The following is a 275299-nucleotide window of genomic DNA, read 5'->3' on the forward strand; positions in this document are numbered from 1 at the left end:
ACCAATCCAGAAAACTAATGTTTATGGGCATCTCCTTCCCCAAACAGGAAAAGCAGGAAATTACACTTTTAGCAAAACTCCTAGGATCTAACCCAATCATATACTTTGAACTACTAAACTTGCCAAACAACATTTAAAAGGTTTTTACAGGGCTGGGGAGATAGCTCAGTTGGTAGAGTGCCTGCCTGAGTTCAATCCCCAGCACTGCCCCCCCCCCCCCCCCAAAAAAAAAGGTTTTTACAGTAAAAATCTTAATATTTTACACTAAAAAACTGATGCAGCCTTGCATTGGAAAGCAAATTCAAGTTCTTATTGACCATCTTCTAGTTTATTTTTTCAACCTCTAGTTTTTACATGTTCTGTTGATAAAAGAGCAACATAACTGTGCCCCATTTAAAGATGTAAATGAATTGCGTGTTATGCAAACAGCTTACCTGGTCTCAGCAGGTACTGTCTGGCTGGGGCTGCTGGCTTCAGTCAGAAAGAGAGCCAGCACTGTATTTCTGTTGCCACTGCCCTCCTGTCTGGAGTGTCTATTCTGCCCTGGAATGAGCTGGCTTCTAGCATTCAAGACTCATTTGTAGGCCAGTAAACAAAGTGTATGCCAGCAGAACTGGCCTTTCAGAAAACCTCAGAAGGGCTGACCAGGCACAGTCTTATCTCCTTTTCCTATCTCTGCTCTCAGGGAAGGTCCTTTAAGGTGAGCCAAGTTCAGTGGTTCATTTTAATCTAGAGCAACCACATGCTGCTCTGTGAGTCTTCAGTCAGCTAACCTGGTTCTCACAATTCGGCTCACATCCCAACAGCCTCTGAGCTTAGGACTTGGGAAGTTCCTAGGGAAGCAGATGAAATTCACCAAGACAGAGCTCATCAAAGGCAAGAGTATTTTGCCATCTGTGTATACAGACCTCCCACAGCTGTGGCAAAGGCCACAGAGGAAATATGTCTACCACAGAGAGGTCCAGTCATTGTTCTCCCCTCTCCAGCTCTTTGCCCCGACAACCTCAGCTGCCTCCACCATGTTTTTTTTCTGCTCAAGGCATAGATATTTCTTTTAGCTTATTTTTGTGATTTTTTTTTTCCCCAACTAACCATGAAATTGGGTCTATTGGGATAGAGGGTAAAATCAAATAAGCAATCCTCTGAATGTCCAGGAAACGGCCACTGGGCCTCTCCACTTCACAGAATGCCTGGGCCAGCCATACTCCTCTATGCTGGATCCTCTTCGTCCACTGCCATGTCGCTGCTGGCATTTTTCTTCTGCTCATCCTCTGGCCCTGCAGGCAGAATGCTCATGACAGTATGGAGAAGGGCTTCAATCTGCTCCTCCGTGAGCCGCTCTTCACTCTCTTCCACCATCTGCACAAGGAAAGAAAGTCTGCAGGGGTCACACGTTAGCCTCAGAATCCTGCTCCTCTTGTGCCCTGTCCCACCAGCCTCCTGGCAGAGTTCAGCATCTGAGTCCTGAGCCACCCTGGTCCCAGGAGTCTCTTCATCTAGGCTTCAGGGTAGGGCCAAGCCAGGTCCAATCCCAGGATATACCAGTGCAAATGCTCAAACTGCATCTTGCAGGATCACATTTAAAAATACCACCACCACCTAACCATTCTACACTCATTCGCTTCCACATACAGATGTGAATGTTTTGTATGCAAAGAAAATCCACCTCAGGAGTGAATCAGCACTTTATAAACACATGTGCAACTTCAATGGTGTCACTCATTTGGTGACTGCACTATTTGCCAAATGGTTTATCTTTTTCTCCTAGATCTCTTGGGGGGCCTCCCATGTGTCTGGGGATACACCTTGTGCCTCAGAACCATTACCATCTTTTAACCCTCACAGCCCCTAGCCAGGTCCACCCAAGTCCAGTGCCCACTGGCTAACACTTTCCATGTGACGGTCTGGATCTTGAACAGAATCTGTTCACTTGGTGGCACGAACCATCTATCAGGACACCTTTCTCGACTCTACCTTCTCAGCTAGAGTCCTGTTCTATGGCATTTCCCACAGCAATCTCTGAAACCTTGCAACAGGTACCAAAAGGAATTCTAAAAGGAAATCCTGGCAGATTTCCCAAGACAAGAGGTTAGTTCTCAAAGAACCTCAGTCTAACTGCCCTATTTCAGGATGACAGCACAAAAGTTACAGAACTCACCAGACAAGTCCAAGAGCACACCACTGTCTCTAACAAAGCAGCCAAACAGTGTCTCCACAACTAGAAAACTGTCCCTGGTATTACAGGGGGAATATCTTGAGCAACCAAATGGGGTTACTTCCCTTCATGCAGTGAAATACAGTGATCATTTCCTAAAGATTCAATGGCTCACTAAAATGCAACTTCTTTGCTGATCAAGAACAATCCTCAAAAGTATACCCCCCGTCCTACCCGCTGTATTGGGCATTGAACCCAGAGTGCTTTACCAGAGATACATCCCCAGCCCTTTTTACTTTTTTTTAAATAACTTTATTTTTTATGTGGTGCTGAGGATCGAACCCAGTGCTTCATGCATGCTAGGCAAGTGCTCTACACACTGAGCTATAGCCCCAGCCCCCTTTCTACTTTTTCAAATTTTAAGACAGGGCTTAAGTTGTTGAGGCTGGCTTCAAACTTAGGATCCTCATGTCTCAGCCTCCCAAGTAGCTCAAAAATCAGACATGCAAAATTAGGTCCTGTGACAGCAGTAATCAAACACAGACTCCTCCAAAGAATGAAGGAAAGAGGGATATACCAAATTTGATTATTTATTTTACAACAAAAGAATGCCTCCAAGTGTAGAGTCATTGGTCTGAACAGTCGACACACAGCCTCCCAGCAGTTTACGGTAACTCCCCGTGTAAGAGACCCTCCTGGAATCACAGCCACCAGGGTTTCTCCAAAGCCCTGCACACAGGACATATGAGTGAGCAGAGGCTCAACATTCTAAGAAAACCTTTGCCTGAGTCTCAACAAGTAGGAGTGAGGTCTTTTGGTGCTAAATGGTAGCTCAGTCTGGAGTGCCATGGCCTCCAGGAGGTTAACCATTTTCCTCCCTTGAAGATACTACACACAGTACAGCACACTGGTTTGAGAGTCTGGTTGTATGTCCTCTTTAGAAAACCAGAGAGGCCACCTTCTTTCATCCAGTCTCTGGCTTGGCACATATGACACTGATCAGGGGTCAGCTAGCTTGTTTATCAGCAAAAGGGTGAACCTGGTAACAGCAGAAGCTTCTGCCAGCACCCAAACCTCAGGGATCATCACAGGAAACCTTTCCTCAGTCTAAGATTCCCAGTCACAGGAAGAAAACCTAAGCTGCGCTGAGCTAAATAAAACATGCACAGGAAGTTTTAGAAAGAAAATGGCTGAATTGCTCCTGGATCACTGGAGTAAATGGCAGCTACATCAGGCCTCGCCTTTTCCTCCCACCATGGAGAAACAGCCAGTAGGGAAGCCCAAAGTCACAGAGCCATGTTCTCAGACACCAGAGTTTCCAAGCTCTCAGAATAGAAAGGCCAATGAAAGTTCTATATCCAAAGAACTAGCAGATGGGGTGTGATAAATTTCTATCACATACGAAGATTTTATTAATCCCCAGTGTCTGTCCAACTGGGCTGGGAACTCCAAACATGGCTGCTTCTCATTTTAAGCTGCCAAGCTTGACACACTCCTTTCCTTGAAACGAGCAAAACCCTAACTCTAATTAGGGTGAAACTCTAATCTGAAACCTGAAAAGCCCTAAAATCCACACCTTTCTGAGTGCCGGCATGACACCTCCAGGGGACATGGCTGCGCTGACAGCAGGCACAGCGCAGGTGCTCCAGGAGGTTCGCGTGGAACATGGCAGGAATGTGGAGACTTGGCCCATCCTGGTGTCTCGTCATGCACACACTAATACTCCAAAACCCAAACACTCTGGTCCTGAGCATCTCAGACAAGGGATCCCAATCTCTGACAGCAGCAGTCACCTCTCAATGCGTGAACAGCAGCTGACTAACCTCTCCCGTCTTCAACTTCCTCCAAAGTAAAACCAAAGCAGTGAGAACGTGTGGCAGTGTCTCTAAGGCACAGAACGCTAAACCACTAACCTGCACAGAGGGTCTGGTCTTCAGGACACCGCCTTTGCAGTCCTGGAGCTTGATGACCCAACTGCAGGCTAAGTGAAGCAGGACGGAGTACTGGAAGCCACTAGCCAGTCCCACTTCCCACAGACCCAGCAGCAGGCAGTCGCCAGAGCGTCACAGCCACAGCTGAGGCACAACCAAACCACTGAGTCAGCCTCCAAGACGCCTGCTGCCAATCCAATACCAGCAAGCACTGGGAGCTAGGACACCTTCTGGACCAAAGGAGAAAGCATGGTGCTAAGTTCAGCACAAAAATTCTCCAGTCCTTGCACTTCTGCTGTGAATGCCTCCCTTCTCATTCCTCTGTGGTGAGAAGAGATGTGGCTAGTGGCCCTGGCAAAATGACCACTACCTTCTACAGCCAGACCCTAGGGTGGAAGGAATCTGCCAATGCAGTGGTCCAGCTGCTGGGAAAGAGAGTTTTGATCAAGGTCTGCCTGCTCTGAGCAAAGGAGAAGAGATTTTATAGAGACTTTTTCCTCACCAGCTGTGTTGGCTGACTTCAGGTGTCAACTTGACTATATTGAGGAACACCCAGAGAACTGGCAAGGCACTGCTCTGGTGATATCTGTGAGGGTGCTCCTGGGAGACTGGTGTGTGAGCTGGTGGGTGGAGGGGAAATCCACCCTGGAGGTGGGTAAGCACTGTCCAGCTGGCTGGAGATGCCATGGGCTCCCTCCTGAAGCTGGAGAGTCATCCCTAGTCCTTGGACATCAGAACTCTGGGTCCTGTGGTCTCTGGACCTCAGGACTCACACCAGCAGTCCCGGATTCTCCGGTCTTCAGTCTCTGAGTCACCCCATCAGCCTCCCTGGTTCTGAGGCCTTCCTATGTGACTGAGCCATGCTGCTGGAACCCCAGGTCTCCAGCTTGCAGAAGGTCTGCTGTGAAACTTCTAGGCCTCCATAATCGCTCAACCTACTCTCCTAATCCCCTCATCTCTCTCTAGAACCCTGAATAATACACAGAACAAAAGCACATGGCTTGGAGAACCAAGTGGAGGTTCTGAATGAGGCCAAACTGACCACTCTCCAAACCTCTGGGCTAAGTGAAGAGAACACCATCCCTCCCTACACTAGGGTGAGGGCATTAAGAGCAGCTATGACCAATGATGACAGAGCTTCCCACAGACTCTGGGATGAAGTCATGATGTCTCCTCCTCTCCATCTGTCCTTAGCCCAAGTGCCACATGTTGCTGATTAAAGCTAGAGGAGACAGGACACAGGATCTTTGACCCTGAGGGGCAGGGATTAGTTTCTTACTCCCCCCACCCCCCCGGCCACCCTCTCTCCTGTAACTGAATCTCCCAACAGTCTAAAGTATCAGAATAATGAGGATACTTTAAAAAAGGACCTCTATTTAGCCTACAGGCCAAGTCATCCAGAAAGGCATGCTAATGGAAGGAATTTTTCTAATTTAATTTTGGATACATGTTGAAGAACAGAAACAACTCTGGGAAGACAATGAGGGTTTCAGTCAAGAATTCAATACTTTGCAGCCTTTGAAGAAAATTTTAATAAGAGACCCCAAAGAACATAGATTTTTTTTAGCACTTTCTTCCACACTTTTCTACAGAGGATTTCACAAAAGGTGAGTACTCCTAAAAGTGACTTTGGAAATGGCTTTATTCTTGTTTTATTAATTCTCTAGACTGGAGTTTTTACTGATGAGAACCGGTTCAGTATCTGTAGCTTACTGAGGCACTCTACCAGGTCAGCAGAAGGAAACTGCTCAGCGTGCCAGCAGACCAGCCACTCCTTGCCGATCACTGGACCTCACACTCAGTCTCTTCCTACCACCTCAGGTCTCCCACTCTGGCTCATGCTGGTGCCCCAAATTGGAATTTACAAGTGCTGATTCCACCAAATACCTCTGTGCAGAGAAACAAGATCACATGTGTAGCTTAAAAGATATCTATGATAGTGGCACAGAAGAACTGCAGGGGACCACACAGGAGGCAGAACAGTGATGGAGAACTGCAAGAGAAGAGCTCTGAAATGACAACAGAAATCAATGCCCTGCAGCAGGGGGAGGAGAAAGGACAGGGCTACAGGAGCCGCTGAGGTGGGGACTCTGAACGTGAGGTGAGTGGAGAGATGATGTTCAGGTTCTGGCTGATGAGGCCAGGAGAGAGGATGAATGTGTGGGAACTGCACAGAGGCTCCACTCACCAGGAAAGGAAGGTGGGCGTGGGGTAGATGACCTCCGCCAGACACAGAGTTTCATGTTTCATGCAACATCTGGCCGGTTAGCAGTGGCCAGAATGGCCTAGGACATGAGAGCAAAGAGCTGCCAAGCTCCATGGGAGAAATTAAACCTCCTCCAACCTTGCACTTTCCCCGAGTTTATTCTACCTAGAATCAAACTTCTCTCATAAAATGGGGACTGGGCAGCTTCTTCAAAACAACTGCAATTCCTGGCTTTTCCTGCTCAGCCCTTTCAGATCCCAGACCCAGAAAACACCCTGGAGCCCAGGCTCCGCACTCACCAGCTGGATCTCAACAGCAGTCACAGGCCTGTGATTCAGCAGCTGCAGCTTTTCAGCTCTGTCAGGAGAAAGCATAGAGCATTTAGACTCTCATGCCCTGAGGACCTTGGGCTTGGTCAGATAAGAACTGAGATCCACTGCAAGGAGCCCCCACCCCCCGCTGGCTCAACTGGGAAATGAGAAGGGAACAGGAGAGTGCAGGCTGACTCTCGTCCAGCGCACAGGTGTGTTCCAGGACCCTGAAGGACAGAGAGGCGGGATGGCGAAAAATGAGTAACAGCAGAGTACGGTTTTAAAAGTCACATTTGACTTAGTAAGCTTCATCTAGAAAATGTGAAGAAAACAGTGCTCTCCTAATCCAATTTAAAGAAAATAAACAAGATTATATTGGCTGGTTGGTCACTGCTTAGAAACGGTTTGGAAATTCCTTATTGAGATTGAGACAAAACGTTACTCAGATTTGACCTGTTATCTTAGCAAAAAACGAGCAACAAAAACCAACAAAACAAAACAAAACACAAAAACTATAAAGGGACAGAATTTAATACATGGAATTATAAAGAGGTTATGGTTCATCTGGGGGAAAAAAGACAAACACATGAAAATCTCCAAAAAGGGTGAACAAGAGCACTCCTCATCTGTCCCAAGGGAGTATACAGCTTGCTGCTTAATGGGGTTGGAAAGGTGATGTGCTTCAAAGGAAAGGGGACTTTTACTGCCACCCCTGTGCAGGGGCAATTCTAAAGTCCCCCCCACCCCAAATCTAACTCTGGAGCTTCAGACCCATCTTACAATTCAGTTCAAGGATTTACTGAATTTAAACACACTGTGGAATAAAAAGACAAGTCACCAATCCTAAAGCGAATGTGTCTGGAGAAGCAGTGCAAGTTACTCACTGTCCTGCACCCAGTTTCATCATCTGTGAAACAGGTTTGATAACTGAACTTGGCACCCAGGAGAGGGTCATGAGGGCTGAAGATCTACTGAGTGCGCCAGCAGCAACCGCTTATTGCTTGTTTCCACGTGGCTAGCACATTTAACCCTCAGACTCAACTGAGGCTGAGACAGGAAATAGCCACACAGCTAACAGAGAAGCAGCTGGGCTCTGCACCAAAGCTCAAGCTCCGGATCCCTGGCTCTGGCAGAAATGTGATGACACTGGAAAGCGTTCATCACAAGGCTGTCCCCCAACAGTGCCATAAATAATGGCCATTGTGAAGGCAGCTGCAGTCCAGCTCTCCTCCTCCTAATCCCCCACTGACTCTAGACTCAAAAGGGGGACTTCATAGAACAGATGACCCCTGTGCTGGGCCCTGAAGATTTTTCTAGGCTAAAGAGATGGAAGGGCAAGAACAAAGGTGAATATCCAGAAAAGCAGAAGTTCGTGGAGTTTTAGGAAATGGCTGCTGGAAAAATATGAGACTGAAGTTGGACACTACTTCGCAGAACTGGGTGGCAACCAAGGAAAGACGGGACAAATGCAGGAAGCACTGGAGGACACCCAGGTGAGGAGGTGAGGTTGTGAACCCAGGCGGCGGCGGCAGCAGCAACAGGAATGGCAGGAAGAACCTGGACGTGAAATGCTCCTGGCCACCCTCAGGTAGACCATCAAGACCTGCTACCTGCCCAGTTAGAGTGGGGATGAGGTGGGCTGAAGGAACCAGTAGAGTCGAGTTTAGCCAGAGTACTTGGAGAAAAAAAATATTTAAAACTGAGTTGGAGTCTGCAGAACTTTTACAACAATAATGAATAGGTGTCTGTCAGAGTTTGACACCCTCACAGCTACCTCAAATCTGGTTTGAGCTGGTCTCTATTTCATAGGGCTCCACTTTCCCTAAGATCACACATCCCATTCAACCAAACTCCATATGATGAAAGAAGGTGCCCAGTCACCTCCTGACTCCATGTGTTACTCGGCTCAGGTACTCCCTATGCTGAGGAAACACTTCCTCACCTGCATCCGGCTGACTCCTTCATATTAAACACTCATTTTTTTTTTTTTTTTTTGGGGGGGGGGGCGGGTACAGTGAGCTTTATTGATGGTATGTGACAGTGAGCTCCCTAAGCCCTCCCTTTCTTCAGGGGGTCTGGGATGGAAAGTGGGAGAAGGGGAGATTCTCGGTGTGTTGAGGGACTGAGTTGGGGCAGGGATTCCCCAGCTGAGGGCCTCTCTCTACCTCTGTTTTCTTGCTGGGGCAGATGGTCCAGGGGCTCTTACTCCTTGGCGATCAGGTGCACCATAAGGTCCACCACCCTGTTGCTGTAGCCAAATTCATCGTCATACCAAGAAATGAGCTTGATAAAGTGGTCATTGAGGGCAATGCCGGCCCCAGCATTGTGGAAGAGCGGGTATCACTGTTGAAGTCGCAGGAGACAACCTGGTCTTCGGTGTAGCCCAGGATGCCCTTGAGGGGCCTCTGATGCCTGCTTCACCACCTTCTTGATGTCATCGTATTTGGCAGCTTTCTCCAGACGACAGGTCAGATCCAAAACTGACATGTTGGGGGTGGGCGCACGGAAAGCCATGCCAGTGAGCTTCCCATGCAGTTCAGGGATGACCTTGCCCACAGCCTTGGCAGCTCCAGTGGACACAGAGATGATAATCTGGGCAGCCCCACAGCCATCACCCCAGTTTCCCAGAGGGGCCATCCACAGTCTTCTGAGGAGCAGTGGTGGCATGGACTGTGGTCATGACTTTGGTCACAATGAGAAAGTTGTCATGGATGACCTTGGCCAGGGGAGCTAAGTTGGTGGTACAGGAGGCACTGCTAACGATCTTAAGAGAGTTGTCATACTTCTCATGGTTCATGCCCATCACGAACATAGGGGCATCAGCAGAAGGGGCAGAGATGATGACCCTTTTGGCACCACCCTTCAAATAAGCCCCAGTTTTCTCCATGGTGGTGAAGACACCAGGGGACTCCTCAACATATTCAGCACCAGCATCACCCCACTTGATGTTGGCGGGATCTCACTCCTGGAAGATGGAGATGGACTTTCCATTGATGACAAGCTTTACATTCTCAGCCTTGACTGTGCCATGGAATTTACCATGGGTAGAATCATACGGGTACATGTAGACCATGTAGTTGAGGTCAACAAAGGGGTCACTGATGGCAACAAGACCCACTTTGCCAGAGTTGAAAGCAGCCCTGGTGACCAGGCACCCAATACAGCCAAATCCATTCACTCCGACCTTCACCATTGTATCTCAGGGACATGGCTGGCACTGCACAAGTTGAGAAGAAGCGGCTGTCTGTCAAACGGGGAGAGCAGAGGGCCTTAAAGACTCATATTAATTGCCTCTTCCAAACAAAATAAGTTCAAATTCTGACACTGCAGTATCTCTTCACCATGTTCCCATTAAGACTCATCTTTGCATTCCCAATAACCAAGACCAAGAGGGCATTTTATAAATAAAACCTGAAGGATAAATTTTAAAAAGCTATGATTTCCAGAATGCATGGAAGAGACCAGTTTAGAACATTGTGGAAACATAGGGCAGGGTTCCATGCTCTGAAAGGAGATGGGGTGATCAGACTCTATATTAGGAAACCCTTCTACTCCAAGCTTTTCTGGTCCTAGAGGTACATGTCTCAAATATGCCATCAAATCCTAGAGCAGTCTATGCACAGGAGTCCTTTTAGGGGTTCTAATGTTATTTATAGACTAACTAAGGTGGGCTGTAAAGGAAAGTCCTCTCTCTGACCCTGGCAGACATCACTACAGATCTCAGAGTGGCAATCTCAGAATGAGAGCTGGACTATAATATAACCAGGCGATAGTCCCTTGAGAACTAAATGCCTCAAGTAAAAAGTAAAAAGGTTAAAGAAGCAAATTTTCTGGGAAAGGAAGTAATGTACTATAGAAAAAAATTACATAGCACAGTGTCAAAGGGACTTTGAGTTAAGTTCCAGCCCTATCATTTTGCTGAATAAGACTATAAAGTCTTATTCTTAACGAAATGTGGTTCCTACGCTACCGTCAAGGACTCTAATAGTGGAGATACTTAAGAAAATTAATGGAGCCCCAGTCTACACTAATAGAACCAGATCAGCTATGGGTCATCATCTTGGATCTGCTCTCCCTGAGCCAATGGTAAAAAAACAAACTGGGGATATTCAGATGTAAAGATTAAAGGGTACTTCAGCAACTCCTATTATAAATGCAATTTCTTAAACTGCACTGAGTAGCACAAGATGGTGTATGTGTTGGTGGTGTGTGGCAAGCAGTCCCTGCCTGGGTCACCAGGCACTGAGGCTACTCGGATCCAGGACCTAGCCACGGGGAAAGAAGCCTGCAGCTCCCTCTACTGGCTATTGTGCAATACTGACTGTGGCTTCTGCTCTAGTAGTTAGAGGGCCAATTTTATTATTATTATTATTATTCCTTGCAGTGCTAGGGATCTAACCCAGGGCCTTGGACATGTTAGGCAAGTGCTCTATCACTGAGACACACCCCCAGCCCCATATGACCAATTTAATAAAAGGCAGAGATTAAAAGGTCACAAAAGATTTTATAAATCCTCAGTTTGGGGTTAACAAATGGAAAAGGGGAGCTAAAACTAATCCTCCAAATATTACAGTCTACTTTAAAATTTATACAGATTACAGTCAATCAAAGATCATTTTTCAAGGTAATTTCTATCTGTAGGTTTCTTTTTTGGGAACTGCGGATTGAACTTGGGGCACTCAAACACAGAACTACACCCCCAGCCCTTTTTTGTATTTTATTTAGACAGGGTCTTACTGAATTGCTTAGCAACTTGCTGTTGCTGAGGCTGGCTCTGAACTCGCCATCCTCCTGCCTCAGTCCCCTGAGCCCTGGGGTTACCGGCATGCCACCATGCCCGGCTATCTATAAGTTTCTTCAACTGTAGCCAGGTCCATATTTAGTGAAAAAGATGGAGGATTAGGAAGTTGGACACCAGTCCAGACAAATAGCTGAGAAGAAAGAACCCTTAAAAATCAACCACTAATATTTCTATTGTAAAAGGAGTGTTGTGTTGCATGCCTGCAACCCCAGCTACTCAGGAGACTGAGACAGGAGGATCTTGAGTTCAAAGTCAGCCTGGGAAATTTAGCAGACCCTACAGGAAGGAAAGGAAGGGAGGGGAAAGGGAAGAGAGGAAAAATGACTGGCGATGTGGCTCAATGGTGGGGTGCTTACCTAGCATATATAAGCAAGCCCTCAGATGAATGCCCTGTACTGACCAAAACTCTGTAGACAAGATTATATAAGCCCACTAAGGCTTATCTCTCCACTGATTACAGTAAAAATCTTTAGACAGAATATAAAAGCTGAAACGCAAGCCAAAACTCTGAAAAGCAAGCCAAAGCAGGTAGACTGAGGAGGGAAACAAGAGTTGAAGAACAGCTGGGGGGAGTAGGAAGTGTATTTCTTACCCCCACTCCTCTTAGGTCCTTGGGCCCATGGTGGGTCCTAAGCAGAGCTCCACAGTAGTTAAGAAAATTCCAAGAGAAATCATTATTCTAGCTAAGAGACTGGAAAACAGGGAACCCTAAGGTGTAGAAATCCCGGAGAAGCTGGTAACTGAAGGGCAGTTTCCCAACAGAGGAGCAGCAACAGGCACAGTCAGGTAAAGCCTTCAGGTGCAGAGTGCCAAAGTTCTCGGCTCCCTCACCCTGCTGCACCCCAAGGGCAGCAGCCCCAGTGACAGCCACTGCCATGCAAGCAAGTCAAACCACCATGCCAGTCTCACACGTACAGACAGACCCAAAGCAGCCTAGACATGGCAAGTCTTGCCCCTGGAAGGCAAACTGGCTTGAGGTCTGAACCTAGGTGGGCCGAATGCTCGCTACAATGGGAAGAGCTGCTTTGACCAGAGGCTTTAGCAGGAGTCAGGACTCAACGACTTGAATATAATATTCAATTGTGCCCAGGACACAATTTAAAATTACTCCAACCAGGAAGAGGTGACTCATTCTCAAGGGAAGATAACCAACAGATGCCCACGAGGATCCAGAAGTGGGACTCACCAAAGATTAGCTATTACAACAGCACAGGGTAAAAGTAAACATCCCTGGAGTGCATGGAATATGTCATTCTAGCAAAGAGAATTTATGAAAAAAAAATACGTGGAAGTTTTAGAAAAGCATCTGAAGTGAAAGATTCACTGGTGGGCTTAATAGTGATGACAGAATAATCTATGAACTTGCAGAAGAAACAATAGAAGTTATTTCATTTGAACAAAGAGGGAGAAAAACAGTGCCTTGGATACCTGTAGAAGAGTATTAAAGGTCTAAAAGTTGTGGTTTTAGAGTTCAAGAAAGGAGAAAGAATGGGATAGAGAAAAAAAATGTTTCAAGAAATAATAATTGCGGGTTGGGGTTGTAGCTCAGTGGTACAGTGCTTGCCTCACACGTGTGGGGCACTGAGTTCAATCCTCAGGCACCACACAAATAATTAAATAAAGGTATTGGGTCCACCTACAACTGAAAAATTAAAAAAAATAATAATAATTGAAAACTTCAAAGCCAAACACACTGAAATAGTATCTTCAAAGTTCTAAAGGAAAAAAGGACCACTCGACCCAGTGAAACTATCAATGAATTAAATAACGAACGAACCATATTAACACCCAATCTCAGTAATTTTATCTCCCTAATCTGGTAAAGGGCATCCATGAAAACCTTAACCACTAACTACATTTAATGGTCAAAGACTGAACATGTTCGCCTAAGACCAGACACAAGGCAAAGATATCTGCTCTCACTATTTCCACAAATCATACTGGAGGTCCTAGTAATACATGCAGCAAGAAGAGAGAGAAATAAAACTAACAAACACTGTAATAGTCCACATATAAAACCCCAAGGCATATACTAAAAAAGCTCCTAGAACTGATAAGCTGAATGGTATAAAATCAATAAAGGGCTGGGGATGTAGCTCAGCTGGTAGAATGCCTGCCTTGCATGCACAAGGTCCTGGGTTCAATCCCCAGTCCCGAAAAAAAAGAAAAAAAAAAAAAAGAGATCAATATAGATGTGTCAGCTGTATTTTTCTACATAAGCAATAAACAACTAAAAATCAGAACAATTCACAATAACATCAAAATATATAAAATGCTTAGGTATAAATCATCTCTTAAAAAACTGCAGAAACTGTATGCTACATTGTTTTTATGGACTGGAAGACTCCATATCACCTCCTGGTGCTGGGGCTGTAGCTCAGTGGCAGAGCACTCGCCTAGCACTTGTGAGGCACTGGGTTTGATCCTTTGCACCACATAAAAATAAACAAAGGCATACTGTCCATCTAAGCTACAAAAAAATTTTTAAAAGGTAGGGGGTGGGGCTGGGGATATAGCTCAATTTGTAGAGTGCTTGCCTGTCAAGCACAAGGTCCTGGGTTCAACCCCCAGTACCGCCAAAAAACAAACAACAACAACAAAAAAAACAGATGTCAATTCTCCCCCCAAATGCATTCATAGATGTAATACAATCCTGAGCAGCATCCCAGCAGGATGTGTTCTGGATATCAATAAGCCAATTAAAAAATGTCTATAAAATGGCAAAGGAACGAGAAAAGCAAAAACGATTCTGAAAAAGAAACACGAAGTTGAAGACTGCACATAATCCTGCTTCTACACCTACCATAAAGACACAGTATCAGAACAGTGTAGTACTGCAAAAGGGCAAAAGCCCAGATCAGTGCAAAGAGAACACAGAAGGAAGACACAGATGGGACTTTGTACAAACTGCAAAGGTGACTTCCAGAGAAAGTCTGTCAATAAATGCTCCTTCGTAGTTTAACATCTACACCCACGTGAAACACATCTCAACTATTTGCTGCTAAGAAAATGCAAATTGAGACCACAATGAGATTACTACTTCAAAGTAATTTAATAGCTAAAATAAAAAATACTAAAAATACCAAGAATTGGCAAGGATATGGAATAAGAGGAATTCTCTGACACTGCTAAGACAAATGCTAAACAGTAGTTACTCTGGGGAACTTTGGTGGTTTCTTACAGAGTTAAACTTATTCTTACTTATTCAGATATTCCTCTCCTAGTTACCTACACAGAAGAAATAAAAACTTATTTTTAGACAAAAATCTGTTAGTCAGTTTTCCATTCTGTGACAAAACACCTGAGATAAACAACTTATGAAGGAAAAAAAAAAAGTCATTCTGGCTCATGATTTCAGAGGTTTCCACAGCTGCTTGGCTGGCTGCTATGGCTTGTGGCAAGGCAGAACATCATGGCTGGAAGTGTATGGTGGAGTGGGGCTGCTTACCTCATGGAGACTGGAAAGAAAAGAGGAAGGGGCTGGGAGTTCCAAAGTACCCTTCAAGAGCAGCGCCCCTATGACCTAACTTCCTTCCATAGGCTCCACCTCCCCAATATTCCACTACCTGGTCACAGGCTGGAGGCCAAGCCTTTAGCAAATGAATCTTTGGGGGACATTTAAGATCCAAACTCTAAGGACCTATGTGAGATGTTTGTAGCTGCTTTATTCAGAAGTGCCAGAAGCTGGAAGCATTTTAAAAGTCTTTCAAGTGGGGAATGAAGAAACAAGCAGTAGTGTACCCTACAATGAATGGCTCTTACTCAGCAGTAAGCAGGAACAAACTCCTGCAACACACGCCACAGCGGTCCCTCTCTGACGCACTGTGCAAAGTGCCAGATTCAAATGAGTGCGTGCTACAGAGTTCCACGGCTTTCTGGAAAGGGCAAAACTGCAGGAAAACAAAGCACCGCAGTCCCCAGCTAGCGGCATGGGGAAAGGACTGATTATGGAGTGCAGAACGAGAGACTTTCTGGGGGTAAACAAACTGTTTATTATGAAAGACATGAAGGGTCATTTTAGGAAAACATGAGTTTTCTGTTGACTCTAACCCTGGGGGGAAGGAGGGAGTATGGATACCCCTGGACTCTGGAAGGGAGTAGTTCTGCTCTTCTCCAGAAGAAAAAACACCTTCTCAGTGCCCAAGCAAGGGCATCCAAAGGCCCACGAGGGAGTTCTAAGGGTACTCTATCTTGATGTAGGCACTTACTAGCTTTCCCAGAAAAAACACCTGAAATTTTAAACACAAAGACTTCACTACTGGGCTTACAGCTTACTATCAGCCCATTTGGGGCATACATTTTACTTATCTGAGTCTCAACTCATTCACCTGTAAAATACTGAGTTGGTTGTCAGGATTAAGTGAAGCAGTATAAATAAAACAGTCAGACCTTAGCACTCCTAACACTTACACCCTACATTCTTTCCATTAGAACTTAGTCTATGCATACAAACCTCCAACTTCAGAGTCATTGGATATCTTTATTTACTTCTTGAGATTGTTTTCAACTATAAGAAAAGGCCAAGTACTCTTAACTACTGCAAACATTTACTACCACAAACACAACCATGAGGGTTATACTTAAAGAAGGCAACAAACCCAGAACCCTGGTAAGGATTCAGTGACTGATTTTTTTTCATTGTAAACAATGACCCACTTCAAACCTGTTTTAATGGGTAGCAAAGGTTGCAATCGTCAAAGAGCATGAAGAGCTGGGCACAATGGCATGCCTATAATCCCAGTAGCTCAGGAGGCTGAGACCAGAGGCTTTCAAGTTCAAAGTCAGTCCCATCAACATAAGAAAGACTGGGGATGTACCTGAGTGATAAAGTGCCCCCAGATTCAATCCCCAGTGGGGGGGGGGCCCCCCGCGGGGGCGGGGGGGGAGGGGACAATGACGACGACTAAGTTAATGTCTTGAATCTACCTTCACGTGGACTCCCACCTGCTGGCCTATGCCATGAAATATATTTGGGAAAAAAAACAATTTGAAGAGGTGACAGATTCATTATGTGGTAAGTTGGATTCATGTCTTCATCATAACAGTGTGACCCATTCAGAAACCAAAAGCAAAGATACCTAGAAAGAACAAAGCTAACTAGAAACCTGTTAATGAACTCAAATGGCTATCTCCATCTGCAAGAGTCTAGAACATCCATTATACGCTATGAGACTGAAAACGAAATGAAAATGTCACATGCAAGGAGCACTAAAAGAGCTCAATAAATGGAAGTCTTTGTCATTGTGAGGCAGAGACGTCTTTTCCCTAGTTCAATCGGATACTTCTGCTAATGAGGGTTATCTCTGGTAGTTCTTTTCTTCACTACAAAGAACAAGAATGGCTTGGGGAGGCTGGGCGCAGCTCAGAGGCAGGGTGCTTGTGCAGCAAGCAGTCTCTGGGTTTGACAGTGGGAACCACAAAAAAGCAAAACACAAAACAAAAAAAACCTTTGGGTAGGAAGTAAGTGATCTTACCTAAAAAATACATACATTAGGTTCTAGAGACACAGAAGCATGAATCACAAAGAAAGTGAAAATCAGAACAGACCTATAACTAGTAAGGAAATTCAGTTATCAAAACCACTTCACAGTTGGGATATAGCTCAGTTGGTAGAGTGCTTGCCTCACAAGCATACAAAATAAAAACATCATGAGATACTACTTCACGCCTATTAGATGGTACACACATCTGCATGCACACACACAATAACACACACACAATAACACAATAACAAGTATTGGCAAAGATGTGGAGAGACTGGGACTCTCGCTTGCTGCTAGTGGGGAGGTAAAATGGCACAGCTATTAGGAAAACAGCACAGTGGTTCAAGAATTTTAAAAAATGAGTTGCGTAGCCACGCCTATAATCCCAGCAGCTCAGGAGGCTGAGGCAGGATGATCATGAGTTCAAAGCCAGCCTCAGCAATATCGAGGTGCTAAGCAACTCAGTGAGACACTGTCTCTAAATAAAATACAAAACAGAAATGAGGATGTGGCTCAGTGCTTGAGTGCCTGAGTTCAATTCCTAGAGCAAAAAAATAAAAAAAAAAAGAGCTCCATCCAGTGGCACATGCCTGTAATCCCAGCCTCTAGGGAGGCTGAGGCAGGAGGATCACAGCTTAGCAAAACACTCAGCAACTTAACAAGACCCTATCTCAAAAACAAACAAACAGATAGGACTGAGGGCACAGCTCAATCCCCAGCACCAATAAATAAATATGGGGTTAGCATATGATTAATCGATTATACTTCTGGATATATATCCCAAATAACTGAAAGCAGGACTTCTGTTTTTAATTGAACCCAAGGGTGCTTAACCACTGAGCCCACGCCCCAGCCCCTTTTTTATATTTTATTTAAAAGTCAGGGTCTTGCTCAGTTGCTTAGGGGCTCACTAACTTGCAACCCTCCTGCCTCAGCCTCCGGAGCCACTGGGATCACAGGCACGCACCACTGCACCGGGCTTGAAAGCAGGGTCTTAAGGAGCTAAATGTATACCCACATTCCTGAGAGCATTATTCATAATACACAAAAGCTGAAAGAAATACAAGCATACATCACTGGATGTTGAAGAAACAAAATATGGTTTATATATAACATGGAACATCACTCAGCCTCGAAGAGGAAAGAAATCACATCAGCTGCAACACAATGCCTCCTGAGGCATGAAGCTGAACAGGCCAGGCACAAGGACGAGCACTGTGCAAGTACACCCTGCGAGGAACTCACGAGTCTCAGTTCAGAGACAGAGCAGGATGACAGCTGCCAGGGGCTAGGAGGGAAGGGGTGCTGTTTGACAGGCAGTTTCAGTTGTGAAGCATGGAAACTTCTGTGGATGGATGGCAGTAAAGACTACAGTGTGAACACATTGAATGCCACTGAACACCCACTTAAAAACAGCTAAAATAGTGAAAAATACAAGGAAGATTAAACAATACTCATGTTTTTTAAAAAGACAAATACTATATGATTCTACTTGTATGAAGGAGTCAAACTCGCAGAAATAGAAAGCAGAATGAAGGTTGCCAGGGCCAAGGGAGGAGCAAAGGGGAGCTGTTTAAGACATACAGAATTTCAGTTTTAGAAGATAAAAAAATTTCTGGATATTGGCTGTACAATGCTTATCAATATCATACTTAAAAATAAAGTGTTATGTGTATTTTACCATAATCAAAAATAAAATCACAAACACACATGGAAGATGTTTGTTTTCAGAGTTCTTTTTGAGGAGAGAGGGCAGGTAAGGAGCGTACTTAGTTTACTGGTTGTGTACCAAATGGACACCTGAAACGCCACCACATTGTCCCTCCAGAAGAGCACCATCCATCACCCTGAATGATACAACAAAAGCTCCTGGTATTAAAATCGATGGTATGGCTGGACCCCACCCTAAGCTTAAATGAGCTGTTGTCTTCATGGTTTTCAGGGACTGGCTGTAACAATGATTGCTTCTGTGCTAACTGTTTACAGAAAACAGTGCTTTGCTGCCTTGCTTATTATTGTCCTAGCATGATCCCCGCCCCATGTGCACCTTATCCAGTTATATGCCCATCACCACATGGAACCCCAGACTGCCACTGGCCTCTGATAGAGGGCAAGACTTCAAGGTCACTCCCCCCCAACTTTACTTTCTCAGCAGGAAGCAATCAGGGCCCAAATACTCCAAAAGAATCCAGAGACCCAAGTCCTTAAGGGCCCTCCCCCATATGGGCAGCTAGGCAGCCATGAATGGGTGAGCAGAAAGAAGACAGTGAAGGACGACGGAAGACCACAGGGAGCCTTCCCTGGCAGACAAGCCCTTGAAGATGTGGGCTCGGCAGGTTAAACCTTCCCAGTCTTCACTGATAAAAACTACTGCTGGGGTGGAGGAGGAGACTTAGGTAGTTTTTCCTCATGCAAACTTGATTTACAATGATGTTAATTTTTATAAGCTTAAAGACCGAAAGTAACTGGCACGTCAAGAGCAGTATCAAGCCACTTTTGCCTCGCACCAACACAAGTGTCAATGACTTTAATCCAATCCCGCCTGAGCGCTGGGGGTTGAAGGGGTTAGGCCACATGAACTGGGTCCCAAGGAAGGACTTTGAGACAAACATGAAGCTCCGTCCCCGCTCCAGAAGGACCTGAAGGTCCTCAGCTATCCTATCACATGACTCCGCAGCCAGCTGAATACAAACATGCAGCCGCTAAGGGCGGCCCTGGCAAGCCCTCAGGTTCATCTTGGGCCGCTCTCCTCCACTTACAGCGGTCTTCACTTACTTGGTCAGCTTGTGGCTTTTCATTGCTGTAAGAAATTCTCTGACGATTTCAGGACTCTGGTGTCTGCACGGTGTTTTTGATATGTATTTTAATGTCTACAAGAAAAGCAGGGGAGCACAAAAAAAGAAACCTGAGTAAGGAAAGAGGAAGCAGTGGCTGAAACGTAGTAGTCTGACATTTTGTTTTAAGAATCTTCTATGAACTTAATGCTTTCAGGAGAACCAAACTTCATATGATAGGAAGCCCTGGGATGGGGTGGGTATATTTGCTAGAAAAGGAGGAGAAATTTTCAAAATAAAAACTCCTCCAATTTTTGAAAAGAAAAAAACTCCAAAAACTCAATTTGACAATTATATTTCAGACCAAAAAAAAAAAAAAAAAAGTTTTAAAAAGAGGGAGCCAAAAGAATAAAAAAGCTACAAGACTATATGGATTGTACAGGAAAATACCCTCAAATTCAGTTTCTCCTGCACTTCGGACACCAGGTATGGATGGTTTTTCCACTACCAAGTAAGCAAGGCTACATCAGCAGACTCCCTGGGTGTCCCCTCATTCAACATTCTGATGCAGCCTGCTGGAGTAAGCCTCAAACCCCACAGGCTGAGGGCTCGGTCCTACCGGCAGTCTCCCCAAGCCCCAGACAGCTTTGTTGTTGTTTTCCAGGTAACAGGTATGAGTTTGTTAGGAGCGGGAGAGTGGATGCTCTCAGAGAGGAGAGGGACAGAATGTCTTCCTGCCCTCCAGTGTTGTGAGTTTCCAGAGAGCCCCGCCTAGGTCCTCTACTTTGCTGTTGACTGACAGCAAGGAACTGCATGGACCGCCTCCAAGAGAGATTGGTATGGTGCTCAGAGGTGGAGATTTTAAGGAAAACAAGTTCCCCTGCTTTTGCCTCAATTTCCTGACCACTTTGGCTTATTACCCTTTGAAAAGCCCTCAGCAAGCTTTCTTTGTGAGGGTTGCCAAGATGATTGGGGGTTGAGACAAGGGAGGGTCCAGACCACTTGACAGGATGTGACAAGATCTTGAAACAACAGTTTTTCTTATGGGGAGGTGACCATGGCTGCACATATGGAGCCCCATCTTCCAGGCACCTCTCTGTACGGTAAGGCTCCCTGTGGTTTTCAGTTGCACTTCCTTTTCTTTTCCCTGCTCACCCATTCATAAACCCAAGGTTGTTTTACCTGTGCTTCTGACATTCTGACCTGAAATCCAGGTTGCCACAACCCCATCCGTGGGTCCCATTAATTTGCTAGGTTGGCTCACAGAACCCAAGAAACACTTAACGTTTAGTTTATTAAAAAAGACAAAAGATACACATGAAAAACTGCACAGAGGAACGTACAAGAGAAGTGGCATGGAGCTCTCCATGGCACTCCCCTCCAGGAACCTGCATTCAGCTTCTGGAATCTCCAGATCCCATCCTTCTGGGATTTTATAGATGCTTCATTACAGAGGCATGATTGATGAACACACTAGCCATTGGTCATCAACTACCCTTCAGCTCTTCTCCCATCCCCAGAGCAGGTGTGGGCTGAAAGTCCCAGACCCCTAATCCTGTCTTGGGCTTCCTGGTGACCAGCCCCATTCTTAAGCCACCTAGAGGACACAGCCATCAGTCAACTCATTAGCATATAAAAATAATCTTCAGAGGGTCCAAGGATTTTAGGAGTTATACGCCAGGAAATGGAGATGAAGACCAAATATATATTTCTCACTACCACAGGATATATGTGATTGAATAAATAAATAAGGGATAACTCTTCCTTACAGGAAAAAAAAGAGAAGGAAAAAAATCACCATTAGACAATTGTACCATAGTGATAATCACTGCAGGAAAGACCCCCAATGAATGCTAAGCTAATGTCAAAAGCTCAAGGATCGGGTAGACATCAGCACAACCTCAAAGCAATTCCCCCAAATGTGTACTAATGCTGTGGCTGCTAACACATCCCCAATTCTTTTATGCCTGTCTTCAAGAGAGGATGTTTAATTCCCTTTTCCTTGAAGATGGGAGACAGACCCTCCTTCCTAAGAGAATATGGAAATGGAGAAAGAATTATTTTATAGTGGAGAAACCAGGCTGACACCATCTTTACCAAGAGACCAATGTTAACGTTGTCAGAAAAAAAACATACTGTACCACGCACCCCGGTATCACACAATGAGCAGGGCACATCACCTCTGCAGTGTCTTCCCTCAAGAGCCATTAACTTAATTTAGTCATGAAATAACACCAGTCCAATCAAGGAACATTCTATAAAATACCTGACCAGTGCTCTTCAGAAGTACCAAGATTATGGAAAATAAAGAACTCTCTCAGATTGGAGAATGTTAGTAAGACATATTAACTAAATACTGTTAACTCTGGAGACTGAAGGATCTCTGAAAAGGCAGGGCTTATAGAGCTGTTCCAGATGCCAGGCAAAAAAAGGGACTGTTCTGGGACACATTTCTACAACAACCAGCAGCAAAGCAGACAGAAGCGGAAAACATGTCCACTAGATCTGAAGCTTAGACTATTTTTTAATGACAAAAATTTAGGGAAGGAATGCATAAGATGTTTACAGTGAACCTACACTGGCTTCAGAGTAAGAAAGGCAGAGTATCAAATCAGAAAAGCTCTGAACAGGAGGGCAGCCATAACGAGAGCCACTGCTGCTGGATTGGTTGGGGCTAGGAGTCCAGAAGTTCACCAAGACAGGGCACAGGGCCCTGCACGGCCAGAATGGGATTTGAGTACAGATTCCACATTCCTTTAGGAGCATGAACTGGATCTCCAAAGCTGTTAACTGGTGAATTTCCCTGTCTCTGCTCTCTTCCACCCTCCATCCTTGTAATTAAATTGTGGTTATCTCAGGATTTTTCTTTTACCAATACAAAATGGTATCCTGAATTAGAACCTGGAACAGAAGAAAGACAATAGTGGAAAAACTGGGGAGTTAAAAATAAAAGTCTTAGTTTAATAGTATGTGCCAATGTTAACTGTTACTGCTATGATAACAGTACCCTGGTTATACAAGATGTTAATGTTGGAGAAAACTAGGGGAAAGGTCTATGGGAACTCCAGTATTGTCTCTGCAACTCTTCTGAAAAATTATTTCAGTTATGAAATAATATTTTTAAAATAAAAAAAAGTTTTGGCTTTTTTTTTTTTTTTTTTTAAAAGAGGGAACTCCACTTTGACACAATTTAGAGGAATTTCAAACCTGGAAATAAACAGGAGCCTTAAGTGTCCAAGAATCTCTCAAAAGTATAAAAATCACATTGGTCTTAGACTCCTCCCTAACAACAGACACTCATAGACAACACAAAACCTATGTTAAACCAAAACTCTTGGGACCCAGGAAGCTCTGAAAGAAAAGAGCTTACTGAGCTATTATAGATGCTCTCCCAAAAAAGACCAGGTCCTGGGACAAGTTCCCACTACTACCTCAGCAGCAGAACTAGTTAGCAGTTAGAAATATTCAGCAGATCAGAGCCAAGGGCAGTTACTATTACTTTGTTTTAGGGCTGGGGATCAACCCAGGGTCTCCTTTGTGCTAAGCATGTGCTCCATCACTGATCTATGTATACCTGCCACCCTAAGAATATTTCTTATGACAAAAATGAGAAAGCAGCTGGCACAGTGGTGCACACCTGTAATTCCAGCGGTTCAGGAGGCTGAGGCAGGAGGATAGAGAGTTCAAAGCAGACCTCAGCAAAAGCAAGGCACGAAGCAACTCAGTGAGACCCTGTCTTTAAATAAAATACAAAATAGTGCTGGGGATGTGGCTCAGTGGTCGAGTGCCCCTGGGTTCAATCCCCAACACCAAAAAAAAAAAACATGGCTATTTGCATTGACATCACACTGGCTATAAATGAGAGGTGGGGAAGTGTTGGGAATAGCTGCTGCTTCTGGATGGAGGGCACTGAAAACAGTATGTGGGGCCCAGGTGGGGGGAGGGTGTCGGGGTTAAGGTTTCAATCTGCTTTCAAGTGTGCTGGCCCTACCTGCCAACCACTGGCCAACCCCCTCTCTGCCCATTCTATCCCCCAACCCTCGCAACTGAATTAAGGACGTCTTCAAATTTTTCTCTTATCACCAACAAAACCCCAAAATTTTGTATTCAGAGAAGTTGTCATTCACATGAAAAACACTAGAAATAAGCCAGGCATGGCGGTGCATGCCTGTAAGCCCAGTGGCTCCAGAGGCTGAGGCAGGAGAAGTGCAAGTTCGAAGCTAGGTTCAGCAAGTTAGCAAGCCCCTGCCTCTAAATAAAATATAAAGAAGGGTTGGGCATGTGGCTCAGTGGTTAAGCTCCCCTGGGTTCAATCCCCAGTGCAAAGCAAAACAAAACAAAACAAAACAAAAAACACTAGCAATGCATATTATCAAGTATAACAAGCCTGAAAACATTCACTACCATAACTTTCCTATGTTAGGAAGAAGAGAATGGCAGCAAGTTTACACTCATATAAGTACACAGAGCAGGAGATTGGATAGTTTGAAATGTGGTCACAAAACTAACAGCTATCATCTTCTAGGAAAGAGAGGACTATGCGTGAAAGAACGTGAACAAACAAGGGAATGTCAGAGTTTAAACAAGTGACTAAGCAGGCAGGACCAGCCGGGAGGAGTGAGGAGGAGGGTGCTCAGCACTCTCTCTTCCTGGAAAATGAGGACAACTCGAATGAAACTTAGTGATGTCTCTGAAGGGATGAATTAGGTAAGACCAAGGACAAAACACAGGTTGGGAGAGAACACAGCAAACCTTCAGCTAGGCAGTATGATGATGAACTGTTTCTGCTCTATGCTCTGGCACTAAGCTTTCTACAATAAAACACATCACTTTTGTGTGTAATAAAGAAGTTGGCTTTGCCCAAAGAAAAGTTTGGGACTTTGATCCGGAGTTCCAGAAAGGAATCTTGAGGCCTTGGAATGCTACACCTAATGGGAGTACCCGTGCCTGGACCTGTGGTTCACAGTGCATAGTCGTGTGTGCGTGTGTTTTACTAAGGAGTGAATCCAGGGGAGCTCTACCACCGAGATAGGGTCTCCCTAAGTTGCTGAGACTGACCTCAACCTGTGATCCTCTTGCCTTAGTTGCTGGAATTACAGGCATGTACCATCAGACCAGGCTTGCACAGTGGATACTCTTAACTAAGTGACTTAGGACAGAGGTTGGTCTAGTCTCTACAGCTTTAGGGTAGACGCTGGCTGCTTGCAGCAACTGTGGACTTCAAGGTTCACCTGAGATTCCCTGGTTGGCAATATTCTGGGCACATTGCTACATACTGATTTCTGGAGTGACATGTCCTAATACCAAGGTATAGGAATATGGAAATTCTGTGTCTCTGGACTCTGCTCCCATTATCTTTTCTCGGCTAAATTTTTTTTTCCTTCTAGTATTGCAAACTGAACCAGAGGTGTTTTACCACTGAGCTACATCCCCAGCCTTTTAAATTTTTTTTAAATTTTGAGATAGGATCTCCATAAGATGTCCTGGCTGGCCTCAAACTTGCAATCCTTCTGCCTCAGCCTCCCAAGTAGCTGGAATTTCAGGCATATGACACATTCCCCACTAAATAACAGATTTTTTAAATGCAGTGCTGGGAACCAAACTCAGGGCCTCACACATGCTAAGTCCATGCTCTGCCACACCTGCATCCCCAGCCCTTTGATCAATTTTCATCTATACCCTTTCCCTGAAATACAGAGTAACTATGAATGATAGCTTTCAGGGAGTTCTCCAGTCCCAGGAAACCATTGACTCTGAGGGTGGTTCGGGGGGAGAGCCCCAAAGGTGCACCTGTATTTAGAAGTGAATGCAGTCTTCCACACTCCTCCTCTTCATGTGCTTGACTAACCTCTCTCACTTCTGTAAACACAAGAGAACCTGAGCTACTGGCTAACCACTCAAATCCTGGAAGAGGGCAGTCGTCAGCACGGCACACCGACCTCCCCTGACAGTGGCTTAGGCAGCCTCAGAAGCCAGGCTCACCTCGTAGGTGATGGTGTTCAGGTTCTGCTGCCCAGAGCTGTGCTTATTCTTCCCACTTTCTTTGCGCTGCTCTTTCAGATCAGTTAGTAACTGGAACACCTACGAAGAGATACGCAAAAGATTCCTGTGAGTAAATCTGAGAAATATTCCTATTATAAGATCTTGAAGGGAAATTAGAAAGTCTAATACCTCCTTTCTTCCCATAAACCAGCCTCTCACTCTTGGTTTAGAGCAAATGAATTTCAAAAGCAGGTGACATTTTTAAGTGTTCTTTTATCTAAACTGAATAAATACATTAGTTTACTTAAAATATTTCATGTTTCCTATCAATATACACTATATCACCAATCTCTGAATAGTCAAAGCCATAATCACTATTCCAGAGTAAATTTTCCTAAAATAAATATTTTTTAAAAGGGAGCCTGCCTAATATGTACATCTAGTATAATTTCTTCCTGTAAGAAAAAAAATTATGATTGGGGAGGTAGCTCAGTGGAAGGGCACTTGTCTAGCATGTGCAAGGCCCTGAGTTCAATCCCTGATACCAAAACAAGAGAAAGGGAAAAAAGAAAAATTCTGAGGTGAATGATAACAGTTATTTTTAAAAAATAAAGGAGGGGGGCTGGGGATATAGCTCAGTTGGTAGAGTATTTGCCTTGCAAGCACAAGGCCCTGGGTTCAATCCCCAGCACCGAAAACAAATAAAAAATAGATAAATATATAAATAAAGGAGGGGTTGAGCATTCAGTGACAGGGAACTTGCCTAGCATGCATGAGGCCCTGGGTTCAGTCCCATCATCCCTTAACAAATAAATAAAAATAAAGGAAAATATTCTATAGATGTTTAGAAGTAAACTTTTCCCACAAGGAAAAAAATGTATGACTCAGTAATGGAGTGGGGGCGAGTTGTCTCTCCTTCCTGTTTGAGATTTCACCAGAGAGGTGAAGGTAATATAGGCTCACAGATCATTACTAGGTACAATGCTAACCTCCCTACCAGCTGGTCCTTTCAGAAAGAGTGGCATGAGACCCAATGAATGAATGCAGTGTTCCCCCAACAGACAAAAACCCAAACACCAAGCCAAGTCCAAGCTGGACAAAGAGGGTCCTAAGAGTCAACGGCTGGGCCTAATTGTACTGCATTCCTGTCATAAGCAGCAACTATTCAAGATGAACCTTTAAGAGCAGTAAGACCAGTTGCATTTACTCTGCATACACAACAATCACAGGCCAGAGACCCACACTTCCTCCACACCCTCAGGAATCTGACCTCTGATAGACATGAAGAAAAATCAACAGTGGGCATGTGGTTCTTTCTATGCCTGGCACTAACCCATCAGATGGTTTTGCTAGTGCCAACCTAGTTCCAAGCAAAACAGGAAATACTGTTATATTTCCCTTTCCTCACTTTCACCAACAGTCCTACCTTCAAGCCCCCAAATTATAAACCTGTTAATTCCTACTAAATTATTCATAATGGTGAGCCGACTGAACTCTCACTTTCAAAATGAAGTCATTAATACCTTTGTGACTATTGAGGATCAAAATAACATAAGTATGTTAAAAGTAAACGATGATAATTAAGGCATAAATATTTTACTAGGAAACTTGTGTACACACTCAGAAATGGCTCTAGGACAGAACCTTATGTTCCCTGAGGGCATCCCAAAAGATGACCTACAATCTCTGGGACTTAGGGAAGGGCACCTATTATAAACCAAAGTCTTCCCTGCCTCCCTGAAGCACCAAGCTTAGAGTATTCCAAGGTCCACCAGATGGTGCCATCTGTCCTGTCTTAAAGTGGGAAATCCAAATGAATTCAGTGGTTTCTAACCAGAACTAATTCAACAATCCTTACACGGAAGGGCGAGCAGTCAGGAAGGACAGAGAGTGATCGGCTGCAGGACTATTTACCTCGTAGTTACTGAGCAGTGCAGAGCTTGCATCCTTCCTGCAAGAGAAAAGAAGCCAGCATCAGTCTGGGCTCACAGCCCTTCTGAGCATCAAGTCTGTGAAACGATTCCACTTCCAGGAGTCAGTCATCTAGTTCAGGAACCTAAGACTAAGAAATGCGCCGAGTCCTACATGGCTTAGCAGGCTGTGGACAAGTTCACAGCAGATTCTCCTTTTTATAGCCACAGCACATCACACACCATGGTCAGGCAGGAGACTAACACACGACGCTTATTCCAAATCCATGTAGGCTGGAATTCAACACTTGGGAAGTTAAGGCAGTCAGACACCAGGGAGAAGTCAACTACAGGAAGAACAAGGGGGCAAAATCATAGAGGAGGGAGGGTCAGTGAGGGTGCCAGAAATACCTGGAGAAACCAAGTGCTGCTCGCCCCTGAACCCAGGGCCCCTTCCCGAGACCACCATTTCCCATTCACCAACAGAAAACAGTGTCCTGACACCCACCAGGAATTCCAGCAATGGCAGGAATCCTGTGAAACACCCACAAAACGTCATTGTATTCATCTTCTGTCAACTCAAAAGTTTCTATGACAGGCAGTGGTTAAAAGACTGGTGTAGGGCTGGAGTTGTGGCTCAGTGGGAGAGCACATGCCTGGCATGTGTGAGGTCCTGAGTTCGATCCTCAGTACTGCATATAAATAAATTAATTAAAAGACCCATTGACAACTAAAAAAAAATTCTTTAAAAAAAAGCCTGGTTCCCCAGCTGATTGTACTATTGGCTGGAGGTAGCAGAAGCTGGGATTGAATTGTTCAAGGACTCTGTGACAATGTGGCAGATGAAGCTGCAGGTGCTGATTGCCTCAAAGAGCCCTGACATAACCATGTTTTTTGAAGAAGCCTTTGTGCACCTAAAACCCCAGGTTTGTCTGCCCTTGTGGATTTCTTGGGCAGAGTGGAGTGAAGGTGCCCAAAGCCATGAAGACACAGAAGCAATCTTTAAGAAAGCTATTTTAACTATCACAGGTACCAGCTCAGTAACTCTGAAGGATAAATACCTGGATTGGGCTTATCGAAGTGGTGGCAACAAAAAGGCCAGAACTGTGTTTAAAAGTTTACAGGAAAGCCGGCCATTTTCAGTAGATTTTTTCAGGAAAATGATCCAGTTTGAAAAGGAGCAAGAATCCTGCAAGATGACGAACTTAAGAGAATATTATGAGAGAGCTTTGAGAGTTTGGATCTGTAGATTCTGATCTTTGGATGGACTACATCAAAGAAGAATTGAGCCATCCACTTGGTAGACCTGAGAATTGTGGACAAATCTATTGGCGAGCCATGAAGATGTTGCAGGGAAAGTCAGCAGAGTTGTTTGGAGCCAAACATGCTATGCATCAGGCTGGCCATTAGTAAGAGAAGAATACAACCACCCTTGTGAAATCCTCTTGCAAGCCTTCTGGACACATTTGTATTATGAGACAGTCTGTAAATTGAGAAGACAGACAAAATGGCTGATTGGTTTTGAGACATGTTTTGTGTTGTGTTAATCTTTAGTTACAAGAAAAAGAACTGCTTATTGAATGACTACTCGTTGAGACCAAAACTACTAGTTTTTTGTTCTCCCCTCCACCCTCCTGTACTGGGGATTGAACCCATGGGGGACTCTACCAGTTCTGAGCCCATTTCCCTCCCTTTTTAAAAAAATTTGAGACAGGGTTTCACTGAGTTGTCCAGACTGACATCAAATTTGTGATTCAGTTGCCTCAACCAGAATCCCAAGTAGCTGGGGTTATAGGCATGTGCCACCATGCCCAGCAAGCATAGTTCTTAAAAAACTGAATTTTATTTGTTATTCCAGGTCAAGCAGCCATATTTCTAATCTAGACCTAGCAGCTAGTTAAAATGAAAAAGGAAGTATGGTTTTGTTTATTCTCTCCTTACTATGAAACTATATATGATATGCATTTGAAATATGGATGAAATAAGATAGTGAGGAGAAGAAAATGAAAACCACTTGTAATCCAGCTTAAGTTGAATATAGTAATTTGATTTCCTTTTTCAGAATTGGTTTATATTTTTAGATCATTCATTCAAGAAGTATTTGAGTGCTCATCATGTTCAGGAAAGAAGGAAGGCTTTGGGGGATGGAGGTAGGGGTTGGAAAAACAAATGCCCTAAGAGCTGGTTGGAGCAACAGAGATGAAGTTGCTGGATTTGGGGGGAGGGGGGAGTCCTTTAAGAAGGTTAAGACAGTATAAAAATGTGTTTTATCTGTCCTAAGGACAGATAAGCAGAGAATTGTTTGTATTTGTATTGAGGAGGCCCAGCAACAAAAGGGCAGCGTAGTAGATTAAAGTGGCAGAGAAGTATCTCAGTGGGCAGGCCTGGAAAGATGACTTAAGGCAGAAAAGGGCATTTTGAGAGCAGGGGAGAGAATTGTTTGAATTATATCACTTAACATTGTTACGTCACTGGGAGAAGCATTCAGTGCAGTTTCACTTAATAGTACATTATTTTCCTATGTCATTAAATACCCTAAAAAACATTTTGAAGAATTTATAAGATACCATTATAAAATGAGCCATGATTAATTTTACTAATCCTCTATGGTTGGACCTTGTCATTTATTCATATATATATGAATGAATATGTGTGTATACATACACACACATACACAAATATAATATTTACATACTTTTAAATTATAAATAAATGCTTCTGATGGAGATTTAAAAAAAAAAAAAAAAAAAGCCTGGTGCCCCTGAGAACCAACCAGTGCAACTACTGTCTTTCATGTGTGACTGAACACAGCAACACGACATACCAAATTATAACTGATTTATTCTACAATATCACATCAGAATACTGTTTTTTAGAATCCTAAATTGGCCAGTGTCGTATGCCAATTCAGAACACAATTTTGAAGTCAGACAGATTTGGGTCCACACCCCAACTCTGCCACATATAAAGTGTGTGAGTTTTAGTGTGTTAATTTATAAGTGTACCCCACTAAAATAAGAAAAAGGAAAATTCCGAATCTGGGAGGACAGCCTGGATTCTAAACCCAGCTTCACCATGCATTAGCTAAGTGAATCTGCGAGTTATTTTATCTCGCTATCCTTAAATTTCCTCATCTATAAAATACAAGTATACACAGGATTAAACTGAAACATATAGAGTATCTGAAAACAGTAAGTGCTCAATAAATGATATTACTATCATTACTATGACTTGGGTCACTACCACTACCACCTCTTTCTACCTCATAAAACTGCTATGATGAAACAAGACAAGAAATTTTAGAAGTTTAGTACAGTTCTTGGTACTTACTAAGATCTCCATAAATAAAGACTATTAGTTTTAAAAGATATAATCACCCTTATTCTCACTAAAATTCCTATGACAAAGGAGCTATTAGTATGATCCCTACTTTATAAATGATGCTGAGACTCAGAGATTAAGTAATTAGTTTCAGGTCACACAGTACCAATGTCTAAAGTGGAAGACATATACAGAATAGTGAAAACTGAGACCGGATTAGATGAATGGAAACCAGCAATCAGAATCCTAAAAATTCAGGTTGGGTAGTTTGGACTTGACATAATGGGCAACAGGACTACTATATGTTTTTAAAATAGGAGAGGAGCTCCATGATGAAAATGATAACGATTAAAACTTTAAAAGTGAGGCAAACAGCTGGGTGATTTCCCCAATCAACAAATACAGCAAAGCTGGCAGGTTCTTATCACAGGGACTTACCTAAGCCCGAGGGCATTGGCATCTGCACACAAAGCTTAGCCAAATACTAGCAGTAATTCAACAAATGGCTGCCATTTCACAAATGTGCTGCTTTGCCCAGGTAAATCTCACTGGACTCAAGTCACAAGCAATATCATTTTTAAAAAGAACACAACCCGGAAGGACATCACATAAGTAGTATTATGTGATATGGCTTATTTAAAATTGAAAATGATAAATCAAATCATGTCTACTTAATCAGGAAATCTGCCACAAGGCTCCCTCCCATCTTTGCTAGAAATTGAATTACAATCCCCATATTTTCAAAGGAGTGCTGTTCCTGTGATAGCAAGGCACTAAGACATTCCTTCCAGGAAAAGTAAAAAGGGGAAAAAGTACAAATGTTAATTTTCTTAAGGATCAATGGATCCATCCCAGGTGCTGGTGTTACAACCTCATTTCTAAATCACAACCTGTTCCTCTGTCATGGAAAATATTCCGTCCCCTGACAGATTCATCCTGGGCCTTTCCAAGTTACTGCCACTACTCAGTGAACGGTTAATACAAGAATCCAAAGATCATCATCTGCTTTTCTAGAATGTATGAAAAGAAGGGAAATTCTCTTTCACATACATTTAATTTTTTGCAGTACAGAGACTGAACCCAGGGCCTCATACATACTAAGCAACTGTTCTACCACTGAGCTACACCCTGACCTCTTACATACATTTCAGTGAATCTATGTTTAAACAAAAACTGCATCTTCTGGCTGGCAGAAGATGATGCATTCATTAATTTTCTTTCATACAAATAAAATTTTACCCATTTATGTAAGTAAATAACAATATATTCGAGGCCTTCCTTTATTCAATAAAATGTCAGTGAGGGCTGGGTGGTACCTCAAAGGTAGAACATGGCTTAATATCAAAAAAGTCCTGGGTTCACTCCCCAGCATCTCCCTACTCCAGCCAAAAAAAAAGGGCCAATGAATACAATATCCACCTCTTATAGAGGTCTAAATGAGCTGTATATTTGAAAACTCTTCTAATGTAAGTTTTTTTTTTGTTTAATTTTTTTTTAGTTGTTGATGGACTTTTATTTTATTTTTTTATATGTGGTGCTGAGAATCGAACCCAGTGCCTCACACATTCGAGGCAAGTGCTCCACCATTGAGCTATAATCCCAGCCCTTAATGTAAGTTTTTAACCTCAAGGAGTTAATATAACTATCACTAAGTGACAGGTTGTTGGGAACAGGGTATGAGATTAGACAGACATCAACTTAATCAAGTTATACAATTTAACAGCACCAATAATAAGGATATGATGCACTAAGACACATCCCTTAAAGCAATTCTGCAAAAATCATGTTTAATTTAAATCTAGTCATGAGAATATAATCAGATAATTCCAAACTGAGGAACATTCTTCAAAACAGCGGCCTAGATTCTTTGAATATCAACCTTATCTGTCACAAGGCTAATGTCGCAGACAAAGTCTAAGAAACTGTTGTAAAGGAGATTAAAGAAACATGCCAACTAAATGAAAGGCACAATTCTTAACTAGATCCTGAAGCAGAGGAAAAAACTTCAGCTAAAATGATATTAGATAACAGAAGAAATGTGAATATGCACTGTTTTAATAATGATAATTTTATCAGTGCTTAAGTTTTCTGCATGTGGTAGTGGTGTTGTGGTTACATAAGACAAGGCCCCTTTTCAACGAGGGGTGGGAAGACATGATGGCTACAACTCTCAGGTGGTCCAGTAAACTGTGTATGGGGTGTGTGTGTATGAGTTTATAGTATGGAAAGATGGCTTGGACATGTACAAAAGAAATACAGCAAACATCCACATCAAAATGTTAACACAGGACTCTAGGAAAAGGGTGTACAGGTTTTTGTGGCACTACTTCTTGCAATTATTTCCTCAGGTCTGAAATTTTTCAAACTAGAAAGTTGAGGAAAATGTACATGTAAAATAAAGAATTCATAAAGTTAAAAAAGGCATTGCTATGATTTATAATTGAGAATATAAAACACTTTCATCCAAGTCCTTTAGAGCTACAAGAATCTGTCATCTGGCACACTGTCAATTATACACTTATAAAACGCTGATCCCTGCAGAGCAGGAATGTCTCTCCACAGCTAACACTTGGTATTACATAATACATTCACATGCACTCAGACTTACAGAAACTGCCCACCTACACAAAACTGATATTCTTCTGTAGGACTTACCACTGATTTATAGGTGCTTAAAGAATATATTCCAAGTGAATTTTAAAGACTCTATACTACTAGCTAGTTTCCTTAAGTAATGAATTAATTATTTGAAATTTAACCTGTAAAATCTGTTTCACAAATCTGCTTACCTTGCTGAGTCAATTTAATGAATGTAAACAACTACTTTGGAAAATCAAACTCTAACAGTACAAAATGATCTACTGACAGACTTTCCTTAAAAGCACACACACAAAAGCCCACACAAACAGTGATTAATTGCCACACAGTTAACTTACGAATGCAATGACGAAAGAATTGCTCAATTTCTACGTTCAACCTATGCTATTAATTCATGTTCTCAAAAGCTAAACTTTGCTAGGTGTGTGTAATCCCAGCAGCTTGGGAGGCTGAGGCAGAACTAGGAGTTTTCAAAGTCAGCCTCAGCAATAGTGAGGCGCTAAGCAACTCAATAAGATCATCTCTAAATAAACTACAAAACAGGGCTGAGAATGTAGCTCAGTGATGCAGTGCCCCCGAGTTCAATCCTCAGTAACCACCCTGACCCTCAAAAAAGCTAAACTTTAGTACAAGAAAACCATGCAAGCTTCAAAGTCAATCAAAAATGTAAGCTGTAGCAGCATCTTTGCAGTCAGCAAACAAGCCTCCTCCTTCCAGTCCTTTACTGAATTATTACATACATACTATCTAACTTTCGGAGTCTCAGTATTTTTAGCTATAAAGTGAAAGAAATCCTGAGGTAACCTTAAAAACATAACACAAAGGACAACAGCATCCATTTTCTTAACTCTGTGTATTAAGTTCAAGAGGGAACAAAGAGCTTTCCAGGTACACAAATGATCCCAAGGCACAAGACAAAGTCAGCTTAACAGTAAATGCCTCATAAAGAGCAGTTCCTGGGCTGTGGCTGCACCTCAGCAGTGGACTGCTTGCCTAGCATGTGTGAGGCTTGGGGTTCGATCCTCAGCACCACATAGAAATAAATAAATAAATAAGGTATTGTGTTCATCTACAACTAAAAAATATATATATTAAAAAAAAAAGAGGGCTGGGGATGTAGCTCAGTTGGTAGAGTGCTTGCCTTGCATGCACAAGGCCCTGGGTTCAATTCCCAGCACCACAAAAATAAATAAATAAATAAAAGAGGGGTTGGGGTTTTGGCTTAGTGGTACGGCACTTGCCTAGCACGTGTGAGGCACTGGGTTTGATCCTCAGCACCACACAAAAATAAATAAAACATTGTGTCCATCTACAAGAAAAAAATTAAAAACAAAGAAATCATAGCCTTAAAAAAAAAAAAAAAAAGCACAGTTCTTAATCTTGTCGTGCCTATTTTTGTCATTTTACCTGAGGACATCATTTCTAAACAATGGTCAACAAGTTGTTTGCTCATGTGGCATAGTGGCGCACACCCATAATCCCAGCAGCTCAGGAGGCTGAGGCAGAAGGATCATGAGTTCAAAGCCAGCTGCAGCAACTTAATGAGGCCTTAAGCAACTCAGCAAGGCCCTGTCTCTAAATGTTTTTTTTTTTTTTTAAAGAGGCTTGGGGGAGGTTGGGGAGTTAAAAAATTAAATAAAATAAAGGTCCATCCACAACTTAAAAAAAAAGGGAGGGGGTGGCTTGGGATGTTGCTCAGTGGTACCAAAAAAAAAAAAAAAAAAAAATTGTTTGCTCATAAATTCGTTTTTTGTTTTTTTTTTTTTTTAAGTTGTCAGTGGATCTTTTATTTATTTATATGTGGTGCTGAGTATCAAACCCAGGGCCTTCCTTACACATGCCAGGCAAACATTGTACCACTGAGCCACAACTCCAGTCCCCATAAAGTTCTTAAACTTGCTGTAACTATTTTATGTCCTTGTATCTGACATCATTTCCTAACAATGATCAAGAAGTCTGCTTGTTTTGCAGTGCTGGAGATCAAACCCAGGGCCTCGTGCATGCCACACAGGTGAAATACCACTGAGCTACACGCCCAGCCCTGCCTGGTCAGGAAACTTTTTAATTGTCATTTAGTAAGAATGCCTACTCTGTGGCAGATGCCGTGCTAAGCACTAGCTAAACAGGTACTAGTCCCTGGCCTCATAGACTAAGGAAGTAAATATCTATCTATTTTTATGACTTACAACTAATTAAAGTAAAAGTGAACCAAGGAGCTATGGGACAAAAAAGACTTATTTTGGATTGAAGGAAGAAGAAAGGTAACCTTGAAAAGGGACATTCAACCTGAATAAAGGAAAAGGGCAGGAAGAAAAGATACCAGTCAGAAAGAAGAGCAACACAAAGGTGCTGAGGCAGGAAAGAACTAGGAAGGGCACAGAAACTATCAAGTAGGAAGCAAGTGTGTGGTGGCGGTGGAGGTGGAGAGAGTGGCAAGAGATAAGGTTGGGGTAAGGCGGCAAGGGATGTATCTTCCTCTAAGTGCAATGGAGGGTCACCAAAAGATTTTATGTAGGGAGTGACCTGGTTCAGCTAAAGTTTAAGATCACTTTGGTTGTTATGTGGAGAATAAAATGGAGGGGATGCCTAGGGTGAAAGCCAAGAAAGCCACTGCTTAAACCAGACCATAGGAGATGGAACTCCAAAGTTGAGTGGAGATGGTGGAAAGAAACTGCATTCAAAATGTATTCGAAAGTGTAGATAACAGATTGGCTGATGGTTAGGGGTAGGAAAAGAGGCCTTTTTTTTTTTTTTTTTTTTTTTTATCTAAGCAATCAGACCAATGATAAAAGTCAGAAATACACTTTGGGGAACCATTAGCATATGGATGAGTACAACGACAGAGAGAATGTGGGGAGAGAGAGGGTCCCAGGACTAAGCCCTAAGTTATCTCAACATTTGGACAGCAAGTAAGGAAAGAGGAGAAAAGAAAGGATGCTGAGAAATAGCCTGATGCACGAGGAAATCCAGGAGTGGATGCCACAAAGTAGTTTCTAGTTTGCCTATCAACTTCAGAGTGATCAAGAAAGTTGATGCCAGAAAGATCCATCTTTGGATCTAACAAGATGGAGGACTCAGATAATCTTCACAGGAGTCATTTTAGTAGACAGTGAGAGTCAAAGTCCAACAGAAAGGTTGAGAGAATAAGGGAATAAATAACACTTTCAAGAAGTTTTGTTGTAGTTAGATGCAGGAGCACACACCCATAATCCCAGTGATTCAGAAAACTAAGGCAGGAGGATCAAGTTTGAGGCTGGCCTTAGTAACTTGGCAAGACTCTGTCTCAAAAACTAAAACACAAACAAAAAAAGGGCTGGGGCCAGGCCTGGTGGCACAGGCCTGTAATCCCAGCGGCTTGGGTGGCTGACGCAGGATTGTGACTTCAAAAGCCAGCCTCAGCCATAGTGAGGCTCTAACCAACTCAGTGAGTCCCTATTTCTAAATAAAAAATACAAAATAGGGCTGGGAATGTGGCTCAGTGGTTGCATGCCCTTGAGTTCAATTCCTGGTACAAAAAAAAAAAGTCTGGGGATATACTCAGTGATAAAGCACCCCTGGGTTAAATCTCCAATACCCCAAGCAGAAAGCAGATGGGAACAGAAACACAGCTACAGGTAGACATGAATGTGGGGGCAAGAGAATTTTAAAATGGGCAAATTAAAGCAAATTTGTGTGCTCGTAGGAAATGTTCCAGAAGAGGGGGGAAATTAATAATGATAACATCAGAGTAGAGTATTATACAGTCAGAACTCCTGATCAGTAGGTTCTGAACCCTTGGATTAAACCAACTACAGACCAAAAATATTAGGAAAAGGAAAAAGATGTGTCCATACTGGCCTTGCATACTTTTGCCATCATTCCCTCAGCAATACAACTATTTCCAGAGCAAGTAAATGTACTGGGTGGAGATGATTTAAAGAACACGGGAGGAAGTGCACATGCAAACCGGAAGCGCGCATCCCTGGTTCTGCGGCATCTGCGGAAAGTCCCTAGGCCTGGACACAGAGGGACGACAGACCAGCGTCTTCCAAGTCACAGATCATACCTCTTTAGCGGGTCACGAAACCGGGGGTCGGTATCTCACCAGCAGGAGCGCAAATGACATCGCAGCGTGCTGCATGCGACAAAGGTACTGACTCAGGAACCTCTGGATTTTAGTCACATGTGCACACTGTGCAAAAAAGGTGGGGCTGGGGTCGTGGCTCGCCGGGCACGCGAGGCCCTGGGTTCGAGCCTCAGCACCACGTAAGCAGAGGGCACGACAACTAAAGAGAAACGAAACTAAGAAGAGAAACGAAGCGGGGCTGCAGGCGTAGCTCGGGCGAGGCCCAAGCCGAGCGCGCGGGGAGCCCGAGCGGCCCGCGCCGCGCCCGCAGCTCCGCACGCCGCCCGGTCCCGGGCTCGCGGCTCGTCCCGCCCACTCGTGCGGGCCCGGGGAAGGTGACGCCGCAGCCCCGCGTCCCGCACGCCGCCGCGCTGCCCACTCCGCCAGGCTCCCAGCGCGGCTTACACTTCCATGTCGACCCCGCCTCACAGCAGCCCCCGCCGCGCCGCCGCCTCTGCGCTGAGGAGCCTCGGGGTCCGCGCGCCGCAATGCACGGCGGGAGCGCGCGGTGCAGGGCGGGAGCGCGCGGTGCACGCCGGGAGGGCCGCGCTGCACGCCGGGAGCGCGAGAGCTGGAGCCTCGCGCTGCGCACCGGGAGCGCGCGCCGCACGTAGAGCTGGAGCCTCGCGCTGCGCACCGGGAGCGCGCGCCGCACGTAGAGCTGGAGCCTCGCGCTGCACGCCGGGAGCGCGCGCCGCACGTAGAGCTGGAGCCTCGCGCTGCGCACCGGGAGCGCGCGCCGCACGTAGAGCTGGAGCCTCGCGCTGCACGCAGCCCCGACTTCCGCGCGGATTGGAGCCTCCGGAGGGTTGTGCTCTTCGCCTCCAGCCGCTTGAGCGTCGGTGGCCAGGCTTCGTGCGCACCGTCTAGTTTTCATCAGAGCACGATAAGCTGCGCCCGTGCGATCCGCAGCGGCCGTGGGACCCTTTCCAGGAAAAAGGCTGGGCTCGTGGCTGCGCGGCCTCGGGAGGCCGCTTTTTTTTCTGCTTTTTTTTTTTTTTTTTTTTTTTTTTTTTTTTTTTTTTTTTTACCGTTCGTGAATTTAAAAAATAAGCTCATGCAGTTGAGTAAGCAACCCAGTGGGGAGGTAGCACTGTTCCACATCGTAATATATGTAAACTGTGGAAGGGCCCAAGTATGCAGCGAATCCTGTGGCAGTTTTTTAAAGTCGAGCTGTTAATAGTACATCAGTGAGTATTCTCAGTACTTGAACGTGGAACGTGTGCACACGGAAAGGAAGTGACACTGCGCTTGATAGTCGCCGTATTATATGTGGGGGACACAATGCCTTAAAACATTTAAAATCGGAAAAAAAAAAAAAAATCCGGAAACGGTGGCACACACCTGAAGTCCCAGCGGCTCAGCCCCGGAGGATCGCTCGTTTAAAGCCGCCTCACCAACTTGGAGAGACCCCTGCCTAAAAATAAAAAGGACGGGGAATGGGGGGCAGTGGTTAAGCGTCCCTGGGTTCAATCCCCCCTGGTACCAAAAAGAAAAAGAATGCATAGAAAACAAAACGCCTCAGGACGTAGGAGGTAGTGAAGCAGGCCAGAGACCCCATCCAGAACACCCTTACATAATCAAGCAGAAACCCCCACCATATTTGTGGCATGTAAGTTCCTCTTCTTATCAGAGAGGTTTTCTCACAGGACATCAGCTATCAGCAAAAATCCGCAGAAGGTGTGGTTTCTAGCTTCCTTTTTGTTGATAAATGCCGGGTTTGCAGGAAAAACCTGTGAACCCGTCTGTGAACCTGTGAACTCCTCAGAAACCTCCTCGCCCCCTCCCTGCACGGGGTCTGAAGTTCAAAGAACTGCTGCACACTCTGTGCAAAGGAGAACTAGGCCCAGCCTCTGCTGGACCCTGCGGCCCCCACACCTGCCTCCTGGAATTCCCGAGTCAGCCACTGCTGTCCCTCTCAGTGGGACCACCTGACTTAGGTCCAGGAGCTGGGGTGGGGTGGGGGGGTGGCCTGAGTGTCTGTCACTCCCTTCTGGTGTTTGGGATATCTGGGGGGTGGAAGGGGTGTGCCCCTCAGTGCCCCAGGCCTTGCTGGGCTTCTGTGCTTCCTGCCTCCCTGTTCCAGCCTCTGCTATGCACAGGCTGTGCTTTTTGCTAGGAACTGTTAACTGCCAGGTGGACGGTCACCTGCAAGTTACTGCTGGGTGGCCTGTGCAGTGCTGGGGTGGAACCCGGCCTCACCTGCGCAAGCCCTGGGTGGACAGCCAGCCACCCTCTGATCCCTCACCTCTACCACCTTAAGAGCGTTGCCGTGGTGGGAGGATTACTAAGCCCTGACCTCAGTTTCCGCGCCTGTAAATCGGGTGTGTCCAGTGACCCACTCTGAGTAGATTCCAGGACTGTGCATGTTTTGTGATTGGAGAAACTGAGGCAGGCTTGGAAAGACTGTGATTTACCCAAGGTCACTCATCCAGGAATTTGCCCCAGGGAGGTTGAACCCTAGGTGATGGGAACAACAGGAGGCATATTAAGTAATGTCTGATGATTGGATAAAAAATGCCAGCTCCATAGAATGGGATACTATTTGTCAGTAAGAGGATGAAGTGCCGTCAAAAGCCACAACACAGATGACCCTCAAAAACATCACTCTAAGCGAAAGAAGCCAGGTGACCGGCCATGTTGAGTGATTCTGTATATCATTCGTCCAACAGGCAAGCCTGCAGAGACAGAGTAGAGGAGTGGTCGTAAAAGACACAGGAGGCTGGGGCCAGAGGGGATTGACCCTTAGTGGACAGTTTCTTTTGGGGGAAATAAAATGCCCTAAAACTGCTTTGGGGATGGTTGCACAACCCTATGAAAATACTTAAAAACAATGAATCATACACTGTAAGGGGGTAAATTGTATGGTGTGTGAATTATGTACCAATAAAAGTTAAAAATTTCACTGGTAGTGAAAGAATGGACATTTTTTTAAGCTGTCTGTTTTATCTCAACTCCCTAAGGTCTCCCTCCCAGTAATGGGAACAAAGCCCTTAAAGCTGTTCCAGGAAACAGCCCCAAACAGAGAGTAAAAGAGTAAATTGAGTCTGATAGCCAGATAGTGCTCAAACAGTAGGATTACCAGAAACTATTGACCAGAATCTACACCCTGTTGTAAAACATTGTGAAACATGTTGTATGTTATCAGCAAACCCAGACCCCCTTTGGAATTTCCTGGCAGCTTTGTTCCCCATTTTTCCCTTTTTTTCCCCCCTTTTCCCCCTTTTCATGTGCGACCCCTCCCGATGTGTGGTTTCTGCCTTTATAAACCTACAAGATTTTCTGCTAGGGACTTGACTCCTGGACTCCTGCGTGAGTCATGAGTTGGGTCCCAGCGCGCTGGAATAAACACCTCTTGCGGTTTGCATCAAGTGACGCCTCCTGCGGTTGATTGGGGTTGCCGTCGATCCATGGGACAGAGTTGGGGTTTCCTTTTTGGGGGCCTTACAGTAGTTATGTCTGGGAGATGATTAGAAGTGGATTTTAACATTTAATCTTGTACATTCTGTATTTAAAACTTTCATAAACATGTTATTTGAAGCTACAAATGCATCCTTAAATAATTACTTTTAAAGTCAACAATTAAAACGTCGCCCCCAAGCCCAGCTGGGCTGGTTTGTGCATGCCCTGAGTCTCCATGAAGGGGAGGAGGGCCTCCAGGCAGCCTGAAGATGCCCTCTGGGGTCAGCACTCGCCCAGCGTGGTGATGGCCAGGTGTCACAGGTGGGAGCCACACCTCTGCCCTGGCCTGCCCTGGCCTGCGGAGGAACCAGCTCTAGACTTGGGAACCACACTCACCAGGTCTGACCTGGGAGCAGGGAGCGTGTGACTGAGGAGCCCAAGGCGTCCCCCTCCAGGTGTGTCTGAGTTGGGAGGAAGGAGCTCCTGTGGGAGAGAGGAACCAGTTCAGAGGCCAGGTGTGACTCAGGAGGGTCATGTTCAAGTGCTGCCCACCCAGGCACCTGCCCACCTGGGTACTGGTCATATAGGCATCTGCCCACCTGGGTACCTGCCATACAGGTACCTGCCTACCTGGGTACCTGCCTGCCTGGGCACCTCCCTACCTAGGTACCTGCCCACCTGGGTACCTGACTACCTAAGTACCTGCCCATCTGGGCACCTGAATGCCTGGGTACCTGCCCACCTGGGCACCTCCCTACCTAGGAACCTGCCCACCTGGGCACCAGCGTGGATTCCCAAATGCTTCCTTCCACATGAACTCTCTCCAGCTTGCTCACTGTCCACAGGTGCAAACTGCTGCCCTTTCTGTGGGAGGCTGAGTGCCCCTCCCAGGCTCTCTGGATGTCCTGTGCACCCACATATACACACCTGAGCACAGTGGGACCCTGGCACCCTGGGTGGCCACCAGGGAACTCTGAAGGGTGTCTGCTGTCTTGCTAGCAGGGCTGGCAGTTGTTCCCGGCCCAAAGTCACAGCCTCCTGCCTGACACCATTGCCCAAGACACCTGGAGCTTGGTTGTTCCCTGGCTGCTGGAGCCTGAGGGGCCTAGTGGGAGGGACAAGCAGCTGACAGTCGTGGTGTTCCACCCAGGACTGACCCTCGCTCTGCACTGGGGAGGGGCTTCTTTCCTGGAGTTCACTGGTCCTCCCTGGGGCTGCTCCTTTCAGCCTACGTGGCAGGCTTGTGCCCTGGGCCTTTCCCAGGTGCCTTCCCAACAAGGAGAAGAGTCCTCAGCAGTGCTTGCCACTTGGACCTACAAAGAATGCTTATCAGCAAGCTCCCGATGGCTTCGTGCAGATGGTTTGCATCACAGGAATCAAGAAAACAACTGAGGCAAGTCCCGGCTGCGGTGTGGAGTCTGGCTCCCTGACTCCCTTGTGGTCTTGGGCAGGTCGGTTCAACTTCTCCATTTCCTTACCAGTAGAAGAGCCATGAGAGAACACCAAATGCACAGAATCACAACAGATCCACACCAAGGCACATGATAATGAAAATGCCTAACAAACAAAATAAAGATAGGATTTTGAAGGCCGCAAGAGAAAAGCATCAGATTAAATATAGGGGGAGACCGATACAGATAGCAGCTGACTTCTCAACCCAGACTCTAAAAGCTAGAAGGGCGTGGACCAACACATTTTAAGCTCTGAAAGAACATGATTGCCAATCAAGAATCCTATACCCAGCAAAACTAACCTTCAGATTTGAAGATGAAATAAAATCCTTCCATGATAAACAAAAGTTAAAAGAATTTACAAATAGAAAGCCTGTGCTACACAATGTTCTCAACAAAATATTCCATGAGGAGGAAGTGAAAAACAACAATGGAGGTCAGCAAAGGGAAGAACTACCTTAGAGAAAAACCACTCAAAGGAGAAACCAAGCCAACTTAAAAACCAGAAATAAGCCAAATGACTGGGAATACAAATCATTTCTCAATAATAACCCTGAATGTTAATGGCCTAAACTCATCAATCAAAAGACATAGACTGGCAGAATGGATTAAAAAGAAAGATCCAACAATAGGCTGCCTGCAAGAGACTCATCTCATAGAAAAAGACATCCACAGACTAAAGGTGAAAGGATGAGAAAAAACCTACCATGCACATGGACCCAGTAAAAAAGCGGGGGTTTCCATCCTTATATCAGATAAAGTGGACTTCAAGCCAAAGTTAGTCAGAAGGGATAAAGAAGGACATTTCATACTGCTTAAGGGAACCATAAATCAGGAAGACATAACGATGGTAAATATTTGTGCCCCAAACAATGGTGCATCCCTGTACATCAAACAAATCCTTCTCAATTTCAAGAATCACATAGACCACAACACAATAATTCTGGGAGACTTTAACACACCGCTGTCACCACTGGATAGATCTTCCAAACAAAATCCAACCAAAGAAACCATAGAACTCAATAACACAATCAATAATCTAGACTTAATAGACATATATAGAATATTCCATTCATCAATGAGCGGATTCACTTTCTTCTCAGCAGCACATGGAACCTTCTCGAAAATAGACCATATGTTATGCCACAAAGCAGCCCTTAGGAAATGCAAACAAATAGAGATACTGCCTACTGCCTTGTGTTCTATCAGATCATAATGGACTGAGAGTAGAAATCAATGACAAAATAAAAAAAGGAAATTACTCCAACACTTGGAGACTAAATAATATGCTATTGAATGAAACATGGATAACAAAAAACATCAGGGAGGAGATGAAAAAATTCTTATAGGTCAATGAGAATGATGATACAACATATCAAAATCTCTGGGACACTATGAAAGCAGTACTAAGAGGAAAATTCATTGCATGGAGCACATTCCAGAAAATAATGAAAAGTCAACAACTAAATGACCTAACATTACAGCTCAAAGCCCTAGAAAAAGAAGAACAGAATAACAGCAAAAGTAGTAGAAGACAGAAAATAATTAAAATCAGAGCTGAAATCAATGAAATTGAAACAAAAGAAACTATTCAAAAAATTGACATAACAAAAAGTCAGTTCTTTGAGAAAGTAAACAAAATAGATAAAACCTTAGCCACACTAACAAAGAGAAGGAGAGAGAAGACTCAAATTACTAAAATACATGATGCAAAAGGAAATATCACAACAGACACCACTGAGATACAGAACATAATGAGAAGCTACTTTGAATATCTGTATTCCAACAAAATAGAAACTAACAAAGACACTGACAAATTTCTAGAGACATATGCTCCTCCCAAACTGAACCAGGAGGACATACACGATTTAAACAGATCAATATCAAGCAATGAAATAGAAGAAGTCATTAAAAATCTACCATCCAAGAAAAGCCCAGGACCAGATGGATTCTCAGCCGAGTTCTACAAGACCTTCAAAGAACTCATTCCAATACTTCTCAAAGTATTCCAGGAAATAGAAAAGGAGGGTACCCTACCGAACTCATTCTATGAAGCTAATATCACCCTCATACCCAAACCGGGAAAAGACACATCAAGGAAAGAAAATTTTAGACCAATATCCTTGATGAATATAGATGCTAAGATCCTTAACAAAATATTGGCAAACCATATCCAAAAACATATTAAGAAAATTGTGCACCACGATCAAGTGGGGTTCATTCCTGGAATGCAACGATGGTTCAACATTCGTAAATCAATAAACGTAATCCATCATGTCAATAGACTTAAGGATAAGAATCATATGGTTATTTCAACTGACGCAGAAAAAGCATTTGACAAAATACAACACCGCTTCATGCTCAAAACACTAGAAAAAATAGGGATAGTAGGAACATACCTGAACATTGTAAAGGCTATTTATGCTAAGCCCATGGCCAACATCATTCTTAATGGAGAAAAACTGAAACCATTCCCTTTAAAAACGGGAACAAGACAGGGATGTCCTCTTTCACCACTTCTATTCAACATTGTCCTGGAAACTCTAGCTAGAGCAATTAGGCAGACTAAAGAAATTAAAGGGATAAGAATAGGAAAAGAGGAACTTAAGCTGTCACTATTTGCGGATGACATGATTCTATATTTAGAGGATCCAAAAACCTCCTCCAGAAAACTTCTAGACCTCATCAATGAATTCAGCAAAATAGCAGGCTATAAAATCAACACGCATAAATCTACAGCATTTTTATATGCAAGCGATGAAACAGCTGAAAGGGAAATAAGGAAAACAACTCCATTTGCAATGGCCTCAAAAAAAATAATAAAATAAAATACTTGGGCATCAACCTAACCAAAGAGGTAAAAGATCTCTACAATGAAAACTACAAAACACTGAAGAAAGAAATTAAGGAAGACCTTAGAAGATGGAAAGATCTCCCATGTTCTTGGATAAGAAGAATTAATATTGTCAAAATGGCCATACTACCAAAAGTGCTATACAGATTCAATGCAATTCCAATTAAAATTCCAATGACGTACCTCACAGAAATAGAGCAAGCAATCATGAAATTCATCTGGAAGAATAAGAAACCCAGAATAGCTAAACCAATCCTTAGCAGGAAGAATGAAACGGGGGTATCGCAATACCAGAACTTCAACTATACTACAAAGCAATAGTAACAAAAACGGCATGGTATTGGCACCAAAATAGACAGGTAGATCAATGGTACAGAATAGAGGACACGGACACAAACCCAAATAAATACAATTTTCTCATACTAGACAAAGGGGCCAAAAATATGCAATGGAGAAAAGATAGCCTCTTCAACAAATGGTGCTGGGAAAACTGGAAATCCATATGCAACAGAATGAAACTAAACCCCTATCTCTCACCCTGCACAAAACTCAACTCACAATGGATCAAGGACCTTGAAATCAGACCAGAGACCCTGCATCTTACAGAAGAAAAAGTAGGTCCACATCTTCACCTTGTTGGCTTAGGATCAGACTTCCTTAACAGGACTCCCATAGCACAAGAAATAAAAGCAAGAATCAATAACTGGGATAGACTCAAACTAAATAGCTTTCTCTCAGCAAAGGAAACTATCAGCAATGCGAAGAGAGAGCCTACAGAGTGGGAGAATATCTTTGCCTCTCATACTTCAGATAGAGCACTAATTTCCAGAATCTATAAAGAACTCGAAAAACTCTACACCAAGAATACAAATAACCCAATCAACAAATGGGCTAAGGAAATGAACAGACGCTTCACAGAAGAAGATGTACAAGCAATCAACAGATATATGAAAAAATGTTCAACATCTTCAGTAATAAAAGAAATGCAAATCAAAACTACACTAAGATTCCATCTCACCCCAATTAGAATGGCGATTATCAAGAACACAAGCAACAATAGGTGTTGGAGAGGATGTGGGGAAAAAGGTACACTCATACATTGCTGGTGGTGGGACTGCAAATTAGTGCAGCCACTCTGGAAAGCAGTGTGGAGATTCCTTAGAAAACTTGGAATGGACCTACCATTTGACCCAGCTATCCCACTCCTCGGCCTATACCCAAAGGACTTAAAATCAGCACACTACAGAGATACAGCCACATCAATGTTCATAGCAGCTCAATTCACAATAGCCAGACTATGGAACCAAACTAGATGCCCTTCAATTGATGAATGGATAAAGAAACTGTGGTATATATATACAATGGAATATTACTCAGCTATAAAGAATAATAAAATTATGGCATTTGCAGGCAAATGGATGAGATTGGAGAATATCATGTTAAGTGAGATAAGCCAATCTCAAAAATCCAAAAGAGGAATGATCTCACTGATAAGTGGATGATGACACTTAATGGGGGGTGGGAGTGGGACAAGAATGGAGGAAGGAGGGACTGTATAGAGGGAAAAGAGAGGTGGGAGGGGTGGGGGGGAAGGAAAAAATAACGGAATGAATCAAACCTCATTACTCTATGTAAATGTATGAATATGCAAATGGTATGCTGTTACTCCATGTACAAACAGAAACAACATGTATCCCATTTGTTTACAATAAAAATAAATTTTAAAAAGTTCTCCACATGATGGGTATAGAGTTCAATTTTACAATTTGAAGTAAGTTCTGGAGATTGGTTGCTTGTTAGTGTGAATATACTCTACTGAACTTAAAATTGAACTTAAACTGAACTTAGAAACTGTAACTTAAAACTGGTTAATGTGTAAATTGTATGTTATGTGTATTTTACCACAATTAAAAAATAGAATAGAATAAAATAAAATAAAAATAAAGTCTCAAAAAAAAAAAAAAAAAAAAGAGAGAGAGAGAGACGATGGAAGGCTCAGGGAAAAAAAAAAAAAAAAGTCGTGAGAGCATGTCTACCGTAAGAGGAGGGGAGTGGTAGGAAGCAGGCCGGGTCCTGGCTTCTGAAACACTCTGTAGGTTCTGCCTCGACTTCCCCCCACCCACTGCTGCACAGCCTGGGGTGAACTCTCTGACAGAGGATGGTGTGGGCACCCCAGAGAGATGTGGTGGAGAGCCCCGAGCTCGCCTGCCAGGCCGGCTGGGGATGTGGTCACACTGCGTAGTGCCCAGCTGCCCCAAACCTTCCAGGCCCAGCCCAGGCACAAGGCAGAGACTGAGGAAGCCTGGGAGGGACCCTCAGGCAGAACCCAGTGAGAGCTCAGGGGGAGCCCGGCCTGTCTTGGGACTATCAGAGGCGAGTCCCCGCTCTGCCTGGTTCTGCCATGTGACTCTTCGTGGCCTCACCAGTAGTCAATCACAGCCTGAAAATACAAGATGGAAAGTTCCAGAAATTAACAATTCATAAGGGTTTTTTGTTTGTTCTGGTCCCAGGGATTAAACCCAGAGACACTTAACCACTGAACCATATCCCCAACCTTTTTTTATTTAGAGAGACAGGGTCTCTCCAAGTTGCTTAGGACCTCACTAAGTTGCTAGAGCTGACTTTGAACTCACGATCCTTCTGCCTCAGCCTCCCGAGCCACTGGGATTACAGTCATGGGCCACCGTACCTGTGTAAGTAAAGTTTTTAAAGTAGATCTTACTACAGCATATTGACATAATCACTCTATTTTATCGTTTGCTACTGCTGTTGATCTTTTACTGTGGCCCGTCCCTAGGTGTGTGTGTCTTGTATCCCCCGATGGAGTAACTGCCCAATCATCACGACAGTGCTGTGCACTCAGGGTGTTCTCCTCACGGCAGACAGCAGGTGATGCACACAGCACGTGGCTCGTGAAACACACCAGATACATAGCATCCTATGGGTCACTGTCCTGGTTTCCACCGGCTCTGTCCAGGCCCACCTTGCCTACTGACAGCAGCGGCCAGCTCCGCTGGACGCTCAGGGCAGATGAGGCACAGCGCCCCCTTCCCCCTACTGTCCCAAGCATGGGAATCATGCTCCACCTTTGAGGCTCAGAGGTTGAGTAGCTCCCCCAAACCCACCCGAGAGCACGGCAGCCCAGTTCGATCCCGCCTCCCAAGAGGAGCCTGCATGGAGCTCTTCTAAAGTACTGTCCGTAGTGAGGCCTGGGCCTGGGCCTGTCACCCAGGGACAACAGGACCGGGCTCCGCCGTCCCTGTGGCCTCCCTTCAGGCTGGCTCCCGCACGCCCACCAGGCATGCACAGTCAGCCACCAGGGGGTAGGGCAGCCGCAGGCCTCTGACTCCTGGTCTAACCGTTGTCACTCCAGGCCCCGAAGGCAGGTGCTCGTCACGTGAGGTCCAGGGGCTGGTTGTACATTAATGTCATCCCTCCGCAGTGAACTTCTGACAGATGACTCTGTGCCTCCCCGGGGCTGCTGCTGCACACAACAAGAGCTCTGCCCCTACGCCGCCCGGCTCCGTTCCCCTCGGTCCCTTCCTACCTGGGCCTCTGTGGGCAAGTCACCGAACCCTCCCAGACTTGGTCTCCTCGCTGCAGAACGGGGACAGCTGCTGGTGTCGACCTCGGGAGTGGGCGAGAGGGAGGAGGCACAGCTGCTGGAGCACCATGGTGGTGGCTGCGTCTTCTTGCTCCAGGAGCGAGTGGGATGCCTCAGCCCGGCTCTGCGTTTCCTCCTGTCCTCCCATCCTCAGGCAGGGTCAGTGCACAGCATGTCCGAGGACCTCTCCCTCCCCGTCTTCCTCTTCTCTGGAAGCAGGGCTGCCCCCTCAGTGCAGCCAGGACAGCCCACCTGTGAGCGTTGGCTCTGGGTGCCAGGCCTTGTCCTGGGTCCACACACAGTTCCGACTCAGATCACCACAAACACTGACAAGGCAGGGTCTGCGCCTCCGTGTCCATTCAACGAGCGTGTGTGCCCCTCCCATGTTCTCGGAGCTAGAGATGAAAGGGTGTGGCAGACAGGAACCCCTTTCCAGTGCGCCAGGACAGTCACGGAGGAGCAACGGACAGCAGATGCAGCCAGGCAGAGGGTGACAGTGTTGCCAAACCTTCATCCTTGTCCCTGATGCCATGGGACATGGTTTTGAGGAAAAGGAAAAAGAAGGCTTATTGCTTTGCTAGGAAAGGAGAAACGAGAGACTCCTTCCCAGAGGCAGATGTTCTGCCCCTCAGCAGGAACGGGGCTTTTACAGAGGCAACGCAAAGGCCACGTTCCGTGCGCTGTCTGCAGTGAAATTCGCTTGTTAATTAGGCAGATGGTCCTGTCTGAGATCTTCTGGCGCCATCCCCACAGTGGATGACCTCCTTCCAGGGGTGGGTGTGTGCTCAGGACGGACAGCTCTGCCTCCGACGGGCAGGAAGGCGATGGTTTCCCCCTCTCCTGAGATCAGGGAGCAGCAGGGAGAGAGGAAGAGAAAGAAACATGTCCATTTTAAAAATCAGCTGCAGTGGCAGAGCAGCGCGGACTGCCTTCGAAGCACCAAGTGGACACTGCTACGACAGGACTCTGAGGGGTGAGTGAAGGTGGCAGAGAGGCACGGGTGGGAGGCCCTCGCTGTGAGGAGGGTGGTCAGTGTGCAACACGCCCTGTGACCACCAGCTTCAGAGAGAAAAGGTTTGTTTGGGATCACCATTTGGAAGGTCCAGCCCACTGTTGACTGTCCCCAGTCGTCAGCCTGTGCAGAGGCAGCTCGTCACACAGAGCAAAAGTGCCCATCTCAGGGTCAGGGAGCAGGAGAGAGGGGAGGGTGCTGGGACCCCATTATGCCTCCCAGGACTTAAGAACTTGCCACCAGCTCCACCGCTCAGGGGCACCCCCTACTGGTGAGAGAGACCCAGGGAGCCCTCCACCCTTCCACCACAGGAACAGTGAGAAGAGGCACCTGTGACCCAGGAAGCAGCCACACCAGACACCAAACCCCTGGTTCCTTGATCCTGGACTCCCTGGCCTCCAGAACGGAGAAATGAACTTCTGTTGTTTATCAGCCACCCAAGCTATGGTGTTTTGCCATAGCAACCACAGCAGACTAGGAAAGACATGTCGAAGCTTAGATGCCTTTTAAACACCGGAGGGAGGAGACCAAGTAGAAATGTGGACATAGGCGTTTTCCCCATTTTATGGCAAGTGACAGAGTTGAGGTTCAAACCAAGGTAAATCCAGCTCCAAGACCCCTACCTTATCTGTGCTAAACATCTGCCACCAAATATTTTCTCCCGGCCAAAATGGAACATGTGGGACCTGATTTACTATCACACATGAAACACAAAAAATTAAAAAGACAAAATATTGCTGGGTGTGGTGGCACATGCCTGCAATCCCAGCTACTCAGGAGGCTGAGGCAGGAGGATCCGAAGTTCAAGGCCAGCAAGACCCTGTCTCAAAGTAAAATACAAAAAAAGGGGTGCTGGGGGGTATAGCTCAGTGGTAGAACACTTGCCTAGTATGCATGAGGCCCTGGGTTCAAACCCCAACACTGAAGGAAAAATCAAACCACAGAACATGTGGAAGGAGGGCTTTCAATGAAGGATGGGGGTCCTGGGAGAAGAGAAGCAGCTGCAGCGATGCAGCCGGCTGTTCCAGGGACACAGTCCCAGGAGCAAGGCGGAGCCAACGAGAGTACAGCCTGGGAGGCCAAGGTCTGTGGGGTCCCAAGGGCACGTCAGCCCAGCCAGCCACTCAGACATCGTCAAGAGATGACTGAATGAGCAAAGCGAAGATGCGTGAAGTAGGAGAGGAAAGGGAACAGAAGCATGTCCCACACTGAACCACAGGCGGACCCTGGGGCATCATGGAAGCGGCACGGCCAGCCACGAAGAACACACCTGACTCCACTCTGTGAGGCAGCCACGCTGGCCACACTCAGACACAGGAAGACAGGGCCGCAGGGCAGTTATTATTCAGCGGGTGCAGGACGATCCTGCAAACCAAAGGAACTGTGGAAATCTGTTTCACAATATATAAGAATATCAATATTAAAGAACAATATACTTAAAAATGACTAAGATGATACATTTTATTTGTTTGGGGGTGTATCAGGGATTGAACTCAGGGGAACTCGACCACTAAGCCACATCGCCAGCCCTATTTTGTATTTTATTTAGAGACGGGATCTCACAGAGTTGCTTAGCGCCTCCCTTTTGCTGAGACTGGCTTTGAACTCACAATCCTCCTGTCTCAGCCTCCTGAGCCGCTGGGATTACAGGCATGCACCACTGTGCCTGGCCTAAGAAGATATATTTTATGATACGTGTTTTTCACAATAAAAATGTTAATATGCAATAGCATTCCCATATGATAACAATAATTAGATATTATAGAAATTATGAAATCATCACTTTGCATAAAAGATTAAAAAGTTAAATAGAGAAAGGGAAGAAATAAAAATGAACTGTAACAAACTTCCGGAGATAAAAACTACAAGACCTGGGATATTAGATTAGATTGACAGCAGATTAGACACTGCTGCAGAAAACACCAGTGCGTTAAAGAAAGAGGAACTACCCAGAATGGAACCCTGAAAGGAACAGCAAGAATTCACAAAGATGGAGGGAGAAGCAAGGCCCAGTGGCCACCCTAAGGAGCATCGTAAATCACAGGTAAGGTAAGAGGAGAGGCACCTGGCTAGGCACATCCCCACCCCTTTCCTACCTCGATTCCTTTGCTGAGGTGTTTGACCTCAGCAAACACGGTTTGCAGGATTGTCCTGCACCCGCTGAACGATAACTGCCTTCCAGCCCCGTCCTCCTGTGTCTGAGTGCGGCCAGCGTGGCTGCCGCACAGAGTGGAGTCAGCGTGTGTCCTTTGTGGCGGGTTGTGCCACTTCCATGATGGATTTTCAGGACTGCGACCTTCTGCTTGCTGAAGGCCAGTGTGGTCTACACTTGGCCCCCCAGGCCAGGCCTCAGAGACCAGCTGGTAGATGCCAGGGACTTGCCAGGGCCCTTCCTCCTTTCTTCAGGACCACGTGGCCTGCCACAGGCCTCCGTTCGTGGTTCTCTGGGCAGCCTGAGAGGGCTGGGGGTTGTGTCACAGAGATGTAGAGGATGCGCTCACAGCCGGCAAGGGAGAAGAGGGGGCGACCACCACAGTGCCCCCAACTTCAAAGCAAGGTCCTTAGATGCGCCTGTGTTCGGCACCCCCTGAGAGCAGGTCTGGACACCTCCTTCAGCCTGGACCCAACCTGATGCTGGTGATGCTTAGCTGGGAAACTGCTGGATGACTGGGCAGAGGGAGGGCCGCCCAGCATGGAGCAGGGCACCTGGGAGGGCTGGAAGCAGTCGCTGCATCCTGGAAAGTCAACATGACTCTCCTCTGGAGTTGAGTGAAGGCCTGACCCTGGCACACCTGAGACACCCATCATTGTTTTCTTCAGTCTAACGCTCTCCCAGCTGAGCTATCTAGGCTGCTTCCCATCATCGTTTTCTTTGCTCCCTTTTCCATCTTCAGTATGTTGCCAAATTTATCTTTCTAAAATAACAAATTTGGCTTCCTTGATTTTTTTTTTTTCAGTACTGGGGATTGAAAAGTCAGGAGGCTCTACCGCTGAGCTATACCCAGCTCTGTGTACTTTTTTTTTTTTTTTTTTTTTTTTTTTTTTTTTTTGCGGTGCTGGGGATCAAACCGGGCCTTGTGCGTGCAAGGCAAGCACTCTACCGACTGAGCTATCTCCCCAGCCCTCTTTGTACTTTTTATTGTAAGACAGGGTCTCACTAAGTTGCTGAGGCTGGTCTTGAACTTGTGATCCTCCTGCCTCAGCTTCCCGAGTTGGTGGAATTATAGGTGTGCATTACTACAGGGGGTTTGGCTCCCCTGATTTTAAAATCGAGTGGCTTTCCATGACCTGCAGGACCTAAGAAACTCCTTTCCTTGACGTTGGAGCCTTCACAGTCTTGCTCAACCTACTCCCACCTGTTCTCCCAGCCTCTGGTCTGTGTCCTAGCCTCACTGATGAGCCTCCAATCAGGCCATTCACATTCTAGCCTTCACCCAGACTGACTTCTGCTCAAAATAACTTCTCCTGTTCTTCAAAGGACAAACTCCCCCATCTTCCAAGACCCAACTCAAGGGAAATCTTCACTAGAAGCCCCTCCAAGGTAGAAGCCTGTGGCTACCCTCAGCACCTATAATCTAGTCTATCATTTTTGCTGAATGATTTGTTCATTAATCATATGAAGGAAGTTCTCCCCAAGCACCCAAGACAGACACACCCCTCCACACTCCCTGCACGGCTTGCCCATGCTTTTTTGGAACTTCTTGAAGGAAGTGTCATTTCTTTCTTTCTTTCTTTTTTTTAAATAAAACTTTTAAAAACTTTAATAAAGCCAAAAACATTATTTTAAAAGAGGTATTTACATGCAATTGCCAACATTCAGAGATCTTGACAACTCACCTCTGCTTTTGAGAGTGGGATTTTTGCATTCTGTTGTGTATACCTTTGGGATGGAATTTGTTTTAAAGGAGCACATCACTGTGTTATTGGAGATCCAATATGATTCAATATTAAAAATGAGATTATTGAGCTGGACACAGTAGGGCATGCCTGTAATCCCAGCGGCTTGGGAGGCTGAGGCAGGAGGATCACAAGTTCAATGTCAGCCTTAGTAACCTAGCAAGACATTGTCTCAAAAAAAAAAAAAAAAAAAAAAAAAAAGGGCTGGGGATGTGGCTCAGTGGTAAAGTGCCTCTGGATTCAATCCCTGCCTCCCCCCAAAAAGAGAGGCTAGTCTAAAACTAGTAGCTTAGATTTCCATGAAATTTGATTTCCACAATTTAGCTCAGGAGATCTGTTCAAAATGAAATTCCAATTGTGTTGCTTGAAACTCTTTGATGGGTTCCTAAAGGATTTGCCAGAAAGTCCGACCCCCTCGTCGTCTGGATCCTTACCACTCCTTTCTTCATGGACTGCTTGTAGCCACCCTGGTCTTGCTTTGCCTCAGGGTTTCTGGGCTTTCTACTCTCTTCCGGGCGTCATTCCTCACGCCTACATCTGGCGCGTGGGAGGTTCCTGCTTGCGGAATGAATGAATGGCAAACATGGCATTTCACCTTACATGTCTGGCAAACCCGCGAGGCCCGAGTCGGTGGTCGCTGACTACGCTACCCGGGTCTCCAGTGCCTCCGCGTCCGCAAGCGCAGCTCGCAGGACCAGCACCAAGCTTGACCCCGCTCTGGACCTGCCCTACCCACAGCGCCACGGGTTGGCCACACCCATAAATGTGATTGGACGGTGGGGCAACGCCCTCCTCGCTCGGCCGCCCCGGATTGGTGAGACCGCCGGCGGGAGGCGGGGACAGGGCGGAGCGGCCGCTGACGCCATCCGGGCCTGAAAAGCGCTGCTGGCTGCGGCGAAGGGACTGCGCAGTCAGGCAGGGTGAGCGCGCGGCACGGGCGGCGGGGCGGCGCCGGCGGGATCTGGGGGGTAGGGTTCCGGGCGCGAGGAGGGGCGCCGGGCTGCTGCGTCCGCCTCCCCGTTTTGCGCTTCGCCCAGCGCCGCCGGGCTCTGCGCAGCCCCGGCCCCGAGGACCTTGTGGCCAAAGTCGCTAGTCCGGTCTTGTATTCCAGACCCGGAGGACCCAAGCTCCTGGAGCACGCGGAACCGCCCAGCATGGCATCGGAGGTGAGTGGGACTGCGGGTCTCCGGGCCTGCCATCCCCAGGCCGCCACCTGCGTGGGCAGCCCCTCGTGCCACACCTGCCGTGGGCCACCTTCCAGGAGGTGGGCACCCCCGGGCACATCTGCCAAAGCCCAGCAGAGACCTTTGCCAGTGCTCACTGTGTCCCCGTCACTGGCTGCCCCCCTGGCGCCTAAGTGACCCGGGTGGCCAACCCACCGACGACTGGGGGTTGGCTGGCCCTCCCCTGACCTAACAGTACTGCTGCCAACCAGAAAAGGTGCGGTCCACACATGCAGCTCCCTCGCCTCCCCACTCCTTCCCCATGTCCTCTTGCCAGTTCCCACCCTACATGGTACCCTTCTGTGCAGCAGTTGTCCCTGTACATAGAAAAGGTACCAGCCTGGAAAGCGTCCTTGCCCTCCACTTGGGCATGTGGGAAGAGCCAGTAAGTAGGGACCTCACTGTGGCCTTCCCTTGCCTCAAGGGGTGCCCGACCTCTGCCTGTCTCACCGGCCTCTCCTCCTGACCTCTGAGTGGCAGGAATCTTTCCAAGGGCAGTTGGCGGCAGTTGATTTATCTAGCAAATGAGGATAATAACAGCTGCCTGCCTTCATCTGTAAGGTACTGGATCATGAGGTCATTGCTTTGAACCCTTCAGGCAACAGGCTATTTGCTTGAAGCTGATGAAGGGAACTCAAGGCCTGAGAAGCAGCTGTCTGGGTTCCAGACCCCCTGGCCCTCATTAGCTGGAGTCACTTCCTCTCTTGCTCTCTGTTCATCTGAATAAATAGGTTAAGGATGCCTGCCCTGCCAGCGTCTGGATTGTGTGGAGGGCCTGGACTTTGACCAAACAGACTTGGTTTCTGTACTGAGTCACTTGAGCTCTCTAAACATCACCTCGCTGGTAAAGCAGGGGTATCAGTGCCCACCTCAGAGCAGGGTGTAACAGCTCTTGGAATTCCTACTACAGGGCCACGTGAAATAAGTGCCTAGTTCATGGTGGCCAACAGTACAACAGGATGTTTCCCGCATGCATGGCAAGTTGACTGTTGCTCGTTCAACCCTGCCTTCCTGCCCCAAGAGTTCGTTCTGGACCAGTTGTCTCCTGGTGGGGGGCAGTGCCCTCTCCTACCATGCTGGGCCTCCCTTCCTCTCAGTGGCCAGTTGGAGGCACCTCACTCTGACCTCCTGCCGTACATCTAAAAGCCTGCCTGTGGGGTGGGGGCAGGGCTCCTGGTGTCCTCAGCTGGCATCAGGCCATCTGTGGGTTGGTACTAATTGGTTTGGCTGCAGCTCTGCTTGTTAAGCGTTGTTATTACTAACAACCCAGGCAATGAGGCCCTAAAGCCTGCTAAGGGAGGCGGTGCCAGTCTGCTGAGCCTCCTCCCCTAGTAGGCTCCTGGCTGGCCCAGATTCCGACAAGCCAACTCTGGCCCTCTGGCCCCGGAGGTCAGGCCCAGGGCCCCACATGGTGTTTTGCTGAAGATCGTCTTGGTGGGACAGCTGAAGGGTCAGGGGTGAGCCTAGCTCATAGGCTGATGGGGGTGGAGACTGTCTCTACAGGGCAGAGCCCTGCTGGGCACTGTGGGGTCAGCTTGCAGCCTGGGGCTGGAGCATTGCTGAGGACCCTGTGGTGCACAGCCCAGCCCCTCCCCTAGTGATGGGACACTGACTGAGCCCCCGAGTGCCGGGTGCTGGTGGCAAATATGTCCACTTGGATGTTCACAGCAAGACTATCAGGTGCTGTTATTGCTCCTGAGGGTCAGAGGAGGTGTGTGGTGTTCCCAAGGTCAGTGGCTCAGAGATGCAGGGCATGCATGGCGTGGAGGAGGACTCTTGTCCCGCTGGCCCCTGGGAGACCCTCCTCCACAGAGGGTGCATTGGAGTAACATGCTAGCATACTCCCCTCTGGCTCAGCACTCTGGGTACTCAACTGCTCCTCAGGTTCCGCAGCCCCGCCCTCACCTGCCCCTTGCCCTGGCCTGTGCCCTCTTTCGAAACTCAAGTTTTGTCCTATCTCTGTCCTTGGCTCCTCCGCTTCTTACCTCTTGGAAGTGCAGCGATGGTGAAGGGTCAGGTGCAGGAAACCAAGGACCCTCAAGTCCCTGCCATGAAGGTCCAGGACACCAGAGCCCAGCAGAGGGGCCCTGGTGGAGCGTGGGGCTAAAGTGTGGGCTGCAATCTGAGCCACCAGTGGGAGCGAGCTGCGTGACTCTACCTTCTCTGTAGAGGACGGTAGCAGTGCCTACCTCAGAGAGTTTCGGTAGGTCCATGCCAAGCAGCTAGCATGGCACCTGGCACACAGCAATTGCGCCCACCAGTATCTATATACATGTTATTATCTTTGGTGCAACAGGTCTGGATTAAAACTCAGGTTCCAGGTGACTTCTCACCTTAGTCACTGTTGTGGCCCTGGGGAAGCCACTATGCAGTAGGGTGAATTCCTGCTGTCTGTGTCCAGCCACATTCCCATGCTTACTCCCTGGGTGGCTGCAGGCAAGTCCCTGATGTTTGAATCTCAGTTTTCCTTACCAGGGAGAATGATCCTGCTCACTGGCACCCGTCAGTAACTTCCCAGGGAGCCCTTTTTGGAGAGGCACTGTTCTGGTGGGTGGGTGGGTGACTAATTGTTCCTGCTGTCCTATCAGAGCGGGAAGCTGTGGGGTGGCCGGTTCGTGGGTGCAGTGGACCCCATCATGGAGAAGTTCAACTCGTCCATTACCTATGACCGGCATCTGTGGGAGGTGGATGTACAGGGCAGCAAGGCCTACAGCCGGGGCCTGGAGAAGGCAGGGCTGCTCACCAAGGCCGAGAGGGACCAGATACTGCATGGCCTGGACAAGGTACTTCCGTGTCCTAAGCTGCGCCCTAGACCCCTTCCCCGCGGCCCTGGGCTCGCACCAATCCCTGAGCACACGTGCAGCACCCTGAGCTGTGGTTTCACTCTGGAGTAACTGTCTGACTGGAGTTGCTATTTAGTCATGTGCGCAGCCTCTCTCCTCATCTCTCAATGGCCCCGTGCCCCATAGCCTGTGGGCAGAGATGTGCTGGGTGTGAGGTGCTCCCTCAGGGGTGGGAGCCGTGCTGGGACTTGACTTCCGTGTGAAGATGCCATTAGGGAGGGCAGAAACCAGGGCAGAGCCCTCTCAGGTGCTGATGCCTGTCCCCCGACCCCCGGGTTGCTATCACGCACTGCAGGTGGCGAAAGAGTGGGCCCAGGGCACCTTCAAACTAAACCCCAATGACGAGGACATCCACACAGCCAACGAGCGCCGCCTGAAGGTACGACGTGTGCCCCCTGCCTCACGGCCTCGCTCTCCACCCAGCCCAGGCCACTGTTCCGTTCCCTTCTGCACTGGCAGAGTGTGGTTGGGACCTCAGAACGGGAGGCCTTGGTAGAGATGGCGAGAGACAGGGGCAGGGAGGGAGGGCCATGGGGCCTGCACGGAACCCTGTGGGCCTGGCTGACCCAGGGCTGTGAGCAGGCAGCCCCTGACCCGGGGCCTCTCTCCACTCCCAGGAGCTCATTGGCGAAACCGCAGGGAAGCTGCACACAGGACGCAGTCGAAACGATCAGGTGCCACCGCTCCTCCACCCGCAAGCCCAGGTGGTCGGTGGGGCTCAGCAGTGTCCTGGTCCCGGGGCAACACGTCTGCCTCCCTTGAGTGCTGCTTCCTCCACCCCAGGTGGTCACAGACCTCAGGCTGTGGATGCGACAGACCTGCTCAAAACTCTGCGCCCTCCTCTGGGAGCTCATCAGAACCATGGTGGATCGGGCAGAGGCGTGAGTCCCCCTCTGGCCCCCAGGGACATCAGGTGGCAGAGGGGACTGGCAGGGCAGCCAGCATCTCCTCTCCCTGAGACTGACGGCCTGAGTGCCAGACCGGGGTGGCCATGGTGAATGGTCAGTGAGGCAGGCCTCAGGGAGCGGGGAGCTCCTGCAGCAGGGCAGAGCGGCCAGGAGCTGGCATCTGGCAGCCTCCCCTCCCCCAGGCCAGCCTCGCTCAGCAGGCAGGGAAGGCGTGCCCTGGAGGGTGGAAGGCGGGAGGTCAAGGGACCAGGCGAGTGCCAGAGCTCCGAGGAGAGGGCCTGGTGAGCCTGGGCAGTAAGAGTGGCTCCTCAGAGTGGCTCCTTGGCCTGCCAGTGCCTGTGCCCCACGTCCTGTGCTCCCGTCCCCACCCAGCATGGCCAGCACAGGACAGAGCCCAAGCCTGCCTCCCACCAGCCTTATCCCTACCTGGGCATCTGTCCTGACGCTGTCTGGAACCAGCTTGGCCTCTTGCAGACCTGGCCAGGGACCTGCTGGGAAGTCCCAGTGTCAGTCCTGCTGTTTCACAGACCTCAGCCCCCGGGCACAGAACTGTCCCCCCCACTGCCACCCACCCCAGCCCCTGCTGCTGGGAGGGCTGCTGGAAAGAGCGGGGAGTGAGTGCAATGAGTACAGGGAATTTTTATGGAGTGACAGAAATATTCTAAAATTGATTGCAAGATGGACATACACTCAGCTGTACGTGGGTAAATCATGTGAATTCTTAGTATCGCTATTCATGTAAACAAACCAGCCAACCAGAATCATCACCTGAAGCCCCTATGCCTCTGCCCTGCTGTCTCTTGGGTCCTCAGAAGTGCCTTTCCTGTTTGCAAACAGGCCTCCCACTGCCAGGTGTGCCCACCATGGGCCTCCTCCTGGCCCTGCCCCTGCTCAGAGCTGCCAGACTAAGGGCCTAACCCACACTTGGTCCTTCCTGGAGGCCCTGGCCCTGACCTCACCCTTGGACCACACTGCCCCACCTCTGCTTGTGCCCTGGGGACCTCTTGGTCACTCTTCCCCAGAGGAGCCCAGGCCTGCCCCCAGCACCTGCTCCTTCTCTCCCCACAGCGAGCGGGACATCCTCTTCCCAGGATACACACACCTGCAGAGGGCTCAGCCCATCCGCTGGAGCCACTGGATCTTGAGGTGCGCGGCTGGGGCACAGTGGCATTGTGAGGGCACTTGAGGGCATGTGGGAGGGGAGGCCCCAGCCGCCCAGACCCTCAGCCTGGCTTCCCACAGCCATGCCGTGGCGCTGACCCGAGACTCCGAGAGGCTGCTGGAGGTGCAGAAGCGGATCAACGTCCTGCCCCTCGGGAGGTGAGTGAGGCCGCGGGGCCCTGTGGGCCTGCTGGGGGCGGTGGGACACTGCTGGGTGGTCAGCATGGCCCTTGGGGACTGAAGAGGAGAGGCAGGAAGCACAGAGCCAGAAAGGAAGCCAGGCAGCTGGCCAGGAAGCAGGCTCTACACCAGCCCCCAGCTCTTCCGAAGATGGGGCCAGTCAGCCAGCGCCCGTGTGCAGGCAGGATCAGAGCTCTCCAGGGAAGCTCCGGGAGAGCCCACCTGGCTACCCAGCCTGCCATTTCCCCTGCTTGGGGACAGGGTGGCTGGGCCAGGGAAGGGACCGAGCCCTGGCAACATGTACACGGGCCATCAGGAGCCCTGGTCACTATGAACCCCCTGTCCCTGCAGTGGGGCCATTGCAGGCAATCCTCTGGGTGTGGACCGGGAGCTGCTTCGAGCAGGTGAGGAGCCCTGCCCGTTTCCCTGGGGACAGTCACCCCCAGCACTTGCCAGGTGCGACAGACACACACGAGACAAGGGGGCAGGGCCTTCATTACCTGTGGGCACTGAGGTGACCGAGGCCAGCGCTCGCCGTGGCAGGAGTGCCTGGTGCTGGGCACATGCAGGGCTCCTGCCTGGGGCCTCAGCAGAGATCCCTTCCCCTCCTGATCCTCATTCCTGAGGGGAGTCCTGGGGAGTGCTGGGCGTCCGGGTTCAGGATAAAGGACGCTCCTAGCCCTCCAGCCCAGCCTCACTCTCCCCCCCCCCAGAACTGAACTTTGGGGCCATCACTCTCAACAGCATGGATGCCACCAGTGAGCGGGACTTTGTGGGTAAGTCCTGGAGGCCACCCACTCACCTGCAGGAACGTCCCCCGCATGGCACTCCACCTTTGTGCCCAGCCCCAGCTCCTCTCGTCTCCTCCACCCCTGGATCCACCTGGTGCTGCTTTGGGCTGGGTGGGGAACCAGAGAGGCCGGCTGACCCGAGAGCCTGCTCTGGCTTCCCTTCCAAGCCGAGTTCCTGTTCTGGGCTTCGCTGTGCATGACCCACCTCAGCAGGATGTCCGAGGATCTCATCCTCTACGGCACCAAGGAATTCAGCTTCGTGCAGCTCTCGGATGCCTACAGGTAGGCCCAAGCGGCCACCTGCCCTCTCACCTCCCTCTTGGCAAAACCTGGACAGTGAGCTGCTGGACCTGGCTGGACCTGCCTGCCCCGGCACTTGCCAGCAGGGCTGCCAAGGGCCGGGGGAAACCCTTCAGCCCAGCATCTTCAATCCTCAGCACTGGAAGCAGCCTGATGCCCCAGAAGAAAAACCCAGACAGCCTGGAGCTGATCCGGAGCAAGGCGGGTCGTGTGTTTGGGCGGGTAAGTGGGGGCAGGGCGGGGGCAAGGTCTCTGGGCAGACCCAGCAGGTCCTGAGGGGCCTCGAGGGTGCCCCGGGGTCCCATCTCCTGAGCCTCACTCTCCTGCAGTGTGCTGGGCTCCTGATGACCCTCAAGGGACTTCCAAGCACCTACAATAAGGACTTACAGGTCTGAGGTGGGGCCCTCGACCCACAGCCACACGCCAGGCCTCAGGGCCTGGGACACCAGGCAGGGGTCCCAGAGCTGCTGCTTGCCCCTCTGCGCACCAGGGTCCCGCTCTTCCTTGGTGTGGGAGCGAGGGGTGCTCGGTGGTGGCAGTGGGGATGCAGCAGCGGGGCCCTAACCTCCTGCCGCGGACCTCCAGGAGGACAAGGAAGCTGTTTTTGAAGTGTCGGACACCATGAGCGCCGTCCTCCAGGTGGCCACGGGCGTCATCTCTACCCTGCAGGCAAGATGGGCCTCCCCTGCCCCACCACTCTTCTCCCTCGGCCCTAGGTCTGGGTGGGTGTGCAGGAGGGCAGCCAGGAGCAGGTCAGGTGGGGCTGCACAACTGGGGGACCCCAAGGGCCTGGTGCAGGGGAGGAAAAACCGGCTCAAGGCCCAGGCCCCTCCCACTGGCCAGGCGGGTGTCTGAGGTGGCCCCTCCCACTGGCCAGGCAGTTGTCTGAGATGGCCCCTCTCTCTGGCCAGGTGGGTGTCTGAGGTGGCCCATTTGTCAGGGAAGGTTCTGGGTGCAGCCCAGCCCAACCGCTAGCCTCGGCCACCTGCCATCCTGAAGTAAATCCCCACCACAGCACTGCACTTGCACGTCACTCAAGTGTCTTGAGCACGCGTCCTCAGACCTCATCCTGGGACTGGCAGCATCAGTGTCGGCTGAGAGCTAGACAGAAAGGTGGCCCCAGACCCCACACCAGACTACTGACCCAGGCCCCTTAATCAACCCTGCCAATCATGCTGTGGCTAAGGGCTCTTACAAACATAAAGGCAGCACCAGTGTCTCAGCTAAAAAGTATCAAGAATTATGAGTAGATGGTCAAGTAGAGAGTAGGGCAGATCAGTGGGTAAGAGGGTCTGCCCACGTAGCAAACATCCAAGGGGGTTGGGAGCAGGCCGTGGGTCCCCAGGGCTCACGACTTGCCCGGTTGATGCCCCCAGATTCATCGTGAGAACATGGCTCAGGCTCTGAGCCCTGACATGCTGGCCACTGACCTGGCCTACTACCTGGTCCGCAAAGGGGTAAGTGAGGCAGCTGGGCAGAGAGGCCTGGGGACAGGGATGTGCCCTAAGCCAGGCACGAGGGGGACCAGGAAGGGGCACGGGCACCTGGGCAGAATGGAGTGGAGGGAGCTCACGTCAGTGCCGCCCCTGCCCTGCACCCCAGATGCCATTCCGCCAGGCACATGAGGCCTCCGGGAAAGCTGTGTTCATGGCCGAGACCAAGGGGGTTGCCCTCAACCAGCTGTCCCTGCAGGAGCTGCAGACCATCAGGTACGGCCCTCCCTTCCTCTGCTGCCCCCGGGAGGGAGCCTGGCCACCCGCGCCAGGGCGGCTTGGACTCCCTGGCCCATCTCCTCCTCTCCCCCAGCCCCTTGTTCTCAGGCGATGTGAGCCACGTGTGGGACTACGGGCACAGTGTGGAGCAGTATGCAGCCCTGGGTGGCACAGCACGCGCCAGCATCGACTGGCAGATCGGCCAGGTGCGGGCTCTGCTGCGGGCCCAGCAGGCCTAGACTCCCCCACCCACGTGCTCCCCAATAAAGTGGGCCCCAGAGGGGCGCAGCGTGCTCTCTGCCCGACCCTGTCTCCCTCACCAGCTCACTTGCAGGGGTCTGTTGAGCAGGGGTGGGGACCCCCAAGGAAGTGGAGAAACAAGGCGAGGATGGAGACCCCTTCCTTACCTGTGTCCGAGCCTGGACATTGGTGGCACCTGATGGGCAGGCCATCTGCCCTCCTTCCCAGCATCCTCTGGACACCCTCCTTCCCAGCATCCTCTAGACACCTGCTTTCCTTCTCTCCTGTCTAACTCATCCTTTCCTGGACCATTCAGGCACCATGACAGGGTGTCCCTTGTGCAGCGGCCCATGCCAGGGCTGCAGGAGTAACAGTGCCCTCCTAAGGGACGTGGCGTATTTGGTGGTGAAGTCAGGCACTCACCAGGGTGTGGTGCCAGGCATAGGGCCAGCTTCACACAGAGGTGGAGATGGTGCTTCCTCCACCCTGCAGAGTGATATGCCAGGAAATTTCCTACCTGGTCAGGAGGTGAGGGCCTCAGAGATGTGGCGTCCCTCCTGAAGACGAGTGGGGACAGTCGCACCCAGCCTACCAGGGTTCCAGAGAGCCCAGAGGGACAGAAGGCGTCTTCTACACAATCGCTCCCAAATCCTGATAAGAAATGTCTGGCGTTTACATTTTCTTAATGACAAAGATAAGCAAGCTAAACCCAAGGAAGAATGAATAGTGGTTCTGTAGCAACGACGAGGTTTCTGTAATCAAAGAGCCAGAACTGCAGCAGTGGGGGCACGCCCCCAAACCCAGGAGGGACCCAGAGCCGCGCTCGGGCAGCACCTTCAAGGCAGTGGTCCTCAGCGTGGGGTCCCCTCCCTCAGCACCACCACCTGGGAGCTTGCTGGAAACAGATTTCAAATCACCTAAAAAGGAGACTGGGTCTGTTTTACCAAGTTCTCTGGGGATTCCAGTGCGTGCTCAAAGTGTGACCATCACAGGTCTCGAGAAACGGTCACGCTAAACTGGTCGACAGGCCGCCTCCACAGGTCCTGGCCTGGCCTGAGAACGTGCCTCTCAACAAACTCCTGGTGTCCTCCAGCATGGAAGCCATGGGCACTCTCCTAGGGGAGGCCTGAAGCCAGTCCAGGAGTGAAGGGGGTCCTGCAGATGCCCCCTCAGACAGTGGTTCAGTAACCGTGAGGCGGGGCTCACAGCCTGGCGCACTCGCGGCCCAGCTGAGATGGGCTCTGGAGAGGGCGAGTGGGAAGACGCGTGGAGCCCGGCTGTTCCTGGGGCTGGGCCCCTCCGGTCTAGGTGGGAAACCTTCTTAGGCAACCTGTTGCAAAAGTTCCTCCCTAACCAGTTAGGATCTGCACCCCCTCCCTGGGCCTCAACACAGCAGCCTGGCCACCTGTGGCCTGACCTCACCAGACTGCGTGGCCCTTCTCCGGACTGCTGTGCCGACCACGCTCCTCTCGCCTGCCTCTCCTGTTCTGCCACCTGATCTACCTCTTCTCTACTTTTCTGTTTTCAACCTCAGCATCCATATGCATCCAAACTCACTGTGACCTTGTATTAGTTTCCTGTTGCAACAAATGCTACAAACCTGTGGGCATAAAACAATTTAAGTGTATTATAATTCTGGAGGCGTGGAGTCCGAAATGGGTTTCACTGAGATGAAGTCAGGTGTCAACAGGCCAGGCCTCTCGAGGTTTTAGAAGAGGATCGCCCCTTGCCATTGCCCATCTTCAGAGGCCATGCATTCCCCTTCCTCCATCTCCCAGTCTAGCAGAGCTCCCTGCTCATTGTCACGACTCTGACCCTTGTGATCACACTGGATCCAGTTAGGGAAATGAACATAATCTCAAGATTCTTAATCGTAGTCACACAGTTCCTTTTACCCTTTAAGGTAACAGATTAACAACTTCCAGGGATTGTGGCATGGATTTCTTTGGGGTCCCTGACCACTAGGCACATCTGATCTTGTAAGACCTGATCTTGCAAGACCCACTGTCATTAAAGGCTTGCTTTTGGCTGCTCCTGTGTCTGTCTCTTAGTCCGTTCTGTGGGCTTGAACAGGTGAGCATGTTTCTCACAAAGGTCCCCCAAAGTCTTAGCCCATGGCAGCATCAGTTAAAGTCCAAAATCTCGTCTGCATACCAGCAGCTCAGAAGTCCCATGTCACATCATAAATGACCTAAGCTAGGTACCAGTACAGCATCACCAAGGGACGGCCGAGCACAGCCATCCAGACACACTTCCTTTTCTCACCCTGGGGCACTCATGCCGTGGTGAGCCCCAGCGAATTCACAGAGACACCAGAGCCTGTTGCTCCTGCTGCAGCGCTGAGACCAGCCCAGGCAACAGGCAGACATTCCCGTTTAAAGTAAGAGGGCGAAGGGAAGGAGTCACTGTCCCAGGCAGTTTTGAATCACAGCTGGAAACCTCCCTAGGTTTCAGGGCCTGGGACCCTGGCCTGTACCACTGTCCATCCTGCTCAGCTCGAGTCCTGCCCAGGGGGTTTGGAGAGAATTTGAAAGCTTTCTCTGATTTCCTCTTGACACTGGAGATGGGGACTCTTGATTCGGGACCTGGAAGCAGAATGGAGTCGGAGCACTCCTGGCAAAACAGGCCAGGCTTTGCTTGGGGTCCAGCTGAAGGGAGAAGCACTGGTCAGGACACAGGCTACTCTGCCAACAAGGAAGTGGGAGCTTTGACCTTGATTTGAGTGCGGCAGAGCCAGGGCATTTGCACTGGCCAGGTGCATGTTCCAAAAGTGGTTCCAAAGATGCCTCTTATGCAAGACCTGGACCATCAGGAGGTGTGCTCAGCTTGTCCTGGGACCTGCTGTTACTCTGTAGCTGGCGCCACCACCCCATGCAAACCTCTGACTGTGGCTCCGCCTGGGACTTGCAGTACAGCTGAAGGACCGTGGATGCTCGGCCGCTGCAGCTGGTGAAAAGGCAGGTGGATGGAAGAGAACACAGCTCCAGAGGGCAGCAGCACGTCCACCCGTAGAACCTAGCAGAGGTTCACCCACAAGTTGAGGCAGCCCAGGGGACAGAGGTAACGTGAAGATGGAGGCCCTCAGGGCCCATCAGACACCTGCAGGCCCAAGTCAGGAGTGTTCTCAGCAAGAGCAGCTTCCCTGAAAAGTAACTCGGGCAACGGCTGCCATCATAACCCACGTGTCAGAGGTGCGATCTGCAGCAGAGCCCGCGGGAGACCACTAATGTGTGCCTGGCTGTGTGACCTCCAAGATCAGTGACTTCTGAGGTGACTGAGTGAAGCTAGAGGGTTTATTGGGTTTTCCCTGTAACAGTTCCATCCGTGCCAACACTGCCTCTGGTGCTGGCTCTGTGGGGAGGAGCTCAGGGTAGGGAGTCTGCTGCCTGCTGTTCACTGCGCCCTGGTCACCTGCCCTGCCAGCTCCTGTCCCACCCGGGGGCCCGACACCCTTTCTCTTAGTCCGTGCGGAGGTTCTTTTGCTGACAGAACATCCTCAGGAGCCCTGTGGGTTTCCTGTGTAAGTCAGGACAAGAAGCTCCTCCACAGAGATTTCCAGGGTGATCCCATTTCTGTTCCTGGCTTCTGCTGAGATACCTGAGGGAATCCATGAGTCACATTCCTGATCTCTTCAAGAGCACTGTGTATGATGCTCTGACCCTTCTTGGTACTGGAGATTGAACCCGAGAGTGCTGAACCGAGGACCCACTGACCCAAGTCCTTTTTATTTTGAGACAGGGTCTCTCTAAGTTGCTGAGGCTGGCTTTGAACCTGTGATCCTCTTGCCTCTGCCTCCCAGCTGCTAGGATTATAGGCGTGTGCCACAGTGCCTGCTCTGGCTTTTTTTTTTTGGCCCTTTCAAGGCAATAGCAAAAGGTCCAACACCACCCTGGGCCTCCTCTCTAAAGCGTGCTTCCCTGACAGTCTCCTAGTTTTAGTACCTTTTGTATGTAGACAGGCTGAGAATTTCCCAAATCATGAAATCCTGGTCTCTTTCCTTTTGCCGAATGATTCTTAGCTTGTTTTTCCTTGCATTCTATGCTTTCAGCTGTCAGGGATGCAGAGCCTGGTGCAAGGGAATGAGGTGGTTCTCTTGGCTGTGGGCTGTGGGCCTGTGGTCACCTGAACCGAGCCAGGGTCTGTACAGCACACCGAGCCCTATTTCCAGAGCCAAGCGCTTTCAATCCTTCTGCTTCTTCTGGTAGTGGCCTTCTTATAGCAGATGAATTAAATCATATGGCTATTTGCTGATTCGTCAGTTTTAGTCAATGCCTACTAACTTTATATGGTCATCACAATCATGTTTAAATGCATCAACAGTCTGCCTTCTGCAACAGCACACGGCATCCAGCAGTGTGTTGGGGTTGGCACTGGTGGGACTCCACCCTCCACCCGGAATCAGCAACAGCCTCCATGTGCTCAGTGTTTTATTAATTTAAAATACTCATCTGCCAGGCATGGTGGTGTACACCTGCAACAGCTGGGGAGGCCAAGGCAGGAGTTTGCAAGTGCAAGGCCAGCCTCAGCAACTTAGTGAGGTCCTTTCAAGATAAAAAACAAAAAGGCAGGGCATGTGGCTCAGTGGTTAAGTGCCCTTGGGTTCAATCCCTGGTACACATATAACTAAATTAAATAAATTAATGAAACAGTTGCTCTCTGTCCATCTTACTTTTCCAATGGCTGAGCGTATCAGAACCCATTAAGACGTCTCCGGGAGCCTCTGTCCTGGATTCGGGTCACTGAGCCTCAGCACAGCTGCACCCCAGATCTCCCTTGGTGGTTTTTCCCTGTCTCAGCATCTGACCTTGGATCCTGCCGCTTCCTCTTTTTGTCCTACATCCATATTTCCTTTAGTGATACCTTTTTAAATGTCCTAAGACAAAGTATATGGAAATTACTGTTTTAGCATTTAAAAAAATTTTTTTTTAGTTGTCAATGGACCTTTATTTTATTTATTTATATGTGGTGCTGAGAGTTGAACCCAGTGCCTCACACATGCCAGGCATGTGCTCTACCACAGAGCCACAGCCCCAGCCAGGCTTCAGCATGTTTTGTATCTGAATCTTGTTTTTACTCTTGTGTTTGATTTACGTTTGGCTGAGTGGAGGATCTAAATGGAACATCAGATTCCATTCTGCTGGGCAGCGCCACTGACCCTCAGCTTTCGGTGTAGTCTGAGACGTGTCAGGTCCGCACTTGGCTTGGCCTGAGGTCTCCAGAGCCGCTGGCCTCCTAGAGTCCTTGCAGCAGCTGCTCCCTGCGGGGCTGTGTCCTGGAGTGGTTGTTCCCACTGAGATTGGGAGGGGGTGGTCCCTTTGGGGAAGGGACTTTCGTGGGAGCAGAGGACCAGGTTGATCTTTCCTAAAGGTGAAGTCAAAGGAGTGGGCCATTCTGACAGCTCCCTGGGAAGGAGCAGGAGCCTAGCAGGGCCTCCAGTGCTGCCCACCCCGGAAGCCCCCGTGCCTGCTCCCTCCCAGGCCTGGGGTGACATTCGATCTTCTTGACTGAGTGTCCACCTCTGGGATGTGCTCTTGCATCCTTCTGACTCAGGAGACAGCTCTGGCCCTGTCCCCAGACCTCAAGGTGTGCTCAGACCCAAAGCAAGCAGGGCCTGCAGATCAGAGACCTGAACTGAGACGTTTAGGACTGCCTCTCCCTGGCGCTGGTAGGTTTCCTCCTTTTCATTTTGCTTCCTTTGCAGTGAACTAAAATAAATAGATAAAAGGTCCTTGGGAAAAGCAAAACAAAATAAATAAATAAGAAATAAGAAGGTCCCTGGGTCCCACCACCCCCCCCTTCAGGGAGAGAAAAAAGTAACTTTTAGATTTGCTGTAATATTCTTGTAATTTTGAAACAAATAAAGGCACAGAGCTTAAAACATTTTTTTCACGATGAATTCTGGTGCAAAGAACTATAAACAAAAGTTAATAGATTTAAAAAATTTAAAAAATAAAAACAATCCCCTAAAAAGAAATAAAAACAAAAATAAAAAATAAAAATAAACACACTTTAAAACATTGAGAGGCAAACAACCACATAGTGCCTCATGTATGTTCCTGTTAACATAAAGTTGAAATCATAACAGACTTTTGGTCTTGAGATAGGAAATTGGAGGCTACAGAAAAGGAAAGGCCGCCTGGAGAGAAGTCGTGGGAATGCAGGAAACACAGGGAGCCCTCAGACACAAGCAGCCCTCGAAGGCCCTCGGCCCCGCGCTCGCCTGCAGTCAGGCGGGGCGGTGAGCGGGGCTGGGGAGCCTGGGGCGCGGGGCAGGGTGGATGTCTGGCTGCTCCGCTGGCCCCTGGCCGCCCTGACGCATGTGCGGGAAGAACCGCACGGCAGCTCGGGACGGACCTGCGCGGGGCCCGGGGAGGACCCGGGCCTCCCGCTTGCGGCCGGGGAGTCAGGGAGCGAGGACTGCAGGGGCGTTGCGGCGAGGCCCTGGCTAGGGATCGTCAGGGAGGGTCCTGGCGCGACCCCGTCCCCGGGATCGCAGTCCGGATGACAGTCTCCTTCTTCGCGTGATGATGGAGTGTTGTGGGTTCGGGTCAGGCTGCGGCGAAGGGGCCCTTCTCGGGCACCGCCCGCCACGTCCTGCCCGACAGTGGGCACCCCACAGCGGTGCTTCTCCCTCCCCAGGCGGCCGCACGCTGCTCTGAGCACTACGCTTTCCAGGAGGGCCCTCAGGTGTCTGTGACCGGCGGGCGCGAGATCTCTTCCCTGGTGCGGGGTGCAGCCTGCAACCCAGACTCCGGAGGCTGAGGCTGGTGTGTGGCTCAGTGGTGCAGCACCGCTGGGTTCCACCGGCACTGCGACAAATAAAACCACAAAGGAATTTATCCGGAAACTTCCCAGGCAGGTGTGCCAAGGACGCCCCGTCCTGAGTGCAGGTGCCCCTCCCGGGCTCCTGCAGGACAACCTCGGTCTCAGTTTGCTCACCGAGACCTTGGAGCTCCTAAAGCGACAGCCATCCACCGGACGTTAAAGGATGACTGGTGTCCCCTGCGTGCCGGGAAACCCATGCGATCGGGCCTAAGTAGCGGTGGCGTGTTCAGCCTCTTCTGCTCTGAGGAAGAGGAAGGGCTCAAGGTGAACATCACGCTGCGTAATGATTTAATTGATCGGGCCTAGAGATGAAGCCTGTGAAACCAAAGGGCAGACGGGCAGAGGGCTTCCAGGTGGGTGACCACGAGGTGCTGGGAGGGTGCGTGCCCAGTCCTCCCTACCCTGATATTCCCAGCAGTACCCTCCACGAGAAACCAGCAATCTAGTAGACACTGCTTTGCTGACTCCTGGGGAGACAGGTGTGCAGGGACGGAGAGATCCAGTGAGCCCCCCCTTTTTTAATTAAGTGGACACAAAACCTTTATTAATTTTTATGTGGTGCTGAGGATGGAACCCAGTGGCTCACACACCAGGCAAGGCCCCACCACTGAGCCTCAACCCCAGGCCTCCACAGGGTCTTACAGGAAACGCCCACAGAACCTCGGTCTTGAGCAGCACGCCCGCCCTCGATCCGCGCCGCTGGATCCGCGCCCTCGGCCGCGCCCTGGTGAAACGTGGGATGTGTGCAAGCACAGGCAACAGTGGCGGGAATCCTGCGCCCCAGCCTCCGCCTGCAGCCCGCGCACTGCCCTCTAAATGCTGACCCGTACCCCGGGTCTGTCTCCCCATGCCAGGTCCTTGCTTTGCCCCAGCGGCGCCCTGAGGACGTCTGTGCACCCTCCCTGAGCACTCGCTCCCTCGGTGGCCCTCTCTGTGCACTGGCCAGAAGCTGCCAAAATTCTTTCCCCTTCGGACTCCAGGAACCCCGCTGGTCCCGAGTCCCCCTTCCCCTGGGACCCCGAGGACCCTTGCTGCGAGCCTTTCTAACAAACCACGGAACCCGGGGAGCAGGCTGATAACTGGTGAAAAGCACGGGTGACAACCCAGACGGGGGACTCAGAAGCGGGAGCAGCCCCGCACCGCCCGGGCCGTGGGACAGCAGGGTCGGGCGAGTCACTCGCAGGACGCCTGAGTTCCTCCCCGCCTTCGCCCTGCGCTTCAGCCCGGTCTCTGTGACGCACCCACCATCTCCCACGGTACTGGGAGGCCGGCCGTGGAGGCCCGCCCGCGAGCTTCGCCTAGCTCCTGCCTGCAGCCCCTTGCGAGCTGGATGCCGCGAAGCCTCTTGGCAAATTAACTGCCTACCAGTTAGTGAGCAATGCACAGAAGCCTCCGTCCCGAGGGAGGCCGCCCCGGAAGTGAGGCCGTCGGCGACCACAGGGGACAAGGCCGAAGCGCCGCTCTGGACCCATCGCCCAGCAGGCGCGTGTGCTTCCCTGGCCCCGCTCCCCGCAGCGACCTCGGGCACGAGGCCAGGCGCCTCCGCCTTGGGGTCTCCAGGAACAAGCTGGAGGAGGGGCCTGAGATGGAGAGGCGGGCGGCGGAGGGCGGGGGCAGCCGCGCGGCCGTTCCCACAGCGCCACGGTGCAGGGCGGTCCTGCTGCTCAGTGGGGCCGCGGGTCGGTCCCGCCATCCATCATCCGGCCACGCGGTCGTCCGCGCGGCCTCCCCTGCCTGCCTTTGGGGGGCGCCAAACTCTCGCCCTCCCGGGAGCGCGGGGCGGGTCCTGAACCTTCCCGCGCTTTGTTCTGGGACAGGTTCCGCTCTGGCCTTCCCAGCGCGCCTTCTTCTCCTCCGTGGAACACGGGCCGATCTCGACTCCTGCGGGCAACAGAAGGGACCGGGGGGGTCACCACACAAGAACAGAGGGCGAACAGCCTCCTGGGCCTCCACCCCCTGCAAGCTCAGGGCTCGGGGTGCTCCTTCCACGCACCCGGGCTCCCTCAGCACCTGCAGCCGCCCCACCGGCCCCGGGTCCAGATGCCGGTGCAGGAGGGCAGCACCAAGTTCCAGTTCCCGGGATAAACCAGCCGCACAAGGACCAAGGAAGTCTTTTAAAACCACGCCCCCCATGCGGACGCCATGGCTCAGGCCTGTAGTGCAAGTGGCTTGGAGGCTGAGGCAGGAGGATCTGAAGAACAAGGCCAGTCTCAGCAACTTAAACAGGGTCTTAGCGACTTAGCAAGGCCCTTTCTCTAAATAAAAAATAGAAAGGGCTGGGGATATAGCTCAGGATTTAAGCTCCCCTAAATTCAATCCCTAGTGCCAAAAAACAAAACAAAACGAAATACATGCCCCTGTCGAATGAAAACTCAGACTTCAGCCCACCCCAGAAACCAACACAGACACACTTACTTCCCCTTGTTGAGGGAGCGTCCTGGCCCCTGAATCAGCAGGCCCCTTGCTGAAACCCTGCCAGAGCGAGGACTGTGTCACTTGACCAAGTAAGGTGTGTTCTTCACAGTGAGGATGCTGGCCTGAAGTGCTGACCACAACACGCAGCTCGGCTGCTTTGGTCAGCACGGACTCAGCAGTCGTTCACATCTTCTTCAGGTCCCTGAGCGCAGCTCCTACCGCCTGGAGAAGGAGAGGCGGTGCTCAGAGGCCGCTGTGGACAGCGCCGTTGCTGGAAACACCAGACAGCCGCGGGCCTGCCATCCACACCCACATGCCTTCCCTTGCAAAGCCTGGAAAGATCCTCCCCTGCGACAAGGGGTGAGATGGTCCTTGGGAGGCAAGAGCCAACCACTTCCAGCAAGCCAGCTTGTTGTTTTTTCTCTCTTCCTGCCTCAATCCCTCACCTCCGTCAGGTGGCAGAGGACTGAGCATTACAGGGTCATAGGACCTGCAGCGAAAGGCCCTCACCAGACTCTGGTCCCTCACCCAGGACTTTCCAGACTCTGAACTGCAAGAAATAAACCCCTCTGGTCTTTATAAATTAAAAAAAAAAAAAAAGAACCAAAGCATGGCACATGGTTCTTACCTGTATCCCAGCTACTCAGGAGGCTGAGGCAGGAGGACTGCAGGTTTGAGGTCAGCCTGGGCCACTTAGCCCCTGTGTGTGTATGTATGTATGTACGCGGACTCCTGCAGGGTCCAGAATCTCCTGGGCGAAGAGCATCGTCGGTGGGACATGCAGGAAGCCGGCGCTGCTCCCCCGAAGGCTGGGTGGCCGACCTCGCACTTTTACCAGAGGGGTTGCTTTCATGCGGCGGCTGATGAGGAGGAGGCAGCGTCCAGCCAGTTCCAGACCTGCGCCCTGTTCCGAAAAGGCCATCCCGGGTGGGCCCACGGGCTCAAGCTCCGACCAGACGCCCATCACAGCGTGGCCACTATTGGTCCTTATTGACCATATTTAATAACAACGCGTTATTTCAAAGGTACGAAATGGAAGATTTTAAATGTTCTCCCTACTGAAGAAGAGCTGAGGTGGTGGACATGTCGATTACTTAGTGCAATTACTCCGGTTGCACACTTTCCACACATCGCCTCGTTGCCCATGAAGATCTACCACGCATACATGCAGTTAAGTCTGAATTTAAATGATCTCTTAGAAACCTCTCACCCACCCAGCATCAGTGAGAACCTGTGCCGGGTTCCCTGAGTGTGCTGGGACCTGTCACTCACTGCGGTGCCCCGCCCCCAGCGATGGGCGGGGCATTGTCTGCCGCGCCACCACCAGGGGGCGCCTCTTCTGTCGTCTCAGTTCTCCCTGTCGGGAGGATCTCTGGCGGGAGGGGTCCGGCCTCTCCTGTCCGCCCAGTGTTCTCCCTTCTGTTTTTTTTAATTTTTAATTTTTTAAATTTTTATTGTAAACAAATGGGATGCATGTTGTTTCTGTTTGTACATGGAGTAACAGCATACCATTTGCATATTCATAAATTTACATAGAGTAATGACGTTTGATTCATTCCATTATTTTTTTCCTCCCCCCCCAACCCTCCCACCTCTCTTTTCCCTCTATACAGTCCCTCCTTCCTCCATTCATGTCCCACTCCCACCCCCCATTTCGTGTCATCATCCACTTATCAGTGAGATCATTCCTCTTTTGGATTTTTGAGATTGCTTATCTCACTTAACATGATATTCTCCAATCTCATCCATTTGCCTGCAAATGCCATAATTTTATTATTCTTTATAGCTGAGTAATATTCCATTGTACATATATACCACAGTTTCTTTATCCATTCATCAATTGAAGGGCATCTAGTTTGGTTCCATAGTCTGGCCATTGTGAATTGAGGTGCTATGAACATTGATGTGACTGTATCTCTGTAGTATGCTGATTTTAAGTCCTTTGGGTATAGGCCAAGGAGTGGGATAGCTGGGTCAAATGGTAGGTCCATTCCAAGTTTTCTAAGGAATCTCCACACTGCTTTCCAGAGTGGCTGCACTAATTTGCAGTCCCACCAGCTATGTATGAGTGTACCTTTTCCCCCACATGCTCGCCAACACCTGTTGTTGCTTGTGTTCTTGATAATCACCATTCTAATTGGGGTGAGATGGAATCTTAGTGTAGTTTTGATTTGCATTTCTCTTATTACTAAAGATGTTGAACATTTTTTCATATATCTGTTGATTGCTTGTACATCTTCTTCGGTGAAGCGTCTGTTCATTTCCTTAGCCCATTTGTTGATTGGGTTATTTGTATTCTTGGTGTAGAGTTTTTTGAGTTCTTTATATATTCTGGAAATTAGTGCTCTATCTGAAGTATGAGTGGCAAAGATATTCTCCCACTCTGTAGGCTCTCTCTTCACATTGCTGATAGTTTCCTTTGCTGAGAGAAAGCTATTTAGTTTGAATCTATCCCAGTTATTGATTCTTGCTTTTATTTCTTGTGCTATGGGAGTCCTGTTAAGGAAGTCTGATCCTAAGCCAACAAGGTGAAGATGTGGACCTACTTTTTCTTCTATAAGATGCAGGGTCTCTGGTCTGATTTCAAGGTCCTTGATCCATTGTGAGTTGAGTTTTGTGCAGGGTGAGAGATAGGGGTTTAGTTTCATTCTGTTGCATATGGATTTCCAGTTTTCCCAGCACCATTTGTTGAAGAGGCTATCTTTTCTCCATTGCATATTTTTGGCCCCTTTGTCTAGTATGAGAAAATTGTATTTATTTGGGTTTGTGTCCGTGTCCTCTATTCTGTACCATTGATCTACCTGTCTATTTTGGTGCCAATACCATGCCGTTTTTGTTACTATTGCTTTGTAGTATAGTTGAAGTTCTGGCATTGCGAAACCCCCATTTCATTCTTCCTGCTAAGGATTGCTTTAGCTATTCTGGGTTTCTTATTCTTCCAGATGAATTTCATGATTGCTTGCTCTATTTCTGTGAGGTACGTCATTGGGATTTTAATTGGAATTGCATTGAATCTGTATAGCACTTTTGGTAGTATGACCATTTTGACAATATTAATTCTGCCTATCCAAGAACATGGGAGACCTTTCCATCTTCTAAGGTCTTCCTTAATTTCTTTCTTCAGTGTTTTGTAGTTTTCATTGTAGAGATCTTTTACCTCTTTGGTTAGATTGATTCCCAAGTATTTTATTTCTTCTGAGAATACTGCAAATGGAGTTGTTTTCCTCATTTCCCTTTCAACTGTTTCATTGCTTGCGTATAAAAATGCTGTAGATTTATGCGTGTTGATTTTATAGCCTGCTATTTTGCTGAATTCATTGATGAGGTCTAGAAGTTTTCTGGAGGAGGTTTTTGGATCCTCTAAATATAGAATCATGTCATCCGCAAATAGTGACAGCTTAAGTTCCTCTTTTCCTATTCGTATCCCTTTAATTTCTTTAGTCTGCCTAATGCTCTGGCTAGAGTTTCCAGGACAATGTTGAATAGAAGTGGTGAAAGAGGACATCCCTGTCTTGTTCCCGTTTTTAAAGGGAATGGTTTCCGTTTTTCTCCATTAAGAATGATGTTGGCCGTGGGCTTAGCATAAATAGCCTTTACAGTGTTCAGGTATGTTCCTACTATCCCTATTTTTTCTAGTGTTTTGAGCATGAAGGGGTGTTGTATTTTGTCAAATGCTTTTTCTGCGTCAATTGAAATAACCATATGATTCTTATCCTTAAGTCTATTGACATGATGGATTACGTTTATTGATTTACAGATGTTAAACCATCCTTGCATTCCAGGAATGAACCCCACTTGATCGTGGTGCACAATTTTCTTAATATGTTTTTGGATACGGTTTGCTAATATTTTGTTAAGGATCTTAGCATATATTCATCAAGGATATTGGTCTGAAATTTTCTTTCCTCGATGTGTCTATTCCTGGTTTGGGTATGAGGATGATATTAGCTTCATAGAATGAGTTTGGTAGGGTTCCCTCCTTTTCTATTTCCTGGAATACTTTGAGAAGTATTGGAATGAGTTCTTCTTTGAAGGTCTTGTAGAACTCGGCGGAGAATCCATCTGGTCCTGGGCTTTTCTTGGATGGTAGATTTTTAATGGCTTCTTCTATTTCATTGCTTGATATTGATCTGTTTAAATCGTGTATGTCCTCCTGGTTCAGTTTGGGAGAAGCATATGTCTCTAGAAATTTGTGGATGTCTTTGGTATTTTCTATTTTGTTGGAATACAGATTTTCAAAGTAGCTTCTCATTATGTTCTGTATCTCAGTGGTGTCTGTTGTGATATTTCCTTTTGCATCATGAATTTTAGTAATTTGAGTTTTCTCCCTCCTTCCCTTTGTTAGTGTGGCTAAGGGTTTGTCTATTTTGTTTACTTTTTCAAAGAACCAACTATTTATTTTGTCAATTTTTTGAATTGTTTCTTTTGTTTCAATTTCATTGATTTCAGCTCTGATTTTAATTATTTCCTGTCTTCTACTACTTTTTGCTGTTATTCTGTTCTTCTTTTTCTAGGGCTTTGAGCTGTATCGTTAGGTCATGTAGTTGTTGACTTTTCATTCTTTTCTGGAATGTGCTCCATGCAATGAATTTTCCTCTTAGTACCGCTTTCATAGTGTCCCAGAGATTTTGATATGTTGTATCGTCATTCTCATTGACCTCTAAGAATTTTTTAATCTCCCCCCTGATGTTTTTTGTTATCCATGTTTCATTCAATAGCATATTATTTAGTCTCCAAGTGTTGGAGTAATTTCCTTTTTTTTATTTTGTCATTGATTTCTACTCTCAGTCCATTATGATCTGATAGAACACAAGGCAGTAGGCAGTATCTCTATTTGTTTGCATTTCCTAAGGGCTGCTTTGTGGCATAACACATGGTCTATTTTCGAGAAGGTTCCATGTGCTGCTGAGAAGAAAGTGTATCCGCACGTTGATGGATGGAATGTCCTATATATGTCTATTAAGTCTAGGTTATTGATTGTGTTATTGAGATCTATGGTTTCTTTGGTTGGATTTTGTTTGGAAGATCTACCCAGTGGTGACAGCGGTGTGTTAAAGTCTCCCAGAATTATTGTGTTGTGGTCTATGTGATTCTTGAAATTGAGAAGGATTTGTTTGATATACAGGGATGCACCATTGTTTGGGGCATAAATATTTACTATCGTTATGTCTTCCTGATTTATGGTTCCCTTAAGCAGTATGAAATGTCTGTCCTTCTTTATCCCTTCTGACTAACTTTGGCTTGATATCCACTTTACCTGAAATAAGAATGAAAACCCCACATTTTTACTGAGTCCGTGTGCATGGTAGGTTTTTTCCCATCCTTTCACCTTTAGTCTGTGGATGTCTTTTTCTATGAGATGAGTCTCTTGCAGGCAGCAAATTGTTGGGTCTTTCTTTTTAATCCATTCTGCCAGTCTATGTCTTTTGATTGATGAGTTTAGGCCATTAACGTTCAGGGTTATTATTGAGATATGATTTGTATTCTCAGTCATTTGGCTTATTTTTGGTTTTTAAGTTGGGTTGGTTTCTCCTTTGAGTGGTTTTTCTCTAAGGTAGTTCCTCCCTTTGCTGACCTACATTGTTGTTTTTCATTTCCTCCTCATGGAATATTTTGTTGAGAACATTCTGTAGTGCAGGCTTTCTATTTGTAAATTTTTTTAAGTTTTGTTTATCATGGAAGGATTTTATTTCATATTCAAATCTGAAGGTTAGTTTTGCTGGGTATAGGATTCTTGGTTGGCAACCATGTTCTTTCAGAGCTTGAATTATGTTGGTCCAGGCCCTTCTAGCTTTTAGAGTCTGGGTTGAGAAGTTGGCTGCTATCCGTATTGGTCTCCCCCTATATGTAATCTGATGCTTTTCTCTGGCGGCCTTCAAAATCCTATCTTTATTTTGAATGTTAGGCATTTTCATTATAATGTGCCTTGGTGTGGATCTGTTGTGATTCTGTGCATTTGGTGTTCTGTAAGCCTCTTGTATTTGATTTTCCATTTCATTCTTCAGGTTTGGGAAATTTTCTGATATTATTTCATTGAACAGGTTGTTCATTCCTTTGGTTTGTATCTCTGTGCCTTCCTCATCCCAATAATTCTTAAATTTAGTCTTTTCATGGTGTCCCATAGTTCTTGGAGATTCTGTTCCTGATTTCTTACCATCTTCTCTGTTTGGGCAACTTTATTTTCAAGATTAAATATTTTGTCTTCATTGTCTGAGGTTCTGTCTTTCAAGTAGTCTAGTCTGTTGGTGATGCTTTCCATTGAGTTTTTTATTTGGTTTATTATCTCCTTCATTTCAAGGATTTCCGTTTGGTTTTTTTGAGAATCTCTATCTCTTTGTTGAAATGATCTTTTGCTTCCTGCAGGTGCTCTTTCAGCTAATTGGTATTATCATTCATTGCCTGCATTTTCTCTCTTATCTCATCCTTTGCTTCACGAATCATCTAAATCATGTATAATCTGAAGTCCTTTTCTGACATTTCTTCTAACATACTGTCATTGGATTCTATTACTATAGAATCTAGATTTGTTTGGATCATTTTCTTCCCTTGTTTTTTCATGTTGTTCATGTATCTTCCCCTCTAGCGCTGCAGATCTGGGGTATTGCAGATTTCCCCCTACAGGCTTATAGTGGCCCTATAGGTGTCCAGAACCCTTTCTTTAAGGGGAGATCAATATTAGCAGTACCCAAATCAGACACTATGCAATTCTAGACCAAATAGCCCCTATGGGGACAATAACATCATGTAAATAAGGGAGATAGCGACTCTGAGGGAACAGGTAAACAGAAGGAAAAGAAAGCAAGAAACGTAAAGAAATAAAAACTTAAATATTTTTTTTAAAAAAAGGAGAAAAAAGAAAATCTACTGTATAACAGTCATATACTAATGAAACCTCCCAGTGTTCAGTAGCCTGATGCATGAGAGGTACCTGACAATGAGCGTCAAGCCTCCAGCAGGCGTCGCAGGATGGGATTTGCCCCACCCGAAGATCTGAGCTACGGCTTCCAGGATTATCCAAGATGGCTGCTCTGGCTTCCAAATGTGTTGGCAAATGGGGAGCTGCAGCTCAGGGGTGGACGTGGTCAGCTGGAGGTCCTGGAGACAGGATGCTGTTGGTCTGGCAGTGGTCCTCGAGGTCGGGTGTGTTTGGTGTGGTTCTGGGATCCAGGAGGCTGGGTGCAATTGAAAGAATGGACATTTTTGAAGCTGTCTGTTTTATCTCAACTCCCTAAGGTCTCCCTCCCAGTAATGGGAACAAAGCCCTTAAAGCTGTTCCAGGAAACAGCCCCAAACAGAGAGTAAAAGAGTAATTGCAGCAAGATAGTATTCAGGCAGTTAAGACACCAGAATCTACGCCCTGTTGTAAAACATTGTGAAACATGTTGTATGTTACCAGCAAACCCAGACCCCCTTTGAAATTTCCCGGCAGCTTTGTTCCCCTTTTCCCTTTCATGTGCGACCCCTCCCGATGTGTGGTCTCTGCCTTTATAAACCTACAAGATTTTCTGCTAGGGACTCGACTCCTCAAGTTGGGTCCCAGCGCGCTGGAATAAACACCTCTTGCGGTTTGCATCAAGTGATGCCTCCTGCGGTTGATTGGGGTTGCCGTCGATCCATGGGACAGAGTTGGGGTTTCCTTTTTGGGGGCCTTACACAATCAGTTCGTCTGGATTCCCGGTGATAGGGCACAGTCAGTTGGTCTGGGGTCCTGGCGGCAGGGAGCAGTCAGTTGATGTGAGGGCCCCAGAGGCAGGGAGCAATCGGTCGGGCTGAGGGATCCTGGAGACGGGACTCGTCAGTCTGGCGAGGGGTCCTACAGGGCCTGGTTGTTGTCTCAAAATGGCGGCAGCCACGTGTAATCAAACCTGCAGGTACTGTAACGGTGAACTTCCAGGCAGTAGCAGGCTGCTGGTTCTCCACTGGTGGTCTGTGGTCAATCTGCTGGCAGCTGTCAGACGATCAGGAGGTGAACTTCGAGCGATGGGTGATGGATAGGGGTAAGGCAGGCGATGGACCGGCGAGAGGCAGGCAAATGGTGGATGACAAACGCCTGACAGTGAGCAATCTGCTCTCAAAAAAGGCGTCAATATGCTGGCAGATTGCAGGTGATCACAGCAGACAAATGGGGTAAAGAGCAGGGGATCGATAAGCAGCAAAAACTGCCTCACCGAGAAACAGATATCCTCTGCTTGAATCTGGCATTAAGGAGCGACAAGGAACGCAGCCTCCCTCTAGACCGCCACCTTGCATCCACCCTCCCTTCTGTTTTAATAAACCCGCAAATCCTTCTATTTATCTTTAACTTTTGAGAAAGGGCCCATCTAAGTTGCTGAGGCTGGCCTGTAACTTTCCAGCCTCCTGCCTCAGCCTCCCCAGGAGCTCCAGGCAAGCGCCACTGCCTGGCTAAGTTGTGGAATTGAAGCATTCATGAATGTCCCGTCAAGATTGGAGTCTTGGGCTGGGTTCTGTCACTAAACGCTGTCCGCGCAAACAAGAAACTGACACACACTGTTTTGCAGGTGGATCTAAAAGCCTGCTGCATGAAAGAAGCTAGACGCATGTGATTTATTCATGTAAACCCCAGAAGAGAGAAATCTAACCTATGGTGGTAAAGGACCAATCGGTGGTGCCCAGGACAGAAGTGACCTCCTGGAGAACAGGGGACTCCGAACCTCGCTGGGACAGCGGGTCCTCTGGGTTCTCGAGGGTGCACGTTCACCAGGTCCCATTTGTTCACTAGAATGCATGCACTTTACACACATGAAGGAGACCTCCATCCCATTTATTTTGAATAATAAAAAGCCCTTGGCAGTATTTTTACTAAGGAGAGAAAACTCTTTGAAGACACTCCGGCTTTTAGATCTGTAAAAATGACCTTTGATCTCTAAAGTTTCTGTTATTCTAACTTGTTTGTGTACTTGATAATCATTGTCCTGGTATCAATATTAAAATAGCAATTAAGACATCCGTCGCATCGCCTGCACCAGACTGACTGGATCACAGTGAACTGGGAAGCTGGGGCAGGCGATCTCAAGTTTGGGAATAGCTGCCCCAATTTAGTGGGACCCTGTTTTTAAAAATGTTAAAAGGGCGGGGTGCAGGCCAGCGTCGAGCTCCCCGAGTTCAACTCTCAGTGCTGAGAAGAGTCCTATTGAGGTGTAAACTGTTGCTGGCACGGTGGTGCACGCCTGCCATCACAGCAGCTTGGGAGGTGAGGCAAGAGCCTCATCAGTTCAGCAAGACCCTGTCCCAAAATAAAACAAAAGGGCTGGGGATGTGGCTCAGTGTTCAAGCACCCTGGGTTCCATCCCTGGTACCAAAATAATAATAAAAACAAAACAAAACAAACCCCCACTGTCAACCCAGAAATGAAGATTGGTGGTTCCCTTTCCTCTGTGCGCTTAGGACTGTGTTAAAACCCAAGGCTGACAGACTGCCAGAGGAGCACAGGCTGCCTGCTGTTTCCTGGAAGTTCACTGTCACAGTACCTGCAGGTTTGGTTACACGTGGCTGCTGCCATTTTGAGACAACAGCCAGGACTTGTAGGACCCCTGGCCAGACTCACTGAGCCCCATCTCCAGGACCCTCCCTGCTGATCACCCAACCGATCACTCCCTGCCTCTGCTCCCCACCAATAGAACCCCCAGACCAACTGATTGCACCCCACCTCCAGGATTCCAGAACCAGACTGAACACACCCGACCTCCAGGACCCCTGCCTAACCAACTGCACCTGCCTCTAGGACCTCCAGCCAACCACACCTATACCCCTAGCTGCAGCTCCCCATTTGCCAACACATTTGGAAGCCAGAGCAGCCATTTTGGATAATCCGGGAAGCCGTAGCTCCCATCTTTAGGTGGGGCAAATCCCATCCTGAGACGCCTGCTGGATACTTGAAGCTCATTGTCAGGTACCTCTTATGCATCAGGCTACTGAAGACTGGGAGGTTTCATTACTATATGACTGTTATACTGTAGTTTTTCTTTTTTCTCCTTATTGAAAAATTTTAAGTTTTTTTTTTACTTCCTCTCTTTTCCTTCTGTTTACCTGTCCCCTCAGAGTCTCTTTCTCCCTTTTCCCATGCTAACAACTGACTTCTTTTGATTAGACTTGTACTCTATGATCTAGAACTTCTATATATTCTTTTCTTATCCCATTAAGAGCTACATCCTACACCCCTCCGCATCCTCTTTGTCCTGCATTAGAAACTGTAGACGTTATTGCAAATCTATTTGTTATACTGAAGATAATAATTGAACTCATTCTGTTTATTATGACAATATTGCTAACATCTTCATAGGGGCTATTTGGTTTAGGGTTGCATACTGTCTGAACTAGGCACTGCTAATATTGATCTCCCCCTTAAAGAAATGCTTTTGGAAACCTATAGGGCCACTATAAGCCTAGAGGGCGGAAACTGCAATACCCCAGATCTGCACAGCTAGAGGGGAAGATACATGAGCAACATGAAAAGACAAGGGAAGAAAGTGATCCAAACAAATCTAGATTCTATAGTAATAGAATCCAGTGACAGTATGGTAGAAGAAATGTCAGAAAAGGACTTCAGATTATACATGATTAAGATGATTTGCGAAGCAAAGGATGAGATAAGAGATCAAATGCAGGAAATGAATGATCACACCAATAAGCTGAAAGAGCACCTGCAGGAAGCAAAAGATCATTTCAACAAAGAGGTAGAGATTCTCAAAAAAAAAAAAAAAAAAAAAAAAAAAAAAGGAAATCCTTGAAATGAAGGAAACAATAAACCAAATAAAAAACTCAATGGAAAGCATCACCAACAGACTAGACCACTTGGATGACAGAACCTCAGACAATGAAGACAAAACATTTAATCTTGAAAATAAAGTTTCCCAGAGAAGATGGTAAGAAATCATGAACAGAATCTCCAAGAACTATGGGACACCATGAAAAGACCTAATTTAAGAATTATCAGGATTGAAGAAGGCACAGAGATACAAACCAAAGGAATGAAAAACCTATTCAATAAAATAATAACAGAAAATTTCCCAAGCCTGAAGAATGAAATGGAAAATCAAATACAAGAGGCTTACAGAACACCAAATGCACAGAATCACAACAGATCCACACCAAGGCACATTATAATGAAAATGCCTAACATACAAAATAAAGATAGGATTTTGAAGGCTGCCAGAGAAAAGAATCAGATTACATATAGGGGGAGACCAATACGGATAGCAGCAGACTTCTCAACCCAGACTCTAAAAGCTAGAAGGGCCTGGAACAATATATTTCAAGCTCTGAAAGAACATGGTTGCCAATCAAGAATCCTATACCCAGCAAAACTAACCTTCAGATTTGAAGACAAAATAAAATCCTTCCATGATTAACAAAAGTTAAAAGAATTTACAAATAGAAAGCCTGCACTACAGAACATTCTCAACAAAATATTCCGTGAGGAGGAAATGAAAAACAACAATGTAGGTCAGCAAAGGGAGGAACTATCTTAAAGGAAAAACCACTCAAAGGAGAAACCAAGTCAAGTTAAAAACCAAAAATAAGCCCAAATGAGTGTGAATACAAATCACATCTCAATAATATCCCTGAACGTTAATGGCCTAAACTCATCAATCAAAAGACATAGACTGGCAGAATGGATTAAAAAGAAAGACCCAACAATATGCTGCCTTCAAGAGACTCATCTCATAGAAAAAGACATCCACAGACTAAAGGTGAAAGGATGGGAAAAAACCTACCATGCACACGGACTCAGTAAAAATGTGGGGGTTTTTATTCTTATTTCAGGTAAAGTGGATTTCAAGCCAACGTTAGTCAGAAGGGATAAAGAAGAACATTTCATACTGCTTAAGGGAACCATAAATCAGGAAGACATAACAATAGTAAATATTTATGCCCCAAACAATGGTGCATCCCTGTACATCAAACAAATCCTTCTCAATTTCAGAAATCACATAGACCACAACACAATAATTCTGGGCAACTTTAACACACCGCTGTCACCACTGGATAGATCTTCTAAACAAAATCCAACCAAAGAAACCATAGATCTCAATAACACAATCAATAACCTAGACTTAATAGACATATATAGGACATTCCATCCATCAACGTGCGGATACACTTTCTTCTCAGCAGCACATGGAACCTTCTCGAAAATAGACCATGTGTTATGCCACAAAGAAGCCCTTAGGAAATGCAAAAAAATAGAGATACTGCCTTGTGTTCTATCAGATCATAATGGACTGAGAGTAGAAATCAATGACAAAATTAAAAAAAAGGAAATTACTCCAACACTTGGAGACTAAATAATATGCTATTGAATGAAAATGGATAACAGAAAACATCAGGGGGGAGATTAAAAAATTCTTAGAGATCAATGAGAATGATGATACAACATATCAAAATCTCTGGGACACTATGAAAGCGGTACTAAGAGGAAAATTCATTGCATGGAGCACATTCCAGAAAAGAATGAAAAGTCAACAACTACATGACCTAACGATACAGCTCAAAGCCCTAGAAAAAGAAGAACAGAATAACAGCAAAAAGTAGTAGAAGACAGGAAATAATTAAAATCAGAGCTGAAATCAATGAAATTGAAACAAAAGAAACAATTCAAAAAATTGACAAAATAAATAGTTGGTTCTTTGAAAAAGTAAACAAAATAGACAAACCCTTAGCCACACTAACAAAGGGAAGGAGAGAGAAAACTCAAATTACTAAAATTCATGATGCAAAAGGAAATATCACAACAGACACCACTGAGATACAGAACATAATGAGAAGCTACTTTGAAAATCTGTATTCCAACAAAATAGAAAATACCAAAGACATCCACAAATTTCTAGAGACATATGCTCCTCCCAAACTGAACCAGGAGGACATACACGATTTAAACAGATCAATATCAAGCAATGAAATAGAAGAAGCCATTAAAAGTCTACCATCCAAGAAAAGCCCAGGACCAGATGGATTCTCCGCCGAGTTCTACAAGACCTTCAAAGAAGAACTCATTCCAATACTTCTCAAAGTATTCCAGGAAATAGAAAAGGAGGGAACCCTACCAAACTCATTCTATGAAGCTAATATCACCCTCATACCCAAACCAGGAAAAGACACATTGAGGAAAGAAAATTTTAGACCAATATCCTTGATGAATATAGATGCTAAGATCCTTAACAAAATATTGGCAAACCATATCCAAAAACATATTAAGAAGATAGTGCACCACGATCAAGTGGGGTTAATCCCTGGAATGCAAGGATGGTTTAACATCCATAAATCAATTAACATACTCCATCATATCAAGGCTTAAGGATAAGAATCATATGGTTATTTCAACTGATGCAGAAAAAGCATTTGACAAAATACAACACCCCTTCATGCTGAAAACACTAGAAAAAATAGGAATAGTAGGGACATACCTGAACATTGTAAAGGCTATTTATGCCTAGCCCATGGCCAACATCATTCTTAATGGAGAAAAACTGAAACCGTTGCCTTTAAAAACGGGAACATGGGTCACTACCAAGGTTTTGGACACACTGTGACTCCACAGACTACACCTACTACAGCTAACATATGTGAGGAAATACTTAATGATGCTACAGAAGAGAAAAAAAAAGAGCCTTTAGGTAAATCTGTGGACTCCTGAACAGTGTGCAGAAGCAAACTGCTACAACCATGTTATTCTAAGCCTGAGCCTGGTGTCCCTTGGCTCAGGATTTTGTGCTTGGGACAAGCCATGAATGATGGAAAATTTCAACTTAAACACAGGTGAAAACCAAGTACAACTACAGGATTTATACACGTGAGTTTTGTATATCACAAATAATCAGTCTAAATTTCCTAGACTTAGACTTGATTTTTGAACACTAGAACATCAATACTCAAATGGTAGAAAATGACTTACAGCTAAAATGCTCCTGAGGTTACACTGCATTATCAAGAGGATGGACCTAAATGAGGAAAATTTAAAAATCAGTGCTTCCTACTACTGCTGCATGAATACAATGCTCTGGACAGAAAGCATAAATTCAAAAATTAGTGGAACTTAATCATAATCATGTGCCATATAAGCTTATCTAACAATTATTTCTCTACTTCCCAACTGAATGTCTTTCAATAAAGAAGAGTTTATCATTTTAAAAAAAAATGGAACAAGACAGGGATGTCCTCTTTCACCACTTCTATTCAACATTGTCCTGGAAACTCTAGCCAGAGCAATTAGGCAGACTAAAGAAATTAAAGGGATTCGAATAGGAAAAGAGGAACTTAAGCTGTCACTATTTGCTGATGACATTATTCTCTACTTAGAGGATCCAAAAAACTTCTCCAGAAAATTTCTAGACCTAAATGAATAAATGAATTCAGCAAAATAGCAGGATATACAATCAACACACATAAATCTAAGCATTTTTATACATAAGTTTTGAAACATCTGAAAGGGAAATGAGGAAAACAACTCCATTCCCAATAGCCTCAAACAAACAAACAAACAAACAAACAAACAAATAAACAAAAAACCTTGGGAATCAATCTAACCAAAGAGGTGAACGACCTCTACAATGAAAACTACAAAACACTGAAGAAAGAAATTGAGGAAGACCTTAGAAGATGGAAAGATCTTCCATGTTCTTGGATAGGCAGAATTAATATTGTCAAAATGGCCAATAGTGCTATATAGATTTAATGCAATTTCAATTAAAATCCCTATGACATTTCTCATAGAAACAGAAAAAGCAATCATGAAATTCATCTGGAAGAACAAAAGACCCAGAATAGCCAAAGTAATCCTGGGCAGGAAGAGTGATGGAGGAGGTATCACTACACCAGATCTTAAACTCTACTATAGAGCAATAGTAACCAAAATGGCAGGGTACTGGCACCAAAATAGACAGGTAGATCAATGGGACAGGATAGAAGACACAGAGACATACCCACATAAGTACAGTTGTCTCATACTAGACCAAGGTGCCAAAACCTTACAATGGAGAAAAGATAGCCTCTTCAACAAATGGTGCTGTCAAAACTGGAAATCCATATGCAGTAAAATGAAACTAAACCCCTATCTTTCACCCTGTACAAAACTCAACTCAAAATGGATCAAGAATCTAGGAATTAGACCTGAGACCCTTCACCAAATAGAAGAAAAAGTAGCCCTGAATTTCCATCACGTTGGCTTAGGACCAGACTTCCTTAACAAGACCCCCATAGTGCTAGACATAAAAGCAAGAATCAATCAATGGGATAGAGTCAAACTAAAAAGCTTTTTCTCAGCACAGGAAACAATCAATAATGTGAAAAGAGAGCCTACAGAGTGGGAGAAAATCTTTTCCACACACACTTCAGACAGAGCACTCATCACCAAAGTTTATAAAGAACTTAAAAAGCTTTACACCAAAATACATAGAACCCAATCAATAAGTGGGCTAAGGAACTGGGCAGACACTTCATAGAAGATATACAGGTGATCAACAAATATATGAAAAAGTGCTCATCATCCCTAGTAATTAGATAAATGCAAATTAAAACCATCTTAAGATTTCATCTAACTCCAATTAGAATGGTTATTATCAAGAACACAATAAATAATAAATGTTGGCATGGATGTGGGGAAAAAGGCACACATACATTGCTGGTGGAGTTGCAAATTGGTACAGCCACTCTGAAAACCAGTATGGAGAGTCCTCAGAAAGCTTGGAAGGGACCCACCATTTAAACTAGCCATCCTACTCCTTGGTTTATACCCAAAGGACTTAAAATCAGCACACTATAGTGATGCAGCCAAATCAATGTTCATAGCAGCTCAATTCACAATAGCCAGACTATGGAATCAACCTATATGTCCTTCAACTGATGAATGGATAAAGAAACTGTGGTATATATATACAATGGAATATTACTCAGCTATAAAGAAGAGTAAAATCATGGCATTTGCTGGTAAATGGATGAAGTTGGAAAATATCATGCTAAGTGAAATAGGCCAAGCCCAAAAATCCAAAGACCGAATGTTTTCTCTAATAAGTGGATGACAATATATAAGGATGGGGGGTGATGAGGGGAAGACAAGAATGAAGCAACTTTGGATGGCGTAGAGGAAAAAGGGGTGGGAAGGAGTGTGGATGGAAAAACAGTAGAATGAAACACACAGTATTACCCTTACACGAATGATGTGAAGATACATTATGTACAACACAGAAATGAAAAGTTGTACCCCATTTGTGTACAACGAATCAAAATGTCTGTGTAAAAATAAAAAATATTTTAATAAAAAAGAATAAACCTTAGAACCACCACCAAAAAAAAAAGCCCACTTCTGTCAGCTCCTTTTTCAAGCAGGAGCCCGAGAGTCTTGGAGGGACCTGGATGAGGAGGTGGACACGGCGCTCAGGTCTGACCTGGTGACCCTGTGCTTCCCCCAGCTCTGTGGTGTCAGCCAGGCACAGCGCCATCCTGGGTCGCAGGTGCGGAGGTGAAGAGCAGTGACCAGAGGCGCCCGGGCGAGCAGGAGGGGCCGGCTGAGCTGCCTGTAACAACCTCCTCGCAGCTTCAGGCATGAAGGGCTACTTCTCTCCCCCACGGGCCCAGCGCTGGCTGGCAGGGACCACGGGGGAGGCTGGGTTTCAACTGGTGCCTCCGTGACCACCAGTCAGGAGACAGGGGTGCCGCAAGCCAGGCCTCCTCCAGGACAGCTGCTGTCTACCTGTCACTGACCAGAGTGGTCACAGGGCCACACCGACTTCAGAGGGCAAACGCTGGCAATCCTGCCACGGGCCTGCACGGGAAGGTGAATGCGGCGAGCACCTCTGTCGTGGTCAACGATCATGATTTAATTTGAAAAGTTGGTAGAGAAACCAGAAAAAAAATTGGAGGCAAAATAAAAGAATGGACTTGAATTTTAAGAATCACAGAATTGCAAAATAGGCTCATAGATCTGGGGAAATTTTACAGAGGGCACGGGAAGGCCCCTGGAGGGACGAGTGGAGGCACTGTTATGTCCAGAGTCCAGGGTGCAGGTCCTCGGCGTCCGAAGAAAGAACTGAGCAAGACACACAGAAGACACAAGCCACGTGCAGTTGCGGAGTGGAAGCAGCACTCCCGAGGCCCACGGAGCCCGCCCGGAGGGGCTCAGGCCCCAGCGCTCTCTACCCACACGGACAGGCTCGAGGACCTCCGCCATCTGCTCACATGAGTACCTGTCATGCTGGGTTACAGGGTTCGATTTCCCCCACTGGCCATTTTTGAAGACCCAACCTCTGGCAGTGTTGCCAAAAGCTCGGTCCTCGTCCCTGATGCCAATCCAATGATGAGGACATGGTTGAGAAAAAGGAAAATGGCTTATTGCTTTGCTAGCAAAGGAGGAGCACAGGGGACTTCTGTCCCAGAGGCTGTGGTTCTCCCCTCAGCAGAACAGGGGTCTTTTATAGAGGCGACTCAGAAAATGAGATCAGGGAGGAGATCAGGAAGGAGGTGAGGGAGGGGAAGGCCAGGGAGGAGATCAGGGGAGGGAAGGTCAGGGGAAAGAAGATCAGGAAAAGATCGGGAGAAAGAAGAAAGCGTGTAGGATTCAAAGTGATGAGGGATATCGTCAAAGCATCAAGTGAACCCCTGTTCAATTCCCCACAGTTCACTTCTAGCTTCCATTTCTGTGGAAAGTGGGTGATGAAATCTGCAAGGGGCTTCCTGCTGAAAGGGGGTGAAGTTGGCGGAAGTAACCCAAAGACCTGTTCTCTATCAGGTGGGGATGGACAGTTAAGGGCATCCAGCATCAGAGCAGTCCAGAGGTGCACAGTGACAGAGGGCAGGTGACTGAACAAGGCACACACAGGGCAGGGATCATGCTGGGACAACAAAAAAGACAGCAAAGCTTTATTTATTTATTTATTTGTAAATAATTAGCACAAAAGCAATTAGTATTTCAGCTAGTCTCTGGCAACCATGATTAACCATGGGTTAGTAACCATAAGGTTAGTAACTTCTAACCTTAGCAGTGCAAAACAGATCAGGGTCATCGATGGAGGAGGTTAGAAAGATTTGTAGGTCTATGAAATCAGACTCAATCAACTCAGGACAGATTTGCAACTCTGGTGACCATTATTATTAGGCCCTTCCTTCATAGCCCCCAGCTTTACTTACTTTTGGTAGGGCTGACACAAGTGTACATCTCATGTTACATTAAAAACCATTGCTTTCCCTTTTAAATGTCCATGAGGACTGTGATCAGGCTGTACTCTCTTTCCAGGTGCTTAAGACCAAGTTAATCAAAACCGATCTTGTTCCTATCTACTCTCAAGAGTCAGCTGAGATTCCTCAGAAGTTACTCTTGGGGACATGGGCAAAGCCTCCTGTCTCCTTTAGCTTCCCTCTACCAGGGTGTCACTTTCCAGGATGGGTTGGGCTCTGGCTGACCATATGCAGCTTCTCCTGGAAGCATCAGGGACATTTCCTTCTTCAATGACTCTTCTCTTTGCAGAATGTGCACTGGTTGGCTTCCAGTTCTCTAGGGTCCTCTGGATCGCCCTGATCAGCAGAGTGGGTGACTCACCAGAGTTGTAGGATCCAGAGAGGGGTCCCATCGTTCTCTGCATCCTGGCTGACCTTAGGGGGCAAGTGTCAAAATGTGGGCTGCTTTTTCCTCGGCCCTTTTACTTCCTTGACTTTGGTCTCCAAGTTTTTGGTTTTAAATACCCAGCAAGCCAGTTTCACAAGTCTTAAGTAGGGAGTAACAGGTCACAACTTCAATATATATAACCTTACAGATACCCTTTTCATTTAATTGGGGTTAGTATTAGTACTGGAAGTCAGCATTATATATTATCTGCCCTGTAGGTGATGGCTTTTATCTCAATTAACCCCAGGTTGGTTTCTTTTTTTCTTTCTTCTTTTTTTTTTTTTTTTAGAAGCAATACCTCTGCAAAACACTAGTAACAGGCAACAGTCATAAATTTACAAGGAAAATACAAAATGAAGTCAACAGCAAAAACATTCAGTTTGTATAATAGCTATGAATCAAGAAAATGACTTTTATAATCTTGAACTTTTACTTAGTTATATATTATATTCCCTGTTTGAGATCATGGTATTTTTAAAATGTTTTTTTAGATGTTGATGGACCTGTATTTTGTATTCATTTATTTATATGTGGTGATGAGAATCAAACCCAGTGCCTCACACATGCTAGGCAAATGCTCTGCCTCTGAGCCACAACCCCAGCCCAGATCACAGTAATCTTTACAACAACAACAAAAAATCTTTTGAATGCAACTTTAAATGAGCTGAAGTCTAGCCTATTTTGGAGCCATTCTAACATGGAGTAAGGTGGGAGGCAGAGCCTTATCTCAGCCTTATCTCAGGCTGTTCACAAATAACACAATACAACATTACATCTGAAACATGAATCAAAGAAAGGCTAAGAGAGCTTTTAACTTTCTTCTTGTGGAAAAAAGTGGCAGAATGCTTCCATGTTTCACAGTGTCACCTTTAAAGAGATCAGGCTTTCTTTAATACCTTCCCAAAAATACAATTAAATTCTAATTCCAGTGTGAAGAGTAACACAGAATTGTATAAATAACTTATTGACAGCAGGTTACATTATGCAGCTATGGAACATCAAATACATGCATAGATACCCACCAAATTTGTTATTTCCATACAAACCCGAGACTTTTGCTGCACCTAATTTTAATTTGGAGAGCACCAACTTGGCAAAGTATTCTCTGAAGCTTTACACTTAACTGAGTTTAACTTTTAAAGTAAAATACAGAATCCAGTTCACAGTAACATGGGTCTGCACGGGTTTACAAAAATCAAAGGATAGCCTTGAATCTCTTATACATTAGGAATAGCGTTCATGATCAGGAATTGACTGAGTTAAAGCCAACAGATAGGAGACAGGTCTTCAAAGGACAGTGTGGCCCTTCTCTGTCAGATGCGATGTATAAAAGACAGCACTTGTTGGTTATCTTGCCTTTAAACTCACATAAACTTTCATTTTATAACTTTTACATAACACTTGGACAAGGCCTAGAAAGTTCTCAGGGGCATACATATACCTAGTCACATATATTTAGGGTGTCAATTATATTGTTATAACCTAAGTAACAGCTGTTTGTTTAACCAGAAAAAGTAATCATGACTTTAAAATAGGTTCAAACCCTAATTCCTTAAAGACTTAGTTTCCCCAAGTAACAAAACTTAATAAATACAAGAAAATTATCTTGATAAGAGATCAATGTTTCAGATTTCAGTGCATTAAAGTTCAAATAACTTTAACTGACTGTGCTCATTATAGTCAGCTTAATCACAAACACAAACTTTTTGGATTTATGTTCCGCAAACCTTCTGTGACTTACCTGAACATTCACAACTTCTTTACATCCTTAGTTTTTGTCCTCTTCGTTTTGGACTTTAGCCCAAGAATATTACTGTCTCAGATAAAATACTTTCTCATCCTGAAACACTTTTTTCACCTTTTAATTTTCCATGCTAAAAGCTATCTCAACATCTATAACCTTCTTTTATCTTTTCTAGTTTTAAATTCATATTCTGAAACAGACCTTATGAATGTTATCTGTGCATTTAATTTACACAACAAATTTTATCCCAGGAGAGGGTTTTGTCCAGCATATAAAACAAAACAAAACAAAACAAATCTGTGCCTTAATCTTTTTTCCCAGCTTGCATACAAGGGGTTGGAGCACAGGATTTTTTATTTATTTATTTTTTGGTGCTGGGTATTGAACCCAGGGCCTTGGGCATGTGAGGCAAGCACTCTACCAACTGAGCCATATCCCCAGTCCCACACAGGATATTTCTGATCCTGACCTGTCTTGGTTATCATTATCACAATGCCATCAACTTTAAGTGGGTTCCCCACTGTCAACCATACCCAGAGGCTGCTTTGGAGCCTTTTTCTTATACTAGATATACTGATATGAATGGACAAGGCCTTTCCATCATTTTCTTAAGGCTTCCTTGAGATCCTTTCACAGAGGCTGCCTACAAAACATAGCTTGGCCTTAGTTTCTGACTTTTTCTTTTCTGGGTGGTTATTTATTCTGCCAGTCTCTGCAGGCATTGAGTTGGATGGGACAGTGTTATTGCAAGAACTGCTTTGCCCCAGCGAGGAATATCCCCTAGCCAAATGGAGTGTCTCGTTAGGTCTTAGAAGGGAGACCATTCCTTTCCCCAGGTCATAACCTGGCTGCCACAGGTTACGCTTTGCTGGGGCTTCTCGCATTTACAGCGAGATGATCTGTGGCTGCCTGGGACCAGGCTGAGAAACAGTGCTGGGTGGCGGGGCAGCACTGGGTTTTCAGTATTGAAAGCTTTTAACTCTCTCTTCTGGTGCCCTGCTGTCCTTGCACACCAGGGGCAGTGCCTTGTGGCAGCTTCAACTTAGTTCCTGGTGGTCCAGACCCCTCAGCATGCAGCTGCATGAATGTCTGTACATACGGAGTCTCTTTCATGCACTTTACCCCTGGCAGACCAGCTTCAGTGTCAAGATTGTAATAATCCAGAAAAACCACTTAAAGGCCAGATTGTGTTACAGCAATCCCTTTCTCTTAGACAGGCTTATCCCTATAGGTGGCCATGCAGCCAAGGTCTCTGCTCAAGAGACTACTGGTGAGACCATGCAGCATGGTCCATGTCTTAAAGGGCCAGTAACAGACAAAAAACAGACAAGAGAGGATCACCAAAACCAGGGACGACAGATGGTAATCTTTAAAGCAGACAGACCTGCATGTACAAATTTCTTCCACTTATTTTACCTTTGACAGATCAATTCCGACTGCAAGATTGTACAATAATCTAGAGAGCTATTTAAAAGCTAGATCATTACAGTAAAACATCTTAGACAGACTTATTATAGGCGGCCCTTTCTTCAACTCACTTTACCTCTGACAGACCGACTCCAATTGCAAGATTGTTCAATAAAAAAACAGAGAGACAACCAGAGAGGAGGCCACAAACCATGACCCATAGATGGGAACCTTTAAAATGACCAGCCAAGATCTTTCTCTAGGGATTACCTGTGGGATCAGTGCAGTACTGGCCATGTCTTAGTAGGGGCAGTAGCAGATACTAAAAAACAACCAGAGGGAATTCCCAGGCCCAAGGACAACAAACATTTGAGAACCTAGAACAGATCTGAAGGGAGTACAAGTCCCTAGGTTCTCAAGTTCCGCTTACCCGTGACTCCTACACCTCTGGTGCCACAGATTCCCCAGAAAGAGGAACCAGATGTTCCCACAAAGAGGAACCAGGTATGGAATCCAGGGTCTCGGCTTGCACAGGACTCACCAAATGGCTCAGGGTGTCATATGAGTTTCCTGAGTTCAGTTTCCTTTTTCTCAAACTACAGTAACTGAAGGAGCAACTCATGCAGTTCAGAGAGGAGGCGGGAATTCCCCGAAGCAAAGGGGCTTCAGCAGCTGCTGGGACAGTCCCTCAGTCCCTCCCTTTACTCTTAGGAACGGCTCCTATGGTTTGGACTGAGGCAAACTCCAATTTCTCCAGTGGTTGGCTCTGAACAAACTCACCAGCCACCATTTCTCCTCCGCATGGACAGGGGGTTCCCTGGAGAGTCAGGCCTGCCCAGGAAAGCTGGGGCAGGGGCTACTCTCGGGTCCCATGGGGAGAGGGGCGCCACATTTGTTGCTGAAAGCTCAAGTCCAATAACGAGGCTCAAGTCTAATGCCAATCCAATAACGAGGACATGGTTTTGAGGAAAAGGAAAAAGAAGGCATATTGCTTTGCTAGCAAAGGAGAAGCACAGGGAACTCCTGTCCCAGAGGCTGTGATTCTCCCCTCAACAGGAACAGAGGGCTTTTTAAAGAGGTGGCTCAGAGAAAATGATATTAGGGAGGAGATCAGGAAGGAGAAGGTCAGGGAGGGGAAGGTCAGGGAAAAGAAGACCAGGGGAAAAAAGATCAGGGAACGGGCTGGGAAAAAGAAAAAAACCATGTTAGTTTCAAAGCAACAAGGGATATTGTCAGAGCATCAAGTGGACCTGTAGCGAGCACGTTAGAAATAGTAAGTGTCAGGCCGTCTGGTGCTGGACCAGAGCACGGGTATCTCTGCTCCTGTGCTGGACACCACGGACGCCGTGGGTGTGGTTGAAAGGGCAAGCGGGACTAGGCCCGGCTCATCTGACACCCCAGACAGCTGTGACCACTGGGTGGACACCCACAACCAGAACTTGTAAACTTCCCTGAACCCCAAAGCCTTTGGGGGAGCAAAACGGAGCACAACTGGACGGCACCAGAGAGAAGGCCTGACGCTGGCTCCCTGGACCCTGGCCACGGCCGAGCAGGACCCCGACCAAGCTCTGGACTAGACTGTGGGGGTGAGTGTGCCTTGGGTCCAGCTCCAGGAGGAGCAGGTTAGGACAGGATAGGCCTGCGTGCAGCATGACAAAGCGAGTTACAGTAAGATGCTGGCAAAAGCAGGAGGTGTCATGGCAGCGGGACTTGGGGACAGGGACTCACTCCTCTCCAGCTTGTCCTCCAGCAGCCCTTGTCTTACGCCCTGCCTCTGCCCCTTGGAGTCCCCGAACCCCTGACTCCTACCTAACACCTTCTCAAAGTGAAAAGTGAAAAGGGCTGGGTGGATCTCAGTGGTAGAGCACCTCTGGGTTCCACCCCCAGTACCAATAGTAATAGGAACAGCAGTAAAGATCATTCTGAAAACTAATTTAGTGAGTGAGTACCAACCAAATGGACTGACAGCCTGCAGGTGAGGGTGAGGGAGGCGGGCAGGGGTCAGATTCAGAGCTACAGTCCCCTCTCCTTCCCTTCTGTTCTTTCTGTCCTCACTTCCACCCTATCTCAGCTAGTGGTGGAGGCTTGCTTGGCAGCCAGAGCCCTGGGTTTATCCCCAACATGCTGTATCTTATTTCCAGACGTGCACCCTGTCAGTTTCTGCACTTTCACTTTTCTGGGAACTGTATTTCCAGCACAAAGTCCAGTATCAGAAGGCAGCTGCGTGAAAGTGAAATCAGAACAAACACACGAAACCTTGTGCCATTGGACCGGCTGGGTCTGGGGCCCAAGGAGGACAGTGATCTGCAGGCTGGGCTGGGGTCCTGGGGAGGGCGACGACCTAGGAGACACCAGGTCCGGGACGGGGACTTACGTGGGGTCCAGGCCCCAGGTCGGGTGGCGACCTTGCAGGCACCAGGCCCGGCGGAGGGCGGCGACCTTGCAGGCACCAGGCCCCTGGGAGGGCGGCGACCTTGCAGACACCAGGCTCGGGATTGGGCAGCGACTTTGCAGACACCAGGCCTGGGTCGGGTGGCGTCCTTGCAGGCACCGGGCCCGGCGGAGGGCGGCGACCTTGCAGGCGCCAGGCCCGGGATTGGGCAGTGGTCTTGGGTCCGCGACCCGGGTCTGGTGGCGGCCTTGCAGGCACCGGGCCCTCCGCGGGGGGCGCCGGCGAGCTGCCTCCTCCCCGGGGCGCGCGCCTCGCCCGGCCACGTGACGCTCTCGCCAGCCACCGGCGGACCCCGCGGAGCCATGGGCGCGAGGCGGGCGGGCGCCTGGACGGCGCTGGGGCCGCTGCTCTGGGGCTGCGCGCTGGCGCTGCGGGGCGGGATGCTGTACCCGCGCGAGGGCCCGTCGCGCGAGCGCAAAGACCTGGACGGACTCTGGAGCTTCCGCGCCGACCTCTCGGACAGCCGGCGCCTGGGCTTTGAGCAGCAGTGGTACCGGCGGCCGCTGCGCGAGGTGCGTGCCGCCCGCGGGGTCGCGGCGGGCGCGGGGTCCGGGCGGGGTCCCGCCGCGGCGCGGGCAGGTTCCCGCGCGAGCCGCCCGGCGGCGTCCATCGCAGAGCGCGGTCCGCAGGCGCCCGCAGCACAGCGCGGTGCGGGCCGCAGGAGGGGACGGCCTGGGCTTCGGAGGCCGCCTGACCCGGGCGAGAGGGACGCTGGTTTCCAGGGCCCAGTGGGCGTACGGGACATGGCCCCAGCCTGCCCAGGACCCCTGTCCAGTTGGCACAGACGCGGGGACGGGCGGGTCTGGGTGCGCGCGCGCATCTCCTCGAGCCTCCTTTTCCCACTTTGCTGGCGGGCGTTCAGCGAGGGAGGAAGTGAGGAGCGACGGTGCCGGCATGTGCGGAGGCAGAGGGACCTGGCCCCTGCCAGCCTTCCTCCAGTGCCACCAGCCGACTGCCTCTGAGTCAGGGTCCGGCCCTTCCTGCCCAGGCTGAGCTGACCCCTGGCTCACCCTGCTCCATGGAGATCTTGGCCCTGATGCCATCTACCCTGAGGAAGCCCTTCTGGCCACCATATTGGCATTGACCTGTCACCAGCAGGTTGTCCACCTAATCAGAGTCCCTTCTGTGTCAGAGCTGTGCTGGGGGCATTGTTGTGAAGGACAGTGGGCCTAGGGTGCCAGGGGGCTGGACCTGACCCTGGTTCTTCTCTCCCAGTCAGGGCCCACCCTGGACATGCCAGTCCCCTCCAGCTTCAATGACGTGGGTCAAGATGCACAGCTGAGGAACTTTGTTGGCTGGGTGTGGTATGAACGGGAGGCAGTCCTGCCTCAGCGATGGACCCAAGATCTGGGCACAAGAGTGGTGCTGAGGATTGGCAGTGCCCACTACTATGCCATTGTGGTCAGTGCAGGGAGCAGCAGCAGGGGGAGAGGGCAGCTATGCTGCTGAGCATGCAGGGGCCCCTGGGGTTGCCTGGCTCCCAGCCTCACCTGATAGCATACCTCCTTGGGGAGCAGTGGGGGAGACATGCACACCCCAGCCCGCGGTCTGAGCCCTGGGTGGGCAAGCACTGCCTAGTCTCCTTTGGCACTCCCTTCCTCCTGCCAGGCGGTGTGGCGGGGGAGGCTGGCGGCCCCGGGGCCCCCACATGTGGGGCCTTACGTGAGGAGAGCCTGAGACAGCAGGCCCCCTCTTCATGCCCGGCCTGGTGGCCCTCCTGTGTCTGCAGTGGGTGAACGGGGTCCACGTGGCAGAGCATGAGGGGGGCCACCTCCCCTTTGAGGCTGACATCAGCAAGCTGGTGCAGAGTGGGCCCCTGTCTTCTTGCCGCATTACGGTCGCCATCAACAACACCCTCACCCCCCACACCCTGCCGCCAGGGACCATCCTCTACAAGACCGATACATCCAAGTGAGCAGCATCCTTGTCCCCACCCTGCCCAGAGGTCTTCCTGCTGGGGATAGGGAGGCCTTTGCAGAGTTGAGGCCCTGGATCTGGGGAGGCCAGGGAAATGCAATGTGAGGCAGGAGGATCCAGGGCAAGGATGTGTGATCGCTGTCCCCCACCTAGGTATCCCAAGGGCTACTTTGTCCAGGACATAAACTTCGACTTCTTCAACTATGCGGGACTGCATCGGTCTGTGATTCTCTACACGACGCCCACCACCTACATCGATGACATCACAGTCACCACTGGCGTGGACCAAGACACTGGTGAGGGCCCTGGCAGCATCTGCCCTTGGCGGGGCCCAGAGATCCCAGAGAAAAGGCTCTCTTACCCTCAGGCTCCCATCTACTCAGAAGCTACAGTAGGGCTGTTGGGTCCTTCGGGAATCACCCTCTGGTCTGTCTCACTTTGAGGAAAGGAGGCGCAGGGAGAAGTGGGATCCTGCCTGGAATGGCATAGCTCAGGGTGAGGTCCTGTGCAGCCCTCTGCCCTGCCCCCAGTCTCCTCCCATTGCACACTGAGCTGAGGCCTCAGGGGACTCCTCCACCTCCCCGTGGTGGCTGCTGGGTGCTCCTATCTGTGTGACCTGGCTGCCCTCCTGGGCCTGATCTCGTTTCCTGCAGGGCTGGTGAATTACCAGATTCTCACCCAGGGCAGTGAACACGTGCGGCTGGAAGTGCGTCTTCTGGATGCGGAGGGCAGAGAGGTGGCCCGCGGCACAGGGGGCCAGGGACAGCTGCAGGTGCCTGCGGCCCACCTCTGGTGGCCATACCTGATGCATGAGCACCCTGCCTACCTGTACTCACTGGAGGTAACGACGGTTTAGGACTGGCGCTGAAGGAGGCCTTTTGCCCCCATCTGGAGTCCCTGACTTCAGCAAGGGCCTAGGACAGGTGGGCAGGCCTGCATGGTCCCTTGGGCTTTCTTTTTCAACCCTTGGTGGGGAGGCCCACCTTTGGAGAGCAGGCCCCAGGGGCAGGGCTGGGGCAGGTTCTTCCTCTCACCTTTAGAAGTCTCTGCTTGCAGGCCCAAAGGTGGGACCTGTGTACCAGGGACCTCCCCAGCTGGCACGGTGGCTCAGGCCTATAGTCCCAGCTGCTGAGGAGGCTGAGGCAGGAGTGCGAGGCCAGCTTCAGCAATATGGGGAGATCCTGTCTCAAAAGAGAAAGTAAAAAGGAAGGAGAGTAGCTCAGTGGTAGGGTGCCCGGTCTCCGCCCCCAGCACCACCCGGGAGGGGCCCTTGCTTTTGGGAGGCTCCGGGGCCTGGACCCGCGCCCAGCCCGGCACTCTGGCCGCTTGGCCCTGCAGGTGAGCATGACCGCGCAGACGGACGCAGGGCCGGTGTCCGACTTCTACGCCCTCCCGGTCGGGATTCGCACCGTGGCCGTCACCGAGAGCCAGTTCCTCATTAATGGAAAACCTTTTTATTTCCACGGGGTCAACAAACACGAGGACGCAGATGTGAGTGCTGGCCCTGCGCCCCCTCCTCCCCCGGACCCCCGCCCGGCTCTGGTCCCGCTGTGGAGGCCGGCTGTCTGGAGGGTCACTCTGCTTGCGGCGTAGGTCCGCGGCAAGGGCTTCGACTGGCCGCTGCTGGTGAAGGACTTCAACCTGCTGCGCTGGCTGGGTGCCAACGCCTTCCGCACCAGCCACTACCCCTACGCCGAGGAGGTGATGCAGCTCTGCGACCGCCAGGGCATCGTGGTCATCGACGAGTGTCCGGGCGTGGGCATCGTGCTGCCGTGAGCGCCCTGTCCCTCCCCGGGCCGCCCCCTGCCCCGTCCCGCCCCGCCCCGGGCCCCGCCCCTTTCTGGGCCACACCCCCGCCCCGGGCCACCCCCTGCCCCGCCCCGCCCCTTTATGGGCCACACCCCCGCCCCGCCCCAGGCCGACCCCCGCCCCGCCCCGGGCCACCCCCTGCCCCGCCCCGCCCCTTTCTGGGCCACACCCCCGCCCCGCCCCAGGCCGACCCCCGCCCCGGGCCACCCCCTGCCCCGCCCCGCCCCAGGCCGACCCCCGCCCCGGGCCACCCCCTGCCCCGCCCCGCCCCTTTCTGGGCCACACCCCCGCCCCGCCCCAGGCCGACCCCCGCCCCGGGCCACCCCCTGCCCCGCCCCTTTCTGGGCCACACCCCCGCCCCGCCCCAGGCCGACCCCCGCCCCGGGCCACCCCCCTGCCCCGCCCCGCCCCTTTCTGGGCCACACCCCCGCCCCGCCCCAGGCCGACCCCCGCCCCGCCCCGGGCCACCCCCTGCCCCGCCCCGCCCCTTTCTGGGCCACACCCCCGCCCCGCCCCGGGCCACCCCCTGCCCTGCCCCGCCCCGGGCCGTCCCCCGCCCCCGCCCCGGGCCGCCCCCTGCCCCGCCCCGCTGACTCCCGCCCACCCGTCCCCCGACCGCAGCCAGAGCTTCGGCAACGCGTCCCTGCAGCACCACCTGCGCGTGATGGAGGAGCTGGTGCGCAGGGACAAGAACCACCCGGCCGTCGTGATGTGGTCCGTGGCCAACGAGCCCAGCTCCTTCCTGAAGCCCGCGGGCTACTACCTCAAGTGAGTGCCGCTCCGGCCTCGGGGCAGCCTTGCTGGGGCGGTGCTCTGGGGGCCAGGTGCCCACGCACCGGCCAACCTGGTGAGACCCGGTTCTCCCTTTCGTGGCCGCAGTCCAGAGTTCACGTGTTGATACGCGTAACTCCAAATTAAAAGACTGGTAACGTGGTCGGTGACGAATGAGTCACCTATAAAACAATACTTGAAAGCTGGGTGTGGCTCGCCTGCTATCCCAGTGACTTGGGAGACTGAGGAGGATGAAGAATTAGAGGCCAGTTTCAGCTACTTAGGGAGGCCCTGCTTCAAAATTTAAAAAATTAGAAAAAAAAGGGGGGGCGGCTGGGGTGTAGCCCAGTGGTAGGGCATCCCTGGGTTCAATCCCCAACACCAAAAACAGAGCAAAACAAAATAAAACCCACAAAAAATCCCCAAACCCCTGGCATTAGAACACTCTTTGCTGCTCTGGGTCCATTTGTAAAGTGGAGTTGGATTTTTATAGAGCCAATTTATCTAGACACACAATGGTTTGTTCTTTTTTTGGTACTGGGGATTGAACCCCTGCGTGCCCAACCACTGAGCCACACCCCGAGTCGGTTTTTATGTTTTATTTTGAGACAGGGTCTCACTAAGCTGCTGAGGCTGGCTTTGGCCTTGCGATCCTCCTGCGTGGCCTCCTGAGTAGCTGGGATCACAGCGTGCACCACCGTGCCCACTCTAGACACAATGATCAGGTTTTCAATGGTGTGCACATTTAACAAGCTAGTTACAGGTCCAGGCTGTCTAAATTCATGGTCCCTTTTTCCAAATGCCAGTAGTGCCCTCCTCTCCCAAGTCACTGCAGAGGGCTAACAACTGAGGGGCAGTTTCCCTGACACAGAGGACTTGCTGTAACAGAGGAGGCTGGCTGCCTGGGGTCGTTCCTCCTCTCAGTCACCAGGTTTTTATTTGTGGCAGGCGAAGGATCTCCCGCGCTGATTCCCTTGCTCTGGAGGTAGCCAGGCCACAGAAACTCCAACGCTGTGCCCCAGTGCTGGACACGCAGGGCCTGGTGTGCTGGCTCCTGTGGGGAGGGAGAGGCTGGCTCTCCAGGCCTTAGGGACAAGAGGCTCTGCTGGGTCACAGGCGCTTCCAGAGTGTGGGTCTGAGGTGGCTTTGTGGAAACCACAGCTTTCAGATGGGAGGAGCAGCGGGGAGGGAGGAGAGCAGGCGTGGCCAGTGACAGGGTGGCCAGCTTGGGTCCCTCTCCATCCTTCCGGGGCAGCCTGAGGCCCCACTTCTTCAGGGAGCCTGTCCTTGGTCCTCCAGGCCAGATGAGGCCCCCGTTGTCACATAAGGCCGTGTGCCGTCCCTTCGTGACGCCTGCTGCCTCCTGCCCTTTGAGCGTGTCCCTTTACCTGTGCCCAGCTCTGCTCCCAGCCTCTGGCCCTCTGCACTCGGCCTGTGAACCTGCTGAGTGCAGGGACACAACTGCGTCCACCTGCCACCTCCTGGCAGAGCTCTTCCTGGACACACATCCACCCTGGCACCTCCGCCCTTCCTGCAGCCTCGAGCTGCAGGTTCGGAACCTGGGGTTTGGCAGTGCCAGCCCAGACAGCACTGGGCCCGCCAATGCCTGTCACGCTGCGGGTGGGAGTCGGGCGTCCGCAGGCAGAGCGGAAACAGTGGTACCTGTTGGCTTTTTGCTGTGAAGCGGAGAGGGAGAGGGCCCTTCCCAGGCCTGTCCTCTGTCCTTCCTGCTCAGGACAGTGATCGCCCACACCAAAGCCTTGGACCCCACCCGGCCTGTGACCTACGTGACCAACTCCAACTACGCAGCAGACCTGGGGGTGAGGTGTACTTTCCGTGCTGTCTGTCTTGTCTGAGTGCTGGCCAGCCCTGCTGCGGGAAGGCATCGTGAGCGGCCCTGCCATTTCCGCAGATGGCCTTGTAGGTCAGGGTCCCTTCCTGGCCAGGCAGCGTGGCTTCGACATCCAAGGAGGCTGGGACAGGGCGGTGTGCTGTGTAGCACCCAGTTCAGCAAGCTCTCCGAGTCACGTCAGAGGCCCAGGAAGCTCTGGCTGAGCACCAGAATCATGCGGGGAGCTTTTTGGAAGTCCAGATGTGGATTCTGAGATTGCCCCCTGGGGGGACCTGAGTTCCTAAGAAGCTGCTCAGAGTCTGCAGTGACCAAGTGGCTCCCTCAGGCGGAGCTGTAGACATGGCGCAAGGGCAGGTTCTTCACCGGGAACCAAGGGAGCAGCACATGGGAAGGTGCGTCAGGAAGACAGTGTCCTTAGACCCTGAGGAAGCAGTGGGGAGGATGGACAGCGCCCAGCCCCCCAGTCCCTGGCCACCTCGCCAGCACCACCCTGCAGTAGCAAAGACTGCGTGGACCAGGCCGACCTGTGGGCCTGGGTGGCAGCACTCCCATCTACCTTCCACGTGGCAGGGAAGGCTTTGCCAGGTGCTCTGTGCTGGCCTCCTCGGGGGGCACCAGACTCTGCTGGTGGAGTCTGGGACACCAGAAGGCGGCGCCTGCACCAGCCTCCCCTGCTCCGTCCTGCCTCTGTGCAGGAAGGAAGGGGCTGTGGCCCCAGGAAGGGCCGCCTCTTCCCTAGACAGGCGTGCCCTGGGCCGGCAGAGGAGCAGCTGGGTGCGGGCGCCCAAGAGCCACCTCAGGACACCATGGTGGACCAGGAGGGGGCTCGGCACTGTGCGCTCAGCATGGGCACAGCCCCCAGGTTCTCCGAGGAGAGCCACATCTGCCAGCCTCCAGGGCAAGATGAGGGAGCACCACCTCAGAGGAGCAGAGTCCAGCTGGGGTGGGGTACCTGCCCAGCATGCTGCTGGCCCCACCTGGTCGCTCGGGGGCTGCCTTTCCTACGTGGGGCACCTCCTCTGACAGCCTGGCTCCTAAACAGGCTTTGCCGCTCTGTCCCAGGCTCCCTACGTGGATGTGATCTGTGTGAACAGCTACTACTCTTGGTATCACGACTACGGGCACCTGGAGGTGGTCCAGCTGCAGCTGCGCACCCAGTTTGAGAGCTGGTATAGGACCTACCAGAAGCCAATCATCCAGAGCGAGTACGGGGCCGAGACCATCGCAGGGTTTCACGAGGTGAGCGAGCCCGTTCAGCCCTTCCTTTGGACTGGGGGTCCCCTACCCCAACCCCCACACTGCTGCCAGGGCCAGGCCTCTGCCTGCCTCCATCCTGAGAGGCAGCCTCCTTTCTGGCCTTGTTTCTGGGGCAGCTGCCCACCAAGTGCTTGAGCCATCTTGCTGGCCAGTACATCCTTGAGCATTCTGTTGCTGGCTCTTGCTGGTCTGAAGGACAGAGCACCGACTGCCCTTTGCTGTCCCACAGGCTCTGTTCCTGCCTGGGTGCCCACCTCAGGGCCACAGTCGCCTGAGTTCACGGTCAGCTTGGCTGGCCCCTTTGGGGAGGTCCACCCTGCCCACCCAGGCAGGGGAAGCCGTTCCCTGCACCCTGCCCTGTAGCCGCTGGTCCCTGACTTTCTGTGGTCACTGCCCTGGCCATCTTCTCTGCCAGGCTGTGGCTCTGGGTGCCAGAGGAGCGGGCGGGGTCTTGGAGAAGACTCGCTCACTGTTGTCAGTCTTCTGTCAACTTCCTCAAAAATCAGTCGCTGTCTTGTGGGGATTTCCTTATGTGATTCTTCTTAAAATATCTTTCTTTACCAGTCCTGATTGGACCCGGGGCACTTTTACCACAAGGCCACATCTGAGTCCTTTTATTCATTTATTTTTTTGACATAGGGTCTCACTGAGTTGTTTAGGGCCTTGCTAATCTGCCCAGGCTGGCCTGGAACTTGGGACAGTAGCTGGGGTTACAGGCATGGGCACCCACCTGGCCCTGAGCAGACATTTTTTAAAAAAATATTTTTATCAGTTGTTGGTGAGCCTTTGTTTATATGTGGTGCTGAGATTCAAACCCAGTGCCTCACACATCCTAGACAAGTGCTCTGCCTCTGACCCGTAGCCCCAGCCACCCCTAAGCCCGCCCAGCTGTCCTCCTCTGCTGTCCCTGCTGAGCTTCCTGACCGCACAGTGCGCTCTGCTCACAGAGGACGCCTCTTCCACCGACCAGCAGAGCAGGGACAGCGCTCTAGATGTGCAGTTTGCACTCCTCTGTGAAAGCGGTGGCGTCTCGGCTGGTGTGACAGGTCTTGTCTGTGCCACCCCAGGGGCGGCTTCTAGGCTGCCTTCACTTAGGCCCGGCAGTTGTGTGGCGGTGCTGCTGTTCCCGCCCGCCCTGCAGCAGCCTCGGTGCAGGGGTGGAACCCCTCCCCAGCCATGCGTCCACTTTCATTTTGAGACCAGGTCTCCCGGAGTTGCTGAGGCTGGTGGGGAAATCGAGAAGACTCAGCTTGCCTCAGGGGCACACCCAGCCTCCCGGGTGGGCCTTAGCCCTTGCTGGAGCAGAGCCAGGGCTTTCTCTTCCAAGCGCACCTCAGGGCTCCCAGGTGGGCACTCAGACCGCTTGCCCCGCAAACGTCTTCCCCTCGCCAGGTCCCAGCACCTTAACACAGAGCGCCCACCCCAGCCCTCGGGAGAGCCGGAAGGGGCCCCTGGCCCCGCCCACCAGACCCGGGGACCCGCCCAGCTCCCCTGCACTCTTGGAGCTGGCCACCTCCAGCCACGCTCGCCTTTCCTGCTTATCACTGTCACCAGGGCCCGTCACACGGGCAGATGCCAGGCAGACTGTTCAGTGGACGACGGGCTCCAGCAGCTGCTGCCCAGACCAGTTCCAGGTGGCGCTGAGCATGTGGAACTGGGGCAGGCTAATTCTCAGACTGGCCTGGTGGCTCCTGAAGCCTGAGACTTGCTTTTCAACGCAGGGTCATTTGGCTTTCAGACTGGACAAGAGTCGGAAAGGAAGGCAAGGCTTAAGGCGCGCTTGTAGAGGCAGCAGTTACTGATAAGGGCTTGACGCTGGGTCATGGCACCTGGGCTGCGTCCACACCGGCATCAGCGGGTGCTGCAGTCACTAGAGCCCACTGCAGGGACAGTTATCTTGGTCATCATCAAGGGAATCTTTATTTTTATCTAACATTTACAGTTCTGCCAGTTCTCTCTTCTCTGCCTTGAATCCCAGGATCCGCCTCTTATGTTCAGTGAGGAGTACCAGAAAAGTCTGCTAGAGCAGTATCATTTGGTTCTGGACCAAAAACGCAAAGAATACGTGGTTGGAGAGCTCATCTGGAACTTTGCCGATTTCATGACTAACCAGTGTAAGTGGCCGTGCGACGTACCACTTCTCACTGCTTCAGGCCAGCTCTTCAGCTCTGGTGTTGGGTTGTAAGACGGCTGAGCAACAGCGGGGAGTGGGCTTAGCACTGTGGGCCACCCAGAGAACTTGCTGCATCAGGCTGTGCTCAGCAGCAGCAGTGTCATCAGCGCCTGCTCCCAAGTCATCGTAAGGGAGAGTCTCCCATTTTGAGGCAAAAATGGCCAGCTTGTCCTGCCCGGGTCCAGGGGACTGGATCTGCTTTTGGATACACCCATTATTCCAGAGATGGGCACAAAGCGCAAGAAACAATTCAGTCTGTCTTATGTTATTAGCTTGTAAAAAGGAGGCTGGCCAAGCAGGTAAGTCCCAGCATGCTAAACGTGGGTGTGCAAGTCCTGAAGGGCCGTCTTGCCTCCCTAGTGGCTGCAGGAGCAGCCCAGTGACTTATGCCGCTCCCGACCAGCGCTTCCCCTGTCCTCACTCACCACCTTCATCCGCTGTGTGGGGGGAGGGCACGGTGGCTGTGGAGAGGTCAGTGTGACCGGAAATTGAATGGAGGGGATGAACGAGTGTGCAGGACGCAGCAAGGTGTCCGCCGATCCACAGCCCTGGAGCTAGGGACAGCCCTGCTCTGGTGGGGTGTGGTTACCTTGGGCCTTTCCACGCACCTGCAGGGTGGAATGGTGCCCATCGCCTGTGGATTCCACCTGATGGCAGGCCAACAGTGCCAGGAGTTTGCTTATCAAGGGAGAAATGGTCTCTTTTGAGATGGCCTGGTCATGGGCTGCTGGGCTCAGGCCACCCTTGCCGCAGCCTCCGAGTAGCTGACCTGGAGGTCCTGTGCTCGCACTGCAGCTCCCACGGGGAGCGCTGTCTCTGCAGAGGCCTGAGCCCCTACCCTGCCCAGGCAGCCAGGCACCCACATTTAATGCACACCCAAGCACAGGAGAGCAGTGGTGTCGCCCATACACCTCAGAACAGGCAGCCCGCTCAGGATGCCCCATCTCCGTGGCCAGCTTGGCTGCAGTTGGCGCTAGGTTGCCCCACCACGAGTCTCCTGAAGTGCTCTTTGCCTTGTTTTCCAGCACCGCAGAGAGCACTGGGGAACAAAAAGGGGATCTTTACTCGGCAGCGGCAGCCCAAGAGCGCAGCCTTCCTTTTGCGAGACAGATACTGGAAACTGGCCAACGAAACCAGGTACCACCGTTCGGTGGTGAAGTCACAGTGTCTGGGAAACAGCCCATTCACTCTTTAAAGCCAGAGCTACCTCTCCAGGACCCCCCAGCCGGCCCCCGCGCGAGGAAGGGCGACTTCCACACCTGCAGAACCAGTGCCTCTTGCCATGCTGACGGCACCAGCCTCTGGTCTGGACTGTGGTCATCCGCTAGAAGGGGATGGTATCAGAAGCAAAAATAAAGCTTTTCTAGCATGGGACAGAGGGTCTGCATCAGCAGCTGCCTTACACTGAGTGAGTGGTCCTGCTAAAGAGCAAGTGGAACCCCGTTGGTGTGTCACCCTTCTGTAGCCTTTGCTGTGCCGGGACCACGTCACAGATGTGGTCACTAGGGCCACCTGTGCTCTTGGACCCAACCAGGCCAGCCTTGACCCAGGGGAGTAGAGCCCCCAGATGAGCCGAGCCCCACAGGCACTGATGGCTGCACAGAGGTGCTGCACGCTGCGGGGCTGACAAGTCGGCCTGCCACCTTCCACAGTCTCCTGGCAAGCGAGCGTAGAAAGGCTCAAGCGCGGATGAGCATCCAGTCGGGAGCTAGAGGTCGCCAGTGCTTGTGCCAGCCTCGGCCAGCCTGGTCCTGCGGAACGGACAGGAGTGGGAACCCGCTGGCTCCCGCACAGCTGGTGCCCTGTCTGCGATGACATTTCTGGCAGGCAGTGCCAGAAGTGAGAGGTCCTCCATGCCTTCACGCCTCCCGGCTGACTCTTCCTCCTGTGTTCTCCCAGAGCAGGTCCTTCTCCTCAGGGAATTTTCCCTTCTCCTCTTCCAATGGCCTGATGAGGCAAGTAAAATATATTACGCCTAAGATTTGAGTTTCTATCGATCCTGGTTTAAAGCTAAATGTTTTGGAAAAATACTCCTTTTGGTGTCCAGTCAAATGGAAGACAGTGAACCAACAGTTCTGGATCCGGAACGTGATTCACTTCTCTTGCAGTTGATTCCTGTCTCAACACTTTCCTTTTCAGCCTTCTCTCCAAGCTCCGTGAAAGAAAGAGTAAACGGAACTTAGCCTAATTGCATTAGGTGTTTTCAGACCACTTTTTAAGTCAGTTCAAATAATAAGTTGGGAATTCATTCACCACTGAACTTAAGATCTTCAAAGTAATCAAGTTTTATATTCCAGTTTAATGTCAAAGAATATATAAAGTTCCTTTAGTGGGCAAGCATTAAACAAAAATTAAACATAACAGACACATATAAATGTTTTACAAATTAGGGACAGGGTCCAATTCTTGGGCCCTATAAGTCTAGCACACAACAGGTCTGTTCTGTCGGTGAAGCATGGCCAAGCTCTACCTCAGATGGATTCGTCCTTTTGTAGGTGTTCGGAGGACAGTGGGAGTGGGGCACTCCAGGCGAGCTCCAGGAAAGCTATGCATGTCTGCTCAGCATTCTATGTAGGTAGAACTGGAAACAGCTAACACCTTTGGTCCCTAGCAACAACACACAGGAATCCCAAGACCTAGAGTCCACGGTAGCCATTCTCAGATCTGTACCTGCAGAGGTGAGGTCACACACAGCATCACTTCAAGCACACTTTAAACGTTCCTACTGAGTCTAGAAAGACTTCATTCTGCTTCTTTTAAAAAATTTAATGTTGTAGCACAAGAACCAGGGCAGCCAACTTCCACAGGTAACTTCTACATTTATTTTATACCAAAAAGTTATGTGCAACAAATAAACATTCTTACATATTTACATTTGTTTTTATTTACCAGTTAGCAAAATGGTGTCCTAAATCTCTGATAAAGAATGTTTCTATCTATATTAAAGGGGAAATTCTGCCCAGTGAACTCCATTTAAAATGAATGTTTACTCAGGAGCATAAAGCACTAGTAATAAATATTTTTGATGGAACATACTATACAGATCAGACACCTAATCCTTAGGCCATGCTTAATACAGGTTCATAACAAAACATTTCACCTTTTTTTGGGCTAATTTGTCAAAAAAAAAAAAAAAAAGAAAAAAAAAGAAAGGAAAAAAGATGTCTAATTGAGTAGCTGGGACTCCCACCCCCGCCCCATTTTACTAAAGAGTTGTTCTCACAAGTCAGGATTCATAAGTGCTGCCTAGAATGTCTCACGGAAGTGTTTCTGGAGGCCTGGTGCTGGACAGAACACGAGGCCCAGGGCTACGGGCAGGCGCTGGCCCCACGTGGGTTCCAGGAGTGACAGTGGGCACTTGCCTAATGCTGATCTAAGGTGAGACTGCCCGTCGTGCTCACTGGCATCAAGCAGTGGAGCCTGCCAAAGTTAAGTAATTGCTGAAGATTTCTTTGCACATTCAAAACAACAGTCTCTTGAAAACAAAGCAAGCAAACAAAAGCCAGCAAATACTTTCAATTTTACTTTAGTCTTGGTACTAAATCTTACCTAAGAGTTCCAAAGATCCTTTGTACTGAATGAAGAATCTTTGTTTCTTTGTATGAAAATAGTCAATGCTTTCAATATTCTTCTGAAGTCATGAACTGGAGGAGAGGCTATATTTATCAAGAAAAATTCCTGGCACCCAGCTAGTTAAATCTGAGTTTTTCAGAAGTTCACCCTCACTGACAGCAACCAGCTGCAGTGAAAACCCAAATGAAATCCTCCAGACCACTGAGTCCCTAGAATTCATCACCTAACCTTACTTATTTCCTCAAGTACTTATGACTATTAAGTAAACAAAAGGCTTTGTTTGTTAACGAACCACTTCAAAAACACAAAGCATGAATTACTGCTAAAACCATTTTCCCCCCCAGTCTGTCTTTCAACATGGGTGACTTAAGATGCTGCAGTGTTTCAATATTCAATCTAAACTCTGCAGATCATAACAATCTTCAAATTTTATAACCTAGTGTCCCTCTCTTCTGGGTGGAGTAGAAGGTGTGCAGGGAGCCTAAATTCTTCTAGAGCAAAAAAAGCGAAGTAACACGCAACAGGGTTTTCTGTTGCTTACTGAGACACTGACATTTCAGCAAATGCTGTTATTTCAGGCAGCACCTTTTCATCTCAGTGAGAAAAAGGGCATTAATTCTGGGGCATAGGAATGTGGCAAAAGTTTTTATACAGCTGAAACAGTGCTTTCCCCGAGGCGCAGGAAAGCAAGGGAAATGTGAAGGATCTGGCTGCACTTCTGCAGCTTTCTCATGAAGGTTGCAGGCCTCTCCCAGGATGCAGCATCAAGACAAGCTTTAACTGTACTCTGCTGACACAGAATGTGATCAAAGACGGCTTAAAATGGGGAACCAGGCACCTGTCGGCATAGCCACCTGGTGCCACAAGTCTTAGCCACTAACCATTCCCACTCCAACTTAGAAAGAGAGCCAGCGTGCGACCGCTACGTGGTGACCTTACAGCTCTCAAACACGAAGCCCGCTTCTCGAAAGTGCAGGACACTCACTCTGCTTTCTCGAGTTCTGCAACTGCTTACAAACACAACTACAAAACACACAAGACAGCGCTGCAATGTTCACATTCATGGGAAAACATGAGCCTCCGTGAAATCTGAACACCTTTTAAGAGTTCACTACTGTTCAGACTTCACTCCTGCAGGGGGCCAGGAGACCCGTGCTGTGCCGGTTATGGCAGTTAGCTGTAAGCTAATCCACAACTGCTGACTCCACATATTTTAGTTTACCGAGCAGAGCCTGTCCCCTCCTTCAAAAAGAAGCCAAATAAAGCACTCAGTTACTCTTCTGACTGGCTCTTTTTAACACAATGATTAATCAAATCGCAAGCAAAAACATCGCTGCTACTTCTCAATCTAAGGAGTAAGATGACCATATGGAACCTTTCTGTAGAATGCGAGTTTTCTACTTCACAGTAAGGAAGGAAGGACACTTCTGCCCAAGTTCAACACACAAAGTATTTGGTTTGAGATTTAAGACAGAAGGCACTTTTAACATTCTGATATAAGATGTTAGCCAGGGAGGCATATTGTCACAATTTCATTTGGGCTTATTCAAATCACCTTGAAAGAGTCTTACTGCACTGTGTCGCTATGAGAAAGAGCAGCGATGACATTCCTGCATTCCCCTTTCATACAGTCCTGCCTGAAGTACTTCTCCCACGTAAGCAAACTGGCCAGTGTCAGCCTTATCACTGGCGGACCCGGGCTCTGACCCTCCAACAGTGACCAGCAGTCCTCGGTGCAGAAGGAAACGGGACATGCAGCTGCAGGGGCAATCCTGCCAGGGCAGCGGGGCTTACACTGGTATTCCAAAGTCACAATACTGCTTGGCTGAGTGGCACCAATATCAAGGGAAACATCTGCACTGAAAATCCAACTCTTTAGAGGCTCTACCTAAAATGCCACATTGGTATTTCCAGTTTTTCTCCCATTAGTGTCCTGAAGGCTTTGACGTGAAGATTTGGTCACATGACACATTCTGTAAGTTACAACTGATCCAGTTTTACGACTAGACACAAATGTGACTTGAACGTTCAGTTCAGTCTCTTCCTTCCAGAGCAGGGAGATGAAAGGGACCAACCACCTATCCCTTTGTGGCCAATGCTGCGCCCAGGGCTGTCAGTGCTTCCACAAGGTGCTCTGCGTGGCTCACTGTCTCCACTGTCTACCAGCCAACATCGAGCTCACAACTCTTCGTTGCTACTCTTCAACTAAACTCTACAGTAAGTTCTGCAGGGATGGATCCAATATTTCTACCTTTATTTACAAATATCACATAAATGGATTCTAGTTGAATCTACATGTTTAAATCCATCAGCTAAAAACATATTACATATTGTAAACATGGCAATATTTAATACAGTATCTATTCTAAAATATTTTCATGTCATGATCACATTTGTTATACCTGAAATTGAATTCATACACATTAAAGAATTACTAGCAATGGTTGCTCACTTTACAGTTGAGGAAAGGGGGCTAGGGCTATGTTTTATTATCTCAGAAACATCTTCAAAGTAAAGTTAAAGCTTGTCTTTGATTGGCTCGGCATGTCCTTTTCTTGTATCCATATTTAAAATGAAGACTGACAGAAAATAGCTAGGGCCCCTTCTAATTTACAGTATTTTAAAAAATCAGTTTAAGATTCTTAGGGAAAGTGTCTGTTGTGACGAATTAAAAAAAAAAAAAACAAAAACAAAAAATGAAAACAAAAACCTGCTGCAAAATAAACTTAATGGAAAAGGGACGTCAGACTGTCAGTTAAGAGCTGGCCAGGGGGTCAGTCCTGCTTGGGCTGCAGATGCCGTTTCCAGGCCTCGTTCAAGTAAACTAGTCGTTTGTAGTTGACGATGAGAAGGATGAAGTTCAGCACGTACGTGGTGACGCAGATGATGCAGAACTCTTTGAGCACAAAGTACAGGATGTAGGCCAGGTACACGGACCCCACCACGGACACGATGGAGGACGTCATGAGGATCAGAGCTGCGACTGCACTCGCTGTCAGGCCTGTAAGAGAGACACGACTCAGTCGGCCCACCACCCAGCCAGAGGCCACCTTGTGGTTTGCTGCAGGGCATGGATACTGATCAGACAGGGTGTCAGTTTCACAGCTGAAATGTTTTGGTTTACCAGCATTTCACAAGAAACACTGCTTGCTTCATAAGCTAGCCTTAGCTGAGGACACGCAAACAGAGAAGATGTGCAGTCTCATCCTCATATGAAGCAAGGAAGCCCATCTGCAAAGTCAACAGCCCTGGCTCTCCTAGTGCGTACAGGGACAGGACAGCAACCTTTTTTTCCAAGCTGTACACATTTGTGACCCCAACCCCTGCAGCACTTTCACTGCAGGCTCCCCATCTGTGAAATTAAAATTTGCTTTTCATCTTTAGATCAAAATTTGTCAAAAATCCATATGGGAGCTGACTGTGCCAACACACTGCTGAAAAAGGGGCAAAGTCTTGATGAACATTTCAGAAGGGGCTGACCTGGTGAATAAGGGAAGCCGCACTTGGCCAGATGGCCAAGTGGGGTCAAAGGCGCGTGTGATTGAGCCAGGGCTCTCAAGACAGACATGTGCCTGCGCTCTTGACTCAGCTTCCCGTGTTATTTTGTAATTTCCTACAGTCAACAACATAAAAATAGATGCACTTACTTTCAAGGGCAGAGAAGGCAGGGCGTATTAAACCACCCTCTTACCTGATGGCTAATGGATAACAAACAGTATCGAGAAAAGAATAGGTGATGGCAGACTGGAAGGCCAGTGAGAAGCTGAAACCCTGGTGGCTGCTGCAGCAAGAGAGGTGAAGATAAGACGCCTGTGGGCTGCAGCACTGCCATAGGAACTCATCTCACCCATGGCCTGGTCAAGGTGATGCTTTACTGAAGCTCTTCAAGACTAAGATGCTATTCAATTACTTGTGCCAGAAGCTGGCAAATCTGGCCAGACACCTGCTTTTGTCAATAAAGCTCTATGGAACCGAGCTGTTCTCATTTATTTATATGAGTATAGGTGCTTTCACACTAGAAAGGCAGAGGTGGGTAGCTGCAGAGGCCAGGAAGGCCCACACTGGCTCCTTACTGAAAGAGTTTGATGATTTAACCTCTGCTGAACTTCTAAGACTTAAAATGAAACAAAACAAACAAAAAATCAATTTTATCTCCTTAATTTTACCTCAGAAGTCAGTTATGAAATGGTATGGGCAGGCTTGGCTGAGTGTCAGTGGTGGTCAACTGCTTGCCTTGTATGCACAAGGCCCTGGGTTTGATACCCAGCACCACGAAAAACAGATAAAGATAACTAAAACAACATGGACACATTCCTACTTTCTCCATGTCTCTCCTTCCTGAAGCCTACTGCCAAGACTTGTGAGAACTAAGGGAGATAGGATCAAGCTGATTAAATGACCAGCAATAAAGCACTGAGAATGCACTGTCAATGCTGCTATTAGCTACATGTTGTTGTTATAATGTAACTAGGTACTTGTGGCTTGGGGGGAAATTCCCAATAGAATTTAAAATGTGCTATAACTCTAATAAATGATGGTGCAGCCATGCAATGAGACTATTTCCCAGCTGTAAAAAAAAGAATAAAGACACAATGTCCTGTTATTTCTTACAAAGATTACCAAGATAGATCAGTCAAGGAAAAGAAGGGGGGAAAAGAAGGGCAAGCTGTAGAACAGTATGCACAGCATCTGCCTTTTCTATTTAGAATGGGAAAATTAAGATTGCATATTTATATTTTCCTGTGCATGCATAAAGAAACTCTAGAACAACAGCGAGCCATCAGGATGAAGGGCAATGGAAACCAGGCCAAGTGGAACGTCTGAAGCATGTGACTGTGTATCCATGGGAAAATTGAATAAATGCTGCATCTTACGCGCGTGGGGGGTGAAGATGGCGTGCTCTGGAGTAGTCAGAGGAGTTCAAATGTGCCTCCAGTGATAGACACTGACATTACACACATGGAAGAGTCTAAAAGACCTCAGAAAGCATAAATGGAAGTAGTGCACAGGATGACTTGAATTGTGCATATAATGAAACTAACAAATTAATATTACAAATAGAAGTTTGACTATTGCACCTTTATCTCCACAAATTGATATAGTCAAAGACTTCTTAGGTTCTTTCCTATTAAGGGGAAATAAACCATTTCCTTGCATTTGGGCTTGAAATTCAACAAAATGGGCTGGGGTTGTGGCTCAGTGGTAGAGCACTTGCCTAGCATGTGTGAGGCATTGGGTTCAATTCTCAGCACCACATAAAAAATAAGATAAAGATATCGTGTCCATCTACATCTAAAAATATTTAAAAAAAAAAGAAATTCAACAAAATAAATATATGGAATAAAAAGTGAAATTTCTCCCTCCCCTCCATCACATCCTTTCCTATGCTTTTACATGCACATATATAAACATATATTCACCCTATATCTATTAAACCACAATTTGCTTTTTTCACTGAGCAGTACCTTAATCTGCCCAGGATTTACAAACAGACCTACTGTTCCTTGAATGGGTACTATTTTCTGACAGGGATGTACCCTAATTTATTCAGCCACTACCTATTACCTAGGCTTCTTCCATTATTATTTTGCTATTTTAAACCATATTGCTATGAATATCCTTGTGCAACATCTCTGTGTTTCTGCAGGATAAACTACAGATAAAGAACTGGGCAAACTTGATGGCAGGACCATTCAGAAAAATTCACCATTTGCAATTTGCCTCATAATATCTACTTCAGATGGAAGAGTTAAATATATTTTTAATGAATCGAATCACAGAAGACCTGGCAGACCATGGAATGAAATATTAACAATTAAGATGCACAGGTAAAAATGGATGGATCTAAATCTAAAAATATAAAAACTTATACAATAAAAATTCACAAAACATAAAAAATATAAAGGAGTAAAATGTTCACAACAAATATGAAAACAGACTATTATTGGGATCTCCATAATTAAAAGGGCAATAAAAGGAAATTTAAATACAGTAAAATTAAAATAACAGCTACGAGTATGTAACTATTAGAAATTTTACAAAACAAAATCTTAAAAAAAGAAAGCTGGATGAAGCTTCAGGGAAGCCAGACAACTAGGGAGAAAGCAATCTGGTAACAGCTATTAAAATCCAAACAATATTCTATGGTTTTGACCCATTAACCCCATGCCTAGAAATTTATCTTATGGAAGAGTCCAAGAGGAAGGGGTGTTGGGGGAGTAAAAAAAAGTTGATTACTGCAGCAGTATTCACAATATAAAAGCGTGAATCCCAGATGTCAACAGTAGCAAAACACGGAAGGGGTCAGGCAGCGCTGCACTGGAAATCAAGGAGCACGAAGAATCACCCAGGAAGCAGAAGACAGGCTGGGGGACTCTGCAGCAGAACACTGGCCTGGCACATGCAAGGCTGGCGGCAGCCCAGCACCACACACGCACACAGCAGAAGACGGTGGAAACAGCAGGGATGTGAAGGTGATGGAGGTGTGGGTTCAGCCTACTGTTAGTGCTTCCTTGACACAGGATATTTTAAAAAGCTACAGGGTCAATAATAAGAAAAAAAGGTTAACAGGGAAGCATGTTGGAGCCTTGAATGGAGCTGGTTTGGGACACCATGAGATGCTCTCCATGATTAAACAAACACCAAGTGACACTGAGTTCAATGTGAGCACTGTGGAAATCCTGGTGAATCACATTTCACAACACAAAAATATGGAGCGAGCTAGTGGTTCTATCATTAACATATGGTTTTATTTACTACAAAAACACACTTAGGGCAAGGGCACAAAGTACTGAGTGAATATAACAAACTTATTTTTGTATTGCTGTATAAATACTTACCAAGTAATAACTGTAGTATATAAAATATAAGTCCAAAGACACTGTTTGGCTGGTTTAATACACCATCCTTTCCAAAAATGGAACCCAAAAGACCAAATCCTCGACCCCATCTGTAAAATAAGGAAAACCAGTAACCCTATATTTGAGATTCCCTATTTTTAAAAATGTAAAAATTATTTGAGTATGTTACCAATTCTTAAATCAACTGAGTTGCCAAACTCTTAAATATCTTTTATTCAATGAGCGATATACCCACAAAGGGGGAGCCAGGCCTAATTTTATGTATTGCATATGATTAAAAACAATGATCGCATAGAAACATAATCTAAAAGTGCCAATATATCCATTCGAATCTCTTAAGTGGCTCATTTCTAAATATTCCTTTTCCGATGTCATCAGCATTTGCAGGAGGAGCCTCTCTTGATCTGAGCCAGGGTCATTAGCAGCAGCATCACTGACCTTTGGGCTGGGGGTTCCTTGTCTTGGGGGCTGTTTTGGAAGGAGTGTTCAGCAGTGTCCTTGGCCTGCTAGATGTGAGAGCACTCCCAACCCCCAGTGAAACCACCAAAGGTGCCTGTAGCCAGAGTCACACCTGGGGGCAGGAGTGGGGGTTGGAGAGCTAATGACTGCACGTCTCATGTCTTCCATGCATACGGTGGAAGAGCTGTTTCCTGGCAGAGCTTTATCAGGCTATGTATGAGAAAAGACCTCCTGGGAACACACTGTTAAATGCAGGACAGTATCAGCAACTACAGGTCTCTCCTAGAACCACATCGATACATGACATGCCCCATCACTTTTCAGTTAGATTTCAAATTTTCCATTTGACTTAACAGTTTTTTTTTTTCAGAATCTTATAGTCTTAGTTCAAAAAAGGATTAATTCTGGTTTAATAAAACTTGATACAAATGTCAAATTAACAGTTACTTTGGATAAAAACCTTTGAAGATTATTTTAACTCTGAATGACCATGCTTTTTAAATACCAAAAAGAAAACATTTATGATGTTGTCAGTTGAGAGGCACTCTAATAAAACCTAAACTTTGGTTCTGAAGACAAACTGCCTGAAAAATAAGAATTAATGGTTTAATAATACTCATGTTCAAAAAAGCAGAGTGAAACCCCTTCACAATGACCATGCTGAGACAGGAATAACCCCAATTCTACAACCAAAAGCCATGAAGATTTTGATTGTATAGTTATACATTTTAAAGAACACAAATTAATCTCCATTATGTTCATTTATTCTCTCATCCATTAAATATTCATTGAGTGTGTACCAAGTGGGCACTGAGGTGCTGGGAATTCAGGAGTGGACTCACTGGACAAGGGGCTGCCCTTGGGGAACTTACAGTCTAGTGGGGAAGTAATGAGAAGGTAAACGAAAGACCAGGTGACCCTGTGGAGCCAAGAAGGCTTCACAGACACAGGCAAACCAGTGAGGGTACCTTGATCAGCGCTTCTGGAAGACCAGGTTCTCCACCCAGGGAGGCCTTGGTAAAATGCACATTTTGCTTCAGTGGGTCAGTGGGGGGCCTACGACTCTGCATTTCTCCCAAATACAAGCAAGATCTCCAGGTGATGCCCATGCTTCTGGTCTGAAGACCACACTGTGAGGTGGCTTCTCTGGACAGAGGAAGGGTGGAGGAGACCACTCTAGCTAGGAGGCCACGGAAAGCCTTTCTGAGGAATTCTATTTGAGCTAGATCAGATTCTGAATGATGAGAAGTCAGGCTCATGAGGAACAGCAGCTACAAAGGCCCTGAGGGGGGAACGAGCTACCAGTGTAGAGAAGAAAGCTATCAAGGCTGACGGTGAACAGGGAGAGGGGCAGGAGAACTCAGCACAAGTCAACCATTTAAATTATGTAGGGCCTGGTTTGTAGGCATGAGGAGGAATCTGAATTTCATTCTAACTGCAGTGAATGACACTCACTCATGAGAGCAAGGGGCAGGAGCACAGACCAGGAGAAACCACATGCCCTCAACTTCTTAGCCTCATCTGAAGTATGGATTCAAGTTTAAGCACTGCCCGTGGCAATGGGAATAATGGGCACACTGCCAAAATTATCATGGATAAACAATACCTAATCATTCGTGTAAGATCACGTGGATACTTTCCTTGAAAACAGTGTAGTAATCCATAAAATGAATACAGTTCTTATCAAAGAAATACATGTTGTTTCAAACTAAAACATCAAAGCCTTATAGAACAAAATAGACTTCCCTACTCCACCCCCCACACTCAAGCTCTGATCCCCCCAAAGACAATCATTCTGATGTTTTAAAAACCATGTCATTCCTGTTCACCTGAATATTTCTAAATAATGTTTACATTGTCATTTCTTGACTTACAAATTCTAAATATTATCTTTTGACTTTCTAATATGGCAGGACAGAACACTGCTTTAAAAATACCATCTTGGGTTGGGGTTGTGGCTTGGTGGAGGAACGCTTGCTAAGCATGTGTGAGGCACTGGGTTCAATCCTCAGCACCACATAAAAATAAATAAGGCCCATCAATAACTAAAAATAAATAAATAAATATGCCATCTTATTACGGAAACTTCAAATGCATGTGTAAAAGTGACCAGAAGAGTGTAATAAACCAACCACCACCAATAGCAACAACTGTGTCTTTCTTGTTTCATTCTCACCTCTACCTACTCACCATTCTGGTAATTTTTAGTTCTTTTCTTTATTTTTTAAAAATATTTTTGTAGTTGTTGATGGACATTTATTTTATTTATATGTGGTGCTGAGAATCAACCCCAGTGCCTCACACATGCTAAGCGAGTGTTTTTACCACTGAGCTATGATCCCAGCCCTAGCCCTTTTCTTCAAGGTAAAATTTACATACCCTTTTAATTTTGGCAAATGGATACACCTGGGTGGTTCACGCCCACCACTATAAAGAATGCTTCCCTCTCCAGTTGAGTTCTGCTCAGTCCCTGCCCATCCACCCACGATACCCTGCCCATGTGCAAGAGCCAGGTGGACAGCCAGGCTCGCAGGAGCCCAGCCTCTGAACTAGAGCTGCCCAGGGGTCTCTTGGAACCCAGGGCTGTACTCTTGCCCTCACGTCACACTGCCATAAAATTCAATCACATTCCAGTATTTTCAACCAAACAGAATAATCTCTGGGGTTTTTTTTTTTTTGATAGTTAACGCAGTTAATTTGATGAAGTTGCATGTGGTAACTGAAACAGGTAACTCACAAGCAAGCAGGTCAGCATTACGCGAGCATCTTCCTTGGATGTCTTTTTGTGAGGAGCCTACTTCACCGGGGTGATGCCCATGATGCCCCTGGGGTTCATCTGTGTCACAGCACGTGTGAGGACTTCTTGTGCAAGGCACCCTACGCACACACAACACTGTGTTTACCCACTCATCTACCCTCATGGCCTGGGTCACCTCCCCCCACCCCCGTATGTAAAACTATGCACACATATTTATATTCTTGACCCAAACAATCACAACTGATCCTATAATTTTTCACCTGTCCCTTGACAGAAGCAAGGCCCTTTAAGGTAGAGTCACGGTGGAGGACAATGAATGAGATGAGGTCCTTAAACAAGACAAAACTGCAATACCCCTCCTACCACTTTGTTGGGAGGGTTAACAGTGTGGTTCATTGGCAAGGGCGGCCCTGGACAAGAACAGAAAACAATCCACATTCCCTTCATTTTTAAGTTCATGGATTATGATATATCAACAATTTAGGGACAACTTTCCAGAAGGAAAAATAACCATATACGTTGATTCACATGGTAAAATTAACAACAGATATTATAAACAGCGATGTTAACTGTTTGTGTTTATAAAATCTTTGTCCAAGTTTCTTTTGTGGAAATGACCAACCTGTACCGAGAAAGGATTTTTTTTTCAAATTATCTCAGGAATTCACAAGGGACATGACTACTAGAAAGAACAGCTCCTGGGAAGGGCAATGAGGTAGGGGTGCTGCAGGCTGCCAGCAGGTCTGCGTAGCATCTGGCAACACCTGTACTTGAGAGGACTGTCAACAGGTTTTTGAGGAACTCGGTGGGAGACTGTATTTATTTACTAGACTTTTTGTTTGTTTTTGTTATTTTCAAGTTTTAAAAACCAGATGGTGCTAAAAAAGGATGAGTTACCTTAGTAGCATGCACTTACAATTCACTTCAGTTTGAACCTACAATCTCTTTTCTTCCTCCCCTACCCCGCCCCCACCCTGTGATGCTGGGGAGGAAACCCAGGACCTTACCCTTACTGGGAGAGTGCTCTACCACTAAGCCAACCCAGCCCTACAAATTCTGTTGTATAAAAATGCTGATCATTTTAGAACATCAATATGGCATCCTAGACGATGACTTAGCACATTTTCATGTTCCCCTTGACACTGAGCTGGATCAAGCCAGAGACTGCGCCTACACAACACAGAGCTGCTGGTCCACACCTACTTCCCCAGCAGATTAAACTTTTGCAAACTAAATGAAAGTTCACAAATAAAACCAGGAAGCGCAGGCCACAGGGCACCAGGCCTCCCTACCTCCTGGAATTGATTTACAGTTGGCTCCATGACTGGGCTGCCTCAGTCCTTCCTCATGTTTTGGTCTATCAAGCTTCCTTCACATTGTCCTTCTGCCACCCCACAGTGAAGTCCTATGTATGTTTTAGTATTTAAACAAAATACATACGTTTTATGGATGCATCATTCACACACACAGACACAGTACATGCATACATCCTGGTATATATAAGTAAAAGTATAAAAGGTGGACCTATGTCTAAACATATCAACCACGATGTTCAAACTGAGTGGTCTGGCTGGGATGTCACAGTCCCAACACTCGGGGCTGAGGCAGAAGTAGCATTTGAGACCAGGAGTTCAAGGCCAGCCCAGGCAACACAGTAAGACTGCTTCTCTTAAGAAAGAGGAGATGAGGAAGCTGACAATGGAAAAGGACATCGTGCTGACTTCGTAGTCCTTCCCACATTGAAAGTGGTCTGAATATACCCACTAAAAACCACTGTCACTGTGAGACTTACATGCACTGACTTCAACAGGATCACAAGTTTGGGGCTAGCCTCAGCTACTTGATGAGACTATGTTGCAAAATAAAAAAGTAAAGATTAAGAAGGCTGGGGATGTAGCTCAGTGGCAAAGCACGCCTGAGTTCAAGCACTATAAAAAAAGAAAAAAGGAAAACCAGGTAATAGTTAAAATGGTAAGTTTTATGTTATGCATACTTTACCAACAAGTAAAAAAGGGTATAGTGGCCATATTAACACTAGAAAGTGCAGTTTCCAGAACATTGTAATTTACTATGGAGGGAAAAAAAGAGGCATATGAGAAAAAGGTCAAGTAACCAAGAACACAATTCTAAATGTGAATGCATCTAGCAGGAAAATTCCTAAATGAAACAAAAACACATCCACAATTATATTTAAAGACTACAATATACCTCTCTCAGTAACTGACAGAACAGAAAGTCATAAAGGAAGCAGAACTACTACCCATCCAGTCTCACAGTTACAGCGTACTCCACCCAACAAGAGAACACTTGTTCTTTTCAAATAGATGTAGAACATTCATCAAAATAGACTATTACAGTAGATAAAACATAAAAACACATTGTAAACAAAATTTAACAACAAAAAAACTGGGGGTAGGGTGCTGGAGACTAAACTCTGGTCTCTGTATACACTAAGCACATGCCCTACCATTGAGCTACATCTTCAGCCTAACAAGCAAATTTGAATAACTGAACTCATACAAACTATGTTTTCTGACCATAATGGAATTAAACTAGAAATCAGTAACAGAAAGATATCTGGAAAATGTACTATTTAGAAATTAAACAACATTTTGAAATTTAAAAATTCACATGAGGAGATAGATCAGTCTATCCTGATTTAATATTACACTCTGTGTGTGTGTGTGTGTCCTAGAACACACCTGGTACCCCACAAATATGTATATAATTTTTATATTTTCATGTATCAATTAAAAAATAAATCTACAGTTTAAAAAATTCATTGATCAGTTAAGTACAGTGGTACATGCCTGCAATCCCTGTGACTTGGGAGGCTGAGGCAGGAGAATTACAAGTTAAAAGCCAGCCTAGCAACTCAGTTGAGACCCTGTTTCCAAATAAAATATTTAAAAAAGGGCTGTGGATGTGGCTCAGTAGTTAAGTGACCCTGGGTTCAATCTCTGGTACCCCTATTCTCCCCCAAAAATCATGAATCAAAGAAGTAACAAATAAATTAGAAAATATTCTGAACTAAATAAAATAATATAAAAGAATTCGTGGCATGCAACTGAAGTAATGCTCAGTGGAAATTAATAGCGGTATTAAAGTGCTTATATTAGAAAGGAAGAAATCATTACTGCTTCCACTTAAGAAAACTATAAAAAGAAAAACAAACTAGACCTAAAAAAAGTAAAACACTAGGATCAGAGTAAAAATCAATGGAATTTAAAACAGAAAAACAATACAGAAAATAATAAGCTAATCTTTGAAATGACCAGTTACAGTTTAGATATGAGGTATCCCCAAGAGCTCCTGGGTTAATGCAGGAATGTGAAATGCTTGGATTGCCAGAGCTGCAACCCAGTAGGTCCTGGTTTGAAGAGACTGGCTGGTAACCATGGGCAGGTGGGGCGGGGCTGGGAGGGGAGGGTCACTGAGGGTGTGTCCTGCAAGAGGCATCTTCGGGCTTCCTGGCTGCCATAGCTGAGTAGCTTTTGTCTACCATACTCTTCCAGCATGATATGCTGTCCTCACCCCGGGCTCAGAGCAATGGAGCTGAACTAAGTCTCTGAAACCTGAGCCAAAATAAACTTTTCCTCCTCTGAGTTGTTCTTGCAGGTATTTTGGTAACAGTGATGAAAAGCTAACTAACACAATCAACGAAATCAATACATCTCTAGTTAACCTTTATTCACAAACATTTTGACAAAGAGAGAGAGAGAGAAAGAGAGAGAGAGAGAGAGAGAGAGAGAGAGAGAGAGAGACACACACACACAAAGTATCAGCTAGGCACACTTGTAATTCCAGCTATGTTGAAGGCAGGAGGCTTGCAAATTTGAGGTCAGCCTGAGTAACTCAGCAAGACCCTATCTCAAAATAAAATATAAAAAAGCACTGGGGAAGTAACTCAGTACCTGAGTTCAGCTCCCAGTACCTTAAAAAAAATTATCAAAATCAGAAATAAAAGAGAGGGTATCACAATAAACACATTAAGAAGAAAAGCAGGGGTCAGGGGCTGCGGTTGTGGCTCAGTGGTAAACTGCATGCCTCACATGTGTGATGCACTGGGTTCAATTCTCAGCACCACATATAAATAAGTAAAAATAAATAAATAAATAAAGGTCTATCAATAATTTTAAAAAACTTTTTTTAAAAAAGAAAAGGGGATACTACATACCATCTATGTCCACAAATTTGAAAAGTTACATGAAGAGAAACAATACTCTGAAATTCACAAACATCAAAATTCACTCATGAAGTTAACAAAGAACCCAAGTAGTTTTATTAATAGTTTGAAATCTTCCAAGAAAATCAAATTCCAGTTCTACATTGTTTGGTTTTGCAGGCAAATTCTACTAAATACATAAGTGATATCAATTCTGCACAATTTCTCCAGGAAACAGAAGAGGGAATACTTCTCAACTCATTTTGTAAGGCCATCCAGACATCAAAACCAGGCAAAAGCATTACAAGAAAAATACCAAAGACAAATGGAAAGAAAACCCACTACAGATCAATATTAACCATGAAAACAGACACACAAAAAAATCTTTTAAAAAACAACAATGCCGTAAACCAAATTCAGCAATAGACAAAAGGAATAATACATTGTAACCAAATGGAATTACTTCTGGGAATTCAAGGCTGGTTTAACCTTCAAGTCTATTAGTGTAATTCATCACACATCTAAGTTCATGATAAAAAAATGCTTTGCAAAGGAGGAGGAGAAGGGATTTTCCTTGATCTGATATGCTCATTCAAAGGTGGGGGGAAATTCTACAGTTAACATCACAATAAATGGAGAAAGACTTAATTGTTTATCCCTAAAATAGGAAAGTGACCATATTTGCTAGTTCTACTCCTAATCAATACAATTGCAAGTTCCCGCCAATGGAATAAATGGGGGAAAAAGCACTAAAGTTAGAAAGGAAGATCATTGTTTGGATAATTCCAAATGGGGGACTGTATATATAAATGAACAAGGGTCAAATTATGCATAAATATAAAATTCTGATCCACAACCTCTGATCAAAAACTGACAGCTTTCCTATTTCCAATTTAGTATCAACTAGAGAAAGATAAATATGTCCCCCTAACCAATCACAAAGGATACCTCCCCTGTACAGAGTCCTCTTTCTAGCTTCTCTATGTAACAACTTCCAACCAGGGCATACCTTAGCTCTCCTCCTGCCCCCCACCAAAGTGTTTCTATTCCCCTTTGAGTCTGTGAAAAATGCGAATAATAGTGGTTGATGTCCTTGCTATATCAAGCTCTGAATAATAGCCTCTTATTCTCATGTGGGTTAATTTCCTCATAAGGGGTAAAAAGTTTCTAGAATTAAGAAGTGGGTGAGTTTATAGGTCACATGACACAGGGTCAATATACAAAACTCAAAACCATTTCTATATACTAGCTTACTTGGTGGAAATAAAAAAATGTGTCATTTACAATAGCAGATACATAAAGAAATCTAACAAAATATTAAAAAAATACACACTATTACACTCTTATCAGAATGCAGATCAACCTAATGTAATGAAACAAAGACACTCAAATGCTGGTGAGGATGTGAATCAACTAGAGCACTCATTTTTTTTCATATTTAAAAATCTTAGTACTTTAGTTGTAGAAATTTATGGGGTACAGTGTGATAATCTGATACATGTATAGCGTGTTATGATCTAACCAAGGTAGTTAAGAGCATCATCTCTTTAAGCATCTGAATAAAGTCTTTTAGTGGACATGTAGTACTTGTGCATATGCATCAGGCACAGTGTGATGATTCAATCTGTGCACACTATTAGTTACTGGTCGGTTCAGGGGACTGGTCCCATCTCCTTGCCACTGCTTCTGTGGGACACTGCTCTTCCAGCCAGTCCAAGAATGGATGATAGGCTGCTGTGCACTGCAGTGACCACTGGGCCACAGGATGCCAGAACTACTCCTCATGTTCTGGCACCCGTCCTTCTGTCTCCCTCTCTCCCATCCTTAGAACTCGACACATTCTTTTAAATTATTGAAATTTGTCTTAATTAGTTGTACTTGACAGTAGAATGCACTTTGATACATTATATATAATGGAATATGATTTCTCATTCTGCTTATGCATGATGTAGAATACCACCAGTCAAGTAGTTACATATGATTCATTCTACTATCCTTCCTATCCCCAAGTCCCCTCCCCACCCTTCAATCTCCTCTACCTAAAGTACCTCTATTCTTCCCTAGTGCTCCCCTGCATTGTGAAATACCATCTGCATATCAGAGAAAACATTCAGCTTTTGTTTTTTTTTTGTGTTTGTCTTATTTCACTTAGCATGATAGTCTTCAGCTCCATTCATGTACCAGCAAATGCCGTGATTTTATTCTTCATTAAGGCTGAGTAATATTCCATTGTATGTATGTTATATAACATGTATTTATATGTATCACATTTTTTATATCCATTTATCTGTTGAAGGGCACCTAGGTTGGTTCCATAGTTCAGCTACTGTGAATTGAGCTGCTATGAACATTGATGTGACTGCATCATTGTAGTATGCCGATTTTAAGTCCTTTGGGTATAAATCTAAGAGCAGGATAGCTGGGTCAAATGGTGGTTCTATTTCAAGTTTTCTGAGGCATCTCCATACTGCTTTCCATAATGGTTGCACCAATTTGCATTCCCAACAACAATGTATGAGTGTACCTTTTCCCCCACATTCTTGCCAACATTTATTGTTGTTTCTTGATTAGTGCCATTCTGACTGGGGTAAGATGAGTAGGTTTTTTTTTTTTTTTAAATAATTGTAGATAGAAAATAATACTTTTATTTATTTTTATATGGTGCTAAGGATCAAACCCAATGCCTCACACGTACTAGGCAAGTGTTCTACTACTGAGCCACAACCCCTGCCCCAAATCTGAGAGTAGTTTGATTTACATTTCTCTAATTACTAAAGATGTTGAACATTTTTTCTTATATTTGTTGATTAATTGTATTTCTTCTTCTGTGAAGAAAAATTTCACTCAAATGATATTCTGTGACATGTCTGTTCAACAATTCGATACATTTTTTGGTAAGTCCTACAGAATGGTACAGAAAACAAATCAATACTTCCCTTTCTCGCTTCTTCCATTTAAAAAAAAAAAAATGTGGTCTTGCTATGTTGCCCAGGATGGCCTTGGAATGCTGGGCTCCAGCCTGCACCTCCTGGACCGTGGGGGCTGGGCATGCACCACCGTGCCAGGCTTATGGCAATTTATTTCTTCTCTTCTTTAAAAAATATTTTTAGTTGTAGATGGACACAAACCATTTATTTATTTATTTATTATTTATTTATTTATTTATTTATTTATTTACGTACGTGGTGCTGAGGATCAACCAAGCGCCTCACCTGTGCCAGGCAAGCGCTCTACCACTGCAACCCAGCCCAGCCCCTCACTGGCAGTTAAACATATTGCTCATCATATGGCCTAGAAATCTTCTCCCATCTACTCAAGAGAACAACAAACTTATGTTCCCACAGAAATCTCTTCACAAAGTCATGGTGCCCTTTTGTTACTGTCCTAAACTGGAAACAACTTAGTTGTCCTTCAACAAGCAACAAAATGGATGAACAAACTGGTACTCATCATGGAACAGCACTCAGTAATGAAAAGGAAAGGATTGTTGGACACAGTGGTGCACCCCTGTAATCCCAGTGGCTTGGGAGGCTGAGGCAGGAGGATCTCAAGTTTGAGGTCAGTCTCAGCAACTTAGCAAGACCCTGCCGCAAAATAAAAAGGATGGATGTGGATCAGTGGTTAAGCACTCCTGGGTTCAATCCCCAATATATATTAAAAAAAAAAAAAAAAAGGCGTGGGGGAGAGAGGACTACTGATACATGAAACAAGATGGATGAATCTTGTGATAAGTGAACAAAGTCAGACTGAAAGACTACACTCTAAAATTTCACTCAAATGATATTCTGGAAAAGGCAAGCCTTTTGGGATAGAGACTAGACGTGTTGCCAAGTGCTGACTATACAGGGATCCACTCTAACACTGATGGCAGCGGTGGCCGTGTGACTGCAGCTCTGCCTAACTCAACACACTGAACATCATCATATCCAGACTTAGAATTGATTTTGATGTCAATTAAAATTTAAAAACATAACAGAATGTCGTTGAGTATGGCTGTCAACATTAGATACCACCATAAATAGGTAATTATACGAAGAGCTAACCCTGTCCTTCCACCAGTTTCCTACACGAGGGGTGAGGATGAGGAGAAAGATGCCCTGTCTGTCTTCTCAGTCTTTAGTCCTCATGGCTTTATACATTTTTTTCTATTCCTTTATTCTCATTTCCTTGGGGTTTCCTGAGGGTACAGAGATAAATGCATGCATTAATTCATTATGTTTATTGGAAACTGAAAATTCATGTATTCCAATCTTACCTAACATCTATGTAACAAACAAAAGGGGTGTGAAGCAGTGGGGCTGTGAAGCTGGATGTCTTCATCAGTGAATCCAGTCCCTGCCCTCAAGAAGCTTAGTCTTAACACACAGAAAGCCACATTCAGATTTGTAATATAATAAGTACGTAGGCACCTACCTACACAGTGAAGAGGGCTTAACTGCCTGCATGGGATGAGTCACTGGCCCTGGTGTCCAGCATCATCAGCAAGGGTCAGAACTGCAGAGGGAGACCAACAGCAGAGTGCTGAGACAGTGCAGGCCAGCGACAAAGGCCTTCACTAGGACGAGAGCAATGTTTCAGAAGGAACATGGACAGGGTTCCACAAATGCTTGAGCTCCCCGAATTGCTGAGTAGACTGTGAGGCCATTCACGAGACAGCACAGGGGGAGGCTCAAGAACAGACCAAACTTGATCTCAACACGCTGAGTCTTAACAGACTGCTGAGCCACAGGGAGACCATGTTCAATGAGCAACCAGAAATAAATCTGATAGGTAGAGATCCACATGTGTACAACCTTCTAAAATGCAGATTTAGAAGTAGTATCTTTAAAAACTACAGCCATGAACACGACAGCACAGGGAGAACACTCCAAAAAACAAAAATAAAGTAAGAAGGTGGTAAGATTATGGATGGAATCCTAGAGAGCACCAAAAATCAAGGATCCACAGGGGATCCTTAATCCCCTTGTGAAAAAGGGTGACAGTGGTAGGAGAATCAGGAGAGAACGTAACATTCAACATCAGGTTCTGAGGGGTTAGTAAAACAACAAGTAGAGTACTTCTTGGATTTGGCAATTAATCCAGTAATTAAACATGACTTAAAAGAATGTGTAGATATTAAGTGCTATCAATCAGCACTTAATACAAATAAACAGAACAAATCTGACCATTTATCTGTTACATTTGCAAAGAATGCCCATGGGATGCAGCCACTCTCATTCATACTCTTTCTGGCTGCTTTCCCACTATAACAGAATGGTAAAGCAGCTGGACAAAGATCATATGGTCCACAAAGCCCAGCATATTTGCTATCTGGCCTTTACAGAAAAAGTTTGCCAAGTCTCTTGTATCTGACCGATATGATGCCACTACTGGCGAAGACTAGTCAGCTGCAGCACCCACAGAATCCCCAGTTAACAGAAGACTAATTTGCTGCTAAGTGGTCGATTGGCCACCAGAGGTCCCACAGCTGGTATTTAACCTAGTGAATTCATCCTGGTCCAGGGCCTAGCTTGGGGTTTCAAAATTTCAAAACTTTGAAAAGCCTTGAGAAGCTGCTGTGTCTGGCCTCAGGGAGCCATGTGTAAAGATGATGGAGGGTACTGGGCCCCTGCTGGGAAGCCTGCACTGGCTAGGTCGCATTATGCCACAGGCTCGTGAGGCTGCAGAAAGGGACCGTTCTACGCACACCCCAACCTGCAGGGAAGCCTTGGTAACCACCACAGGAAAACTGACAGGACTGATCTCACGGTGCCTCACATCGCCCCTTTACCTGTCGCGGCAGAAGTCAAGCTTCGTAAGGTACCGGCCCTCATGAGACTCACACTGCTCTGTACTATCCAGTAAAATCTAATTCGTGCTGGATATGGTGATGCACACCTGTAATCCCAGGGGCTCTGGAGGCTGAGGCAGAAGGAGTACAAGTTCAAATCCAGCCTCAGCAACTTAGTAAGACTGTCTCAAAATGAAAAAAAAAAAAAAAAAAAAAAAAAGAGCTGGGGATGTGGCTCAGTGGTTAAGCATTCCCGGGTTCCATCCTCAGTACCAAAAAACCAAAGCAAACTAATTTCTCTTTTCTCTCCCTTCACAAACTTCTCAGCTGTGTCCTCTGAAATTCCATATTCCTTGATCAAGAAGCTCTTAACTTAAAAACAGAAAGAAAACCTTTTCTGCCTTCTGCAGTGCTCTCCAGCAATGTGACCTCCCTTGTAGCCCATTCAACCTGGGCACTTCTGGCATTGTGCTGTCAGGTCTGGGAAGGGAACATATCCTTCTCCTTTTGTCATATTTTATTTTTTGTGGTGCTGGGGGGCAGCCCAGGGTCGTGCATGTGTTGGGCAAGCACTCCTACATCCCAGCCCTTCCTTTTTATTTTTGCCTTCATCTTTGCTCCCGTCTTTCTGCCCTTGGAGGTACAGTTCGACACCAGGGCCATGCCCAGTTGCTGATCTCACGACTGTTCCCTAGACCCTGCAGTCGCAGCCTTCCGTTCAAGAAGGTCTCAGACCTGGCTCACAAATGCTCCTCCCCAACTTCCCCCATCTGTTCGAGATATCTCAACATTAGAGATGAACACTACTCAATTACCTCCTTAATAACTCGAACTCAGGCACTTTCCCAAGATTAAATGTTTCACTTTGTCATTATCAGTATTTGAAGGGACAGATAACAGTTAAACCTTTCCAAAAATTGAAGACACCAAGCCACTGGATTTAAGAAGTTCTGGACCCCAAACAGACACATAAAGAAACCTCATGCAGGTACATATTAAAGCCTCAGAAAACCAGAGATTAGACATATTTAAAAAGTAGCCAAAGAGGAGGAAAAGGGCGTCTTACTGTCAAAGCGACAAGAAGACTAAGAGCTAACACCAACAGACGGAAAGGAAGTCAAAAGGACAAGTGAACTGCCAGCCTACAATTCTACTCACATTTGGAAGTGAAGGTAAATATAAAGTTTTCTTTCCCAGATAAATAAAAACAGAATCAGTTCACCAGTAGCCCAGCACTGCAACACGTTCTTTAGGCTAAGGAAGTATGATCCCAGACAAAGCACTGCAAGGCAGAGCGAATGAAGACGCAAAGGAGAAACATGAATACTAAATGAGCACGAGTCCGGAAAACAATACCAATGTTTTGTGGGATTAACAAATATGTGATTAAAAAATTAAGCCAGTCACGGTTGTGCACTTCTGTAATCCCAGTGGCTTGGAAGGCTGAGGCAGAAGGAGCATGAGTTCAAAGCCAGCCTCAGCAAAAGCGAGGTGCTAAGGAACTTGGTGAGACCCTATCTCTAAATAAAATACAAAGTAGGGCTGGGATGTGGCTCAGTGGTCGAGGGCCCCTGAGTTCAATTCCTGGTAACCACGCCCCCTGCAAAAAAAAATCAAAACAAGGCTGGGGGCATAGCTCATTGACACAGCACTACACAAAAAGAAAAAGAGGCAATAATAATGATACAAAAGGCACAAGAGTGATAAATGATACAAAATTATTCAAGGTCCACGTTCTGATAGAGAAGTGTAAAATAATCAATATTAGACTTTTATAGGCTAAGAATGCATGGTGTAATTTATAGAGTAATGACTAAAAGAAAATGAATATATCTGAATAAGTGAATAAGACAATGTGTGGGAAATGGAAAAATGAAGGGCTCGAGTACGCCAAAAGACAAGAAAAAAGTGAACAGAAGTCAGCTGGGGTGGTGCCGGACACCTGTGGTGCCAGCAACTTAGGAGGCTGGGGTAAGAGAATCAAAAGTTCAAGGCAACTCAGTAAGTGTATCAAAGTTAAAAAGGGCTGGGGAAGGTAGCTTGCCTAGCATGTGTGAGGCCCTGGGTTCAATTCCCCATATGGCAGGAGGAAAAACAAACAAAAAAGATGTTAGTTTTAAAATCTACATTTATTAGTAGAGGGCCACAAAAATACTACTGAAAATGTGATTGCTGGCATTTGTGGGATGTAGCTTACGCGACATTTAGGAGAAGTTTATAACCATAAACGTATGCATTAGTGCTTCAAATATCAACCTCAAAAGTTGCAAGTTAAATCCCCCCAGAGTAGAAGAAACTAGTTAATGTAAGAGAAATGGTCAACAAAATAAGAAATAAAAGTACAAGAGCACAAATCAAAGATTAGGGACCTCTGCCTGGACTCATCTTTAATTTCAAGGAATGGGAAGAGCCTGACAAAAGTCTACTTAACATTCACCTTTCGGATCCTGGCTGCTGAAGCCTGGCCAAGACCACTGTCCCCACACCTCTCCTGGCAGCTGGCTTCCGGCTTCATATTTTCCAATGACCAAGCTGCTTTCCTTGAGTATTCTTCTCTGACAATCTGCCTAAACCCATGCATTCATCAGCTGCCAGGCCTCCTGTGGCAGCCCTGCTCCATGCTCCATGCCAGGACTCCTTCACCCTGGCAGCCCAGTGCCTCTCAGTGGCTGGCCTGCAGTGGCCCTGATCACAAACATGTCCTGCGTGTCCACCGCTTGCCTAGCACGGCACTAGTTGCCCTCAGAGTTCACTCTCTCATGAGGAAGAGACGAGAATGCAAGGAAATAGAAACACATAAGGCAGGGAAAGGTGTATTCAGCGTTGGAAGAACTGCATTTAAACTTAGGTCAGGTGCAGGGGAAGGTCTCACTAAGGTGGGAGAGCAAACTTACAAGGCTGGTCTGCAGACAGCTGGGAAGCGAGCATGGAAAGAAGAGCGAGAGAGAAAGTCAGAGGGGAGACTGACAGGAGCTAATGAAAAAGAACCCCACTGCAGCCAGGGTAACAGCCCATCATTCAGGTCTGTAGGCCAATGTCATGACTTCCACTGTTTCGCTGAATGAAATGGAAAGCCAGGGGAAGAAGGGAGGAGCCCAGCTGTGACACTATGGAAAGAATGCACCGAGACCACCGAGACCACCGAGACCACGGGGCTTAGACCAAGAGGGGAACAGTGGAGTGCTGGCTCAGTGCAGGTTTCTGACCCCAGCAGCTGGGAAGAAAAGTTGCTATTTTCTGAACCAGGGAAGAGAAGGCTTGAGGAGACGATGTGGGACTCAGGTTTAAGGACATGCATTTGAATGCCACTGATATGACCAAGTGGAGACATCAGACAAGCAATCAGATACACGAATGTCACGAACGGGTAGTGTAAGCCAGATAAAACCACGCGAGTCGTCGACATGGGGCGGTATTTACAGTCACGAGGCTGAATGACACCAGCAGGCAGCCACTGATAAATGAACACATCTATTAACCAGTGAGCAACAAGCACCTGACCACTAGCCATCAGGGCGGTCAAGGAGTAACAAGTGCTTTAGAACTGTGGTGACCGAAGTTTCTGCTGGGAGTAGAACTACAACTACACACTGTTCTGGTTTTCAAAAAAGCAGTCTCTGCTCTTGGGCAGTCTCATATGCCACCTTTGAGAAATAATTGCATAGCCAACATTAACACGAGGTCAGTTTCCTCAGATTCCCCTGTTTGTTCTCCAAATTGGTGGCTTTCCTCTTAGCTAGCACTTCAAGTTCCCAGCACTCTGCATGTGCTCTGAAACAGATGCTGTCATGTCTCACCCAGACAGCTGGGAAACGGACCTTCGTGGAGACAGTCTAAAGATCATGCCAGGACTCCCTCCTGTGGCTTACTCTTGAATCAGCCAGGACCACATCACGCTCTGCCTCTGGACCGCCTGTCTTTCCTTCACACAACTGCTCCACTTGGCATGTCTCAGCACGGCCACCGGGCAGTCACACCGAGCTGCTATGCATTAACTTACTGAAGGAATGCTGCTGAGCATCCACAGAGTGCTGTGTTCTTTGGATGAAACCCTGGGAGACATTTCTTTTATAATTGATGGGTAAAAACTTTGCCTTCCCTGAAAAATAACGGGCAACATTTTCTTTTAGGCAGGACTGCCATGAAGTGTACAATGCTTGATTCCATTCATGTCATAATCCAGAACAAGCAAAACTACAGTGGAAGAAACCACAATAACAATCATCCCTGGGAGCGGGGGAACTAAAAGGAAGACATTTTCCAGAAAGCAGCAGGTTTCTCAGAGAACTGTCACTATAGCTATCCTCACCCAACCCACTATGTCACTACTGACCTGACAGCTCCACTCTCCCCTGCTGATTACCAAAATGTCCTAGACACTGTCAAGTGCACCCTAGGAGGCAAAATCACCCATAATCGGTGCTTGAAAGTGCTGGATTATACAATGTATCTATCAAAATTCAAAGGATATATCCTTCATATCTACACATTTCATTGTATATTGTATGTGTATTTAGCTCAAAAGAAACTGTAAGCAAATAATGAACTCTAGTTAATGATATGCATCCTAAAGTAGAAAGGTTTAATGGTTGCTGGTGTTAAGAGTTTGAGTCCTCCCAATCCCCAGTATCAGGGATTGAACCCATGCTGGGCAAGGTTGCTGGGCAGGGGGCTCTACCTTTGAGCTAAATCCCCAATCTTTTTTGAAATTCTGAGACAGGGTCTTGCTAAATAGCCTAGACTGGCTTTGAACTTGTGATCCTCTTGCCTCAGCACTCAGCCAAACCTTTCCTCTTTTTAAGGTGATTATCTCAGATATTTTATTACAATAAGGCAAAGTTGAGGAACACAGTTGGAATACAGGATAGATATTTCTACATGCATATAATAATGCAAGTATAGTAAATGTTGATGGTAGAATCCCAGTGGTTGGTATACAGGCATTCTCCATAAAATTGTTTAAATTTCTCTATATGTTTGAAAAAATTCTTAATAAAATGAGAAAATTTTTATCCTGGAAAGGAAGATGTTTTGAGATACTAGGGCATCTGAGAGCAATGGCAGACAAAACACAAAAGTCTGTCAAACTGCTGGGTATTCTGAACGGCTGGAGTGGTGTGGCCAGATGAGGACAGGTGGAGCACAAACCACAGACTCAGAGGACTCCTACTGCTCTATGTAGGCAACATGCGTTTTTAACAGAGATGATGAAGGCCCAAATCAATACAGAGAGGACAGGTGTGAAAGGAAGAAAAGGGAATCACTGAGAAGTGAAATGAACGGGTTAATCCCACCGGATTTGCACACAGGGATCAGCAGGGAAAGGGATGTGGGAAAGCAGCAAGGACTCATCCAGCTGCGGCTACTGGAGACAAAGGACTAAGTAATGACTAATTATGATATTACAATAGGACTCCAGAAAATTCTAGTTTTAGGACTAGATACGGGGCAAGAAGTGCACAAGATAAACTGAGAACAGTAGTCACACTAGAAAAGCAAAAAAAGAAAAAACAGAAAAATACATTTGAGGATAGCAGACCCAGTTACTTCTTGCCGTGTCTTTCCTAGAGAAACAAGTCAAATGCAAGAACCTTATTTTTAATTTTTTTAAGATCCCCTCTTAACTCAATAAGGGTTCATCCTAACTCCCCATCATGTATTACTTCAAGCTCAGTTTTGGAAGTTCTGGAAACTCTCACATACACTCAGTGTTGGAGGAAGCCCTAAAGTTTACTTTGACATAAAAAGCTATATCAAATGATGAATCACAAGGAAGTTTTCCTTAGTGATTTCATTCCTATTTCAGCCAGACTTCTGAAAGTCTATCCCATTAATCAGCTGACAGTCTCACTTTTTCCTCTTCTGAAAACATAGAATTTTATGTATATGAAGATTTGGGCAGAGGAACACTGATCTAATGACAACAGCACAGCTCTTATTTGACCACTATATCATAATAAAGAGCAGGTACATGTCTGCCTCCATGAAGACAAGTAAAAGAAAAATCAAGGCATCTGTGAAGAAGCTCTAAAAAAGAGAATAACCTTCCAAAGGCTCAGAAGCAACTCCCCTTTAAAAAAAAAAATTCACTTCCCGTCAGTTTTTGTTGTTGCTACTGTAACAAAATTCCTGAAACTAGGTGCTTATACAGAAAAGAGGTTTATTTAGCTCAATTTGGGAGGCTGAAAGTCCAAGACTGGGCAGCCCCACTGGTTCAAGCTCTGCTGAGGGCTTAATGGCAAATTGCAAGAGACAGAAATCACAGAGCCAGATAGGAAGACAGTTCAATACAGTGGTCAGGCCTTCTCTTTTATAACAATTCACACTTGCAAGCACTAACTGGGGTCTTGCAAGGACAGCATGCTCCCCAGTGGCCTAAGGACCTCCACTAGGTCCCACAACTTAAAGGTCCACAACACCTGCCAAAACCTCCACACTGGGGACCATGTCTCTGAACACCCAGAGCCTTGGGGACAAGCTCAAATCATACCCACAGGACCGAACTACCAGAATAAAGAGTATCATTTTTGTTTCATCAAAATTCCAGTTTCCAGTTAGCAGCAGCCAAGATGGGCCCGCAACTGCACATTTAGGAGCTGAGTAGGAAGGGGTCCCACATAACGCTCTTTCTTTTGAGGTCTTGCCAGGGCCAGCATCACTAGCCAAGATACCCAAACCTCCTTCCCGAGTCTGGACCATGACATATCAAGAATGGTATCCAAAGGAAGTATTTACCACAGTGTGCTCAAAATGTGCTTCATGGACTGGTGCTGATTCTTGAATTGTCTGCTTCTGGTCCATGATGAAATGGATGCAGAAATGGAGAGTAAAAATATTCCTGATGTTATGTTTACAGAAGTGTAACTTTGTGCACCGAATCTATTAATTAAAAATGTGGTGTGTATTTCCATCTTTTTCAGTTTATTCTCTAGTAACTCGCTTTGTTTCTATTTTGCAGAATTACACACAACTGACTGTGGAAAGAGTGGCTGCTGACTACCCCGTGAGGCCCTGATGCACCATAAGCAAGCAGCTTCAAAGGGTGCAAACCTGTCTGTGGGGTCATGAGCGGAAGCTTCCTCGGAGCCTCAGGTGGCAGCTAGAGACTGCTGCTTGCCACCCGGGGACTTTACGGGTGAGCACCAACGTGTAAACACCTCACAGGGTTACTGCCGGTGATCCACTTCACGAATCAAAGTGAACCAACAGCAACGGACCAATTCAGAAACATGGAAGGGCCTGAGCACGGGAATACGCTGGCTGTAAGCACAGAGGTTCAAACACACAACACACACACACATACGGTCCTTGACGGCCCCACGGAGAACAGGGCAGTTCAACCACTTCGCACACTAGATCTACAAATCCACCCTGCAAACACCTCCAACTTCCAGGCATTCCAAAGTTCCTGATAAAACTGAAGATGCCTAAAGATTCTTTCAAGAATGTACTGTCACTTTTTATTTTATTTTTGGTACTGGGAATTGAACCCAGGGGCGCTTAACCACTGAGTCACATCCCCAGCCTTTTTCATATTTTATTTTGAGACAGGGTCTTGCTAAGTTGCCTAAGACCTTGCTAAGCTGCTAAAGCTGGCTTTGAACTTGTGACCCTCCTGCCTCAGCCTCCCCAGCCACTGGGATCACAGGAGTAACACTACCACGCCCTGCTGTACTATCAATTTTAAAGAATTAAAAATACAACAATGACTAAATATCAAGTTAAAGCACTTATTACTTCCAATAAGTGCTTTTACCTTGATATTATTTTGTATGGAACTATATGCCAGTAGCGTGTAGATACCATGTTGTGTGATATAATACATATCAAACAAATCCCTTAAAAAAGATGCACTGAGCCAGGCACAGTGTGCAGACATATAATCCTGACTACTTGGGAGGCTGAGGTGGGAGCTTGAGGCAATAGGCTCCCAAGTTCAAGGCCAGTCTCAGCAACTTGGCAAGACCCCATTTTAAAATGAAAAATAAAAAAGGGTTGGGGATACAGCTCAGTGGTAGAGAGCCCGGGGCTTATCTGCCAGTGTGCGCGTCCCCCACGATGAACTGAAACTATCTTCTGTAAATGTAGATATTACAGCATTTAAAGGCTGAACTCTTTTGGGGCTTGAACCCACGATAGGGTCAGTTCAGAAATCAAGAGCCAGCACTGAGAAGCTTTTATTCAAGTGCGATGCTGCCTTGACATCAAAGCACATGATCAAGGATTTGTCTTGCTATACGAGTACTAATTTATCCAGGTCTCAGCAAATGTGCACACACACTTCTACTTGCCAGGCATAGTGGAATCAAGATAGTCTGTCAAATGTCTAAAAGCATGTAAACCTGAGAAAATACACATTTATTCATTTTTTTCCCCTCTACACCATCTAAAGTTCCTTCATTCTTCTCTTCCCCCCACCAACCCCTATTGTTGTCATGTACTTATCAGAGAAAACATTCGGTCTTTGGTTTTTTTGGGGGCTTGACCTATTTCACATAGCATGATATTTTCCAACTTCATCCATTTTCCAGCAAATGCCATAATTTTACTCTTCTTTATGGCTGAGTAATATTCCATTGTGTATATATACCACAGTTTCTTTATTCATTCATCAATTGAATGGCATCTAGGTTGGTTCCACAATCTAGCTATTGTGAATTGAGCTGCTATGAACATTGATGCGGCTGCGTCACTGTAGTATGCCGATTTTAAGTCCTTTGGGTATAAACTGAGGAGTGGGATGGCTGGGTCAAATGGTGGGTCCCTTCCAGTTTTCTGAGGAATCTCCATACTGCTTTCCAGAGTGGCTGTACCAATTTGCAACTCCACCAGCAATGCATGAGTGTGCCTTTTCCCCTACATCCACGCTAACCCTTATTATTGCTTGTGTTCTTGATAACAGCCATTCTAATTGGAGTTAGATGAAATCTCAGGGTGGTTTTAATTTGCACTTCTCTAATTACTAGGGATGATGAGCACTTTTTCATATATTTGTTGATCACCTGCATATCTTCTTCTGTGAAGTGTCTGCCCATTTCCTTAGCCCATTTATTGATTGGGTTCTTTTTATTTTGGGTGTAAACTTTATAAACTTTGGAGATGAGCGCTCTGTCTGAAGCGTGTGTGGAAAAGATTTTCTCCCACTCTGTAGGCTCTCTTTTCACATTATTGTTTCCTGTGCTGAGAAGAAACTGAATCTATCCCATTTGTTGATTCTTGCTTTTATTTCTTGCGCTATGGGGGTCTTGTTAAGGAAGTCTGGTCCTAAGCCAGCATGATGGAGATTCGGGCCTACTTTTTCTTCATTTTTATAACTACTGCATTTTATAAACATCGTATACCTGTTCTTTAAATTTAACATTTAGCACAAATTAAACTAGAAAAATCAAAGAAAGAAATAAAGTAAGCCAAAGAAGTCAAATTTACATATGAAAAATAAAGCTCCAGATTTTTCAGCATCTTTTCAGTGGACAGAACTCGCTTTGTTGCAGTACACCAAACAAGGATGGAGGAAGTGACCCCAAGAGATGTAGACCAGAGGGGCATGATCCTCACGTGGTGAGTCCAGCACCCCAGCCATAACTGACAATGTGCACTACCCCTACAGCGCTGACTGCAGAGATCCACCAGTTGATGCAGCAACAGAATCTCAAAGCTTAGAGGCACATACAGACGTAGCGTGCAGAAACATATGCAAAACAATTCTGTGAAAGAGTATTAGATTCTAAAGCTAGAAAAGTAAGTAAGAGTAGTTTCTCCACAAATCTCTCTTTAACAGGCTTCCTATCCTAGCACTCTGGGTTATTAAAATGAAAATGATAACTACAATTGTCAAAATAAGAAGTGAATGGTTCTATCAAAACGTTTGCTTGGAAATGGGTAAATTGGCACTTTCCATCTGGGGCACACCTTGCTGCATTTAGAAACTAATGACAGGGCAGACCAATTTACAAAATGAAACTTTCAGAGTGTTTTTACTGCACCTTGATGCAAATGTACAGCTACTGCTAATGTGCTACTGGAACATGATGGTGACATGAAGGAAGAGTTCTGTGCTCTGTTCACACCCAACCAATAGTAGCAGCTCTGCACTGGGAAGAATGGCACTGGCAACAGAAGAGCTTTGCACGAAAAGAGTGTTCACCTGGCACAGGTGCAAGGACATGAAACTATTACAGAGTAATTCCCAGGTTAAGAAGCTTGTCCCAGAAAAGGAAATCACACATAGCTTCTTCCACTGACAAGATTCTGGTACCAAAAAAAAAGTTAGTTGAGGGGCTGGGGATATGGCCTAGTTGCTAGAGTGGTTGCCTTGTTCAATCCCCAGCACCACACACACATACACACACACACACACAAAAGGTTAATTGAACAAAACAGTATGTTTAGGATCATAATATAAATTATGAAAATATAAATGCTAAAACGTTAGCAGTGATTCTTTTGGGGGGTACCAGGGATTGAACTCAGGGGCACTCGACCACTGAGCCAGCCCTATTTTGTATTTTATTTAAAGACAGGGTTTCACTGAGTTGCTTAGTGCCTCACTTTTGCTGAGGCTGGCTTTGAACTCGCAATCCTCCTGTCTCAGCTTCCCAGCTGCTGCTGGGATTATAGGTGTGCACAACCATGCCTTGCCAGCAGTTACTCTCTTTAGAAACAACTATTAGTGAATTAATGTTAAAACAATGTTCATTTCAAAACAATCGTCACAGAAGAACTCAGTGTTTCTATAAGATCAAAAGGTTGGCTCCAACATTTAAAAGATGTGAACTGGGTAACTAATTTGTCTACTACCTCAGAATTTTTTCTAAAATATTTTTTAGTTGTAGATGAACACAATCCCTTTATTTTATTTTTTTTATGTAGTGCTGAGAATAAAACCTAGTGCCTCACATGTGATAGGCAAACTCTCTACCACTGAGCTACAACCCTAGTCCCTACTTCAGAATTTTGAAAAATCAAATAATTCCTTAGAAGGAAAAAATTCAAGTGCTTTTCAATGGCAGGACAAGATCAAAGGGTGAAAACAAAAGCTAGAAGCTCTGAGGGATAGTTTATACATCACCACAATACACAATGAGAGTCACGCAAAGGAAAGGTAGTGGAGCCCAGTCCACCTCGCTGACTGTTCAGAACATCAACTGATGCACTGTGCTGCTGGCAGATGAGGTAGGCACTGGAGACACCGTTGTTTTAATCTGTGCAGAATGTGAGATGAAGAGTCAGAGTTGGATGATGCTACTGAAGATCTTTTCTTCAATTCTCACCAACATACTTAGTGACAATGGTTTGAGTATTACTAAATCAATACACAGCAAAATTTGGCTATGTAGTGTCAGCTGAAAGTGGTGTTGCATTTGATCCAATGTAGATAAATCAACGAGGCAAACTCATCTGTCATGTTAAAAACTTTAAATATTAGCTGAGGTGGTGGCACAGAAGTGTAATCCCAGCTACTCAGTAAGACCCTGTCAAATAAAAAATAAAAGGAGATGGGAATGTAGCACAGCAGTAGAGTGCTTCTGGGTTCAATTCCCAGTACTTCAAAATAAATAAAATATATAAATAAATAAAATCAAATAAAAATAAGGAGGGCTGCAGATGTAGCCCAGGGGTTAGAGCACTTGTCTAGCATATGCAATTTCCAGTACAGAAAAAACAAACTTAAATATTGGTCAAACAAAACAATTTGTCTAAAGTGTAATTAGGTGCTTAATACAAAGAATTGATATTTCAAACTTTTTATTGTTATAAATTGCAAACCACATGCTTACATATGGCTACTCATGTCCACTTTTTTTTCTTCATATATTACTGACACATTAATTACTAAAATGTAACTTCATGATTCCACTTAGCTTATATATGTCCCTCTGTTTCTTCCTCTTCTTCTTTTGGGGAGTGGGGTTGGGTTACTGGAACTGAACTCAGGGGCACTTGACCACTGAGCCACATCCCCATCCCCATTTTGTATTTTATTTAGAGACAGGGATCTCACTGAGTAGCTCAGCCTCTTGCTATTGCTGAGGCTGGCTCTGAACTCAAGATCCTCCTGCCTCAAACTCCCAAGCTGCTGGGATACAAGCGCATTTGTGCCCTCATCCAGCTGTTTGGTTTTTTTTTTTTTTCCTTTTAGGAATACATTTTACGAACATCAGTTAAAACAAAACAGTAGTATTCACAGTGGCATGCATTGCCAGTAATCAAAACCTGCACACTGGGAGGTCTATGAGGGTCACTCTGGACTTCCACAGGGCTGTTTCAGGCTAGCAATCAGAAAGAGGTGCCTGAGGCTGTCAGAAATACAGCCACCACAAATAGTTTTAAGGTCTGCAGAAAGAAATCAAAAGCCTCCATTTTACTTAAGGTTTATGATTAATCTTACATGAAATGTGAAAAGCTAGTGGGGACTCCAGCAGTCATATGCCACCAAAACTGAGGCTGGTTGTGAAGCTCAGTCCTACTCTTCCTTGAATCACAGGCTAAGAGTAACTATGCTCATTTCTTCTTCCACCCTTTACAGGGAACTCTACCAAGTACTACCAGGGAAACCATACTTGGCATCAACACAGTTTCCAACCTGGGCGCAGTTCTGCCTTGCAGTTTTTTTACTCATAGGCTAAAACCCTACCATCATCCCCAAATGAAATCCCAAATCTATTCTGCAAACAAGCTCTGGGGGCCCCTGGCAGTGGACAATGTGGGCCGTGAATCACAGATCCCGTCACCTGCACACCACCACCTCCACCGCCACCAGCACTATTACATGCATTTTGCTTTTATCACGTCTGGCATTAGATTGGACTTGAGAAGAGGAACCCCTCATTTTTCTATGAGCTCCAGGGCTTAAATTTCAAAGTGGAATTAAGGGAAGAAAGAACTCTAATTTGTTCAGTTCTAAATTTTGTGGTCCTCTCATAAACAGTCAGTTTGTATTTAGGCTTTGCTTGATTACTTCTTTCCCTGATCTGGTTCTCCACCCTTTGGATCTTAAAAAATCAGGGAAGTTGATATGTCTAGAAAACATTCCAACATGGCAATTTTTGGAACTAAAAACTCCTAAACCTAACTTTTTACTACTATGAATTTCATGAAACCACATTTCAATTTTGTCAAAGGGGCTGAATTAAGAATTTTTTTTAACAATTTTTTAAGTTGTTGATGGACCTTTATTCATTACGTAAATGTGGCTGAGAATTGAACCAGTGCCTCACACACGTGAGGCAAGCGTCTTTACACTGAGCCACAACCCCAGCCCACAACAAACAAAAACATTGAAGAAACAAATAGAAAGTCCCTTATCTTTTATATCCCAGTCCTAAGGTGTTTTAAAACTGGACTAAATAGGAAGTTTAAATACCCGGGACCTGAAAAAGGATATAAAATCTAATAGTCCTTAAAACATCGTTGGAATAGGGGTTAGGCATGTAACTCAAGTAGAGTGCTGGCCTAGCACATGGAGGCCCTGCCACAAAGAAGTTGGAATAAGTTGTAGAAAATAATAAAACTCATGGATTAATGTTTTAAATGAATACTGAGAGAATTTTGCATCCATAACCATCATGAAGTCAGTGGTCTAGGATGAGGTTAGTTTTATAAGATGAAGAAAAATTTCATAAAGAGGATTTTCAAGCTAACTGTACTGGGAACTGCCTGCACACTCATTACTCTGGAATCTGAGACTGCTTGGGCCCACAAATTCTAGGCTGGCTTGGGCAACATACGAAGAACTAGCTCAAAAAAAATTTTCAGGTGAAAACATGATTGCCAATTTAAAAGAGCAATCGAAACAGTAGCAGATGAAACATTAGCAAACAAAGATGTGTACAAAAAGTGAATGGGTTTATTCCAAGCTCTACAGAATGGAAAGGAAAAAACTATTAGAAAGTAAGTCAGATCAACCTTAGAAGCTACAGAAAGAAAGCACACTAGTTATTGAGCATAAATAATAAACACAAATTTATCGAGCATCTGGAACACTGTATCTATGAGCTGAAGATACAACACTGAATGAGTTATGACATGAAAAGAGTCCTCAAAAAGTCCATGTTCTAGAACAAATGAAGCTGAAGTAATAACCAAAGAAATGAATGAAGAAGATTATACTGATAAAGCAGGGAAGGACAAGGAGAAAAACAGATGTATACATTCTGTGTTCTAGTCAAGTTTAATAGAATCGTGTAATTTTCAAATTTCAAAAATTAAGAATACATCCTACAAGCTTTGGAGTGAGGAAGAAGTTACCTACTATATATATATATATATATATACACTTTTTTTTTTTTTTTTTTTTTTTTAAAGACAGGCGACGTTTAAACTAGTATCACATGTGGACACAGACGAAGTTAAATGGGCACCTTCACACAGTGGGATCATAAATTCTTATGTGTACTTTTCTATATATAAATCTGACAATGCCATTCTAGGAATAGTCTAAGCAAACAAACAATGACGTAAATAAAGGTATACATCGACGTATACAAGGATGCTCATCACATTATTTTAAATGGAAAATGAGAAAACAACTTACATGGCAAACCACCTAGGATGAAACAAACTACAATTTGGCTACTCAGTGGAATATTAAACAAACACTGAAAACTGTTTATTTTATTACATGCCCAAATGTTCACAATTCAAAGTAAAAGGAAGCAGAGAGCATCTTAATTTTGTTTCTAAAAAGAAGCACATATTTATGTGCACGCACATTAACATGCACATTCACACACATGTATAAAAATACATAAAAATCAACTGGAAGAACATTAAAATGTTAGTTTTTATCTTCTGTACATGACTAATCTTTAATCTGACTGGAAAAGAATTATAGAAAAAGAGAGTGCATGGTGTCATATAGCCATAACTATAGAGTCATGGCTGCTCAGGAGGCTGAGGCAGGAGGAGGCTTCAGCTTGAGTCCCAGACCAGCCCTGCTGACAGAGCAAGACTCAAAAAACAAAAACAAAACACACTCACACCAAAGAAGTGAAACCCAAGTTTGTTTCTAACACCATTCACATTTCATGACTGATATGGCTGTTTAAATCTACCTGTCAGCCTGTGCTTTTTGTTCCTTTCCCCTCACATTTGAAACTACTCCAGATTAACTCTGTTATTTAAGATTCCCTTTTGTCTCCACCGCCAGTGTGTCAGCTGTACCTCTGCCCAAGTTTTCTGGTGGTCACTCTAGCCTTCACATCTTGGGAGGCCATGGCACCAACCTGCATCTCTGACTTCAGCCTGCCATTCTGCAGGACTCCACTCTACCCAGGCCTCCGCTGGTTCCTGACCTCCCTCCCACCCTCTGTGCTACTGTCAAAACGTGTCCTATGGGCACACTGTAACACCCACACCACTTCTCCACATTCAGAGAGTCTCTCGAATCTGTTGGTGGTTTCCATCCAACATGAACACTTTCTTGCCATTGCTTTCTCAAGTACTTTTCTACCCTCCTCTCTCTTTCCTGGGCCTTCAAACCCATGAGTGTTAGACTGCTTTTGAGTGGCTGATGCTCCACCAGCTCCTGTTTTCCATTCTGCGTGTTTTGGACAGCTGCGACCGTCTTCAAGCTCACTCATCTGCAGGGCCTCCTCTGCTGTTAATCCCCAGAGTGTTCTTTTCATATCATGTCCAACTCTACCACAGTCTATCTGGGCCTTGTGTATCTTCCATTTCTCTCCCCATTATGTTAACCACTGTCCTTACCTCCATGAACACAAAGAACATAGTGATAATTGCTGGGGTTTTTTTAAGTTGTTGATGGACCTTTATTTCTATGCGGTGCTGAGGATCAAACCCAGTGCCTCACTCTCCCTCTGAGCCGCAAGACAGTCCACAATTGCTGTTTAAATGCTTTTCTTAATTCCATTATCTCTGTCATTTTTAGGACTGATTTTCCATCACATTTTTTCTGGCTTTTTACATGCCTTGGAATTTTTGATTTAATGCCAAACATCGTGACTTTTGTGTTTTGGGTGCTGAATTTTGCTGTATTCCTTAAAATAGTGTTGGACTTTGTTTTGGCACACTAGTAAAGTTTTTTGGAATCTGCTGGATCTTCTAAGACTGACTTGCTTTTTGCACTTTAGGGCGGGTGCAGAGCAGCCTTTAATAAGGGTAATTTAGCCTCATTACCAAGGTGATGCCCTTCTGATGCCTTTGTATATACTAGTGGGCACACTACTTCCAGCTGGCTTCAAGTGGTTTCCTCTCACACATGTGCAGATCAGTACTCGAGGAAATCCCTAGCGCTGCGTGTCTTCAGAGCTCTCTGCAACTCCCTACCCTAGGGTACTGTCCCATGAATTACAGCTGTCCCACCCCCACTCCTATCTCTTAACTTCTCAAGTCAGTAAGACTATCAAGCTCTCTTTGGGTCTCCCACCTCCATTCTACAGACTGCAAGCAACCTCCAGATAACAGGTTGGGGTGATCACAGAGCTTAGTAGGTTGTCTCCTCCTTCAGAGATTGCAGTCCAATGCTGCCTGTTAGCCAATATCTATCAACTGCTATTTCAGATGAGATCGGGTGTGTTCAGGGTTATTATGATCGTGATGTGAGCTGCTATTTATATACTGTCCGGTTTTCCAGTTTCTTAAGACAGTCAAGGTAAATCCAGCCCTTGTTATTCCATCATTGCTGGACAGAATAAATACTGTAAATCAACTGTAACTTTTAACTTAGTTACACATCTAAAGGTTTTGTCTCAATATTTCTCCCATTCTACCTCTTTATAATACCTCTACCATTTTACTCCCTTTTTCTTAGAGTTTGTTCTATTCTTAGTTTGACACTAAACTCTTTATAATGCTTCTCTCTGACTATATGTGACCAACCATGGACTTCACGAATAAAACACAAGGGGAAAAAGAAACACTACAAAATGTAATTGACTATGCTTTCTAAAGTGAGTTTATGTGTGTGTGTGTGTAATATATGTATGAATTTATATATTTTTTTCTGGTTATGCATATATGTACTTTTACAGACACATAACCAGAAAAATAACCAGAAGTTAATTCACTGACAATGTTATGATGATCTGTTTTGTAAAGTTTTCTTCTTTATACTTTTCCATATTCAACATACACACAGTTTATAATGGGAAGCTATCTTTTAAGTTCCTGTTTGCAGCTTACAGTTCCAGCTGTTTTTGTAGGCCATCACCTCAAACTGGTATTTTAAGAAACAAGTCACATACATTCCACCCTAGAGCCTGCCTGTTCCCCTCTGTCCTAAATAACAGTACAGAGTCCTTCCATAAACTTCAGTCATTTTTATTTGCTCCTCTGATCCCATAAACAGTCAAAATCCTACTGAAAACAATGAATTTCAATTCTCAGGAAACAGCATTACTGCAGAGGGCTCTAGAATAACGACCTCAGAGCAACATGGAAAAGCTAGCAGAAAATCAAAACCACGTTGAGATTCCAACTCACCCAGAATGGCTACTATCAAGGAAACAAAATTAACAAGTGCTGGCAAGGGTGTGGGGAAAAAACCTTATATAATGTACTGGGAATGTAACTAGCACAACCACTACAGAAAATACTCAAAAAACTAAAACTAGAGATACCATATGATCCAGCTTCTCACTCTGGGTGTGAACCTGAAAGAGTCAAAGTCAGCATCTACAGAGACCACATACTCAAGCTCATGGAGGTGCTCACAAGAGCCAAGCTATGCGATCAGCCCAGATGCCCATCACTGGATGAAGAGATAAAGAAAACGTGGTATATTCACACACACAGGAATATCACTCAGCACTAAAGAACAAAATCATGTCATTTGCAGGAAAGTGGGTGGAAACGGATCATCATGTTAAGCAAAGTAAGTAAGGTTCAGAAATCACATTTTGTATCACTTGTGCAAATGAGGGGTAAAAACTAGGGGGACTATTAGGGAAGGGGAAGGGGATCAGAGAATGGGAAATAGGGAGGGTAGCTATGATCAGAGCATGTTACATGCATGTGTGAAATGTCAATGAATTCCATTATCCATACAAGTAACATGTACCAACAATCACAGGAAACAGAAAAGAGCTAGGAGAATGAAAACCCATGTTTTCCCAGGTCAGAGATGCAAGAGAAATTTGCAAAGAGGAAGCAATGACCTTGGCACAGAACCAGATTATTCTTGGGGTAAAGCAGTAAAATACTGAGGACAGAACCAAAGTTGGACAATAAAACCAAAGAGAAAAATGATTCATTAGGGTCAAGAGGTTGGGGACTTGGGCCCACAGTTTGGGTGCCATCTATCAATGAAAAAAGGAGAAACATGTAGTAAAGTCAGATTTCAAATGGCACTTTGGCATAATTTTGCTGCCAAAATTGGCATTTAAAATTGTTTAAACTGAATAAAGGAAGACCAGACGTTAATATTTTACCATGCAAGTAACTGTTCTGAATAAAAAGGAAATAACTGGGGTTGGGGTTGTGGCTCAGTGGTAGAGCGCTTGCCTCGCATGTGTGAGGCACTGGGTTCAATTCTCAGCACCACATATAAATAAATGAATAAAATAAAGATCTGTCAACATCTAAAAGAAATATTTTTTAAAAAGAACTTATTTTAATGATCTTTTTTAAAAAGATATTTTAGTTGTAGATGGACACCTTTATTTTTTATTTATTTTTATGCGGTGCTAAGGCTCAAACCCAGTGCCTCATGCGTGCTCGGCAAGTGCTCTACACACTGACCTACAGCTCCAGCCCCTTAGTTTTCTTTTAAAATAATAAACAAATTCAGAATTTAAAAGTTACAAAATAGCAAAGGATGAACCCTGAGGACATCGTGCTAAATAAACCAGTCACAAAAAGACAATCATGTGTGTCTCTCCCTCAGAGGTGTGCACAGCAGTCAAATTCACAGTGCTGCAGGATGGGGGAGAGGGAGCTCTTTACCAGGAATGAAAAGTTCTGGAGAGTGGCCGCAGGATGATGTGATCACGCTCAACACTGAACTGCACACTGAGAAGTGTTTAGGACAGTGAATTTTATGCTATATGTACTTTGCAACAATTACATTTTTTTTCAAGTTTTAAAGTCACAAAATATAGAGAAAGTGCCTCCCAATTCTGTCCTCCAAACACTCAGTTCCACTCATCAGAGAATTGGTATCAATGTTCTACAATCCTTCCAAAGGTATTCTATTTATATATGCCTATATATACGTGTCTTTAAATAAAACAAACCCACATACAAACAGCAGCATATCAGCTATATAGCTCATGCACTTTGGTCTCTTCCTTTAATGTATCTTAGAGACTTTTCTAAATTAGTTCCCACAGAATTGGCTTACTCATTTTAAAAACTGCAACTTCAATATATGACTATATTATTTTAGTAGTTCTCTACTGATGGGTAATTAGGGTTTGTCCAGTTTTATGACAACAAACACAGCACTAGATGTTTTCATACAATTTAAACCCAGCCCCTACTAAGAGTACATATATGTATGTTATAGGCCTAGGTTGGAATTACTAAAACAAAGGGTATGTGCATTCTCTATGTGTTTCTGTATATATGCACATTATTTTTATGTAAAAAATTTTTATTTAAGTCAGTCCTCTGTACCTGTAAGTTCTCCATCTGCAGATTAAAACATGGATCAAAAATATTCAGAAAACAAAGTATCTTCACCAAACATGTATAAACCATTATTCCCAAAACAATGCAGTACAACTATTTACACAGCATTCACATTATATTAGGTATTGTAAGTAATCCAGAGATTATTTAAAGTATACAGGAGTATGTACGTAGGTTACATGCAAATACTGGGCCACTTTAGATGAGGGACTTGGAATACCTGAAGATTCTAGTGTCCATAGAAGTCTTGGAACTAATCCCTGTAGACACCAAGGAATGAATGAACAGCACACATTCAGAAAAGTTTACAAATCCTATCTGCATCGTGGTGAACTTTACTCATGTACACATACCTTAAGAACCAGCACTCAAAGAAACAGATTATAAGCCCCAGAGTTCCTCTTATATCCCTATCCAGAGAGCTCCTCAAGTCTGATACAACCTTCACTTCTGATACCATAGAATAATTGTTTTGAAGTTGTATTTTTGTCTGGCTCTTTCACAGAGCATTATGTTTGTGAGTCATACATACTAGTGAATTTTTTGTACTTCATTTTTGTTGATTATCATATCCCAGGGTGTGAATACATCACAATTTATTCATACTGCCCTTGAGGTGTGTCATTAATTTTAATGACTATTACCAAAGTGATTTCCATAAAGTTTAAAATCCTAGCATTAATACATGCAAGTAGCTCTTTCCCCATACTTTATCCAACAGTTCATCAAGTTTTCTGACCTTTGCCAATCTATTAAAAAAGGTTTCAATAGTTTCAATTTGCTTTTCTCTTGTGAATGAAACTGAGGATCCTGTATTTAAGAGCTACTTGACTCTTGTTTGAACTGCCATTGAATGTCCTATGCTCACTTGTCTATTGAGTTGTTGGTCTTTCCCATAATCAAGGGCTCCTCTTTTTTTTTTTTTTTTTTTTTTAAAGGAAATTAGTCCTTTAAACATGATGCCTGGCAAATATTTTTCCTGCTTTATCGGAGTTCCAATTTGGTTTATGCTAGTTTTTGCCACACATAAATTGTCTTTTTTAATACAACTCTTTTCCTTTTGGCTTCTGGGGTCTTGTAAAACAGCAAGAGAAATTCTCATACATGGCTGATTGTAGCACAAGCTGGTATAATCACTACAGAAAAATGGTTGGTAATATATACTAAAACTAAATATCCTATGCCCAGCAGTTCCACTCAATTTCAACAGAAAACGAGTTCTTAGTCCACTGATCATGTGCAAGAATGTTCATAGCAGTTTTAGTCATATTAGCCAAAAAATGGAAAACCACCAAAATTTCCATCAACAATGGTGTTGTTATACTGCACTGTTTTGTCAGATACTGACAAAACATAATATTCCAAAATAAAAAAGAATTTCAACATGCAACACAAGTACACAGAGTATTAAAAGGTACATATAAATTATAATTATGATGCACAAATAAAAGTTTTTAGTAAGATGCCAGGTGCAGGGGCACACACCTGTAATCCCAGCTGCTTGGGAGGCTGAGGCAGGAGGATCTTGAGTTCAAGGCCAACCTCAGCAAAAGCGAGGTGCTAAGCAACTCATTGAGATCCTGTCTCTAAGTAAAATACAAAATAGGGTTAGGAATGTGACTCAGTGGCCAAGTGCCCCTGAGTTCAATCCCTGGTACCCTCCTCCGAAAAATGTTTAATAAGACATAAAATATGATTCACTTTATCTGAAGACCATTAATAGAATTCAGAAAAATGGCAACCTGGGGCTGAGGCTGTAGCTCAGTGGTACATGTAAGACACTGGGTTTAATCCTCAGCACCATATTAAAATAAATAAAAATAAAACAAAGGCATTGTGTCCATCTACAACTAAAAAAATAAATAACATTTTTAAAAAGTGGCTACTTTCGGAAGAGGTGGAATTGAATGGGAGAAATGTAAGGGAGAATTTGAGGTGATGGAGCTAGTCCATATTTTGATCTGAATGGTGGCTACTTTTATGGATTCACATATAAAAATGTACTTAGTTGAAAGTAGTTTTAAAACCCAAAATTTATTGTTAATCCCTGAAAATGCATATACTGTCTTATCTCAATAAAGATCTTTTTCTTTTTGGTGACCAGAGATTGAACTCAGGGGCACTTAACCTCTGAGCAACATTCCCCAGCCCTTTTTATATTTTATTTAGAGACAGGACCTCACTAAGTTGCTGATGCTAGCTTTGAACCTGTGATCCTCCCTGCCTCAGCTGTCCGAGCTGCTGGGATTACAGGCGTGTGCCACCGTACCTGGCTTCAAGATTCTTTAGTAAAGATTTTAAAAAGAAAGCAGGCAGAGTTTTCATTTTCCCTAGATGGCTTACTCAGATGACCAGTATTATTTACTATAGAATTCACTGTTTTCACCTTTATCACATAAACCCTTTCTACAAATGAGGCTACTTCAGTAATCTCAAGTCTGTTCTAAGGATGGCCTCTCTACTACGATGGATGATGGTCTTAATTATTTTACCTTTAACAGACTCTCAGATTTTAGATAGCACTGATCCCCTCTTCTTCAACACTGGTTTTCATGATTTTCACACAAAATTTCACTTTTTTTGTTTTTCACATAAATTTTAGAATAACCCTAACCCCTAACCCATACTGGGGATTGAACCCAGGGGCACTCTACTCCCAAGTCACACCCCTAGACATTTTAATTGTTTTAAATTTTGATACAAGGTCTTGCTAAGTAGCTAAGGCTGGTCTTGAACTTGAAATTCTCCTGCCTCACTTTCCAGAACAACTATGATTACAGGTACATGCCACCACACCTGGCTTAGTATTGGGTTTTGAAAAACCTACCTGAAATATTATTTGAGACCTTCAAGATAAGATGCACAATTATTTTATGCCAAATGAAAGAGCTCTATTAGATTTAAACAGGTTTTTTTTTTTTTTTTAGGTGACATGACTTGTACTTAAAATAAAAGAAAAATACATAAAATAAATTGGTTAACATGTTCCTATAACTTCTTCATTACAACAGGGCCAGAAGTGACAGAGAGATGTCTCCAATTTTAAAACGCATCTTAATTTAGAGGATACTGACATCTTTTCAATGTGAGAGCTATCCTAATCAAGAGTAAGTTATTCTTCAGCATCTATTCTTTTATGCTCTTCTGTACAGTTTTACAATTATTTTTAAGAGATACCCTTAATTTTCTTGTTAGTACTCAAGTTTATTTCAAAGACTCATTTTCTTCAAAAATTCCATTAGGAAAATGTGTAAAACCTGTATATAAAAGATATAGTAGCATTAAAAAAACAAACTAACTAAAGGCCATAGTGTATATTATGTCCATGAACTGGAAGACTTGCTGGCATGAAGGCTCAGCCACCCCACACTTGCCCTGCTTCACCGCTTCCCTTGAAGTCCCCAAGGCACAGTGTGCCGCTCACAGTCACACTGAGTGCGCGTGGAAATACAGTGACAGGGCCAACCTCGGCCTGGCAGCCACTGGTACCAAGACCTGGGAAACCGAGCAGCTATCCTCAAACTTTTTCATCTTACATGTCTGCAAATTATTGAGACTTTAATAGCTTCAGTTTATGTGAATTATATCTATTGTATTTATCACATCAGAAACTAAAACAGAAGAGTTTTAAACATTTACTCTTTCCTTTAAAAGTCACAAGAAATCCATGACATACTAACATAATATTATGAAAAAATAACTGCTTTACAAGACAAAAAAAAAGGGGGGGGGGGAGTGGGCGCGGTTTTACAATCTTTTCAGTCTCATCGGCTGGATTCTCAGATCTGCTGCTGCATGGCAGGTCACACACCTCTGGAAAGCCTAATAGATGGCAAATGAAGCTTCATTTTGCTACAGAAAGAACTTTGACAGGACCAACCCCCCTGAATGGTCTCAGGAACACGATGTGGTGCCCAGACCACTCTTTGAGAACTCTTAAATAGAGCACTTAAGAAATGAGACAGGGCTGCACTTGCCTAGAGCAGTGTGAGGCCCTGGGTTTGATTCTCAACACCACGTATAAATAAATGAATAAAGTAAAGGTCTATCATCATCATAAAAAAATTATTAAAAAAGAAAAGAAAATGAAATGAGACAGAGGCCCACAAAGAGAAGAACAGAATAAGAGAGCCCAGACAAATTCCTGTATACACAATCACTGATTTATGACATGGTGGCTCTACCAAGGAGGGGGGAAATGGTCTTCTCCAATAAACTGTGCCACAATAACAGTAATAATCAGATAGTCAAACAGGAAAAAATAATTGACCCCTACCTCACGCCACTAAAAAATTCCATGATAGAACTATTGATGTAAACATGAAAGACAAAACAATAAAAGACTTATCTTCATACAGGATATAAAAATCCCTGATTTCAAAGGAAAAGATTAACACATTTAACTACATTAAAACTAGTAATTTCTGTTAATCAAAAGATCTCTTATTTTGGGAGGCTGAGGCAGGAATATCTCCAAGTTCAAGGCTAGCCTCGGCAACTTAGTAAGTCCCTCTAACCTAGTGAGACCAGGTCCTCACAATAAAAAATAAAAGGCTGGGGATGTGGATGTGGCTCCGTGGTAAAGCACCCGGGTTCGATCCCTAATACAAAAAAAAAAAAAAAAAAAGTGAGCAAAGAAGGTGGGAATGGGGTTCCAGGTAAAACACAGAAGTAAAAAGATACTCATAGGCTGAGTGTGGTGGCATACTCCTGTGATCCCAGTTACTTAGAAGGCTGAGGCCAGTCTGGACAACTTGGTGAAACAACTGTCTTAGAATAAAATAAAAAGGGCTAAGGATGTAGTTTAGTGGTGGAGCACTTGCCTAGCATGTGTGAGGCCCTGGGTTCCCTCTCCAATAATGCAAAAAAAAAAAAAAAGTACCTGTGATACAGATATGGGGTGTGTGTGTTGTATGGGTGTATACATGTCTGTATGTATATTATTTATATCTATAGATATCTATTCTACAAACCAGTAAGACAAAGACAGAACACCTGGTAGAAAAGTAGACAAAAGGTGCTAATGAGCCCTTCAAAGAGAAGATATCTAAATGGCCAAAAAATACGAGATGCTGCTCAGTCTCATCAGTAACCAGGGAAAAGCAAATTAAAACCAAAGAGGAGTGTTAAAGTACAACCACATTGGGAAAGACTTTAATAGACATTCACCTGCTCTATGACCTAGAAATCCACTCCTAGACACAGAATGAGTACATATGTAAAAAGATTTCCAGGACAATGTCCACAGCAACATAATTCACAATAGCCAAACCACAGAAGTAGTATTCAATAAGAAAACGAATCCATGAATTATAATACATTATATAAAATATACCACAGTTACATACAAAAACCCATTATATATAAACCACAATGATTAATTTAAAATTTAACAGATTAGGGTGGGGGTGTCGTTCAGTGGTAGAGCAACTTTCTTAAGCATGCACAAGGTCCTGGGTTCAATCTCTAAGACTGCAAAATAAATAAATGATATACAAATAGAATTTAAAACTGATAATTCCCAAGTTTGGCAAAGAGGTGGATAACAGGAATTCTCATGTACTAGTAAGAATATAAGCCAAGGCAACCACTCTGGAAAACAGTCTGGCAGTACCAACTGAAATTGAAGACAACAAAAATGTTGTCAGAAGCTATATTCACAATTGCTGCAATTGGGAATAACTTAAGTATCTACCCAAAAGAAAACAATTAAGTCAACTGCAATATTCAAAATAGAATAGTAATCAGAAATGATTAATGAACAAACTACAGCTCCATAAAACATGTGGGTCTCACAAAACAATACTAAGTGAAAGTAGCCAAGTACAACTAAAAGTTTTCATTTGTACCAAGTTCAAATAGCAGACAAAACTAAACTTTCAAGCTTGCATGCAATCTTGACCAGAAAAGTAAAAAAGTGATCATTATAAAAGTCAGGCAGGGGCTGGGATTGTGGCTCAGTGGTGGAGTGCTTGCCTACTAACACGTGTGAGGCACTGGGTTTAATCCTCAGCACCACATAAAAATAGAATACAGGTTAAAAAATAAAATAAAATCAGTTCAGAGGTCAATTCTGAAGAGAAGAGGAGGATGTACTTGGTAAGGGGAGAGCTTAAGGAGGGTTTTTGGGGTGTGGCAATGGTCTATTTAGTGACCTGAATATTGGTTTCAAAGATTATGCTTTGTGAATACAACATAAAGAGATGCACAGCTCTGTGATTTTTCTGTGTTTTGTTATGCTTCACAATTTCAAAAGATTAAAAAAACAATCTATTGTATATGTGAGTGGACAGGGAGGGGAGACACAGACAAGCCACAGATTTCTGCCTTGCACAACTGCTTGGGTGGTGATGCCTTTCACCAATAGCAAACAGCACTTTCAGAGGAAGAATATGAATTTAATCTTGGACATGCTGAATTTGAAGTACTTCTGCAACAGTCAAATAGAAATGTCCAATAGGCAATTTAGGCAATTAGATATGCAGATCAAGCGTTTATAGAGGAGGTTGGGAAAAGACAAAAATGTTGGATTCACCCCTATGTGAAGCTGCAGGCAGGAATGTGACTGTTAAGGGAAAGGAGAGTGACAGGAGGGAGGAGAACTGATCTGTGGAACATTAATAGTAATGGCCAGGTACAGGAATAGGCCAGCAAAAAAAGGAAGGGACCAACTGAAGGAGGAAAACCGAAGAGCATGCCGTGAACCATCAAGCAGGAGAAGAGCACATCTCAAGACAAATGAGCCACTGGCTGCACGCTGACGTGTACTTAGGGAGGGTACAGATCACGTGTGAGGCTCAGCAAGCCAGTTCCTACTCCACCTCTTGGCTGGTGAAGACCAGCAACCACCCAAGAGAAAACCAGGATTTCTGAGAATGGCTCCAAGTTCTGGTGTGGTCTTTTGAGAATAATCAGGGCCCCTTTGCTCTTCCCACTCTCAGGAAGAGGAGGACAGATGTGATAGTACTGGTTGGTCTGTGCACCTGGGCAGTCACCACTACAAGGTCAGTTTCTTCCGTGTGGAAGGTGGTCCGGGAAGGTTCAGCAACCCCACCTCAGCCCCGCCTTCTCTTCTCCAGGGTACAGGCAGGGCCAGAACTACAACTTGGGCAGAAAATGCCCGGGGCCAATGGCCAAAGCCAGATCAGCAGTCAACCAAGGCAAAAGGGCTCTCTCTGGTAACATGACCCAGGGCAACTGATAGGAATGAGTTAAATCAGGCTCTGCTCAGATCACAAAAGGAAGATCTTGTTATGTTTGAGAAGTGAGGAGACAGAGAGGGCTTATCTCATGGTGTCCTAGGATTCAGGTTTAAAATCCAGCACCCAAACAAAATAAATAAAAAAGATCAAACATAAAGTATTTTTACTTTCCATTTGTCAGTACACACGTTTACTAAAAAATCTCTCAACCAATTTGAAAATAACGGCTATAGATTGGAGTCATATTCCTGGAGTGCCTTCACCAGAATGCATCATAAAATCATTTAATTTCTCAATTTCTAGCTCCATATAAGTCACACATCAAAAATGCAGACATGTGTGGTCACCCACACTTGCCTACCTACTGCTCAGAAAACTGCACAAATTCAACCATGAAGAATAAATACTATTAATGTTTTCCTTAAAAGACAGGTGATTAATATTGAAATGTTAATTAAAATAAAAACAAGCAATCATTTAAAAACCATTATTACCTCCCCTAAAATATTTAAATAAACTACAAACTTGCAAAGGCACTGCTGACAATAAGTTAATACAATTTGGTGACACATATTAGGAACCGACCTTGTTATATATTGTTTTTTTTTTCCTTTAACAGAAAACAACAAGGGCTTAATTTTTAAAAAAATCACAGTACAATGCTTATTAAAAATGAGACTTGTGTGAGAATTAACTTTAAAAGAGAACCAAGGTGTTTGCATGCAGTGTGCCGACTGCTGTATATCTGTTGCTTAGTTTTACAATAACTCTACAATGTAAACATCACAATCTCCTTACTTAATAAGAAAAGTGATTCCAGCACAGTGGTGCACACCTGTAGTGCCAGCAGCTCAGGAGGGTGAGGCAGGAGTATCATGAGATCAAAGCCAGCCTCAGCCAAAAGTGAAGTGCTAAGCAACTCAGTGAGACCCTGTCTCTAAATAAAATATAAAATAAGGCTGGGGATGTGGCTCAGTGGTCCAGTGCCCCGAGGTTCAATCCCAAGTACCAAAAAAAAAAAAAAAAAGAAGAAGAAGAAGAAGAAATTGAGCAGACACTACCTGTCCAATGTCACAGAGTTTTTCCTCAGTATTGGGCCTTAAAATCATAAAACCTCAATTTCAGAACCTATGTTTTTTTACTTATTATACCAGTGTCTCAAGGAGTATGTGTACTTTTGGAAAAAGCATCTGACATGCATTCGAAAGAGCAGCTGGCCCATCATCATGAGTTCAGTTTTTATTGCCAAGGGTTTCTCTGCTCTTCCTCCTTCTTTTGAGCAAACAGTTTGTATGTGGCCCACACTGGTCTCAAACTCTTGGGCTCAGGCTCCTGCCGCAGCCCTGTAGCTGGGACTAAAGGCACACCCCCTCATACGCCTGGCACTTCTTCAGTAAATTTTAAGAAATCGGTTACAAATGAACAGTGCGGACACATACACACTAGTGAATACTTCAAGGCGCCGTCTGTGTGGTGAAGTTTGGAAAACAGAGCTCTCTCCTTCAGGAGTCACTTTCTTCTTCACATGCTGTTATACTGCATATATTTTTCAAAACTGAAAGACTTTTTTTTTCCAAACCCCCCCCCCCAAAAAAAAGCCCCACTGGAGCATTTTTTAAAATAAAAGTAAAACCACTGTATTAGTTTATATTATCAAAAACTGGAAAAGGGGCTGGGGAAGATAGCTCAGTCGGTAGAGTGTTTGCCTTGCAAGCACAAGGCCCTGGGTTCCATCCCCAGCACCCCCCAAAAAAAATTGGAATATCCTTACTGTCCAACAAAAAGGGTTGTTTTTTTTTTTTTAAGGTTATATATTTTTATTGCTGTTTGAAAATTACATGATATACATCCTCTCTATCAGTGACTTTATAATACACTTGCATATATATCAAGATTATGGACTTACGAACACTTATCTATTTAAAGACGTCTATCTATGTATTAAATTAGATACATACATACACGCATACTTTTTCTCTCCCCAAAGAGCCAGTTGTTCATCATTTCTCACCACACTCTTGAATACAATTCAATTTCTGCCTGGTTCAGTTATTAACTGGATTAAATAGTCCTTATGTTATTAAACTAGTGATCTAAAAAAAAAAGAGAGATCACAATATAGTGCCAATTTTAAAAAAGAGCCTGGGTGCATACATGTCATATATCCTTTTAGGCTCCAAATTAAAAGAGAAAATAGAAATGGGGACAGATTTGATGAGGATTTCCCCCAACTAATCTACTCTAACAGCTACATTTTTAATAGATTTATTTAGATCAAAATAAGTCAATGTGGTGGTGCACGCACATAATCCCAGTTAGAGGTTGAGGCAGGGGGATCAGGAATCTGAGGCCCGCTGCTGGGCAACACAGCAAGACCTTAATTCAAAAAAAAAAAAAAAAAAAACAGGGTTATAGCTTGGCGGTATAGCACCGCCTAGCATATGTGAGGCACTGGGTTTGATCCTGAGTACCACATACAAATTACTAAATGTGTCCATCTACAACTAAAAGAAAATATTTAAAAATAGTGATAAAAAAACCCAAATCATAATGGGAATCTTGGTTAAAATATCAGATAAGCAACCCAAGAACAGAAAGAGATCATGTTCCTTGATTGGAAGATCTGCTGATGAAAGTTGACTCCTTCCCAAGTTTATGCATAAATTCAGAGCAAGTCTAAATCAAAGTCTTAATAGGAATTGTTTTAGAACCCATCTAAAACTCCCTCAAAAAAATAAATACATGAAAGGAGCTAAGGAAAAAATGGAAAACAAGTACATCTCCACTATCAGACAACAAATCTACGATATACAGCCCCACGGAGAGGGATGCATGGTAATGGAAAATACACTGACATTTCACTGAACAAAATGAGGATCCAGAACACAGGAAAGGCTTGTGTTTTTTCAAATTTGGACAAGTCAATACACAGAATAGGCAAAATCTATAAGGAAGTTAGATGCCTACTTCACACTAGACACAAAAGTAAACTCCAGACAAACCAAAACAGCAAAATGTAAAAAAAGAATCCGAACAAAAAACATGAGAATTAAAGGAGGCATGGTGGTGCACACCTATGATCCCGGTGGCTCAGGAGGCTGAGACAGGAGGATCCAGAGTTCAAGGACAGCCTCAGAAACTTTAGCAAGGCCCAAGGCCCTAAACGACTCAGTGAGACCCTGTCTCCAAATAAAACATAAAAAGGGTTGGCGATGTGGCTTAGTGGGTAAGTACCTCTGGGTTCAATCACTGGTTAAATCCCCCCCCCCAAAAAAAAAAAAAGAGAGAAAAAAAACTTGGAAGGGTAGAGATTCTGCTAAACACTATTCAAGAAGAAAAAAAAAAGAACAAAAAACTCAAAAGCAGTACTGAAGTAAAAGATGCAACCACATTAAACAGGACAAAAGTTCCACTGGGTGCAAAGGTGCACATCTCGCACCCCAGCTACTTGGCAGATGGAGGCAGAAGGACCAGAGGCTCCAGGCCAGCCTGGGCAACTCAGCAATACCCTGTCTCCAAACAAAAATCGAAAGGACTATGGTAAAGCAGCTCTTGATTCAATCTCCAAGGACACACACACACACACACACACACTAAAGTTAAAACTTCTACATGAATAAAGACACCATAAAATTAAAAGGCAAATGACAAAATAGGAAAAAAATAACATTTTATACATACTACAAAGGATTAACTACTGTGACATCTAAGACAGTCCTAGTAACCAAAAAGAAAATAATCCAGAAGAGGAAAAATGGGCAATATCCAGAAGAAATAAAAATATAAAAATTAGATTATAAATGTTTATTTGATATCAAAATGGGAAATGTCCTTCTAAACTTAAAACCTGTGAAAAACATTACTAAAAAAAAAAAAAAAAATCAAAGTTTTGTATATTTAAACCTGGGCTGGATAGAACTCAGTGATGAAGCACTTGCCTAGGATGCGCTAGGCTAATACAGCCAAAATGGTAACAATCAACTATAAAATTAATAAAACATTAATGCTTTCTATTCTACAAAGCATTTGCCTAAATATGCAAAATCCTAAGATGAATACAGGTGAGACTCTCAAACAAAACAAAAACTCCTGTGAAACACAAACAAGTTAATGAAAATGTTAACATTATTCAGCCCTGCTGATACCTGGGGGGAGGAAATGCAGATCCAAACAATGAGGCGATATTTTACATGCTATCATATTCACAAAGACCTAAAAACTGCCCAGTACTGCACAAGGGTGCAGGGCTCTGACTTCCTCTTCCCCTATGGGGACTGTTCAATGATGGGAAAACAGCAATGGGGAAAAGCATCACAGCACCACACCCCTCCATCCTGTCACAAAGTAGCCACTACAGTTTTAGGAGCACCTCTGGCGGCCAAGCACTGCTCGGCCGGGTACATGCATTCAGAAAGATCTCTGAATCAACACTGCTACCTCCCTCATCTTCAGAAGGGGTAAAAACAACCAGACCCAGTGCGCAGAAGCCAAGACTTAACCCAGGTTGACTCTAGAGTTTGTGATCTTAACTAGTAGCACATTACCCAGAAATAAGCCAAACTTTAGAATTGACTATCGACTTTCTCATTTTGTCATACAATTTCCACTATCTTACTTCCCAAAATACAATGATTTTTTAAAATTTAAAATAATCAACAATCACAAGACAGCAATAACAGTGTGCTTGAGATTCTACTATTTAGAGATAGTAATACCAAAAAAAACTTATACATCACTGGCTTTAAAATTTTGTTTTAATAAAAGAACTTTTCCTCTAAATGAAAATTTATTTGGATCTGTAGCTCTACAAGAAACAGATCAGACTTCATGCTATCTGTATCTTTTACATCAGTGTATTTTAAAGATGAAATTTGTAACATTTATGGTGAAACAATAAAGCTCTTCTGATGAACAGGAACTTTATAAATGACTGGCAGTTTTATGTCAAATTTGTTTTGCTTTATTTGAACAGGATCAAGAAAATCTGATTCCGAGATGAACCACTGCAAACAGTAGAAGTGTTTTGTGCTTGTTTGAAACAGTATATTGATGCTACCCTAAGGTTATAATTATACATGTCTACAAGACAGAAAAGTAGAACATTACCAGGTTCAACCTGTAATAATATTAAGAAGTGTGAATACTTGGTAACTTCAAATGTTTTGGTAAAAAATAAAGATCTTAAAATATATGCGCATCATGACATCAAGTCACGTGCACGAGGCAGTTGCCCAGCCGCACGGTGGGATGCGCGTTCTAAAACACGGAGTCTGCCTATGTAATTCCATAACAAGCCTGTTTTTAAAACACCAATATAAGCTATTTCTTACTGACAGCATTTTTTAAAAAATTTCAAGCATATGCCCCAAGGAAAATTCTGTTCCCAAGGATTATTACCCTGTGTATTAGCATTACGGACATGAAATTTTCTGCTCCTTTGCTGATTTTCCTCCTCCAAGTAATCTAATCATTTTATATCTTCTCTTACTTTTTTATTTTAAAATCATTATGACTCCCAGCTTAACTTGCTTGAGACAACCTAGCTGTACTGATCAATGGTCCCTAATATGTTAAAAGCAAGCATGATAATGTATTTGAGTGTATATGAGGGTTTATAGTATTTTAAAGTATAATATGTTAAAATGAGTCAAATGCTACGAAATCCCTGTCTACCAACACAGAACAAGCATTCTGAGGAAGAAATCTGAAAACTGGTCATCCAACAGATGTTACAATCTAGTACAATCTAGCTCAAATACTTGTAGAAAAGCCCAAGGTTTATCTTTGTTTACAAGAACAAGGTATGAAAGGCCTGGTTTTGCATTTTTCTGACCAAGCTCCAGATTCCAGCCCTTGTTATATTCAAATAGACCCCTTGCTACTCTCCTCATTGCTAGTTTGTAGAAAACTTTCATGCCTTTCCTGGTGCTGTTGCCTGGAATTCTTCTAATCATCCAGGAAATAACCAATCTCTCTTAAGTTCCTAGATCTGCCTGATGACTTAGCCAGCATCATAACCCAGGGCCAATTTTCCTGTCTCCATGTGCAGGAGGTCCAGACTCAATACCTCCCAATACAAAGAAAGGGTTGTCCAGTTCACTACCAATTGAGAGTCCACCATACCCCCACCCCGCTCGCCGCCACCAGCACCTAGATTCACTTGATCTTCCTTCAAGTCTTCGTGCTAGCTCACCCCACTGCGTGTCTGTTAACTAACTGGGTGTTAACAGACGTCAGGGTTTCACAGGTTTCGGCTTAGACAGCAAACACGCCAGCAACTTCTTGAATACTGTGGCTTCATAGTTATGTACTGGTTTTTCCAAAAAGACTGCTCTACACAGATAAAAGCTATAATACAAACTAGGAATTCTGTCATACTTATTTTTTTTACTTGTAGATGGACACAAAACCTTTCATTTGTATTTATTCATTTTTATGTGGTGCTGAGAATCAAACCCAGTGCCTCACATTTGCTAGGCAAGCGCTCTACCACTGGGCTACAACCCTGTCATACGTTTTTATATATAAACAACAGCACTACTGTTTGCACAATATTTTTTCATTTGGCTGATACGGGTGTAACTACATCAATATTAGATCTTGATGAAACTTGAAGTGTGGTAAAGTGCTCTTGGACTCTTGAGCCAGGTGGTCTGGTTCATTAGAAGCAGGCCTCTGCCACTGTATTGTCTAGATCAGGTTTCATGTGGGCCTCAGTTTTCTCATCGATAAAATGGTGATGGAATTTGCCTACCTCATAGGAATGTTGTGAAAAAATATGTAAAGCATTTAGAGTATTGCCTAGCATATAGCAAGCACTACCTGTAAACATTAACATTTATCTCTATGGTCTTCCAGATTTACCTCTGTGAGTCTATTTCTTATGCTCTTTGAGTTCATACCATTTCTGAAATTTCTTTACCAAAAAACAGTCGTCATACAACAATCTAAATTTAATTCACATTAGTTAAAACTGTTAGAACAAATTTTCTTTCTCACACAAGCGTTTATTGACATTTTACTAAATATGATGACAAGCATTTAAAAGTATGGCGGGTGATAGAAAAAATGCTAAGAAAGAAGCAGGATACAAACAGGTCTGCGGTGGTGCAACCTGTAATTCCAGCAATTCGGAGACTGAGGCAAGAGGATTCCAAGTTTCAGGTCAGCCTCAGAATCAGCAATTTAGTGAGACTATTTCAAAATAATAAAAGAGCTAAGGTGCGCCTCAGTCGCAGGACGCCCCTGGGTTCAATCCCCAGTACTGCCCCACTCCAAAAACTGAAGGAAAGAAGGAAGAAATGTAGAGGTCAAAATTATGATAACACCTTCATGTTTAAAAAAATATGGTCGTTTCTATGCTGAAATGCTAAAGTGGCTCTGTAAAGTTCTACAGCCTCCTGAGTAGGAGGAGCACCCATCTGGGATAGGGGAAAAGAGACCTCACTGTACCTGCTGAACCACCCTTCAAATCCCAAACAGCAAATGCAGGCATGAGAATCAAGCTTAAAAGAAGAGCCCGATCCGGGATAAATTAGTTCTCTGGAAACCAGACTTCCAATTTTAATTTGCCACTCCCTGTGTTACCCTAGGAAAGCCAGTACCCCTCCAGTGTGTGGAAAAAGAGCAGCAGTAAAAATTCATAGATTACACTAATTCTAAAACTGCATTATCCCAATGGGGAATGAGAAGTGAATAGGTGGTGGTGTTGGTTTTCTTTTTTTAAGATGTGGGACAGGTACAAGTCCAACATTTTGTAAAACAAGGAAACTTTTTGTGAATTGTCAAGCCTATCAATCATTCAAGATGATTTATACTATTTTACATCGAAACCCTTCTTAGAGTCTAATGCAACTTACGGAAAATACCTACAAAGAGTATCCTACATATTATTTTATTTTTCTTGCACTACTTCTGAAATTTTGTTTTCGTTTTTTTGGGTAATTTTCCTTTTTGTTTTTCGTTTGTTTGTTGATGGTACTAGGGATTGAACCCAGGGGGGCTCTACCACTGGGTTATGCCCCACCCTTTTTATTTTGAAAGAGGGTCATTAAGTTGCTTAGAGTCTTGCTAAGTTGCTCAGGCTAGTTTCAAACTTGTCATCCTCCTGCCTCAGCCTCTTGAATAGGTGGGATTGTAAGCATATGCCATTAAGCCTGGGCTGAAATTGTTTTAAATGAACTTTACATCTTGATGTTTTGACATGAATTAAGCAATACACTAAAATAACTAGTACTTAAATACGTAAATAACTACCCTAAAACAAGAAACTCATTTTACCTTAACACATGCATGATCTGACAATGCAAAAAACAGAACATCCCCAATCAACAACAGCTATAACAGAGTATATACTTCAGTTCACCTTTAATCCTAAAATTCATCTGGCAAAGTAGGTTTTGATATCCCTACTTAACCTAAGAAGCAACTGAGGCGAGTTCAAATGTGCCTCCAGTGATAGACACTGACATTACACACATGGAAGAGTCTAAAAGACCTCAGAAAGCATAAATGGAAGTAGTGCACAGGATGACTTGAATTGTGCATATAATGAAACTAACAAATTAATATTACAAATAGAAGTTTGACTATTGCACCTTTATCTCCACAAATTGATATAGTCAAAGACTTCTTAGGTTCTTTCCTATTAAGGGGAAATAAACCATTTCCTTGCATTTGGGCTTGAAATTCAACAAAATGGGCTGGGGTTGTGGCTCAGTGGTAGAGCACTTGCCTAGCATGTGTGAGGCATTGGGTTCAATTCTCAGCACCACATAAAAAATAAGATAAAGATATCGTGTCCATCTACATCTAAAAATATTTAAAAAAAAAAGAAATTCAACAAAATAAATATATGGAATAAAAAGTGAAATTTCTCCCCTCCATCACATCCTTTCCTATGCTTTTACATGCACATATATAAACATATATTCACCCTATATCTATTAAACCACAATTTGCTTTTTTCACTGAGCAGTACCTTAATCTGCCCAGGATTTACAAACAGACCTACTGTTCCTTGAATGGGTACTATTTTCTGACAGGGATGTACCCTAATTTATTCAGCCACTACCTATTACCTAGGCTTCTTCCATTATTATTTTGCTATTTTAAACCATATTGCTATGAATATCCTTGTGCAACATCTCTGTGTTTCTGCAGGATAAACTACAGATAAAGAACTGGGCAAACTTGATGGCAGGACCATTCAGAAAAATTCACCATTTGCAATTTGCCTCATAATATCTACTTCAGATGGAAGAGTTAAATATATTTTTAATGAATCGAATCACAGAAGACCTGGCAGACCATGGAATGAAATATTAACAATTAAGATGCACAGGTAAAAATGGATGGATCTAAATCTAAAAATATAAAAAACTTATACAATAAAAATTCACAAAACATAAAAAATATAAAGGAGTAAAATGTTCACAACAAATATGAAAACAGACTATTATTGGGATCTCCATAATTAAAAGGGCAATAAAAGGAAATTTAAATACAGTAAAATTAAAATAACAGCTACGAGTATGTAACTATTAGAAATTTTACAAAACAAAATCTTAAAAAAAGAAAGCTGGATGAAGCTTCAGGGAAGCCAGACAACTAGGGAGAAAGCAATCTGGTAACAGCTATTAAAATCCAAACAATATTCTATGGTTTTGACCCATTAACCCCATGCCTAGAAATTTATCTTATGGAAGAGTCCAAGAGGAAGGGGTGTTGGGGGAGTAAAAAAAAAGTTGATTACTGCAGCAGTATTCACAATATAAAAGCGTGAATCCCAGATGTCAACAGTAGCAAAACACGGAAGGGGTCAGGCAGCGCTGCACTGGAAATCAAGGAGCACGAAGAATCACCCAGGAAGCAGAAGACAGGCTGGGGGACTCTGCAGCAGAACACTGGCCTGGCACATGCAAGGCTGGCGGCAGCCCAGCACCACACACGCACACAGCAGAAGACGGTGGAAACAGCAGGGATGTGAAGGTGATGGAGGTGTGGGTTCAGCCTACTGTTAGTGCTTCCTTGACACAGGATATTTTAAAAAGCTACAGGGTCAATAATAAAAAAAAGGTTAACAGGGAAGCATGTTGGAGCCTTGAATGGAGCTGGTTTGGGACACCATGAGATGCTCTCCATGATTAAACAAACACCAAGTGACACTGAGTTCAATGTGAGCACTGTGGAAATCCTGGTGAATCACATTTCACAACACAAAATATGGAGCGAGCTAGTGGTTCTATCATTAACATATGGTTTATTTACTACAAAAACACACTTAGGGCAAGGGCACAAAGTACTGAGTGAATATAACAAACTTATTTTTGTATTGCTGTTAATACTTACCAAGTAATAACTGTAGTAATAAATATAAGTCCAAAGACACTGTTTGGCTGGTTTAATACACCATCCTTTCCAAAAATGGAACCAAAAGACCAAATCCTCGACCCCATCTGTAATAAGGAAAACCAGTAACCCTATATTTGAGATTCCCTATTTTAAAAATGTAAAATTATTTGAGTATGTTACCAATTCTTAAATCAACTGAGTTGCCAACTCTTAAATATCTTTTATTCAATGAGCGATATACCCACAAAGGGGGAGCCAGGCCTAATTTTATGTATTGCATATGATTAAAAACAATGATCGCATAGAAACATAATCTAAAAGTGCCAATATATCCATTCGAATCTCTTAAGTGGCTCATTTCTAAATATTCCTTTTCCGATGTCATCAGCATTTGCAGGAGGAGCCTCTCTTGATCTGAGCCAGGGTCATTAGCAGCAGCATCACTGACCTTTGGGCTGGGGGTTCCTTGTCTTGGGGGCTGTTTTGGAAGGAGTGTTCAGCAGTGTCCTTGGCCTGCTAGATGTGAGAGCACTCCCAACCCCCAGTGAAACCACCAAAGGTGCCTGTAGCCAGAGTCACACCTGGGGGCAGGAGTGGGGGTTGGAGAGCTAATGACTGCACGTCTCATGTCTTCCATGCATACGGTGGAAGAGCTGTTTCCTGGCAGAGCTTTATCAGGCTATGTATGAGAAAAGACCTCCTGGGAACACACTGTTAAATGCAGGACAGTATCAGCAACTACAGGTCTCTCCTAGAACCACATCGATACATGACATGCCCCATCACTTTTCAGTTAGATTTCAAATTTTCCATTTGACTTAACAGTTTTTTTTTTTCAGAATCTTATAGTCTTAGTTCAAAAAAGGATTAATTCTGGTTTAATAAAACTTGATACAAATGTCAAATTAACAGTTACTTTGGATAAAAACCTTTGAAGATTATTTTAACTCTGAATGACCATGCTTTTTAAATACCAAAAAGAAAACATTTATGATGTTGTCAGTTGAGAGGCACTCTAATAAAACCTAAACTTTGGTTCTGAAGACAAACTGCCTGAAAAATAAGAATTAATGGTTTAATAATACTCATGTTCAAAAAAGCAGAGTGAAACCCCTTCACAATGACCATGCTGAGACAGGAATAACCCCAATTCTACAACCAAAAGCCATGAAGATTTTGATTGTATAGTTATACATTTTAAAGAACACAAATTAATCTCCATTATGTTCATTTATTCTCTCATCCATTAAATATTCATTGAGTGTGTACCAAGTGGGCACTGAGGTGCTGGGAATTCAGGAGTGGACTCACTGGACAAGGGGCTGCCCTTGGGGAACTTACAGTCTAGTGGGGAAGTAATGAGAAGGTAAACGAAAGACCAGGTGACCCTGTGGAGCCAAGAAGGCTTCACAGACACAGGCAAACCAGTGAGGGTACCTTGATCAGCGCTTCTGGAAGACCAGGTTCTCCACCCAGGGAGGCCTTGGTAAAATGCACATTTTGCTTCAGTGGGTCAGTGGGGGGCCTACGACTCTGCATTTCTCCCAAATACAAGCAAGATCTCCAGGTGATGCCCATGCTTCTGGTCTGAAGACCACACTGTGAGGTGGCTCTCTGGACAGAGGAAGGGTGGAGGAGACCACTCTAGCTAGGAGGCCACGGAAAGCCTTTCTGAGGAATTCTATTTGAGCTAGATCAGATTCTGAATGATGAGAAGTCAGGCTCATGAGGAACAGCAGCTACAAAGGCCCTGAGGGGGGAACGAGCTACCAGTGTAGAGAAGAAAGCTATCAAGGCTGACGGTGAACAGGGAGAGGGGCAGGAGAACTCAGCACAAGTCAACCATTTAAATTATGTAGGGCCTGGTTTGTAGGCATGAGGAGGAATCTGAATTTCATTCTAACTGCAGTGAATGACACTCACTCATGAGAGCAAGGGGCAGGAGCACAGACCAGGAGAAACCACATGCCCTCAACTTCTTAGCCTCATCTGAAGTATGGATTCAAGTTTAAGCACTGCCCGTGGCAATGGGAATAATGGGCACACTGCCAAAATTATCATGGATAAACAATACCTAATCATTCGTGTAAGATCACGTGGATACTTTCCTTGAAAACAGTGTAGTAATCCATAAAATGAATACAGTTCTTATCAAAGAAATACATGTTGTTTCAAACTAAAACATCAAAAGCCTTATAGAACAAAATAGACTTCCCTACTCCACCCCCCCACACTCAAGCTCTGATCCCCCCAAAGACAATCATTCTGATGTTTTAAAAACCATGTCATTCCTGTTCACCTGAATATTTCTAAATAATGTTTACATTGTCATTTCTTGACTTACAAATTCTAAATATTATCTTTTGACTTTCTAATATGGCAGGACAGAACACTGCTTTAAAAATACCATCTTGGGTTGGGGTTGTGGCTTGGTGGAGGAACGCTTGCTAAGCATGTGTGAGGCACTGGGTTCAATCCTCAGCACCACATAAAAATAAATAAAGGCCCATCAATAACTAAAAATAAATAAATAAATATGCCATCTTATTACGGAAACTTCAAATGCATGTGTAAAAGTGACCAGAAGAGTGTAATAAACCAACCACCACCAATAGCAACAACTGTGTCTTTCTTGTTTCATTCTCACCTCTACCTACTCACCATTCTGGTAATTTTTAGTTCTTTTCTTTATTTTTTAAAAAATATTTTTGTAGTTGTTGATGGACATTTATTTTATTTATATGTGGTGCTGAGAATCAACCCCAGTGCCTCACACATGCTAAGCGAGTGTTTTTACCACTGAGCTATGATCCCAGCCCTAGCCCTTTTCTTCAAGGTAAAATTTACATACCCTTTTAATTTTGGCAAATGGATACACCTGGGTGGTTCACGCCCACCACTATAAAGAATGCTTCCCTCTCCAGTTGAGTTCTGCTCAGTCCCTGCCCATCCACCCACGATACCCTGCCCATGTGCAAGAGCCAGGTGGACAGCCAGGCTCGCAGGAGCCCAGCCTCTGAACTAGAGCTGCCCAGGGGTCTCTTGGAACCCAGGGCTGTACTCTTGCCCTCACGTCACACTGCCATAAAATTCAATCACATTCCAGTATTTTCAACCAAACAGAATAATCTCTGGGGTTTTTTTTTTTTGATAGTTAACGCAGTTAATTTGATGAAGTTGCATGTGGTAACTGAAACAGGTAACTCACAAGCAAGCAGGTCAGCATTACGCGAGCATCTTCCTTGGATGTCTTTTTGTGAGGAGCCTACTTCACCGGGGTGATGCCCATGATGCCCCTGGGGTTCATCTGTGTCACAGCACGTGTGAGGACTTCTTGTGCAAGGCACCCTACGCACACACAACACTGTGTTTACCCACTCATCTACCCTCATGGCCTGGGTCACCTCCCCCCACCCCCGTATGTAAAACTATGCACACATATTTATATTCTTGACCCAAACAATCACAACTGATCCTATAATTTTTCACCTGTCCCTTTGACAGAAGCAAGGCCCTTTAAGGTAGAGTCACGGTGGAGGACAATGAATGAGATGAGGTCCTTAAACAAGACAAAACTGCAATACCCCTCCTACCACTTTGTTGGGAGGGTTAACAGTGTGGTTCATGGCAAGGGCGGCCCTGGACAAGAACAGAAAACAATCCACATTCCCTTCATTTTTAAGTTCATGGATTATGATATATCAACAATTTAGGGACAACTTTCCAGAAGGAAAAATAACCATATACGTTGATTCACATGGTAAAATTAACAACAGATATTATAAACAGCGATGTTAACTGTTTGTGTTTATAAAATCTTTGTCCAAGTTTCTTTTTGGAAATGACCAACCTGTACCGAGAAAGGATTTTTTTTTCAAATTATCTCAGGAATTCACAAGGGACATGACTACTAGAAAGAACAGCTCCTGGAAGGGCAATGAGGTAGGGGTGCTGCAGGCTGCCAGCAGGTCTGCGTAGCATCTGGCAACACCTGTACTTGAGAGGACTGTCAACAGGTTTTTGAGGAACTCGGTGGGAGACTGTATTTATTTACTAGACTTTTTGTTTGTTTTTGTTATTTTCAAGTTTTAAAAACCAGATGGTGCTAAAAAAGGATGAGTTACCTTAGTAGCATGCACTTACAATTCACTTCAGTTTGAACCTACAATCTCTTTTCTTCCTCCCCTACCCCGCCCCCCCCGTGATGCTGGGGAGGAAACCCAGGACCTTACCCTTACTGGGAGAGTGCTCTACCACTAAGCCAACCCAGCCCTACAAATTCTGTTGTATAAAAATGCTGATCATTTTAGAACATCAATATGGCATCCTAGACGATGACTTAGCACATTTTCATGTTCCCCTTGACACTGAGCTGGATCAAGCCAGAGACTGCGCCTACAACACAGAGCTGCTGGTCCACACCTACTTCCCCAGCAGATTAAACTTTTGCAAACTAAATGAAAGTTCACAAATAAAACCAGGAAGCGCAGGCCACAGGGCACCAGGCCTCCCTACCTCCTGGAATTGATTTACAGTTGGCTCCATGACTGGGCTGCCTCAGTCCTTCCTCATGTTTTGGTCTATCAAGCTTCCTTCACATTGTCCTTCTGCCACCCCACAGTGAAGTCCTATGTATGTTTTAGTATTTAAACAAAATACATACGTTTTATGGATGCATCATCATCACACACACAGACACAGTACATGCATACATCCTGGTATATATAAGTAAAAGTATAAAAGGTGGACCTATGTCTAAACATATCAACCACGATGTTCAAACTGAGTGGTCTGGCTGGGATGTCACAGTCCCAACACTCGGGGCTGAGGCAGAAGTAGCATTTGAGACCAGGAGTTCAAGGCCAGCCCAGGCAACACAGTAAGACTGCTTCTCTTAAGAAAGAGGAGATGAGGAAGCTGACAATGGAAAAGGACATCGTGCTGACTTCGTAGTCCTTCCCACATTGAAAGTGGTCTGAATATACCCACTAAAAACCACTGTCACTGTGAGACTTACATGCACTGACTTCAACAGGATCACAAGTTTGGGGCTAGCCTCAGCTACTTGATGAGACTATGTTGCAAAATAAAAAAGTAAAGATTAAGAAGGCTGGGGATGTAGCTCAGTGGCAAAGCACGCCTGAGTTCAAGCACTATAAAAAAAAAAAAAGGAAAACCAGGTAATAGTTAAAATGGTAAGTTTTATGTTATGCATACTTTACCAACAAGTAAAAAAGGGTATAGTGGCCATATTAACACTAGAAAGTGCAGTTTCCAGAACATTGTAATTTACTATGGAGGGAAAAAAGAGGCATATGAGAAAAGGTCAAGTAACCAAGAACACAATTCTAAATGTGAATGCATCTAGCAGGAAAATTCCTAAATGAAACAAAAACACATCCACAATTATATTTAAAGACTACAATATACCTCTCTCAGTAACTGACAGAACAGAAAGTCATAAAGGAAGCAGAACTACTACCCATCCAGTCTCACAGTTACAGCGTACTCCACCCAACAAGAGAACACTTGTTCTTTTCAAATAGATGTAGAACATTCATCAAAATAGACTATTACAGTAGATAAAACATAAAAACACATTGTAAACAAAATTTAACAACAAAAAAACTGGGGGTAGGGTGCTGGAGACTAAACTCTGGTCTCTGTATACACTAAGCACATGCCCTACCATTGAGCTACATCTTCAGCCTAACAAGCAAATTTGAATAACTGAACTCATACAAACTATGTTTTCTGACCATAATGGAATTAAACTAGAAATCAGTAACAGAAAGATATCTGGAAAATGTACTATTTAGAAATTAAACAACATTTTGAAATTTAAAAATTCACATGAGGAGATAGATCAGTCTATCCTGATTTAATATTACACTCTGTGTGTGTGTGTGTGTCCTAGAACACACCTGGTACCCCACAAATATGTATATAATTTTTATATTTTCATGTATCAATTAAAAAATAAATCTACAGTTTAAAAAATTCATTGATCAGTTAAGTACAGTGGTACATGCCTGCAATCCCTGTGACTTGGGAGGCTGAGGCAGGAGAATTACAAGTTAAAAGCCAGCCCTAGCAACTCAGTTGAGACCCTGTTTCCAAATAAATATTTAAAAAGGGCTGTGATGTGGCTCAGTAGTTAAGTGACCCTGGGTTCAATCTCTGGTACCCCTATTCTCCCCCAAAATCATGAATCAAAGAAGTAACAAATAAATTAGAAAATATTCTGAACTAAATAAATAATATAAAAGAATTCGTGGCATGCAACTGAAGTAATGCTCAGTGGAAATTAATAGCGGTATTAAAGTGCTTATATTAGAAAGGAAGATCATTACTGCTTCCACTTAAGAAAACTATAAAAAGAAAAACAAACTAGACCTAAAAAAGTAAAACACTAGGATCAGAGTAAAATCAATGGAATTTAAAACAGAAAAACAATACAGAAATAATAAGCTATCTTTGAAATGACCAGTTACAGTTTAGATATGGTATCCCCAAGAGCTCCTGGGTTAATGCAGGAATGTGAAATGCTTGGATTGCCAGAGCTGCAACCCAGTAGGTCCTGGTTTGAAGAGACTGGCTGGTAACCATGGGCAGGTGGGGCGGGGCTGGGAGGGGAGGGTCACTGAGGGTGTGTCCTGCAAGAGGCATCTTCGGCTTCCTGGCTGCCATAGCTGAGTTGCTTTGTCTACCATACTCTTCCAGCATGATATGCCTGTCCCACCCCGGGCTCAGAGCAATGGAGCTGAACTAAGTCTCTGAAACCTGAGCCAAAATAAACTTTTCCTCCTCTGAGTTGTTCTTGCAGGTATTTTGGTAACAGTGATGAAAAGCTAACTAACACAATCAACGAAATCAATACATCTCTAGTTAACCTTTATTCACAAACATTTTGACAAAGAGAGAGAGAGAGAAAGAGAGAGAGAGAGAGAGAGAGAGAGAGAGAGAGAGACACACACACACACAAAGTATCAGCTAGGCACACTTGTAATTCCAGCTATGTTGAAGGCAGGAGGCTTGCAAATTTGAGGTCAGCCTGAGTAACTCAGCAAGACCCTATCTCAAAATAAAATATAAAAAAGCACTGGGGAAGTAACTCAGTACCTGAGTTCAGCTCCCAGTACCTTAAAAAAATTATCAAAATCAGAAATAAAAGAGAGGGTATCACAATAAACACATTAAGAAGAAAAGCAGGGGTCAGGGGCTGCGGTTGTGGCTCAGTGGTAAACTGCATGCCTCACATGTGTGATGCACTGGGTTCAATTCTCAGCACCACATATAAATAAGTAAAAATAAATAATAAATAAAGGTCTATCAATAATTTTAAAAAACTTTTTTTAAAAAAAAAGGGGATACTACATACCATCTATGTCCACAAATTTGAAAAGTTACATGAAGAGAAACAATACTCTGAAATTCACAAACATCAAAATTCACTCATGAAGTTAACAAAGAACCCAAGTAGTTTTATTAATAGTTTGAAATCTTCCAAGAAAATCAAATTCCAGTTCTACATTGTTTGGTTTTGCAGGCAAATTCTACTAAATACATAAGTGATATCAATTCTGCACAATTTCTCCAGGAAACAGAAGAGGGAATACTTCTCAACTCATTTTGTAAGGCCATCCAGACATCAAAACCAGGCAAAAGCATTACAAGAAAAATACCAAAGACAAATGGAAAGAAAACCCACTACAGATCAATATTAACCATGAAAACAGACACACAAAAAATCTTTTAAAAAACAACAATGCCGTAAACCAAATTCAGCAATAGACAAAGGAATAATACATTGTAACCAATGGAATTACTTCTGGGAATTCAAGGCTGGTTTAACCTTCAAGTCTATTAGTGTAATTCATCACACATCTAAGTTCATGATAAAAAAATGCTTTGCAAAGGAGGAGGAGAAGGGATTTTCCTTGATCTGATATGCTCATTCAAAGGTGGGGGGAAATTCTACAGTTAACATCACAATAAATGGAGAAAGACTTAATTGTTTATCCCTAAAATAGGAAAGTGACCATATTTGCTAGTTCTACTCCTAATCAATACAATTGCAAGTTCCCGCCAATGGAATAAATGGGGGAAAAAGCACTAAAGTTAGAAAGGAAGATCATTGTTTGGATAATTCCAAATGGGGGACTGTATATATAAATGAACAAGGGTCAAATTATGCATAAATATAAAATTCTGATCCACAACCTCTGATCAAAAACTGACAGCTTTCCTATTTCCAATTTAGTATCAACTAGAGAAAGATAAATATGTCCCCCTAACCAATCACAAAGGATACCTCCCCTGTACAGAGTCCTCTTTCTAGCTTCTCTATGTAACAACTTCCAACCAGGGCATACCTTAGCTCTCCTCCTGCCCCCCACCAAAGTGTTTCTATTCCCCTTTGAGTCTGTGAAAAATGCGAATAATATGGTTGATGTCCTTGCTATATCAAGCTCTGAATAATAGCCTCTTATTCTCATGTGGGTTAATTTCCTCATAAGGGTAAAAAGTTTCTAGAATTAAGAAGTGGGTGAGTTTATAGGTCACATGACACAGGGTCAATATACAAAACTCAAAACCATTTCTATATACTAGCTTACTTGGTGGAAATAAAAAAATGTGTCATTTACAATAGCAGATACATAAAGAAATCTAACAAAATATTAAAAAAATACACACTATTACACTCTTATCAGAATGCAGATCAACCTAATGTAATGAAACAAAGACACTCAAATGCTGGTGAGGATGTGAATCAACTAGAGCACTCATTTTTTTTCATATTTAAAAATCTTAGTACTTTAGTTGTAGAAATTTATGGGGTACAGTGTGATAATCTGATACATGTATAGCGTGTTATGATCTAACCAAGGTAGTTAAGAGCATCATCTCTTTAAGCATCTGAATAAAGTCTTTAGTGGACATGTAGTACTTGTGCATATGCATCAGGCACAGTGTGATGATTCAATCTGTGCACACTATTAGTTACTGGTCGGTTCAGGGGACTGGTCCCATCTCCTTGCCACTGCTTCTGTGGGACACTGCTCTTCCAGCCAGTCCAAGAATGGATGATAGGCTGCTGTGCACTGCAGTGACCACTGGGCCACAGGATGCCAGAACTACTCCTCATGTTCTGGCACCCGTCCTTCTGTCTCCCTCTCTCCCATCCTTAGAACTCGACACATTCTTTTAAATTATTGAAATTTGTCTTAATTAGTTGTACTTGACAGTAGAATGCACTTTGATACATATAATGGAATATGATTTCTCATTCTGCTTATGCATGATGTAGAATACCACCAGTCAAGTAGTTACATATGATTCATTCTACTATCCTTCCTATCCCCAAGTCCCCTCCCCACCCTTCAATCTCCTCTAACCTAAAGTACCTCTATTCTTCCCTAGTGCTTCCCCTGCATTGTGAAATACCATCTGCATATCAGAGAAAACATTCAGCTTTTGTTTTTTTTTGTGTTTGTCTTATTTCGCTTAGCATGATAGTCTTCAGCTCCATTCTGTACCAGCAAATGCCGTGATTTTATTCTTCATTAAGGCTGAGTAATATTCCATTGTATGTATGTTATATAACATGTATTTATATGTATCACATTTTTTCTATCCATTTAATCTGTTGAAGGGCACCTAGGTTGGTTCCATAGTTCAGCTACTGTGAATTGAGCTGCTATGAACATTGATGTGACTGCATCATTGTAGTATGCCGATTTTAAGTCCTTTGGGTTATAATCTAAGAGCAGGATAGCTGGGTCAAATGGTGGTTCTATTCAAGTTTTCTGAGGCATCTCCATACGCTTTCCATAATGGTTGCACCAATTTGCATTCCCAACAACAATGTATGAGTGTACCTTTTCACCCCACATTCTTGCCAACATTTATTGTTTGTTTCTTGATTAGTGGCCATTCTGACTGGGGTAAGATGAGTAGTTTGTTTTTTTTTTTAATATTGTAGATAGAAAATAATACTTTTATTTATTTTATATGGTGCTAAGGATCAAACCCAATGCCGCACACAGTACTAGGCATAGGTTCTACTACTGAGCCACAACCCCTGCCCCCAAAATCTGAGAGTAGTTTTGATTTACATTTCTCTAATTACTAAAGATGTTGAACATTTTTTCTTATATTTGTTGATTAATTGTATTTCTTCTTCTGTGAAGAAAAATTTCACTCAAATGATATTCTGTGACATGTCTGTTCAACAATTCGATACATTTTTGGTAAGTCCTACAGAATGGTACAGAAAACAAATCAATACTTCCCTTTCTCGCTTTCTTCCATTTAAAAAAAAAAAAATGTGGTCTTGCTATGTTGCCCAGGATGGCCTTGGAATGCTGGGCTCCAGCCTGCACCTCCTGGACAGTGGGGGCTGGGCATGCACCACCGTGCCAGGCTTATTGGCAATTTATTTCTTCTCTTCTTTAAAAAATATTTTTAGTTGTAGATGGACACAACACATTTATTTATTTATTTATTTATTTATTTATTTATTTATTTATTTATTTACGTACGTGGTGCTGAGGATCAAACCAAGCGCCTCACCTGTGCCAGGCAAGCGCTCTACCACTGCAACCCAGCCCAGCCCCTCACTGGCAGTTAAACATATTGCTCATCATATGGCCTAGAAATCTTCTCCCCATCTACTCAAGAGAACAAAAACTTATGTTCCCACAGAAATCTCTTCACAAAGTCATGGTGCCTTTTGTTACTGTCCTAAACTGGAAACAACTTAGTTGTCCTTCAACAAGCAACAAAATGGATGAACAAACTGGTACTCATCATGGAACAGCACTCAGTAATGAAAAGGAAAGGATTGTTGGACACAGTGGTGCACCCCTGTAATCCCAGTGGCTTGGGAGGCTGAGGCAGGAGGATCTCAAGTTTGAGGTCAGTCTCAGCAACTTAGCAAGACCCTGCCGCAAAATAAAAAGATGGATGTGGATCAGTGGTTAAGCACTCCTGGGTTCAATCCCCCAATATATATTAAAAAAAAAAAAAAAAGGCGTGGGGGAGAGAGGACTACTGATACATGAAACAAGATGGATGAATCTTGTGATAAGTGAACAAAGTCAGACTGAAAGACTACACTCTAAAATTTCACTCAAATGATATTCTGGAAAAGGCAAGCCTTTTGGGATAGAGACTAGACGTGTTGCCAAGTGCTGACTATACAGGGATCCACTCTAACACTGATGGCAGCGGTGGCCGTGTGACTGCAGCTCTGCCTAACTCAACACACTGAACATCATCATATCCAGACTTAGAATTGATTTTGATGTCAATTTAAAATTTAAAAACATAACAGAATGTCGTTGAGTATGGCTTGTCAACATTAGATACCACCATAAATAGGTAATTATACGAAGAGCTAACCCTGTCCTTCCACCAGTTTCCTACACGAGGGGTGAGGATGAGGAGAAGATGCCCTGTCTGTCTTCTCAGTCTTTAGTCCTCATGGCTTTATACATTTTTTTCTATTCCTTTATTCTCATTTCCTTGGGGTTTCCTGAGGGTACAGAGATAAATGCATGCATTAATTCATTATGTTTATTGGAAACTGAAAATTCATGTATTCCAATCTTACCTAACATCTATGTAACAAACAAAAGGGGTGTGAAGCAGTGGGGCTGTGAAGCTGGATGTCTTCATCAGTGAATCCAGTCCCTGCCCTCAAGAAGCTTAGTCTTAACACACAGAAAGCCACATTCAGATTTGTAATATAATAAGTACGTAGGCACCTACCTACACAGTGAAGAGGGCTTAACTGCCTGCATGGGATGAGTCACTGGCCCTGGTGTCCAGCATCATCAGCAAGGGTCAGAACTGCAGAGGGAGACCAACAGCAGAGTGCTGAGACAGTGCAGGCCAGCGACAAAGGCCTTCACTAGGACGAGAGCAATGTTCAGAAGGAACATGGACAGGGTTCCACAAATGCTTGAGCTCCCCGAATTGCTGAGTAGACTGTGAGGCCATTCACGAGACAGCACAGGGGGAGGCTCAAGAACAGACCAACTTGATCTCAACACGCTGAGTCTTAACAGACTGCTGAGCCACAGGGAGACCATGTTCAATGAGCAACCAGAAATAAATCTGATAGGTAGAGATCCACATGTGTACAACCTTCTAAAATGCAGATTTAGAAGTAGTATCTTTAAAAACTACAGCCATGAACACGACCAGCACAGGGAGAACACTCCAAAAAACAAAAATAAAGTAAGAAGGTGGTAAGATTATGGATGGAATCTAGAGAGCACCAAAAATCAAGGATCCACAGGGGATCCTTAATCCCCTTGTGAAAAAGGTGACAGTGGTAGGAGAATCAGGAGAGAAACGTAACATTCAACATCAGGTTCTGAGGGGTTAGTAAAACAACAAGTAGAGTACTTCTTGGATTTGGCAATTAATCCAGTAATTAAACATGACTTAAAAGAATGTGTAGATATTAAGTGCTATCAATCAGCACTTAATACAAATAAACAGAACAAATCTGACCATTTATCTGTTACATTTGCAAAGAATGCCCATGGGATGCAGCCACTCTCATTCATACTCTTTCTGCTGCTTTCCCCACTATAACAGAATGGTTAAAGCAGCTGGACAAAGATCATATGGTCCACAAAGCCCAGCATATTTGCTATCTGGCCTTTACAGAAAAAGTTTGCCAAGTCTCTTGTATCTGACCGATATGATGCCACTACTGGCGAAGACTAGTCAGCTGCAGCACCCACAGAATCCCCAGTTAACAGAAGACTAATTTGCTGCTAAGTGGTCGATTGGCCACCAGAGGTCCCACAGCTGGTATTTAACCTAGTGAATTCATCCTGGTCCAGGGCCTAGCTTGGGGTTTCAAAATTTCAAAACTTTGAAAAGCCTTGAGAAGCTGCTGTGTCTGGCCTCAGGGAGCCATGTGTAAAGATGATGGAGGGTAACTGGGCCCTGCTGGGAAGCCTGCACTGGCTAGGTCGCATTATGCCACAGGCTCGTGAGGCTGCAGAAAGGGGACCGTTCTACGCACACCCCAACCTGCAGGGAAGCCTTGGTAACCACCACAGGAAAACTGACAGGACTGATCTCACGGTGCCTCACATCGCCCTTTACCTGTCGCGGCAGAAGTCAAGCTTCGTAAGGTTACCGGCCCTCATGAGACTCACACTGCTCTGTACTATCCAGTAAAATCTAATTCGTGCTGGATATGGTGATGCACACCTGTAATCCCAGGGGCTCTGGAGGCTGAGGCAGAAGGAGTACAATGTTCAAATCCAGCCTCAGCAACTTAGTAAGACTGTCTCAAAATGAAAAAAAACAAAAAAAAAAAAAAAAAAGAGCTGGGATGTGGCTCAGTGGTTAAGCATTCCCGGGTTCCATCCTCAGTACCAAAAAACCAAAGCAAACTAATTTCTCTTTTCTCTCCCTTCACAAACTTCTCAGCTGTGTCCTCTGAAATTCCATATTCCTTGATCAAGAAGCTCTTAACTTAAAAACAGAAAGAAAACCTTTTCTGCCTTCTGCAGTGCTCTCCAGCAATGTGACCTCCCTTGTAGCCCATTCAACCTGGGCACTTCTGGCATTGTGCTGTCAGGTCTGGGAAGGGAACATATCCTTCTCCTTTTGTCATATTTTATTTTTTGTGGTGCTGGGGGGCAGCCCAGGGTCGTGCATGTGTTGGGCAAGCACTCCTACATCCCCAGCCCTTCCTTTTTATTTTTGCCTTCATCTTTGCTCCGTCTTTCTGCCCTTGGAGGTACAGTTCGACACCAGGGCCATGCCCAGTTGCTGATCTCACGACTGTTCCCTAGACCCTGCAGTCGCAGCCTTCCGTTCAAGAAGGTCTCAGACCTGGCTCACAAATGCTCCTCCCCAACTTCCCCCATCTGTTCGAGATATCTCAACATTAGAGATGAACACTACTCAATTACCTCCTTAATAACTCGAACTCAGGCACTTTCCCAAGATTAAATGTTTCACTTTGTCATTATCAGTATTTGAAGGGACAGATAACAGTTAAACCTTTCCAAAAATTGAAGACACCAAGCCACTGGATTTAAGAAGTTCTGGACCCAAACAGACACATAAAGAAACCTCATGCAGGTACATATTAAAGCCTCAGAAAACCAGAGATTAGACATATTTAAAAAGTAGCCAAAGAGGAGGAAAAGGGGCGTCTTACTGTCAAAGCGACAAGAAGACTAAGAGCTAACACCAACAGACGGAAAGGAAGTCAAAAGGACAAGTGAACTGCCAGCCTACAATTCTACTCACATTTGGAAGTGAAGGTAATATAAAGTTTTCTTTCCCAGATAAATAAAAACAGAATCAGTTCACCAGTAGCCCAGCACTGCCAACACGTTCTTTAGGCTAAGGAAGTATGATCCCAGACAAAGCACTGCAAGGCAGAGCGAATGAAGACGCAAAGGAGAAACATGAATACTAAATGAGCACGATTCCGGAAAACAATACCAATGTTTTGTGGGATTAACAAATATGTGATTAAAAAATTAGCCAGTCCCGGTTGTGCACTTCTGTAATCCCAGTGGCTTGGAAGGCTGAGGCAGAAGGAGCATGAGTTCAAAGCCAGCCTCAGCAAAAGCGAGGTGCTAAGGAACTTGGTGAGACCCTATCTCTAAATAAAATACAAAGTAGGGCTGGGATGTGGCTCAGTGGTCGAGGGCCCCTGAGTTCAATTCCTGGTAACCACGCCCCCTGCAAAAAAAAATCAAAACAAGGCTGGGGGCATAGCTCATTGACACAGCACTACACAAAAAGAAAAAGAGGCAATAATAATGATACAAAAGGCACAAGAGTGATAAATGATACAAAATTATTCCAAGGTCCACGTTCTGATAGAGAAGTGTAAAATAATCAATATTAGACTTTTATAGGCTAAGAATGCATGGTGTAATTTATAGAGTAATGACTAAAAGAAAATGAATATATCTGAATAAGTGAATAAGACAATGTGTGGGAAATGGAAAAATGAAGGGCTCGAGTACGCCAAAAGACAAGAAAAAAGTGAACAGAAGTCAGCTGGGGTGGTGCCGGACACCTGTGGTGCCAGCAACTTAGGAGGCTGGGGTAAGAGAATCAAAAGTTCAAGGCAACTCAGTAAGTGTATCAAAGGTTAAAAAGGGCTGGGGAAGGTAGCTTGCCTAGCATGTGTGAGGCCCTGGGTTCAATTCCCCATATGGCAGGAGGAAAAACAAACAAAAAAGATGTTAGTTTTAAAATCTACATTTATTAGTAGAGGGCCACAAAAATACTACTGAAATGTGATTGCTGGCATTTGTGGATGTAGCTTACGCGACATTTAGGAGAAGTTTATAACCATAAACGTATGCATTAGTGCTTCAAATATCAACCTCAAAAGTTGCAAGTTAAATCCCCCCAGAGTAGAAGAACAGTTAATGTAAGAGAAATGGTCAAACAAAATAAGAAATAAAAGTACAAGAGCACAATCAAAGATTAGGGACCTCTGCCTGGACTCATCTTTAATTTCAAGGAATGGGAAGAGCCTGACAAAAGTCTACTTAACATTCACCTTTCGGATCCTGGCTGCTGAAGCCTGGCCAAGACACTGTCCCCACAACCTCTCCTGGCAGCTGGCTTCCGGCTTCATATTTTCCAATGACCAAGCTGCTTTCCTTGAGTATTCTTCTCTGACAATCTGCCTAAACCCTGCATTCATCAGCTGCCAGGCCCTCCTGTGGCAGCCCTGCTCCATGCTCCATGCCAGGACTCCTTCACCCTGGCAGCCCAGTGCCTCTCAGTGGCTGGCCTGCAGTGGCCCTGATCACAAACATGTCCTGCGTGTCCACCGCTTGCCTAGCACGGCACTAGTTGCCCTCAGAGTTCACTCTCTCATGAGGAAGAGACGAGAATGCAAGGAAATAGAAACACATAAGGCAGGGAAAGGTGTATTCAGCGTTGGAAGAACTGCATTTAAACTTAGGTCAGGTGCAGGGGAAGGTCCACTAAGGTGGGAGAGCAAACTTACAAGGCTGGTCTGCAGACAGCTGGGAAGCGAGCATGGAAAGAAGAGCGAGAGAGAAAGTCAGAGGGGAGACTGACAGGAGCTAATGAAAAAGAACCCCACTGCAGCCAGGGTAACAGCCCATCATTCAGGTCTGTAGGCCAATGTCATGACTTCCACTGTTTCGCTGAATGAAATGGAAAGCCAGGGGAAGAAGGGAGGAGCCCAGCTGGACACTATGGAAAGAATGCACCGAGACCACCGAGACCACCGAGACCCACGGGGCTTAGACCAAGAGGGGAACAGTGGAGTGCTGGCTCAGTGCAGGTTTCTGACCCCAGCAGCTGGGAAGAAAAGTTGCTATTATTCTGAACCAGGGAAGAGAAGGCGTGAGGAGACGATGTGGGACTCAGGTTTAAGGACATGCATTTGAATGCCACTGATATGACCAAGTGGAGACATCAGACAAGCAATCAGATACACGAATGTCACGAACGGGTAGTGTAAGCCAGATAAAACCACGCGAGTCGTCGACATGGGGCGGTATTTACAGTCACGAGGCTGAATGACACACAGCAGGCAAGCCACTGATAAATGAACACATCTATAACCAGTGAGCAACAAGCACCTGACCACTAGCCATCAGGGCGGTCAAGGAGTAACAAGTGCTTTAGAACTGTGGTGACCTGAAGTTTCTGCTGGGAGTAGAACTACAACTACACACTGTTCTGGTTTTCAAAAAAGCAGTCTCTGCTCTTGGGCAGTCTCATATGCCACCTTTTTGAGAAATAATTGCATAGCCAACATTAACACGAGGTCAGTTTCCTCAGATTCCCTGTTTGTTCTCCAAATTGGTGGCTTTCCTCTTAGCTAGCACTTCAAGTTCCCAGCACTCTGCATGGTGCTCTGAAACAGATGCTGTCATGTCTCACCCAGACAGCTGGGGAAACGGACCTTCGTGGAGAGACAGTCTAAAGATCATGCCAGGACTCCCTCCTGTGGCTTACTCTTGAATCAGCCAGGACCACATCACGCTCTGCCTCTGGACCGCCCTGTCTTTCCTTCACACAACTGCTCCACTTGGCATTGTCTCAGCACGGCCACCGGGCAGTCACACGAGCTGCTATGCATTAACTTACTGAAGGAATGCTGCTGAGCATCCACAGAGTGCTGTGTTCTTTGGATGAAACCCTGGGAGACATTTCTTTTATAATTGATGGGTAAAACTTGCCTTCCCTGAAAATAACGGGCAACATTTTCTTTTAGGCAGGACTGCCATGAAGTGTACAATGCTTGATTCCATTCATGTCATAATCCAGAACAAGCAAAACTACAGTGGAAGAAACCACAATAACAATCATCCCTGGGAGCGGGGGAACTAAAAGGAAGACATTTTCCAGAAAGCAGCAGGTTTCTCAGAGAACTGTCACTATAGCTATCCTCACCCAACCCACTATGTCACTACTGACCTGACAGCTCCACTCTCCCCTGCTGATTACCAAAATGTCCTAGACACTGTCAAGTGCACCCTAGGAGGCAAAATCACCCATAATCGGTGCTTGAAAGTGCTGGGATTATACAATGTATCTATCAAAATCAAAGGATATATCCTTCATATCTACCAATTTCATTGTATATTGTTATGTGTATTTAGCTCAAAAGAAACTGTAAGCAAATAATGAACTCTAGTTAATGATATGCATCCTAAAGTAGAAAGTTTAATGGTTGCTGGTGTTAAGAGTTTGAGTCCTCCAATCCCCAGTATCAGGGATTGAACCCATGCTGGGCAAGGTTGCTGGGCAGGGGGCTCTACCTTTGAGCTAAATCCCCAATCTTTTTGTGAAATTCTGAGACAGGGTCTTGCTAAATAGCCTAGACTGGCTTTGAACTTGTGATCCTCTTGCCTCAGCACTCAGCCAAACCTTTCCTCTTTTAAGGTGATTATCTCAGATATTTTATTACAATAAGGCAAAGTTGAGGAACACAGTTGGAATACAGGATAGATATTTCTACATGCATATAATAATGCAAGTATAGTAAATGTTGATGGTAGAATCCCAGTGGTTGGTATACAGGCATTCTCCATAAAATTGTTTAAATTTCTCTATATGTTTGAAAAAATTCTTAATAAAATGAGAAAATTTTTATCCTGGAAAGGAAGATGTTTTGAGATACTAAGGGCATCTGAGAGCAATGGCAGACAAACACAAAAGTCTGTCAAACTGCTGGGTATTCTGAACGGCTGGAGTGGTGTGGCCAGATGAGGACAGGTGGAGCACAAACCACAGACTCAGAGGAATCCTACTGCTCTATGTAGGCAACATGCGTTTTTAACAGAGATGATGAAGGCCCAAATCAATACAGAGAGGACAGGTGTGAAAGGAAGAAAAGGGAATCACTGAAGAAGTGAAATGAACAGGGTTTAATCCCACCGGATTTGCAACACAGGGATCAGCAGGGAAAGGGATGTGGGAAAGCAGCAAGGACTCATCCAGCTGCGGCTACTGGAGACAAAGGACTAAGTAATGACTAATTATGATATTACAATAGGACTCCAGAAAATTCTAGTTTTAGGACTAGATACGGGGCAAGAAGTGCACAAGATAAACTGAGAACAGTAGTCACACTAGAAAAGCAAAAAAGAAAAAACAGAAAATACATTTGAGGATAGCAGACCCGAGTTACTTCTTGCCGTGTCTTTCCTAAGAGAAACAAGTCAAATGCAAGACACTTATTTTTAATTTTTTTAAAGATCCCCTCTTAACTCAATAAAGGGTTCATCCTAACTCCCCATCAATGTATTACTTCAAGCTCAGTTTTGGAAGTTCTGGAAACTCTCACATACACTCAGTGTTGGAGGAAGCCCTAAAGTTTACTTTGACATAAAAAGCTATATCAAATGATGAATCACAAGGAAGTTTTCCTTAGTGATTTCATTCCTATTTCAGCCAGACTTCTGAAAGTCTATCCCATTAATCAGCTGACAGTCTCACTTTTTCCTCTTCTGAAAACATAGAATTTTATGTATATGAAGATTTGGGCAGAGGAACACTGATCTAATGACAACAGCACAGCTCTTATTTGACCACTATATCATAATAAGAGCAGGTACATGTCTGCCTCCATGAAGACAAGTAAAAGAAAATCAAGGCATCTGTGAAGAAGCTCTAAAAAAGAGAATAACCTTCCAAAGGCTCAGAAGCAACTCCCCTTTAAAAAAAAAATTCACTTCCCGTCAGTTTTTGTTGTTGCTACTGTAACAAAATTCCTGAAACTAGGTGCTTATACAGAAAAGAGGTTTATTTAGCTCAATTTGGGAGGCTGAAAGTCCAAGACTGGGCAGCCCCACTGGTTCAAGCTCTGCTGAGGGCTTAATGGCAAATTGCAAGAGACAGAAATCACAGAGCCAGATAGGAAGACAGTTCAATACAGTGGTCAGGCCTTCTCTTTTATAACAATTCACACTTGCAAGCACTAACTGGGGTCTTGCAAGGACAGCATGCTCCCCAGTGGCCTAAGGACCTCCACTAGGTCCCACAACTTAAAGGTCCACAACACCTGCCAAAACCTCCACACTGGGGACCATGTCTCTGAACACCCAGAGCCTTGGGGACAAGCTCAAATCATACCCACAGGACCGAACTACCAGAATAAAGAGTATCATTTTTGTTTCATCAAAATTCCAGTTTCCAGTTAGCAGCAGCCAAGATGGGCCCGCAACTGCACATTTAGGAGCTGAGTAGGAAGGGGTCCCACATAACGCTCTTTCTTTTGAGGTCTTGCCAGGGCCAGCATCACTAGCCAAGATACCCAAACCTCCTTCCCGAGTCTGGACCATGACATATCAAGAATGGTATCCAAAGGAAGTATTTACCACAGTGCTGCTCAAAATGTGCTTCATGGACTGGTGCTGATTCTTGAATTGTCTGCTTCTGGTCCATGATGAAATGGATGCAGAAATGGAGAGTAAAAATATTCCTGATGTTATGTTTACAGAAGTGTAACTTTGTGCACCGAATCTATTAATTAAAAATGTGGTGTGTATTTCCATCTTTTTCAGTTTATTCTCTAGTAACTCGCTTTGTTTCTATTTTGCAGAATTACACACAACTGACTGTGGAAAGAGTGGCTGCTGACTACCCCGTGAGGCCCTGATGCACCATAAGCAAGCAGCTTCAAAGGGTGCAAACCTGTCTGTGGGGTCATGAGCGGAAGCTTCCTCGGAGCCTCAGGTGGCAGCTAGAGACTGCTGCTTGCCACCCGGGGACTTTACGGGTGAGCACCAACGTGTAAACACCTCACAGGGTTACTGCCGGTGATCCACTTCACGAATCAAAGTGAACCAACAGCAACGGACCAATTCAGAAACATGGAAGGGCCTGAGCACGGGAATACGCTGGCTGTAAGCACAGAGGTTCAAACACACAACACACACACACATACGGTCCTTGACGGCCCCACGGAGAACAGGGCAGTTCAACCACTTCGCACACTAGATCTACAAATCCACCCTGCAAACACCTCCAACTTCCAGGCATTCCAAAGTTCCTGATAAAACTGAAGATGCCTAAAGATTCTTTCAAGAATGTACTGTCACTTTTTATTATTTATTTTTGGTACTGGGAATTGAACCCAGGGGCGCTTAACCACTGAGTCACATCCCCAGCCTTTTTCATATTTTATTTTGAGACAGGGTCTTGCTAAGTTGCCTAAGACCTTGCTAAGCTGCTAAAGCTGGCTTTGAACTTGTGACCCTCCTGCCTCAGCCTCCCCAGCCACTGGGATCACAGGAGTACACTACCACGCCCTGCTGTACTATCAATTTTAAAGAATTAAAAATACAACAATGACTAAATATCAAGTTAAAGCACTTATTACTTCCAATAAGTGCTTTTACCTTGATATTATTTTGTTATGGAACTATATGCCAGTAGCGTGTAGATACCATGTTGTGTGATATAATACATATCAAACAAATCCCTTAAAAAAGATGCACTGAGCCAGGCACAGTGTGCAGACATATAATCCTGACTACTTGGGAGGCTGAGGTGGGAGCTTGAGGCAATAGGCTCCCAAGTTCAAGGCCAGTCTCAGCAACTTGGCAAGACCCCATTTTAAAATGAAAAATAAAAAAGGGTTGGGGATACAGCTCAGTGGTAGAGAGCCCGGGGCTTATCTGCCAGTGTGCGCGTCCCCCACGATGAACTGAAACTATCTTCTGTAAATGTGGATATTACAGCATTTAAAGGCTGAACTCTCTTGGGGCTTGAACCCACGATAGGGTCAGTTCAGAAATCAAGAGCCAGCACTGAGAAGCTTTTATTCAAGTGCGATGCTGCCTTGACATCAAAGCACATGATCAAGGATTTGTCTTGCTATACGAGTACTAATTTATCCAGGTCTCAGCAAATGTGCACACACACTTCTACTTGCCAGGCATAGTGGAATCAAGATAGTCTGTCAAATGTCTAAAAGCATGTAAACCTGAGAAAATACACATTTATTCATTTTTTTCCCCTCTACACCATCTAAAGTTCCTTCATTCTTCTCTTCCCCCCACCAACCCCTATTGTTGTCATGTACTTATCAGAGAAAACATTCGGTCTTTGGTTTTTTTTGGGGGCTTGACCTATTTCACATAGCATGATATTTTCCAACTTCATCCATTTTCCAGCAAATGCCATAATTTTACTCTTCTTTATGGCTGAGTAATATTCCATTGTGTATATATACCACAGTTTCTTTATTCATTCATCAATTGAATGGCATCTAGGTTGGTTCCACAATCTAGCTATTGTGAATTGAGCTGCTATGAACATTGATGCGGCTGCGTCACTGTAGTATGCCGATTTTAAGTCCTTTGGGTATAAACTGAGGAGTGGGATGGCTGGGTCAAATGGTGGGTCCCTTCCAAGTTTTCTGAGGAATCTCCATACTGCTTTCCAGAGTGGCTGTACCAATTTGCAACTCCACCAGCAATGCATGAGTGTGCCTTTTCCCCTACATCCACGCTAACCCTTATTATTGCTTGTGTTCTTGATAACAGCCATTCTAATTGGAGTTAGATGAAATCTCAGGGTGGTTTTAATTTGCACTTCTCTAATTACTAGGGATGATGAGCACTTTTTCATATATTTGTTGATCACCTGCATATCTTCTTCTGTGAAGTGTCTGCCCATTTCCTTAGCCCATTTATTGATTGGGTTCTTTTTATTTTGGGTGTAAACTTATAAACTTTGGAGATGAGCGCTCTGTCTGAAGCGTGTGTGGAAAAGATTTTCTCCCACTCTGTAGGCTCTCTTTCACATTATTGTTTCCTGTGCTGAGAAGAAACTGAATCTATCCCATTTGTTGATTCTTGCTTTTATTTCTTGCGCTATGGGGGTCTTGTTAAGGAAGTCTGGTCCTAAGCCAGCATGATGGAGATTCGGGCCTACTTTTTCTTCATTTTTATAACTACTGCATTTTATAAACAGCGTATACCTGTTCTTTAAATTTAACATTTAGCACAAATTAAACTAGAAAAATCAAAGAAAGAAATAAAGTAAGCCAAAGAAGTCAAATTTACATATGAAAAATAAAGCTCCAGATTTTTTCAGCATCTTTTCAGTGGACAGAACTCGCTTTGTTGCAGTACACCAAACAAGGATGGAGGAAGTGACCCCAAGAGATGTAGACCAGAGGGGCATGATCCTCACGTGGTGAGTCCAGCACCCCAGCCATAACTGACAATGTGCACTACCCCTACAGCGCTGACTGCAGAGATCCACCAGTTGATGCAGCAACAGAATCTCAAAGCTTAGAGGCACATACAGACGTAGCGTGCAGAAAACATATGCAAAACAATTCTGTGAAAGAGTATTAGATTCTAAAGCTAGAAAAGTAAGTAAGAGTAGTTTCTCCACAAATCTCTCTTTAACAGGCTTCCTATCCTAGCACTCTGGGTTATTAAAATGAAAATGATAACTACAATTGTCAAAATAAGAAGTGAATGGTTCTATCAAAACGTTTGCTTGGAAATGGGTAAATTGGCACTTTCCATCTGGGGCACACCTTGCTGCATTTAGAAACTAATGACAGGGCAGACCAATTTACAAAATGAAACTTTCAGAGTGTTTTTACTGCACCTTGATGCAAATGTACAGCTACTGCTAATGTGCTACTGGAACATGATGGTGACATGAAGGAAGAGTTCTGTGCTCTGTTCACACCCAACCAATAGTAGCAGCTCTGCACTGGGAAGAATGGCACTGGCAACAGAAGAGCTTTGCACGAAAAGAGTGTTCACCTGGCACAGGTGCAAGGACATGAAACTATTACAGAGTAATTCCCAGGTTAAGAAGCTTGTCCCAGAAAAGGAAATCACACATAGCTTCTTCCACTGACAAGATTCTGGTACCAAAAAAAAAAGTTAGTTGAGGGGCTGGGGATATGGCCTAGTTGCTAGAGTGGTTGCCTTGTTCAATCCCCAGCACCACACACACATACACACACACACACACAAAAGGTTAATTGAACAAAACAGTATGTTTAGGATCATAATATAAATTATGAAAATATAAATGCTAAAACGTTAGCAGTGATTCTTTTGGGGGGTACCAGGGATTGAACTCAGGGGCACTCGACCACTGAGCCAGCCCTATTTTGTATTTTATTTAAAGACAGGGTTTCACTGAGTTGCTTAGTGCCTCACTTTTGCTGAGGCTGGCTTTGAACTCGCAATCCTCCTGTCTCAGCTTCCCAAGCTGCTGCTGGGATTATAGGTGTGCACAACCATGCCTTGCCAGCAGTTACTCTCTTTAGAAACAACTATTAGTGAATTAATGTTAAAACAATGTTCATTTCAAAACAATCGTCACAGAAGAACTCAGTGTTTCTATAAGATCAAAAGGTTGGCTCCAACATTTAAAAGATGTGAACTGGGTAACTAATTTGTCTACTACCTCAGAATTTTTTCTAAAATATTTTTTAGTTGTAGATGAACACAATCCCTTTATTTTATTTATTTTTATGTAGTGCTGAGAATAAAACCTAGTGCCTCACATGTGCTAGGCAAACTCTCTACCACTGAGCTACAACCCTAGTCCCTACTTCAGAATTTTGAAAAATCAAATAATTCCTTAGAAGGAAAAAATTCAAGTGCTTTTCAATGGCAGGACAAGATCAAAGGGTGAAAACAAAAGCTAGAAGCTCTGAGGGATAGTTTATACATCACCACAATACACAATGAGAGTCACGCAAAGGAAAGGTAGTGGAGCCCAGTCCACCTCGCTGACTGTTCAGAACATCAACTGATGCACTGTGCTGCTGGCAGATGAGGTAGGCACTGGAGACACCGTTGTTTTAATCTGTGCAGAATGTGAGATGAAGAGTCAGAGTTGGATGATGCTACTGAAGATCTTTTCTTCAATTCTCACCAACATACTTAGTGACAATGGTTTGAGTATTACTAAATCAATACACAGCAAAATTTGGCTATGTAGTGTCAGCTGAAAGTGGTGTTGCATTTGATCCAATGTAGATAAATCAACGAGGCAAACTCATCTGTCATGTTAAAAACTTTAAATATTAGCTGAGGTGGTGGCACAGAAGTGTAATCCCAGCTACTCAGTAAGACCCTGTCAAAATAAAAAATAAAAAGGAGATGGGAATGTAGCACAGCAGTAGAGTGCTTCTGGGTTCAATTCCCAGTACTTCAAAAATAAATAAAATATATAAATAAATAAAATCAAATAAAAATAAGGAGGGCTGCAGATGTAGCCCAGGGGTAGAGCACTTGTCTAGCATATGCAATTTCCAGTATCAGAAAAAACAAACTTAAATATTGGTCAAACAAACAATGTTGGTCTAAAGTGTAATTAGGTGCTTAATACAAAGAATTGATATTTCATAACTTTTTATTGTTATAAATTGCAAACCACATGCTTACATATGGCTACTCATGTCCACTTTTTTTTCTTCATATTATTACTGACACATTAATTACTAAAATGTAAACTTCATTGATTCCACTTTAGCTTATATATTGTCCCTCTGTTTCTTCCTCTTCTTCTTTTGGGGAGTGGGGGTTGGGTACTGGGAACTGAACTCAGGGGCACTTGACCACTGAGCCACATCCCCATCCCCATTTTGTATTTTATTTAGAGACAGGATCTCACTGAGTAGCTCAGCCTCTTGCTATTGCTGAGGCTGGCTCTGAACTCAAGATCCTCCTGCCTCAAACTCCCAAGCTGCTGGGATTACAGGCATTTGTGCCCTCATCCAGCTGTTTGGTTTTTTTTTTTTTTCCTTTTAGGAATACATTTTACGAACATCAGTTAAAACAAAACAGTAGTATTCACAGTGGCATGCATTGCCAGTAATCAAAACCTGCACACTGGGAGGTCTATGAGGGTCACTCTGGACTTCCACAGGGCTGTTTCAGGCTAGCAATCAGAAAGAGGTGCCTGAGGCTGTCAGAAATACAGCCACCACAAATAGTTTTAAGGTATGCAGAAAGAAATCAAAAGCCTCCATTTTTACTTAAGGTTTATGATTAATCTTACATGAAATGTGAAAAGCTAGTGGGGACTCCAGCAGTCATATGCACCAAACTGAGGCTGGTTGTGAAGCTCAGTCCTACTCTTCCTTGAATCACAGGCTAAGAGTAACTATGCTCATTTCTTCTTCCACCCTGTACAGGGAACTCTACCAAGTACTACCAGGGAAACCATACTTGGCATCAACACAGGTTTCCAACCTGGGCGCAGTTCTGCCTTGCAGTTTTTTTACTCATAGGCTAAAACCTACCATCATCCCCAAAATGAAATCCCAAATCTATTCTGCAAACAAGCTCTGGGGCCCCTGGCAGTGGACAATGTGGGCCGTGAATCACAGATCCCGTCACCTGCACACCACCACCTCCACCGCCACCAGCACTATTACATGCATTTTGCTTTTATCACGTCTGGCATTAGATTGGACTTGAGAAGAGGAACCCCTCATTTTTCTATGAGCTCCAGGGCTAAATTTCAAAGTGGAATTAAGGGAAGAAAGAACTCTAATTTGTTCAAGTTCTAAATTTGTGGTCCTCTCATAAACAGTCAGTTTGTATTTAGGCTTTGCTTGATTACTTCTTTCCCTGATCTGGTTCTCCACCCTTTGGGATCTTAAAAAATCAGGAAGTTGATATTGTCTAGAAAACATTCCAACATGGCAATTTTTGGAAATAAAAACTCCTAAACCTAACTTTTTACTACTATGAATTTCATGAAACCACATTTCAATTTTGTCAAAGGGGCTGAATTAAAGAATTTTTTTTAACAATTTTTTAAGTTGTTGATGGACCTTTATTCATTTACTTAAATGTGGAGCTGAGAATTGAACCCAGTGCCTCACACACGTGAGGCAAGCGCTTTACCACTGAGCCACAACCCCAGCCCACAACAAACAAAAACTATTGAAGAAACAAATAGAAAGTCCCTTATCTTTTATATCCCAGTCCTAAGGTGTTTTAAAACTGACTAAATATGGAAGTTTAAATACCCGGGACCTGAAAAAGGATATAAAAATCTAATAGTCTTAAAAATCGTTGGAATAGGGGTTAGGCATGTAACTCAAGTAGAGTGCTGGCCTAGCACATGGAGGCCCTGCCACAAAGAAGTTGGAATAAGTTGTAGAAAATAATAAAACTCATGGTACTTAATGTTTTAAATGAATCTGAGAGAATTTTGCATCCATAAACCATCATGAAGTCAGTGGTCTAGGATGAGGTTAGTTTTATAAGATGAAGAAAAATTTCATAAAGAGGATTTTCAAGCTAACTGTACTGGGACATGCCTGCACACTCAATTACTCTGGAATCTGGAGGACTGCTTGGGCCCACAAATTCTAGGCTGGCTTGGGCAACATACGAAGAACTAAGCTCAAAAAAATTTTTCAGGTGAAAAACATGATTTGCCAAATTTAAAAGAGCAATAGAAACAGTAGCAGATGAAACATTAGCAAACAAAGATGTGTACAAAAAGTGAATGGGTTATTCCACAGCTCTACAGAATGAAAGGAAAAACTATTAGAAAGTAAGTCAGATCAACCTTAGAAGCTACAGAAAGAAAGCACACTAGTTATTGAGCATAAATAATAAACACAAATTTATCGAGCATCTGGAACACTGTATCTATGAGCTGAAGATACAACACTGAATGAGTTATGACATGAAAAAGAGTCCTCAAAAAGTCCATGTTCTAGAACAAATGAAGCTGAAGTAATAACCAAAGAAATGAATGAAGAAGATTATACTGATAAAGCAGGGAAGGACAAAGGAGAAAAACAGATGTATACATTCTGTGTTCTAGTCAAGTTTAATAGAATCGTGTAATTTTCAAATTTCAAAAATTAAGAATACATCCTACAAGCTTTGGAGTGAGGAAGAAGTTACCTACTATATATATATATATATATATATATATATATATATATATATATATACACTTTTTTTTTTTTTTTTTTTTTTAAAGACAGGCGACGTTTAAACTAGTATCACATGTGGACACAGACGAAGTTAAATGGGCACCTTCACACAGTGGGATCATAAATTCTTATGTGTACTTTTCTATATGTAAATCTGACAATGCCATTCTAGGAATAGTCTAAGCAAACAAACAATGACGTAAATAAAGGTATACATCGACGTATACAAGGATGCTCATCACATTATTTTAAATGGAAAATGAGAAAACAACTTACATGGCAAACCACCTAGGATGAAACAAACTACAATTTGGCTACTCAGTGGAATATTAAACAAACACTGAAAACTGTTTATTTTATTACATGCCCAAATGTTCACAATTCAAAGTAAAAGGAAGCAGAGAGCATCTTAATTTTGTTTCTAAAAAGAAGCACATATTTATGTGCACGCACATTAACATGCACATTCACACACATGTATAAAAATACATAAAAATCAACTGGAAGAACATTAAAATGTTAGTTTTTATCTTCTGTACATGACTAATCTTTAATCTGACTGGAAAAGAATTATAGAAAAAGAGAGTGCATGGTGTCATATAGCCATAACTATAGAGTCATGGCTGCTCAGGAGGCTGAGGCAGGAGGAGGCTTCAGCTTGAGTCCCAGACCAGCCCTGCTGACAGAGCAAGACTCAAAAAACAAAAACAAAACACACTCACACCAAAGAAGTGAAACCCAAGTTTGTTTCTAACACCATTCACATTTCATGACTGATATGGCTGTTTAAATCTACCTGTCAGCCTGTGCTTTTTGTTCCTTTCCCCTCACATTTGAAACTACTCCAGATTAACTCTGTTATTTAAGATTCCCTTTTGTCTCCACCGCCAGTGTGTCAGCTGTACCTCTGCCCAAGTTTTCTGGTGGTCACTCTAGCCTTCACATCTTGGGAGGCCATGGCACCAACCTGCATCTCTGACTTCAGCCTGCCATTCTGCAGGACTCCACTCTACCCAGGCCTCCGCTGGTTCCTGACCTCCCTCCCACCCTCTGTGCTACTGTCAAAACGTGTCCTATGGGCACACTGTAACACCCACACCACTTCTCCACATTCAGAGAGTCTCTCGAATCTGTTGGTGGTTTCCATCCAACATGAACACTTTCTTGCCATTGCTTTCTCAAGTACTTTTCTACCCTCCTCTCTCTTTCCTGGGCCTTCAAACCCATGAGTGTTAGACTGCTTTTGAGTGGCTGATGCTCCACCAGCTCCTGTTTTCCATTCTGCGTGTTTTGGACAGCTGCGACCGTCTTCAAGCTCACTCATCTGCAGGGCCTCCTCTGCTGTTAATCCCCAGAGTGTTCTTTTCATATCATGTCCAACTCTACCACAGTCTATCTGGGCCTTGTGTATCTTCCATTTCTCTCCCCATTATGTTAACCACTGTCCTTACCTCCATGAACACAAAGAACATAGTGATAATTGCTGGGGTTTTTTTAAGTTGTTGATGGACCTTTATTTCTATGCGGTGCTGAGGATCAAACCCAGTGCCTCACTCTCCCTCTGAGCCGCAAGACAGTCCACAATTGCTGTTTAAATGCTTTTCTTAATTCCATTATCTCTGTCATTTTTAGGACTGATTTTCCATCACATTTTTTTCTGGCTTTTTACATGCCTTGGAATTTTTGATTTAATGCCAAACATCGTGACTTTTGTGTTTTGGGTGCTGAATTTTGCTGTATTCCTTAAAATAGTGTTGGACTTTGTTTTGGCACACTAGTAAAGTTTTTTGGAATCTGCTGGATCTTCTAAGACTGACTTGCTTTTTGCACTTTAGGGCGGGTGCAGAGCAGCCTTTAATAAGGGTAATTTAGCCTCATTACCAAGGTGATGCCCTTCTGATGCCTTTGTATATACTAGTGGGCACACTACTTCCAGCTGGCTTCAAGTGGTTTCCTCTCACACATGTGCAGATCAGTACTCGAGGAAATCCCTAGCGCTGCGTGTCTTCAGAGCTCTCTGCAACTCCCTACCCTAGGGTACTGTCCCATGAATTACAGCTGTCCCACCCCCACTCCTATCTCTTAACTTCTCAAGTCAGTAAGACTATCAAGCTCTCTTTGGGTCTCCCACCTCCATTCTACAGACTGCAAGCAACCTCCAGATAACAGGTTGGGGTGATCACAGAGCTTAGTAGGTTGTCTCCTCCTTCAGAGATTGCAGTCCAATGCTGCCTGTTAGCCAATATCTATCAACTGCTATTTCAGATGAGATCGGGTGTGTTCAGGGTTATTATGATCGTGATGTGAGCTGCTATTTTATATACTGTCCGGTTTTCCAGTTTCTTAAGACAGTCAAGGTAAATCCAGCCCTTGTTATTCCATCATTGCTGGACAGAATAAATACTGTAAATCAACTGTAACTTTTAACTTAGTTACACATCTAAAGGTTTTGTCTCAATATTTCTCCCATTCTACCTCTTTATAATACCTCTACCATTTTACTCCCTTTTTCTTAGAGTTTGTTCTATTCTTAGTTTGACACTAAACTCTTTATAATGCTTCTCTCTGACTATATGTGACCAACCATGGACTTCACGAATAAAACACAAGGGGAAAAAGAAACACTACAAAATGTAATTGACTATGCTTTCTAAAGTGAGTTTATGTGTGTGTGTGTGTAATATATGTATGAATTTATATATTTTTTTCTGGTTATGCATATATGTACTTTTACAGACACATAACCAGAAAAATAACCAGAAGTTAATTCACTGACAATGTTATGATGATCTGTTTTGTAAAGTTTTCTTCTTTATACTTTTCCATATTCTCAACATACACACAGTTTATAATGGGAAGCTATCTTTTAAGTTCCTGTTTGCAGCTTACAGTTCCAGCTGTTTTTGTAGGCCATCACCTCAAACTGGTATTTTAAGAAACAAGTCACATACATTCCACCCTAGAGCCTGCCTGTTCCCCTCTGTCCTAAATAACAGTACAGAGTCCTTCCATAAACTTCAGTCATTTTTATTTGCTCCTCTGATCCCATAAACAGTCAAAATCCTACTGAAAACAATGAATTTCAATTCTCAGGAAACAGCATTACTGCAGAGGGCTCTAGAATAACGACCTCAGAGCAACATGGAAAAGCTAGCAGAAAATCAAAACCACGTTGAGATTCCAACTCACCCAGAATGGCTACTATCAAGGAAACAAAAATTAACAAGTGCTGGCAAGGGTGTGGGGAAAAAGGAACCTTATATAATGTACTGGGAATGTAACTAGCACAACCACTACAGAAAATACTCAAAAAACTAAAACTAGAGATACCATATGATCCAGCTTCTCACTCTGGGTGTGAACCTGAAAGAGTCAAAGTCAGCATCTACAGAGACCACATACTCAAGCTCATGGAGGTGCTCACAAGAGCCAAGCTATGCGATCAGCCCAGATGCCCATCACTGGATGAAGAGATAAAGAAAACGTGGTATATTCACACACACAGGAATATCACTCAGCACTAAAGAACAAAATCATGTCATTTGCAGGAAAGTGGGTGGAAACGGATCATCATGTTAAGCAAAGTAAGTAAGGTTCAGAAATCACATTTGTATCACTTGTGCAAATGAGGGGTAAAAACTAGGGGGACTATTAGGGAAGGGGAAGGGGATCAGAGAAATGGGAAATAGGGAGGGTAGCTATGATCAGAGCATGTTACATGCATGTGTGAAATGTCAATGAATTCCATTATCCATACAAGTAACATGTACCAACAATCACAGGAAACAGAAAAGAGCTAGGAGAATGAAAACCCATGTTTTCCCAGGTCAGAGATGCAAGAGAAATTTGCAAAGAGGAAGCAATGACCTTGGCACAGAACCAGATTATTCTTGGGGTAAAGCAGTAAAATACTGAGGACAGAACCAAAGTTGGACAATAAAACCAAAGAGAAAAATGATTCATTAGGGTCAAGAGGTTGGGGACTTGGGCCCACAGTTTGGGTGCCATCTATCAATGACAAAAGGAGAAACATGTAGTAAAGTCAGATTTCAAATGGCACTTTGGCATAATTTTGCTGCCAAAATGGCATTTAAAATTGTTTAAACTGAATAAGGAAGACCAGACGTTAATATTTTACACATGCAAGTAACTGTTCTGAATAAAAAGGAAATAACTGGGGTTGGGGTTGTGGCTCAGTGGTAGAGCGCTTGCCTCGCATGTGTGAGGCACTGGTTCAATTCTCAGCACCACATATAAATAAATGAATAAAATAAAGATCGTCAACATCTAAAAGAAATATTTTTTAAAAAGAACTTATTTTAATGATCTTTTTTAAAAAGATATTTTAGTTGTAGATGGACACCTTTATTTTATTTATTTATTTTTTATGCGGTGCTAAGGCTCAAACCCAGTGCCTCATGCGTGCTCGGCAAGTGCTCTACACACTGACCTACAGCTCCAGCCCCTTAGTTTTCTTTTAAAATATAAACAAATTCAGAATTTAAAAGTTACAAATAGCAAAGGATGAACCCTGAGGACATCGTGCTAATAAACCAGTCACAAAAAGACAATCATGTGTGTCTCTCCCTCAGAGGTGTGCACAGCAGTCAATTCACAGTGCTGCAGGATGGGGGAGAGGGAGCTCTTTACCAGGAATGAAAAGTTCTGGAGAGTGGCCGCAGGATGATGTGATCACGCTCAACACTGAAACTGCACACTGAGAAGTGTTTAGGGACAGTGAATTTTATGCTATATGTACTTTGCAACAATTACATTTTTTTTCAAGTTTTAAAGTCACAAAATATAGAGAAAGTGCCTCCCAATTCTGTCCTCCAAACACTCAGTTCCACTCATCAGAGAATTGGTATCAATGTTCTACAATCCTTCCAAAGGTATTCTATTTATATATGCCTATATATACGTGTCTTTAAATAAAACAAACCCACATACAAACAGCAGCATATCAGCTATATAGCTCATGCACTTTGGTCTCTTCCTTTAATGTATCTTAGAGACTTTTCTAAATTAGTTCCCACAGAATTGGCTTACTCATTTTAAAAACTGCAACTTCAATATATGACTATATTATTTTAGTAGTTCTCTACTGATGGGTAATTAGGGTTTGTCCAGTTTTATGACAACAAACACAGCACTAGATGTTTTCATACAATTTAAACCCAGCCCCTACTAAGAGTACATATATGTATGTTATAGGCCTAGGTTGGAATTACTAAAACAAAGGGTATGTGCATTCTCTATGTGTTTCTGTATATATGCCATTATTTTTATGTAAAAAAATTTTTATTTAAGTCAGTCCTCTGTACCTGTAAGTTCTCCATCTGCAGATTAAAACATGGATCAAAAATATTCAGAAAAACAAAGTATCTTCACCAAACATGTATAAACCATTATTCCCAAAACAATGCAGTACAAACTATTTACACAAGCATTCACATTATATTAGGTATTGTAAGTAATCCAGAGATTATTTAAAGTATACAGGAGTATGTACGTAGGTTACATGCAAATACTGGGCCACTTTAGATGAGGGGACTTGGAATACCTGAAGATTCTAGTGTCCATAGAAGTCTTGGAACTAATCCCTGTAGACACCAAGGAATGAATGAACAGCACACATTCAGAAAAGTTTACAAATCCTATCTGCATCGTGGTGAACTTTACTCATGTACACATACCTTAAGAACCAGCACTCAAAGAAACAGATTATAAGCCCCCAGAGTTCCTCTTATATCCCTATCCAGAGAGCTCCTCAAGTCTGATACAACCTTCACTTCTGATACCATAGAATAATTGTTTTGAAGTTGTATTTTGTGTCTGGCTCTTTCACATAACATTATGTTTGTGAGTCATACATACTAGTGAATTTTTTGTACTTCATTTTTGTTGATTTATCATATCCCAGGGTGTGAATACATCACAATTTATTCATACTGCCCTTGAGGTGTGTCATTAATTTTAATGACTATTACCAAAGTGATTTCCATAAAGTTTAAAATCCTAGCATTAATACATGCAAGTAGCTCTTTCCCCATACTTTATCCAACAGTTCATCAAGTTTTCTGACCTTTGCCAATCTATTAAAAAAGGTTTCAATAGTTTCAATTTGCTTTTCTCTTGTGAATGAAACTGAGGATCCTGTATTTAAGAGCTACTTGACTCTTGTTTGAACTGCCATTGAATGTCCTATGCTCAATTGTCTATTGAGTTGTTGGTCTTTCCCATAATCAAGGGCTCCTCTTTTTTTTTTTTTTTTTTTTTTTAAAGGAAATTAGTCCTTTAAACATGATGCCTGGCAAATATTTTTCCTGCTTATCGGAGTTCCAATTTGGTTATGCTAGTTTTTTTGCCACACATAAATTGTCTTTTTAATACAACTCTTTTCCTTTTGGCTTCTGGGGTCTTGTAAAACAGCAAGAGAAATTCTCATACATGGCTGATTGTAGCACAAGCTGGTATAATCACTACAGAAAAATGGTTGGTAATATATACTAAAACTAAATATCCTATGCCCAGCAGTTCCAACTCAATTTCAACAGAAAACGAGTTCTTAGTCCACTGATCATGTGCAAGAATGTTCATAGCAGTTTTAGTCATATTAGCCAAAAAATGGAAAACCACCAAAATTTCCATCAACAATGGTGTTGTTATACTGACCACTGTTTGTCAGATACTGACAAAACATAATATTCCAAAATAAAAAGAATTTCAACATGCAACACAAGTACACAGAGTATTAAAGGTACATATAAATTATAATTATGATGCACAAATAAAAGTTTTTAGTAAGATGCCAGGTGCAGGGGCACACACCTGTAATCCCAGCTGCTTGGGAGGCTGAGGCAGGAGGATCTTGAGTTCAAGGCCAACCTCAGCAAAAGCGAGGTGCTAAGCAACTCATGGAGATCCTGTCTCTAAGTAAAATACAAAATAGGGTTAGGGAATGTGACTCAGTGGCCAAGTGCCCCTGAGTTCAATCCCTGGTACCCTCCTCCGAAAAATGTTTAATAAGACATAAAATATGATTCACTTTATCTGAAGACCATTAATAGAATTCAGAAAAATGGCAACCTGGGGCTGAGGCTGTAGCTCAGTGGTACATGTAAGACACTGGGTTTAATCCTCAGCACCATATTAAAATAAATAAAAATAAAACAAAGGCATTGTGTCCATCTACAACTAAAAAATAAATAACATTTTTAAAAAGTGGCTACTTTCGGAAGAGGTGGAATTGAATGGGAGAAATGTAAGGGAGAATTTGAGGTGATGGAGCTAGTCCATATTTTGATCTGAATGGTGGCTACTTTTATGGATTCACATATAAAAATGTACTTAGTTGGAAAGTATTTTTAAAACCCAAAATTTATTGTTAATCCCTGAAAATGCATATACTGTCTTATCTCAATAAAGATCTTTTTCTTTTTGGTACCAGAGATTGAACTCAGGGGCACTTAACCTCTGAGCAACATTCCCAGCCCTTTTTATATTTTATTTAGAGACAGGACCTCACTAAGTTGCTGATGCTAGCTTTGAACCTGTGATCCTCCTGCCTCAGCTGTCCGAGCTGCTGGGATTACAGGCGTGTGCCACCGTACCTGGCTCAAGATTCTTTAGTAAAGATTTTTAAAAAGAAAGCAGGCAGAGTTTTCATTTTCCCTAGATGGCTACTCAGATGACCAGTATTATTTACTATAGAATTCACTGTTTTCACCTTTATCACATAAACCCTTTCTACAAATGAGGCTACTTCAGTAATCTCAAGTCTGTTCTAAGGATGGCCTCTCTACTACGATGGATGATGGTCTTAATTATTTTACCTTTAACAGACTCTCAGATTTTAGATAGCACTGATCCCCTCTTCTTCAACACTGGTTTTCATGATTTTCACACAAAATTTCACTTTTTTTGTTTTTCACATAAATTTTAGAATAACCCTAACCCCTAACCCATACTGGGGATTGAACCCAGGGGCACTCTACTCCCAAGTCACACCCCTAGACATTTTAATTGTTTTAAATTTTGATACAAGGTCTTGCTAAGTAGCTAAGGCTGGTCTTGAACTTGAAATTCTCCTGCCTCACTTTCCAGAACAACTATGATTACAGGTACATGCCACCACACCTGGCTTAGTATTGGGTTTTGAAAAACCTACTGAAATATTATTTGAGACCTTCAAGATAAGATGCACAATTATTTTATGCCAAATGAAAAGAGCTCTATTAGATTTAAACAGGTTTTTTTTTTTTTTTTAGGTGACATGACTTGTACTTAAAATAAAAGAAAAATACATAAAATAAATTGGTTAACATGTTCCTATAGCTTCTTCCATTACAACAGGGCCAGAAGTGACAGAGAGATGTCTCCAATTTTAAAACGCATCTTAATTTAGAGGATACTGACCATCTTTTCAATGTGAGAGCTATCCTAATCAAGAGTAAGTTATTCTTCAGCATCTATTCTTTTATGCTCTTCTGTACAGTTTTACAATTATTTTTAAGAGATACCCTTAATTTTCTTGTTAGTACTCAAGTTTATTTCAAAGACTCATTTTCTTCAAAAATTCCATTAGGAAAATGTGTAAAACCCTGTATATAAAAGATATAGTAGCATTAAAAAAACAAACTAACTAAAGGCCATAGTGGTATATTATGTCCATGAACTGGAAGACCTGCTGGCATGAAGGCTCAGCCACCCCCACACTTGCCCTGCTTCACCGCTTCCCTTGAAGTCCCCAAGGCACAGTGTGCCGCTCACAGTCACACTGAGTGCGCGTGGAAATACAGTGACAGGGCCAACCTCGGCCTGGCAGCCACTGGTACCAAGACCTGGGAAACAGAGCAGCTATCCTCAAACTTTTTCATCTTACATGTCTGCAAATTATTGAGACTTTTAATAGCTTCAGTTTATGTGAATTATATCTATTGTATTTATCACATCAGAAACTAAAACAGAAGAGTTTTAAACATTTACTCTTTCCTTTAAAAGTCACAAGAAATCCATGACATACTAACATAATATTTATGAAAAAATAACTGCTTTACAAGACAAAAAAAAAAGGGGGGGGGGGAGTGGCGCTGTTTTACAATCTTTTCAGTCTCATCGGCTGGATTCTCAGATCTGCTGCTGCATGGCAGGTCACACACCTCTGGAAAGCCCTAATAGATGGCAAATGAAGCTTCATTTTGCTACAGAAAGAACTTTGACAGGACCAACCCCCCTGAAATGGTCTCAGGAACACGATGTGGTGCCCAGACCACTCTTTGAGAACTCTTAAAATAGAGCACTTAAGAAAATGAGACAGGGCTGCACTTGCCTAGCATGTGTGAGGCCCTGGGTTTGATTCTCAACACCACGTATAAATAAATGAATAAAGTAAAGGTCTATCATCATCTAAAAAAAATATTAAAAAAGAAAAGAAAATGAAATGAGACAGAGGCCCACAAAGAGAAGAACAGAATAAGAGAGCCCAGACAAATTCCTGTATACACAATCACTGATTTATGACATGGTGGCTCTACCAAGGAGGGGGAAATGGTCTTTCCAATAAACTGTGCCACAATAACAGTAATAATCAGATAGTCAAACAGGAAAAATAATTGACCCCTACCTCACGCCACTAAAAAAATTCCATGTAGACTATTGATGTAAACATGAAAGACAAAACAATAAAAGACTTATCTTCATACCAGGATATAAAAATCCCTGATTTCAAAGGAAAAGATTAACACATTTAACTACATTAAAACTAGTAATTTCTGTTAATCAAAAGATCTCTTATTTTGGGAGGCTGAGGCAGGAATATCTCAAGTTCAAGGCTAGCCTCGGCAACTTAGTAAGTCCCTCTAACCTAGTGAGACCAGGTCTCACAATAAAAAATAAAAAGGCTGGGGATGTGGATGTGGCTCCGTGGTAAAGCACCCGGGTTCGATCCCTAATACAAAAAAAAAAAAAAAAAAGTGAGCAAGAAGGTGGGAATGGGGTTCCAGGTAAAACACAGAAGTAAAAGATACTCATAGGCTGAGTGTGGTGGCATACTCCTGTGATCCCAGTTACTTAGAAGGCTGAGGCCAGTCTGGACAACTTGGTGAAACACTGTCTTAGAATAAAATAAAAAGGGCTAAGGATGTAGTTTAGTGGTGGAGCACTTGCCTAGCATGTGTGAGGCCCTGGGTTCCCTCTCCAATAATGCAAAAAAAAAAAAAAAAGTACCTGTGATACAGATATGGGGTGTGTGTGTGTTAGATGGGTGTATACATGTCTGTATGTATATTATTTATATCTATAGATATCTATTCTACAAACCAGTAAGACAAAGACAGAACACCTGGTAGAAAAGTAGACAAAAGGTGCTAATGAGCCCTTCAAAGAGAAGATATCTAAATGGCCAAAAAATACGAGATGCTGCTCAGTCTCATCAGTAACCAGGGAAAAGCAAATTAAAACCAAAGAGGAGTGTTAAATAGTACAACCACATTGGGAAAGACTTTAATAGACATTCACCTGCTCTATGACCTAGAAATCCACTCCTAGACACAGAATGAGTACATATGTAAAAAGATTTCCAGGACAATGTCCACAGCAACATAATTCACAATAGCCAAACCACAGAAGTAGTATTCAATAAGAAAACGAATCCATGAATTATAATACATTATATATAAAATATACCACAGTTACATACAAAAACCCATTATATATAAACCACAATGATTAATTTAAAATTTAACAGATTAGGGTGGGGGTGTCGTTCAGTGGTAGAGCAACTTTCTTAAGCATGCACAAGGTCCTGGGTTCAATCTCTAAGACTGCAAAATAAATAAATGATATACAAATAGAATTTAAAAGACTGATAATTCCCAAGTTTGGCAAAGAGGTGGATAAACAGGAATTCTCATGTACTAGTAAGAATATAAGCCAAGGCAACCACTCTGGAAAACAGTCTGGCAGTACCAACTGAAATTGAAGATAAACAAAAATGTTGTCAGAAGCTATATTCACAATTGCTGCAAATTGGGAATAACTTAAGTATCTACCCAAAAGAAAACAATTAAGTCAACTGCAGTATATTCAAAATAGAATAGTAATCAGAAATGATTAATGAACAAACTACAGCTCCATAAAACATGTGGGTCTCACAAAACAATACTAAGTGAAAGTAGCCAAGTACAACTAAAAGTTTTCATTTGTACCAAGTTCAAATAGCAGACAAAACTAAACTTTCAAGCTTGCATGCAATCTTGACCAGAAAAGTAAAAAAGTGATCATTATAAAAGTCAGGCAGGGGCTGGGATTGTGGCTCAGTGGTGGAGTGCTTGCCTACTAACACGTGTGAGGCACTGGGTTTAATCCTCAGCACCACATAAAAATAGAATACAGGTTAAAAAATAAAATAAAATCAGTTCAGAGGTCAATTCTGAAGAGAAGAGGAGGATGTACTTGGTAAGGGGAGAGCTTAAGGAGGGTTTTTGGGGTGCTGGCAATGGTCTATTTAGTGACCTGAATATTGGTTTCAAAGATTATGCTTTGTGAATACAACATAAAGAGATGCACAGCTCTGTGATTTTTCTGTGTTTTGTTATGCTTCACAATTTCAAAAGATTAAAAAAACAATCTATTGTATATGTGAGTGGACAGGGAGGGGAGACACAGACAAGCCACAGATTTCTGCCTTGCACAACTGCTTGGGTGGTGATGCCTTTCACCAATAGCAAACAGCACTTTCAGAGGAAGAATATGAATTTAATCTTGGACATGCTGAATTTGAAGTACTTCTGCAACAGTCAAATAGAAATGTCCAATAGGCAATTTAGGCAATTAGATATGCAGATCAAGCGTTTATAGAGGAGGTTGGGAAAAGACAAAAATGTTGGATTCACCCCTATGTGAAGCTGCAGGCAGGAATGTGACTGTTAAGGGAAAGGAGAGTGACAGGAGGGAGGAGAACTGATCTGTGGAAACATTAATAGTAATGGCCAGGTACAGGAATAGGCCAGCAAAAAAAGGAAGGGACCAACTGAAGGAGGAAAACCGAAGAGCATGCCGTGAACCATCAAGCAGGAGAAGAGCACATCTCAAGACAAATGAGCCACTGGCTGCACGCTGACGTGTACTTAGGGAGGGTACAGATCACGTGTGAGGCTCAGCAAGCCAGTTCCTACTCCACCTCTTGGCTGGTGAAGACCAGCAACCACCCAAGAGAAAACCAGGATTTCTGAGAATGGCTCCAAGTTCTGGTGTGGTCTTTGAGAATAATCAGGGCCCCTTTGCTCTTCCCACTCTCAGGAAGAGGAGGACAGATGTGATAGTACTGGTTGGTCTGTGCACCTGGGCAGTCACCACTACAAGGTCAGTTTCTTCCGTGTGGAAGGTGGTCCGGGAAGGTTCAGCAACCCCACCTCAGCCCCGCCTTCTCTTCTCCAGGGTACAGGCAGGGCCAGAACTACAACTTGGGCAGAAAATGCCCGGGGCCAATGGCCAAAGCCAGATCAGCAGTCAACCAAGGCAAAAGGGCTCTCTCTGGTAACATGACCCAGGGCAACTGATAGGAATGAGTTAAATCAGGCTCTGCTCAGATCACAAAAGGAAGATCTTGTTATGTTTGAGAAGTGAGGAGACAGAGAGGGCTTATCTCATGGTGTCCTAGGATTCAGGTTTAAAATCCAGCACCCAAACAAAAATAAATAAAGATCAAACATAAAGTATTTTTACTTTCCATTTGTCAGTACACACGTTTACTAAAAAATCTCTCAACCAATTTGAAAATAACGGCTATAGATTGGAGTCATATTCCTGGAGTGCCTTCACCAGAATGCATCATAAAATCATTTAATTTCTCAATTTCTAGCTCCATATAAGTCACACATCAAAAATGCAGACATGTGTGGTCACCCACACTTGCCTACCTACTGCTCAGAAAACTGCACAAATTCAACCATGAAGAATAAATACTAATTAATGTTTTCCTTAAAAGACAGGTGATTAATATTGAAATGTTAATTAAAATAAAAACAAGCAATCATTTAAAAACCATTATTACCTCCCCTAAAATATTTAAATAAACTACAAACTTGCAAAGGCACTGCTGACAATAAGTTAATACAATTTGGTGACACATATTAGGAACCGACCTTGTTATATATTGTTTTTTTTTTTCCTTTAACAGAAAACAACAAGGGCTTAATTTTTAAAAAAATCACAGTACAATGCTTATTAAAAATGAGACTTGTGTGAGAATTAACTTTAAAAGAGAACCAAGGTGTTTGCATGCAGTGTGCCGACTGCTGTATATCTGTTGCTTAGTTTTACAATAACTCTACAATGTAAACATCACAATCTCCTTACTTAATAAGAAAAGTGATTCCAGCACAGTGGTGCACACCTGTAGTGCCAGCAGCTCAGGAGGGTGAGGCAGGAGTATCATGAGATCAAAGCCAGCCTCAGCCAAAAGTGAAGTGCTAAGCAACTCAGTGAGACCCTGTCTCTAAATAAAATATAAAATAAGGCTGGGGATGTGGCTCAGTGGTCCAGTGCCCCGAGGTTCAATCCCAAGTACCAAAAAAAAAAAAAAAAAAAGAAGAAGAAGAAGAAGAAAATTGAGCAGACACTACCTGTCCAATGTCACAGAGTTTTTCCTCAGTATTGGGCCTTAAAATCATAAAACCTCAATTTCAGAACCTATGTTTTTTTACTTATTATACCAGTGTCTCAAGGAGTATGTGTACTTTTGGAAAAAGCATCTGACATGCATTCGAAAGAGCAGCTGGCCCATCATCATGAGTTCAGTTTTTATTGCCAAGGGTTTCTCTGCTCTTCCTCCTTCTTTTGAGCAAACAGTTTGTATGTGGCCCACACTGGTCTCAAACTCTTGGGCTCAGGCTCCTGCCGCAGCCCTGTAGCTGGGACTAAAGGCACACCCCTCCTCATACGCCTGGCACTTCTTCAGTAAATTTTAAGAAATCGGTTACAAATGAACAGTGCGGACACATACACACTAGTGAATACTTCAAGGCGCCGTCTGTGTGGTGAAGTTTGGAAAACAGAGCTCTCTCCTTCAGGAGTCACTTTCTTCTTCACATGCTGTTATACTGCATATATTTTTCAAAACTGAAAGACTTTTTTTTTTCCAAACCCCCCCCCCCCCAAAAAAAAGCCCCACTGGAGCATTTTTTAAAATAAAAGTAAAACCACTGTATTAGTTTATATTATCAAAAAACTGGAAAAGGGGCTGGGGAAGATAGCTCAGTCGGTAGAGTGTTTGCCTTGCAAGCACAAGGCCCTGGGTTCCATCCCCAGCACCCCCCCAAAAAAAATTGGAATATCCTTACTGTCCAACAAAAAGGGTTGTTTTTTTTTTTTTAAGGTTATATATTTTATAAATTACATGATATACATATAAATTATATAAATATATATAAATATAAATATAAATTACATGATATACATCCTCTCTATCAGTGACTTTATAATACACTTGCATATATATTCAAGATTATGGACTTACGAACACTTATCTATTTAAAGACGTCTATCTATGTATTAAATTAGATACATACATACACGCATACTTTTTCTCTCCCCAAAGAGCCAGTTGTTCATCATTTCTCACCACACTCTTGAATACAATTCAATTTCTGCCTGGTTCAGTTATTAACTGGATTAAATAGTCCTTATGTTATTAAACTAGTGATCTAAAAAAAAAAAGAGAGATCACAATATAGTGCCAATTTTAAAAAAGAGCCTGGGTGCATACATGTCATATATCCTTTTAGGCTCCAAATTAAAAGAGAAAATAGAAATGGGGACAGATTTGATGAGGATTTCCCCCAACTAATCTACTCTAACAGCTACATTTTTAATAGATTTATTTAGATCAAAATAAGTCAATGTGGTGGTGCACGCACATAATCCCAGTTAGAGGTTGAGGCAGGGGGATCAGGAATCTGAGGCCCGCTGCTGGGCAACACAGCAAGACCTTAATTCAAAAAAAAAAAAAAAAAAAAAAAACAGGGGTTATAGCTTGGCGGTATAGCACCGCCTAGCATATGTGAGGCACTGGGTTTGATCCTGAGTACCACATACAAATTACTAAATGTGTCCATCTACAACTAAAAGAAAATATTTAAAAATAGTGATAAAAAAACCCAAATCATAATGGGAATCTTGGTTAAAATATCAGATAAGCAACCCAAGAACAGAAAGAGATCATGTTCCTTGATTGGAAGATCTGCTGATGAAAGTTGACTCCTTCCCAAGTTTATGCATAAATTCAGAGCAAGTCTAAATCAAAGTCTTAATAGGAATTGTTTTAGAACCCATCTAAAACTCCCTCAAAAAAATAAATACATGAAAGGAGCTAAGGAAAAAATGGAAAACAAGTACATCTCCACTATCAGACAACAAATCTACGATATACAGCCCCACGGAGAGGGATGCATGGTAATGGAAAATACACTGACATTTCACTGAACAAAATGAGGATCCAGAACACAGGAAAGGCTTGTGTTTTTTCAAATTTGGACAAGTCAATACACAGAATAGGCAAAATCTATAAGGAAGTTAGATGCCTACTTCACACTAGACACAAAAGTAAACTCCAGACAAACCAAAACAGCAAAATGTAAAAAAAGAATCCGAACAAAAAACATGAGAATTAAAGGAGGCATGGTGGTGCACACCTATGATCCCGGTGGCTCAGGAGGCTGAGACAGGAGGATCCAGAGTTCAAGGACAGCCTCAGAAACTTTAGCAAGGCCCAAGGCCCTAAACGACTCAGTGAGACCCTGTCTCCAAATAAAACATAAAAAAGGGTTGGCGATGTGGCTTAGTGGGTAAGTACCTCTGGGTTCAATCACTGGTTAAATCCCCCCCCCCAAAAAAAAAAAAAAGAGAGAAAAAAAACTTGGAAGGGTAGAGATTCTGCTAAACACTATTCAAGAAGAAAAAAAAAAGAACAAAAAACTCAAAAGCAGTACTGAAGTAAAAGATGCAACCACATTAAACAGGACAAAAGTTCCACTGGGTGCAAAGGTGCACATCTCGCACCCCAGCTACTTGGCAGATGGAGGCAGAAGGACCAGAGGCTCCAGGCCAGCCTGGGCAACTCAGCAATACCCTGTCTCCAAACAAAAATCGAAAGGACTATGGTAAAGCAGCTCTTGATTCAATCTCCAAGGACACACACACACACACACACACACACTAAAGTTAAAACTTCTACATGAATAAAGACACCATAAAATTAAAAGGCAAATGACAAAATAGGAAAAAAATAACATTTTATACATACTACAAAGGATTAACTACTGTGACATCTAAGACAGTCCTAGTAACCAAAAAGAAAATAATCCAGAAGAGGAAAAATGGGCAATATCCAGAAGAAATAAAAATATAAAAATTAGATTATAAATGTTTATTTGATATCAAAATGGGAAATGTCCTTCTAAACTTAAAACCTGTGAAAAACATTACTAAAAAAAAAAAAAAAAAATCAAAGTTTTGTATATTTAAACCTGGGCTGGATAGAACTCAGTGATGAAGCACTTGCCTAGGATGCGCTAGGCTAATACAGCCAAAATGGTAACAATCAACTATAAAATTAATAAAACATTAATGCTTTCTATTCTACAAAGCATTTGCCTAAATATGCAAAATCCTAAGATGAATACAGGTGAGACTCTCAAACAAAACAAAACTCCTGTGAAACACAAACAAGTTAATGAAAATGTTAACATTATTCAGCCCTGCTGATACCTGGGGGGAGGAAATGCAGATCCAAACAATGAGGCGATATTTTACATGCTATCATATTCACAAAGACCTAAAAACTGCCCAGTACTGCACAAGGGTGCAGGGCTCTGACTTCCTCTTCCCCTATGGGGACTGTTCAATGATGGGAAAACAGCAATGGGGAAAAGCATCACAGCACCACACCCCTCCACCCTGTCACAAAGTAGCCACTACAGTTTTAGGAGCACCTCTGGCGGCCAAGCACTGCTCGGCCGGGTACATGCATTCAGAAAGATCTCTGAATCAACACTGCTACCTCCCTCATCTTCAGAAGGGGTAAAAACAACACAGACCCAGTGCGCAGAAGCCAAGACTTAACCCAGGTTGACTCTAGAGTTTGTGATCTTAACTAGTAGCACATTACCCAGAAATAAGCCAAACTTTAGAATTGACTATCGACTTTCTCATTTTGTCATACAATTTCCACTATCTTACTTCCCAAAATACAATGATTTTTTAAAATTTAAAATAATCAACAATCACAAGACAGCAATAACAGTGTGCTTGAGATTCTACTATTTAGAGATAGTAATACCAAAAAAAACTTATACATCACTGGCTTTAAAATTTTGTTTTAATAAAAGAACTTTTCCTCTAAATGAAAATTTATTTGGATCTGTAGCTCTACAAGAAACAGATCAGACTTCATGCTATCTGTATCTTTTACATCAGTGTATTTTAAAGATGAAATTTGTAACATTTATGGTGAAACAATAAAGCTCTTCTGATGAACAGGAACTTTATAAATGACTGGCAGTTTTATGTCAAATTTGTTTTGCTTTATTTGAACAGGATCAAGAAAATCTGATTCCGAGATGAACCACTGCAAACAGTAGAAGTGTTTTGTGCTTGTTTGAAACAGTATATTGATGCTACCCTAAGGTTATAATTATACATGTCTACAAGACAGAAAAGTAGAACATTACCAGGTTCAACCTGTAATAATATTAAGAAGTGTGAATACTTGGTAACTTCAAATGTTTTGGTAAAAAATAAAGATCTTAAAATATATGCGCATCATGACATCAAGTCACGTGCACGAGGCAGTTGCCCAGCCGCACGGTGGGATGCGCGTTCTAAAACACGGAGTCTGCCTATGTAATTCCATAACAAGCCTGTTTTTAAAACACCAATATAAAGCTATTTCTTACTGACAGCATTTTTTAAAAAATTCAAGCATATGCCCCAAGGAAAAATTCTGTTCCCAAGGATTATTACCCTGTGTATTAGCATTACGGACATGAAATTTTCTGCTCTTTGCTGATTTTCCTCCAAGTAATCTAATCATTTATATCTTCTCTTACTTTTTTATTTTAAAATCATTATGACTCCCAGCTTAACTTGCTTGAGACAACCTAGCTGTACTGATCAATGGTCCCTAATATGTTAAAAGCAAGCATGATAATGTATTTGAGTGTATATGAGGGTTTATAGTATTTTAAAGTATAATATGTTAAAATGAGTCAAATGCTACGAAATCCCTGTCTACCAACACAGAACAAGCATTCTGAGGAAGAAATCTGAAAACTGGTCATCCAACAGATGTTACAATCTAGTACAATCTAGCTCAAATACTTGTAGAAAAGCCCAAGGTTTATCTTTGTTTACAAGAACAAGGTATGAAAGGCCTGGTTTTGCATTTTTCTGACCAAGCTCCAGATTCCAGCCCTTGTTATATTCAAATAGACCCCTTGCTACTCTCCTCATTGCTAGTTTGTAGAAAACTTTCATGCCTTTCCTGGTGCTGTTGCCTGGAATTCTTCTAATCATCCAGGAAATAACCAATCTCTCTTAAGTTCCTAGATCTGCCTGATGACTTAGCCAGCATCATAACCCAGGGCCAATTTTCCTGTCTCCATGTGCAGGAGGTCCAGACTCAATACCTCCCAATACAAAGAAAGGGTTGTCCAGTTCACTACCAATTGAGAGTCCACCATACCCCCACCCCGCTCGCCGCCACCTGCACCTAGATTCACTTGATCTTCCTTCAAGTCTTCGTGCTAGCTCACCCCACTGCGTGTCTGTTAACTAACTGGGTGTTAACAGACGTCAGGGTTTCACAGGTTTCGGCTTAGACAGCAAACACGCCAGCAACTTCTTGAATACTGTGGCTTCATAGTTATGTACTGGTTTTTCCAAAAAGACTGCTCTACACAGATAAAAGCTATAATACAAACTAGGAATTCTGTCATACTTATTTTTTTTACTTGTAGATGGACACAAAACCTTTCATTTGTATTTATTCATTTTTATGTGGTGCTGAGAATCAAACCCAGTGCCTCACATTTGCTAGGCAAGCGCTCTACCACTGGGCTACAACCCTGTCATACGTTTTTTATATATAAACAACAGCACTACTGTTTGCACAATATTTTTTCATTTGGCTGATACGGGTGTAACTACATCAATATTAGATCTTGATGAAACTTGAAGTGTGGTAAAGTGCTCTTGGACTCTTGAGCCAGGTGGTCTGGTTCATTAGAAGCAGGCCTCTGCCACTGTATTGTCTAGATCAGGTTTCATGTGGGCCTCAGTTTTCTCATCGATAAAATGGTGATGGAATTTGCCTACCTCATAGGAATGTTGTAAGAATCAAATATATGTAAAGCATTTAGAGTATTGCCTAGCATATAGCAAGCACTACCTGTAAACATTAACATTTATCTCTATGGTCTTCCAGATTTACCTCTGTGAGTCTATTTCTTATGCTCTTTGAGTTCATACCATTTCTGAAATTTCTTTACCAAAAAACAGTCGTCATACAACAATCTAAATTTAATTCACATTAGTTAAAACTGTTAGAACAAATTTTCTTTCTCACACAAGCGTTTATTGACATTTTACTAAATATGATGACAAGCATTTAAAAGTATGGCGGGTGATAGAAAAAATGCTAAGAAAGAAGCAGGATACAAACAGGTCTGCGGTGGTGCAACCTGTAATTCCAGCAATTCGGAGACTGAGGCAAGAGGATTCCAAGTTTCAGGTCAGCCTCAGAATCAGCAATTTAGTGAGACTATTTCAAAATAATAAAAAGAGCTAAGGTGCGCCTCAGTCGCAGGACGCCCCTGGGTTCAATCCCCAGTACTGCCCCACTCCAAAAACTGAAGGAAAGAAGGAAGAAATGTAGAGGTCAAAATTATGATAACACCTTCATGTTTAAAAAAATATGGTCGTTTCTATGCTGAAATGCTAAAGTGGCTCTGTAAAGTTCTACAGCCTCCTGAGTAGGAGGAGCACCCATCTGGGATAGGGGAAAAGAGACCTCACTGTACCTGCTGAACCACCCTTCAAATCCCAAACAGCAAATGCAGGCATGAGAATCAAGCTTAAAAGAAGAGCCCGATCCGGGATAAATTAGTTCTCTGGAAACCAGACTTCCAATTTTAATTTGCCACTCCCTGTGTTACCCTAGGAAAGCCAGTACCTCCAAGTGTGTGGGAAAAAGAGCAGCAGTAAAAATTCATAGATTACACTAATTCTAAAACTGCATTATCCCAATGGGGAATGAGAAGTGAATAGGTGGTGGTGTTGTGTTTTCTTTTTTTAAGATGTGGGACAGGTACAAGTCCAACATTTTGTAAAACAAGGAAACTTTTTGTGAATTGTCAAGCCTATCAATCATTCAAGATGATTTATACTATTTTACATCGAAACCCTTCTTAGAGTCTAATGCAACTTACGGAAAATACCTACAAAGAGTATCCTACATATTATTTTATTTTTCTTGCACTACTTCTGAAATTTTGTTTTCGTTTTTTTGGGTAATTTTCCTTTTTGTTTTTCGTTTGTTTGTTGATGGTACTAGGGATTGAACCCAGGGGGGCTCTACCACTGGGTTATGCCCCACCCTTTTTATTTTGAAAGAGGGTCATTAAGTTGCTTAGAGTCTTGCTAAGTTGCTCAGGCTAGTTTCAAACTTGTCATCCTCCTGCCTCAGCCTCTTGAATAGGTGGGATTGTAAGCATATGCCATTAAGCCTGGGCTGAAATTGTTTTAAATGAACTTTACATCTTGATGTTTTGACATGAATTAAGCAATACACTAAAATAACTAGTACTTAAATACGTAAATAACTACCCTAAAACAAGAAACTCATTTTACCTTAACACATGCATGATCTGACAATGCAAAAAACAGAACATCCCCAATCAACAACAGCTATAACAGAGTATATACTTCAGTTCACCTTTAATCCTAAAATTCATCTGGCAAAGTAGGTTTTGATATCCCTACTTAACCTAAGAAGCAACTGAGGCTCAATGGACATAACTGACTGGCTCCAGGCCACAAGTCTAAGAAGTGGCAAAGCTAAGAGCCCAGCCAGATCCTTTGGATTTGAGTTTGAAGCACCAAATTAAGGGAGTCAAGAAGTGCTTACTTAATTCTGCTGACAAGCTGGTTTAGGTTCACAGAAGTTTTCACCAATTTATGTAAAAGTGAGACAAAGTAAGAACAAGGCCAGACGCAGTGGCACACACCAGTAATCCCAGATACTGGGGAGGGTAAGGCAGGAGGATCACAAGTTTGAGGACAGCCGGGACAACTTAGCAAGTCTTATCTCAAAATAAAAAATAAAAGGTATGGCGATGTAGTTCAGTGATAGAGCACCCAGGGTTCAATCCCTAGTACTGAGAGGGGGAAAAAATGTAAAGTTTTTGATAAAGCTGAGTTATTCAATTTAAAGGTCTTTTATTTTGAAATTGTATTCTTTCAAAATGATTTAAAATACTCTTTTTTAAAAATAAAATGTTGCCAGGTACAGTGGCACAAGCCTGTAATCCCAGTGGCTCAGTTCAGAAGGCGGAGGCAGGAGGATCATGAGTTCAAAGCCAGCTTTACAACTTGAGAGACCCTAAGCAACTCAGTGAGGCCCTGTCTCTAAATAAAATACAAAAAAGGTCTGGGGATGTGCCTCAGTGATTAAGTGCCCCTGGGTTCAATCCCTGGTACCAAGAAAAATTTAGAAATTAAAAAATAAAATAACTGTGGCAATAGATAGTGGTGAGTTATTGGCTATACTTGACAGAATTTAAAAATTGAAATTCTGTTCTGTTGCAGTTCCCAATTTTGAATTTCTTTTGAAATCCAAAATCTGGAAATATTCTCTTATGTAATTATGCCTCCCAAAATACCAAAGGCCTTTATACACAGACACTAACCCCCAAGAATGCCTCATTAATCTCTACCTTATTTGACAATTGAGAAATGAGAATAAAGTGAGTTTAAGCAATCCAAGAATCATAAGTTAACACTGGATCCCACAGGAACATTCTCAGAATCTTCTTCATCCATTAACCCTTTCTTTCCCTTCACCTTTTAATTCTAACTCAAACCTGAACTCAAACTTCCTTCTCATAAAATAGTCACATCTTTCTACACTACTGGTACATGCCAATCAATTTTCAAACTAACTTGAGGTCTCCAATAATCTACTTTCATTGAAAGGCTTTTTCACCTTGTCAAAATAAAAATGTTTAATGATGCTTACTCAATCCACTTCATCAGTCTACTAAATCAGACTTAGGCTGTTTTAATTTCCAATCTCTATTAAATACTCACATATATGGACACACATATAATTTTAAAAGCAGTTTATAAACAAGTTGATCACACTGGATACATTTCTTGAGAATAACTTTATCATATAAAAGGCAAACAAGCGATTTATTCCTCTTATTAGCAAGTAGAATTTCTTACCCATCTTTTGGCAAACATCAAATTCAAAAAACGTACATTGTACATAATCAAATACTAGTTTCAGTCATGGTATATTAAATCACCTTTAAAAGTATAAAGAGACCCAGTTATTTTTAGTCTAACATACTTCAAAACACTTTTAATATTAGTATTATTTGCTATAATTTTATTGTGCTTTATTAAAAAGGAAAAAAACCATAAAAATCTGGTTTTTGCAGTATGCCTAACTATGAAAGTATTTAGTTTATACTAAATGGTTCAAAAACACTTTTTTTAAAAAAAGTTAATTTTAAAAATGTAAACATAAAATACTCTTTAGATGTCCAAATACTGAAAGGTTTATTAAAATTTTTATAGACTACATGATGTTTCCAAAAAGTCCAAAACTGGCGCCAGAGGGGTGTTCCACACCTGTAATCCCAGCAACTGGGGAGGCTGAGGCAGGAGCACTTAAAATTCAAGGCCAGCTTAAGCAACTTAGCAAGAACCTGTCTCAAAATAAACAACATAAAGGACAAAAAGGACTGGGGATGTAAAGTGCCCCATGGACTCAAACACCAATACCAAAAAAAACCTGAAAACCCCCTAAAACAAAAACAAAACCTAAAACATAATAATCCTGCTTATATTTCCTATCTTTCTAATCTCGTTATTATTTCTTGTTTCTTGAATATTTCAAATATGCTGCTGCAGAGTTGTCATTACATATTCATTCATTCAACTAACTTTGCGTGTATGATACTTGTAACTTTAAAAGTCCTTCCCAAAAGTGAAAACAACAGAAATGTCTGCATAAAATATATTCAGTGGATCTCAAGGAGTATCCCGAGTCTAACAAGGCTCAAGTTGGTCAAACGGCCAACAACAAATGTGAGCGTCTTGTCACAATGAAATATTTCGCACTGTAAACTACGTTGTAAATGCATTTCTGAGATGCCTGATGCAGCCATAAAGGAAAGTGCTTTCCCTCTAAGCAGGTACAGGATTAGGGTCTAAGGCAAACGAGAGAGTAATGGTCCATGAAAAAGGTCAAGTGGAAAACAGCAGCAGCCTGAAGTTTGCAAAGACAAGACAAACTCCAATGCTAGTTTCCACCAAATGTGGGTCAAAATAAACCAGGGAGCTACACATTTCCGTTTATCAAGCGATTTGCAGGTCCACACGGGGGGGCAGGAATGGCTCGAATGTGACCATCGTTTGCAAACACCCAACATCGGGTACCGGAGTCTCGGTAAGAATCACGACTACCCATCGTGAAACCGTTCTTCTCACTTTGGCTGTATTCTTTTAACGAGGCCCGTTAAGCAGCAGCACCTTAAGAATGCAAGTCCCCCGTTAGTCAAAGTAGCTCACCGAGGAAAATGCAACGCATTCGACGAACCGTAACCGACAAATCCGCCACCGAGAACCAACGCCGCGGCCCGAACGCGCCCGCGAGTGCCGGTCTTTGTGAGGCGCGGCGCCGACCGGCACCGGCCCCCGCGGCCGGCGGGGCACTGCGCTCGTCCGGCGCAAACTTCCACCGGACCCGCGGCCTCGCCTGCGGGCGGGCGTCCGACCCGGGCGCGCTCGGGCCGGCGTCCCTCCGCCGGCGGGTCGCGCCCGCGCCGGCCGGCGACTGTCACCGTCCGCACGCGTCCCGCGGCCTGCGGCGGCACCTGCCCGGCCGGCACCCGCCCCGGGCCGCTCGGCCTGCGCAGGCGGCCGGGCCCGCAGGCCGCCGCCCCCGCCCGCCCGCCCGCCCGCCCGCCCGCGCCCGCCGCCCGCCGCCCGCCGCCCGGCCCCGCCGCCGCCGCCGCGCTACCTGGAGGCGAGCGCGGCGGAGCACTTCACCCAGGGCCCCAGGTCGCACAGGGCGCGGTGCTCGGGGTCGCGCTCCTTCGCCCGCTCCACGTGGTAGGCGTAGATGGAGAGCAGGATCCCGGCGGCGCACACGGCGTACCGGGCCACCCGCTCCCACCGCGGCACCGACACCCTCAGCAGCACGGGCGCCGCCATCTTCCCGCCGCCGCCGCCGCCCTCCGCCTCCTCCTCAACCGCCGCCGCCCGTCGGGGCCCGACCCAGCCGCCGCCGCCGCCGCCTTCGCCGCCGCCACCGCCGCCGCCGCCGCCGCGCCCCATTGGCTCGGTCACCGCCTCCGGGCCCCGCCCCCACAGGCGCGCGGCCCAACCGCCCCGGGAGGAGCGAGCTGGGCGGGGCGCGGGCGCGAGCGGAGGGGCGGAGCGCGCAACCGCCGGCCGGCCGTCGAGACTCTGGAGGCGAGGCGCGCGGAGGAGGGCGGGGCCAAAGAGGGGCGGGGCGGAAAGGCGGGCGCGGGCGGACGGGTGGAATGCGCAACCGCCGCAGGCCGTCGAGACCCTGGAGGCGCGGCGCGCGGCGCGCGGCGGAAGGCGGGGCGGAAGGCGGGGCCGAAGGGGGCGGAGTCATCGGGGAGAGGGGCGGGACGGGATGGGGAAGGCGGGCGCTAGCGGAGGGGCGGAGCGCACAGCCACTGGTCGCGGAGACCCAGGAGGCGAGGCGTAGCCCACGGTGGAAGGCGGAGCCAGGGGAAGGGCGGGCCATCAGAGAATGGGGCGGGTTGGGGCAGGGGGCGCGGCCAGAGGGGCGGAGCGCGCAACCACCGGCAGCTGAGACCCAGGAGGTGCGGCGCGTGGCGGAGGGCGGAGCCGAAGGCGGATGGCGGGGCCAGCGGAGAGGGGCGGGAAGGCGAGCGCGGTCAGAGGAGCGTAGGGCGCAACCGCCGCCAGGCCTGGAGGCGGGTACCCGGGAGGCGCGGCGCGCGGAGGGCGGGGCCAGCGGGAAGGGGGCGGGGCATCGCCGGCCTCAGTGCGGGCAGTGAATAAATTTCGGACTCCTCTGTGAGTGACTTGGCAGGCCTGGGCCATCAGTTGCCATCCTGTGGCTTTTTCGTCGTTATCACCTGGTATTTCTGACCCAATCAAAATTGACTCTGGCCAGTGCTCCAGAGTCACGCTTCAATGACACGATCTTGCCTGGCACTACCAACAGTCACCTTGTGTCCAACGTGTGCAAAACTTTTCTTAAATGTGCAAAACTTTTTTAAATGGGAAAGTATTTTTAAAGTTATTCGTGAGTACTTTTCCACAAGCTGAATTTCAGGTGACTTAACACAATTCAGATAATATAGAAAAATATAAAACTGAGCCAAAAAATCAGGACTAAGAAAAGGACTAGTTAGAGTAAAACAGAAGATCAGGAATTAAGAACACAGATAACCAGGTCATAGGGGTTGGCAAAACAATTAAAATTAAGCCATAACTTTGATTCTGAGCTTTCTGGTGGCCAAAACTAAAAGGAAAACACACATATGAATCGCACTATCTCTAAAAAGAAATATGCTGTTCTTGGAGATTACTAGCTTTTTCCCTGGCTGCAGTGCTCAGATTTTCAGAGGCTTTATGTAGTGATTTGGGGTGATAATCAATGTCCTTATATTAGTTATCTCATATTGGGTACAATTTACTCCAAACTTTGTACCTGGAAGCAAACAGTAAACATTTTTGCAGTTTCTGTGAGTCAAGAATTTGGGTGCAGTTTAGCTGGATCCTCCAACTCAGTTTTTTCTCTTTGGCTACATCAAGGTGTATGCTTGTTTCAGAATCCTCTTTCAAGCCCAACTTTGTGGCTGATGCCCAGCCTCGCATTGCCGTGACTTTCGACTGGAGTCATCAGTTCCCCGCCTCTGGCACCTTTCCACAAAAAGCAGCAGTTTCCCTCAAAATGAGGGATTGAAGAATTGGAAATGTGGCTCCATGGTAGAGTGTTTCCTTAGCATGTGTGAGGCCCTAGGTTTGATTAAAACACACAGTATGATCTTGTAACCTAACCTCAGAAGGGACATTCCTTCATTTTACACATTCTGTTACTTTGAAGACTGTCCCTGGGTCCAGCCCACACTCAGAGAGAAAGGACACATACAGGCTTACAGCGGGAGGGGAGCTGCCTCCATTTGTGCAACTCCTTCACCTGGGTGGAGTTCGTGACCCTAGTGTCCCTCTCCAGCACTGTCATGGTGGCCACCCTGTTCAGGGTGGCTTCATCTATAAGTCATTCCCATGTTAATGTGGCACAGTGGTCAGAAGTTACCGCAGTGCACCTGCATTACTAAGGAGACCTCCCTTCCCAGACGTGTGCAGACACCTTATCCTCTCACACCTCAGGGGATCCTTCCTGACCTCTTTCTCCAGTTAGCTCCTTCTGCTTCTGTTTGCTTACTCTAAAGGTCTGTGTACCCATGATCTTCTACAGGTTGTCGGCTACAAGTAATTGACACATCCTCCTGGCAGTAACTTAAAGAAAACTTTAAGAGTGACATAGAGGAAACCCGTGGCCTGATGTGTTCCACGGCTTCTGGCTCACTGCTAGCTGCTACCTAAGGCCACAGTCCACTGCTTCTCACCCTGGAGATTTCACACAAACTGTGGCTCAGCCACTGCTCGGCTCCTGTTCTTGGAGGGCTTTCCCATCTCTGTGGTAACAGTCAGGACGGGGAGGCCCAGAGCCCACTCTCCTCACATGGGCTCTCTCTTCCTCGCCCTCATGTCCTCCCTCTGCCCTAAGTGTTGATTTGTTCCCTCATGTCAGCTTTTGGATACAGAAGGAAAAGTGGCCTCAGTAGTTCTCCTGTTTTGTGTCTCTGTTTTCTCCCACCCGAAAGCAGAAAATGACTGCCTTTTATCTGTTAAACACAGCTGGTGGAAGATCATTGTTTGGGACTGATCTCCCACACTAGGCTCCAACAGACCAAGCCATGATAAAGTTTCATGTCCTCAAACAGAAACGAAGTTGTTTCTCTGACCCTCAATGAAATCAGGAGACGGACAGCTACCCAGCAGCCGACTCTAGCTGCTACAGGGGCTCTTCCTACACCAGCTACCTTACAGAACCGATTGTGCTGCTCCACCCCTCAGAGTACCCTGTCTCAAGGTGGGCTAAGATGCTGGGGATTTGCGAATCACTAATGAAAGCCACTATCTGGTTGGATCTTAAAAGCCCCTGGAAGACCCACTTGGTAAAGGCTTGGTTGCCAGCCCGTGGCCCTGTGGCACTGTGGGGAGGCCACAGGGCCTGTGGAGGTGGGTCTAGTGGAAAAGTACGGGTTGTTGGTTGCATGAACTCGACACTGCAAGGCCCCCCCTTGCTTCTTAGTTGCCATGAAGTGAGCCCCTTTGCTCCACCAAGAACTCCTTGCCACAGGCCCAGAAGAAACAGAGCCAACTGACTGTGGATGAAAAGCTCCAAAACCTTAGTTAGTGATCTCAGGCATTTTGTCACAGAAATGGAAAACTGACTAACACAAGCCAATTGCATGTAAAGGAAAAAAAAAAAGAAAAAAGAAAAAAAGAAATTGTTGAAATTCTTTCGATACATCTCTTATTCCAACATAAAAAAAAAAAAAAAAATGCTGGTGAAGAATTCTGACAGATTGACCAATCTCAGTCCCTGCAGTTATGGAGAGAGAATGCTGGATAGCAGGGCCACAGATCCACAGGCTAGATTCTGTGAAGAGCCAGTCTTCCCAAAGAACAGAACAGGCCAGGCATGGTGGGGCATGGGTTCAATTCTCTGGTTAAAAAAAAAAAAAATCAAAAACAAAACAAGAAGAAAGTGAGAGGGGCTCAGGCTATAGCTCAGCTGGTAAAAGTGCTTGCCTCACATGCACAAGGCCCTGGGTTCAATCCCCAGCACCACCAAAAAAAGAAAGAAAAACCAAAGAAAGTGAGATTCTCAGACCAGGAGGGGTAACTGGAGCCACAGAGCAGAAGGCTGGGTGAGGCTGTCACCACTGGGGGTTTCCAGGAAGAACCCTGTCACCGTTCCGAGGACTAGGCTGGCCATTCGCCTCTCTGCAGTGCCAAACTGTAGCCAAGGCCTTCCGAGGGTGGTGGGCACATTTCTGGAGGCTCCTTTGTGCAAATCCAAGCATATAATTGTCAACAATGTAGATGGAAACTTCATTCTCTGCTGCTGGCAATGTAAAATGGTGCAGCCCCTTGGAAAATAGTTTGGTAGTTCCTCAAAATGTTGAACATGGACAGATGGAAGGATAAAGAAAACATGGTTTATATATATGATGGACTATTACTCAGCTTTAAAGATGAATGAAATTCTGGCATTTGCTGGTCAATGGATAGAGTTAGAGAATATTATGCTAAGTGAAATAAGCCAAACCCAAAAAAACAAAGCCCGAATGTTTTCTCTGGTAGGCAGAAGCTAGTTCACAATAACGGGCAGAGATAGGGAAGAATAAAGTTACTTTATATTAGGTAGAGGGGAGTGACGGGAGGGGAAGGGGTACGGGGGAAGGAAGGATAGCAGAGTGAAACAGACATTATTACCTCAGGTACATGTATGACTGCATGACTGATGTGATCCTGCAACATGTGTAATCAGAAAAATGAGAGATTATACTCTACTTATGTATGATCTATCAGAGTGTATAAATACATTCTATTGTCATGTCCAACCAATTAGAACAAATAAAATTTAAAAATTAAAAAAAATGTTGAACATGGAATTGCACCTGTTGCCCCCTTTGGGCTCCTGCCCATCTCACAATGCAAAATGCATTCGGAGAGTCTCCAAAGGTCCAACAGTTCCAGCATTGCTCCAGAGTACAAGTCCAAAGTCCTCTTTGAGACTCAAAGCCAACTCATAACTGTGAGCCTTTGTAAAAATCAAAAACAAAATTACATACTTCCAATATACAATGGCACAAGGTAATCATTCCCATTTGATAAGGGGGGAATAGAAGAAAACCGTGAAGGATCAGACCAAAGCAAGAAGGAAACCCAGCAGGGCAAACAGTAAAATCTGTAGCTGTATGCCCAACATTTGGGGTACTTGGTGGTGTGATGTGCACTCCAAAGGCCTTGGGCACCCCACCCCATGGCTTTGTGTGCTGTGGTCCCCACAACCACTCTGGGGATGGCTCTGTTCTCTACCTGCAAATTTCCTGCAGGCATTCCATGTTGGTGGCATCTTTGACTTCTGGGGTCTCCATTGCAGCCTCAGCTTAACTCTCATAGATTCATGCATCACTCTCTCTGGTGCTGCCTGCAGGGGCTCTAACCCTGCCTCCCAGGCTTTCCTTTGAAATCTGGGTGGAAGACTCCATGTGACCCCACAACTCTTCCTTTCTGCATACCTACAAAACCCACATCATGTGGATGCTGCCAGCCTCCATGGCTGGAGCAGCATCCAGTCCCACTTAGACCATACCATCATGGTCCCTCAGAGTAGGGCAGAGTGAAGTGACTCCTGGGAGAGTAGCCTCCTGGGCAGCCCTGTGTAAGCAGTGCACCCCAGCACTCTCTTCTCAAACTAAAGTTTTTCAAATGAGATTATACCTGTATACCATTGAACCTGAAATGGGTGGGATCTGGTCAGTTCCTGAGATGCCCTCTAAGCATCTTTCCTATTGTACTAGCACAAAGTACTTGGCTTCTTTTTAATGGCACTAATCTCTTCAGTAACCACACTATCCTCACTTCCAACTTTACATGTGTTTCTTTTCTACTAAAGTGCAAGTTTTTCAAAACTTTTCAGCCCTGCTCTTTGCTTTTGATTCTCACAGTAAATCTGGCTAAAAGCAGTCAGAAATCCCCATGCCACATCCTGAATGTCATGCTATCCTGAAATTTCTTCCACTAGATTAATTAATCCATCATCTTTAAACTCAGTGTCATATGAAGTCTCAGTGTCACACAAAGTCTCAGGGCATGGACAAAATGTAGACAACTCTTATCTTATCCAGAATGTACAAAATGTCTGGTACTTCAGTTTCCTATGGAGTCCTAATTTCCATCTGGAACCTCATCAACATAGCCTTTACTCTCTGCATTTCTATCAACATTCTGGTCTTCTGAGCTCCTGCGAATCACTCATTAAGCTTCAGTGTTCTTAGCTTTCTCTAGCCTGCTTATCTAAACATTTCAAAGTTCTTTCCACAAACCAATTCCAAAGGTTTCTGAATGACATCATCAGGTATAGTAATAGAAATGATTCCACTTCTAGATACCAGTGTTCTGTATTAATAAGTTTTTCATTGCTGTGACAAAATACTTAAGAGAAACAACTTAAAAGAGTAAAGATTTACTATGGTTCACAGTTTCAGAGGTTCAGTCCACAGTCACTTGGTTCCATTGTGTGGACTTGTAGTAAGGCAGAACATTGTGGCAAGGAACTCATGGCAGAGCAAAAACTGCTCACCTCCTGGTGGCTAGGAAGGAGAGGGGAAAAAGCAGGAGAGGAGAGGAAGAGGGAGAACCAGAGGGAGAGGGAGAGGAATTGATAGGAACGGGCCATAGACAAGAGCTACTCTAAAGGGACACATTCCCAGTGACCTCCTTTCAGCAACTAGCCCCCCACCCAAAGTTTCTACCATGCCACCATTGGGGAACAAGTCATCAACACATGATCCTTTTGGGGATAGTCCAGACCCAAACTGTAACAGTAACCATAAGATTCTGTAATTCTACTCATGAGCATATACCCAAGAGGATTGAAAACATCTGTCAACACAAAAATTTGTACATGAATGTTCACAGTGACATTATTCCAAATAACCAAAAATGCCCATCAAATGATGAATGGATAAACACAATGTGGCATAGGTTTACAAGGGACTTTTATTTAGCCATAAAAAGGAATGAAGAGACGTAAGGACCGAGGACTTCTGCGGGGTCCAGGAATCCTGAAACCATGGATCACCCACATAAGCTTTGAGACATTCTTTAGATTTCTTCCTGGAAGCCCTGCAACTACCCTAAAATTGAATGTATTGTAAAACAGACATATGGCCAATGGTGGCAGAGACTACATAGAACTATGCTTCGTGGTGTTCTGGGAAAAACCTTCCGACTTGTTGGCTATACTATTCAGTATGGCTGTATAGCCCATTGTGCTTTTGAATACGTTGGTGGTGTTGTAATGTGTTCTGGACCATCAATGGAACCACAATTCAAAATTCAGATATTGTCTTTGCAGAAAATCTTAGCCGACATTTTTATGGTATCCAAAGAGGTGACATTGTGATTGCAAAAAGCCCGAGTGATCCAAAATCAAATAGTTGTAAAAGAGTAATTGGTTTGGAAGGAGACAAAATCCTCACCACTAATCCATCAGATTTCTTTAAAAGCCATATTTATGTACCAACAGGTCATGTTTGGTTAGAAGGTGATAATTTACAGAATTCTACTGATTCCAGGTATTATGGACCTATTCCATATGGACTAATAAGAGGACGAATCTTTTTTAAGATCTAGCCTCTGAGTGATTTTGGATTTCTACGTGACAGCCCAAATGGCCACAGATTCTCTGATGATTAGCAAGCTTGATTATTGTTTCCTGTTCAAGTGAATTTATTACTGCAGTTGAAACCATGTACTTACCAATAAAGTATTGGCTGTTCGGTTTTAGATATTTTTGTTAAATGTAAAGAATAAGTAACACATTCTGAAAACTCTGAGTTCAAAATATTTGTGTAAAAATATATCCAAGATCAGTGTTCCATCTAAATTTTATGTTAGATACAAAATATTGGGGGGGGGTACCTGAATGACTACCTCACTTGCTAATTTTTTGTCTTATTAGTAAAATGAAAATAATCTCTTCTTGAAACTGCCTTATACTTCACTAGAGTAAGTAAGTCAGAACACTAATTATTCTTATAATTTATAAGTTCAATCTGACATCAGGAGTCCATCCTAAATAAAATGCTTCTAAGTTAAAAAAAAAAAAAAAAAAAGGAATGAAATACACACACTCCAACACAGTACCTTTAAAAACATGCTGGGTGAAAGAGGACAGAATTACACATCAGAGGTCACATAGTATATGATTTCATTTATGTGAAATGTCCAGAATAGGTAAATCCCTAAAAGAAAGATAGATTGGTGGTTGCCAAGGGCTAGAGTCGGGGAGGATGGAGAATGAGGTACTCTTCAGGATGATGAAAGTGTTCTAGACTTAGTGACAGGTAATACTGTGGTAGACACACAGCTCTATGAAAAAATTAAAGATCACTGTGCCACGTACTTTAACAGGTTGAAATTATGGCAGGTGAATGGTCTCTCATTAAACAATCATGTTTTAAATATGTGCATAAGGGAACTTCCACATTTTGATTGATCATCGGGTGTCTATCTCTGCTAACTGTGGAATCCAGGAAGGCAATAACTGGGCCTGACTCACTCCCACTAGTTGGTGTTGGTCCTGGCAAAACAGCAGGTGCTCAAAAATCGTTGGTGAGGCTGTGGCCCTGGCTCAGTGGTGGAGTGCTTGCCTAGCACGTGTGAGGCACTGGGTTCGATCCACATGAAAATAAATGAATCAAATTAAGGTGTTGTGTCCATCTACAACTAAAAATATTCTTTAAAAGGAGAATTATTGGTGAATGAATAAGTGAATGGGACAGTTTAAATGCTGCCTCGTTCAGAAAACACCCCTCTCTGAGCTCCCAGAACCCTTCCCCATTCTCTCTCACTGGGTCCCAGCTCAGGTCTCAGAAAATGGTCTACAGCAGTCAACAGACATGAGACTGAAGAAGACTGAGATGACTTCAGCCCCAGTCATTGCAACAACATGAGAGACCAGAGTTCTAGTGAAAACCACCAAGTCAAACCCAGTCAACTCCCACAACCATGAAAAGAAAAAAAGAGAGAGAGATTATTGTGTTAAGCCTCTGAAATCCCTTCTAAATCCCTGATTCTCTGACCCATCAAACCTCATATCTCCCTGGACACCTGCTGTGTCTTAACCAAAGTTTTCCCCATAGAATTTGAAACAGTCTGGATTATCTCCCTGATCTTCATAATTATGTTACCAATTGGCTAAGGGTTCATTCACTCTATTTTGAATAGAGATTACAAAAAGGAAAAGTGCAGCTCCTTTAGTGTTAAGAGCTCTGAACTTTGAATGCCAGCTGCTCTCACCTCTTAGTGTTAGAGCTCTGAACTCAGAATGCCAGCTGCTCTTAGTTCTTGGTGTTAGCAGCTCTCCTGCCACTCTCAGTAGCTCAAGCTAGCAACTCTTAACAGCTAGAGCTAGAGGCTCCCAGCAGCCCTTCTGCAGCTCTCCCAGTGGCTTTCCATGGCCAGTTCTAATAACTTCAAGCAGCTCTCCTGCAGCTCTTAGCCATTCTCTGGAGCTCTTCAGTAGCTCTCTGACTGCCAGGTATTCTTAGGGTTAGCAGCCCTTGGTGTTACCAGCTCATACTACAACCTGATCAGCATGCTCCACTCCAGATAGAAATCACTAATATGCCAAAGAAAACCATCATAAAGAGGCTTCACTGGAGCTTGTGCTGAGCACATAGGGATGTAATGCACAACCAGAGGTTCCCTGACTAGCCTGATGGAGTTCTGCTTACGTGGACAAAAGGGTTGGCCTATGCATGGCACAGTCTCCTGTCTGTTGACCCACAGACATTCTACATTGTCAGGTCAGTCTACACAGGTGCACTGGGCCCACCTGCCCTGACTGTCATGATTCAGGGAGGTGCTCCTCACAGATAAGTCTGCTGGCATTCAGAGCTCAGAGCTGCTAGCAACAAGAGCTGCTAGCAGAAGGCATTCAAAGTTCAGAGCTGTTAACAATAAGGGATCTGTACTTTGGCTTTTTGTTATTTCTGTCCAAATTGAGCAAGAGCCCTTGGCCAGTTGGTAACACAGCTATAAAGATCAGGGAGATACTCCAACCAACCTGCAACAGCTGCAGGGTAGGCAGAGTCATCAGGAATAGCTGTGGTCCAGGTGAAGTCTCCTGCCACACTTCAGGTAGATTCTGCTGCAACTGAAGTGGTAATCTCTATGGCAACCATGACAGTTGCAGTGGCAGCTGCAGAAGCAGCCCTGGCTTGATCAGGACCTCCAGAGCAGCAGTCATTGTCACAGTGACAGCCCAACCAGGTAGCAAGACAGCAATGGTGGAATCAGTGCCCCTCACAGCGCAAGAGCAGCGCTAGGGACAACAGTTGCCATGACGGATGCCAATGTCCCGAGGCTGCAGCATGGGCTCACTGAGGAGCTGCAAGATGAAGCACAACTTGGGACAGGCCAACTAAGCAGCAGCTGTCCAAACAGCAGCCAAGGAGTGACAACTGAGTGATTGCCATGGCAGCCACAGGAGCAGCGGGGAGATGCATTCATGGCCTCCTACCCCGACTATCCCAGGGTGTCTGCACCTGATGCCAGCATCCTGGAGAACTTGGCTCCAACCTTGGTCTCTGCTGCACCTCCATTCTAACCCACAGACCCTGCTCTGCCTTCTGGCTGCACCCAAGGGCAGGGTAATTGTAACTGGGTATGGGGAAGGGGCACAGTGATGCTCAGCTGTCAGCAGAATAATCAGCATATTGACACCTACTCCCACCAACCCCAGGCAACTTCAGTCATTGACCAAAAAAACAAAAAAATCTAAGCTGGGCATGGTAGCCCATGCCTATAATCTCAGTTACTCAGGAGGCCGAGGGAGGAGGATTGCAAGTCTGAGGCCAGCTTCAACAACTTAGCAAGGCCCTAAGCAACTTAGCTGAGACCCTGTCTCAAAATTTAAAAAAATTAGAAGGACTGGGGATGTGATTCAGTGGTAAAACACCCCTGGGTTCAACCCCTGGTACCAAAAACAAACAAAATCAATACTAATCAACAATAGCTTTACGGAGTTTTATAACGTAGTTGGTGAGCTCTTCAGATTTCATTAGTCTTACTGGTATAGCAAACCTTAGAGGCCTGTTTGTGCGAGAAACAAGGCCTCTTACAGGAGTCACACGCAGTACAGGGAAACTTCTCTGACATAGGAAATACATTTCCCCAAAACACACTGCGTGAAGGAAGATTCCATGCATCAGAGGACCTGGTCTGAACAGGTGCAGAGGCAGCACTGCCTCGCTGGAGCGAGTGCCGGCACCTGGGCTCTGCCTTCACCAGCCGTGTGCCTGGCAGGGCGCCCAGCCCCCCTCTGCCGTGGCGTCTGGTCTCTGACCTGGGGACGGCAGAGGGTGGAGGAGACTTGAGCACATGGGGCCCGGCACCTGGAGGGTTCAATGGCCACCAGCCATTGTTACCGTCAATGGACACGAGCCACTGTTACTGTGGTCTGTATCTCTGTGGGCGAAAAATAGACACTATGCTGGGTGCAAATAAATTCTTCCAGAAGTGATGACTTAAAATAAACTGCTCTTCAAAAACTAGAATTATCACATTGGGTAAACGCTATCCAAAATTTAACTGATCTATATTCTGATAACTACATGAAATACATAAATTTGTGTAGTTACTTAGAACATTTGACGGCTAATTTAAAATGCAGATTAATGGGCTTCCTACCACTCCAACCAGAGGAGAAGCCTAGGAATATGTATTTTTAGCAAAAAGTGATCCTTACGATCAGATCTGCATATATATATATATATTTTGGGGGATGGGGTCTCCATATGCTGCCCAGGCCGGCCTGCTACCCAAGACCCTCCTGCCTCAGCCTCCAGGTAGCAGGGACTACAGGCCTGCATCTAACTTGCCCTTTGTCCTCCAGGGAGAGTCACTGAGAGGCACTTCGACTTAGTTGACATTCATGGGCTAAAAAGAAGACAGACATATTTTTAAAAAGAAAAGTCTGGCTTTGCTTTGTAACTTAAATATAACAGAGCTAATCAAATTATAGGTACAAACATGGCCACATTGAAAATGTTACCCGAATCTTATTAAGTCTGAACCCCACAAGATTCAGTGCCCTTCTCTAAGTGCCATGGTCTGAATGTGTCCCCCCAAGTCAAGCATTGGAAATTAAGCCGCAGGGTCCCATGGTTGGGAAGTGAGGGCCTCTGGGCAGGTGTCTGGATCAGGAGGGCTTTGCCGGCAAGGATTAGTGCCACTGTGCAAGGGCTTGCCAGAGGTGTTAGGTCTCCTTCCCTCCTTCTGTCCCTTCTGCCTCGTAAGGACACAGCACTCTTCCCTTCAGGCAGATGTCACATCAGGGAACAATCTTAGAAACAGATCAACTCTCACCAGAGGGTCACACCTGCAGTGCTTACATCTTGGAATTCCCAGCCTCCAGAACTGTGAGAAATAAATTTCTGCTTTATAAATTACCCAGCCTTGGGTATTTTGTTATAGCAGCACAAAATGGACTAAGACTATTAGATTTCTAAGCATATTAGAAGTCTCAAAAAAGAAGTGTCTTTGTGTGTATAGGTATTATCCTGTTGGATGGTTTGAATCTCAGCTTAGAAGCCTTGGACAAGTCTTTTGTTTCTTGTTGCTTCATTATGAATCTAAAAACTTGGTGACCTATGTCGCTGCCCGTGGCAACAATCCCGTGGATATTTGTTACCGCCTGCAGCTACTGACAACCACTGCTTGCCGCCGGGGCTGCTCCAAGCGGCTCCGCTTACGGAAAACCGCGGCTTCTTTGCCTGACTGCTCCAAGCAGCTCGGCGCCGCTTCTGGCGCTTACAGCCCAACCAGTGGGACAGAAGACAAATACACTTCAGAGGTTCATGAAGCAGCTTCCCATTATTCAAAACACCCTCAATATATAAGCAGTCTCATGCATAAGCAATTGTAACCAGATATGTCCATCCAATCCTGTTAAAGGTCAAGCAATCACTCGCTCACGCATACATGTAAAGTATATCTGTCCACGCGCTAGGCGGCTGAACTGATTATCATACAGCCAATTGTAAACGCGTTCTGCCCTTCTCCAGGCATATTCAGGACGCCTTTGCTCTCTGCCAGTCGCCATCTTTAGATGCACGTGGCGTAACCCTGGGCCCCGGGTTTCGCACGCCACATGCAGCAACAATTGCACGGGTATTTATCGGAGACGGACTGGAAATAAACTACTTTTCCTATATTCACTAATTTATAGAGGAAGAGAGACTTTGAGAGGAAGAAAGGCTTTGCTTAGAGGAAGAGAAATTTTGCTTATCAGGAAGAGAGACTTTGCTTAGAGGAAGAGAGACTTTGCTTTTAGAGGAAGTTTTAGAAAAGAGAGGCTTGCTACGCTTATCAGAGATCTATTTCTTCTTAGAGTTCTGCTGCTTCTTCTTAGAGGTAGGTCCCGCATCCTGTGAACTAGGTGCTATCTACAACCTAGAGGTGTATTCTCAGTTTTCTGCTCTATGATCTGCCTTCTGCCGCTGCCTGCTGCTTACTGCTTGCTGCTTCTTCTCTCTGCTAGCTGCTTCTTCTTGCCTTCTGCCTACTGCCTGCTTATATTCCCTCCAGGAGGGGAAGGGCGGGGCCATGCCAGTTGAGATCAGGCGAGGAGCCAGCTGCCCTATCACGGCAAAGGTTAAAATGAGCAGGCCCGAGCAGGAGCACTCGGGAACACCTGTGCACGTGTTGTGTGTGTGGACTTAATTGAATATGGCCAATGACAAATCACCTGAGTGTGCTTATGTTAATCAACCTCCTCACTGCCGGTGTGATCAAAACAACCTCCGGCTGGCTGCCAGGCGCCATCCTGGCACAGCCCACATGGCACAGCCCCCAACAGACCTAAACCAGTGGCCTCCATTTTATTACCTCCTGTGGTTTCTGTGGCTGGGTGTCTGGGAATAGATTGGTTGTCTCTGCACCCCCCACATATTTGAGACTGGACAGTGGAACAGCAGGAACAGCAGGGACGTGGGGCAGCTGGGCTGCCTGGTGTGTCTTCCTTGCTTGTGTGGTTCCGGGACCTTCTGTGTGGACTCCTTGTGGGTTAGCTTGGGTTTCCTCGCAGCATGGCGGCTCAGGACAGTCAGCTTCCTGCCAGTTCTGGAATATGGGGTCAGTAGTCAATGAACAAGGTGAAGACCTGACCTTGGCAGTAACATCGTTTGCTTCTGCAGCTTTCTGCTGGTTACAAGAGCCAGAATGCTGCTCAGATTTAAATGGAGGGGCGTGGGGCCCTGACTCCTCCCACGTCCCACCTGTCAGCAGCAGGAGTGGACCGAAGGTGGGTCAGGCTACGGAGGCAAAGTCTCTGGGAAATGCAGGCAATGCATGACAACTACCCAAGCCTCCGTTTCTCATCCATGCAAGAGGAGGAGGACAATGACAATGATGTCCACTGGTGTGACCACAGTGAGGACGAGTGAGTGAAGACACAGAGGCTGCTGGACGGCGAGGGGCCCAACGCAGGCCTCCTCCAGGCCAGTGGGCCACAGCCCACTGCGGCCTCAGGGTACCCTGCTTACAACGTCACTCCAGCCGTGCCTGGAGCAGCTGCTCTGATCCAACCTGGTCTTGCCCTGGATCCTGCCGGCCTGCATGCCAAGCAGCTGATGCCCACTTACTCCCATAGACACCAGTGTTTGCAAGGTGTGAGTGAAACGCAGGGTGGGGAATAACCAAACTACTAACTCTCTCCATCATTACTGGACTTATTGTGGACACGAGAAGACTGTTATCTGAGCCCCCAGCTCACGGGCTGCAATAAAACTGTCTTCCAACTGGTGTCCATGGCCACTCTGCCCCTGCAGCAAAGGCCCTGGCAGGTTCTGGTACCAGGCCTGGCACTGCCTCTGTAAGCCGCTCCTCCCTCTGCAACCTGGTCCTCTTTCAACATCTGGCTCTCACACCAGATGACCTTAGAAAGAGGGCAAATCCTCTTGTCTGCCTCCACTGGGTTCCACAAAGTCCTTCCTACAAATCTGCGTGTTTCTAAATTGTGGACAGAGTTGAAGTTGATTTCTCCCCAGGGTCCCCATATAGGTCAGCGGATGGAGACAGGTATTTGAGAGAGAAAGCCACGTAGGACACATTGAAATCCCAGCTCCTGCCCACCAGGCACTCTGTCACACCTACCAGGACCCGTTGGGCCTCTTCCCTGCTGAGGAGGTGCCAGCGGATTCAGGGGACAGTTTTCGTATTTCTTTGACTTCCACTGTGGCGAGGCGGAGGCTTCACTTGACATATGAAGTGTTTGGGAGGCAGGGAGGCCTGCACCCTGGTGAGGGGGGCCTGAACAGAGCCCCAGAACCAGACTCCCCCTTGGGAGGCCAGAGCAGAGCTCAAGGAGCAGTCCTCAGAGACAGCCGGCAGTCCGGGCACCTGCGCCGGGGGCTCGGGGGTGGGCTCTCAGCTGTCAAGGGCTTTTGGGAATCGAGCCCACAGCGGCAGGCATCTCTCTCCTGTTACCAGCCTCCACACCCTCCTGAGACTCAGGAAGCAGCCTCTCGGTGCCCCCTTCCCCATCTTCTGGAGGCAGGATGGGTCCCTGGGCCTGTGTCAGGAAGAGTGGGTGTGAAGGCAGATCCACGTCCAGCTCCTGGAGGTGACAACTCCAGTGCTGGGGCGATGCCTGCCAGCGTCAGTGGGAGCAGGACAGGCGTCCACCAGGGACGCGATGGGCCTTAGTTATCAGTCACACGCACCCCGTCGTGGTTCCCTGGCCTCCCAGTTGTAAGCCTCCCTTTCCCTTTGAGGTCAGCTAGCTTGACTCTGAGGCTTGGCTGCTGGGCCTGACACTGTGGCACTTCAAGCTTTCGGAGTACTGGGGTCGAAGCCAGTCTCTGCCACTGAGCCGCAGCCCCCCCACCGCCCCCTTGTCATAGACTTTTTTGAGACATGGCCTTGCTGGGTGGCCAGGTTGGCCTTGAATTCAGGATCCCCCTGCCTGACTCCCGAGTAGCAAGGATCATGGGTGTGGCCTCTGTGGCCAGCCGCTTGGAGTGGTTTTGACTTTGAAGGTCTCAGAACACGGTGCCTTTGCGGGGAGCCCCGTGTCCACAGGATGTTGCTAGCCCAGCTGGGGTAAGGCCTACCCGGGGTGGGCATTCGCCGAGAAGGCCAGAGCAGGGAGGAAGAGCATGCAGATGCCTGGGCAGCACAGGTGCGGCGCCCCCAGGGAGGCCCTGAGGCCTGCGGTACTCCTGGTCACCGGGTGCCTTAGTCACACCCAAAGGCTGACTGCAGCCTGAGAACACCGCCACCACACACCAGAGCCGTTCGCCAGGACCCTCAGAGCAGGGGCCACCTGCTCGCTAGAGGCCCAGGACCCAGGGAAGCCATCGGAACTTGTGATTTGTTTAAATTTTTAATGGAGGTGTTGAATCCTTAACATCTCTTTCAGGTGTTTAAGTCTGTAGCAAGTGGTTCAGGAAGCGAGTAGGCAGAATGAGAGGGCAGAACACAGGGGAAAGCCCAGAGCAGAGTGGGGAGGCGTTCAAGGTGAGCCTTCCCCCAAGTTCAGGCGGCAGCGCGACTGGCCAGGGCGGAATCGGCCCAGGTGGAAGGGGCCCAGGAGGAAGGGCCCAGGAGGAAGGGGCCCAGGAGGAAGGGGCCCAGGAGGAAGGAGCACAAGAGGAAGGGCCCAAGGAGGAAAGGCCCAGGAGGAAGGGGCCCAGGAGGAAGGGCCCAGGAGAAAGTGGCCCAGGAGGAAGGGGCCCAAGGAGGAAGGGCCCAGGAGGAAGGGGCCCAAGGAGGAAGGGCCCAGGAGGAAGGGGCCCAAGGAGGAAGGGCCCAGGAGGAAGGGGCCCAGGAGGAAGGGGCCCAAGGAGGAAGGGCCCAGGAGGAAGGGGCCCAGGAGGAAGGGGCCCAAGGAGGAAGGGCCCGGGAGGAAAGAGCCCAGGAGGAAGGAGCCCAAGAGGAAGGGGCCCAGGAGGAAGGGCCCAGGAGGAAGGGGCCCAGGAGGAAGGGGCCCAGGAGGAAGGGCCCAGGAGGAAGGGCCCAGGAGGAAGTGGCCCAGGAGGAGGGGCCCAGGAGGAAGCGGCCCAGGAGGAAGCGGCCCAGGAGGAAGGGGCCCAGGAGGAAAGCCCAGGTGGAAGGGACCCAGGAGGAAGCGACGCAGGCAGAAGCGACCCAGCACAAGGGGCCCAGGAGGAAGTGGCCCAGGAGGAAGGGCCCAGGAGGAAGGAGCCCAAGAGGAAGGGGCCCAAGAGGAAGGGGCCCAGGAGGAAGGGCCCAGGCAGAAGTGGCCCAGGCAGAAGTGGCCCAGCACAAGGGGCCCAGGTGGAAGGGCCCAAGAGGAAGGGGCCCAAGAGGAAGGGCCCAGGAGGAAGGGGCCCAGGAGGAAGGGCCCCAGGAGGAAGGGCCCAGGCAGAAGTGGCCCAGCACCAGGGGCCCAGGTGGAAGGGCCCAGGAGGAAGGGGCCCAAGAGGAAGGGGCCCAAGAGGAAGGGCCCAGGAGGAAGGGCCGAGGCAGAAGTGGCCCAGCACAAGGGGCCCAGGTGGAAGGGCCCAAGAGGAAGGGCCCAGGAGGAAGGGCCCAGGAGGAAGGGGCCCAGGAGGAAGGGCCCCAGGAGGAAGGGCCCAGGCAGAAGTGGCCCAGCACCAGGGGCCCAGGTGGAAGGGCCCAGGAGGAAGGGGCCCAGGAGGAAGGGCCCAGGTGGAAGCAGCCTGGCACAAGGTGCCCAGGAGGAAGGAGCCCAGGAGGAAGGGCCCAGGTGGAAGGGGCCCAGGAGGAAGCGGCCTAGGCAGAAGGGGCCCAGGAGGAAGCGGCCCAGGCAGAAGCAGCCCAGGAGGAAACAACCCAGCACACGGGCAGCACCATCACCTCTCAGGGACCTGACGTCCATTTCCATTTAAAAGTGAGGGTGCCCTGAAAAGTGCAGAAGGAAGTGCTGACCATGGGCAGGCCACTCATCCTCTCTGTCTCTGCTGGCAGCAGGAATGGGAGGGCGGCAGGGAGCTCTGCGTGTGTGTGTGTGTGTGTGTGCATGCAGGCTGGGAGCTGTGTGTGCAGGTTGGGCGCTGTGTGTGTGCATCTGTGTGGGCTGGGAGCTGTGTGTGAGCGTGTGTGTGTGTGTGTGCGTGCATGTGTGTATGCAGGCTGGGAGCTGTGTGTGAGCGTGTGTGTGTGTGAGCGTGTGTGTGCGTGCGTGTGTGCATGCAGGCAGGGAGCTGTGTGTGAGCGTGTGTGTGTGTGTGTGTGTGTATGCAGGCTGGGAGCTGTGTGTGCAGGTTGGGAGCTGTGTGTGTGCATCTGTGTGGGCTGGGAGCTGTGTGTGAGCGTGTGTGTGTGTGTGTGCATGCATGTGTGTATGCAGGCTGGGAGCTGTGTGTGCAGGTTGGGAGCTGTGTGTGAGCGTGTGTGTGTGTGAGCGTGTGTGTGCGTGCGTGTGTGTATGCAGGCAGGGAGCTGTGTGTGCAGGTTGGGAGCTGTGTGTGTGTGTGTGCATGCGTGTGCACGTGTCACTGGAGACTGGACAGCTCCTGAGCCGCAGCCCTTTTTAAATTCTTTCGTTTTGAGACAGGCTCTCAGTTACCCAGGCTGGCTTGAGCATCCTAAGCCTCCAGAGTAACTGGGATCACATGTGTGCACCACTCTGCCTGGCTCAGGCTATTCTTTAAAATAATAAATTCAAATATTCTTGACAAAGAAACAAGAAGGAATTCCAGATAAATCTTTAATAACTGTACATGAGCCTTTTGGCTGGAACTATAGTTTTCCAAAAATTTGCCAAAATGCTTAACACAGAGGTAAGAAGGAGAGGCACCCTGTGCATATTCTCTAGGCTTCAGAGAATCAGAGCTGCACCCGACGTGGGCCACAGGCCCGTGGTCCCAGTGACTTGGGAGGCTGAGGCAGGAGGAACACAAATTCAGCCTCAGCAACTTAGCAAAGCCCTGTCTCAAAATAAAAATGATAAAAGTAGAAAGGGCTGGGTGAAACTCAGTAGTAGAGCACCTGTGTTCAAGCTCCAGCACTCCGAAAGAAAGAAGGAAGGAAAAGGAAAGAAAGCGTGGAGTTGCTCTTCTGGCTAGTGCAGCAAAGCCACAGGACAGGCGGTGTTGGAGAGGTCAAGGTCAAGGGCGTGTTCAAAAAGCCCCTACCAGAGTGGAGCTGGAGGGGCCTGCGGCCCGTCGCAGCGTGCCCTGGGCACCTTTATAAACAAAGGCAAGTTTCTTGCCAAGGGAAGTAAGGCACGCACTGAGCATGTCCAGCACTCAAGAGCAAACCATCGGGGCTGGAGATATAGCTTAGTTGGTAGAGTTCTTGCCTTGCAAGCACAAGGCCCTAGGTTCAAATCCCCAGCACCGCAAAAAAAAAAAAAAAAAAAAAAAAAAAAAAAAAGAACAAACCATCGGCCACAGAGGGACTGCAAGAAAAGAACCCGGATCAGCTAAAATGCTGGCCTAGGGGAGCACAGGACACGAGTACCCGTGAGAAGGAGCCCCAGGTGCTGAATTGCTCCCATAAATTCATGGAATAATGCATGTATAAAGTGATAAAAGTCCTCTGGACTATAGTCAGACAGACAAAAATACGGCATGGTAGCAACCATATTGAGAACAATCTGGAGGTGTGCAGAGCCAGACCCCACCCAGTGAGGACCCTGAGCCCCTCCAGAGGACGCAGGGTCCTGACTTCACTCACTCCAGCAGCCCTCTGCACAGCCAGCCAGTCCTGCAGAGTAAAGCTCCCAGGGCTGGGTGTAGTTCAGTGGCAGAGCATTTGCCAAGCATGTCAAAGGCCCTGGTTCAATCCCCAGCACTCCGCCCCCAAACACAGAGCAAAAACAAAGACAAAAAACTCCACAAACAAAAGCAAAAACTTTTCTTAGAACTAGTAAATTAAACTTTCATGAGGATAAAAAAGTGAATTTTTGTGCAAAGAACGTGAATCTGATTTTTATGACTGAAGGAAACCTTCCAGATGACTCAGCCCAACCCCTTTGACGGACATCTCAGTGAAATTAAATCTGGAGGCAGAGCAGCACAGCACACTTGGGGCGTTCTGGCAGAGAAACAGGGGTGAGAACCTGGGGTAGTGAGTGATGCGTGCCTGACAGTTCCTGCTGCTTGGGAGGCTGAGGCTGAGGCTGAGGCAGAGAGATCACTTTAGCCCAGGAGCTCAGGGCCAGAAGGGACAGCACCTCATCTGAGAAAAAAGAAAAAGAAGAATGTTAAGGGACCAAGGGTCCTTGATAGTCTTTATGAATTACCTCCAAACCCAAAAACCCTTTGGTGGCTTAAAACAACAGTGTCTGCTCCCTTGAAGTCTCTTCAGGAATTCGTGCGCACGAGCATCTGCCGAGAGGCTGTGTCCTCTGCCTCACTCAGGACCAGGCTGCGGTCTCCCTGAGGGTCTGACTGCAGAAGCACCTGGCTGAAGCCCCCTGGTGGGGTTCTGGCGGATTCGCCTCTTGGGGGCTGTCTAGCTGGAGGCCTCCGGGCTCTGGCGCTGCTCCCGAGAGACTATCCCTTCTGCCATCTTGGCCTCTCCGTGGTAGCTTGTTCATCTGAGTGAGCAAGCGAAGAGAGCAGGGTAGAGTTCCAGTGAGACAGAGCCCCAGTCCTCAGCAACCTGACCGCTGAAGGAACGTCCCATCCCCTTAGTGGATCCTGCTCTTTAGGAGCAAGCAGCCAGTTCCGATCTGCACTGGAGATGGGGGAGCAGAGCACGCAAACACTGGTCCCACTTCAGGTTACCTCCACAGCTGGGGTGGAGGAGGGAAGGAAGAGGTCAGAATATTGCAAACGCAGACTTCTCTGGTTGAAGATCCAGCCATGCACGTGATGCCTACTGTCCCACTATAGCCTAGTGGCTTTCCAGTTCATGTCAGCATGACCGCACCGTTAGAAACCTAGGCTGCCTGGGCAGTCACGGTGCCCATGCAGGCACCTGGAGCTCTGGAGATTGTGGAAAAGCCCGAATCCTCTTCTCTTAATGTCACCACATTCACTGTTTTGGTGAAGGCCAAAAGTAAATTGTAAATAAGGATCTGGCCTAATTTTAAAAGTAACATGGAACGTGGTGAATGTTTTTGCAAATATTAGCCCACACATTTCAACATGGAAAACACCAAAGCTCTTTCCAAGGAGCTGAACAAAATCAGCATGTTTTAAAGACAAAGATCACAGGAGTGTGTAGGACAGCCCAAAAGAGGCACAAAGCCACCAGTCAAGAATTCCATACCAAGGAAGCAGGCAGGTGGAAAAACAGGGAAGACCTCGCACTTTATTCCTGTGGTATTACCGACAGCTCATTTGCAACTCTGCCTTGGCAGAAGAGTGAACTGTGACCTGGTGACTGGCGAGAGTGTTTCAGAGTTCACAGCACACTGTCTGCACACTGGCTTAGCCCAACGGAGGCAGCTCATGAGACCTGGCTCATGACCACGTCTTATAAAACCAACTCTAGCCTCAAAAGATAAGAGATTACCGTTCTAAAGATAGTCAAATGAAGGCAATTAAGGTTATTAAAAAGCAGTCCAGACCAGGTGAGGGAGCACATACCTGTTGTCCCAGACACTTGGGAGGCTGAGGCAGAGGAAGGCAAGTTGAGGCCAGGCTCAGAGACTTAGGAGACCCTGTCTCAAAATAAAAAATAAAAGTGGTAAAGTTCCCCTGGGATCAATCCTCAGTACCCCCAACACACACACACACACACACACACACACACACACACACACACACACGCCACAGACCACCATCACAACAATAAAATACAGGAAGGAGGGAGGAAGTTCCCCCCCGCAGGACTACCTCCTGTGGGCCAACCAGGCCTGTGGAAGGCCTGCTGGAGGGCCACACTTTCTTGGATGAGTGCTTATGGGAAAAAATCTCATTTGTTCAATCACAGAATGGCCAAAGAGAGAAACAGAAAGTCCAGGTGTCCGTTTCCGGAACAAAGTATTTAGCCTTAATTGGAAGGTAAACCCCATCACACCATTTTAACCAGGCCCATACCCTTTGCTCTCCCCAGTGCAGAATCAGCCAGACGCGTGGACCTGCCGAATGGCCTCCTCTCAGAGCAGGGCAGTGCCCGCCTATACTAGCTGGCTAGACAGCTCACCCCTCCGCAGAAGTGGAGTCTGCCGAGCTGCTTCAGGTGCAGCTGACTCCTTGAGGGACCCGGGAGTTTCTCACAAAAGGATCTCAGGAACATGTCTCATTTCCTAATTCTATCTTATTGTTTGTTTGTTTATTTTTTTATTTATTTATTTTTTGCAGCCTGTTGCTCAGGCTGGCCCTGTGCTAGGCTCGTGTGATCCTCCTGCCTGGGCCTCCTAAGCAGCTGGGACTCCAGACACAGGCCATCACATCCCGCACTCTGATTTTCTTTTCTTTTTTGGTACCAGGGATTGAACCCAGGAGCATTTAACCGCTGAGCCACATCCCCGGCCCTTTTTAATATTTGATTAGGGACAGGGTTTCGCTGAGTTGCTTGGGGCCTCCCTAAGTTGCTGAGGCTGGGTTTGAACTCGAGTCACTGGGGTTAGGAGCCTGTGCCACCGCTCCGGGCCCTCTCGCCCTGATTTTAAAGAGAACATCAGGTGCCAAGGCGGCTGCGGCGCACCATGCAGGGCCAGCAACTCTTAGCAGCGGCGACCAGGGGGGCCTCGCTGGAAATCCAGCAAGACTTGGGGCTGCCCGCACCCCTGGACCCCGCAGAGCCGCGGGAGGCAACGCAGCCACCCACCCCAGGCAGCCGGCCCACCCTGGGCTGGAAGCGCAGTGGCGCGGCTCCGAGTGGCGCAGACGTGAGCAGCAGCCCGGCTGCTCCCAGAAACGCCACTGCCTGCGATCCGGCAAAGGCTGCGGGCCGGCCCCTCTCCAGAGCCCCTGCCCAGAAGCCTGAGTCGCAGAGGAAGCAGGTGTTCTCCACGGGCTGTGAGCAGAGACCAGGCTCATCAAGGAGAGGGGAAATCAGTGGACTTGCCGGCGAAGAAACAGCTCACCCAGGGAAGCGCTGGACTGACGGCCTCTGTGGAAGACCAGAGGGCGGGGTGGACCTCCAGCGGGGACGCCCTGCACGTGGAGGCAGTAGTTCCACCCTCAGCACCACATAGACCTAAGTGAGTAAAGGTGTTGCGTCCCTTGAGGAATAAAAAAGTATTTTAAAAGACGAGGAACAGGAGAAAATGAGGCTGAAAGAAGCGACATTGCAAGAGTGGATCAGGGCTTTTTGTTTTCGTTTTGTTCCAGGGATGGAACCCAGGGGTGCTTAACCACTGAGCCACGTCCCCAGCCCTTTTGATTTTTTGCTTTGAGACAGGTCTCACTAAGTTATTTAGGGCCTCGCTAGGTTGCTGAGGCTGGCTTTGAACTCCTGATCCTCCTGCCTCAGCCTCCTGAGCCCCTGGGATCACAGCTGTGGGCCCCGGAGCCTGGCTACAGCAGGTCTCTTTTTCAGAGTGCACCATGGAGGTTCTGGGACGGCATGGCTCCCAGGCTCCCAAGAGACTGCATTCAGTTGACCACCTGCATTGGGGATAAGATAAAAACAATACAGAAAGAAATCAAGTGACACACACCTGCAATCCCAGCAACCCAGGAGTCTGAGGCAGGAGGATCACAAGTTAAGGCCAGTTTCAGCAACTTAAAGAGACCCTGAACAACTTAGGCCCTGTCTCAAAATTAAAGGGCTGGATGCAACTCGGTGGGTAAGTGCCCCTGCGTTCAGTCCCCAGTATTGAAAAAATAGACCAAAAGAAAAATGAATAAAGTGAATATTTATTCAAGATGTGTCCAACTTCAGAATCCAGCTAATCAACTTTCCCCAAACCCACAGTAGCTCAGGATTAAGTAAGGGGAGAACAGAAGTGGGGTGTGCAGAAGAATGCAGACATCAGCTGTGTGGGACTGCAGAGGTGGTCTAGGGCCCCGCTGGCCTCCTCCTGGCAGCAGGGGCCAGGGCTGGGGGCAGCAGTTTCACTCATTTTTGGTTCTCAGCACAAGACGGTTGCCTGCAGGGAGCTGAGATGGAGTGACGACTTAAGAACAGGTTGGCAGGACCATGGCTGGGCCCAGGACATTTTTAATTTTAACGCCATTCCACTGGGAAGACGGCTGGTTCATTGGACCCTCCTACACTGACAAACTCCCTGAGGGATCAGTATTTTCCACATTTTGTATGGGTGTGTCATGGTTGTGGGTGGTGGTGGCTGTGTTGTTAGTATTCGCTCAGGCACACAATGTAGCAATACCACTTGGCCAGAGTCACTCCCCAGCACTCCCTCCCTCCCCTTCTCCTTCCGGGTCCCTTTCCTCTCTTCTCCTGATCTCCCTTGATTTTCAAGAGAGCCCCCTCCTTTCCTTCTCTTTGTCCTTCCACAATGAAATCAATATTCATTTCCAGCATGCACACACAGCAGGTGGCACTGGGAGGGTGTGACCTGCGGTGACAGCAAGGGAGAGGAGGAGGAAGAGGAGGACTTGAGAAAGAGCGGGGCCTCCCCAGGGAGGCTGGGGCAGGTCCAGCTCCTGCTTCCTCCTCTGGCTTTCCATCCTGTGTTTAGCACGAGGAGGTATCAGGCCTTACTTTGGCTTATCTCTCAGACTCCTAAATCTACACTGTTGCTCAAGTATTCAACTAGGGAGGGAAACCATGAGCTAACTCACTCTGCTCCCACCGCCTCTGGAACTTTCCCTCTGGAAACAGGACACAGTAAGTTCAGACCAGGCCCATGTCCCTCCAGTCAGCCAGGGATTCCTTCATGACCAGAAGAAAGCTTCTCTAAACATGCAGGGGAACCACCTAAGCAAAGTATAACTGGGCTTTATTTTCCACGTGTACATTGAGGAAAGTGCATTAGCTATGGCTTTTGGGTCTAAGAACATCCAGTGACTTACAAAGATCATTTTCATATGGCTTAATGAGATCCCAACTGAAGTAAGTTAATATTGATGAAAGTTAATGAAAAAGGTGCGTAGGTATTTTGCTTGTTTGTTTTTTAATTGTGACCTTTTGGACTACAAGGTAATTTAAGTGTTCAGCATTTTAGAAATACAGAAAATGCTACTGGATCCCTTAAGAGGTAGTGTGTGATAAGAACACACACTACCTGTAACAAACTGTCTAAGTTTGTTACAGAGGCTGTCTCGGCTTAAGCGGGGGAATTTGTTTCGTTTGTTTTACAATACTAGGGACCGAACCCAGGGGCACTTTACCACTGAGCCACTTCATCAGTCCTTTTCATTTTGAGACATGGTCTCACCAATTGCTGAAGCTAGCCTTGAACTTGTAATCCTCCTGCCTCAGCCTCCAGCGTAGCTAGGATTACAGATGTGTGCCGCCATGCCCTCCTATAAGAGGAATTCTGAAGACTTCAACTGCAACAGGGTTCACATCTTGGTGAGTGCGAAGCTAAAAACTACAACCAGTGAAAGAATGGACATTTTTTAAGCTGTCTGTTTTATCTCAACTCCCTAAGGTTTCCCTCCCAGTAATGGGAACAAAGCCCTTAAAGCTGTTCCAGGAAACAGCCCCAAACAGAGAGTAAGAGTAATTGGAGCAAGATAGTATTCAGGCAGTTAAGACACCAGAATCTACGCCCTGTTGTAAAACATTGTGAAACATGTTGTATGTTACCAGCAAACCCAGACCCCCTTTGAAATTTCCCGGCAGCTTTGTTCCCCTTTTCCCTTTCATGTGCAACCCCTCCCGATGTGTGGTTTCTGCCTTTATAAACCTACAAAATTTTCTGCTAGGGACTCGACTCCTGGACTCCTGCGTGAGTCATGAGTCGGGTCCCAGCGCGCTGGAATAAACACCTCTTGCGGTTTGCATCAAGTGACGCCTCCTGCGGTTGATTGGGGTTGCCGTCGATCCATGGGACAGAGTTGGGGTTTCCTTTTTGGGGGCCTTACACCAGGATATAAAAGAGTGGAGACAGATGTGTTACCTGCAGCAGGTAAGGAGAGTCCTGGGGTATCTCCAGAGCATCGCCCTCCCTGAGGAAAGGGCATATGGGGGCTTTGCTCAGGGATTCTATCCGTTCATATAGGAAAGCCCAGTAAGCTGAGCAAGTTCTGTTTAAGGTGTATGTTTCTGAGCACAAGTGATCAGGATTCAAATGCTTCTGGGTGTGCCTCGTTTAATATTCTAATGAACCAACTTCCTCTAGGTCATCTCAAAGAATGAGTCAGAGTGGCTTGGTGACCCGGGTTGGTTCTCTGCAAGTTTTCTAAAGAGCATTAACTAAAACAAAAAGGAAGGACAACTTTGAAGGTGCGTTAATGCAAGAATTTGCCCCCCAAAGTTGCCTGCTCCGCTTGGTGGATAAAGAATTCCCCAAGACATTTCCCTCCCCATTCTTGTGGGGCTTGGGGGTGGAGCTGGTTCTTATGAGACTCCTTCCTGCTGAGTGGACATGTGTCCTCCTTGTTAGGGGAGTGGAACTCTTCATGCTGAAGTGAGACAGGTCTTAGGACCATCAGAGAAGCTCATGTCCTAGGCCTTTGTGCAATTGTTTTACTGCAACACTTTAAGTACACCGAATTATTACAGAAATCATGAATACAATCAGAAAAATTGATTTGCAATTTAAGTAACCCAGAAAAGATATGCTCAATGTCCTGGGGGAATCCAGACCAAGACACTGTTAATCAAACTGGCCAACTAAAAGACTAAGACAAAAGGGTCGTTTGTTCTGTCTTACTCAGGAGCGTGTGCAAGTCCCATTAGTTGTAGCATGACTGCTCTGGACATGATTGTAAGCTCCTGGCAGGACACAAAAGAGAAGAAGCAGACAGAAGATTAAAGCTGTCAAAGGGGCCAGACCCACGAGGAGCATGGGTAAGAGTCACCTGCTGTGTGGCCTCGCTCACTGTTTGACTTCCTTGGCTTTGGTGTGCTGGGCCTGATTCACAGGAGCAGGCATTTGTAGGCTCACGAGAGTCTTGGTTTCTGTGCTCTTGTTACTCGTATGATGAGCCTAGGGACTTATACCTTGTGAATTAGGGGAAGAGTGGGTTGTTAGTAAGGTGAAGTGGGGTCTTTCCAAATTGGGTTACACTGCTCCTGAGGGGACCCTGACTTCAAGGTTTTGAATTCATTGATTCTTCTGGTTTATCTTACCCAGTAGGAGAGGGAAGTTTTAGGCTCACACACCTAATAAAGGTCAATGTCATTTCCCTAGATTGCTTACATGTTTCACTGTGAGTTTTATTTTATATCAGGGTGTACCTCAGAGTTAGTTCTCCCCAGGAAGGACCTTCTAGATAGCATTTTAAAGGGCCGAACCTGAGCTTCACTTTGTGGGGAGTCTGACGCAGGTCGGAGCATCTCTTTTGTAAGTTAGAATTTACAAAAGTTCTAACTAGGGACTGGAGTTGTGGCTCAGTGGTAGAGCACTTGCCTGGCATGTGCGAGGCCCTGGGTTCAATTTCAGCACCACATATAAATAAAATAAAAAAGATCCACTGACAGCTTAAAAAAATTTTTAAGAAAATGTTCTAACCAATTTTTTAATTAAGAAACACAGTTTGATCGAGGTTATGTTGAGGGTACTATGGCCCTTTCAGATTGCCAGATGGCTGGGTTCTCCATGCTGCATGTAACCTTTCTTCCCCTTGCTTCATGTAATCTTATTTATTTATTTAGTTTAGATGGGTATGATACCTTTATTTTATGTATTTGTATGTGGTGCTGAGGATCAAATCCAATGCCTCTCACATGCTAGGCAAGCACTCTACCACTGAGCCACAACCACAGCCCCAACTATACGTAATCTTAATTGTATTGTTATGGTCTGGATGTGTGGTGTCCCCCAAAACTCCTGTGTTAATAGCCCTTCCTAGTTTGGATGGACTAAGTGGGTGGTATTGTAGACAGGTGGGGTGTGGCTGGAGGAGGTGCATCACTGGGGGGTGTGCCCTGGAAGGTCTCACTTACCCCAAAGCCCTTCTCCGCCCCCTCTGCCTCCTGGCTGCCAGGAACTGAGCAATGCTTCTCTGCCACACTCTTCTGCCATGATGTTCTGCCTCAGCTTGGACCCAGAGCAATGGAGTTGGCCCACCATGGAATGAACCTCTGAAACCATGAGCCAAAATAAACTATTCCTCCGCTGAGTTGACTTGTCAGCTCTTTGGCTACAGTGATGAAAAGGTAACACACACAGAAATTGGTATCAGGAGTGGGAGTGTAACTAACCTGACTGTGTTGTTCAGAAGACTTTGGAAGTGGTCTGCAAGAGGATTTTGGGAAAGTTTGGAGTTGCAGACTGACAAAGCCTTAGAATTTTATAAGCAGAGGTTAATGGGTGGGTCTGGCAGGAGCACCTAAGACCAGAATGTCAGAAGGAATGCAGACAAAAGACTGTGCTCATGAGGTTCCACAGGGAAATGAGGACTCTATTGGGAATTTGACTGTAGGCCATTCGTATTGCAGAGAAGTTGTCTACACTTTGTCTGTGTCCTGAGATTTTCTATGAGGCTGAATTTAAGGGAATAATTAATCTGATGAAGGAATTTCAAGGAAGTACCAATGAAGAGGCAGTGACATGGATATTGTTGGCAACATTTAGCCAAGTTTATTGTGAAAATTAAAGAGCAGAAAGCAGACAGGTGCAGTGATATACAACTGTGATCCCAGTAACTCAGGAAGCTGAGACAAGGAGGATCTCAAGTTCAGGGCCAGCCTAAGCAACTTAGTAAGGCTTTAAGCAACTTAATGAGACCCTGTCTCAAAATAAAATATGAAAAGGGGTTGGGGATGTAGCTCAGTGGTAAAGCATTCTGGGTTAAATCTCCAGTATCAAAAGAAAAAGAAAACAATGAGAGAAAAAAAGCAGAGTGGAAGGATTTTAAAAACTTTCAGTTTGGTCAGAAAAGTGTGTATAAAACTGGGGTCCAAAGAAGGTATGGTTGTTAAGGAGATTACAGCCACTAAAGAGATGAGTACTTTGCAAAGATACAAGATGCTTTGAGGCATCTTGAGAATTGGCAAGACCACACTCTTGAGAGGATCAAGGGTATAAAATTGGAGATCCAAGATGGTGGACTAGAGGGAGGCTGCGTTCCTTGTCACTCCATAACTTGGGTTTCGAGCAGAGGATATCTGTTTCTTGGTGAGGCAGTTTTTGCTGCTTATCAATCCCCTACTGTTTACCACATTTGTCTACTGCGATCACCTGCAGTCTGCCAGCATATCAACACCTTTTTGAGTGTAGATTGCTCATTGTCAGGCGCCTGTCATCTGCCATTTGCCTGCCTCTTGCCTGTCCATCACCTCCCTTTCACCTACCAATCACCCACTGCCTGAGGTTCAGCTCCTGATTGACAGCAGTCAGAAAACTGACCACAGACCACCAGTGGAGCACCAGCTACCTGCTGTTACCTGGAAGTTCACTGTACCTGCAGGTTTGATTACACGTAGCTGCCATCATTTTGAGACAACATCCAGGCCGCATAGGACACCTGGTCGGACTGACTGAGCCCCATCTCCAGGACCCCTCAGCCTGACCAATCACTCCCTGCCTCCGGGGCCCTCACATTGACTGACTGCTCTTTGCCCCCAGGACCCCCAGACCAACTGACTGTGCCCTAGCACCAGGACCCCCAGACCTACTAATTGCACACCATCTCCAGGATCCCACAACCAGACTGACAACACCCCACCTCCAGGACCCCTGTCAGACCAACCACACCTGCCTCCAGGACCTACAGCCAACCACACCCAGACCCCAAGCTGCAGCTCCCCATTTGTCAACGTATTTAGAAGCCAGAGTGGCCATCTTGGATAATCCTGGAAGCCATACTCCCATCTTTAGGTGGGGCAAATCCCATCCTGAGATGCCTGCTAGAGACTGAAGCTCATTGTCAGGTAACTCTCATACGTCAGGCTATTGAACACTGGGAGGTTTGAATACTATATGACTGTTATAGTGTAGATTTTCTTTTTTCTCCTTATTGAAAAATTTTAAGTTTTTATTTCTTTAGTTTTCTTCCTCTCTTTTCCTTTTGTTTACCTGTTCCCTCAGAGTCTCTTTCTCCCTTTTCCCATGCTAACAACTGACTTCTTTTGATTAGACTCGTACTCTATGATCTAGAACTTCTATATATTCTTTTCTTTTCCCATTAAGAGCTACATCCTACACCCCTCTGCATCCTCTTTGTCCTGCATTAGAAACTGTAGACCTCATTGCAAATCTATTTGTTATACTGAAGATAATAATTGAACTCTTCTGTTTATTATGACAATATTGCTAACATCTTCATAGGGGCTATTTGGTTTAGGGTTGCATACTGTCTGAACTAGGCACTGCTAATATTGATCTCCCCCTTAAAGAAATGCTTTTGGAAACCTATAAGGTCACTATAAGCCTATAGGGGGGAAACTGCAATACCCCAGATCTGCACTGCTAGAGGGGAAGATACATGAGCAACATGAAAAGACAAGGGAAGAAAGTGATCCAAACAAATATAGATTCTATATTCATAGAATCCAGTGACAGTATGGTAGAAGAAATGTCAGAAAAGGACTTCAGATTATACATGATTAAGATGATTTCTGAAGCAAAGGATGAGATAAGAGAGCAAATGCAGGCAATGAATGATCACACCAATAAGCAGCTGAAAGAGCAACTGCAGGAAACAAAAGATCATTTCAACAAAGAGATAGAGATTCTCAAAAAAAAAAAGGGGGGGGGGCCTGGGAATATAGCTCAATTGGTAGAGTGCTTGCCTAGCATGCACAAGACCATGGGTTCAATCCCCAGCACCACCAGAAAAAAAAAAAAAAAAAGGGAAATCCTTGAAATGAAGGAAAGAATAAACCAAATAAAAAACTCAATGGAAAGCATCACCAACAGACTAGACCACTTGGAAGACAGAATCTCAGATAATGACAAAATATTTAATCTTGAAAATAAAGTTGCCCAAATAGAGAAGATGGTAAAAAATCATGAACAGAATCTCCAAGAACTATGGGACATCATGAAAAGACCTAATTTAAGAATTATCAGGATTGAGGAAGGCACAGAGATACAAACCAAAGGAATGAACAACCTATTCAATGAAATAATATCAGAAAATTTCCCAAACCTGAAGAATGAAATGGAAAATCAACTACAAGAGGCTTACAGAACACCAATTGCACAGAATCACAACAGATCCACACCAAGACACGTTATAACGAAAATGCCTAACATACAAAATAAAGATAGGATTTTGAAGGCTGTGAGAGAAAAGCATCAGATTACATGTAGGGGGAAACCAATACGGATATCAGCAGACTTCTCAGTCCAGACCCTAAAAGCTAGAAGGGCCTGGAACAACATATTTCAAGCTCTGAAAGAACATGGTTGCCAACCAAGAATCCTATACCCAGCAAAACTAACCTTCAGATTTGAAGATGAAATAAAATCCTTCATGATAAACAAAAGTTAAAAGAATTTACAAATAGAAAGTCTGTTCTACAGAATGTTCTCAACAAAATATTCCATGAGGAGGAAATGAAAAACAACAATGGAGGTCATCAAAGGGAGGAACTATATAAAGGCAAATCCATTCAAAGGAGAATTAAAGTTAAGTTAAAAAACCAAAAATAAGCCCAAGTGACTGGAAATACAAATCATATCTCAATAATAACCCTGAACATTAATGGCTTAAATTCATCAATCAAAAGACATAGAATGGCAGAACGGATTTAAAAAAAAGACCCAACAATATGCTGCCTGCAAGAGATTTATCTCATAGAAAAAGACATCCACAGGCTAAAGGTGAAAGGATGGGAAAAAACCTACCACGCTCATGGACTCAGTAAAAAAGTGGGGGTTTCCATCCTTACTTCAGGTAAAGTGGACTTCAAGCCAAAGTTAGTCAGAAGGGATAAAGTAGGACATTTCATACTGCTTAAGGGGACCATAAATCAGGAAGACATAACGATAGTAAATATTTATGCCCCAAACAACAGTGCATCCATGTACATCAAACAAATCCTTCTCAATGCCAAGAATCGAATAGACCACAACACAATAATTCTGGGTGACTTTAACACACTGCTGTCACCACTGGGTAGATCTTACATACAAAAACTAAACAAAGAAAACACAGAACTCAATAACACAATTAATAACTTAGACTTAACAGACATATATAGAATATTCCATCCATCAACGAGCGAATTCACTTTCTTCTCAGCAGCACATGGAACCTTCTCAAAATAGACCATATGTTATGCCACAAAGCAACCCTTAGTAAATACAGAAAAATAGAGATACTACCTTGTGTTCTATCAGATCATAAGGGAATGAAATTAGAAATCAATAACAAATAAAAACAGAAATTACTCCAACACCTGGAGACAAAATAATATGCTATTGAATGAAATAAGGATAACAGAAAACATCAGAAAGGGGATTAAAAAATTCTTAGAGGTCATTGAGAACGAGAATACAACATATCAAAATCTCTGGGATACTTTGAAAGCAGTACTAAGAGGAAAATTCATTGCAAAGAGCGCATTCAAGTAAAGAATAAAAAGTCAACAACAAATTGACCTAAGATTACAACTCAAACCCCTAGAAAAAGAAGAACAGAACAACACCAAAAGTAGTAGAAGACAGGGAATTATTAAAATCAGAGCTGAAATCAATGAAACAAAAGAAACAACTCAAAAAATTGACAAAACAAAAAGTTGGTTCTTTGAAAAAGTAAACAAAATAGACAAACCCTTAATCACACTAACAAAGAGAAGGAGAGAGAAAACTAAAATTACTAAAATTCATGATGAAAAAGGAAATATCACAACAGACACCAGTGCAATACATAACATAATGAGAAGTCACTTTGAAAATCTGTATTCCAACAAAATAGAAAATACCGAAGACATCCACAAATTTCTAGAGACATATGCTCCTCCCAAACTGAACCAGGGGGACATACACGATTTAAACAGATCAATATCAAGCAATGAAATAGATGAAGCCATCAAAAGCCTACTAACCAAGAAAAGCCCAGCACTAGATGGATTCTCAACCAACTTCTACAAGACCTTCAAAGAAGAACTCATTCCAATACTTCTCAAAGTATTCCAGGAAATAGAAAAGGAGGGAATCCTACCAAATTCATTTTATGAAGCTAATATCATCCTCATACCCAAACCAGGCAAAGACACATCAAGGAAAGAAAGTTTTAGACCAATATCCTTGATGAATATGGACGCAAAGATCCTTAACGAAATCCTGGCAAACCGTATCCAAAAACATATTAAGTAAATAGTGCACCATGATCAAGTGGGGTTCATTCCTGGAATGCAAGGATGGTTTAACATCTGTAAATCAATAAACGTAATCCATCATGTCAATAGATTTAAGGATAAGAATCATATGGTTATTTCAATTGAAGCAGAAAAAGTGTTCGACAAAATACAACACCCCTTCATGCTGAAAACACTAGAAAAAATAGGGATAGTAGGAACATACCTGAATATTGTAAAGGCTATTTATGCTAAGCCCATGGCCAACATCATTCTTAATGGAGAAAAACTGAAAGCATTCCCTCTAAAATTTAGAACAAGACAGGGATGTCCCCTTTCACCACTTCTATTCAACATTGTCCTTGAAATACTAGCCAGAACAACTAGACAGACTAAAGAAATTAAAGGGTTACGAATAGGAAAAGAGGAACTCAAGCTGTCACTATTTGCTGATGACATTATTCTCTATTTAGAGGATCCAAAAAACTCCTCCAGAAAACTTCTAGACCTCATCAATGAATTCAGCAAAATAGCAGGTTATAAAATCAACATGCATAAATCTGAAGCATTTTTTTACATAAGCGATGAAACATTTGAAAGGGAAATGAGGAAAACAACTCCATTCACAATAGCCTCAAAAAAATAAAATACTTGGAAATCAATCTAACCAAAACCATTGTAGAAAGATCTCTACAATGAAAACTAGAAAACATTGAAGAAAGAAATTGAGGAAGACCTTAGAAGATGGAAAGATCTCCCATGTTCTTGGATAGGCAGAATTAATATTATCAAAATGGCCATACTTCCAAAGGTGCTATACAGATTTAACACAATTCCAATTAAAATCCCTATGACATTTCTCATAGAAACAGAAAAAGCAATCATGAAATTCATCTGGAAGAACAAAAGACCCAGAATAGCCAAAGAAATCCTGGGCAGGAAGAGGGATGCAGGAGGTATCACAATAGCAGACCTTAAACTCTACTATAGAGCAATAGTAACAAAAACGGCATGGTATTGGCACCAAAACAGTAGACAGGTAGATCAATGGGACAGGATAGAAGACACAGAGACATACCCACATAATTACAGTAACCTCATACTAGACAAGGGTGCCAAAACCTTACAATGGAGAAAAGATAGCCTCTTCAACAAATGGTGCTGTCAAAACTGGAAATCCATATGCAGTAAAATGAAACTAAACTCCTATCTCTCACCCTGTACAAAACTCAACTAAAAATGGATCAAGGATCTAGGAATTAGACCTGAGACCCTTCACCAAATAGAAGAAAAAGTAGGCCCGAATCTCCATCACGTTGGCTTAGGACCAGACTTCCTTAACAAGACCCTCATAGTGCAAAAAATAAAAGCAAGAATCAATAAATGGGATAGATTCAAACTAAAAAGCTTTTTCTCAGCACAGGAAACAATCAATAATGTGAAAAGAGAGCCTACAGAGTGGGAGAAAATCTTTTCCACACACACTTCAGACAGAGCACTCATCGCCAAAGTTTATAAAGAACTTAAAAAATTTTTACACCCAAAATAAAAAGAACCCAATTGATAAATGGGCTAAGGAAATGGGCAGACACTTCACAGAAGAAGGTATACAATATATGAAAAAGTGCTCATCATCCCTAGTAATTAGAGAAATGCAAATTAAAACCACCCTAAGATTTCATCTAACTCCAATTAGAATGGCTATTTTTAAGAACACGAGCAATAATAAGTGTTGGCATGGATGTGGGGAAAAGGCACACTCATGCATTGCTGGTGGAGTTGCAAATTGGTGCAGCCACTCTGGAAAGCAATATGGAGATTCCTCAGAAAGCTTGGAAGGGACCCACCATTTGACCCAGCTATCCCACTCCTCAGTTTATACCCATAGGACTTAAAATCAGCATACTACAGTGATGCAGCCGCATCAATGTTCATAGTAGCTCAATTCACAATAGCTAGATTGTGGAACCAACCTAGATGCCCTTCAATTGACGAATGGTTAAAGAAACCGTGTTTTATATATTTATATATATATATATATATATACATATATATATATATGCAATGGAATATTGCTCAGCCATAAAGAAGAGTAAAATTATGGCATTTGCTGGTAAATGAATGAGGTTGGAAAATATCATGCTAAGTGAAGTAGGCCAAGCCCAAAAAACCAAAGGCCAAATGTTTTCTCTGACAAGTGTGTGACAATATATAACGATGGGGGTTGGTGGGGGGAAGAGAAGAATGTAGGAACTTTGGATGGTGTAGAGGAAAAAGGGGTTGGAGCGGGTGGGAATGGAAAAACAATAGAATGAAACACACAGTATTACCCTTGTATATGTATGATTAAATGAATGGTGTGAATCTACATTGTGTATGACCATAGAAATGAAAAGTCGTACCTACCCCCCAAAAAAGGGTGTAGAATCAAAAGTAAAAATTCCTTTGACAAGAGACCATTGAGACACTCTGCATGGGAGAGCCTAGGAGGTTTGCCTCACCATTCTTAGCCTCACAGGCTCGCAGATGTTATTGCAGTGTGGTCTCAGGAGGAGTGGCTATTGCTCAAGCTGGTAGTGAACCTTGGCCTGGTCCACATGGTTCTGCAGGAATGCAGGATGTTGGAGTTAAGGGTTCATGAAGTCTTCCACTTTTCCAAGGAAAGCCTGGAAGGCTGCTCAAAGTGTGGAAAATCAGAACCTCCGCAGGCAGCTCCTGAAAGGGCAGTGCACAGACCTGTGAGAAGAAAGCCAAACTACAGTGGAGAGCCCTTGGATTAAGAGATGCCGGTAATGTGGAATGTCTGCCAAGGAGAGCTGCCGCTGTGGACAGAGCCAGGCTAGGAGAGAGGCCTTGTGGACTACAACCAGATGGGTCAAGGGGTGGGCCTGCCCAACCTTTCATAAATCGCATCTCACTACCACGTGTCCCTGACGCTGGACCTGGAGCTACGGGACTTGTTTGCCCAGCTGGGTTTTGGTTCTACTTAGGTCCCATCCCTTCTTTCTATACCCCTATACCTCCCTTTTGAAATGGGAATATTCACTCTGTGCCAATATTTATTAGAGATATATATCTTTGCTTTTCATTTTACAGGAGCTTAGAGACAATAATCTGCCTTGAGACTCAGAGGAGACTTTTGACCTGGACTTTTGGATGGTATTGGAACTATTAAGGTCATGGAGACTCTTGGAGATGGACTAAATGCATTTTGCACTGTGAGATGGATATGACCTCTTGGGAGCCAGGGGCAGAATGATATGGCCTACATGTGAGGTGTCCCCCAGAACTCCTGTGTCAATGCAGATATGTTCAGAGGTGAGACGATTAGGTCAGGAGAACCGTGACTTAATCAGCCCAGCCTAACCTGAATGGGTTGCCTAGGTGGTGACTGTAGGCAGGTGGGGTGTGGCTGGAGAAGGCGGGTCACTGGGGCTGCCTGGAAGGGCTCATCTTCCCTGTGGCACCTCCCTGGCCTCTGATTTCTGCTACCATGAGTGGAGCAGAGTTCCTCTGCCGTGTCCTTCCACCATGATATTCTGCCTCCCTGTGGCCCCAAAGCAAGGCAGTCAGTCACTGTGGGCCGAACCTCTGAAACTGAGAGCTTGCCTCTCACGCGTGAGGCACTGGGATCCTCAGCACCACATAGAAATAAACAAAAAGAAAGATAGTGTCCATCTGTAACTAAAAATTGTCTTAAAAATATAAACTTTTCCCCTCTAAGTTGTTGTCATCAGATATTTTGGTCACAGTGACTGAAAACTAACCTTGTATACCTGTAATCCCAGCCATGTAGGAGGCTGAGGCAAGAAGGCTGCAGTTCAGGGAAGGAGAGCCAGGCAAACTGACTGGGGATGCAGCCCCGTGGAGAGCACCCTGGGCGGGGGACATCTCTTATGACTTCTGCTTTTCTGTTCTGCCACGGAAGGCTTTATCCTGCCAGTAAAAGTATCCACTGAAACCGAGAGACACTTAAATACTCCCCGGGTGGCTGGCAGGAGTGTAGAAGGCACCCACCAGCCCTTCCAGGAAGCCAGTCTCGGCCAGCGCTGCCCTGTCCAGCGGGGGTGCAGGCAGTCTGGCTTGAACTATTTGCCGCCAGTGAGCAGCTGTTTTGTTGGACTGGCTGCCATCTCTAAACCTGGGGTCCCCAGGCCTCCAGGAAGCGCACGACACAGCTACTTTTTGGGGTCATGTAGGCTGCGGCCAAGGTCACCTCTTTTGGTAACCGGATCGTTCCCTGCATGCCCGTCATACTCCCGTGAGACAGGAGACCATGGAAGACTTGTCCTTGCTGCTTTCTGTCTTTTTTTTCCTCTGATGAGGAGGGAACCAACCTGTCGAGAGGCAGGGAGGGGAGGAAGGCCGCTGGAGGATCTCCTGACAAAGCCCCGCCTTCCTCTGTGTCTGAGTCTCCCCTCTGGGCCCTCTGCAGTGGACACTGCTGTGCTCTTGGGGTACCTTTCCCTGCCTGGAGCAGTCTGAGGCCTCCCTTCCACGTTCACTTCCGGGTCCCTGAGCAGGCTTCCGGGAACCTGCACCCACTCAGGGTCCTTCCTTTTCTGATTTCGGTGCCTGAGTCGGGACTGTTTCTCGGCCTTGTGAGCTGAGGTTCTTGGCTGTGGCATCCTGGAGAGGCGGCACAGCAGAACCAGCCAGCCTGACCTTTAGAGAGACGCGCCGCCACCTGCCAGCCACACTTCAGCATCTAGCAGGGGGACGCGGGGGTCCTTCCTGCTTCTGGGCAGTTGTGTGTCAGGGGGACGCGGGGGTCCTTCCTGCTTCTGGGCAGTTGTGTGTCAGGGGCTTGTGACGCAAGCGCTGGCTGGTCTGAGCATATGGCATGGTCCGGGAATCACCAGGTGCTGGGGGTCAAGGAATGAGCCCTGTCCTGTGATGTCAGCCGCTCTACCAGCTGGCAGCTTGTCTTCTGCAGAACGGGGGGCCTGGTGTGAGGTCCACCTGCCAGTGGCAGCCAAGGTACAGCTGTTGCCCTGAGCATGGCCACTCCCCAAGACACAGCAAGCACCCTTTAAATCCGGGACTGCAGTGGGCACAGTGGCCACACCTGTGATCCCCACAGCTTCAGAGGCTGACGCAGGAGGATCTCAAGTTCAAGGACAGCCTCAGCCATTCTGTGAGGCCCTGTCTCAAAATCCAATACATTTTAAAAATAGCTGTGGCTGTAGCTCAGAGGTAGAACACCCCGGGTTCCATCCCCAGTACACCTCCCAACCCCGGGACTGCTTAGCGCTGTGTACAGGAAGGTTGGCAGAGGAATATGGGGACTAGGAACCACAGGGTGAACCGCCTGAGTCCTCGTGAACTCAGAGCCAGACGCCTAGGAATTTGTACCTCCCTCTTATTCTGCTGACGTTTGACAGTTGCCCCGAGTTTGATTTGTAGGAGGGGAGTGTGGTGCTCAGGAGCACACAGGGCGCCTCGGAACCCCCGTCGGGCCTGAGGCACGCCCCTCCTGACACGCCTCCCGTGCTGTTCTCCTGGTGCGGCGTTCGTGGCTCCAGCAATGATGAAGCCCTTGTCCCCAGCCGTATGCCAGGCTACCCAGGGCTCCCAGAGGACCTCTGGCTTCCACGTGGCCTCGTCACTGCTCATCTGCAAGAGTGACTTGGGAGGAGGCGGGCTGGCCCTACTGCCCCACCCCAGAACCTCTGCGCCTTCCTCCTTCCAACATCCCTCCTGCTCGCAGAACTCACGCTGCAGCCAGGTTGTCAGAGGGCACAGGAGCGCCGCTGCGTGGGGGCCGCTTGCTTTCCTCATTTTGTTCTGCTCCCTCTCCAACCACATCTCTGCCGTACGCCTTAAAGGCCGGCTCTCCCAGCAGAGAAGGGTTAGTCTTTGAACCCATGGCCAATTTTGGGAGTTCTCCCCAGACATCAGGAGCACACTGAGATACGGAGTGGGTGTCCAGGGCTCTCTGGCCACTGCTCCCCTCAGATTTCCAAGGGGCACGCTTTTGGAGACAGTTCTCAGCCTCTGCATGAAGGCTGAAGGTGCCTTCTTTGACTTCTGGTGAACTTCCCTGTGTGTTCCAATTAACTTGGGGTTTGCTAACTTCCTGCCTTCTTTGAGGATGCAAGAAACTGGTTTGTCCGGCCACTGTGTTGGGGCTTCAACAGGAGGGGCCCCTAGAGCCATTTACCAGGTCGCCAGGCTGGTTTCATGATTAGCATGCAGCATATCAGCCTGCGTTTTAGCCGTTGCCAGCACAGCTGATTTGACTTTGTTGGTTAAAAGATGGAAAGGAAAGTTGGACTCTTTTCCCAGGCAGGGTTGTGGATTGTGGATACCCCTCCTAAGAGTAATACATCCTCCTGGGTCTGCCCTCACACCTTGGCCTTGTGCTTTTCAATTATGCAAATCAGAGGTCACACAAGGCACATGCACTTACACAAAATGTCCCTGTCCATTTGGAACCTGTTGCTGGAGAACAAACTCTCTCCTGGCTGGGAATTGGCCCTATGTCTGGTGGTGCTTCAGGAGGAAGGGGTGTTAGGTCGAGGGGAGGGTCTGGGTGCAGAGGCTCTGGGAGAAGTGTCTGGCAAGGGGCTCAGGATCAGGAGGGTGTGGAGGAGGTTGATCCACCTGCTCAGCAGGAACTGAGGAGCAGTGGAGTCACCTCTCTTGGCCCAGGGGAGATGAGGCAGGTCTTCCTCCTCTGGAAGGGAAATGGTTTCCTTTTCTCGTCAAAGGTTTAAGCTTCATTGTGGAGTCCCTCAGTTTGATATAAGGCCATGAGACCCTGCGTAGGGAATTTTCTCCCCTTCTCCCTCCCTCCTGCAGAATGGTCTGGTTGCAAGAGAGTATTTTAGCATAGAGACCCAGCATCAGCCTGTTTTCCGGTCTCCATGATCATACTATGGCCGCACCGTGTTACAGAGAAAAACCACCTGTCTCTCGAGCGTCCCTGAGCAGCTAGCCCCTGTCAATGATGGGGAGACACCTCACAGTGTCGTCTGCTGCGGACATCTTATTGTCCGTGTGAGTTGCCTGAGGTGGGAGAGAGAATGGTTAGCCAAAGCACACATTCCATAATTTTTTTTTTTTTAGGTTCACTAAATTTATTTTTAAAATCATAAAACATTTCTTACAAAAGAGCATTACATTCTGCACACTGCTCTGAACACATGCCAGGGACATGTGGACTATTGTTACTTTCCTCCCCCTCCCACCTCCCAAAATGTTTCCAGTGACCACAAAGCAAGGTGCTCACAATAATTAAATGGGGGAATTTTTTAAAAACCACTAACAATTAACAAAAGATAAAATTCACTCACTCTGCTACTGTTTCAAGATTTCAATGTTAGTTTCTACATCCCTTCCCCCACCCAACCCTGTTTGCAAGGAACTAAAACATTAGATTGGTGGACAGCAAAGATTTCACCACACCTCAAATGTGGAACACTTATGAAGCAGAGGAATGTTGACTTTTTAAACAGAAGCAGATTAAAAAAAAAAAAAAAGATGCAGGACTTCTTCAGTTCTTCACTAGTCTTAGAAAAACCTTCCAGAACACCGCTTCACACTTTAAATAGAAAAAATATCATGCATTAGAATCCTTCAACATCTGCATACTGCTTCACACTGTTCTGCAGCAAATACTGTGCATTCTGTATCTGGTCCTGTGTTCCTGTGACGGTAATGATCCGATCTCCAGTTTCATCAATTTTGATCGAGGCGCCTGACTCATGATGGATTTGCTTAATCTGCTGACCACCTTTACCAATAATAGATCCAGCCAAATCTTTGGGAGTAGTTAATTGTGTTACAATAATAGGTCCACCAAAATCACCATATGAGCATGTCCAGAGCCACCCTGTGGTTCCAGGTGTCTACTGCAGAGGCCCAAGTTCAGTCAGCCCTGAGGACAACCATGCCATCAGAGCCAGTCTTCAGGTCTTCCTCTTCTATCACAGGCCATTAGGTGGTGGTGGTGGAGGAAGAGGAAGATTCCGAGCTCTGCTCCCATCCTGGCCACTTCGTGCGGGAGGAGGAGGAGGAGGAGGAGGAGGAGGAGGAGGAGGAGGTCCTCGACGGGGGTTCATATCATCATAATCTCTTCTAGAGGGGGGCATGGGATGCCCACCCCTCCCAGTTGGCATTCTGTCGAAACCACCTCTCCCCTGCATGGGAAATCCCACTGGACGTCTTCGGCGGTCATCAAACATCATTGTAAAACCACCATAATCATGTTTCATCATAAATATTAGGATCAAAAGGCTGTGCATGTCCTTTGACGGGAGACTCAGACCGAGGATGGTCTCTGTGCACTCTGCCACCCTATCTGGCTCCCCTCCAATAAGAACAACCATCAGTGGAAAGAGGGCAGCGTTCCTGGGAAAGCTTGATTGTTGTCTGAGTGTTCTCTCGAAGTTCTTTGATTTTAGCCCCTTTGACCCCAATAATTCTTCCTGCCAGACTCTGATGAGTCAACGGTCTCAACTCACAGTGAAGTTGCTTCCTTTACCGTGTTGGTAACTGGAGCATTCCACAGCATCGGATTTGAGCGGGAGCCGGCTGGCTGCAGTGGGTGATGGCAACTGCAGGCCCTCTTCTGAGGCAGGGATGATTTTCTTCAGAATTTCTCCAATTGTTTCAATATCAGCACTGATACTCACTGTGGGCGTGGGATCACTGCCGTCTGGGACTGAACACTGGCATTGTGTCTGGAGAGCCTTGATATGCTCGCCTCCTTTCCCAATCACCGCCCGGCATTCTTGCTCTGAAGCAGAATTGGTAATTCAACCATCTCATCAGTGTTTCTAGATCTTTTAAATGCTTGCTCCTCTTCCATATCTTCTGCAGGGCGCTTACCAAATTCATCACTGGTTTCGGTGTTGGGGAAGACTTCCTCTGGCTGTTCAGTTTCCATTTTCTTATATTAAATGGACACACCAATTTGTAGGCCTCAAACAAGTGAAATACAAAATGTTGGGGTCGGTGCAGCAGAGAAACAGGATAATGGCGACTCCACAATTCTTTACACAGGTGTGAATGTTGACTCTGGAATTTCACAGCATTGAAATAATAAAATGACACATCCAATGGTTCTGGAATACACAAAACAAAACAGAGAGTCCCCCTTCCTTCCTTTACATCCCTTCAGGGACTCCTCCACCTTGCTGAAGATCTGCAGGTGGAAATGTTTTCCAGTCATGGTGGAACTCTCTCAGCCCTCCTCTGAGGCCTCTGTGGTTAGTCCCCCTGAACAGCCTGCCCTTCAGCACAGAGCAGCCTGACAGGGTCCTGGATCCCTGGGGTCAGTCGGGATGGAGGTTTGCTGCCAATACCGAGAGGCAACTCTTGGACTTGCGCTGACCCTGGCATCTTCTCTAAGCTACCGGATCCTCCCCTCTGTTGTGGAGACTCTATCAGCTGACTCACGGGACCAACACCACCCATCTAACACGAAAATCTTCCAAATGACAGTTTGGAATGGCTGTCATGTTCACCCAGGAACGGATGCAGGGCGGCTCGCCATCAGACTCCAAGAAGGGTTCTTCTTCACAGGTCGGGACTCATTTCCAGCAGTCAGTGCAGGACGGCTGGCTGAGGACAAGCTACTTTCCATCTCTCTCCTGTTGGGGATCAAGTGGTAAAAGCCCAGGAACCTTCAAGGGAAAGTCCCAACCGGGGTCACCAACTTCGTAACGAAAAGCAGTGGGTTCCCACCTTAGTGAGTGCAAAGCCAAAAAGCCCAGCCAGGAAACTGTAGAGACTGGGTCATCTCCTGCACAGAGAGGACACTGGGGTTCTTTCCAAAGCAAAGCTCCCCCTAGGGAAAGAAAGCATGGAATTTCGTTTGGGGAGTTCATATTCCTATAGGCAAGCACACTAAGGATGCCAGCGTTCCTGAGCACACTGAGTTCAAGGTGTATGCTTCTGGGCAAACCCAGTGTAGGGTTGTAAAGATGGTGGCCCCAAGTGCTTCTGGGCATGCTCAGTTCAATAGTACAATGAGCCAAGTTACTCTAGATCACCTCAAAGAATGAGCCAGAGTGTCTTGGTGACCCTGGTCAGTTCTATGCAAGTTTTTCCAAACAGCACTAGTTGAAATAAAAAGAAAGGACAGCTTTGAAGGTGCATTAGTACAAAGTTTGCTCCTGAAGTTTCCTGCTTTACTTAGTGGCTAACATGTCAGTAGCTACTGCAGTAGTCTAAGCCAGAAATTATTATAGCCAGATTGGAACAATGATCTTGGGGAGAAAACAGATAAAGGAGAGGCAGTTAAGGGGCAACCAGACAGAGCTTAGAGAGCTGTACATCTGGTGGCAAGGACAAAGGGAAAACCCAGGAAGGCCCCCAGGTCTCCAGGTTAGATGGCCAGGGACGTGCGGCAGTGCCGTCCCTGAGCTGGCATGTGGTGATGGAGGAATGCATGCCATCACACAGTCAGTCCACACACTGCCAAAGGCATGCACAGGTGCCAGTGCGATGCAGCAACTTGGGAGACCAAGGCAGAGGATCACAAGTTCAAGGCCAGCCTAGACAACTGCCTCAGCAACTTAGCAAGAGCCTGTCACAAAATTTTAAAAGAGCAGGGAGGGGAATGGGGATGCACTTAAGTATAGCTCACCCCAATGCTGTTAAGAAAACAGAAACAAAAAAACGAAAAAACCCCCAGGTTGCAAAGGGCCAGGCGCAGTGAGGCCTCCGGCTTGTGCCTTATTTGGAGTAAACACATTAGCTCACAGTAATTGGGCTCCAGGAAGCCAAACGGTACCTTTTGGATATTCCACACACTACTGCCCTTAGCGAGCAGCCTGGGGGCACAGGGAACTGAAGAGGAGGACCAGGAGCAGGCGCACAGCCCTGGTGGCAGGCCCCCTGCCTTGTCCTAGCCATGTCTTAGCCATGTCTTTAATAAGATCTTTTTCTGGTGCTGGGGATGAACCCAGGCTCCCACATGCTCCCAGTCTTCTGAGCAGCTAGGATCATAGGTGTGCACCACCTTGCCCCATATATAATACAGTCGTTTAAAAGCAGTTTCACAAATACGAAATATCTGCTTCACTCAATGACAGGATAGACACTTGATGTTCAAATCTACTGAGAAAACGATTCGCGTGCCAACCAGGAACTTTTAAACACAGAACTCAACAAAACAGGAACACAGAAGCTTAATGGCATGCGTTAGGAGAAGTAAAACCAATTTAAGTCATTGAGTGTCTTTACAGACAAGCCTGGCTGGTTTCATGGCTTGCTTTCTTCGGGGTCTTCTTCCTCTCCAAGTGCAAACTTCAACCTTCAAACTCGGGTGAAGCGATGCCTGGGGAGCTTCTGTTATTTAGGACCCGCAGCTGCCAAAGGGCTGTTTGGGGTCATGACCAAGACACAGGGGCTGAGAGCCTTCTGGAGAGAACACACTCCTGGGTGAAATGATGGGCAGCTGCTGTTTGCAGCTGGGTGGAGCAGAGGAGGGAAGAGCGCACTGTGTTCAGCATCACAGAAACAAACCAAGGTGCTGAGTCAAGACCACATCCAGCTCTGCACTAGCAGCTGGAATTTTCTTTACATGAAATCGGATGGGTCACTCCTCAGTTCACAGCGCTCCAGCAGCCTCCCTCAGTCCCTGGAATGACACCCGGACCTCAGGAGGGCCTCAGGAGCCCTGCGCCCGGCCAGCATTATCCCTCTTCATTTCCTTCAGGTTTGGCTCACAAGGCCCCCAAGGAGGCCTGGCCACCTTGCCTAAGGGTCTCCATCACCTCTTCTCCACGTCTGCTTTTCTTCACAGGCTCGTCACATCCTGACCTCACAGTACGGATCAGCACCACCTGCTTACTCACCCGTCCTGGGGAGTCAGAATCTGTGCCTGCTGAGTGCACAATGGACCCATGTACCTTCTTTTTAGATGCGCTCAGATGCCTCCTGGTGCAGACATGCAGGCAGCAGGACGCTCTGGGCACGATGTACATGGGAAGAACACAGAACCTCCCTCCCATGCTCCTTGTTCTGAAGACATTTACCATGCACTGACTAGGTATCCAGTACTGTTTGAGGGTCCGAGAATGGACAGGTGAGTCTCCTGCTACATGCCGGGAGCAGGATATACAATTAATCAACAAGCTCATCTTTTGAGGGGACTGGGGATTGATCTCAGGAGTCCTCTACCTCTGAGTGACCTCCCCAGCCTTAGGTCACTGAGGCTGGCCTCCAAATTACAATCCTCCTGCCTTAATCTCCCAAGTAGCTGGGATTACAGGTGTGTGCCACTGTGCCCAGCTACAGGCTAATATTTTTACTTCAGTTCCTTTATACACATTTATTTACTACTGAAAATTGAAATAATCAATTTCCCTTAGTTGAATTTCAAAAATTTTAAAACCAGAAAATCTAGTTATCTACTATTATGCTATAGTCAAAGTACCCTATGCTTTCTTTATACTCCTGGCTCTTCACGTTGGCTCCATGACTCCTATCTTCTAAATCACAGAGATAGTTGACACCTAGTGATTCTTCTTTGGGTCAAAGTGGAACTTAGTTTGCTGAAGTCATTCGAATACATTCAAACTACACAGATTCCATGTAAGTGACTGGCATCATGGCAGGAAGGGCAAGGGGCAGGAAGAAGAAGACATCACGGCGTCATGGCGTAGGTCGTCAGAAGTGGTGTAGACCTGCCATCCCAGCAGAGAGCAGCTTCCTCAACCTGCTACACAGAACCACCCGCACAGAGGAACGGAATGAGAAAAAGGCCGTCCTCAGACTGCGCTGTGCCACGCAGTCCTAGTGCTCAGACTGCGCTGTGCCACGCAGTCCTAGTGTTCTCGGAGCCCATGGGATGCCTGCGTAGCTGCAGGCACACTTGAGGGGTGCTCCTCGACGCCTCGGGCCTCCTCAGGACCGGCACTGCTTTGCTGATCTCCTTCAGGCTGAGAAGAGCCTGTTCAGAGGCGCCTTCGTCTCCCTGCCTTTCTTTCTGCATGACCACAATGCCTGGCCCAGCTCCTCTCAGGGAAAGCCGTCTCCCATCACCTGTGAGATCCTTTCTCTTCTGTCCTGTTGCTGCGGTGGACCTTCAGGTAGGGAGGGAATTTGGTGCCAAGTGGACACTCAAGTTATTAAGGTCCTCTGTTAGCACTGCTGAGCGGCAGGCTGATGGGCTCCAAGTCCTTCCGGGAGTTTCTTCCGCTGACACCTGAGACCCTTTGGGTCCCTGGAGGTGCTGCGAGCTGGTTTCTGAATGTGATGCTGCTCGGGGGAACCGAGGTCATGGGAGGGAGGTAAGAGGCCTCTGAGAGGTGGTGCTGGAATGAGGCCTGAAAGACAAGGAAGACAGCCACCGCAAGAGGTTGGGGCGTCCTCTCCGGCAGGGAAGCGTGTGCATGAAGACCCTGAAGAGGGAACGCACTGGGTCCCGGGGGCAGAAACAAAGCCCCAGTGGCTGGAACAGAGGAAGAGGTGAGGGCAGAGGGTGGCAGGGCCAGACTGTGTAAGATTTGCAAGATTTTTTCTGTTTGTTTTTTTGTTTTTTGTTTTTTGGTTCTGGGATTGACCCCAGGGGCTCTTTACCACTGAGCCACATCCCCAGTCCTTTTTATATTTTATTTAGAGACAGGTCTCACTAAGTTGCTAAGGCTGGCTTTGAACTCGAGATCCTCCTGGCTCAGCCTCCTGAGCCACAGGGATTACAGGCATGCCCACCGCCACTGCAAGATGTGCTTTTTAATTTACTTTAAGCACAGGTCTAAACCACTGGATGTGCTCAAAGGGAGAAATGCCACGGCACTGATATTTCAGGAGTGCTTCATGTGGTTATCTGCAGCTGTGTGACACACCACGCCACCACACCAAGAAGTAAGACAACACTTCTGCTGGTCACGGTTCTGGAGGCCAAAAGGACTCAGCCAGGGTGGCTCACATTTGCCTTCAAGCAGGGACTGAGGTTGGACTCACTTCCCAGGTTTCCCTGCTCCAACGGCTGTCTTGAATGTGGCAGCCAGCTGGGATCTCACTGTGCTGTCCAGTGGCCTGGGCATCCAGACAGAATGACAAATGGGTCTAAGAGCAACCCTTCCCCCAGGGGAAGCCAAGTGAAAACCAAATGGTCTCTTCTGAACTATCCTTGGACCTCACAGGAAACACTGCATTCCACTGCAGAAGCATGTGACTCAGCCAATATTCAAGGACATTCCATCTCTGGATGACACACCTGTCCAAGAATTTGAGGATATGATTTAAATCACCACATCCTGCCAGGCAAGGTGGTGCATGCCTGTAATCCCAGCAGTTTGGAAGACTGAAGCAGGAGGATTACAAGATTGAGACCAGCCTCAGCAACTTAGCAAAGTCCTAAGCAACGTAGTGAGACCCTGTCTTTAAAATAAAATTAAAAGACTGGGGATGTGACTCGGTGGTAAAGCACCCCTGGGTTTAATCCCTGGTACAAAAAAAAAGAAGAAGAAGAAGAAAAGGAAATGAGCGAGGGATAGTGGAAGGAGGCGGCCAACTGCAGTATCTGGGAAAGAAACAGTGGATTAGAGATGAGACATGCGGAATCCTAGGAGATATTTGGAAGGGAGCAATAGCAGGACTTGACTTGAATGTGGGGAATGGGGAGAGAGACGACTGATGCCCTTGGCTTGAGCAACAGGGAGAAGGTGTGTCACTCACTGTGACGGAGAAGACTGATGGAGGAACAGATGACTGGGAGGGAGAGGATAAAAACCAAGAATGTCACATAGGACATTTGAGTTTTGAGATGCACAGTAGATACACAAGTTGAAATGTGGAGGAATCAAGATTTAAGCTGAAGGCTTGAGATCCGGTATGGTCTAAAGATATGGATATGGCACTTGTCAGCATAAAATTAACATTTAAAGTCATAGGATAGAAGAAATCACCCAGAGAGGTGAGGTGGACAGGAAAGAGGAGTACCCCTGGAGATGCTGCCTTCCTTTTTGGAAGAAATCGTAGCCCAGGATGGAAGGAAATGCCCCAAAGTGCTTTCCACCAGAGGAGAGTCAGGAGACAGGCATGCAAGGACAAGGAAGTGACGCCATGGAATGAGGAGAAGGGGGCCTGGAGAGCCAGGGAAGCAGAGAGGCTGAAGCCCCACCACTGACATCCAGGTGACTGGGAAGAGCAGGAGCACCCCCAAGATGGCACCTCACCACATGAGGACAGCTCTGCGTGGTCACATCAAGTCACAGAATAAGAGATTCAAGCAACTGGAAAATATAATTGCAAAATTGGACAAAAATAATAGCCTGACCCTGGGTTGTTCTTTGGTGGCCCTGAGGGTAGAGAGGACACAGCAAAGGACACACGAGAGACCTGTTGAGACAGATAGGCACACCACAGACCGGAAAAAACAAACAGAATGGCCCAGAGCCAACCCGACCAAGCTGCTGAAACTGCAAGGGAGAAAGCACTCCACAGCCTTCAAAAGGAGAGCAGGGGACCTGCAGCCAGCACAGCCACACACCTTCCAGCAGGAGGGCAGGAGGACCTCAGCCAGCACAGCCACACACCTTCCAGCAGGAGGGCAGGAGGACCTGCAGCCAGCACAGCCACACACCTTCCAGCAGGAGGGCAGGGGACCTGCAGCCAGCACAGCCACACACCTTCCAGCAGGAGGGCAGGGGACCTGCAGCCAGCACAGCCACACACCTTCCAGCAGGAGGGCAGGAGGACCTCAGCCAGCACAGCCACACACCTTCCAGCAGGAGGGCAGGAGGACCTCAGCCAGCACAGCCACACACCTTCCAGCAGGAGGGCAGGGGACCTGCAGCCAGCACAGCCACACACCTTCCAGCAGGAGGGCAGGAGGACCTCAGCCAGCACAGCCACACACCTTCCAGCAGGAGGGCAGGAGGACCTGCAGCCAGCACAGCCACACACCTTCCAGCAGGAGGGCAGGAGGACCTCAGCCAGCACAGCCACACACCTTCCAGCAGGAGGGCAGGAGGACCTCAGCCAGCACAGCCACACACCTTCCAGCAGGAGGGCAGGAGGACCTCAGCCAGCACAGCCACACACCTTCCAGCAGGAGGGCAGGAGGACCTGCAGCCAGCACAGCCACACACCTTCCAGCAGGAGGGCAGGAGGACCTCAGCCAGCACAGCCACACACCTTCCAGCAGGAGGGCAGGAGGACCTCAGCCAGCACATCCATATCCTTCCAGCAAGAAGGCAGGGGACCTGCAGCCAGCACAGGATTTTCCATGACCACAGCCAGCACCAGAGGGTACTAGAGTCAGCTTGGTGGAAGGACTGACAGAAAGAAGTGAATCAAGAATGTTGTACTAAGCTGTCATCGTGAACATGGAGCAGGACGCAGGAACAGAAACACAGCAATGGTGAGCTGACGTGGAAGCTGCAGACTCAACAGAATCTCGGCGTTTTAGGGTCTTTGTCGTGGCTTCGATGGATATTGAGACTGGGTATGGCTTGTACTCAAGCACTTACCTAAAGAGATTCTCTCACTGCACATGCTTTCTTTAGCTTCTGCTATGCAGAAAAGTTATTGCTAATCCATTCAGTTGTCTCTCTGCCTATTAATTTAACCACCTATTTGCACATAAAGTGGCATGAAATGAGCATTGCCTAATTTTTAAAAATGTTATCTTTAGGAGCCCGGCACAGTGGTGCATGCCTGTGATCCCAGCGGCCTGGGAGGCTGAGGCAGGAGGAACGTGAGTCCAAAGCCAGCCTCAGCAACTTAGCGAGGCGCTAAGCAATACAGTGAGACCCTGACTCTAAATAAAATACAAAAAAGGCCTGGGGATGTGGCTCAGTGGTCAAGTGCCCCTGGATCAATTCCTGGTACCAACACCAACAACAAAAAGTTATCTTTGGTGGTAGGACCTTTCATGATTGACTACTTTATTCTTTCTATGAGCTCCATAAGCCAGGTGGCAGCGTGCACGTGTGATCCCAGCAGGAGGCTGAGGCAGGAGAATCACAAGTCCAAGACCTGACTCAGGGAGGCTGGCAGGGAGAGAAGGAGCTCCAAGGCTACAGAAACCATATTTATTCAGCACCTACTACATACTAGACCCACATGTAACTTATCAAAATGGGAATCATGACCTTTGCTTTCCAGAAGAGGAGACTGAGGTTCCTAAGTATCTGCTAACCCTGGGATCGCACAGGGCAGATAGGAACCACGCCTGTGCCAAGGCCAGGGCCCTCCACCAGCCTGCCCGCTGGGGTCTGCTCAAGCTCACCTGGCCCTCACGTGTGTCCACACCACTTCTGCAGCACACATCTTCCTGGCCAGGAACTTACCCTGAGAAAGCAAATGCAATCTCTGTCTCCTGACCACGCTGTTGTCCAGTGTCTCCATGACTTGGGACACAGCTGTTGATTCCACCCTGACCAGGGTCCTGCCACAATGCCTCCTGTTCCACGTGGAAGGCAATGGCACCCAGCACACGCAGTCCTCTGGGATGCTCTGCTGGAAGGCGGCTAAAGGGCAAAGGACAGGTGACTCACAGTCCTCTCTGCCACCTTGCCTTCGTGGATGACAACACTGTGTACTTTAGCGTGTGTGCTAAGGGTGGATCCCAAAGCCCAAGAAGTCTCTTCCCAGGGAACATTCTCAGGTGCTCATTGGTGTCCACACGACTGGTCCCGGGACCCACATCTGTGGGTGTTCAGGTCCCTTGGTCAGTTGGTGCCGCATCTGGATGTAACCCAAGTACATCCTCCTATATGCTTAAAGTTATTTCTAGATAACTTGCAATACTTAGTACAAATTATACTATATTGTTTAGGGAATAATTACAAGAAAAAAGAATGCGTACACGTTCAGTACTGAATGTTTTTCCCAGTTATTTCCAATCCGTGGTTGGTTGAATTTGCGGATATAGAACTTGAGGATGCAAAGGGTATATGTTCACACTAGTCAAAAGATAAGCTCTAAATGACTCACAAAAAGCAAATGTGACGAAGGTGTGGCCCAAGCCTCCTGGATCAGGATATTCCTATCGCTAGGTGAAGAATGAGACCACAATCATGGTCACAGGGCAATGCCCCATCTGCTCCCTGCAAACTCCACTTCCTGTAAAATCCTGAGTCACATGTGTCCTTGGCTGCCCCACTGATCTTCCTTCCACCCATGCAGTACATCCTTAATCCTGTCTCCTGGTATTACTGGGGCTCAGAGTAGCAACAACTGCCAGGGACAGGGCCCACCATAGCTCCCGTAGGACCCAGAGATGACCCTGCTGCCCTTGTCCCATACAGTCTGGTTCTTCAAGGCAGCCAGGGTGAGGTGTGTACAACGTGAACCAGACCATATAATCTCCTGGCTCCAAAGCCACCACACTCCTGAGTGATTCACCATGACCTGCGAATCCTGCAGGGTTTGAACTACTCTCCCTCATGTCACCTTAAAACAGACTTGGGCTGGAGTTGGGTAAGAACAGATTGAACCAGCCACAGAGCTCTTCCGATGACCCTAGTCTCTCACTCTGATCCACACCTTGCTACTCTTTCCTCTTGATCAAGAGGAGACAAACCCCAACAGGCCTCTGCACCAACCTTCAGATCTCCCAAGACTGTCCCATCAACAGATGGGCCAACAACCATGGGTCGTGTGGGGCACCTCCATGTGGCCATCACATTGGACATCCTCCACTAATGTCACACTGAGTCTCCACCATCCAGGTAAGTGTCTGCAGCCCTGGGACAAGTCTAGGAGTACAATTGCTCCAAATGCAAATACCCCAACCAAACTTTGGGCTATAAGACTTCAGAGGTGGAGAGTCCAGAGCTGCCACCAAAGAAAACCACTATGGCAAAAACATGAGAAAGAACTAGGGGATCTTTCAGAGTCCCCAGCTGCCACCGGGGAAGCAAGAGGTAGAGGTGCAGAGGAGCAGTAGTACATTAACTGTGAGGTTGCTTCATGTCATAAACTACCAACACCCATTTCCAAGGAGCTGAGCTCTGCTCTCAAGGCAAAAGGCAAACCTGAGCCCAGACCCTGCCTCTTGTCTCCTGGTGGCAACTATCTCACAGGGTTCGGTGAGGAGACATAAAGCACAGAAGTTTAAACGAATGAAGTTTAATATGGAGGATTATTAATTATAGCAGGTGACCTACATAACAAGAGATTGGCTAGTAAAAAGCAAAGTGAACTTTAAAGAGTGTAATACTGCAACTAAATTAATGTCAATATAAGGAGCTACTATTATTCCTAGGTGGGACAGAGTGCCTGAGGAAGGGACCCCTCCTGGGCGAGGAACCCCTCCTGGGTGGTGGACCAGAGAACCCTTCTCTAACAAGGGCTCTCCACCAGCGCCCTCTGCTGACCACATCCAACGGTGTCAGCGGGCCAGGAAACTAAAGACACACCCCCACCATTCTGAGCCAACAGTGAAGGAAAGTGGACTTGGAGCTGAGAAAATCACCTGGTAACTGGTGCAGGACACATGTCCACCACTGGGAAGGGAAGGGAAGGGTGGGGGCTGTTGACCCTTCCAGGACAGCAGAGAGTCTGAGAAGAACAGGAGGAAGAGCCCAGTGACCACAGGCCGTTCTAGCTTCATGACTGCACCCTCCCCAGGCCCCTGGTTTCTCTGGGAGGAGAATGCCACGTTCCCCAGGGGCTTCTGTGCGCCTCCAGTCACTAACCCTCAGCCGCTGCCTCTCCTTTGTAATCCACGACCCCATCTTCTGAGTCACAAAGACTCAGAAAACACCAGACCAAATCCCCTGAACCTGCGCCCCTAATCTGCACACCATTCTGTTTTCCTCCCTCCCTCCTGTTGGAGGTGCTGACCCCTTGGGGAGCTCCTCTTCTCTGTGGTCATGTAAGGCCCCCAAAAAGGAAACCCCAACTCTGTCCCATGGATGGACGGCAACCCCAATCAACCGCAGGAGGCGTCACTTGATGCAAACCGCAAGAGGTGTTTATTCCAGCGCGCTGGGACCCAACTCGAGGAGTCGAGTCCCTAGCAGAAAATCTTGTAGGTTTATAAAGGCAGAAACCACACATCGGGAGGGGTCGCACATGAAAGGGAAAAGGGGGACAAAGCTGCCGGGAAATTTCAAAGGGGGTCTGGGTTTGCTGACAACATGTTTCACAATGTTTTACAACAGGCTGTAGATTCTGGTCAATAGTTTCTGGTAATCATTCTGTTTGATCACTATCTGGCTATCTGGCTCAATTTACCCTTTTATTCTCTGTTTGGGGCTGTTTCTTGGAACAGCTTTAAGGGCTTTGTTCCCATTCCTGGGAGGGTGACCTTAGGGAGTTGAGATGACTGGGAGGATGACCTTAGGGAGTTAAGATAACTGGGAGGGTGACCTCAGACAGCTTAAAAAAATGTCCATTCTTTCAGTCACACTTCCCATGTTCTCTCCCACTCCCCCTCTCTAAGCTGCTCCCTCCTTCAGGTCTTCTCATCAGCACTTAAACTACTCATGTTTCTTCCATTTTAAAAAGTCCTCAGTGACCTCAGTGAGTTCCCGTTTAGGTCTGCAGCACACCTGCTGAGTGCTCTGCTCCCACGGATGCACCGGATGCACGGGAGGCTGTGGGGACAGCTCTATTCCATGAATCTGCTTGTGTCGCCCCACTTTAAACAGCTCTTTCTGGCCTTCTGGGTCGGCTCCAAGCCCCCCGACAGCCCACACCTGTCCTTCCTCCACAAGGAGCCTGGCTGTTAGCCCCTCTCCATTTTACCTGCTCCCAGTCCCACTGAAACTCTTCTGCTCCTGAACGTCCAGGATGTCTCTTCAGGGAGCCTCTGGGCATGCCATTCTGGCTGCCTGGGACTCTTCTCTTAAACAGTGCCTTCCAGTTGGCTCACCTGTCACTTGTCCCCTTTGACACTGCCTCCTCCCGGAAGCCCTTCTTGGCTCCCCAGACTCTGGGGATTCTCCTCCATGAACCGTGGACATTAGGGAGTGTGTGTTACCCAGGTTAATTCTCCAGGGCTTAGCTCAGCACCTGGCATGAAATAGTCACAGTGGGAGGAAAACAGCAGCCCCGAAGATGTCCATGGCCTAATCCCATGCAATTATGCTGCATTACGGGAAAAGCCTGTTGCAGGAACCAAGGGTACATGTGGAATTAAGGTTGTTCATCAGCTGAGCCTAACAAGATTACCCGGAAGGACACCAGGAAAGCCCTAGCCACTAGGTGCTGCTAACCATCACGCACTACGGGAGCCTGGTGCTGGCCCAACGTAATTATAAACGGGGAAGGGGGAAGAAGGGTCAGGACCAGAGGTAGCGTCGCGAGAAAAGCTCGGCCAGCCACTGTGAACAACAGACAAGACTACAAACAGCCTTAGGAACTGCATAGGGAAGAAACCTCCGAGCGCTCCAGACAGGAGCGATGCCCTACCAACAGCTGGCCTGTGATCTCCAGAATTGTACATAATAAACTGCTAACTTATACCATTAAGATTACATGTAAATAGTGCAGCCACTGCACTTAGAAAACCCTCCGTTTGGGTCCTGGGGAGAAAAGCCCCCGTGGTAAGAGAAGAGCATGGGACCCCAGCAGGCCTCACTCCATCACACCCTGGTTCTGAGACAAACAGCTCAGTTATTTCATCTGACGTGCAGTCATCCCTGCCCTCCTTGGGCTGCTGTGAGGATAAACTGAAGAACTGCGTAAAGCTGGCTGCAACCTGGTGGGCGCGTCATATGCAAGTGGCTCCTGGTGGCCACTGTGAATGTCTAGATCAACACCTGAGCAGGTTCATAGATCATCATACAGGTAGAAGCCACTCACACTGACCCCTACTACACTCCTCAAAAACGGGCAGGCTTGGTCCTTCTGGGGTTGTGAAAAAAATCAACCTGGCTGAACCGACCTTATTGGAGCAGAGCCTGCACCCGTGGTTGGAGCTTCCATGTGGAGTGGGGGGGTCTTTCTCCATCACAATAACTCTTCTATGTTGGGGGCTGACTAGTGGAGCCAAGAAAATCCAAAGAAAGGGTGATGGTGGGAAACAGAGATGAAGACCCCCAGCGAGACCTCACAGCAGAAGAGGAGGCTGGAGAGTAGAGCTCTACCCAGTCTCCAGAACTGCGGCGGCCGTCTCTTCCTTGCAGCCTGAAAGGATGATTTTCTCGATGAGCCTGTATAGTAAGTAGACTTCTCCTGAGTTCTGTGAGTCCTTTTAGCAAAGGGTTTACCTGAGGACGGAGCCCGGGATGACAGCTGGCGGTCCCAAACTCAGGTGGAGATCTGGGACTGGTACCCAGCCTCAGAAGGGGGCAGTCTTGTGGGCAGAGTTCCTAGCCTGTGGGGTCTACACTAATCCAGGTAGGCTCAGAACTGGACCACAGGATACCCAGTGGTCTCCAGAGACTGGAGAGTCGGTTGGTTTGGTCAGAAACGTGAGTGGAAACACAGAAATGCTCTGCTGTTCTGTTACTAGTTTTCCATGTGTCTTATCTTTTCTCTCCCTCATCTCCTCCACTTCCAGGTTTCCCCCATGTTCAGTTGATGTCTTTGTTTTCATTTTCCTTCATGAGTAATCTACAGATATTTTTTTGTGGTTACCATGGGGATTCCATGTGACATCTTAGTTGTGGGAATCTGTTTTGAATTTATACAAATTGGACTCAAATCACATAAAAAGACTGCTTGCACATGGTTTGCTGCCCCCCAAGTGTTATTGGTATCATTGTGCACCCACTAAAACACTTAAAATTATCCCCTCCACAGCTTGAAACACCGAGACCTGCTATTTTGCAGATGCCACTTTCTCTTTCTCTGCTTGATTAAATTTATTAATTCATTTATTTTGGTACCAGGAATTGAACCCAGGGATGCTTAACCACTGAGCCACACCTCCAGTCCTTTTTAAATTTTATTTAAAAAAATTTTTTTTAGTTGCAGATGGACATAATACCTTTATTTATTTATTTATTTTTATGTGGTGGTGAGGATCCAACCCAGTGCCTCATAACTGCTAGGCAATCACTCTACCACTGAGCCACAACTCCAGCCTTATTTTTTATGTTGAGACAGGGTCTTGCTAAGTTGTTTAGGAACTCGCTAAGCTGCAGAGGCTGACTTTGAACTTGCAATCTTCCTGCCTCAACTTCCTGAGCCACTGGGATTACAGACATGCGCCACTGTGCCTGGCTCTATTTTATTTATTTGGTGATGCTGGGGATTGAACCCAGCCCTTGCGGGCTAGGCACATGCTCTACCAATTAGTTACATCCCTCCACCCCCTTTATTTTATTTTGCTCAAATGTCACCTCCCCAAAAGGCATTCCAGTCCCTCTGAAATATCACATCCACAATGCACCCATGTTTCTATCTCTTCTTATTAAACATATTTTTACTGACTTTAGCACAAAAGTACATATTTCCTAATTGCACTCGTCACCAATGGAGACATGTCATG

The 275299-nt window shown here is 45.3% G+C and overlaps 4 protein-coding genes, 2 long non-coding RNA genes and 3 pseudogenes across 12 annotated transcripts; 3 read left to right on the forward strand and 6 right to left on the reverse strand.

Moving 5' to 3' along the window:
• Positions 1–229: 229 nt before the first annotated feature.
• Positions 230–38096, reverse strand: CRCP (CGRP receptor component). Its single transcript, XM_079120242.1, has 6 exons — positions 37983–38096; positions 27558–27594; positions 25644–25742; positions 19663–19757; positions 6592–6649; positions 230–1359 (listed from the first exon to the last, which is right to left on the reverse strand). The coding sequence occupies exons 1-6, from the start codon at positions 37988–37990 to the stop codon at positions 1210–1212; spliced, it is 447 nt and encodes a 148-aa protein (XP_078976368.1). The 5' UTR covers positions 37991–38096; the 3' UTR covers positions 230–1209.
• Positions 7672–10973, reverse strand: LOC306649337 (glyceraldehyde-3-phosphate dehydrogenase-like; annotated as a pseudogene). The gene has a single exon. The product of its transcript is annotated as a glyceraldehyde-3-phosphate dehydrogenase-like (transcript).
• A 574-nt stretch (positions 38097–38670) lies between the features above and the next one.
• On the reverse strand, positions 38671–42436 carry LOC306649351. Its single transcript, XR_013760626.1, has 3 exons — positions 41746–42436; positions 41376–41713; positions 38671–40255 (listed from the first exon to the last, which is right to left on the reverse strand). It is a non-coding gene; the product is annotated as an uncharacterized lncRNA (long non-coding RNA).
• Positions 42437–47544: 5108 nt separating this feature from the next.
• On the reverse strand, positions 47545–54635 carry LOC306649352. 2 transcript variants are annotated; one of them, XR_013760627.1, is made up of 3 exons: positions 54232–54434; positions 48410–49410; positions 47545–47724 (listed from the first exon to the last, which is right to left on the reverse strand). It is a non-coding gene; the product is annotated as an uncharacterized lncRNA (long non-coding RNA). The 2 variants fall into 2 exon arrangements; XR_013760628.1 differs by lacking the exons at positions 47545–47724; positions 48410–49410 and adding exons at positions 53236–53968; positions 54448–54635 and having other exon boundaries at positions 54232–54352.
• On the forward strand, positions 54630–63220 carry ASL (argininosuccinate lyase). 2 transcript variants are annotated; one of them, XM_079120217.1, is made up of 17 exons: positions 54630–54717; positions 54909–54963; positions 57609–57803; positions 58159–58242; positions 58481–58537; positions 58647–58744; positions 59840–59917; positions 60014–60091; positions 60464–60516; positions 60826–60888; positions 61071–61185; positions 61341–61425; positions 61533–61592; positions 61789–61872; positions 62580–62660; positions 62806–62912; positions 63010–63220. In XM_079120217.1, the coding sequence occupies exons 2-17, from the start codon at positions 54952–54954 to the stop codon at positions 63152–63154; spliced, it is 1395 nt and encodes a 464-aa protein (XP_078976343.1). In that variant the 5' UTR covers positions 54630–54717; positions 54909–54951; the 3' UTR covers positions 63155–63220. The 2 variants fall into 2 exon arrangements, with proteins under 2 accessions (XP_078976343.1, XP_078976342.1); XM_079120216.1 differs by lacking the exons at positions 62580–62660; positions 62806–62912; positions 63010–63220 and adding an exon at positions 62029–62551 and having other exon boundaries at positions 61789–61929.
• A 33045-nt stretch (positions 63221–96265) lies between these two features.
• On the forward strand, positions 96266–112672 carry GUSB (glucuronidase beta). The gene is made up of 12 exons (XM_079120205.1): positions 96266–97123; positions 97827–98012; positions 98341–98522; positions 98682–98824; positions 99182–99369; positions 99867–100019; positions 100122–100300; positions 100959–101105; positions 102844–102928; positions 104023–104199; positions 106196–106331; positions 107416–112672. Exons 1-12 carry the CDS (start codon positions 96281–96283, stop codon positions 107583–107585), a joined length of 2589 nt encoding a protein of 862 aa, XP_078976331.1. The 5' UTR covers positions 96266–96280; the 3' UTR covers positions 107586–112672.
• On the reverse strand, positions 109190–219207 carry VKORC1L1 (vitamin K epoxide reductase complex subunit 1 like 1). Of its 2 annotated transcripts, XM_079120240.1 has the most exons (3): positions 218876–219207; positions 116803–116912; positions 109190–112964 (listed from the first exon to the last, which is right to left on the reverse strand). In XM_079120240.1, exons 1-3 carry the CDS (start codon positions 219190–219192, stop codon positions 112738–112740), a joined length of 654 nt encoding a protein of 217 aa, XP_078976366.1. In that variant the 5' UTR covers positions 219193–219207; the 3' UTR covers positions 109190–112737. The 2 variants fall into 2 exon arrangements, with proteins under 2 accessions (XP_078976366.1, XP_078976367.1); XM_079120241.1 differs by lacking the exon at positions 116803–116912.
• A 6548-nt stretch (positions 219208–225755) lies between these two features.
• On the forward strand, positions 225756–226817 carry LOC306649269 (mitochondrial inner membrane protease subunit 1-like; annotated as a pseudogene). The gene has a single exon. The product of its transcript is annotated as a mitochondrial inner membrane protease subunit 1-like (transcript).
• Positions 226818–259455: 32638 nt separating this feature from the next.
• Positions 259456–260961, reverse strand: LOC306649236 (heterogeneous nuclear ribonucleoprotein K-like; annotated as a pseudogene). Its single transcript has one exon. The product of its transcript is annotated as a heterogeneous nuclear ribonucleoprotein K-like (transcript).
• Positions 260962–275299: the final 14338 nt, after the last annotated feature.

The sequence above is a fragment of the Sciurus vulgaris genome, assembly GCF_902686455.1.
Source record: "Sciurus vulgaris genome assembly, chromosome: 18".
In the NCBI taxonomy this organism is placed as follows: Eukaryota; Metazoa; Chordata; class Mammalia; order Rodentia; family Sciuridae; genus Sciurus; species Sciurus vulgaris.

What these genes read in the sequence shown, in the direction of transcription:
- CRCP (XM_079120242.1), bottom strand. An exon ending in CACTGCTCAGTAACTACGAG is followed by an intron (nt 25,743 to 27,557) that starts GTAAATAGTCCT and finishes ATCTCTTCGTAG; the next exon opens with GTGTTCCAGTTACTAACTGA. An exon ending in CTGCTGTTGAGATCCAGCTG is followed by an intron (nt 1,360 to 6,591) that starts GTGAGTGCGGAG and finishes TTCCTTGTGCAG; the next exon opens with ATGGTGGAAGAGAGTGAAGA.
- ASL (XM_079120217.1), top strand. An exon ending in ATGGTGGATCGGGCAGAGGC is followed by an intron (nt 58,745 to 59,839) that starts GTGAGTCCCCCT and finishes CTCTCCCCACAG; the next exon opens with CGAGCGGGACATCCTCTTCC. An exon ending in ACTACCTGGTCCGCAAAGGG is followed by an intron (nt 62,661 to 62,805) that starts GTAAGTGAGGCA and finishes CCTGCACCCCAG; the next exon opens with ATGCCATTCCGCCAGGCACA.
- GUSB (XM_079120205.1), top strand. Translation starts at nt 96,281, where the DNA reads ATGCTGTATCTTATTTCCAGACGTGCACCCTGTCAGTTTCTGCACTTT. An exon ending in ACAAACACGAGGACGCAGAT is followed by an intron (nt 100,020 to 100,121) that starts GTGAGTGCTGGC and finishes CTTGCGGCGTAG; the next exon opens with GTCCGCGGCAAGGGCTTCGA. An exon ending in CCATCGCAGGGTTTCACGAG is followed by an intron (nt 104,200 to 106,195) that starts GTGAGCGAGCCC and finishes CTTGAATCCCAG; the next exon opens with GATCCGCCTCTTATGTTCAG.
- VKORC1L1 (XM_079120240.1), bottom strand. Translation starts at nt 219,192, where the DNA reads ATGGGGCGCGGCGGCGGCGGCGGCGGTGGCGGCGGCGAAGGCGGCGGC. An exon ending in TCCGCCGCGCTCGCCTCCAG is followed by an intron (nt 116,913 to 218,875) that starts GTAGCGCGGCGG and finishes CTTATTTTACAG; the next exon opens with ATGGGGTCGAGGATTTGGTC. An exon ending in TATACTACAGTTATTACTTG is followed by an intron (nt 112,965 to 116,802) that starts GTAAGTATTTAT and finishes TCTCTCTTACAG; the next exon opens with GCCTGACAGCGAGTGCAGTC.